General features: G+C 42.8%; 2 protein-coding genes and 1 long non-coding RNA gene across 4 annotated transcripts; 2 read left to right on the top strand and 1 right to left on the bottom strand.

Moving 5' to 3' along the window:
* Nucleotides 1-58,250: 58,250 nt before the first annotated feature.
* Nucleotides 58,251-70,986, top strand: LOC132821785 (cysteinyl leukotriene receptor 1-like). Its single transcript, XM_060834565.1, has 2 exons — nt 58,251-58,340; nt 67,928-70,986. Exon 2 carries the CDS (start codon nt 67,932-67,934, stop codon nt 69,105-69,107), a length of 1,176 nt encoding a protein of 391 aa, XP_060690548.1. The 5' UTR covers nt 58,251-58,340; nt 67,928-67,931; the 3' UTR covers nt 69,108-70,986.
* Nucleotides 70,987-89,548: 18,562 nt separating this feature from the next.
* aadac (arylacetamide deacetylase) lies at nt 89,549-153,731 on the bottom strand. Its single transcript, XM_060834564.1, has 5 exons — nt 153,501-153,731; nt 113,997-114,219; nt 98,756-98,825; nt 94,474-94,645; nt 89,549-91,779 (listed from the first exon to the last, which is right to left on the bottom strand). The coding sequence occupies exons 1-5, from the start codon at nt 153,636-153,638 to the stop codon at nt 91,171-91,173; spliced, it is 1,212 nt and encodes a 403-aa protein (XP_060690547.1). The 5' UTR covers nt 153,639-153,731; the 3' UTR covers nt 89,549-91,170.
* On the top strand, nt 111,054-208,734 carry LOC132821786 (uncharacterized). 2 transcript variants are annotated; one of them, XR_009645353.1, is made up of 5 exons: nt 111,054-111,160; nt 113,979-114,246; nt 156,305-156,404; nt 205,102-205,285; nt 208,227-208,734. It is a non-coding gene; the product is annotated as an uncharacterized LOC132821786 (long non-coding RNA). The 2 variants fall into 2 exon arrangements; XR_009645354.1 differs by lacking the exons at nt 111,054-111,160; nt 113,979-114,246 and adding an exon at nt 155,679-155,947.
* Nucleotides 208,735-288,358: the final 79,624 nt, after the last annotated feature.

Below are 288,358 nucleotides of genomic sequence, written 5' to 3'. Positions count from 1 at the left end.
CTAACACCAAATCCAACGTAGACTCCCCCCTTGTCAGTCTATCTACATATTGAGTCAGGAGTCCTTCCTGGATGCACCTGATAAAATCATCTCCAACCAGACCATCGGCACTAAGGAGGTTCCAATCAATATTGGGGAAGTTGAAGTTACTCATAACAACAAATCCATTACATATGCACCTTTCCAAGATCTGTTGTTCAATCTGTTCTACCATCTGTCTGCTGTTATTGCGGGTCGATAGAAAACACCCAATACAGTACTCCTTTCCTATTATTGACTTCTACCCATACTGACTCAGTAGACAAACCCTCCTCAACAACCTCTTTTTCTGTAGCTGTGATGCACTCTCCAATTAACAATGCTACTACCCCTCCTCTTTTACCGTACTGTCTGTTCTTTTTAAAAGATCTAAACCCTGGAACATCCAGCAACCATTCCTGCCCCTGTGAAATCCATGTCTCTGTTATGGCCACATCGCAGTTCCAAGTACTGATTCATGCTCTCAGTTCATCACTCTTATTCCTGACACTCCTTGCATTGAAACAGACATACTTTAACCCGTCCCTTTGCCCATTCAACAACTACCCTCTGTCCTAATCTGTAGCTCTGGTTCCCATTCCCCTGCTAAACTAATTCCTCCCGAAATGTCCCACTCAGGACATTGATTTCTCTCCAGTTTAAGTGCAATCCGTCCTTCATGTACAGGTCCCACCTTCCCCAGAAGGTACCCCAATGATCTACATATCTGAGGCCCTCCCTCCTAACTCCTGAAATAATTTTTTAGATGATTAGATTCCCTAACATATGGAAACAGGCCCTTTGGCCCAACAGGTCCACACTGACCCTCTGAAGCGTAACCCACCCAGACTCATTCCCCTACTCTATATTTACTCCTGACTAATGCCCTATCACTATGTGCAGTTTAGCATGGCCACTTCACCTGACCTGCACATCTGTGGATGGTGGGAGGAAACTGGAGCACCCAGAGGAAACCCACACAGACATGGGGAGAATGTGCAAACTCTATACAGATAGTTGCCTGAGGTGGGAATCGAACTTGGGTCCTTGGCACTGTGAGGCAGCAGTGCTAACCACTGAGCCACCGTGCCATCGGCTAACCATTGAGCCAAGCGTCTCCTAGCAGAGCACTTTAGGAAACATCTCCGGAACACCCACACCAATCAACCACACCGTCCCGTAGCCCAACATTTCAACTCCCCCTCCCACTCTGCCGAGGACATGGAGGTCCTGGGCCTCCTTCACCGCCACTCCCTCACCACCAGACGCCTGGAGGAAGAACGCCTCATCTTCCGCCTCGGAACTCTTCAACCCCAGGGCATCAATGTAGACATCAACAGTTTCCTCATTTCCCCTTCTCCCACCCTAGTCCAAATTTCCAGCTCAGCACTGTGCCCATGACTTGTCCAGACTTGTCCTACCTGCTATCTTCTTTTCTACCTATCCACTCCACCCTCTCCTCCCTGACCTATCACCTTCATCCCCTCCCCCACTCACCCATTGTACTCTATGCTACTTTCTCCCCACCCCCATCCTCCTCTAGCTTATCTCTCCATGCTTCAGGCTCACTGCCTTTATTCCTGATGAAGGGCTTTTGCCCGAAACGTCGATTTCGCTGCACTTTGGTTGCTGCCTGAACTGCTGTGCTCTTCCAGAACCACTAATCCAGAATATAGAAAAGAGGTGCTGTGGGTAGCACATGAATTACCAGCAGGAGATCATTTAGGGGTAAGAGAAGCTCAAGTTAAAACCCAAAAACATTTTTACTGGCTTGGACTGCATAAGGATGTAATTGAATTTTGCCAGACATGTCACACATGCCAGGTAATTGGAAAACCACACACACAATCATAAAATCCGTACCTGTAATACCCATTTCTGCATTTAGGGAACCTTTTACAAGGTCTTAGTTGATTATGTAGGACCCCTATCTAAAACAAAAAGTGGGAATCAGTATTTGTTCACAATAATGGATGTGTCCACTAGATGTCCAGATGCCATTCTGTTATACAATATCACAGCTAAAAGGATTGTAGAGGAGTTACTCATTTTTTTTCATGAGATACAGATTACCCACAGTGATACACTCAGATCAAGGATCAAATTTTACATCAAATTAATTCAGGAAAGTTATGCATAGCTTAGGATGCTGAGGGATGACCTTATAGAGGTTTACAAAATTATGAGGGGCATGGATAGGGTAAATAGGCAAAGTCTTTTTCCTGAAGTTGGGGAGTCCAGAACTAGAGGACATAGGTTTAGGGTGAGAGGGGAAAGATGTAAAAGAGACCCAAGGGGCAACGTTTTCACTGAGAGGGTGGTTCATGTATGGAAGGAACTGCCAGAGGAAGTGTTGGAGGAGGCTAGTCCAATTACAATATTTCAGAGGCATTTGGATGGGTATATGAATAGGAAGGGTTTGGAGAGGTATGGGCTGGGTGCTGGCAGGTGAGACTAGATTGGGTTGGGATATCTGGTTGGTGTGGACGGGTTGAACCGAAGGGTCTGTTTCCATGCTGTACATCTCTATGACTCAATGACTCTACTGCATACTACCCAGAATTGCAGGGAGCACTAAAAAGGTGACATCAAACTTTGAAGACCATGTTGAGGACTTATAGACAGGACTATCCAGACAGTTGGGATAAAGGAATTCCATTTGTACTTTTTGCCATTACGGATGTACAAAATGAATCAAACAAATTCAGTCCATTTGAATTAGTTTTTTGGGCATGAGGTGAGGTGACCATTTAAATTGGTGAGTCAGAATTCAGAGATCACATATTTGGACTATGTGCCAAATTCTAAGAAACGATTAAATAGAGCAGGGGGAGATGGCTAGACAGAAATATCACAACATATTATGAAACAGAAAGCAGACAAGAAGTCAAAAACTTGCAATTTTGCTAATGGAAATAAAGTGTTAGTGTTACGTCCAGTGATAGGTGAACCTTAAAAGTAAGGTTTGGTTGACCTTATCAAATTGAAAGGAGATTGAATGAGGTGAATAATTTGATAAGGACTCCAGGTAGAATGAAATCTCGCAGAATGTGTTATATGAATATGTTCAGATGGTATTTTGATAGTGAAGGAAAGCAAAACGAGACTGTGTTACTTGTTACTTCAGTCTGTGTTGTAATAACTTTGGAGGATTCTGAGTTGGACGTTTCTCAAATTAAATTAAATAATGAGGAAATTCTCAAAAGTCAGGATGAATTATTGATTACCTTCAGGAGGAATATCAAAATTAACTGAAAGAGTTATTATTACCGCATATGTGGGAAGTACTAATTAAATTTTGCATAATATAGACATAGAAAATACTGTTCTAATTAAGCAACATTCTTTTAGACTTAACATTCTAAAGTTGGCACTGATTCAAAAAGTGATTGAACGCATGCTTCCACTATTTAAGAAGGACGATAAGGAAAAGCCAGGGAACTATAGACCAGTGAGCCTGACACCAATGGTGGGCAAGTCGTTAAAGAGAATCCTGATGGACAAGGTTTACATATATTTGGAAAGGCAAGGACTGATAGTCAACATGGATTTGTGGGAATTGTGGGAAATCATGGTCTCACGAACTTGATTGAGTTTTTTAAAGAAGTAACAAAGAGGATTGTTGAGGGCAGAGTGGTAGATGTGATCTTTATGAACTTCAGTAAGGCATTTGACAAGGTTCCTCATGGTGGATTGGTTAGCAAGGTTAGATTATGTGCAATACAGGGAGAACTAGCCATTTGGATACAGAACTGGCTCAAAGGTAGGAGACGGATGGTGATGGTTGAGAGTTGTTTTTCAGACTGGAGGCCTGTGACCATGGTGTGTCACAAAGATTGGTGCTGGGTTCACTGCTTTTCATCATTTATATAAATGATTTGGATGTGAACATAGGAGGTACAGTTAGTCAGTTTGCAGATGACACCAAAATTGGAAGGGTAATGGACAGCGAAGGTTACCTCAGAGGAAACGGAATCTTGATCAGATGGGCCAATGAGCCAAGGAGTGGCAGATGGAGTTTGCATTTTGTAAAGGTGTGACATTTTGGAAAGGCAAATCAGGGCAGGACTTATACACTTAATAACAATATCCTGGGGACTGTTGCTGAACAAAGAGATCTCGGAGTACAGGTTCATAGTTCCTTGAAAGTGGAGTTGCAGGTAGATAAGATAGTGAAGAAGGCATTTGGTATACTTTCCTTTATTGGTCAGAGCATTAAGTCAAGGAGCTGGAGGTCATGTTGCAGCTGTACAGAATATAGGTTAGGCCAATTTTGGAATATTGTGTGCAATTCTGGTCTCCCTGTTATGGAAAGATGTTGTGAAACTTGAAAGAGTTCAGAAAAAATTTCAAGGATGTTGCCAGGCTTGGAGTTTTGAGCTACAGGGATAAGCTCAATAGGCTGTGGCTGTTTTCCCTGGAGCACCAGAGGCTGAGGGGTGACCATTTAGAGGTTTATAAAATCATGAGGGGCATGGAGACGGTAAATAGACAAGGTCTTTTCCTTGAGATGGGGAGTCAGAACTAGAGGGCATAGGTTTAGGGTGAGAGGGGAACAATTTAAAATGGACCTAAGGAGCAATATTTTCATGCAGAGGGTGGTGGAATGAGCTGCCAGAGGAAGTGGTGGAGGCTGGTACAACTACATTTAAAAAGCATCTGGATGGGTATATGAATAGGAATGATTTGTAGAGATATGTGCCATGTGCTGGGAAATGGGACTAAATTAATTTAGAATATCTGGTCAGCATGGACAGGTTGGACGGAAGGGTCCATTTCCATTCTGTAGATCTGTATGACCCTCTGATTCTATTACAATATAATTAAAGTGATTTGCAGTGACTGGAGCTGACCCACAGTAATAGTGTCAAAATCAGATGGTACCCAACAAGTATGTGTAGACTATTGCAAATGCAGTTACAAAGTCTGATTCACATCCAATTCCACTTTTGAAAGACTGTGTTAAGAAGGTGGGACAAGCAACTTATATTTCCAGGTTGAACTTATTCAGAGAATACTGCCACCTACCTTTATCCAAAAGAGCAAAGACACTTTTGGCTTTTGTAACACCGAGTGGATGATGCCAATTTAAAGTCATGTCATTTTGTAGGAGAAATGCGCCAGCCACATTTTAAAGCCTTAACCAATAAGATCACTTCTGGATTACCCAAACGTGCATTATACATCAACGACCTGGTGATTTTTAGTGACACATGGAAGGAACATTTGCGGCATTTATTAGAATTATTCGATCGACTTCGGGAGGCAGGCTTGGTGATAAAGGTGGAGAAAGTGAGGACTGCAGATGCTGGAGATCAGAGTCGAGAGTGTGGTGCTGGAAAAGCACAGCAGGTCAGGCAGCATCCGAGGAGCAGGAGAATTGACATTTCAAGCAATAAACCCTTCATCGGGAGTAAGGCTGTGAGCTGAGGGGTGGTGAGATAAATGAGAGGCGGGGTGGGGCTGAGAGCAAGGTAGCTGAGAGTGTGATAAGTAGATGAAAGTACAGGTGAAAGTGATAAGTTGGAGACGAGAGTGGAGCAGATGCAGGGAAGGAAGATGGACAGGTAGGGCAGATCAAGAGGGCTGTGCTGAGTTGGAAGGTGATGATAACCTGGCTAAGAGTGAATTCACCAAAGCCCAAGTCACGTTCCTGGGCCACGTTATTGCACATGGACAGATGGTCCCACAGAATACGAAAACAAAGATTATTGGGAAGTTTCCTCTCCTGTTGACAAAGAGAGCAGTACTAACTTTCCTGGGATTGCGTGGGTTTTATCAGAAATTAATACCAAATTTTAGCAGTGTGGTTGCTCCATTGACTGACTTACTGAAAGAGTGCAGAAAATGTCAGTGGACAACAAACTGTCAGAAGACAGTCTGAAAACTACCCCAGTATTAGTCACCCCTAATTACTTTCAGCCATTCAAAGTGGCTATCGATGCGAGTGATGTGTGTGGCAGTGCTGCACCCTTACAAGAAGACAACAAGAAGATAGAAAGACCTTTTAGGGATTTCTCCTGAAAATTGAATATTCATCAACAGAAATATTCCACAATTGAGAAGGAGACCTTGAGCTTGGTGTTGGCATTAAAATTTTTCAACAATTATATTGCCAGTCATGTCTGAGACAATTGCATATACTGATCATAACCCATTAAATTTAAGAACAAAAATTGCAGACTGTTTAGATAGAACTTATTACTGCAGCCATTCAATTTGAACATGATGCAGGATGAGAAAACGTAATTGCCACTGCATTGTCGAAACTTTGATGAAGAAAGATGGAGGCATTTGGTGGCAGGAGTAAACGAAATGAAATAGCACATAGCCGTAAATGTTTGCATGCTTAACGTCAATGTGATGTTTTTGTGCTGTAATGTACTAACAGATGAAGTGGTGGTGCAGTGTTGGACAGGGGCAGACAAAGTCAAAACTCACACAATACCAGGTTATAGTCCAACAGGTTTATTTGGAAGCACTAGCTTTTAGAGCGCTGCTCCTTCATCAGATGGTTGTGGAGCTGCCTGATGAAGGAGTAGTGCTCTGAAAGTTAGTGCTTCCAAATAAACTGCTGGACTATAGCAGAATAAGACTAAAGGGTTTTAAAATGAAGCCTCCCTTTGTATATTGATGGCTCCTTTTTTTTAAGGAGGGAGGTGTGACAGTGCTGTCACTTTAAAAAATATTATTTTGTCCTTGGGTTCCTTGAAGTGAAGAGGAGTCTAGGTTTTTAGAGGCCTTTGGTTTTTTTTTAAACAGTTTAACAATGGAAGGCAAGTAGCCAGTTCTCCCAGTTCAGTTTTTTTCTAGTTTTGTTTTAGCTGTAGCAGTCACAAGATGGGTGAGTCAAGAAGCTTGGCAAGCTTCAGTAAAGGATTCCTTTGACTTTCTTTCTCTGGATTGTGCTGCCTCCTGCCTGCAACAATCTGTGATTGAATTTACCTTTTTGCCAAAGGGTGTGTTTAGGGAATGTTACTGTATTGGAACAGTTAATCTGTAATAGTTACTATATCAGATCGGTTAACTCAATGGTTAAGTTATTCTAAATTCTACTTTCTTTTGTTCCTGTTTAAATCGTAGTGTTTAAATAAGGCTGAACAGGCTGGAGCTGTTCTCCCTGGAGCGGCGGAGGTTGAGAGGTGACCTTATAGAAGTTTACAAAATTATGAGGAGCATGGATAGGGTAAATAGGCAAAGTCTTTTCCCTGGGGTTGGGGAGTCCAGAACGAGAGAGCATAGATTTAGGGTGAGAGGGGAAAGATATAAAAGAGACATAAGGGGCAACTTTTTCACACAGAGGATGGTATGGGTATGGAATGAGCTGCCAGAGGATGTGGTTGAGGCTGGTATAATTGCAACATTTAAGAGGCATTTGGCTGGGTATATGAATAGGAAGGGTTTGGAGGGATATGGGCCAGGTGCTGGCAGGTGGGACTAGATTGGGTTGGGATATCTGGTCGGCATGGACGGGTTGGACTGAAGGGTCTGTTTCCATGCTGTACATCTCCATGACTATGACTAAGTCCTGTATTGCTTAAAGCCAAGTGGTTGGACCAGCCTACATCACTCCTGGAACACCCAGATACCATTAAAATAAGCAATAAATTAGGATCTAGGCTACCTTCTTAAAATATCTTGAGGGAGGCCTGGCTTGATCCATTACAAGGCAAATAACCTGGTCTTTTCCCCAGGGTGGGAGAGCAGAAAAATAGGAGGGCATTTTTTTTAAGGTGAGGGGAGAAAAATTTTAAAAGGACATAGAGGAGCAACATTTGTTGCACAGAGTGGTTTGTGTGTGAAATGAATTCTCACAGGAAACAGTAGATGCAGGCACATTCATAACATTTGGGTAAGTTCATGAATAGGAAAGATTTGGAGGGATGTGGGGGCCAAGCTCAGCAGGTGGGACTAGATTAGTTTGGGAACTGGTGGGACTGAAGGGTCTGTTCCCATGCTGTATGACTCTATGGCACTATGTAAAGAATCAGAAGGTGACAAAGAATCATCTGACAAGGTGGCATTGGAAGCCCATGCCTTCGGGGTATTAAACAGCCCAAGGTTCTCGGTTACCAACACCCATCCCCCCCTCTCTCTCCTAATGATGCAACCAGCCCATGTATTTTTAGAGACATTATCAATCCCATTTCACATAAAAGTGATAGGGACCATTGAGATGATAGCTTTCAGAGTATACTGAACACGACATGACCAATCTACAGAGCACCATTCTATAGGTAGTGGATCTGAAAACCCCAGAAGCATTAAAGGAACACTGGATTGCAAAAATAAGGGTGTTTTGTGTCCATTAGTAACTTCACCATGATTGTCAAATGAATACAGATTTAATACTGGTGATTGCCACCAGATGGCAAGGTAATCATGGCAAAATGGGATCACTTTTCAAAGGGGTATATGTGGGTGATCGGAAGAGTGAAATATTTCCAGAGTCAGTTTTAGGGGCTGGAGATGTGTAACGTTTCAATCTAACAATGGTGGCTCCTGTGACAGTGTCCTCTCGGTACCGCACTAACGATTCCTTTAGTCTCCAGAGTACAGGCCAAGTTCACAAGCTTCTGATTCAGAGGTGAAAGTGCTAACCACTGAAGCCTTGCCAACACAAGGTCTGTAAAACTCCAGGAACCTTGCACCAGTGGCCCTGACAGACCTGATGGAGAATTCTGGGCTGAGAATACATTCCTGTCTGTTTAAAATAGGGACCAGTCAGAAAGAAAAACTACAAAACTTCTTGGAACAGACAGATCTCTTTGGGTAACTGATGAGGAAATTAAACTTTTATCTTCGACTTCAAGCTCCTTCCTAAACTGATTCTAAGAATGATCACATTTGACGGGGCCTTTTAAACAGTCCAATGTCTCATAGTAAGACACATTAATCAGAGGTTAGGTAAGGCAATTGCACCACCCACCATCCAGGCTCAGAATGAAACCAGCTTCTAAACTTCAGTCTGAGAAATCAGCTTTGTTGAAAATTGCCTGAGCTATTTTAATCTCAGCTCAGTCTTTCATTTTTGCTCAAAGATGCCGACTGGTGTCAACCTTATGCTTCATCATTTTTCGCAGTAAAAACAGTAGTTCCAGGATTGTTTCGTTATACTGAGGGACTCTACATCATTGAGGTTCCTGCCTCTTTCCAACAAAGACTCAAACCACACAAAGATCACAATGTATAGAGTATCAGCAGTAAGTCCTTACTTTAATTGTGTCATAGAGTTATAAAGTCATAGACAGGTACAGCATGGAAACAGACTCTTCAGTCCAATTCATCCATGCTGACAAGATATCCTACATTAATCTCGTCCCAATTGCCAGCACTTAGCCCATATCCCACTAAACACTTCCTATACATATACCCATCCAGATGCCTTTTAAATGTTGTAATTGCCCCAGCCTATTCAACCTCTCTCTATAGCTGAAACCTTCCAACCCTAGCAGCACCCTTGTAAATCTTTTCTGAACCCTTTCAAGTTTCACAACATCCTTCCAAAAAGAGGGAAACCAGAATTGCACACAGTATTCCAAAAGTGGCCTGATCAATGTCCTGTACAGCTGGAACATGACCTCCCAACTCCTGTACTCAATGCACTGACCATTAAAGGCAAGTAAACCAAATGTTCCCTTTTCCCTCATCGTACCTAGAAAATGGGTGAGAGAATAAGAAGTAAGCAAAGCTCTAGAATCACAAAAAGGGAAATCGCTGTTGAGGTCAATGGAAGGATAATGAAAGATTCGAGAGTAGAGATTTGTTTTCTCAACCAGTTAAGGCAGATGCAAAAAAAAAGTCTATAACTATAATCTACAATCTTTGTCAATGCAGTGAGTTATCACGAAACCTCCTCCTCACTCAGCGTGGAGGAAGGTGATTCATTTTCGAGCACCAGACTTCATGATGGATACAATGCAAGATTTCAGAGAGATACTGAGGCAGAATCTTTTGCTGGTGGTTTGGAGGTAGAAAGAATACCTAATTAGGCAGACTGAGCTGCATTTATAAGAACAAAGAAAATTTACAGCCCAGGAACAGGCCCTTCGGCCCTCCAAGCCTGTGCCGATCCAATCCACTGTCTAAACCTATCGCCCAATTCCTAAGGATCTATATCCCTCTGCTCCCCACCTACTCATGCATCTGTCCAGATGTACCTTAAATGAATTTACTATCTTTGCCTCTACTACTCCTACTGGCAATGTGTTCCAGGTACCTACCACTGTCTGAGTAAAGTACGATCCACATGTATCCCCTTAAACTTTTCTCCTCTCACCTTTGACACGTGACCTCTCGTTATTGAATCCTCCACCCTGGGAAAAAGCTTATCTCTGTCCACCCTGTCTATACCCTTCATGATTTTGTATACCTCAGTCTTTTTTTCTAATGAAAACAATCCTACCTACTCAAACTCTTTTCATAGGTAGCACCTTCCATGCCAGAGACATCCTCGTAAACCTTCTCTGCACCCTCTCCAAAGCATCCACATCCTTTTGGTAATGTGATGACCAGAACTGTACACAGTATTCTAAATGCAGCCAAACCAATGTCTCATACGATTTTAACATCACCTGCCAGTTCTTTTACTCAATACCCCATCCAATGAAGGTAAGCATTCCGTATACCTTCTTGACCATTCTATTCACCTATGCAGCAACCTTCAGGGTCCAAATGGATCTGAACTCCAAGATCTCTCTTCTCATCAACTTTTCCCAAGGCTCTTCCATTTACAGTATAGTTTGCTCTAGAATTTAGACTTCCCAAAATGCATCACCTCACATTTGCCTGGATTGAACTCCATCTGCCACTTTTCCGCCCAACTCTCCAGCCTATTTTTATTCTCTTGTATATCTTTGACAGTCCCCTATGCTTTCTGGTACTTCACCAATCTTTGTGTCATCTGCAAACTTGCTGATCATACCAACCGTGCCCTTTTCCAGATCATTTATATATATTACAAACAACAGTGGGCTCAACACTGACCCCTGTGGAAGCACTGGTCACCTTTCTCCATTTTGAGAAACTCCCTTCAACTACTACTGTCTGTCTCCTGTTGCTTAACCAGTTCTTTATCCACCTAGCTAGAACACCTTGCACACCATGTGACTTCACTTTCTGCATTAGTTTATCACGGGGAACCTTATCAAATGCCTTCCTAAAGTCCATGTATATGACATCAACAGCCCTTCCTTCATCTATCAACTTGGTCACTTTCTCAGAGAACTTTATTGAGTTGGTAAGGCACGATCTTACACGCACAAAACCATGTTGCTTATCACTGATAAGCCTATTCTATTCCAAATATAAATAGATTTTATCCCTCAGTACCTTCTCCAGCAACTTTCCCACCACTGATGTCAGGCTTACTGGTCTATAGTTACCTGGAATATCTCTACTACCCTTTTTGTCCAGGGGGACAACATGAGCAACCTTCCAGTCCTCTGGCACCTCACCTGTGTTTAAGGATGCTACAAAGAAATGTATCAAGGCCCCAGTTATTTCCTCTCTCACCTCCCTCAGCAACCTGGGTAGATCCCATCAGTCCTGGGGCTTTGTCCATCTTAATACCCTTTAGCCTGCCCAACACATCTTCCTTCCATATGTCAACGTGATCCAGAGTAAACAAATATCTATCTCTAATCTCAACATTCATCATATCCTTCTCCTCAGTGAACACTGATGCAAAATAATCATTGAGAATCTCACCCATTTTCTCAGGGTTGACACACAACCTTATCCTTTAGTGGGCCAACCTTTCTCTAGGTACTGCCTTGCCTCTTATATATGAATAAAAGGTCTTGGGATTCTCCTTAATTCGGCTTGCTAAAGCTTTTTCATGACCACTTTTAGCCCGCTTGTTCCTCGTTTAAGATTGGTCCTACACTCTGATATTCCTCCAAGGCCCATTCTGTTCTTAGCTGCCTGGACCTTATGTATGTTTCCCTTTTCCTCTTGGCTAGTCGCACAATTTCTCCTGTCATCCATGGTTCATGAATCTTGCCTATCCTATCCCTTTTTTAAAAGGGACACGCCTATCCTGCACTACATTCAACTTATCTTTGAAAACTTCTCACATCTCATATGTTCATAAAGATTAGCAAAATAAAATTGGCAGAGGTAGTTGGAAGAAATAATTTATAAGAGTGTATTCTGGATGGCGTCCTATAATAATATGCTCTGGATCCAAGCAGAAATCAAGTTATTTTGGATCTGGTACAGACAGGATTAATCACTGATCTTAGAATAAACAGTCCCGTAGTGAACTGTACCCATAACATGGTAGAATTAATTATTTAGTTTGAAAGTGAGGAAAGTGAGTTACAAACAACTCCTTTGAACTTAAATAAAGATAGCTGAATGGGAATGAGAGCAGAATTGGACAGATTAGATTCCCTACACTGTGGAAACAGGCCATTTGGCTCAACAAGTCCACACCAACTCTCTGAAGAGTAACCCACCCAGACCAATTTCCCTCTGACTCATGCACTAACTCTATGGGCAATTTGCATAAGCAAATTCACCTGAATTGTACATCCTTGGTCTGTGGGAGGAAGCCCATGCAAAACAGTCTCCACACAGACATTTAGCCAGGGCTGGAACTGAACCTGGGTCCCTGGTACTGTGAGGCAGCTGTGCTAACCACAGAGCCACCATGCCACCTGCTTAGAGTACACAGGGAAAACTGTTTACTAGAAAAGATGACTGATGTAAATTAGCAGATGTGGTTTGTAGATATAACCAAGTGAAGACTGATTATTGGAAAGGGGTAAACCCAATGATGGCTATCCAGAGAATTTAAGGACAGTGCCAAATTGAAAGTAACTACATACAGTGTGACAACATTTAGTGTAATGCAGAGTATTTGGTAAGTTTCAAAAGATGACCAAAAGTAACAGAGACATAAAATTAACTATGAGGCTAAACTAGCAAGTAACATAAAACAGACAGTAAGAGTATCTTTAAGTACATAAAAAGAAAAACAGAGGCAACATGAGCACCTTTGGGAATGAGAGTTGGAAAATAATATTGAGGAACCAGGAAACAGCAGAGGAATGGAACAAATATTTCTCATCAGCCTTCACAACAGAAACCACAAATAGCATTCAAATTAATTAAGAGGCTAAAGGTCGAGGAGGAAGTAAACATAATAACTACCATGGGAGAAACATTACTAGGAAGCCTAAAGGTGCTGAAGACTGCAAAGTGCCCTGTACCCTAATGGGAAACTTCCCAGTGAATGAGAAAAATGCTAATGTACCCCCTTCTTTCAAAAGGGAAGGTGCCAAAAGACAGGTAATTTTAGACCAATTCACAAATACCTGTCCTTGGGAAAAAGCTAGAATGATTCTAAAGGATGTAATAGCAGAGCTTTTAGAGCTTTATGATATAATTGAGCAGAATCAGCATTGGCTTTATGAGAGCTAACAACTGACCTTAGTAGCAACCCATTCCTGTCCCCACTCACTCCCCGTGACTCCCACTATGCAATCCTCAGTGGTTGTTATTGGGTCCACAGCTCCAACTTTCTGCATTGGCACTGCTGAGGATAAGATTTGCTGCTCTCTGATTGGCCCACTGTTCTCTGTAGCCAAGGTGTCTGCTTTCTGGGTCTCTGTTGGGGGTGGGTGGCTACTGCCTGATTGTGGCTCAGTGGAACTTTCCATAATGTCCCTCACCAATTCTCCAGGTGGCAGGCAAGTGGCCCCAAGGTCACAGAAAGATTGTGCCTATGGTGTCATTGCAGCTGCCAACTGCATGGAATTTGAGTTTCTAGAATGTTCTACCCTCACTCTCTTGTTCTACAACATCCTCACCTTCCACCTTCTCCTCTTGCTGCCTCATTCTCTGTCTCCTGCCTGGTCATTAGCCCCCATTGGTCCCCATACACTGGAATTTGACCAATGCTCTCAAACAGAGACAACCATTGGGAACTCACCATTCTAACTCATGGGACGTGGGGACCTGCCCATTTTATAAGGCGGACATGCTCTCAGGCAAACTGAGTTTGAACCGGTGTAAAAGATCCACAGAGTCTGGAAGGCAAGTGCTTTTTAGGTTTATTCAATTCCATCATGAAGATGGAATTAAGGGGAGATCTAATAGAAACTTCCAAGATAATACATGGCTTGGAAAGGGGGGGTGCTAGGAAATTATTTCCGTTAGGTGAGGAGACTAGGACCCGTGGACACAGCCTTAGAATTAGAGGGAGTAAATTCAGAACAGAAATGCGGAGACATTTCTTCAGCCAGAGAGTGGTGGGCCTGCGGAATTCATTGCCACAGAGTGTAATGGAGGCCGGGATGCTAAATGTCTTCAAGGCAGAGATTGATAAATTCTTGACATCACAAGGAATTAAGGGCTACGGGGAGAATGCGGGTAAGTGGAGTTGAAATGCCCATCAGCCATGATTGAATGGCGAGTGGACTCGATGGGCCAAATGGCCTTACTTCCACTCCTATGTCTTATGGTCTTATGGTCTTATGGAATCCCATCTCGTTCACTAACACCCTAGATGGAAAGAAATCTGCCATCCGTTCCTGGTCTGGCCTACATATAATTCTAGATCCACATCAAAGTGTTTGACCTTAACTGCCCTTTGGGCAATTAGGGATGGGCAAAAACTGCTGGCTTAGTTAGCAATACCCACATTTCATAAACATATCTTAAATAGTACCGAAGTGAGGCACATTAGAAGGTGATAATCTAGCCTGTGTCTATAAATCAATATTTCTCCGATGTAAACAAATGACTTACATGAAGGTTTCACATCTGCAAATACTTGACTTTCTGCTGCATTGTTAGCATGCAAATTCATAGTGACCTCAAAGGGATAGTGTTCACAGAGCTGTGTTTTCGGGGAGCAAAAAGCAGTGTGGAGAGTTAAGACACACCTCTGTCCAAAAGAATCAAAACATCAAATGCATGGCACGATCAAGTGAAGCTTGGGGTTAGCAAAAGACAATGAATGAGATGCACAGTTCAGCTGCTCAGCAACAAAGGGTCACTTTAGACCTTTTGCCTGAAAATAAAGAGAAACCACATGTGGAAGTCAGCTGTGAAATCTACTAGCAGATAAAATAATAGACGTGCTGCAGCAAGTTTATTCACACTTAACAATAGGGGGAAAAGTTAAAAATCACACAACGCCAGGTTATAGTCCAACAGGTTTATTTGGAAGCTTTCGGAATGCTGTTTTTTTTATCAGGGAGCAGTGCTCCGAAAGCTAGTGTGCTTCCACATCAACCTGTTGGACTGTAACCTGGTGTGGTGTGATTTTTAACTTTAGATTAGAGTGGTGCTGGAGAAGCACAGCAGGTCAGGCAGCATCCGAGGAGCAGGAAAATCAACATTTCGGGCAAAAGCCCTTCATTAGGAATGATTTTTAACTTTGTCCACTCCAGTTCAACACCGCCATCTCCACAATAGGGAAAGAATTAAGGCAAAAATAAGTTTCCACAGTGCCTTTTCAATCAGGCTTGTTTTTATGAATATAACATCACCTTTTGACTCTCGTTGCATCCCCTTTTCATGACAGAACTGGGGTGAAATAATAAGACATTTAAAATTTAGTCTGCAGCTTTAGATGTCACACATATTCCCTAACCCACCCCCCATGTGCCCTGAGGAAGAGGTGGTGGAATGATTCTCTCCTGCTCCAAATTCCTATGTTGCCACCTGCTCTTCAAATTTCCCACCTCTCTTTTGATAAACAACACAATGAGACCCTCCTTTTGATCTGACAATTAAAGCATTCAGGCTTACTCTCAGGCAGATGCCCCCAAAGATCACATGATCCCTTTCTTTTAACTTACTTTTCAAGATGCTGTCATGGAAGTTGTCAGTGTTTGATGGGGGAGTTCCAGATACTTGACCCAGTAACAATGAAAGTAGATTGCTATTCGCTGTAGTCAGAATGTACTAGTTTGCAGATGCACTTGAATCGCTCCAGGAACATAGGCACATAATCCAACAAAAAGTGTTCGTATCTTAAACGCGTGTTCATATCTATTCAGGGATCACTGATTACAGGGCTGTATATTAATTCAGTTGAAAGAAACCCAGTGGAGTCACTCAGCAAATATCCAATTATGGAAAATCCATGCGATGTGGGTGTCGCTGGCTGGGTCATTGTTTACTGCCTGTCTCTAGTTGCCCTTGAGCAGGTGGTGGCTAGCTGCCTTCTTAAACCACTGTAGACCATGGGCTGTAATTAGACGAATAACACCAGTGGGCAGAGAATTCATGATTTTGACTCACTGACATGGAAGGAGCAGTGATATATTTCCAAATGAGGATGGTGAAGGCTTGGGGTGGAACTCGAAGGTGGTGCGAATCTTGTTCTTTTAGACTGTAGCAGTTGTTCATTTGGAGCCTTGATGCTTCCTGCAATGCATCTTGTAGATGGTCTTGAGCATTGGTGATGGAGAGAGTGGATGGTGCCAATCATTCAGGCTGCTTCGCACTGAGTTGTGTCAAGCCTCTCGAATTGTTTGAGTTGCACTCATATCGCTGTTTCATTGCTGTTGCCAGGTCAGAACCCTACAATGAACCTCCTAACAGCACTGTTGGAGTGTCTACCACTATGAACAGCAGCTGTTCAAGAAGACAGCTCATTACCACATTCTCCAAGCCTACCAAATGATACCCATATCAATTGAAAGAATAAAAACAATTCTTCTCTTAAGAACAAACAGAAAATAAATAGTTCTCCTTTCATTACCTTGAGACAACATTTTGCAGCCAATGGAAGTGCCTTTGAAAACTAAATACTGTTGTAATGTGGGAAATAATACAGCAAATTCACAAAAGCAATGTGGTAATAATCAGATCTTTTTTAAAAATGATGTTGGTTGAGATATACGAGAACGGAAAGCTTTTCTGTTCTTCTTCAAAATAACATAATGGAATGTTTTACATCCCTTGTGAGTGCAGACAGGAGCTGGTTTAATATCGCACACACAAAAAGAACAGTTTTCACATGAGGACATTTCACAGATACAATAAAGAAGAACAGAAAAGCTTTCCTTTCTCCTGTATATCTCAACCAACATCATTTGAAAAAAAATGATCTGATTATTACCACATTGCTTTTGTTGGAAATTACTGTATGTGAATTTGCTGAGTATTTCCAGTCTTTTCTGTTTGCAAGTCTAGCAATAAAGTCAGTTTAGACCCTCAAAGTCTATCTGAAGTCAGGTTCTGCCTTCTTGATTTCCTTTGAACAACAGTTTTGCATGTTTTGCAAGGTTTCTTGCATATTAACAGTGAGGCCTGCAAATGCTTTCCAAATTGCATCAACATACTTCGTACAAATCCACACTTGGCATCAGGAAACCCCTGTTATGAAATAATATTCTTGGTACAGCGACATTGTAGCCACAAGGATTGGATTTAAGATATAGCAATTATGAACAGCCAAAGAATGAGATCAGGAAGGATTAATGCTAGCTATTTGAATTTCAGAGACCTCTCCACTACAGGCTACAGAAACCACTGCAGTGACTCATTGAGATTTTCAATCAAACTTCCTATCTGTGACCTCCTTCGCTGAAAACAGCAAACTTCTGAAAAGACTATCACCTAAATAATGATTTCTGAGTACCATTCAGATCCCAGAAGGGACCCCATGAGTTGGAAATTAGCTAATGTAATTGTTACTCAAAAGAGAAGTGAATGCGGAAATAGGGAACTCGAGGTTAGTTACCCTGGCACCGCTAGGCAGGGAAATATTGGATTCTGTTGTGAAGGATGTGGTAACAGACTACATCGAAAATCATAACATGCATGACTGAGTCAGCACAGATATATGAAAGGAAACAGGTGTTTGAGAAATCTGCAGGAGATTTTAAGAGACATAAACTAGCTAGGCAGATAAAGTTATACCAATGAAGGGAACATTCTTGGATGCTGAACGCACCTTTGCTGGGATAAAAAAGATTAAGAGCGATGACTGCTTGGTGAGTTTGTACAGGTGAGAAAGTAAGTTGTGTAGCAGACACGAAGAGTTTGCAATGAGATAAAACTAGGTTAAGTGAGTGGACAGGAATGCGACAGATGGAATATAATGTGGAGACTTATAACTTTAATCCACTACTATAGGTCAAACAGAAAAGCAGGGAAGTTGTAAGATGGTGAGAGTTTGGGAGTTTTTCTTCATTCATTCACGGGATGAGGGTGTCACTGGTTGACCCAGCATTTATTGCCCACCCGTAATTACACAGAGGGCAATTAAAAATCAACCACGTTGCTGTGGGTCTAGAATCACTTGTAGGCCAGACCAGGTAGGGATGGCAGTTTCCTTCTTGAAAAGACATTAATAAACCAGATGGGTTTTTCCTGACACTTGACCATGGATTCGCAGTCATCATTAGATTTTTAATTCCAGATATTTTATTGAATTCAAATTCCACCATCTGCCATGGTAGGATTATAACCCAGTCCCCAGAACATTAAGTGGCTCTCTGCATTAACAGTGCACTGATAACACCATTAGGCTATCACCTGTCAAAGATGTGAGTACACAGAAGGTTTCAGTCAATGTGTTCAAATTATAAAAAGCCAACATGCAAATACAGTGAGTTATTAGAAGAGGAAATGACAGGAACACATTAAATACTGGAAATACTCAGTAGATCAGATGACATCCACAGAAAAAGAAACAGAATTAGTAATTGGATTCACTAGAGTGATATTGGCATGGAAAGACTGTTTTAATGAGAGCATGTTTAAACAAGTTGGGACTCTACTTAAGAACCATAGAGTCATAAAGATGTACAGCACAGAAACAGACTTTTTGGTCCAAATTATCCATGCTGACCAGGTATCCTAACCTAATCTAATTCCATTTGCCAGCACTTGGTCCATATCCCTCTAAACCCTTCCTATTCATATACCCATCCAGATGTACTTATTGGAATTTAGAGGAATGAGAGATGATCTCCTTGAAAGATAAAGGATTCTTAAAAGGTTTGACAGGGTAAATGCTGAGAGGATGTTTCCCTTCATGAGACTGTCAAGGACCAGAGGATACAATCTCAGAATTAAGGCGCCAATTTTACACTGTGATGGGGAGGAATTGTTTTCCCTGCAAAGGTTGTGAGTCTTTGGAACGTCTTGCCACAGAGAGCAGTGGGGTCTTGTTTAAATTTAAGGCTGAGTTAGATAGATTCTTGATCAACTGGGGAAATCAAGAGTCGGGGGGAAAGGCTTTGGAAATGTGGAATGCCACACCAGCCATGATCCTACTGAATGGGGAACCAGGCTTGAGGGGCCAAATGGCCTCCTCCTATTCTTATTTCTCTTGGACTTGTGTCTTAATTCTACCAACTTAGTGGAAATTAATGCTAGTGAGATGAACAGAAGAGTTGTCTGATCAATTTACACAATTAAAAGGTGAATCGATGGGTACTTTATGGGATGCTAGGTAGACAAGCAGAAGGTTGGAAGAACACAGTAAGCCAGGCAGCATCAGGAGGTGGATAAGTCAACGTTTCAGGTATAACCCTTCTTGAGGACTGTGGGTGGGTACAAGGGGACATGCAGATAAAGACGATGGCAGGAGCAAGGTGGTGAAGGTGGGATAGGTGAAGACAGGCAGAGGGTAAACCTGGTTCGTCAATGGGAGAAATGAATCTGGTAGTTGGCTGGGAGGAGTGGAAGAGCGAGGCCACGAAGGGAGTTGAGGGATAGAGTAGAGGTTATTTGAAATTGGAGGACTCAATGTTGAGGCCTCCTGGCTGTAGGGTGCCCAGGCGAAAGATGAGGTGTTGTTCCTCTAATTTGCAGTTTGGTTTGTTTTGTTGTGGCAATGGAGGAGGCCGAGGATGGTCATGTCGGAAAGGGAGTGGGGAGGGGAATTGAAATGGGTGATGACTGGGAGGTCCAGTTGGCCCCTGCAGGACAAGCTGAGATACTTGGCGACGGTTCCCTAAGTTTACGTTTGGTGTCCCTGATGTAGAGAAGACCACATTGGGAGCACCTAATGCACTTTGCACACGGCAACACAAGTTTCCACTCTCTGGCAGGGAGGGCTGAGGTGGGGGGAACGGGTGTTGGGTGCAGGTGTAGAGCTTGGAAGCTTAATGTCCTGTGCTGTTGAAAATTGAGGAGGTGGGAATGGACGCTGTGAGTTTTGGGTCCTGAATGCCCAGTGAATGTCTATGCAACCTTCCTGCCAAAATGGAAATACAGCCCAATGTTTCAAATCAACCACCCTTCATCAGCTGGGTGTCTACGAACTAACAGTGTCTTGACAATATCATTGCTCTGATTTAAGAAATCCAGATTACATGAAATGTAATGTTATAAGTAATTTTAAGTGAGCAGCTGCAGTGCATCTGAAGACCATAAGACCAAAGAGCAGAACAGGCCACTCAGCCCATCAAGTCTGTTCCGTCATTCAATGAGATCATGGCTGATATGGTAACCCTCAACTCCACCTTCCAGGCAGTTCTCTATAATCCTACAATAGTGCTTTCTCTATGTTGTGCACTTCCCTCCATCTGCCTGTCTCTTCATCTCAAGGGTATTAGAAATTAAAATCTGCTTCACAGGTATAAAGCATTAGCACTTCCTAGTTGTCAACCAGTGTAACTGCGGATAATTAGTTGGCTTCAAAGTTCAATGTTTTAATTGCACACTAGCAAGAACAAAGACACTCTCTGACTCTTCATTTTCCCTCATCACATATCGCCTGCTCCTCTCATTGCCATTCCTCTCTTCCACTTCCCTGTTTCTCTGCCAGCTTAATACGCTCTCTGCAATTTAGAAAATATAAAAACATCTGGAGGACTGTACAATTAATGTGCTATCATTTATTCTGGCATGGGATTAAATCAACCTACATAGAAACGATCAATATAAATTATAACAACAACTGGGCTTTAAAAAATTGTCCTACTTTTCAATAGCATTTGAAGTGAAATTATTTTGCACAATGTTGCAGAAGCTGCATGTATCAGTATGAATGAGTGAACACTATTTTCCTGTTTTGGGAAACTCAGACTGAACAATTCATCAAATTGAAACTGTGAATCAACCCAACGTCTTCGGAGAGATTGAGACCAACTAATACAACTGTTAAAAGGATGGTCTGAGAAAGAGACGAAGGAGAAATACACAGTTGTCATTGAGAAACAATGGTTGTTTGTGAGAATTACATAGAATCCTTCTGGTGTGGAAGCAGGCCATTCAGTCCATCGGGTCCACACTGACCCTCTGATGAGAATCCCATGCAGACCAACCTCCCTTACCCTATCCCTGCAACCCTGCATCTCCCATGGCTAATCTATCTAGCCTGCCCATCCCTGAACACTATAGGCAATTTCCCATGGCCAGTTCACCTAACCTGCACATCTTTGGACTGTGGGAGGGAAGTGGAGCACCCAGAGGAAACCCACGCAAACACAGGGAACATGTTGTTGAGTCCCTTCTTTGAAGTCTAGGTTCAAAAGCAAGTCCGTCATTGAATCGTCAACAATCAACATCCTGGATGTCACCATTGACCAGAGCATTAACTAGATTATCTGCTTAGATACCGTGGTCACAAGAGTAGTTGGAAATTTCTGCACTGAGTGACTCTCCTCTTTACCCTTTCAAAGGCTGTTCACCATCTACAATGCAAATATCAGAAAGATGCTGGGATATTCTCCATTTGCCTGGATGAGGGCTGCTTTAAGAACACTTAGGAAACGCATTGCCATCAAAGACAAAGCAGCTTGATTTAGGGCATCATCCATCACTAACAGCACCCTGTCTGTAACATCCACAAGATGCACAGCATTAGGGCTAATTTGACAGTTGCCTCCACATCCATGACCTTTATGAACTGGAATCGTAGCATCACAGAACTGTTACAATACAGAATGAGGCCATTCAGCCCACCATGCCTGCACCAGTTCTATCTCCTAATGTGGTCTCCTATCTTTTCCTCATTTTCCTGCACACCATTTCTATCCAAATAATCATCCAATGCCCCTCTTGAATGTTTCAATTAAACTGCATCCATTATATTTCCAAGCAGTATATTATATACCCAAACTACTCACTGTCTGCTTTGTCTTCCTCACAGCACCAATGCTTCTTTTGCCTGCCAATTTAAATGTAAGCTCCCTTGTTCTTGATCCTTTAATGAATAGGAACAGCTTCATCCCTATTTTTAGCTAGCCCGCTCATGACTTTGAAAATCTCTATTAAATTTCCTGGCAACCTCCAAGTCCCAACTCCTTCAATCTACCCTGATTGCTGACATTTATCATTCCTGTGACCATACGTTTAAAACACTTAGAGTCATAGAGATGTACAGTACGAAAACAGACCATTTGGTCCAACTCATCCATGCCGACTACATATCCCAAACTAATCTCGTCCCATTTGCAAGCACTTGGGCCATATTACACGAAACCCTTCCTCTTCATATGGCCACCCTGACGCATTTTAAATGTTGTTGTTATACCAGCTTCCACCACTTCCTCTAGCAGCTCATTCCATACATGCACCACCCTCTGTGTGAAAATGTTGCCCCTTAGGTCCCTTTTAATTTTTTTCTCCTCTCACCCTAAACCTATGCCCTCTAGTTCTGGACGTTCCCCACCCCGGAGAAGAGACTTTGTCTATTTACCCTATCCAAGTCCGTCTTGATTTTTATAAACCTGAGATCACGCCCTCAGCATCCGATACCCTTTAATGCGTTCTCATCTTTATATATGTGGCGCACACAACTGTCCATGGATGTCCCCGCTGAAGATTCAGAATCTACCCAGAAAAATAAGGGCAGTCAGCAGATTGTCCTGCAGGTCAAGTACCATCATCACTTGTAAACATGTCAGTCTTCCTCCATTTTCACTGAGTCAAAATCCTCGAGCAACACCTGCATGTGGGCGTGCCTACACAAATGGACTGCAGCGGCTTAAGAAGGCAGCTCACCCATTGCCTTCTCAAGGGCAATTAGAGATGAGAATAAATTCATTGCCTATGATGCCTATATCCTGTGAATGAATAAAGAACGATAGGCAGAAAATTGATAACTGAATGCGATCTGTTTTTTTTAAAAGCAGAAACTTGACTGAGGGGAGAACAGCTTAATGTTAAGCTTTTCGATGTGATAGGAGGGATAGTAAGAGAGACAGGTGAGGAGGGGGAATGGCAGTTTAGATGAAGGAAAACATTACTACAGTAATTAACAAAGATATTTCAGAGGGATCATTTAGTGAAAATATATGGATTAAAATTAGAAATAAAAAAGGAATGATGGGATTATCCAACAGACCTCCCAATAGTCAGAGAGAAATTGAGAAGCAAATGTGTAGAGAGAAAATATATGTAAGGATAATAAGGTTGCAATAGTAGTTGCAATTTTAATTTTCCAACATTGACAGGGACTACTATAGTGTTAAAGATTTGGATGGTGAAGAATTTGTTAAATGTGGGTGGCACAGTGGTTAGCATTGCTGCCTCACAGCGCCAGAGACCCGAGTTCTCTGACTGTGTGGAGTTTGCACATTCTCCCCGTGTCTGCATGGGTTTGCTCCGGTTTCCTCCCATAGTCCAAAAGTGTGCAGGTTAGGTGAATTGGCCATGCTAAATTGCCCGTAGTGTTAGGTGCAGGGGTAAACATAGGGGAATGGGTCTGAGTGGGTGTACTTCGGTGGGTCGGTGTGGACTTGTTGGGCCGAAGAGCCTGTTTCCACACTGTAAGTAATCTAATCTAAATGTGTTGAAGAAAAGTTTCTTTATCGATATGTAAATGGAAGTGACTGAAGTATTAATCAGGGAACAATTTGGGACTAGTAATCATAATACAATCAGTTTTAAAACATATGGAAAGAGATAAGTCTTCCATAAAAGTTCGAATTGAAGTAAGGCAAATTTTAAAGGTATAAAACAAGAACTTTCACAAGTTACTTGGAGTAGACTCTTTGCAGGTAGATGGATGACTGACAAGTAGGAGGCCTTCATAAGTATGATAACAAGAGTTCAGAGGCATCATGTCCCTGTTAGAGTGAGAGGCAAGGCTAGTAAGATTAGGGAATAATGGATGAATACAGATCCTGAGGTTCTGAGGAAGAATCATACCCAGTCAGTTCTGCTATAACGTGTGGTTCTTCAATGCAAATTGGCTTTAACATGATTGAAGAATTTAGACCGTTATCTGTAGAAAGGGCAATTCCCTTACCTGTGTTGGGTATAATGCAATTCTGGCCCCATTAGTTGAAATGGCGCACTATTTTATGAATGTCTTATCACATGAGAACTGAACTAACACGTTACATCAAAACTGACTGTATTGGATATAGACAACTGGGATCTCTTGAAGAATATAAAGAGTTTCAGGGCATTCTTGAGAAGGAAATTAGGAAGGCAAAGAGGGGGAATGAGATAGCCTTGGCAGAAAAAGACTCTGCAAATACATCAAGAGCAAAAGAGCAACTAAACAGAGAGCAGGACCCTTAAAGTTCAATGAGGTTGTCTTTACATTGAACTTCATGAGATGAGAGACATAGTAACTGAATATTTTACATTAGTTTTTAACTGTGAGAAGGAAATGGAAAATAGTTTATATTACAGAAGAGAAAGTGCTGGAGGTTTTAGAAAACATAAAAATAGATACATCTCCAGGACCTGATCAAATGAATTCAAGGACGTTTTGGGAAATTTGGGAGGAAATTGTGGGGTCCCTAGCAGAAATATTTGTATCAACTCTAAACACAGAAATACTGGAGGACTGGAGATGACCAATGTTATGCCTTTGTTTAAGAACAACTGAAAGGAGAAGCCTGGAAACTATCAAGCTGTGAGTCTGGTATTGGTGGTGAGTAAGTTGTTGTTGGTGCTTCTGAAAGATAGGATTTATATGCATAAGGAATAATGAAGGATAGTCAGCATGGTTTTTTGAAAGATTAGATTACTTTTTCTTTTAGATTAGATTACCTGGAAACAAGCCCTCCAGCCCAACAAGTCCACACCGACCCTCCAAAGAGTAATCCACCCAGATCCATTCCCCTACACCTAACACTACAGGCAACTTAGCATGGCCAATTCACCTAAGCTGCACATTTTTGGAATGGGGGAGGAAAACAGAGCACCCGCAGGAAACCCATGCAGACATGTGGAGAATGTGCAAACTCCACACAGACAGTTACCTGAAGTGGGAATTGAACCCATGTCTTTGGCATTGTGAGGTAGCAGTGCTAACCACTGTGCCACTGTGTTTTTTGTGAGAGAAATTGTGTGTTCACAAATGTGATTGATTTTTTAATTAAGTAACAAAATTTTGATGAGGGAAGAGTGGTAGATTTTAGCCTTTGGCAAGGTTCTGCATGGTAGACTAATTAATAAAGTTAGATCACGTGGGTTTCAGGGTGAGCTTGCCAATTAGATACAGAATTGGCTTTGTGACAGAGAGCATGGTGTTCCACAGGGATCGGTACTGGGTCCACTTTTGTTTGTTTTTATATAAATGATTTGGATGAGAATTGAGGAGGTATGTAAGCAAGTTTACGAATGACACCAAAATTGGTAGCTTTAGTAGACAATGAAGAAGGTTATCTAAGATTACAAAGAGATCTTGGTGAATTGGGTCAATGGGCTTATGAGTGACAGATGGAGTTTAATTGGGATAAATGTTATGTATTGGATTTTGGTAAAACAAACAAGGATGGGACTTATACAATTAATGGCAGGGCAGTACTGTAGAACAGAGAGACCTAGGAGTTCAGGTACATAATTCTTTAAAATTTGTGTCACAGGTAGATGAGGTGGTTAAGAAGGTGTTTAGCACGCTTGCCTTCATTGGTCAGACCTTTGAGTATAGGAGTTGGGACATCATGTTGAGGTTGTACACGACATTAGTGAGGCCTCTTCTGGAGTACTCTGTCCAGTTTTGGTCACCCTGTTATAGGAAGGATATTAGTGAACTGGAGTGGGTTTAGAAATGATTTACCAGGATGTTGCCAGGAATAGAGGTTTGGTTTCTAAAAATACACTGGAAATGCTGGATTGTATTCATTGCAGTGAAGGAGGCTTAGGGGTGACCTTATTGTGGTTTCTAAACTTATGAGAGGCATACTTAAGGTGAATACAAGGGACTTTTTCCTGGGTTGGGTGGGGGAGTTCAAATCTAGGGGACATATTTTGTAAGGTAGGAGAAGCAAGATCTAAAAAGGTCATAAGAGGCAACCTTTTTACACAGAGAGTGGCTCGTGTGTGGAATGAACCATCACAGAAAGTGGTGGATGCAGGTACAGTTGCAACATTTAGAAGATAGTTGGATAAGTTCCTGAATTGCAAAAGTTTAGAGGGAGAAGGGCCAAGTGCAGGCTAGTTTAGTTTGGGAATGTGGTCAGACCAAAGGCTCTTTTTCCATGCTGTGTGACTCTATGACTCTTTGACAGTATCGTTATAAGTGGTATTGCTCTTTTTCTATACAATATTCCACATCTCAGATTTGTAACTTGAATTGGAGGTTATTCGATCACAGTAATGCTACTAAGAAGCAGATCCTTTTTGGAACAAACTGTAAAGTGGCTGCATCCATGACAAACATCACATACCTTACCAGACAGTACTTGCTTCAGCTGTTTTGCAATGCAATTGAACGGCTGGTGGTTGGCAAGTACTGTTTTCACTGTTGAATGAATTGCGTCACAAGAATATGCAGTTCAAAACCAAATTCCGTCTGGTCTTTATTGCTGGATAATTTCCATGAAGAGGAGTGAATCGATTTCCTCTGGAAAACTTGTGTGGTTCTGAAATTACATTTTTGTGGATGATTTTTACTTGTTTTTCTCCCTTAACGAAAATATTGTTGCTACTGAAACATAGGATGCATATATCTTAGACGTGCAACCTCAGTGTAGAGTGGATGTTGTCTTACGAAGCTGTCGGTATGAAATGTAGTGTCTGCTGACTTAAAAAATCTTGAACCTATCTACAAACTTCAGTAAGTACAATTTAGATGCATTATTACACCATTTTGCTCCTCTCTCTCTCTCTCTCTCTCTTTCTCTGAAACAACCACCTGGACTGGTTTAATATTTCCTGCATAATATTTCCATTTTCTGATTACCATGACAACAAGGCAGTTCAAGGTATTTTCACAGAGTTTAAGGTGTCACCTGAGGGACTGAGAGTGTTCTGGTTTTGCACTAGATGAGATGGGGGTGGGGGGGGGTGCGGTTTCGGAAACAAGTTATACCACTAGCTGGCAGTGCCAACATTGCAGTGACAGAAGAGGCATTAGAACCAGATGTTGTTCCGGTCCAGAAATACAGCATGATGTGTTCATCCATACGACACTCCATGTTACCTGGTGTGCAAGCAAACTAGAAGTTTCTGAGGCCAAGGGAGACTTCCAGGTGCCATGTACATTTACTAACGGGGAGCTATGCCATTTCCTTTGGATGTTCTAAGCATGCAGACATCTTGTGTAAAGATACTGTGCTCAAAATGAGTTAAGTCCCTACGCTGGGCCCAGTGAACAAGATTGGTGGTTACCTCATATGACAACACTCAAGCTTCACGTTATCTTCTCCTCACCAATTGAGCAGCCTGCACCCAGCATAAAGGACAATGTTGAGGGGCCTCCACAATGGGCATGGGGGTACGGGGAATTAAGGGGAAGCAGGGATCCATCCCGAAGGCAGTGATTGTGACAGGACCATCGAATCTAATGTGAACCCATCCAAAAGCTGATAATTTTACCACAACTGGACATTGAGGCAGCCATCTCAGTGGGCTTATAAGAAAAGGCTGATTGGGAGTGGTGCGTTCTCCATGGTAATAGAACCATGCCAGAAGTGCAGCCAATCGTGGAGCCAGTGCTGAAGGAAAGGGTTGACCTTGGTGCATTCAGACTTCTTGACTTGATAATTTGAGCTATGGAGCTAGGAAGGTGGAGGGTTGGGGACGGGGGGGGGGAGGGAATTGGGGAGTTGTGGTGATATAATGGTAATGTCACTGGTCTCATAATCCACAATCCTGGACCAATGTTCAGGAGACATGTGTTTGAATCCTACCCATCGCACCATAAATAAGATAAAATTAGGAATAAAGAGTTGGCCTCATGGTGACCAAGCCACCATGGTGATTGTCATAAAATCCCACCTGGTTCACTAATCAGAGGAAATCAGCTGATCTGATATAGATATACCCACTGCAATGTGCTTGATACTTGACTACTGTCTAGGCAATTAGTGATGTGCATGACATGTTGACTCAGCCACTGATGTCTGTATCTCAAGATGAAAATCTGTCCCAAACGTACTGATGGAGGTGAAGAGGTAGCGTTGGTGGATTTGTGATTAGCAAGAAGACAGGCCAGACATTTAACATCAACTGAGTGAGGTGAGTGTTAGCTGCATCTTAAAAGAGCGGATTCCTGGAATTCTCTCTGTGTGGGTGATTAACAGTGCTGATGTTGTCTCAATGTTGCTACAATTGGTCAACAAAGATTATGGCAAAGTTGCATCCATGTGCCATAACATAAGTTAGGTTCTGGCCTGAATGACTGTCACGTTTATTCAAACATTCCTCAGTGCCACTGCTTTATTGTCTAATGTATGGTCACCATAAAGGCTGCTGTTCACAGAATCACAGAATTCTTATGGCATAGAAGGAGGCTATTCAGCCCATCATACCTGTAGTGGTTCTTCCATTGTGCATCCATGTGCCAATCTCCTGTTTTACAAAAATGCTATCAAGGGAATCAGACAGGGAAGCAATGGTGTTCGGGGCACATAGAGTCATGGAGATGTTCAGCACAGAAACAGACCCTTCACTCCAACTCGTCCATGCCAACCAGATATCCTCAACTAATCTAACTAACTGGCAGCTCATTCCATACATGCACTACCCTCTGTGTGAAAAAGTTGCAGCTTTGGTCACTTTTAAACTTTTCCCTCTCACCTTAAAACTATGCCCTCTAGTTTTGAACTATCTAACTCTGGGAAAAAGTCCTTGGCTGTTTACCCTATCCATGCCTTTCATGGTTTTATAAACCTCTATAAAGTCACACCTGAACCTCTGATGCTCCAGAGAAACTAGCTGCAGCAGATTCAGCCTCCCCCTATAGCTCAAACCCTCCACACCCGACAACATCCTTGTAAATCTTTGTGCACCTTTTCAAGTTTAACAACATCTTTTCTGGAGCAGGGAGACTAGGTTTGAGCACACTATTCCAAAAGTGGTCGAACCAATATCCTGCATAGCTGCAACATGATGAGCCAGGGTGGACTGGGCAAGAAGAGGGGAAAATTTGGATTGGAAATATTTAGGTGATGAGTGAGGGGGTGGATTCCTTTGATGGGCATCAGCGATCGTGGTAACTGGCCTCTAGTTGCCCAAGCCAGGCAAGAACAGTACAGGGCAGCCAGATTTAGAATGCCAAAACACGTTCAAGGGGTTGAATGGACTATTCCTACCCCTACTCCTATGTTTCTGTAATACCTAATTTTTTGGTCACCTCATTGACCTGCAAACCAGCAACCCTACTCCACAAATCTAGAGAGGGTAGGATGGCAGATGTGCATCACTTGATCTGAACATCTCCCTCAACAAAGCAAAGAGTTTATCCTCAGCTTCCCCAACTCGAGTCGCAAGGACCAATCTGAATGCAGCCGTTGTTACTCACTGTCTATCTTTCTTGCCTGTGATTATGCTTGACCAAGCATTCACAGGTTGTCATTATGTTGACTGTAATTCAGAGTGCAGGGAGATTTGATCAGTTCCTGCAGGCTAAGAAACCATGCTGTACGAGATCAGTATCAATTCATTTGTTGAAAATGAAAATACTCAGAATTTGTAAGTGTGATCAAAAGTCAGGAAGCGGTTACAGAATGTATCCGGACAAAAAATGACTCACTGACTTCAACTCACCTCACATCAGCACAAAAATACATTACTGTATCATAGTTGTGAAGTTCTCAATGCTTTGTACTGAGTGTTTGCTAACATTTCATCAGCACTGAGAACCGTGGTACAAATTATAAATCATACATTTTTACAGCAGTTTGATGTCAAACTCTTTAGCAGTGAGTTGTAGCTGTTTACTACACACTAAAAAGAGCTGCCAAAAAGTGCACAGCTTCCGGCTGCTTGGGGATAATAGTGGTCTGTGTATACACTTGTCACCCAATCCTGTAGCTGTTATTTTAATAGTCTCTTGGACCTCATTACTTCTGTTTGTCAGGCCTCCTAAGCCATGAAGGGAGCACAAAGGAAGAATGTCAACAGAGATCTGAGGACTGTAAGATGTAGGAATATAATTAGGCAATCATGTCTGCCCCGCTATTTAATCATGGCTGATATGTTTCTCAACCCCATTCTCCTGCCTTCTCCCTGTAACCCTTGATCCCCTTACCAATCAAGAACATACCTAACTCTCTATCAAATGTGCTTAGCGGTTTGGCCTCCACAGCCCTCTGCGGCAATGAGTTCCACAGAATCCCCACCCTCTGGCTGAAGAGATTCCTCTTATCTTAGTGCGAAAGGATCACCCCTTCATCTGAAGCTTTGGCCCTGGGTCCTAGTCTGTCCTGCTATTGGAAACATCTTCTCCATGTTCACTCTATCCAGGCCTTTCAGTATTCTGTAAGTTTCAACGTGACACCTCCCCCCCCCCCCCCCCCCCCACCCCCGCTCCCCCCCCCTCCCCCATCCTTCTAAACTCCGAGTACAGATCTAGAGTCCTCAACCACTCCTCATATGACAAGCTCTTAATCCCCGGGATCATTGATGTAAACCTCCTCTGGACCCTTTCTATGGCCACCACACCCACCCTTAGACACAGGGCCCATTACTGCTCACAATATTCCAAATGTGGTCTGAACAGAACCTTATCTGGCTTCAGCAGTACACCTTCTGTTCTTGTATTCTAGCCCTCTTGAAATGAATGCTAAAATTGCATTTGCATTCCTAACTGCCAACTGAATCTTCATGTTCATCTTAAGAGAATCTTGAACTAAGGCTCCTAAGTTCTTTTGCGCTTCAGAATTCTGAAGCCTTTTCCTGTTTAGAAAATAGTCTACATCAGTATTCTTACTACCAAAGTGCATACCCTCACTCTTTCCCACCTTGTATTCCATCTGCCCACTCTCCTAGACATTCCAGTCCTTCTGTAGCCTCCCCACTTCCTCAACACTATTTGTCCCTCCACCCATAGAACATAGAACATAGAACATAGAAGGATACAGCGCAGTACAGGCCCTTCGGCCCTCGATGTTGCGCCGACCGAATCCTACCTAACCTATACTAGCCCAATAACTTCCAAATGCCTATCCAATGCCCGCTTAAATGACCATAAAGAAGGAGAGTTCACCACTGATACGGGCAGGGCATTCCATGAACTCACAACCCGCTGTGTGAAGAATCTACCCCTAACATCTGTCCTATACCTACCACCCCTTAATTTAAAGCTATGTCCCCTAGTAACACCTGACTCCATTAGCGGTAAAAGGTTCTTAGTATCTACCCTATCTAAACCCCTAATCATCTTATACACTTCTATCAGATCTCCCCTAAACCTTCTCTTCTCCAATGAGAACAGCCCCAAGTGCCTCAGCCTTTCCTCATAAGATTTTCCTACCATTCCAGGCAACATCCTGGTAAACCTCCTCTGCACTCGTTCTAAAGCTTCCACATCCTTCCTATAGTATGGCGACCAAAACTGCACACAATACTCCAGATGAGGCCTCACCAGAGTCTTATACAACTGCAACATGACCTCAGAACTCTGGAACTCAATTCCTCTGCCAATAAAGCCCAGTACACCATATGCCTTCCTCACAGCACTATTTACCTGGGTGGCAACTTTCAGAGATCTGTGTACATGGACACCAAGATCCCTCTGCTCATCCACACTACCAAGTAGCCTACCATTAGCCCAGTAATCCATCATCTTGTTATTCCTACCAAAGTGAACGACTTCGCACTTAGCTACATTGAATTCCATTTGCCACATTTCCGCCCAGCTCTGCAACTTATCTATATCCCGCTGTAACCTACCACTTCTTTCCTCACTATCCACAACTCCACCGACTTTTGTGTCATCCGCAAACTTGCTTACCCAGCTTTCAAGTCCTTCCTCTAGATCATTTATAAAGATAACAAAAAGCAATGGTCCCAAAACAGATCCTTGTGGTACACCGCTAGTAACTGCGCTCCAAGATGAACATAATCCATCAACTACTACCCTCTGTCTCCTTCCAGCCAGCCAATTCCTAATCCAAACCTCTAATGTATCCTCAATGCCATACCTCCGAAGTTTTAGCATTAGCCTACCATGGGGAACCTTATCGAACGCCTTACTAAAATCCATATACACAACATCTACTGCTTTACCCTCGTCCACTTCCTTAGTCACCTTCTCAAAGAACTCTATAAGGTTTGTGAGGCACGACCTGCCCTTCACAAAACCACGCTGGCTATCCCTGATCACGTTATTCCTACCCAGATGTTCATAAATCTTATCCCTTACCATTCTTTCTAAGACTTTGCCCACCACTGAAGTCAGACTCACTGGCCTATAGTTACTAGGGCTATCCCTACTCCCTTTCTTGAACAATGGGACCACATTCGCTATCCTCCAGTCCTCTGGTACTATTCCCGTTGACAATGACGACATAAAAATCCAGGCCAATGGCTCTGCTATCTCCTCCCTAGCTTCCCATAGGATCCTGGGGTAAATGCCATCAGGTCCAGGAGACTTATCTATATTCATCCTTTCCAATATTCCCAAAACCTCTTCCCTGCATATTTCCAGGGCATCCATTCTAATTATTTGTGATTCCATATTCACATCAGCAACAGTGTCCTGTTCCTGAGTGAATACTGATGAAAAGTACTGATTTAATGTCTCTCCAATCTCCTCCGCCTCCACACACAACTTCCCACTACTATCCTTGACTGGACCGATACCTACCCTAGTCATCCTTTTATTCTTGACATACCTATAGAAAGCCTTTGGGTTTTCCCTAATCCTACCAGCTAAAGACTTTTCATGTCCCCTTCTCGCTTCTCTTAGCTCCCTCTTTAGCTCCTTCCTGGCTACCTTATAACTCTCAATCGCCCCTACTGAACCTTCACGCCTCATCTTTACATATGCCGCCTTCTTCCCTTTCACAAGGGACTCCAATTCCTTACTAAACCACGGCTGCCTCACAAGGCCCTTTACACCATGCCTGACTGGTACATACCTATCGAGGACACGCAGTAGCTGCTCCTTGAACAATCCCCACATCTCATTAGTGTTCTTCTCTTGAAGCCTGTTTTTCCAATCCACACATCCTAAGTCATGCCTCACTGCATCATAATTTCCCTGCCCCCAGCTATAGCTCTTGCCCTGCGGCGCACGATTATCCCTCTCCATCACTAAAGTAAAAGTCACCGAGTTGTGGTCACTGTCCCCGAAGTGCTCACCTACCTCCAAGTCTAACACCTGGCCTGGTTCATTACCTAGAACCAAATCCAATATAGCCTCCCCTCTTGTTGGCCTGTCGACATATTGTGTCAGGAAACCCTCCTGCACACATTGTACAAACACCGACCCATCTAATGAACTCGAGCTATAGCTCTCCCAGTCAATATCTGGGAAGTTAAAGATGTTCCATCTTTGTGATGTTTGAGGTGAGGACAGCAGAGGTACACCGACCTTAGCTAAAAAAAGAAATTGTTAGGGAAACTCAACACATCTGGCAGCATCTGTTTTGAGTTAATATTTTGAGTCCGATATGACTCTTCAGAACTGCCCTAACTCTGAAGCCATGATAAATGCAGATGGGCAATGCAATGGGTGGCACAGTGGTTAGCACTGCTGCCTCACACCGCCAGAGACCCGGGTTCAGTTCCTGCCTCAAGTGACTGTCTGTGTGGAGTTTGCACATTCTTCCTGTGTCTGCGTGGGTTTCCTCTGGGTGCTCTGGTTTCCTCCCACAGTCAAAAATGTGCAGTTTAGGTGAATTGGCCGTGCTAAATTGCCCGTAGTGTTAGGTGTAGGGGAATGGGTCTGGGTGGGTTATGCTTCAGCGGGTCGGTGTGGACTTGTTGGGCTGAAGGGTCTGTTTCCACACTGTAAGTAATCTAATAAGTACATGAATAAAAAAGGTTTGGAGGGATATGGACCAGGTGCAGGCAGGTGGGACTAGGTTAGCTTGGGATTATGTTCAGCATGGACCGGTTGGACCAAATGGTCTGTTTCTATGCTGTAACAGTCATGTTTGCAACTTCTTTGATTGTTCCTGTTTCTCAACCTCACTTTATACATCAGCACTAAAATACAATACAATACTGTACCGTGGTTATGGAATTTGCACTGAGTGCTTGCCAGCATATGACCAGCATTGAGATTTGTTGGTGCAAATTATAAATCATGTATTTTTGCCCAACACCAGGTTATCATCCATTGGGTTTATTTGAATTCACTGGCTTTTGGAGCACTGCTCCTTCGTCAGGTCACCTGAAAGCTTGTGACTTCAAATAAACCTGTTGGACTACTACCTGGTGTCATGTGACTTCTGTCTTTGTCCACCCCAGTCCAACACTGGCACCTTCACATCATGTATTTTTGTACCAGTTTGTTATTGAACCATTCATAGTGTGTAGAGGCTTGAAAGGTCGTGCTCACTTCATGCTACAAGTAACTGCTAAAGACCAGGGCTTCCTACTGGCTTCTTCCATCGTAAAGTGGCTCTAACACTTTCCTGGATCCCGAAGTGGAGGGATGTTGCAAGGTTATAATAACGACAGTAAGCTGGGCTGTCCCAGACCTCCAGGAGAATGTGAGGATTGCAGATGCAGGAAATCAGAGTCGAGAGTATGGTGCTGGCTGGAAAAGCACAGCAGGTCAGGCAGCATCTGAGGAGCAGGAGAGTTAACGTTTCGGGCATAAGCCCTTTATCAGGAGTGAACCTTGTGGGCCAGGGGGCTGAGAGATAAAAGGTGGGGTGTGAGTTGGGGGAAAGTAGCTGAGAAAGTGATAGGTGGATAAAGGTGAGGGAGAGGGTGATAGGTCAGAGGGGAGAGTGATGAACAGGTCAGGAGGGTGGTGCCAAGTTGGAGGCTTGGGACTGGGATAATGTGGGGGGAGGGGAAATGAAGAAGCTGTTAAAACCCATATTTATCCCGTGTGGTCCCAGACCTCTGCATTCCAGTGCACTGTGTGCAGTTTGCACTTTGCCCATCATCTCCCAATGGTGCCCCAGCTCCTCTCCACAACCAAGTGAAAAATCACACAACACCAGGTTTTAGTCCAATAGGATGATTTGGAGGTACAAGCTTTCAGAGTACTGTCCATTCATTAGGTAACTAGCTACCTGATAAAGGAATAGCACTCCGAAAGCTCATACTTCCAAATAAACCTGTTGGACTATAACCTGGTGTTGTGTGATTTTAACTTTGTCCATTCCAGTCCAACACTGGCACCTCCACATCATGTCTCTCCACAGTCAAGCAGTCTTGAACTTGATGGAGCACTGCATTCCAAGCAGGTTAAGAATACATTGAGATATTGCTGAAAATGTGTTGCTGGTTAAAGCACAGCAGGTTAAGCAGCATCCAAGGAACAGGAAATTCGACGTTTCGGGCATAAGCCCTTCATCAGCCCTGATGAAGGGCTTATGCCCGAAATGTCGAATTTCCTGTTCCTTGGATGCTGCCTAACCTGCTGTGCTTCAACCAGCAACACATTTTCAGCTCTGATCTCCAGCATCTGCAGACCGCATTTTTTACATTGAGATATTGACCAGCAGGAAATGTTTAAAGGTGAAAAGTTTAAGAGGGAAAAGATTTAAAAGGGACTTTTTCATGCAGAGGATGGTGCATGTATGGAGTGAACTGCCAGAGGAAGTGGTGGAGGCTAGTACAATTGCAACATTTAAAAGGCATCTGGATAGGTATATGAATAGGAAGGGTTCAAAGGGATATGGGCCAAGTGCTGACAAATGGGACTGGATTGGTTTAGGATATCTGGTTGGCATGAACGAGTTGGACCGAAGGGTCTGTTTCCATGCTGTACATCTCTGACTCGATGTGAGATGCAAGTGACAGAAGAGTATCAGCCCAATGGCAAAGATGGCTCCTGAGGTTCGGAGGCTTTGATGTTGGTTGGGTCCAATTGTGGAGGGTTGATGGCGCAGGCATCATTGACGGTGATGAGCTGGCTCAGGGCTGATGGGCTCTCTTCAAGCTATATTTTTGTTTTTCATTGTTTTTTTTTACACAAGAGAGTGGTAAGTGTTTTGACTGTGCTGCCAGAGGAGGTGGTGGAAGTAGATACAATAGCAATAATTAAAAGGCATCTTGACAGAAACATAATAGGCAGGAAATAAAGGAATACAAACTGCATGGAGGCAAAAGGTTTTTAGCTTACAAAGGAATCATGCATTGGCATGGTATAGTGGGCTGAAGGGCCTGTTCCTGTGTTGTACTATCCTTTGTTCTTTCTTTTTCGTTTTTGTTTTTTGGCAATGGTTCCTGATAAGACCATAATACCATAAGATATAGGAGCAGAAATTAGGCCATTCAGCCCATTGAGTCCGCTCTGTCATTCAATCATGGCTGATAAGTTTCTCAACCCCATTCTCCCGCTTTCTCCCTGTAACCCTTGACAATCAAGAGCCTATCTATCTCTATCTTAAACATATGCAATGACTTAGCCTCCACAGCCTTCTGTGGCAATGAATTACATAGATTCACCACTCTCTGGCTGAAGAAGTTTCTCCTTATCTCTTTATTCTAAGGCTGTGCCCTCGGGGAAGTAAAATTACAAAGTTGGGTGATAACTGGCACTATCGGGAAAATATTGTTGATGAACAAACTACAATCTGCATTTCTCATGCAGCCAGATCAGAATCCAACTGGCAAACCAGCCGCTGGGAAATGCTGAACAGAAAACTATCCAGTGAGTGTTAGCAGAGTGTTTGCCTTACAGAGTGATTTTGATGAGGGCTGTTGTTTGCATAACAAATAGTAAATCAAAAAGTTGGCAAAATTAATATTGATTTAGTCAGTCTGGTATCCAGGAGTTGCAGAAGCCAGTTACTTATGTTTAGTAAGAATCTGTACGACCAATGAAAACTGGAGTATTTCCTTATCCAATATGCTGTTCAATCTCTTGGTTGGATTTTCAATTGCTAGAGGTACTGGGAGGGAGGGAAGGGAATAGTAAGGGTGCCTAAAGTGTGGAAAGTGGCCACTTGGTCCATCAAGTCTGCACCAACACACTGAAGAGTGTCCCATTGCTGCTATTTGTTTTTAAAACTCTATGATGAGAAAACCCAATGTGAGGTACTACCATAGCCATTCGTTGCACTAACATGGCTGCCACCACCAAAAAAGGTGCTTGGCATAAGGGAAAGAGTTTCAATCACTGATTAGGTGCCCAGATCACACCCCTCTCAATCAGCCCATTTTCATTTAAGAATCTCATTGTGAGAGGAACACAATTTGGGCATTGGTTCACCACCCAAAATTCGGCTGAGGATGAGGTGCCTGACCCTGCTTTGAAACGTCAGCCCTCTTTCTTGCTTGTTTGCTCCTTCTTTCTTTTTCTCTCTATTTTTTACCTCTGTTTCTTCCTCTCTGACTCTCTGGCTCCCTTTGACCTTCTTTCTACTTCACCCTTTCTTTCTTTCACGCCCTTTCTTCCTCAGGCTTTCATTTCACTGTCTCGCTGTCATTTTCCTCTCTCTATATGCTTTTCTCTGACATCCCTTCTCACACCCCTGTCCTCCTCTCTCTTTTGTTGCCTCTTTCCATATCTCCATCTCTTCCCTTTACTCACCTTTCAATACCTCTGTCTCTCTATCTTTTCTCCACTCCCTTTGTTTCTATCAACTTTTCTTTACCATATGCGATCTATCTCCCTTAGTTCCTCAGTGACAGCTCAAAGACTTAAACTGAGAATAGCTCAGGCCCAGTTCAGACTGCATCAGGTTTTTGGAACTTCAAGCATGTGCAAATTGAGTTATAAGAGCCTCTCAATAATCTAACCAGCACCAATATACCCATTAGACAATGACTGTTATGGAGTCACTAAGGGACCATGTGATTCTTGTGGGTTAAGTAGGAAGAATCCCCGTTCTCATCAATTTCTATGTGATGAGTGTAGTCTTTAGCCTGAAGTTTGAAGCTGTGGGAGTATTTGTTCTTCAACACTTTGCTTTTTTTCTAGGCACCTACCTTTGTTGACTGAGTGGCATAGTGAAAATTTCACTGCACGGGTTATTCAGTCTCTAACGCTAATGCACTGGGAGTGTGAGTTCAAATCCCACCATTGGTGGACATTTTTTTCTGTAAATTCACTCACAGGATGAGGGTATCACTGCTAACGTCAGCATTTATTGCCCATCCCTAATTGCTAAGAGGGTAGTTAAGAGTCAACCAACCATATTGCTGTGGGTCTAGAGTCACACATAGGCCAGACCAGGTTAGTGAAAAAGATGTGTTTTAACCAAAAATCAACAATGGATACATAGCTAACGTTAGATGTTTCACTCTAAATTTTTATTGAATTCTAATTCCACTTTTTGCCTTAGCAGGATTTGAAAAGAGGTCTCAGGAATATTACCTGGGGTCTATAGATTAACAGCTGCAAATGTGTTGCTGGTCAAAGCACAGCAGGCCAGGCAGCATCTCAGGAATAGAGAATTCGACGTTTCGAGCATAAGCCCTTCAGTTCAGTGATAATACTATGAGGCTAGTGCACTATATATTAAATATAGTTCACAAGCCGAGAAATTGAAGTTTGTTATGGTCACCTTGGCAATATCATCAATTTTCATAAGTTCAATGACTTAATCTTGTCCTTCAGGGGAGGAAATCTGTCAGACTTACATTGCCCAGACTACATGAGACTCCATATCCACAGATTCAATTTAAATTTGAATATATTTACTTGTTGCATTTAATTTTCATCAATTTAAATTCTGCTGCTAATCATTGTCAATTCCTGATGAAAAAGAATTTGCCTGTCCCTCTAGATTACTTACCTTGTGACAATACCACTACACCATCCTCTCCCACAGTTACTAATCCAGTGACAATATCACTACACCATCTTCTCCCACAATTTCTAATCCAGTGACAATACCACTACACCATCATCTACCATAGTTACTAATCCAGTGACAATACTGCTATACCATTTTCTCTCACACTTACTAATCCAGTGACAATACCACTACACCATCATCTCCCATAGTTACTAATCCAGTGACAAATTCACTACACCATCCTCTCCCACAGTTACTAATCCAGTGACAATACCAGTACACTATCCTCTCTCACAGTTACTAATCCAGTCACAATACCACTACACCATCCTCTCCCACAGTTACTAATCCAGTGACAATAACACTACACCATCCTCTCCCATGTCAAAAATCACACATCACCAGGTTATAGTCGAACAGGTGTATTTGAAAGCATTAACTTTCAGAGTGCTGCTCCTTCGTCAGGTGATTGTGGAGTCTCAGATCGTTTGACACAGAATTTAGAGTGAATTTTACAGTGTGATGTAACTGAAATTATATATTGAAAAAGACCTGGATTGTTTGTTAAGTCTGTCAGCTTTCAGAATGAACTTTTTGGTTTCAGTTCTTTCATGTTTAAATCGCAGAACTCTTTTTAAAAGTTGCATTCTCAAGTGAACCTTAACAATTGGTCTCATGTCGGCCCAGATAATGTATTGAAGGTTTTAGCTCCCTGTGTGAGACTGTCTGTGCCACAATGGTCAGACTGATTCCAATCGAAAAAATGGTTTGACAGAATCTTACATGGATTCATACAGTTTTTGACCAAAATAAAACGTAATTCTTCAAGGACAGATTCCCCCACAAGCTTATATGTGTGTGTGGGTGCGGGGTGTTATGAGGGTCTGAGAGAGAGTGTGTGTATGTGTACGTATGTGTGTGGGAAAAGATTTGCTAACACACCAACTAGTGACAGTACCACTGCACCATCCTCTCCCACAGTCACTAATCCATTGACAATAGCACTACATCAACCTCACCCAAATTTATTAATCCAGTAAAAATACCAGTACACCATCCTCTCCCACTGTTACTAATCCAGTAACAATACCACTGCACCATCTTCTCCCACAGTTACTAATCCAGTGACAAAACCACAACATAATCCTCTCCCACAGTTACTAATCCAATGATAATACCACTACACCATCCTCTCTCACAGTTACTAATCCAGTGACAATACCATTTTGGGCGGCATGGTGGCACAGTGGTTAGCACTGCTGCCTCACAGCGCCAGAGACCCGGGTTCAATTCCCGACTCAGGCGACTGACTGTGTGGAGTTTGCACGTTCTCCCCGTGTCTGCGTGGGTTTCCTCCGGGTGCTCCGGTTTCCTCCCACAGTCCAAAGATGTGCGGGTCAGGTGAATTGGCCATGCTAAATTGCCCGTAGTGTTAGGTAAGGGGTAATGTAGGGGTATGGGTGGGTTTCGCTTCGGCGGGTCGGTGTGGACTTGTTGGGCCGAAGGGCCTGTTTCCACACTGTAAGTCTAAACCATCCTCTCCTACAGTTACTAATCCTGTGATAATACCATTACACCATCCTCTCCCAAAGTTACTAATCCAGTAACAATACTGCTACACCATCCTCTCCCACTGTTACTAATCCAGTGACAATACCACCACACCATTCTCTCTCACATCTACTAATCCAGTGACAATACTGCTACACCATCCTCTCCCACAGTTACTAATCCAGTGACAATACCACCACACCATTCTCTCTCACATCTACTAATCTAGTGACAATACCACCACACCATTCTCTCTCACATCTACTAATCTAGTGACAATACCATAACACCATCCTCTCCTACAGTTACTAATCCTGTAATAATACCATTACACCATCCTCTCCCAAAGTTACTAATCCAGTGACAATACCACTACACCATCCTCTCCCACAGTTACTGATCCAGTAATAATGCCACTACTCCATCCTTTCCCACAGTTACTAATCCAGTGACAATACCACTACACCATCGTCTCCCATAGTTACCAATCCAGTGACAATATCACTACACCATCCTCTCCCACAATTACTAATCCAGTCACAAACCACTACACCATCCTCTTCCACAGTTACTAATCCAGTGACAATACAACTACACTGTCCTCTCTCACAGTTACTAATCCAGTGATAATACCACCACACCATTCTCTCTCACATCTACTAATCCAGTGACAATACCATAACACCATCCTCTCCTACAGTTACTAATCCTGTGATAATACCATTACACCATCCTCTCCCAAAGTTACTAATCCTGTGATAATACTGATACACCATCCTCTCCCACAGTTATTAAATCAGTGACAAAACCAGTACACCATCCTCTCTCACAGTTACTAATCCAGTGACAATACCACTACACCATCCTCTCCCAAAGTTACTAATCCAGTGATAATACTGCTACACCATCCTCTCTCTCAGTTACTAATCCAGTGACAATACCACTACACCATCCTCTCCCATAGTTACTAATCCAGTGACAATACCACTACACCATCCTCTCCCACAGTTACTAATCCAGTGACAAAACCAATCTGCCATCCTCTCCCACAGTTACCAACCCACTGACATCATCACTTACATCACTGTTTCCACTACCGTCTCTGCTTTGTTGAAATTGGTGTGGAGTTGAAGTTGACAGGTTGACCCTCACAATGCTGGAAGTGTTAACCATTCCTAAAACGTCAAGTTTGTCTCGGGATGTAATTACATATCATCCCTTCAAAGTGACCCTCCAACTCTCACAATGCTGACATTTTAATAATCCATTCACTGGGTGTGGACATCACTGGGTAGGTGATCATTGGTCACCCACTCCTAGATGTGTTTGAGAAGGTGCTGGCTTGTCTTCCTGAATCACTGCAATCCATTTTGCACAGGCACACCCACAGACATACTGGGGGAAGCTCCAGGACCTTGACCCAATATGACAGTGACAGAATTGCGATCTGTGTCAATGTTAGGGTAGTTTGGGATTTGGAGGAGGTGGTTTCTCCATGCTTCAGCTGCCCTTGTCCTTCCCTGTCTTAGCGGCTGCAGGTTTCTTGTTTAGGCTCCTTGGTGTGATGTTGCAATGAATTCTTTATCGTCAATACCTTACAATGCTGGAATGTTTGACCTAACAGCATGTTGACTGCACGTCCACCACAATAACTGCAGGGGTTCACAAATTCAATCCACCACCATCTTCTCTAGGTACCAAAGGAATGCCAATGTTGTTATCCCAGAATTAATTTTATTAATTAACTGCCAACAGCCAATGTTGCGTTGGAGGTATGACAGATATCCTTGAACCCTCTGGAAATAAAGCCCTCATCTTCTGTCTTTATATTTTGTGGCCAAGAATTCCAACTGTGACTAGAGCACAGGTACCCAAGATAGCCCTTGCTTTTTCAAGGCCAAAGCCTTCTCCTGGCATGGAGATCCAGTCAAATGACAGGGACAATGCTCCTATTTCCAGGTACATGCTCTGAATAGGAGTGGGCTCATTTCAAAGGATGAACTGAATGGAAAATCAGAACAAAGTGGTTCTTCTACAAATCTTCAGGTAGACCTGTCAACGAAGAGCCAGTGAACATTCCCAACAGGTTAAAGAAGAGACATGTGTAAATCCAGTGCCTGAGGACATTTCAAAGCATTACATAGCCAACAAAATATTGATTGTCATTGTTGTCATGTAGGAAACATGGCAGCCAACATAAACACAGCAGGATCCCACAAGTAGCAAAAAGGTAAATTGTTTGTCATGACTTTGAATTCGAGATCGATACAACCAGGTCATTGGGAGGACCTCCCCTCATCATTCTTTAGAGTTGAACATGATACATGAATAGGAAAGGTTTGGAGGGATATGGGCTAGGAGCAGGCAGGTGGGACTAGTTTAGTTTAGGATTATCCTTGGCATGGACTGGTTGAACCAACAGGGCTGTTTCAGTGCTGTATGGCACGATGGCTGTGTCAAAAGCTGAGAGATGATCTTATAGAAGTTTATAAAATCATGAGGGGCATGGATAGGATAAATAGCCAAGGTGTTTTTCAAAGGGTAAGGGAGTCCAAAACTAGAAGGTATAGGTTTAAGGTGTGAGGGGAAAGATATAAAAGGGGACTTAAGGGAAGTGTTTCATGCTGAGGGTGGTGTGTGGTGGAGGCAAGTACAATTACAACACTTAAAAGGAGCTCTGCATGGGTGTATGAATAGGAAGAGCTTAGAGGGATATGGGCCAAATGGTGGCAAATGGGACTAGATTAATCTAGGATAACTGGTCAGCACAGACGGGTTGGACTGAAGGGTCTGTTTCCGTGTTGTACATCTCTATGACTCTATGACAGTGCTTAGGACAAGCAATCTTTTAGGTTCACCTGCGAAGAAAAAAGTTTTAACATTCCAATCAAACAGCTCTGACTGGGCAACATTCCTTCATGCTACACTGGAAGAGCCAATAAAGCCCATGACTTTGTAACCTGCTGACTCAGAGGCAAAAGGGCTGCCAATTAGCTACAGCTCAGTTGCTGGGAGAGACTGGCCTCTTTTGAATGCTATCCTTACAATACTTTCAGGAAATAAGTTCCATATCATTAAACGTTCTGTACAAGATGCCTTTTCCTTATGCTGTCCCAGTCTTCTTTCAGCTACATTAAATCAGTGTCCCAAAGAGGTGGAATGCCTGGATTGCATCAGAAATCATAGAGTCATACAGGTGTACAGCATAGAAACAAACCCTTTGCTTCAAATCGTCCAAGCCAACCAGATATCCCAACCTAGTTTAGTCCCATTTGCCAGCACTTGGCCCATATCCCTCTAAACCCTTCCTGTTCATAGACACATCCAATTGCCTTTTAAATATTGTCATAGTAGCAGCCTCCACCACTTCATTTGGCAGCTTATTCCATACACGCACCATCCTCTGTGTGAAAAAAATTGCCCTTGAGGTCCCTTTTAAATCTTTCCCCTCTCACCTTAAATCAATGTTGTCTTGATTTGGACTCCTCCACCCAAGGGAAAAATCTTGTCTACTTGTCTTATCCATGATTCCCATGATTTTATAAACCTCTATAAGGTCACCCCTCAGCCTCTGAGGCTCCAGGGAAAACAGCCCCAGCCTAATCAAACCCTCCAATCATGGCAACCCTTGTAAATCTTTTCTGAACCCTTTCAAGTTTCAAACATCCTTCCTGTAGGAGGGAGACCAGTATTGCACACAATATTCCAAAAGTGGCCTAATCAACATGATATACAGCTGCAATATGACTTCCTAACTCCTATACTTAATGCTGTAACCAATACAGGAAATCATACCAAACGCCTTCTTCACTATCCTATCAACCTGGAACTTCACTTTCAAGGAGCTATGAACCTGAACTCCAAGGTCTCTTCTTTCAGCAACACTCCCCTTTAGTGTATAGGCCGTGCTCTGATTTGCCTTTCCAAAATGCAGCACAACATGGTGGGGCGGCACGGTGGCACAGTGGTTAGCACTGCTGCCTCACAGCGCCAGAGACCAGGATTCAATTCCCGCATCAGGCGACTGACTGTGTGGAGTTTGCATGTTCTTTCCGTGTCTGCGTGGGTTTCCTCCGGGTGTCCCGGTTTCCTCCCACAGTCCAAAGATGTGCGGGTCAGGTGAATTGGCCACACTAAATTGCCCATAGTGTTAGGTAAGGGGTAAACGTAGGGATATGGGTGGGTTGTGCTTCGGCGGGTCAGTGTGGACTTGTTGGGCCGAAGGGCCTGTTTCCACGCTGTAAGTAATCTAATCTAAACAACACATTTATCTAAATTAGATTCAATCTGCCATTCCTCAGCCCATTTGCTCATCTGATCAAGATCCAGTTATACTCCTAGGTAAACTTCGTTGCTGTCCACTGCACCTCCAATTTTGGTCCCATGTGCAAACCTACTAACTATACCTCCTATGTTTCTATAAATGAGGAAAAGCAGTGGACCCAGCACTGATGCTTGTGGCACACCACTGGTCACAGGTCTCCAATCTGAAAAATAATCCTCCATGACCACCCTCTGTCTTCTACCTTTGAACCAGTTCTGTATCCAAATGGCTAGTTCTCCTTGTATCTATGAGATCAAACCTTGCCAACCAGCCTACCACGAGGAAACTTGTTGAATGCCTTCCTGAAGTCCATATAGATCATGTGAACTGCTTTGCCCTCATCAATCCTCTTCATACTATTTCAAAACACTTACTCAAGTTTGTGAGACATGATTCCCCACACATAAAGTCATGCTGACTATCGCTAATCAGTCATTGCCCTTCCAAATACATTTAAAACCTGTCCGTCAGGATACCCTCCAACAACTTGCCCATCATCGATGTCTACAATTCCCTGGCTTTTCCTTACCACCTTTTTGAAATAATGGCACCACATTAGTCAATCTTCAGTCTTCCAGCATCTTACCTGTGACTATTGATGATCCAAATATCTCAGCAACTCGCACAGCATTGGCTTCCCTAGCTTCCCACAGAGTTCTAGGGTACATCTGATCAAGTGATGGGGATTAATCCACCTTTATGCATTTTAAGACATCTAGCACCTCCTCCTCTGTAATATGGGCATTTTTCAAGATGTCACCATCTATTTCCCCACATTCTATATCTTCTATGTCCTTCTCCATAGTAAACACTGATGCAAAATACTCATTTAGTATCTCCCCACCTCCTGTGGTTCCACAGATAGGCTGCCTTGCTGATCTTTGAGGGGTCTTATTCTCTCCCTAGTTACCCTTTTGTCCTTTTATAAATGTATTTATAAGATCCCTTTGGATTCTCTTTAACTCTATTTGCCAAAGCTATCTCTTGCCCCCTCCACACTATCCACCACTCTACCAACCTTCGAGTCATCAGCAAACTTACTAACACACCCTTCCACTTCCTCATCCAAGTCATTTATAAAAATTACCAAGACCAGACGGCCCAGAACAGATCCCCGTGGAACACCACTGGTCACTGAACTCCAGTGTGGATACTTACCATCTTCTATCACCCTCTGTCCTCTATGGCCCAGCCAATTCTGTACCCAAACAGCCAAATTTCCCTGGATCCCATTCCTCCTTACTTTCTGAATGAGCCTACCATGGGGAACCTCATCAAACACCTTGATAAAATTGACGTACATCACATCCACTGCTCTACCTCTAACAATGTATTTTGTCACATCCTCAAAGAATTCAATAAGGCTTGTGAGGCATGGCCTACCCCTCACAAGGTGATGCTAACTATCTCTAATCAAACTATGGTTTTCCAAGTAATCATAAATCCTGTCTCTCAGGATCCTCCCCAATAATTTAACCGCCACAGACGTAAAACTGATTGGTCTATAATTCCCAGGATTATCCCTATTCTCTTTCTTGAACAAGGGGATAACAGTTGCCATCCTCCAGTCATCTGGCACTACTCCAGTGAACAGTTAGACAGTTAGGATGCAAAGATAATTGCCAAAGGTGTAGCAATCTCTTCCCTCATTTCCTGTAGTATCCTGTCTGGGCCCGGGGACTTACCCAACCTTATGTTTTTCAAACTTTTCAGCACATCCTCCTTCTTGACATCAACCTGTTTGAGTGTAACAGTCTGTTTCACACTGTCCTCACAAACGTCAGGGTCCCTCTCACTAGTGAATACTTCAGTAAAGTATTTATTAAGGACCTTCCCCACCTCCTCTGATTTCAGACACAAGTTCTCTCCACTATCCCTGATCAAACCTCCTCTCACTCTGGCCATCATCTTGTTCCTCACCCAAGTGTAGAATATGTTAGGGTTTTCCTAAATTTTACCCGCTAAAGTTTTTCATGCCCCCATCCAGCTCTCCTAAATCCATTCTTCAGTTCCTTCCTGGCTACCTTCTAACCCTTTAGAGCCATGTCTGATTCTTGTTTCCTCAATTTTAAGAAGCTTCCTTCTTCCTCTTGACACGATGTTCCACTTCCTTCACCCTATCATCCCTTCTTGCCTCAGTGGGACAAAATTATCCAGCACTATCAGCAAGTGCTCCCTAAATAATCTCCATATTTCTGTCATGCATTTCCTTGAGAACATCTGTTCCCAGTTTAGGTGCCCAGTTCCTGCCCAATAGCATTGTAATCCCTCCTCTAAACAATTAAACACTTTCATATACCATCTGTTCCTATCTCTCTCCACGACTGTAGTAAAGGTCAGGGAGTTGTGACCACTATCACCAAAATGCTCTCCCACCGAGAGATCTGAAACTTGGCATGGCTCATTGCCAAGTCTAATATGGCCTCCCCTCTAGTTGGCCTATCTGCAGAGGAGTCAGGGATCCTTCCTGGACACACCTGACGAAAATTGCTCTATCCAAACCATTTGAACTAAGGAGGTTCCAATCAATATTAGGGAAGTTAAAGTCACCCATGACAACAACCCTGTTACTTCTGCACCATTCCAAAATCTGCCTCCCAATCTGCTCCTCTGTGTCTCTGTTGCTATTGGAAGGTCGGTAGAAAGCTCTCAATAAAGTGACTACTCCTTTCCTGTTTCTGACTTCCATCCATACTGGCTCTGTCAACAAACCCTCCTTGACGATCTCTCTCTCTGAAGCTGTAATACTGTCCTTGATTAGCAATGCCACTTCCACACCTCCTCTATGTCCCCCTCTATTCCTTTTGAAACATCTAAACTCTGGAATATCCAACAACTATTCCTGCCCCTGTAGTATCCAAGTCTCTGTAATGGCCACAACATCATGGTCCCAAGCACTGATCTATGCTTTAAGTTCATCCTTATTCCTGATACTTATTGCATTAACATAGACAAACTTCAACCCATCACACTGACAACTGTCTATCCCTCCTCACATACTTCCTGCATGCTAAATTGCCACTTTAGATCCAGTCTATCATTTTCTATCACTAGTTTAAAACTAATAGAATTATGGTTGCTGGCCCCAAAGTGCTCCCCCATTGACACCTCAGTCACTTGTCCTGCCTTATTTCCTAAGAGTAAGTCAGGTTTTGCACCTTCTCTAGTAGGTACATCCACATACTGAATCAGAAAATGTTCTTGGACACAGTTACCAAATTCCTTTCCATCTAAACTTAACACTGTGGCAGTCCCAGTATATGTTTGGAAAGACGTTTTTTTCATCTAATTGTTGCCAGGGATACGTCTGTAATTACATTATGCTATTCATGCTAATAACTTGTAAAAACTCAAGAGCTGTTTCCTGTTCTCTGCACTCAGCTCCTAACTGGAATTGGCTTGCATTCCTGTTTGAAACTTCCTGCATTTTCATTTTAATGACATTGCCTTGGGATAATTAACCAGTTATACCAACACTGACTCAGTGCCTAATCCTGTAGTGAATGAAGGTAAAAAAAAACGTGAGGAAACCAAATCACATCGGGTAAAGGCACTCAAATCAAACTGACCACAGCACAGTAATTGCACTGCACTGTTTCAATATTTTGGAATATGTTGACGTATTTATGAGGGCGTTGAACCACATTCGATGCTTTTGTAATATCCTGTTGCTCAGCCAAAAACAAAATAGGACGGCTATGAAATATTTTGAAACATTTTCACTGCTCAGAAATGCGACGTAGTGAGTAAACTGTAACTTCACAAATTTCATCATTAGGAAGTGATGTATGACAGCCCAATTGTAAACGTCAAGTAACTAATTTCTAAATAACAAAGCACCTTTGAAGTGTCCTCATTGATGTAGAGTAAGAAAACCAGCAGCCAACCATACTTCCATAGGCAGCAATAGAAAAAACTTTAAGAGTATTGTTTCTAAGATTTGCATTAAATGATAATATATTGGACAGGGTACTGGGAAAAACTCAACTACTTTTATTTAAAATAGTGCTATGCTGTATTTTACATCCAAATTACCACATAAATCTCAGCATTTCTCACATGGATTTAAATGAAATTTTCTCAAATAATAGTTATGCAAATAACAAGTTCATTACAGGCCATTTCTCCACATCAAAGAAAGGTTTACAGAGAAATATGGCTTTACATTAAAGTAGTCATATATTTCGGAGATCAAAGGGCAAGTTTAGTGAAGACATAAGCTATAAGCACTTGATAGTTATTTACACAAGATCAAAAAACTAACAAGTCAGTGAGAAAATAGATCACAGGGGGAAAAAAAGATAGCTTGTAAAGCTAATAGGCAACATATTTTTACCATAAAGAAACCTATAAAGAAATTTTATAGAAAGAAACATCTTTTGTTACTTGTTCCAAACTACATTCTTTAAAAGTTTTAATTTGTGCCATCTTGTTCTGTTGAACTAGCATAACAGAAACTATTTCCAACTTATGGATCCTTAATTAGACAAGGAGCTGAATTTTATTGAGAGTTGAATACTGTGGACTACAGGTGAGAAATCTGGTAGACCTTAGCTGAGCCCTTTCTAGTCATTGGGAGCAACTCGTTACATTTTCAAAGAGAACTACAGGGTCATAGAGATGTACAGCACAGAAACAAACCTTTTGGTCCAACTTGTCCATGCCAACCAGATATCCTAAATTAATCTCATCCCATTTGCCAGCATTTGGCCCATATCCTTCTAAAGCCATCCTACCCATCCAGATGCCTTTTAAATGTTGTAATTGTACCAGCCTCCACCACTTCCTCTGGCAGCTCACTCCATACACGCACCACCCTCTGTGTGAAAAAATTGCCCTAAAGGTCCCTTTCAAATCATTCCCCTCTCACCTTAAACCTGTTCCCTTTTTGTCAGGTGCAGATTCTCAGAAGGGAGTGGTGGGCTGCCTATTATTGGGCTTATGGCTTGTTGCTGGCATTGCTAACTGCAAATCACACCTCATGAAAATATGGCATCCTATCGTACCACTTGCTGTATGGAAACTAGCCATCAACAATTCTCAGCATGAAAATTATTGCTGAATTCAGCTTGCTGCTTGTTCATCCAGGCTGCTATCTTGGATAGCTAAGTAATAGCATCCAGAACGTCTGTGACATTCCCCACCCCTCTGTCCATGAACACTGGCATTCAACACCTGCCAACCTCTCAGGGCCCTCATGGCACCTCTCCAATCCACATGCATTTTTAATGCTGCACTCCAGGGCATCTCAGCACCTCACATTGTCATGCTGCTGTTAGGGCACTCTGCACAGATGCACACACATCTCACTCACTGATCGAACCAGGCTGCAACTCAGAGCTGGTCACTTGCTCCGCTCACACTCACTTACCTTCAGCCTACCAAGGGAGCTAATGGCCTAGTGGTATTATCACTAGACTATTCATCCAGAGACCATCGTAATATCCTAGAAACCCAGATTCAAATTCAGCCATGACAAATGGTGAAGATTGAGTTGAATAAATATCCAGCGTTGAGGATGTAGTGATGTCTATGACATTATTGTCAATTGTTGCTAAAATCCATTTGATTCACTAATGCCCTTTAGGAAAGGAAAACTATCATCCTTATCTGGCCTACCCTATGTGTAACTCCAGACCCACAGCAGTATGGTTGACACTTAACTGTACTCTGGGCAATTAGGGATGGGCAATAAGTGATGCCCACATCCCATGCATGAAAAATAAAAAATGGTCACTGTAGCTTGACTTGACTTTTTGTGTTTTACCCACTCAGCCAAAGCTGGCAGGCTCACTTTGTCTTCAAGTCATAGAGATGTACAGCACAGAAATAGACCCTTCAGTCCAACTCATCTATGCTGACCAGCTATCCTAAACAAATCTAGTCCTATTTCCCAGCACTTGGCCCACATCCCTCCAAACCCTTCCTATTCATATACCCATCCAGATGCCTTTTAAATGCTATAATTGTAATAGCCTCCACCAATGCCTCGGGCAGCTCATTCCATACATGCACCAACCTCTGTGTGAAAAAGTTTCCCTTAGGTTCCTTTAAATCTTTCCTATCTCATCTAAACCTATGCTGTTATGAAGCGGAGGTTGATCACCCTCCAATAACCAAAACTGAAACCCCCAAGAGGCTTGCCTCACCTCGTAATCTGTTAAACGAAGTGTCAAAAATAGAAATGTCAAAAAATCCTATCTCTCACCCTCAGTCTGTTATAAAGGAGTGGCTAAGTGAAATTAACTCCTATCACTCAATCTATACTCAACAAATGTTTATCTAACTCCAAAAGTGAACGCATTAACAGAACCGCCAACAAACCGGACAATTCCCCTCTAATATCTAAATATTGCTGACTAAACAAAATTCGAATGGTATGCTGTTTCAATAAATGCAAGTCCTCCTTATAGAAAGCAAAAAATAAAAATTAGAATTAAGTCTCTCTGAATTACAGCCAGGATCCATCTTCCAGAATGCTCCTTCCGCTCTCTGCTGATCTTCTTTCAGGAACACCTTCTTCGAATTCTTGAGTCAGGAATATTAGCTAAGAGTGCGGCTGTACCTTTAGTCAGATGATGGTAACTCTGAGAGCTGATAGAACTAATCTCTTCAGATGGCAGCTTGGTCTCCACCAACCTTCGTTTATATTTTTTTCTCTTTTTTTCTTCTTCCTAATACCAGAAATGCTTACCCCAACTCATAAACAACAGTTGTGAGCAGACCTCTTCAAGAGTATGCTTTTCTCGCATCATCACTGAAATCATTCCACAAAGGCTAATATCCCATCATCAAGTTACTCTTTATTTACACATGGAGAATCCTTGACACTAATTCAGCTCCCTTGAAACCAGCTCTCTTAGTGCACAGGATGTCTGACACACTTGTTTATTTTTTGCTCTCTTTTTCTTCTCCAAGAGTAAAGAGCATGTTTGAACTCCTGTTCTTTTTTTTCTTTTTGTGAGACACAGTGAAAGACACAAGGTGCATGAATCTTTATTCAGTTTCCACCACCAGGAAGAAAGGAAACACCCAAGTGACAAGCAGTGCCCTTCACATCAAAGGGCAATGCTGCATGATCAAACAGTGAAGGGGAAGGCAGGGGTTAAATCAAAATAGAGTTGGAGGAACCTTCCTTTATACACTAGATGATTTATCAATTTCTTTACAATCGGATTTGTTCTACATTGTCAAAATCATCAGATTTAAATTGCATTGGTCCTTAGTCTCAAAATGCTGGTTTAAATTAATTGGCTAAATTTTAAAATCTGGTGTCTTGGTAAAAATTCTGCTTCACCTGCTAACAGTATAGCCTTTTGATAGGAATATTTCAGTTTGAATACCTGCCAATGGGCAAACTGATGGCCACAGACATTCATGTTTAAATCTCTAAACAGAGAGGGTAGAAACACATCATTTTTAAAGGGACCATGCATCTTCCACCCTATCATTTTACAAACATCAAATTCTAACATCCTGCCTTCCAATCCACAAATACTCTACCCAATTTCACAACAAAGCCCTCTAGTTTTGGACTAGTCATAGAGTGATACAGAATGGAAACAGACCCTTTGATCCAAATGGTTCAACCATGTTGACCAGGTTCCTCAACTCAACCAGTCTCACCTGCCTGCATTTGGCCCATATCCCTCCAAACCTTTCATGTCAAGTACTTATCCAAATGTCTTTTAAATGTTATAACTGTATCCACCCCATTCTCTGGCAGTTCACTCCACACACGACCCACTCTGTACATAAAAGCAATGCCCCTCATGTCTAATCTTTCTAACAGTCAGGGCAGGCAGGGACAAGGTAGGACTAATAAATTAAACTGTATTTATTATAATGGAAGGGGCCTAACAGGGAAGGCAGATGAACTCAGGGCATGGATAAGAACATGGGACTGGGATATCATAGCAACTACAGAAACATGGCTCAGGGATGGGCAGGACTGGCAGCTTAATGTTCCAGGATACAAATGCTACAGGAAGGATAGAAAGGGAGGCAAGAGAGGAGGGGGAGCGGCATTTTTGATAAGGGATAGCATTACAGCTGTGCTGAGGGAGGATATTCCCAGAAATACATCCAGGGAAGTTATTTGGGTGGTACTGAGAAGTAAGAAAGGGATGATAACATTATTGGGATTGTATTATAGACCCCCTAATAGTCAGAGGGAAATTGAGAAACAAACTTGTAAGGAGATCTCAGTTATCATAAGAATAATAGGGTAGTTATGGTGAGGGATTTTAATTTTCCAAACATCGACTGGGACTGCCATAGTGTAAGTGTGTACAAGACAATTTTCTGATTCAGTTTGTGAATGTACCTACTAGAAAAGGTGCAAAACTTGACCTACTCTTGGGAAATAAGACAGGGCAGGTGACTGAGGTGTCAGTGGGGGAGCACTTTGGGGGACCATAATTCCTATTCATTTTAAAATAATGATGGAAAAGGATAGACCAGATCTAAAAGTTGAAGTTCTAAATTGGAGAAAGGCCAATTTTGATGGTATTAGGTAAGAACTTTTGAAAGCTGATTGGAGGCAGATGTTCTCAGGTAAAGGGACGGCTGGAAAATGGAAAGTCTTCAGAAATGAGATAACAAGAATCCAGAGAAAGTATATTCCTGTCAGGGTGAAAGGGAAGGCTGGTAGATATAGGGAATGCTGGATGACTAAAGAAATTAAGGGTTTTGTTAAGAAAAAGAAGGAAGCATATGTCAGGTATAGACAGGATAGATCGAGTGAATCCTTAGAAGAGTCAAAAGGAAGTAGGAATATACTTAAGAGGGAAATCAGGAGGGCAAAACGGGGACATGAGATAGCGTTGGCAAATAGAATTAAGGAGAATCCAAAGGGTTTTTACAAATGTATTAAGGACAAAAGGGTAACTAGGGAGAGAATAGGGCCCCTCACAGATCATCTAGGTAAAAACAATGACTGCAGATGCTGGAAACCAGATTCTAGATTAGAGTGGTACTGGAAAATCACAGCAGTTCAGGCAGCATCCGAGGAGCAGGAAAATCGACGTTTTGGGCAAAAGCCCTTCATCAGGAATACAGTATTCCTGATGAAGGGCTTTTGCCTGAAACGTTGATTTTCCTGCTCCCCGGATGCTGCCTGAACTGCTGTGATTTTCCAGCACCACTCTAATCCCTTCAAAGATCAGCAAGGTGGCCTTTGTGTGGAGGCACAGACAATGGGGGAGATACTTAATGAACATTTGGCATCAGTATTTACTGTGGAAAAGAATATGGAAGATATAGAATGTAGGGAAATAGATGGTGACATCTTGCAAAATGTCCAGATTACAGAGGAAGAAGTGCTGGATGTCTTGAAACGGTTAAAGGTGGATAAATTCCCAGGACCTGATCAGGTGTACCTGAGAACTTGGTGGGAAGCTAGAGAAGTGATTGCTGGGCCTCTTGCTGAGATATTTGTATCATTGATAGTCACAGGTGAGGTGCTGGAAGACTGGAGGTTGGCTAACGTGGTGTGACTGTTTAAGAAGGGCGGTAAAGACAAGCCAGGGAACTATAGACCGGTGAGCCTGACCTCAGTAGTGGGCAAGTTGTTGGAGGGAATCCTGAGGGACAGGATGTACATGTATTTGGAAAGGCAAGGACTGATTAGGAATAGTCAACATGGCTTTGTGCATGGGAAATCATGTCTCACAAACTTGATTGAGTTTTTTTGAAGAAGTAACAAAGAAGATTGATGAGGGCAGAGTAGCAAATGTGATCTATATGGACTTCAGTAAGGCTTTCTACAAGGTTTCCCATGGGAGACTGATTAGCAAGGTTAGTTCTCACGGAATACAGGGAGAACTAGCCATTTGGATGCAGAACTGACTCAAAAGGTAGAAGACAGAGGGTGGTGGTGGAGGGTTGTTTTTCAGACTTGAGGTCTGTGACCAGTGGAGTGCCACAAGGATCGGTGCTGGGCCCTCTACTTTTTGTTATTTACTTAAATGATTTCGATGCGAGCATAATAGGTACAGTTAATGAGTTTGCAGATGACATCAAAATTGGAGGTGTAGTGGACAGCGAAGAGAGTTATTTTGGGATAACAAATCTTAGCCGGATATATACACTTAATGATAAGGTCCTAGGGAGTGTTGCTGAACAAAGAGACCTTGGAGTGCAGGTTCATAGCTCCTTGAAAGTGGAGTTGCAGGTAGATAGGTTAGTGAAGAAGATGTTTGGTATGCTTTCATTTCCTGGTCAGAGTATTGAGTACAGCAGTTAGGAGGTCATGTTGCAGCTGTACAGGACATTGGTTTGGCCACTGTTGGAATATTGCATGCAATTCTGGTCTCCTTCCTATTAGAAAGATGTTGTGAAACTTGAAAGGGTTCAGAAAAGATTTAAAAGGACGTTGCTAGGGTTGGAGGATTTGAGCTGTAGGGAGAGGCTGAATAGGCTGGGGCTGTTTTCCCTAGAACATCGAAGGATGAGGAGTGACCTTATAGAGGTTTACAAAATTATGAGGGGCATGGATAGGGTAAATAGACAAAGTCTGGGGTCGGGGAGTCCAGAACTAGAGGGCATAAGTTTAGGGTGAGAGGTGAAAGATATGAAAGAGACCTGAGGTCCAGACTTTTCCACACAGAGGAATGAGCTGCCAGAGGAAGAGGTGGAGGCTGGTACAATAGCAACATTTAAAAGGCATTTGGATGGGTCTATGAATAGGTAGGGTTTGGAGGGATATGGGCTGAAAATGTGTTGCTGGTTAAAGTGCAGCAGGTCAGGCAGCATCCAAGGAACAGGAAATTTGACGTTTCGGGCTAAAGCCCTTCATCAGGAATCCTGATGAAGGGCTTTAGCCAGAAACGTCGAATTTCCTGTTCCTTGGATGCTGCCTGACCTGCTGCACTTTAACCAGCAACACATTTTCAGCTCTGATCTCCAGCATCTGCAGACCTCACTTTTTACTTGGAGGGATATGGGCCTGGTGCTGGCAGGTGGGACTAGATTGTGTTGGGATCTCTGGCCAGTATGGATAGGTTGGACCAAAGGGTCTGATTCCATGCTGTACATCTCTATGACTCTATGGCTCTAAATGTTGCATAGTTTTGAACAAGCCTTGCCATTTGGCACAGACACTAAGCCAGTCATGTTCGTCAGCAGTTCTCAGTGAAATCAAGGCAGTCAACCTTCAGTTAGGGGGTGTCATTACAGTCAGTCAAGTGCAGAGTTCAATATCAGCCCAGATGCTTGGATACAGTCAGTTGGCCACTCGGGAAAGTCAGGGTTGGGATGCTCTCCTTACTGGACATGCAGAGTCAAATTTCAGGCAGCACAGCATCTGCTGTAGCTCCTTTTGCCCTAATGCGGGCTGTTTTCCCTGGGAATGTGAAAAAGGGGAGGAACTGGGTGAACTGAAAGTGATGTTAGCCATACCTGTTAGTTATTTTTCTGGTGTGGGAAAGTTGATGATAAGGTGCCCCAAGTGAGTTGCTCGGTCATTCAGGGGAGGAGAGAAGACTTTGGGCTGGGTGAGAGCGAGTGAGGGAAGATGTCACATGTAGTCGTGCGAAGGTTGGAGCTTTTGTCAGAGGTGAATGCAGGAGTGGAGACAGAGGGAGTGTGAGGTGGTAAAGAAAACATGGTGGCTCTTGCTGTGGCAGAACGGAGAAAGTCATTGAAAATTCCCAATTACAGAGACTGCAATGATCCAGATGGCATCTTTGGAGAAGACTGGCTGGTTTTTACAATCTGACCTCAACTGTTGGTCCTGAGAGATGTCCCTGTTCTGTACCGACTTATCCACCAGGACCCACCTGCAAAGTCTGCGGGGAGGAGGGGGGTGGGGGTATACCAGAAATTTCTCTTTTCTGTCACATCTCGGGCAAATGCTACAAACCAAAAAGGGTATCTCTGGACTAACATGACTTGACCATGTGCACAGTGACCTTTGAAAGACGGCACATGTACCAGAGGCAGGGGTCTGGTCTGAGATATCCCAGCAATGGTATGCTCTTTCAGGGCAGGGTGAGTGGTAGAATTGGTTTAGTATTAAACATGAGAGAAGACTGGGGGCAGAATGAGGGGTGAGTTTGGGATGACTGAATGAGCAGAACCACTAGGCCTTGCAAGGGAAAACTCTTTATGAAACTCAACGAAAGTGACACTTAACCAAAAGAAAATGGAGGCTTTAGCACATGCAATCTGAAAGATGCTTCAAGGGATAATAATGCATACTGAACTCGTTTATCTGAATGGCCTCTAACTCCAATTCATATGGGGAACTAAGTTGCTTAACATAAATATGTTAACAGAGTGGAGAACAGATAGCTTTCTGCATATAAACGAAAACCTGAATTTATATGCTGCCTTTCCCAACACCATCATGTCCTAAGACACTCAATAGCCAACACATTACTTCTGAAGTGTAGTCACTGTTATAGGTTTGAAATACTGCTGTTAATTTGTGCTAATCAGGATCCCATAAACATGCGTGTTTGGTAATGAGCACACAATCTGATTTTTAATTGTATTGACTCAGAGGTAAATAGTGAAGAGGGAAAATCCCCCACTCCCTTTGTCAGAAAAAGTCTTGGGAATTTTTGTATGTGTTTATTGCATTATTTGTAGACAGAGCCTCTGACAGCACAATGCTCCTTTCGTCACACTGGGGGATGGTGGTAGGTGGTGGGGTGACGGTGGTGGGGGGATGGAATGTGTGGTGCAACAGCTCGGATTTCTGTGCTCATGTCCTGTTTGAGCCAACAATTCACTGAGCCATGGCCAACACTTAAATCAAAAATCCACTCGCTTCACATATCAAAAACTCAAGGCCTACGCTGGATGAAAGGCAAGAAAGAAAGACACAGGGAAATTAGAAAGCAGAACTTGAACTGCAAACAGGAAAGCCAAAAGATTAGTTGACATCAAATCTTCCTTATTAGGGTAAAGAGAACAAAACAAAGCTTAAAATGCCTGTGTAAAGCAAGCATTCTTTCTTTACAACTGTTGTGAAATTTTCTTCAGTGACTATCTGATTTGGAACCCCCTTTTTAAAATTTAGCAGGTGTATTTTAGTCAAAATTAAGCAGTATTTTATTCCCCCGTGTGATATCTACAGGATTAGCTCCAAAGTGACACCATTGATCAAAAAACCAACCTGTCTGGTTAGCACCGGACATTGATCAGTTTGAGCTTCTTGCATGAAACTGAATTTTCATATGTCCGGGTGTTAATCTTATGTTTACATATTCACTACTTTGTTTCTGTTCTGGTTCCCTGTTACATATGGCAATGCTGATACAGTGTCCCCTGGAAACAGTTGCTGTGTGTTGTTGAAGCTGTGTGGGTGGGACTGAACTGTTGACCACACTGCTCTTACTCAGATAAATAGCAGCTCAAGAGTGCTGGGGTGGAAGTAGTGCTGTAATCAAGTTCGCGCAAGAGAGTAGATGACAGTCAGTAGCTGTCCAACATATAGTCTTCAAGTGAATCGAAATGTGAGTGATGACTTTTATACTGTGTTGAAAATGTCATAATGCTAAGTATGCTTCTCTTTTGAACTCTTAACATCTTAATTTTAGACATAGATTACAGACTAATTTGTTCGAATGTCAGGTGGCTGTCACAAATTTCAGAATTAATTAATTTTATTGCGTTGAAGGAGAACATTTGGCCCATCATAATTGTGCTAACTCTTTGAAAGGTTTATCCAATTTTCTCCAGTTTACTTCCAAAGGCCCTGAAAATTTTGCTTTTTCAAATATTTTCTAAGGCTGTCTCGTTTGTTGCTAATGTATTTGTTTCCGCTATCCTTTCAGACAACATCTTCTAGATTATAACAATACACTATCCAAAAAACTCCACATCCCTCCTTTGATTTGTTTGCTAATTTATTTCAAATCAGTGTCTCACATTTCCCATCATTAGAAACAGTCTATTGTGTCGCTGTTCAAATTAACTTTACAGTATTTCCTAAACTCAATATGTCTCAACATTCTGGAATGTCCTTTACTCAATTTTACATTGGTGTTGAAATCACAATATGAATAATAGATGACTAGCTGGTGTTGTCAGGTATGTTGTCATAATGTACTGTCCATTTTCATTGAGATAATGGTTAGCCTAATTTTGTGAAGGATAAGCTTCCATTTAAATAGCTTTGCGTGCTGCTTAATGTTGTTCCAGGCTCAACATTAGCAGTCCCTGAGTTTAGATCACATTGTTGATGTGGAGATGCTGGTGTTGAAAGTCAGAAGTCACACATCACCAGGTTATAATCGCAACAGGTTTATTTGAAATCACAAGCTTTCAGAGCGCTGCTCCTTCATCAGGTAATAAACTTGTCGGACTCCAACCTGGTGTCACGTGACTTGCGACTTTGTCCATGCTGTTGATGCTTTACATTGAGAGGTCTGATCAACAGACCGAAAATGGTGAGGAGAAGAGCTGAAAGGACTAGGAGGTGGTCTAAAGCAGGTTGAATCAAGAGATCTGTGGTTAAGATGATGCCAGACTTGGTTCATTGGGAGCCTGTTGGCTGTTTGCCAAAGGGAAGTCTGAGTAAGATATGGAGTGTCTCATTCCTGCGTCCTGGTAAAATCAAGATGTAGGTTCAGGATGTAGCCTGCTTCAGAACCTCCCAAAACTGTGGCCTCTACCTGCAAGGACCAGGAAACTTGGGAAGATCACTGTCTCCAAGTCATACACATCTGGAATTATATCGCTGTTCCTTCACTGTTGCTCGAAGCCAACGTGCTAGAATCCTCCTGTACTCAGAATGAAGCTGCAACACACATTTGCAGTGGTTCAAGAAAACAGTTCACTGTGACCTTCTCAAGCTGAAATAGGCTGACATTGCTAATTAATGCGATTGCAGCAGATTAGTTGCAGGCAGTTTCAAATGTTTCCCGCATTACAGGTTTGAGTTCAATATTTAGATGTAATACATATAGACATATGGGTTTTAAAATGATTTCAGATTCTTATAATCTTGCCATACTCGAACCAGAGGATAAGGCTTAATTAACATGCCACCTATAAAGCTGGAGTCACAAGTAGACATGGTACTGAAGAAGGCATTTGGTACACTTGCCTTTATTGGTCAGTGCATTGAGTACTGTACAGGACATTATTTAGGCCACTTGTGGAAAACTGCGCTCAGTTCTGGTGTTCCTGCTGTAGCAAAGATGTTGTTAAACTTGTAAGGGTTCAGAAAAATATTTTGCAAGAATGTTCCTGGTGTTGGAGGGTTTGAGCGATAGGGAGAGGTTGACTTGGCTGGGACTTCTTTCCCTGGAGTATCGGAGGCAGAGCGGTGACCTTATAGAGGTTTATACAATCATGAGGGGCATGGATAGGGAAAATAGGCACGGTGTTTTCCAAATGGTAAGGGAGTCCGAAACAACAGTGCAAAGGTTGAAAGTGAGAGGGGAAAGATATAAAAGGGGACCTAAGGGACAACATTTTCACGCAGAGGGTGGTGAGTGTACAGAATGAGCTGCCAGAGGAAGTGGTGGAGGCTGTCACAATTACAGCATTTAAAAGGCATCTGGATGGGTATATGAATAGGAAGGGTTTGGAGGGATACGGGCCAAATGGTGGCAATTAGATTAGATTTGATTAATTTGGGATATCCAGTTAGCATGGATGAGTTGGACTAAAAGGTCTGTTTCCATGCTGTATAGCTCCATGTCTCTAATTGCTAACAACTCTCCTGGTTGCAGTATTATATAGGGCTAGAGAACCTGCATGAAGAGCACTTTTCATGATTTTAAGATCTCTATAACCATTTTACAATTATTTTTAAAAATCACACAACACCAGGTTACAGTCCAGCAGGTGTATTTGGAAGCATTAGCTTTTGGTTGTGGCGAATAAGATCAGGTGGTTGTGGCGTATAAGATCATATATTCCACACTAGATGATGAAGATGTTGTGCTCCAAAAGCTAGTGCTTCCAAATAAACCTGTTTGACTGTAACCTGATGTTGTGTGATCTTTAACTTTGTCCACCCCAGTCCACCACTGGCATCTCCAAATCATTCCAATTAATCAGCTGATTTGAAGTAGAGTCACTGCCACATTTTAGGAACCTCGGCAGATGAACTTCTGTACAGCAAACTCCCACAAACAGGAAGGTGAAAATGGCCAATTAATTCGTCCTCGTGGTAATGTAGACTTATGGTAGTTGGCAAAAGAATGCGGAGGAGATTTCCTTGTAAACTCACTGAGCTATTATGGCTCAGATTATACTACTGATGAGGGGCTTATGTCCGAGACGTCGAATTTCCTGTTCCTTGGATGCTGCCTGACCTGCTGCACTTTTCCAGAAACACATTTTCAGCTCTGTACTACTGATGATTCAATTTCAATGTTAACTTTTTCCAAATCAGGAAATTAGAGCGGGAATAGGCAATTCAGTCCCTGGAACCAGCTAGAGTCATAGAGTCAGAGAGATGTACAGCACAGAAACAAACCCTCTGGTCCAACCCGTCCATGCCGACCAGATATCCAAAGCTAATCTACTCCCACCTGCCAGCACTTGGCCCATATCCCTCTAAACCCTTCCTATTCATATATCCATCCAGATGCCTTTTAAATGCTGCAATTCGACCAGCCACCCCCACTTCCTCTGGTTGCTCATTCCATACACACATTACTCTCTGCATGAAAACGTTGTCCCTTACGTCCCTTTTATATCTTTCCCCGCTCACCCTAAACCTATGCTCTCTAGTTCTGGACTCCCCGACCTCAGGGAAAAGACTGCCTATTTACCCCATCTATGCCCCTCATAATTTTATAAATCTCTATAAGGTCACCCCTCATCCTCCAATGCTCCAGGGAAAACAGCCCCAGTCTGTTTAACCTCTCCCTATAGCTCAAATCCTCCAACCCTGGCAACATCCTTGTAAGCATTTTCTGAAACCTTACAAGTTTCACAACATCCATCCAACAGGAAAGACACCAAAATTGCACGCAATATTCCAAAAGTGGTCTAACCAACTTCCTCTACAGCTGCAACATGACCTCTCAACTCCTGTACTCAATACTCTGACCAATAAAGGAAAGCATACCAAACATCTTCTTCACTATCCTATCTACCTGTGATTCTGTGTTCAATGAACTATGAACATGCACTCCAAAGTCCCTTTGTTCAGCAGCACTTCCTAGGACCTTACTATTAAGTGTATAAGTCCGGCTAAGGTTTGTTTTTCGCCTCGCATTTATCTAAATTAAACTCCATCTCTCACTCCTCAGCTCATTGGCCCACCTGAACAAGATCCCGTTGTATTCTGAGGTAACCTTCATTGTCCACTACACCTTTAAACCCCTTGCTTAAAAAGAATTTAACCTCAACCTTAAAAATATTCAAGGGCTCTGCATCAACAACCTTTTCCGGGAAAAGAGTTCTAATGGCTCATGAGAGACTCTGAGAGAGAAAGGAAATTGCCTCATTTCTGTTTTAAACAGTGACCCCCCCCCCCCCCCGCCCTGAACCTCATATGATTCAATCAAATTGTACTTTACTCCTCTAAACTCAAGCAAGTACAAGTCTAGCCAGTACAAAACAAAATCAGAACTTGCTGGCTAAACGCAGCAGGTCTGGCAGCATCAGTGATGAGAAAGCAGAGTTAATGTTTCGGGTTCAGTGACCCTTCTTTAGATTTTATTTTGTCTACTCAGTCTCATAAGACCACCTTTTATTCCAGGTATTAGTCTGATAAATGCTTTCTGAAATGTTTCCAATGTATTTACCTCCTTCCTCAAATAAGGTGACTAATACTATGCAGATTATTCCAGATGCAGTCTTTCAAACCTTTTGTGATGCATGAAGTCACCCAGAGCCTCTGCACCTTAGAGCTTTTAGAATTCCCTCTCTTTAATTATTTACAATAGCCTTGGACCCATTCTTTCCTCCCAAAAAACTGAATGTAAGATTAAATCACATCATAGTCATTACCACCTAAAGGGAACCTTCATTCTAAGTTTTTTCCTCCATTTTACTATACAATACCAGGTCTACTACAGCCTGTTTTCTGTGTAGCTCCAGAACATTTAATTGCAAGGAGGCTCCCTGCACTTCTTTGTTCTTCTGGATGTTCAACAAAATTACCACTTCCTGAGCAGCGCAATCAAAATGTAAACTTGATGGTAAAGATAAGTCAGCTATCAGATACTGAGCAGTTATTTCCCATTCTTAAAACTGGACAAATATTTGTTGACCTTTTTTCACGGTAGGATTATGCATTCCACGTTCCTCAGTTAGGGCTTCAGATTCAAATATTTTATTCCTTGTTTCAAACAAAACATTGATTTCTCTGCCTGGACATTGTTTCATTTACCTTTGACCACTTCACATTTTTCACAATTTTCTGAAATAAAAGGAAGAATGCTGCTACATCCCTTTCCTCAAAGTTTGATGGTGCCTGTACAAACTTAATTATTTCCCTCCTGGATTTTATGAATTGGATGATTCCCCTCAGTGCCCTCCCTGCTTTGAGGTCTCCTTTTGTCACTCCAGGCTTAAATTCATTTTCTTTCTCTCTCTTTTGAATCTCTGGATCCAGCTTTCTTATTTCTATTTCCCTTCTTTTTAATTCCAATTACCATTCCTTGTCCTTTTGCTCCCTTCCCTGCCTTCTTTTCTTCTTATTTAAATCTGCTTTGACTGGAACTCTACAGCCAAGTGGTATTATTGCCGGACTGTTTATCCAGAAACCCCAGTTAACATACAGGGGACCTGTGAACAAATCCTGCCATCGGGGATGATGGAATTTGAATTCAATAAGGGTCTGGAATTTAAGAGAAAGTGAGGACTGCAGATGCTGGAGATCAGAGCTGAAAATGTGTTGCTGGAAAAGCGCAGCAGGTCAGGCAGCATCCAAGGTGCAGAAGAATCAACGTTTCGGGCATGAGCCCTTCTTCAGGAATGAGGAAAGTGTGCCAAGGAGGCTAAGGTAAAAGGTAGGGAGGAGGGACTTGGGGGAGGGGTGTTGGAAATGTGATAGGTAGAAGGAGGTTAAGGTGAGGGTGATAGGCTGGAGTGGGGGTGGGCGCGGAGAGGTCAGGAAGAAGATTGCAGGTTAGGAAGGTGGTGCTGAGTTCGGGGGTTGGGTCCTTGGACATGCAGGTCCTTGGACTCCTCCATCACCAGACCATAGCAACAAGACAGCTGGAGGAAGAGCACCTCATTTTTCGCCCAGGAACCCTCCAACCACAAGGGATGAACTCAGATTTCTCCAGTTTCCTCATTTCTCCTCCCCCCACCTTGTCTCAGTCCCAACCCTCAAACTCAGCACCACCTTCCTAACCTGCAATCTTCTTCCTGACCTCTCTGCCCCCACCCCCACTTTGGCCTATCACCCTCACCTTAACCTCCTTCCACCTATCGCATTTCCAACGCCCCTCCCTCAAGTCCGTCCTCCCTACCTTTTATCTTAGTCTGCTTGGCACACTCTCCTCATTCCTGAAGAAGGATTATGCCCGAAACGTCAATTCTCCTGCTCCTTGGATGCTGCCTGACCTGCTGCCCTTTTCCAGTAACACATTTTCAGCTCTGGAATTTAAGAGTCTAATGATGACCATGATTGCCGATGATTGGAAAAACCCATCTGGTTCACTGATGTCCTTTAAGGAAGGACATCCTTACCTGGTCTGACTTACTTGTGACTCCACACCTACAGCAATGTGATTGGTTCTTACTTACAGTTAGAACCAGTTACAATTAGATTACTTACAGTGTGGAAACAGGCCTTTTGGCCCAACAAGTCCACACCAATCCTCTGAAGAGTAACGCACCCAGACCCATTCCTCAACATTTACCCCTTAATCTAACACTGCGGGCAATTTTGCATGGCCAAATCACCTAACCTGCACATCTTTGTGACTGTGGGAGGAAACTGGAGAACCTGAAGGAAACCCACGCAGACACGGGGAGAATGTGCAAACTCCTCAGACAGTCGCCTGAGACGGGAATTGAACCCGGGTACCTGGCGCTGTGAGGCAGCAGTGCTAACCACTGTGCCACCATGCTGTCTCTGGGCAATTAGGAATGGGCAATAAATATTAGACTGCCAGCGATGACCTCATCATGTGAATGAACAAAAACAATAGACTGTTTCCAATCCCTCACTATTTGGAGTGCCTCTTCTCTCGCATATCTTTATTTAGCCCTAATGTTTCTCCCACAGTTGGAGTAAGTAATTAGGCACATTTTCCATCCTGGAACCAGGAAGTGGAATAGATCTGGACCAAACACAAAGAATGCTGACAAATTCAACAAGTCTGGCAGAATCTGTGGAAGGAAAGAGTTCATGTTTCAAATCTGGTATGACTGTTCCTTGGTTTTGAAGAGTCATACCAGACTCACAATATTACCTCTTTCTCTCCACAGATGATGCCAAACCTGCTGAATTTCTCCAGCATTCTCTCTGCTGGATACAGATGTCCAACATTTGCAGTATTTTGCTCTCATCCAAAAGATCAGAGTCAAGAGTGTGGTGCTGGAAAAGCACAGCAGGTAAGACAGCAGCCAAGGAATAGGAGAATTGACATTTCGGGCATAAGCCCTTCATCAGGAATGAGGCTTGTGGGCCAAGGGGTCTGAGAGATAAATGGGAAGGCCCCTACTGGCCCACAGCCTCATTCCTGATGAAGGGCTTAAACCTGAAACGTTAACTCTCCGGCTCCTCGATGCTGCCTGACCTGTTGTGCTTTTCCAGCGCCACACCCTCGACTCTGATTTCCAGCACTTGCAGTCCTCGCTTTCTCCCCAGGTCTGGGTCTGATCGACCTTCTATTAATGAGATGGAAGGTTCCTGTCTGCCAGACATTTGATTTGACTTGATTTATTATTGTTACACGTCTGGGTTTCATGAAAATATGTTTTCATGATACCCAGACAAACCATGCCTTACGTAAATACATCAGGGCAGTAGAACAGAATGCAGAATATAGCATTATAGCTACAGAGAAAGCTCAACTCGAATATATAAGGGGTATGCTCAAGTCTGATGACAATGGGAAGAAGCTCTTCTTGAATCTTTTTGTATGTTTTCAAACGTTTGGATATTCTGCCTGACAGAAGAGGGTGGAAGAGAGTATAACCGGGGTGGGAGGGGTCCTGATGATGTTGGTTGCCTTCCTGAGGCAGCGGGAAGTGTAGATGGAGTTAATGGAGGGAAGGTTGGTTTGTGTGATGGACTGGACTGCATTTACAAATCTCTATAATTTCTTGTGGTCCTGGGCAGAGCAGGTGGCATACCAAGCTGTGATGTGTCCAGATGGCATGCTTTCTGTAGTGCATCAATAAAAATTAGAGTCATTTTTTATAGATGCATGCAAGGTCCCAGAGGGTTTGAATATTCTCTCAATCACTTCTTTTTAACATATAACAGATGCATATCGAGGCACTCAGTAATTTGCACGTTCTCCCCGTGTCTGCGTGGGTTTCCTCCGGGTGCTCCGGTTTCCTCCCACATTCCAAAGATGTGCGGGTCAGGTGAATTGGCCATGCTAAATTGCCCGTAGTGTTAGGTAAGGGGTATATGTTGGGGTTTGGGTGGGTTGCGCTTCGGTGGGTCGGTGTGGACTTGTTGGGCCGAAGGGCCTGTTTCCACACTGTAAGTAATCTAATCTAATCTAATTACATATCAATGCACTCAGTAATTACACATCGATGCACTCAGTAATTACATATCGATGCACTCAGTGACGTCTACTGAAGAATTGGGAAATATGTTTTTTACAATGCATGAAGCAGTAGGGTATGCTGTTCTTAGGTTGAGTGAAAGACGCTTTGAATTTGTAATTCTTTATGATTGCCTCTTGTTTAGTCATGATACTGAATGCCATCAATATGAATAATTCCATTCCCAGTATTTATCTTCCTCACTATGTTGTGTCCAACATTATTCTTTCAATTAAAGGTAATTGATTAATCTGCATGGGTGATCTCAGAAGCCACAATGTAAAACATAGGTCATTCTTTCTCGTATAACATAGAGAAAGGTGAGATGTTACATCTTACAGGATGTCCCAAAGTGCCGCACATCCAAAGCAGTATCTTTTGAAGTGTAATCACTGTTGTCATGTAGAAAACCAGGCAGCCAATTTTCATACAGCAAGTTCCCACAAACATGACAATGGACGGATAATCTGATTTAGTGTCAGTGCTTGTTGGATAAATATTGGCAGAACTCCCCCCACTCTTTTTTTCAAGGTAGCAATGTGAAGACATTACACACCCACATGAGAGGGCAGTGTGGTTCATTGTCATCTCTGGACCAACACCAGTGGTCACAATGATTACAGCCTGTCCTGTTACTCCAATCTATTTCTTTATTTATCGTTCATTCAGTATAACACCACAACTTAAAATTGGATCAGGTTACAACACAAAGCTGCCAGAGGCTTAGTTATTACCTATACTGGTGGGGAGCAGCTGACCAGGCTTTAGCCACTTAGCTAGCTATGTCCTTCTTCAATGAGCTCAGGGTCCTGCTTCTGCAATGGTTGTTCCTAGGTTATTGCTTTCAATGTCTTTAATGTCTTTACTTTTATTGCTTTCTTCAACCTTCCAGCACATATCCCTGCTCAGGATCCTCATGACTCTGGGTTCATCTACCCAAGGGTCACATAGATGACATGCATCTGTTCCATTGTCCTCTTTTCTATCTTTAACTTAGTCATCTTGATAACCACAAAATTTGAGCAGACGTTATCACCAGATGCCTGTTTAATCAACAGGATCTGACACTGCCTTGCACAGGTGGCTACTGTTCCTGTGAAGTGGGCCACTTTTCCCATCATCCTTAGCTGTTAGCCATACCGGTACAGTGTAGAAGTTAAGATGCAGCCATACAGCTACAGCAATGGGCAAGTCGTAGAACACCTCAACCCAAGGATAAGACTTCTGAGAGGGCAGCACCTTCCTCAGTAGTGCACGAGAAGTGTGACCTCAAGAAGGTGATCAATCCTCTGGAGAGTACCTTGGAGCCATAACAAGTTGACTCAAGAGGCTGAATATAAGTAGTAACTTGCATATTGCTGGTAAATAATCAAAGAATTGTTGATGTTCTCAACAGAAAGATGATGACGACAAACGGAGTCCTGCATGAGAACTCTACAATCACAAACATGACTATGAATGGAACTGCATGTCCAGAAAATCATGGTTATAAATACATGGTCTACTCCATTGTGTACAGCGGTGTATTCGTCGTTGGGTTGCTGTCAAACATGCTGGCTCTGTTTGTGTTCTACCGCATTGCGAAGAGTAAGAATTCCAGCACAGTCTACCTGATGAACCTCGCTATCGCTGACCTCCTCTTTGTGCTCAGTCTTCCCCTGAGGATTGTCTATTATCTAAGAGAAGGAGACTGGCCATTCAGGGATTTCCTGTGTCGAGTGTCCACCTACACTTTCTACGTCAGCATGTATTGCAGTATATTTTTCCTGACTTGCTTGAGCATATCTCGTTTTTTGTCCACAGTCCATCACATGAGGCATCAAAGAATTTTCACTTTCCGCCGGTGCGTCATAGCATGTGTTATAATCTGGCTCTTCGTGGGTGTAGCTGCAGCACCCTTCCTGTTGTCAGGGAGCGAAGCTCACAATGGCAAAATCAAGTGTTTTGAGCCTGTGATCGCCAAGAGCTGGACTCGCATTGCTAGGATGAACTATTTTGCACTGACTGTTGGATTCCTTATTCCCTTTACCATCATTCTCATCTGCTACTCTTTGATGATAAAATACTTAATGGGGGTTAGTTGGCAGTCAAGACGAATCAAGAGGGACATAGCCATGATCGTGCTGGTTCTGTGTGTGTTTTTTATCTGTTTCCTTCCCTACCACATGCAAAGGACAGTGCATTTGTATTACCTGGTCCATCACCACACTGACTGTGAACTGGAAAACATTCTCCGCAAGTCAGTGGTGGCTACGCTATGCCTGGCAGTGGCCAACAGCTGCTTTGACCCCCTGCTTTACATTTTTGTGGGGCAAGGGTTCAGAACATTTGTCAGGGCATGGCTGAAGAGAAAGGAATCTAACGTCTCGTACAGCTCCTCCAGTAGCAAGCTTTTCATTAGCGCTGCATTCATCCAACAAGGACGGATGCTGGAGTCATCCGCAGAACCAATAAAGCCAACCCTGACTCTGTTGTGTGAAGGAGATGAACTGTTAAATGAAAAACCTCAAGGAGACAATAAGCTCTCAAGCATAACAGAAATCGGTGATCACTTCAAGCGAAACAGCCCACAGTGACTTCTCGAAAGCCTCCCTTCTAGATGAGGCTGGCTAGATGAGGAGAGTTTTTTTTTGTCTCCTTGGCAGGTCAATTGACTGGTAAAGGCTTTGTATGAAAGGAGTTCCTTTCGAAGAAAATATGACAAAGTGTTTGATGGTGACAGTCGGGAAAGTGGGAATTTTCTAGCATTTGCCACTTTGTCAAAACAGCAGTAATTCCTGAACCGTTGAAGGGAGGTGTCAAGAAGAGTGGAGGAGGAACTGGAAGAGCTACAATATTCCTTGTATCTTATTGACTGATTATAGAACCACAAGACAGAGAGCATGGTAGGGTGTGACTTTAAAAGGAAGGAAAACTAAGGTAGCTTGTTAATCATATACATTAGAACATTTTAAAATATATAAAACACATTCAGTTCAGTCACTGATTATACCACTGGTGCCAACTATTTTAAGATTTACTTGAAAGATATCATAAAGCAAGTATGTTGAGAGTTAGACCTCTGACCTGAAGAATTCCAAAATGGCCCACTTCCTGTTCCTTGCACCCCAGAAATATTGGCTCCACCCACAGCACAGGCCATGTCACCCAAAATCACTCCCCTGTCCTGAAATCCTATAGACAATAGCTCACAGACAGTGTTCCACAGAGAATACTCCATAGAAAATACCTTTCGGGGAATATCCCAAAAGGGTATCCCACCATAGATTCCCACAGAAAATATCCCATACAATGTACCCCAAAGTGAGTCAATGAGTCATACAGCATGGAAACAGACCTTTTGGCCCAACCAGTCCATGCTGAACGCAATCCCAAAATAAACTAATCTCACCTGCCTGCTCCAGGCCCAAATTCCTCCAAATCTGTCCTATCCATGTACCTATCCAAATGTCTTTTAAACATTGTAATTGTACCTGCATCTATTTCCTCAGGAAGTTCATTCCACATGTGAACCACCTAACAGAGAGTGCCCCACGTAGACTGCCACATGGAGAATGTCCCACTGACTGTGCCCCTGCCCCACAAAGGGGTGCCCAGAGAGTGTCCCATCGAAAGCATCCAGCTAAGGTGGGCCCAACATTCAAGACCATGCAAGAATCCAAAGTAGGAAATCTGAAGTTGAATGTGATGTCTCCCTTTGCTGCAGTCTGAATGTTCTTAAGTTTCAGTTTAACAAGAAAGTATTTAATCACTTGTTATTGCTAATATTTGACAGAATTCCTTTATTGCTTTTATGGGGCTCTCTCTGTCTGTGGGGTATAAGCATACAGATCTCCAAGGTCGATATCTTATTCCGCAGGGATGCTGGAAATTGCAGTTAGGACAGCAGTTGGAAGGAACCAAGTGTGTGTAGGCCACAAAGAACTGTTGCACCAAATGGCCTGTTTCTGTGTAATTATATATGTTATTCCATGTGTTGCTATCTAGAAGAAGCGCTAGTAATTTATCGACTCTCCAGACATTGGGGAGATTGAATATTTTATAAATGAAGGATAAGGTGTTGGCTCAATCCAAGAACAAGAGACATGAGAAAGGAAAACTAGCTGCCAAAAACATTATCAGCACAGAAGGGGCAAGCATAGTAAAAGCATATCTGTTTGTTGCACAATTAACATCCCCTCATCTTTCTGGCATCTGTGAACCAATTAATTTATGTATTGTTAAATGCTTCAAACATAACTGGAAGAGATATTATTTTCTTTGAGACACATTGTGTTATTATTTAATCATGTTGCAAATTTGAACAAAGCTTGATGCACTTTTTAAAAAAAGTTTTCTTGGACTACAGAAGTATTTGCTTTGTAAGTGTGATATTTCCACAACTGTTGTTCCCTTGTATAATTCAGTGTACATTTTGTTCTGTATACTTAATTAAATGTTTACCTTCCCTGGTCACTTGTAGCTCAGTCGGCAGCATATTTTGTCTGTGAATCAAATGTACAACAAGAAAATACTTGGAGCACGTCACTGAAGATGACACTCAAAACAAAGTGATGTCCTTTTTCTACTGTCACAAGGGCTATTCAGAAATATCACCCTTGTCAATATTTTCACTTTAACCAATATTTGGCTGTTACTACATTGATCTTGTTGGAATTAAGCGATTGTTGCATTGCCATCTTTTACAGCAGCAACTACACAACAAAATCACTTCAGTATCACTGAAAAAGAGACTTATTTTGAATCACAAAATCTCTACAGTGTAGAAAGAGTCTGTTTGGCCCATCGAGTCTGTACCCTATGTCTGTAACTTTACATTTCCCATAGCTAGGCCACCTAGCCTACACGTCCCTGGACACTCTGAGCAATTTAGCATGGCCAATCCATTTAAACTGCACATCTTTGAACTACAGGAGGAAATGGGTACACCCAGGGGTACACTCAGTGCTAAACACTGGACCATTGTTCCACCCTATTGAAGCTTGTTATTTTCTACCTATTGAAGCTTGTTATTTTCTAAGACAATAAGAAGTAGGATCAGGAGTAGGCTGTTCAGCCTCTTGAGCTTGCTTCACCATTCAACAGTTTCATGGATGACCTGACATTCTTCATGTCCACTCTCCCTGTCACCCTTATGAATTAACTCCACAGAAGCTGGTATCCCCTCACCAAGTCACCTTTTATTTACAATGCATATTACTTGACACTGATCCAGTTCTCTCAGATCCAGCTCTCAGAGTGAACAGAGCCTCTGACACTCCTGTTTATAACTGTCAGCCTGGACTCCCTGATTAAATCAGGTTAACAGCCCCAATCGGGGAACTCATATTCCATCAGGTCCATCTGGCTGACCTTGTCACAATCACTGCACTTTGCTTCCTTTGTTGATCAAAAATCTATCTCAGCCTTAAATATACATAAGGACAAATAGGGCAGCACAGTTGCTCAGTGGTTAGCACTGTTGCCTCACAACACCAGGGACCCAGGTTCGATTCTAGCCTCGGGTGACTGTGTGTGTTTCCTCCAGATGCTCCGGTTTCCTCCCAAAGTCCAAAGATGTGCAAATCAAGAGAATTGGCCATGCTAAATTGCACATAGTGTTCAGGGGTGTGTGAGGTGCATTAGTCAGGGGAAATGTACGGTGATAGGGTGGGGGAATGGGCCTGGGTGGGTTACTCTTTGGAGGCTCACTGTGGACTTATTGGGCTAATTGGCTTGTTCCAACACTGTAGGAATTCTATGACTGTACACCCACAGCTTTCTAAGACAAGGAATTTCAAAGACTCACAATCCTCTGTGAGCAGAATTCCCTCCTCATCTTAGTCTTAAATTGGTGTCCCTTTATTCTGACACTATGTCCTCTAACCTAGACTGTCCTATGAGGGGAAGCATCTCCCAGCATTGACTCCGTCCAACTCATTGTGAATGCTGCACCAACAAGAACACCGTGCAAGAATGCAAGTTCAAAGGGAAAACAACATTGTATCCCATAAGAGAGTGCTGTTTCACTGGCAAGTGGACTCTGATTGCTAGAGACGTTCTTCATTGTCAAGATGGAAAAGCACAGCCGGTCAGGCAGCATCCGAGAAGCAGGAAAATCGACGTTTCAGGGCTTTTGCCCAAAATGTCGATCTTCCTGCTCCTCGAATGCTGCCTGATCTGTTGTGCTTTTCCAACACCACGCTAGTCTTGACTCTGATCTCCAGCATCTGCAGTCCTCACTTTTGCCTACGTTCTTCAGTGTGCCTTGAAATGGAACGAAGTCATAAAATTCTCACTATCAATGTAACTTTTTTTTCCTGTTTATCTACAACAAAGTCATTAACAACTTCTCCGACAGTTTTAATTTCTGCTCATTCTTGATAAGCACACAAGTTATTCTTTCATATCAGTTATAAGCACATTGAAGCAACTTACTTATCAGAAGTCTGCCATCCATGCAGACAGAACTGTGTTGACAGAGCAGAGACACAAATTGTGCAGATTTTGACCCAAACAAAACTGGCACATCAATCATTAACCAACTGAGCATTTCCCTCCTGTTTGTAAATGTTTAAGTGATTATTTGAAAGCAGTGCAATGAAAATGACTTTTGGAGACTTGAGGTTGAACTTCAATTTATGAGCAAAATCTTTGCTAACAAATTTACGTTATCACCTGGTAAGGGACCTGTGGCTTTTTGTTTTTGTTTATTTAACAACGTATGAAATTCCAGACACTTCCAAGAAAATAAAGCCAGAATATTTCACAGTTCTGAACAAACAATAGTACATTTGACTCGACAAAGTTTAGACAGTAATCTACAATAGCCTGAAGTAAACATGGGTCACAGACACCATATTGTGAATTCCCAACAAAGCACATCAAATAACAAATACAATCAAGGCCAATCCCACAACTGCCCAAATGTACCTGACACTGTCAGTCACCAGATCTCATTAGAACATTACAAAGGATTACAATTCTTAGCTGTTAAAGACTGGGCTGCAGGACTTTACTAAAGGTTGCTCCATTGTGGACTGTCTCAACAATTGCTCATGTTCTTGTTGTTTTCTTGCCTAATCTCATCTGTGCTCCCTAGTGTTTGGAAATTGCAAACCACAGCGAGTCACAGGTACAATTTCAGCTTATCACAGACAGCTAGCTTTACCAAGCTGGGATTGTCCTGACTTTTCTCTAAGCCAATACTTTGGGTAGGCTTCCTTCACCCCCTCTGCCAGCTGCACTGAACTGTTCTCTGACCCTCCCTACAGCTCCCAGAGCTTCTCCTGTGTCCAAACCACAACACTTAGGTTTACATCTTGGCTCCCAGACTTCTTCTGTGTCTTAACGGCTAGGAGCCTGCTGCAGCAGCACCTTTTAACAATGAAGCCTCTTCCTCCAACTCTGAAGTACCTGGCAGACTGGGACCCCAAAACTAGAAACCTTCTCCCAGGATTGCTTTCAACCGACTAAAATTGACTACTCGTTAATTAGATTACCTATAGTGTGGTAACAGGCCATTTGGCCCAACAAGTCCATACCGACCCTCCAAAGAGTAACCCACCCAGATCCATTTCCCGATATTTACCCCTGACTACTGCATCTAACCTATAGACAATTTAGCATGGTCAATTCACCTAATCTGCACATCTTTAGATTGTGGGAGGGAACCTATGCAGACACAGGGAGAATGAGCAAACTCCACACAGACAGTTGAACAAGATGGGAATCAAACCCATGTCCCTAGTGCTGTGAAGTAACAGTGATAACTACTGAGCCACCACACCACCCTAGCAACCCTAGAACTGTTCTGAGTGACCCATCTGAACATCTTGGAAGAGGCCCCACCCTTATTGCTAGGCAATATCGAATATAACTAATACTCGGGAGCAACATGAAAAGCGGACATAAAGAGGATTTTATCGCAACTTGCAATTGAAGATGTGACAGGCAGCCCATTCAGTCATAGGCCAGTGGAGGCCTGGGTATGGCTAAATAATGCCCTCTTAAAAATCTCCTCAAGTTATTGCTTAGCTTTTATTCAGGACTGAGAAGCCAACGTGAAGTGCCCACCCAACAAAATTCATCAAACCCTTGGCTAGCCTATTGGGGTTACAAAGGGGCTGCTGCCTTCTGGTCAGATACTCCATGTTCCTCTGCATCTCCCTTATTCATTTTCATTACCCTATGTTTCCCCTCCTTCCAATCCTTTTGATTTTTCCCTCTCCCCACACAAATGCACAATGCTGGAAGCCTGCACTGTGTCCCAGTGAGACTCGGGGAAGTCAGGGCTCTGTGTTGCTCATCTTCAGGGACTGCCTGCAATACCAACATTGGCCACCACTCCCAGTGGCACTGCTGGGACAAGAGAACAACCAGACACATCGTGATCAGCAGCTGTCAGAGATCTTATCCCTGAGGAAATGGGAGTGCAGTTGTGATCGTGAACAGTATAATGAGGGGTTAGATACTGCTGTATGCAATAATGGGCAGGACAGCCAAAGACTGTGTTGCAGTAAACAGTGAGGAGCTATATTAGAAAGCAGAAACATCAAGGTAATCAGCTCAAGATGACTAGCTGAAATAAAGGAAAACAAGCATTGGGTACATCAACTGAAGAAGTTAAATACATTACTTAAAGATTGGTGTGGGAAGAATGGGTTTCAGTTCATGGGGCATGAGTACTAGTTCTGGGTTAGAAGAGAGCGGTTCTGGTGCTGGGACCAATGTCCTGATTAAACAAATAATTAGGGCTGAAATGAGGGCATTAATTGAATAGAGCAGGGAAGAGCTCTGGAGAGGAGAGGCACATACATTTACAAAACAGAAGGATATGGCAGCCACGCAGGGCAGTTACTTAGCTAATGATACTCAGAGTGGGACAGGAGGGCACAGAGAGTACAAACTTTAAAAAAGCAACAAATGGAGTCAAAAATGGTAAAACGGTGAAAGTAATGGTTGTTTATTTAAATGCTGGTAATATTCAGAACAAAATAAATGAATTAATTACACAAACATTGGTCTTAACGTTATTAAGGAGATACGGTTACAAGGCAATCAAAGCTTCAGATTTCCTGATGAAGGGCTTATGCCTGAAATGTCGATTCTCCTGCTCTTCGCATGCTGCCTGACCTGCTGTACTTTTCTAGCACTACACTCTCGACTACTAAATATTCAGGAGTATTTGAAAGGACTGGGAGAAGGGATAGGGTGACAGGGTGGATGTGATGGAACACATACATCAGGCAGAAATGCACTTCAATCAGCTGATGTAGAATCCATATAGATACAGGTACGAAATAACAAGGGGAAGAAGACACTGGTGGAATTATCTGATTGTTGTGGGACAGAGTATAAATCACATAATAATGAGGCCATGCAAAAAAAAGGCTGTACATTAATTATGGCTGACTTCAGTTTTCGGTAGATTATTGTAAAGGTTGTATTTTTGTATTTTTGATCGTCAATGAAATGGAGAAAGGATTGTGTCAAAACCAAGGATTGTGACAGGAATTGCTGCACAATGAAAAACAAGTTAATGAAACTGATTGTGTGTAACGGTTTACATAGCTGCTTTCTTCAGACAGTCGGGGGAGCTGTTTGTAACTGGCTCAGCACTAGGATGCATACAGAGTGAAATTCGGCCAGCAACACGCAACTGATTGGTTTGGGCAGTTGTGACCAGTTGTTGGTATCAAAGGTCATCAGCCTGACATCAACTCGCTGATTGGTTCCTGAGCAACTGAACAGCTAGTTGGAGTGAACAACACAGTGAGAAGCTTCCAGACTTCTGGAAGAGCAGCTTGCATCTCTCTGTCTCTGCCTAAGGCCAGTCATTTTCTCCAATCAATTGCTGTAATTGTGCCTTTAACCAGGAACTAAGAGATTTTGCAATTAGTTTACTAATTGATTTGGATCTCCTGGGAAGAGGTGAAGGAACCTACTCTAAGGAGAATAAAGAACAGAAAATCCTGGCAAGCTAAAATGAACACTTCAGTGAAAAGCACAGCTCAGGCCATCACAGAAGCCAAATTCCCATCCATGGACTCTATTTATACTTCTCGTTGCCATGGAGAGGCTGCCAACATCATCACACACCCCTCCCATCCCAGTAATACTCTCTTCCGTCAGGAAGAAGATACAGAAGCTTGAACACATGCACCAACAGGTTCAAGAACAGCTTCTTCCCTGCTGCTATTAGGCTGCTGAATGGACCTCTCTAACTTCAAATAATGTTTATCTTGCTTTGTGCACCTCCTGTGCAGCCATAACCTTGTACTGCTCACAAAACAAACCTTTCACTGTACTTGGGTACATGTGACTATACAATAAATCAAATCAAGTCAAAAGCTGTGGGCTGGTGCTATTGAACTGTGATTCCACACTTACTTTCCCTCTACCCATAAAACCATTATATTTTGTCTTGTCTGTTTGTGTGTGTTGTAGATTTAATAAGTGATTAGAATTTCAGTTAGTAGAGCCATTTGTTGATAGTACATAACTGTTTACTTATGATTCGAATTTATGTATTTGTAATCAATAGCAATGCTTGTTTAATACAGAAACATGGGGGCAGTGTTTTCTGTTAATTGATTCCATCAGACAGGTAAGTAGAGGACTTTGCATATTTTGAGGGAGTAAATCATTGATTTTTGTGTCAACCTCAAGAGTTATGGAGCTTGAGAACTACTACACTTTCCCAAGTGGGTTGTAGTAAAATTAGCAGTGTTAGTCACAAAGAGGAATTCATACAGTCTATTCAGGATAGATTCCTAGAACAGTATATTGTGGATTCATCTAGTTTCAGGATATTTTGGATCTGGTAATGTGTAATGAGGCAGGTAAAGTAATGGCCTCAGGTGAAAAGTTCCCCTCAGAAACAGTGCCATAACATTGTTGAATTTAGCATTCAGTTTTAATGTCGGAAACCTGGGCTGGAAATAATTGTGCTCAACTTGAATCAGGACACTTACAAAGGAATGAAGGCAGAGTTGGTTGGAGCTGACTGCAAAAGGATTTTGGCAAAAAAGACAGATTCACAAACATTGCTAGGCATTTAAGAAAAAAACATTAATGACTCACCAAGAAACATATATCCCAGTGAGGAAGAAGGATTCGAGGAAGGGTTAACCCAACCATGGTTACCCAAGGAAGTTAAGGACAGCATCAAACTGAAAGGAAAATTTACAATGTGGCCAGAATGAGTGGTAAACCAAAGGATTGCAGAAGTTTTAAAAACCAACAGAAAATGACCAAAAAAAATAATAAAAAAGAGAAAATATTTTTTAGTGAGTAACCAAGTAAGTAGTATATAAATAACTACATTTTCGATAAAAGTTTGAAGAAAATGCACAGCAATTCAAGAAGCCAGCTCACTATCTCCTTCTCATGGGCAACTAGGGCTGGGCAATAAACAACAGCCCAGCTAGTGATCCCCAAATCCCAAAGTGAATTGTCAAACATGAAGCAATAATGGGAGACTCAGAAATACCAGGGGTGTGGAATAAATATTTTACACCGGTCTTTCGAATAGAAGAAACAAATAACATTCCAAAAATACCCAACGTTGAAGGAGTCAGAGAGGGAAGGAAATGAAAGCAATCAATATCACTAAAGAAACTAACAGGGTTGAAGAATGATAAGTCTCCTTGACCTGATGGGACACATCATTAGTTATTAAAAGAACTAGCTATGGAGATAATGGATGCACTGATAGTAATCTTCCAGGAATCCCTACATTGTAGAAAAGTTGCAAAGGATTGGAAAACTGCTAATGTAACACTTTTACTCAAAAAAAGGTGGGAGACAAAATTACAGAAAGATATTGGCCAGTTAGCTTCATAGTTGTCATCGGGATGCATAGGATGGGCTAAAATGGTTGATGGTATTTGACAGCTGTATGATCTTGAATAAGTCCTGTGATGGGCATTCCTGTACATGCTGAAGACAGCACAATCCATTTGGTTTTCTCTACTTGCTGTTTGTTACACTGTATAAGAGAGAGAAAGTTTTGTTCCAAATCATTGGACTTCACCTTAGGCTGGAATCGCGAACAGTGCTGCGAATGTACCTAAGCCTCAAGGCCAGCCATCGATTGAGGGGTCCTCGAAGGGCAGACGGTGTGAGACTTATTGTTATTTTCCCTCACTTTTTCTTTTTTTTGTTATTACTTCATAAGTGTTCATGTTTAAGCAAATGGCTGTTGTCAAGTCTTCTCTTAACTACATTTAACCGAATCTGAAAAACCTCTTGGATACACTTTGTGATCCATGACATGGGAAAACGTTACAATCTGTTATGGACGATGTAATGACAAAACATTTATAAATACATAATATAATCAAGTAGAGCCCACAAGCCTTCATGAAGAGGAAATTTCATGCCTGGCAAATTTATTAGAATTTTTTGAGGAAGCAACAAACAGATTAGGTTAAAAAAAATCAGCAGATGTAATGTACTTGAATTTCCAAAAGGTACTTGAGAAAGTACTTAGTAAGATCTTTGATTAAGAGAAAACAACATGGCATATGGTGTTGTATGGATGGAGGATTTGCGAACTAATGAAATACAAAGAGTTGGGATAGAAGGGGCATTTTCATGATGGCAACCTGCAACTGGTAGTGTATGGCAGGATGAGTGCTGGGGCCACAATTATTTATGATATATATTTAAGACTTGTTTGAGGTAAGTGAATGTGCTATCACCAAGTTTAAAAATGACAGAAATGTATGTGGTAAGGCAAGTGGGGAGGATGATAGACTCTGTAGAGGGATATAGACAGGTTAAGTGAATGGGCACAAGCTTGACAACTGGAATAGAAGCATCCAAGTTCAACAGGTAATAGGGAAGGCAAAGGGACTGTTGGACTTTAATTCAAAGAGCATGGATTATAAAAGAAAGGGAGGTCTTGCTAAAACTATACAAAGCATCAGACAGCCCTTAGCTAGTATACTGTAAATAATTTTGGTCTTCTTATGTAAAAAAAGATATACAGGAAATGGAGGGTCCAGAGAATGTTTACCAGGATGATTGTGGTTACAGAGAAAGTGACGTCTGCAGATGCTGGAGATAGTTTAGAAAAATGAAAGGATACTTTACTGAAACAAATATTATTCTTGACAAGATAGATGTGGAGAGGCTATTTCCTCTGTGGAAGAGACTAGGACCAGAAGGAATCTTAGAAAAAGAATCCATGAATCTGAGAAAAGGGGTTCAGCCATTAAAACAGAGATGAAGAGGATTTTACTTTCACTCAGAGGCAATTGAATCTGTAGAATTCTCTACAACAAAGGGCTGCAAAGATTAGATCATTATGTGTATTCAAGGCTGAGATAGATAGATTCTTAATTCAAAGGTTACAGGAAAGTGGACTTGAACATTATCAGGCCATGACCTCACTGAATGGCAGAGAAAATCTAATGGGCCAAATAGACCACTTCTGCTTCTCTGTCCATGGTCTTGTAGAATAGTACCTACAGTTTCCCAAATGCAGACATTACTCAGCAGCAGAACTCATTGTGAACTAAGCAACACGGTCTTTTTGCAAATTAGAGAGAATGAGGAACTGGAGATGGTGAGGGGAACCTGCATTCAAGAAATTAACAAGAACAAAGTGTGGGTAAACCACCTTCGGTCTAGGAAGGAAGAAGGGACAGAGGTTATGTGCTGTCTTTGATATGATGTCATCAAATAAAATGGTACAATGATGAGAAGCCATTTTACCAGAAGCCAAAATGAAGAAGCTTGTTATATCACCTGACTAGCTTCAAGCAGCAACATGTACTGTGTCACCTCTGTAAATGACCAACTATTGCTAAATTTTAATAAGGGACTCTCAATATTTCTTCGAAAACCCAAATACATGTGTTTTAGATTTTGTGAATTCTTAAATATTTCTGGCTCCAAATCATGCATACATGAGGGCAAGTGTTGGCCGAGTAGTGTTATCATTAAACTAATAGTCCAGAGATCCAGATAATATTTTGAGGACCAAACCCTACCATAGGAGACCTTAGAAACTGAATTCAATAAAAATCAGGAATTGAGAGTCTCATGATGACGATGAAACTATTACTAATTCTTGTGGGAAAAGAACCATTTGGTTCATTAATGTTTGTTAGGTAAGCAAATCTGCTGTCCTTACCCAGTCTGGCCTACATATGACTCCAGACCTATGCAATGTGATTGACTCTGAACTCCTCTCCAAGCAACTGGGGATGGGTAGTGAATGCTAGCCAAGCCAGTGATGCTCACATCCTCAATGAGTTTAAAAATACTTGAGATAAAGCAGTTTTCCTTATTTTTTCATCAATTTCAATGGTTTTAGAGTTAGTGAAGCTAGTCGAATTCTTCTCACCCTGGGTAATCACTGGCAGCACCAGATATGAGCAGAAACTGAATAAAACCACCTCTGATCTGGCCATCAGAAATACCTCAACATTGTATCATGTTGCAGTTGTATTTTCATGTTGCAGTTGTATAAGACTCTGGTGAGGCCTCATCTGGAGTATTGTGTGCAGTTTTGGTCGCCATACTATAGGAAGGATGTGGAAGCTTTAGAACGAGTGCAGAGGAGGTTTACCAGGATGTTGCCTGGAATGGTAGGAAAATCTTATGAGGAAAGGCTGAGGCACTTGGGGCTGTTCTCATTGGAGAAGAGAAGGTTTAGGGGAGATCTGATAGAAGTGTATAAGATGATTAGGGGTTTAGATAGGGTAGATACTAAGAACCTTTTACCGCTAATGGAGTCAGGTGTTACTAGGGGACATAGCTTTAAATTAAGGGGTGGTAGGTATAGGACAGATGTTAGGGGTAGATTCTTCACACAGCGGGTTGTGAGTTCATGGAATGCCCTGCCCGTATCAGTGGTGAACTCACCTTCTTTATGGTCATTTAAGCGGGCATTGGATAGGCATTTGGAAGTTATTGGGCTAGTATAGATTAGGTAGGATTCGGTCGGCGCAACATCGAGGGCCGAAGGGCCTGTACTGCGCTGTATCCTTCTATGTTCTATGTTCTATTAACTTCAGGCCAGCGGTCACCATTCCTTCATGAACCTTGACCATGTGGCTATTATCCACGTATAATCCTTTTGGGTGAGTGGCATTTTGATATTTGACTATGAAGTACAAATCAAATCCCCAATTCCTGCCCCCCCCACCTCCTCCATTTCTGCCCACACCTTAGATCACACACGCCCATGCTGCTGGTAGACATGGTGGTTAAGAAGGTATTTAGCTTGCTTGGCTTCCTCGCTCAATCCTCCGAGTATAGGAGTTAGGTCGTCATGCTGAAGGTGTACAGGACATTGGTGAGGCCTCTTCTGGAGTACTGTGTGCAGTTCTGGTCACCCTGTTATATTATCAGACTGGACAGGGTTCAGAAAAGATTTACCAGAACGTTGCTGGGAATGGAGAGTTTGAGATATAAAACTAGACTGGAAAGGCTGGGACTTTTTTCACTGGAATGTTGGAGGTTGAGGAGTAACTTTATTGAAGTTTATAAAATCATGATAGTTATAGATAAGGTGACTGACAAGGATCTTTTCCCTCAGATGGGAAGTTCAAAATAAGGGAGTATATTTTTAAGGTAGGAGGAGAAAGTTTTAAAAAGGAAATGGGCAATTTTTTTCACATACAGACAGTGGTTCACGTATGGAATGAACTGTAGGTGAATGCAGGTACAGTTGCAATGTTTAAAAGACATTTGGGTAAATTCATGAATTGGAAAGGTTTGGAGGGATATGAACTAAGCTCAGGCAGGTGGGACTAGTTTAGTTTGGGAACATGTTTGGTGCGTACTGGTTGGACCAAAGGGTCTGTATCCGTTGTAAGTGACCTTATGACTCTAACAGTAATCCCTGGCTTATTTTTGATCCACCAACCCAGACATAATGAGGCCAGTTATAGAATCGCTCCTACCATCTTGAGTGAGAGTAATTCGAACAAAAAGTCACACATCAGAGCCAAGCCATTTAGGAGAGGAGTTAAAGAACCCTTTAATGTCACAGAAAGCATGGTCAAAGTGTGGAGTTCAAGGATAGTAGATGTTAGTCTAATTAATAAAATTTGTGATCAACAAATGTTAGGTTGTCAAGACCATGAAAAGATTTGGTATCAAATATGCTTTGTGTTGCAAGTGCAGATGGCTTTAGAACTTTTTAACACCCACAATTCCACTGAACTGGAATAGCAGCTAAATGACCTAATGCTATACCCATGTTCTTAACAGCTAAAGAAGGATAGGCTTTTAGTTCAAAGGTATGGCTGCATAGTAAGTGTCTTGTAGCACAGTGGTAGTGTCCTGAACACTGAGTTAGAAGGCTCACGTTCCAGTCCCACCTGCTTCAGGGATGTGTCATAACAAATCTGAACAAAATAATTTTGAAGAATCTATCAGGTGTCAGGATGCTGGTTTAAACAAAGACTCTTGTCAACAATGGTCATGTCTCCACCTCTGAGTCAGAAAGTCCGGTTTGAACTCTCATCAGTTTCAGAGATGTGTCATAGCATGTGGAAAGAACTTGATAAAACAAGTTCAGGAGCACAGTGATTATGTTACTAGATTAATGATAAGTGATACAGAGATATGAGTGCAAATTTCATCACGGGTTTCTGGAAAGATTCAAAACAACTCATTAAGTGAACTTGTAATTAAATATTAACACCAGAAGTGGCAATTGTGATACTTCTAAATTGTAATTAAAAAGGTACTAGTGAGACCACATCTGGAGTACTGTAAGCAGTATGGACCCTTTAGTTAAAGAAAGAATTCATTTCATTACAGGCAGTTCAGAATTCGGTAGATAGTCTCGAGTATGGAGGGATTGTCAAATGAGCAAGGGTCAGACAGGTTGAACTCTGCTCACTAGGGTTTAGAAAAATCGGAGGTGATCTTATTGAAGCATAAAGGATTCGTAAGGTGCTTGACAGGGTAAATGCTGAGAGGATGTTTCTCTCTCATGGGATTGTCTCAGATTAGAGAGAATAGTCTCAGAATAAATAGGCGTCAGTTTAAAACTGAAATGAGGAGGAATTTCTTCTCACAGAGAGTTGAGAGTCTTTGGAATTCCTTGCCACAGACAGCTGTGGGGGAAGAGTCCTTGTGTATATTTAAAGCTGAGATTGATAGATTTTTGATCAGTCAGTGAATTAAGAGTCATGAGAAAAGAACAGGAAAGTGAACATGAGGATTGTCAGATCAGCCATGATCCTATTGAATGGTTGTCCAAGTTCAAGAGGCTGAACAGTCTACTTCTGTTCCTTTTCTTGTGGTCACATGGTCTTAAAAGCCCATTGGGTTCTCTAATATCATTCAGAGAAGTTTATTGACGAATAAGTAATGCTAGCACTTTCTATGCTACTAAAAGCTAATGAATGAACCAAAAAAAAACAACAAAGACTGAAAAAAGATACCATCACATTTATTACTATTCCAGGCTTTCAACTGAAAGCAAGCCATTTATGGCACCTGAAACATCCTTTGACCTGGAAGCATAAACAGGAAGGGCAATTTGTAATCACTATAAAATGTTTGGAGAATTTATTAATAGTTTACAAAATTTTGTAAAATATCTTAAGAGTTTTTAAATCAGTGCAAAGGAATAAACTGTTTTTTTGGATAATCAGAAATGCTGGTGTGTGAGAGCTGGTAAACTATGCCCTGGAAGCTATCTCCATTGGAAGAAAGTTGTGATGCAAGGAAAGGAGAGAGAGTTGGGTTCCTGTTTTTTTCATGTAGGATTATTTGCCTATTATCTGAAGCTGAGCAGCTAAAAGGTTTTTGCTTACAGTGCCCTTCTGAATAAGTGACCTAGGTTGACTGGTCACTTATCAAGTATCAAGCTCAAGTAATACATTTACAACAATCAGCATTGTCCCATCTTCTGACCATTTGGAGCCATACTTGACAAAAAGGAAGATGGTTGTGGTTGTTGGAAGTCAGTTATCTCAGGTCTAAGACATTGAGTCATACAGCAAAGAAACAGACCTTTAGTCCATCCTGTCCATGTCAAACCATTTTTCAAACCAGAGCTAGTCCTATTTGCCTGTGTTTGGCCCATATCCTTCTAAATCTTTCCTATCCATGTACCTGTCCAAATGTCTTTTAAATGTAATTGTACCAGCCTCCACCATTTCCCCTGGCAGCTCGTTCCATATACGTAGCACTCTCTGCATGTAAAAGTAGCCCTTAGGGTCCCTTTTTAAATCTTTTCCCCTCTCACGTTAAATCAATACCCTCTAGTTTTAGACAGCCTTAGCCTGGGGGAAAATACCTTAGCTATTTAGCTTATCTCCTTCCCTGATAATTTTACAAACCTCTATCGCCTCACCCCACAGCCCTCCCCACTCCCGGAAAAAATGGTCCCAGCCTATACAGCCTCTCCTTATAACCCAAACCCTCCAGTCACAGTAACATCCTTGTAAATCCAGTTTAATGATATCCTTCCTATAGCAGGGTGACCTGAATTCTACACAGTACTCCATTTGTGACCTTACCAATCTCTTAGACAACTGTAACATGATGTCCTAACTCCTGTACTCAATGCTCTAACTGGTGAAGTCAAGCATTCTTCACCATTTCTATCTACTTGTGATGCCATTTTTCCAGAAACTATGTTTCTGCACCTCTCGGGTCTCTCTATTCAATAACACTCCCAAAGCCCTGCCAGTAATGGTGTTAGTAGTGCCCTGGTTTGTCTTATCAAAATACAACATTTCATATTTATCTAAATTAAACTCCATCTGCCATTCTTCCCTCCACTAGCCCAGCTGATCAAGATCCCTTTGTAATCTTAGATAATCTTCTTCACTGTCCATTATACCACAAATTTTGGTATCATCCACAAATTTACAAATCATGCCTCCTATATTCTCATCCAAATCGTTTACATAAATAACAAAAAACAGTGGACTCCACACCGATCCTTGTGGTGTACAGATGGCCACTGGCTTCCAGTCTGAAAAAAAAAACCCTTTATCATTACCCTCTGTCTCCTACCATTAAGCCAATTTTGTATCCAATTGGCATCTCTGCAGGAGATGCTCAAAGTGTCCTTGGCCCAAACATCTTCAGCTGCTTCATCAATGACCTTCCCTGCACCATCTGATCTGAAATGGTGAGGTTTACTGATAACTGCATCATGTTCAGCACCATTCAAGATGACTTAGGATGCTGAAGCTGTCCACGGCCAAATTTAACAAGATTTGGACAATGTCCAGGCTTGGGCAAACAAGTGACAATCATTCCACAAATGTCAGACACTGACCATCTCCAACAAAAGAGTTTGTAACCATTGCCCCTTAATATTTAATGGTATTACCAACACAGAATCCCCACTGGCAATATCCTGAGGGTTACCACTTAACTGAATCTGAAATGGAGCTGCCATACAGATATGCAAACAAAAACAGAAATTGCTGGATAAGCTGAGTTAACATTTTGGATCTCAATAACCCATCCTCAGACCCTGCACACCTTTTCTGCAATTTCTGTTTTTGATTTCCAGTATCCACAGTTCTTTCAGTTTTATGTATTCTGGCTACAACAGCAGGTCAAACACTTGGGGTGGGGGGCTTATAGTGAGTAACTCCTCTCCGATTGGTCAAGACATTGCTCTGAGAAATGAATCAGAGAATGGCTGACATCTATTTTATGGAGTTAGAACGGGCACAGTGTCTGTATCTGTTCTATCTGCAAAGAACAGAGCTCTATGAATTAATGTATTGAGTTTCCAATACACTTAAGCAGACCACACTGAGACCAGCTGACAAGCCTAAATTCATTGTCAGTATTAGTCTTTGCAAACTCAGGATTATTTAGCAAATGCCACTCAATTGCAAAATCACGTCTAACTGGTGTGGTGTTGTGACTGTTAGATGACCAGGTTGGGTGGGTATATTCAGGATCTTGCTTTTTGCGAGCAGCCAAAGGGATATGTTGTTTGTTTGTTACAATCCACCAATCTTTGGGACAAACAGCCTATATATTCGGTGTCACGATGCCTATAAAATTTGTCTGCCACATTTATTCATTCATATAGCAGGCAGGATGTATTTTGGCTTATTTCCAGCACCTGTTAGAGGCAAACAGCATTCAATAACCACAGGGCACAGATTTAAAGACAAGAGGAAGGCAACTAAGAGAAGAGTCGAAGGCACTTATATTCCCCTCAGCAGTTTGTGACAGTCTGGAATTCACTGCCTGAAAAGGTGGCCGAACATTTAAATAATATTTCGATATTCTCTTGTGTTGCTATAGCCACCAGGGCTATGGGCCAAGAGATAAATAATGTAAGGATAAGTGTGGTTGGATCTTTATTGACAGGATGGAAAAAATGGCCTCCATCTGCTCAATAAACATCTGAGTTCCTTGCATTTCTACTTCTGATCACCAGCAGTGAGAAACAGCTTTATCTGCTGCTCAAGCCTTAGCAATTCTTACACTTCCAGAGTAACCCGAGGGAGACTGAGTACTTTTCAGGACTAAAGTTTGTTTATGCTAAGTATAGAAAGTAATCATCTAATCAGAATGGGCATCATCTCAGAATAAGTTTGATCCACCTTACTTCAGCATCAAGTTTGTATGGTGAATGAAAAGGCGAGAAAGAACAGTAAAGAGTTTGGGTAATCGGAAAGTATGTGCTTATAGTCAGTATCTGTGAACATGCATTAATTTGATTAGATAATATAATGCAGACATGTTAGGATTGGATATTGTAATGTATACAAATTTGAATACAATCAGACAATATGTGTGTACGAAGTTAAAATCAAGTCACCATAGTCTAAGGGCCACAGGGCTGTTTTATCATTTCAAAAACACAACTGATGGTAGTTTAACCGGAGGATCACCACATCTCAAGTGAGCTTAACTTGGAATGTAAAACAGAATGGATACTGTTGGTTGGAGATAATAGGGAATAGATCTGTTAGGTTTTCCAAGGAAAAGGTATCTGCAAAAGAAAGAGTCCACAGCTAAGGTTTGTTGGCCAAAGTACAATGGGGTGCATTCAGGCACCTCCTGCTGCCTCAAATGCATATAAATAGTATCTTGTATCAGTTTGTTTGTTTGAACTATAAGGAAAATCAAGCTCTAATGTTTGTTTCTCCTCAATATGCAAGGACTATACAGAACCGAACTACATTAGTGACAATGTACATTTTTTTTTATGAATTGCATTTCTGAAATGAAAATAAAATAAACCATAATTTTGCCACATTCTTTGATGGGTACATCTCCCTAGCATGCATTAAAAGAAGAAGTGATTAACTGGGGTGAGCAAAACATTGGTCAAAGAGGTAATTATATAGGAAATGGAAAGAAGAGAAGGAAGTTCCAGGGAAAATGGATTGTGGGAAGGAATGTTAGAGAATGGAACCACACCAATCGTGGGTCTACCGACAGCAAATGGACTGTAGCAATTCAAGGTGCAGCTCTCCTCCACTTTGTCAAGGATAGAGATATAGAGTTGCACAGCAGGGAAACAGACCCGTCAGTCCAACTCGTCCATATCGACCAGATATTCCAACCCAATCTAGTCCCACCAAACCCTTCCTATTCATATACCCATCCAGATTCCTTTTAAAAGGATGTATTTGTACTAGCCTCCATCACTTCCTCCAGCAGCTCATTCCATACACATACCACCCTCTGCGTGAAAAGGTTGCCCCTTAGGTCTCTTATATCTTTCCCCTCTTACCCAAAACTTATGCTCTCTAGTTCTGGACTCCCGACCCCAGGGAAAAGACTTTGTTTATTTGTTCTATCCATGCCCCTCATGATTTTATAAACCTCTCTAAGGTCACCCCTCAGCCTCTGACGCTCCAGGGAAAACAGCCCCAGTCTGTTCAGCCTCTCCCTATAGCTCAAATCCCCCAACCCTAGCATCATCCTTGTAAATCTTTTCTGAACCCTTTCAAGTTTCACAACATCTTTCTGACAGAAAGAAGACTAGAATTGCATACAATATTCCAATAGTAGCCTAACCAATGTCTCATATAGTCATAACATGACTTCCCAACAGGTGCACTCAATACTCTGACCAATAAAGGACAGCATACCAAATGCCTTCTTCACTATCTACCTGAGACTCATGATTTGGAGATGCTGGTGTTGGACTGGGGTGTACAAAGTTAAAAATCACAACACCAGGTTATAGTCCAACAGGTTTAATTGGAAGCACACTAGCTTTCGGAGTGACACTCCTTCACCTGACCATCTGATGAAGGAGCGTCGCTACGAAAGCTAGTGTGCTTCCAATTAAACCTGTTGGACTATAACCTGGTGTTGTGTGATTTTTACCTGAGACTCCACTTTCAAGGAGCTATGAACGTGCATTCCAAGGTCTTTTTGTTCAGCAACACTCCCTAGAACCTTACCACTAAGATTTGCTTTCCAAAATGCAGCACCTCACATTTGTCTAAATTAAACTCCATCTGCCACTCCTCAGCTCATTGGCCCAAGATCCTGTTATAACCTGAGGTAACCTTCTTCACTGTCCACTGCATCTCTAATTTTAGTGTCAACTTACTAACTATACCTCTTTTGCTCATATCAAAGTCATTTATATAAATAAGGGGAGGTGAAGACCTAGTGGTATTATTGCTGGACTGTTAATCCTGAGATCCAGGTAATGTTCTGGGGACCTGAGTTCAAACCCTGCCACAGCAGATGGAATTTCAATTCAATACAGATCTGGAATTATTGAATCAAATGTCAGGCAAAAATAAACCTTTTGGTTCACTAATATCTTTCAGGGAAGGAAATTGCCATGCTTAACTGGCCTGGCGACTCTGGACCCACAACACAATGTGGTTGATTTTTAACTTGGGAATGGGCAATAGTTGTAGGCTCCTCACCCTGTGAACGAATTTTTAAAAATTAGGAACGGGCAATAAATGTTTGCTCAGCCTGCAACACCCACGCCTCAAGAGAGCAACCAAAAAAAAGATTAGTATCAGGATAACAATATACTCAAACTCAAATGGAAAAACGAGCTTGTTTTTAAGACAAAATTTTATTTATCACATGGAAATACAAAGAACAAGATATAACATTTTCCTTTGTGTTATGCAGTCAGTGTGTAAACAGGACAGGGTAAATACATAACATGGCACTTGATTATTGTCCTATTGTTTTACATGCATAACCAGAGCCAGAACAGACAATATACAACAGAATGGAGCATTAATTGTTGGTTTGAGGATAGGCATGTACAAAGACTGATTTCTGATTTGACTGGTTTTAGGGATCAGACCATATGGTTTTAGCAGGAAAACACCCAGAAATATTCATAACAAAAAATAACAAAATCATTTCACAGCTTTATTGATCTGCAAGTAGATCTGTTCAAGATACAGACACCAATTCTGGGGACTGTCTCCTTAAGTACATATATTCGATTTGCAGAAAATACAGCAGAATACCACTAGGCACTTCAGGGGTTAAATTATGAAACTGAGGCAGATAGATTGGGATTCTGACCGTTGTGTTTAAAAGATCTAATTCATTAAAGGTAATTATAGGATTTAATAGAGAAACCATTTCCACAAGTGGGTAAGTGTAGAAGATGGGCAGAACCTAACAATTCGTGGCCAGAGGGCAAGATGCACCTCTTCACACAAAACAGTCATGGAAATCTACAACTCTCTCACACAAAAAGCTTATCAGGCTCGGGCTGAGCAGAGCATTTCAAACAGAGTTTGATACAACATGCTCTCGGGAGGAAATTGCCATCCTTACCTGGTCTGACCTACAGGTGGCTGCAGACTCACAGCAATGTGTTGAATATTAACTGCCCTCTGGGCAATAAATGCTAGCCAAGCCCCAGCATCACTTTCATCCTGTCAACGAGTATTAAAGAATAAATTAAGTCCAGTTCAGGAGTGGTCTTGTAAATAGTTATACACTTAACAAAGCAAATTAACCTGGACAGCTAGGATGTGTTCTAATGGGGAAACATTACAAGGTCATTCTAAACACTTCACTGAGGAATTTGACTGATATGGACTTCAAGTCTCCGGAAAACCTCACTCAAAATCTACAAATGCCTCACAGTTTCCTTCACAAACAAGTCCAAATCAGAGCCAGAGAGCACAAGGAGAGGATCACAAGCAAGCAACTGGCCCGAAACTCAATCTTCTGTGGTTCCACACCTTGCTGGAAGGAGAATCTTTTGAGCGCGTAACGGCCTCAGACATCACCTCAGTAACCACCGCAACTCAGCTAGACAGGCCAGATGATGGACGAGGAAGGCTTCACCTTGAAGGATGAACCACATTAGGGCAGGAGGTTGGGGCAGTTAACATGCAAAGCAGTGAGGTCCAATTGAGTGGTATCCACCGTTTTCCCCTGATCTTGGTATTGGATGGGCTGAATGGTCACACCCATAGACCAGGTCTCCATGCCCAGGTATAAGCGAATGACAATCTCCTATGTTCCTTTAGGTCTGCCATTGAAAGTCATAACGGGCCCTGACCAAGTGCATTTCCATAATGTTTAACACTAAATACAGATAGGGAATGGGTGTGGGCAGCAAAAACATAGAAACATTTGCCAAGAATTTGCAGGTACGGAAGAGGCACTGCGGGGATTTTTGCAGGATGCTGAGGGTGTGTGTTTGGGGGATTGGGAGGGTTGATTGGGGTGGCAATTTATTTACAAATTCGTTCGCAGCCACTCAATGTAATGGCTTATAATTTTCTGGCCAATTGCAAAATCGGTTGGCCACGTGTTGAACATCATGGCACCGTGAAAGGAGTCCTCGTAATGTTCGTGTGTGACCTGGACCCCTGCCACCTTCAATCTTGTGGCGTACATGACCCCATCATCCCGCAGTACGTCATACTCACAGGTTACAATGTAGGTCCGCGGCAGAGCCCGGAGTTTCTCATCCCCCACCAGCAGGGGAGCAGCCCTTGGGTCAAACACCCCAGGAACCCTCCCGGATAGCTCTGCGCTCTCGCTGCCCGGTGGGACGTATGAATAGTGCTTCCTGAACTCCATCGGCAGGAGGACGCTCCAGTTTGCAAAGATGCTCAGGTCCTTCGATTCCTGGGTGGCATGGCTGTTGGCCATCATCTTGTTCAGCAGCGACTTGTCGCAGCTAAAATATTCACTCCAAAACCTGACCATTAAGGTCTTGGGCAGAATTGGCATGTTCTCGTTTTGCTGGTAGGAAGGAGTGTTAAAGTCAATGGTCTGAAGTGCAGGGTAGATTAACGCCTGAACTTTGATCTCAACTTGAACTTCTCGGTCCTCCCGAATCTGCAAAATATCCCCTTAATGAATTTCCAAGACAACCACACAAGAGGTGTTAGCATAGAGATATGTTTGTACAATATTACATCACAATCTTAATCACTTCCCAGTGAGGAAAACTGCAAACCTGAAATGGAATAATAAATTTAACAAGCTCCTCACTGAAATCTGGTAAATAATTAATCCCAATGTTGTTCAAGTCAAGCTATAGATCAAACTTAATTCAGTTTCTAATCAAGAGATTATTAGACTCCAGCCTCACTTCAGCCTTTATCACCTATTCTAAACTGATAAACCATTGAGTGGGTTCTGCATTCTGAGATGTGATTGAGATGTTAACAAAACTCAGCCCTGGGCAGGTCTGGTAGCATTCGTGGGAGAGAGAGAGGCAGAGAGAGAGGCAGGACCAGCTGAGCATCGCCAACATTTTCTGCTTTCATTTTAGCTAATCTAGACTGAAGCATATCACTTTAATTCTATTGTGTCTCTGTATGTCTCGATGCTGGGGATGAATTAACTGGCCAGCTGGTTTGCAATGTGAGGCATTTTTTTTTAATTTAAGCCTGTCTCGCCCATTTTAACTCTGTTTATTTGCTTTTCTTTAAATGTAAAGCCTATAAACAGTACAATGTTATTTCAAAAGATTATCTTGGGTTCATTATAGTTTGTTAAATTGAATTGCAGCAGTAATTTGATTATTCATGTTGATAGTGTCCCTGATAACGTGAAGGCAACCACAGTAACAAAGCAGCTCTTAGCAAAACCATGAACAGCATGTTGGAACCCCTACAGTGCAGAAAGAGGCTATACAGCCCTTCAACTGCACTGATCTTCTGAAGAGCATCTTACACAGGTGCCCCCCACCAACAGGGCTTTTACCATGGCCAGCCCACGTAACTTGCACATCTTTGGACGATGGGGGGATGTCAGAGCACCCAGAGGAAACCCATGCAGACACAGGGACAAAATGCAAACTCCACACAGACAGTCCCCAAGGGTGGGTCTCTGGTGCTGCGAGACAGCAGTGCTAACCACAGACAATCATGCTACACACTTTACTGGCTGACGAGGACAGATCTGCCCTCCCTGTCCATCTTAACCTATTCCACACCCTGACATAGTTGATGGATTTCCTGTATCATGTCTCCCCTGTCAACGAGTTGCATGCAATGGTTTCTATTCCTGGTCCCACACTGGTAGCAATCAAGGATTTATACTTCCACCTCTTCCCTATCCCTTTTCCAACAGCCAGTTTGTAATACAGAATGATTCCAACAGCACGGGTTCAATTCTTGCAATGGCTAAGGTAACCATGAAGGACTCTCCTTCTCAACCTCTTCCCTTGCATGAGGTGTCGGGAGGTTAAACCACCAACAAGCATCTCTCTCAAATGGGGACATAGCCCAATGGTCCAGTAGGATTATGATGACTTGTATCTTTAATCCAACACAATTTTATCCCATTCTCAGAACAATCTTTCTTGGATCCTTTCTGACCCTTATATTATTGGACAATGTTCACTCCTTGTTGGAAGCTACATAGACTTTCTGGATTAGCTACATGGAGGGCTTGGACATTGTGTTACTAACTGGGGAAAGATGGAAACTGATAACAATTTATAGCAAAAGAGAGTCAATAGCACTGTCTTATGGTGCCAATTATCTCCAAATTGATGTTGCTTCCTCTTCTCCTTTGCAGAACATGAAATTAAGTAACTTGAAGCCTTTGCTTGGAGTCTCACTCAATACAAACTGCCCCCTGCCTTCCACATACCCAGGGGTGACAGCAAAGCAACACAAGAATGTGACCAACAGGTCCACTCCGTGCTACAAACTCTGTGGGTCTACACAACCTCAGTACTGGGTGAAAAGCTGATCACTTCATTGCAGACAGAATGTTATTACACTAGAGAGGGTGCAGGAGAGGTATACAAGACTGGTAAAATACAACCATGAGGAAAAAAATTGGATAGATTCAGATCATTTCCTCTTGGAATGGTGGAGGTAAAGAGGGAAATTTGATTGATGTACATGATAGAGGGAGCCCTTGATAAGTGCAGATATGATGTAACCTAGCAGAAGGATCTGTGGCCATCAGGCATAGATTTATAGTAATTTGTCTGAGAATTAGAAGATAATTAAAGAAAAGCCTTTTCACCTTGAGGGTGTCAATGAGAGGAATTAATTGCCTAAAATGGTAGTAGAGATGAAAGCTCTCAAACTATTGAGAAAGTTGTTTGGGTGTGTACGTCAACAGCTGTAACCTGTAAAACCACAGACCAAACACTGCAAAGTGGGAATGACTGGGCTCATTATAGCTGTGTGGACACGAGGGGTCAAGTGGCATCTTTCTGTGCTGTAAACATTCTATGAACCTGTTCCATTGGTGAGCAGCAGAACATGTTCAGTTTTGCACCATCTGAATTCCAAAGACTAAGCCCAAACACTGAATTGGAAAAGATACATTCAGGGCCATAGAGTAGGAGTGGATACAAACTAAAGGGACAGTTCCTTTCAGGTGATCAATGGACTGAATGGCTTCCTTCTTTATGATTCAAAACCAAACAAAAGCAGCACTTGGCAGAAGCCATGGGAAAATAATGTTCCCATTTAATGAAATGAATTTCAACATCATTTAAGCACACCCAAAACACACAGTATTGTGACCAGTCACAAGCTATTACTGTATTTGTAACTGTACCTGCTGGGCTACTGCAGCAGCCAAATTCCCGCCAGCACTGTCTCCTGACACCGCTACTCGAGCTGGATCCACTGAGTATTGTGCCAAGACATCTCGCTGTAGGAAGTACTTCACCACAGTGTAAACGTCATTGAACTGATCAGGGAAGTGATGCTCTGGTGCTAATCGATATCTGGAAAGTAACAAGTGTATTGGAGTTTCTGTTCTAAGGAAGCAAACTGGATTTGAAATGTTAACTTTACTTTCTCTCCACAGGTGCTGTCAGATCTGTGGAGTTTCTCCAAAAATTTCTATTCTTGTTTCAGATTGGTTTTATTTGAGTGTTTTGGACATGACTGATACCAATCAGTGGTGATAACAGAAGCTGAATGTTGACTGTCTATGGAATATAACATTGGCCTTCCAATAATTTACCATACATGGAGTTCAGAAGATTTTGGGGGTTAAGGATTCAACTACTTACACCCTAAGTTGCAATTCCCTCTGAACAGCCAGAGATGGCTGCAACAATTATAGCATTTAAAAAGATATCTGGATGGATATATGAATAGGAGAGGTTTAAGAGGGATATGGGCCAAGTGCTGGCAAATTGGAGAGGCAATGGTCTGGCAGTATTAATCACTGGACTGTTAATCCAGTGATCCAGGAAATGTTCTGGGGATTCAGGTTTGAATTCCACCACAGCAGATGGTGGAACTTGGATTCAGAGGTTAAGAAGGCATGTGCTGTGTAGGTAGTTATTGATAGAGGGATTGAGTTTCAGAGCCACAAGGTCATGCTTCAGCCATACAAGACACTGATAAGACCATACCTGGAATACTGCGTGGAGTTCTTGTCACCGCATTATAGGAAGGATGTGGAAGCTTTGGAAAAGGTTCAGAGGAGATTTACTAGGATGTTGCCTGTTATGGAAGGAAGGTCTTGCGAGGAAAGGCTGAGGGAATGGAGACTGTTTTCATTGGAGAGAAGAAGGTTGAGAGGTTACTTAAATTGAGACATAAGATAATCAGAGGGTTAGGTACGCTGGACAGTGAGAGTCTTTTTCCTTGGCTGGTGAAGGCTAACATGAGGGGACATAGCTTTAAATTGAGGGGAGATAGACTTAGGACAGATATCGGGGTAGTTTCTTTATTCAGAATATTAAGGGTGTGGAATGGTCTATAGTAGACTCGCTGACGTTAAGGGCATTTCAATGGGCATTGGACATACATATGGATAATAATGGAATGGTTTAGGTTGGATGGGCATCAGATTAATTTCACAGGTCGTCACAACATCAAGGGCTGAAGAACCTGCAATGTAAAGTTCTATGTTCTAATGATGACCATGAATCCATTGCCAATTGCTGTAAAAATCTGCCATCTATACTTTGTCTGGCCTACACGTGACTCCAGACCCACAGCAACGGGATTGACTCTTGACTGCCTTCTGAGCAAATAGGGATGGGCAATAAATGCCAGCCTAGCCAGCAATGCCCTTGTCCCAAGAAGAAATTAAAACAAAAGAGATTAGGTCAGATTGGGATGTCTGGTTGGCATGGATGTGTTGGACTGAAGGGTCTGTTTCCGTGCTGTATGATTATGACTCTAAGTCTCTCTCTTTTTCCCTCCCCTCCCACAGGTCATTTTTTAAAGTCTGCCTTTTTGAATAATTTTAAAATCGGTTACCTGTCTTAAAATCTCCTGATGTGGCTCAGTGCTAATTTCTTTCATCTTCTGAAGCAGATTAACTACCTTGGAATGTCTCACGAAGCTATGGCAGATTTTTTAATGTAGGTTGTTCTTGTCTATTATACATAATTTTTGTATTAATAACTTGAACATCACGTACACAGACACCAGCAATTGTTGTGCAGTATTGTAGGGTAGGGTAAAATGTTTTACCAAATTTTTAGAGTATATTTTCTCCCTTTCACTTGCATGTAAAACCAATGGACCATGCAAACCTGTGGATAAATGGCTTACTACAAGAATGCGTATTCAATAAATAACTGGACTCACCTGGGATGGATTAACATAGCGTTTTGTTAATTTGCTTTTGGAATCAGGTAAGTGATGGAAGGTGTCATTGGCAGTGCTATTAAACAGCAGCTGCTCGGAAATAACCCGCTCAGTGATGCCCTGTTTGGGTTCTGCCAGTTCTATCACTCAGCTCCTCACCTCATTATAGCCTTGGTTCAAATATTGACAAAAGAGCTGAACTTCAGCAGTGAGGTGGGAATGACTGCCCTTGACATCAAAGTTGTATTGGGCCGAATGTAGCATCAAAGAGCTATAGCAAAACTAGAATTAATGGGAAATGAGGTGAAACCGTCTGATGATTGGAATCATTCCCAGCACAGGAAAATGCTTTAGTGGTCAGCTCTAGAACATCTCTGCAGAGTTCTGCGGCATTGTGTCTTCGGCCCAATCATCTTCAGCTGCTTCATCAATGACCTTCCCTCTATCACATGGTCAGAGTAGGGATATTTTCTAATGACTGCACAATGTTCAGCACCATTTACAGCTCATCAGATATGGGCAAGAAGCAGGTTTGAGCTGAAAAGTGGCAAGTAATACTCATGCCTCTCAAATGCCAGGCAATGACCAACTCCAGTAGGAGACAAACTAACCATCACCCCTTGACATTCAATAGTAAAAATTATCACTGAATCCTTCACTATAAATCAATCAGAAACTGAACTAGATTGGTCTTATAAATACAGTGGCTACAAGAGCACCTCAGAGGCTAGAAATCTGGCAGGTGAGGTATAGTATGGGAAAATGTCAAGGTGGTGCATTAAAAAAAAGCAGAGTATTATTTTATTTACATTATCAGATTGACTGCCAAATTCTGAGTGAGGGGTGGCTTGATTGAATTGTTCAAGATTGTGAATAGAATGGACAAGGTAGATATGGAAAGGTGGTTTCCTCTTGTGGGCACCTTCAGAGCCATAGAGGTGCTGCTGAACAATTTGGACAGAGCTGAGGGGAGTGACTGGGCAACTGTCTGCCTCAGAAGGTGTAGGTGGTGAGGTCATAGTTAGATTTTGTTGGACAGGGGAGTCAGAGGGTTTTGAGGATGGTTGGGAATGTGGACTTTGAAACAAAAAGATCAGTTATGGCAGTACTAACATGGCACAGCTGTCTCAATGTTCTGAATGGCGTGTGTGTGCGCGCGCGCGTGCACATGCTCGTGCAAGGCCACAGGTGAATGACGGCAGGTTCAGGTTATAAGGGAGGGGTACAATTGAGCAAGATTAAGCAGAAAGGGCAGAGGGGTGTCTCCCAGTCACAAGTCTCCACACCTCCTGATGCCATCCTTCAATCAGGCACTGCCTACTAACAAACCCAGAGAAATAGCTCCTGGGTTCAGTTAGTAACTTAGGGAGTACCCAGTGACGGTGTGTGCACTAAGAGATGAGGTGCACATGATGTACACAAGATGTACGCAGTGTTCATCATTTCATGACAGAAAAAAGGGCAATAGAAACAGATTAGACAAGCTCACTCTAGATATGTGGCGATTATCGGAATCCAGAAGCCTGGACTAATATTACAGAGAATGTGAATTCAAATTCCACTCTAACAGCTGAAGAGAGTTCAAAATTAGTTTATTTCTAAAGTTTTAGTTTAAAATGGAGCTAACAAAAAAAACCTTTTCAGATCATTGTTAAAAAGAAACTGGTTAACCAATATCCTTCAGAAAAAAAAGGGAATAGCTGTTTGAATGTAGTCAGAGTTTGTTTGTAACTCCAGTCTGACACTAACACAGTGGATTCTTAGCTGCTCTCTGAACTAGCTGCGTTCCTCTGAACTAAACAAGTGCTTCAAGGCCACCTCAAGGCAAGGAGGGATGAGTATTAAACACTGCCCACAACCTATTCAAAGCATAACTAATAAACATGGATGTGTGAACCACCCTAGAATAGCCATTTATTTTCATAATCTATGTTGACTAATCAATTGGTTGCACCTTTTTTGCAGCAGCATTCCTCTTTTCTGAAGCTCTTGCCTTTGTATGTTTGATTCACCCGCACACCCCTCATCATGTATTCATCTTGTGCCGTACAACAAGTTAGTTTGTTGAAAACATCTCATGCAATTAAGTTCAAAATGCCAAGCAACAATCCTCATAAGTCCAAATCTATGCCTTACTATCTTAAAATTATCCTGGATAATTCCAGAATCGATTACACAAGTGTTATTTTTAAGTACTTTGTGTGGTTAAAATGGGGTTGAAAAGTAATGAGGCACTCTCCAACATTGTTCCCTAGTGAGAGCAAAGCATTATAAGTTCTTACTCAATGGAAATGATGACAGCATTCAGTTCAGTTGCACTTTTTCTCGACAGGAGATCATACGGTTTCATTTCTGAAAAAAGGAAATTGAAGATTACTCGCGCTGCATTATCAAAACTATTCTCATTGATGGAAATCCAATAACATCCACAGAATGTTGGCAAACACTCCTCCATGTCTCAAGCTCAACAGGGGATCATCTGGCTGTCCATGTAGGAAGAATGATGAAGTGCTTATGCCTGAAACGTCGAATTTCCTGTTCCTTGGATGCTGCCTGACCTGCTGTGCTTTAACCAGCAACACATTTTCAACTGTGATCTCCAGCATCTGCAGATCTAATTTTTTACCCGAAGAACTTAAATATATACCACATCCAATTCACAGTAAGGTCCTACAACAGAGTCAGTGAGATTACTGACTGGGTTAATCATCGACAGGTTGTGAGCATCACTGACAAAGTCAACAGCTACTGGCCCTACCTTGAGACAGTGATAGTCAGCTGCCTTCTTGTTAACTGAAGGACATGCTTGGCCATTTCAGAAGAGTCCAGAGTCACATGTTCATAGAATCCCTACAGTGTAGAAACAGGCCTTTCAGCCCAACAAGTCCACACCAACTCTCCTAAGGGTAACCCAGCTAGACCCATTTCCCTCTATTTACCCCAGTCTAATGCACCTAAACTACACATCCCTGAATACTATGGGCAATTTCGCATGGCCAATTCACCTCACCTGCACACCTTTGGATTGTGGGAGGAAACCAGAGCACCCAGAGGAAATCCACACAGATACGGGGAGAATGTGCAAACTCCACACAAACAGTCGCCAGATGTTGGAATCAAACCCCAGTCCCTGGCGTTGTGAGGCAGCAGTGTTAACTACTGAGCCACCGTGCTGCCCAAATTTAGACTTGACCAGGTAAAAAGGCAGATTTCCTTTCCCAAAGGACAGTAAGTTTTTCTATTAATCCAGCAGTTGCATGGACACCTTCACTGACACAGTTCTGGCATTCTAATTGATACACTGAACGATCAGAGTTCAAAATCTCCAAGCAATCATGCTCAGGTTTAAACTTATGTCTCATTTTTAGTAATCTCCCACTTACTGACTGTGCAACACAACCACAATGCTCCTGCACCCACAATGTTACAACTGCGTCATTTGAGAGAAGGACGTGAACTGGGCAAGCCCACTGCTCTTAGTCAAAATGACCGCGAGAGTTCTTTTATAGCAACAGACAGAACATCAGGCTAACAGACCCATTCACAAACAGGGGGGAAGAAATCAAAAAGCACAGATCTTGTTTGGTTTTTAAAAAAAAAAATCAGCCCAGTGATTGCTGTCTGGAGCTGCTCATATTAGTAACCTGGAGATTTAAGCATTTGAAGATGGCAGACTTCAGGGGTCAGCAAACCCAGTTTAAAAACACACAGCCTGTGAGTGAGAGAGGAAGTACCCCAGCAGAGCTGAGCAGAGCAAATATGCTGACTTACAATGAAATAAACAGGTCATGTTGTAATGCTTCCTACTGCCACTAACCAGTACTCTTGCACTTGATAACAATTACCACAAACAGTCTGCAGAAGTGCAGTGAGGTAACACCTGCTCACAAATATGCAGTAGTATACAAGAAACTTTTAACGTCCAAAACAAAAATCAGTTATTCTAAAGAAATGGAATTGATTCAATAGTGGTTAATAAAGAATTATTGGCAGAGAGCACTAGTTGCTCAATCTATGAAGGGCAATGAAGTTTGACCACTGTAATGATAATAGGACTGTTTGGGAGCGCAGTGGGCATTGGACTGAGACAGTCACAATCTGGTTTGAAGGTTAACTAAATTTGACAACATTACTCAACACATGACTCACTCACCCAAAATGCTGCTGCAGTTATGAGACACTCCAGTATTCTCAGATTTCTACAGTGGAAATATTACATTTGGTTTCCGCATTCAAATGATTAATATTGATTATGAGGAACTGGCCTAAGCACCATACCAACCTCAGAATGATCCATTTATTCTTTCTCTCAAGTCTGTTTATTAAGCATTGCTTAAAAGTTGTCCCCCCTTGCACTTTTTAAACCTTTCATCTCTCACCTTAAAAATATGCCCACTATATTTGAACTCTCCCACCTTAGGGGAAAAAAAACTTTTGCTACTCACCTTATCCATATTCCAGAGGATTTTCTAAACACCCATAAAGCTCAACCGTCCAGTGAAAAAAGTCCCAAATCTCCTTAGAATTGCTGTTTCAATAAGTTCTCTTCTCATTCCCCTAAATACCAATGTGCAAAAAGCCCAACATACACAATCTCTCCTCATAAGAACATTCCTTTATACCCAGAATCAAACCAGTAAACCATTCCTGGACTCCCTGTAATACCATTAAAACTTTCCTCTGATAATGGAAACGAAAACTGCTCAGTGTACCTGCGGTGGCCGGACTACTGCCTTGTATAGCTTTAGCAAGACTTTCCAATGTTCATAATCAATTCCCAAGTTTCTCCCATCTTTAACTGGGAATGGACCCACATTTGTCTTTGGCCAGGCAGCTGACTCTCCTGCTCCTCGGATGCTGCCTGACCTGCTGTGCTTTTCCAGTACCACACATTTTGACTCTGATCTCCAGCATCTGCCGTCCTCACTCACTCTGCATATGCCTTTGCCAATGTTTTCCTTTTCCATGTCTTTAGGAGCTTTAATTATCTGTTTTCATGTTTCTTATTATTTTACATTCATATTCTCTATAAATGTATTGGGCCCTTAGTTGCTGAATTCTAATATTTTCCAATCCTCAGACTTATAACTTCTATTTTTTTAAGCCTCCTATGATACAAAACAAAATTATCTTCCTTTTTAAGCACCACTCTCTTGCTTTTCCTGTAGGATATCTTTGCCTTAAAAGGAGGCTTTTTTTTTTGAATGCCATGCATTAATTCTCTAATTACCAACCACTGTCTGACTACTAACAAAACTTTTATTGTATTTTCCCAATCCAGCAAAGTCAACTTCCTCCTTCTAACTTTAGATTTAAGACTGACTCAGAATAGCTTCAGAATGAACTATACTTTTTTTTGAGCTTAATTGAAAATTTTAAATCATATGATAGCCACTATTCCCAAAAATTAATTTTATTATTAAATCAGCTTTTCTTCATTGTATCACACCCCTTGATGTAAAATAGTTTGTTTCTTCAATATGTTGGTCAAACACATTTCCAGATTCTTCCTAGACAGCTTGTTTTATTATTAGTATTATCCATGAAGTCAGTAGCTTCAAGTTATCCATATTTAATTGCATCATCCTTGTTACATGAACATCTAATTCCATAATTTATGCCTGCACATCCCTGGACATTACAGGGTGATTTAACACAACCTGCATATCTTTTGAGTGTGGGAGGAAACCCACGCAGACACGGAGTCCGTGTGGAGTTTGCACATTTGCGTAAGGCTAGAATTGAACCTGGGTTCCTAGTGCTTTGAGATGGCAGTGCTGATCACTGAGCCACTGTGTTGCCCGGAGTCTCTGATCCTGTACTGTGTAGTGGCTTTTAAACCACGCTGTCTACAATCTGTTGCCACTTGCTATTTTGTTTGGAGCTCCATGCAACAAATTCTATTTGTTCTTCCAATCAGAGGTCCTGTCTCAACTACACACTAATCCTAAATACCATTTTGCCTTTTCTTCTTGAATGCCAAATATCCTTTAATATTTAGTTCAGTCTTAAGTCATCCTACAGCCATTTCTCCAATAAAGGACAAATAAGTCATACCCTTTTACATCTATTAGCACCATCAATTCATCCATCTTGTTGAGATTGCTAGTGCATTCAGACAATTCTGCCTTTCTGACATTCACCTGTAATTTGACAGTGGTTGTTTCTGCTGCTCTCAACTTTAATTTACAGCTTACCTTTTTAAGGATTCAATCATGGGGGGAGGATTTCTAATCAGAGTTGCCCTCCAGACGGTGGTGGCGAGCTGCCATCTGAAGTCAGAGTCAGAGGTTTACAGCATGGAAACAGGCCCTTCGGCCCAACTTATCCTTTTCACAAATAATCCAGTTCCTTTTGCCGGCGTTTGGTCCGTATCCCGCCATACCCATCCCATCCACGTATCTGTCCAAGTGTTTCTGAGATGATGATATTGTACTTGCCTCCACCACTACCTCTGGCAGCCTGTTCCAGACACTCACCACTGAGAAAAAAAAATGCCCTCTGGACCCTTTTGTATCTCCCATCCACCCCCCACCCACCCCCGTTTCCCACCTTGAACGTATGCCCTCTATCCTGCGGAAAAATTGTTGGCTGGTTAGTCCATTTGACATAGGTACAGTCAGAGGGCCATGATGGAGGGAGTTCCAGGATAACCATTTTTAATATTATGCTAACTAAATTCCCTGGATTAGAGGCTCTATTTCTGATGAAGGGCTTTTGCCCGAAATGTCAATTTTCCCGCTCCTCGGATGCTGCCTGAACTGCTGCACTTTTCCAGCACCACTCTAATCCAGAATCTGGTTTCCAGCATCTGCAGTCATTATTTTTACCAAACTAAATTCCCTCTCAGGTTCCCATTTTTCTAACAAGCTCGTCTATATCCTCCCTGTGAGAGCATTAGTCACAATCTAACTAAGATATAACCCATCCTTCTTGTATAGGTCCCATCCATCCCAGAAAGAGCTCCTATACTACAGAAATCCAAAGTACTCCTTCCTCCATCACCAGTTCTTGAGCCATGTGTTAACTTATTCCATATTCCTACTTCCACACTCACTAGCATGTGATACTGGGAGAAATAAATAAAGATGCTGCTTTTCAGTCTATTGCTAAGCTCTCTCCATTCTACATTTCAAGAAGTCATCCCCCTTTCCACCTGCAATGTTGGTACCCATGTAGACCATAGCATCTGGCTGTTCACCATCCATTAAATGAATGTCCTTAAGATGATCTGTGACTTCCTTGATCCTGGCAGCAAGGAAGCAAGATACCAACCTGCAACCATGCCTACAGCCACAGAAACACTCATTGGTTTCCCTAAAGATTAAACCATCTACCGTTATTGTGCTTCACTCTTTTGTTCTCTCTCTTCACCATCCATGCAGCTGAGCCACTTACGGTGCCACAAGATTGGCTCTCATTACACTCCACTGCTAAGCCACCACCCTCACCTGGGATCAAAGTGGAAAGTGGCTCAGAAAATAACATCTGCTCAGCGCAGCATAGCAGCTCAGTGGTTAGCACTGCTGTCTCAGAACTGTTAGGAACCCAGGTTCATTTCCAGCCTGGGGTGACTGTGTGTGGAGTTTGTATGTCCCCACTCCCGATGTGTGTGTGGGTTTCCTCCGGTTTCATCTCAGAGTCCAGAGGTGTGCAGGTTATGGCAGATTGGATATGGGAAATGTGGGATTATAGGGGTAAGTAGGGGCTGGGTCTGGGCGGGATGTTTTGAGGATCGGTGCAAATAGCCTCTTTATGCACTGAACGAACTCTAATGATTCTCTCTAGAATCTTGCACTGCCGGGTCTGGTTTTTCTAGTCTGTCAGGCAGCATCTGAGGAGCAGGAGAATCAGGGTTGAGGAAAAGCTCTTCATCATTCATCCAGCACCACCCTCTTCGACTCTGATCTCCAGCATCTGGAATGCTCACTTACTCCCTGGTTTTTCTGGTCTTCCTAGAAGTCACCCATTCCTTCCAAGCCTGCCTGCCTTTAATCTGCAGTCAAAGAGTGTGGCGCTGGAAAACACAGTAGGTCAGGCAGCATCTGAGGAGCAGGAGAATTGACATTTCAGGCATAAGCCCTTCATCATGGCTTTAATCTGCAGTGTGACCACGGTGTTAAAAGTGCTACTGAAGTAATTCTCAGCCTTGTGGATTCACCAGAGTGACTCCAGCCTGTACTCTAGTTCCAAAGACCAGAACTCAAGATCTTGTACATGTGATTATGCAGGTCATGAGGCATCCAGGACTCATCTCATGGCAGTGGATGGATGTTCCACGTAGCCAAGCTGTCCTGCCAGCCTGCTTTCAGATCATTCCAGCTAGAGATAAGAAAGCAGAAAGGTAAAACGACTAAAATTCCAGTGAATCCATCATGGAAATGGACTTGCAACTCCAGATTTATTGCTAATTGAGCTTGTATTCTCCGCAAGTTACAATAATGGGATTTAAACACACAGCATTAGCCATGGGCTCTGGATTGCTAGTCTAGTGACGTTTTCACTACATCACCGTCTCTCACCTAGCTCCTGTGTCTCTGAAACACATCTTGCTTTATTGTTAAAAATATTTTATTTTGTAATGCCCACATAGAACGTGCAGCTTGCCAGTAGCCATTTTTAAACACTTCAGGTGACTGTTAGGTAAAAACAGAAAAAGGAATCTCACCTTATTCCACAGATGTTTTGGCACAACCTGTCCTGAACACCACAGCACTGAGCACAAAGATGTTGTCACTAAAACAGATGCATCACAAGTTTGCAAAGTAGATTAATCATGTTACGTTGATTTGTTGGTTCCGGCTGGCTATATTTGATCTTCCAGTTCTTGTCAACACATTCTCACTTATATGCAGACAGCTGGACGTGCATTCAGCTCATAAGGGTTCCCCATGCTAGTGTTATTTAAAGGGATTCATCTAATTTTCAGTTTAATTGCTGTGACTAATGGGAAGACTGGATTGTTTGAAGAGTTCAGAAAAAGGTCAGTTGAATCTGCAGGAGCCAGTGCTAGACTTTGGAAGAGGTTGTCTCACACTTCAAAGCTTCTGAGTCCATGGGAGCTACAGGTGCAGTTCACCTCGAGTTGCAGCAGCAGATGGAGTTACAGCAGGAGCAGCAACGATGTCAAGCTGCTTGAAAAAAGTTGAGGAGGAGGACACCTAGCCTGAAGTCTTCAGAGAACAATTCCCCCAACTGCCTCCAAGTTGCAGCTCAGGGTTTGACAAGGTGGTACACATATGCCCCGTTTTTCGAAGGTTTGCTTTACGCCAATTCGCCTTTAAGAAAGACTTACATCAGTACCTGGTTTCACTAACCAGAGGAGAATTTTCACTATTACTAAAAAGCTCATGCAGCGAGAGTGGTTCTGCTAAGTGCCTTCCCCAAAATAGATGACCCTCTTCCTCTAGAATATAGAACATTACAGCACAGTACAGGCCCTTCGGCCCTCGATGCTGAGCCAACCTGTGAAATCAATCTGAAGTCCATCTAACCTACACTATTCCATTTTCATCCATATGTTTATCCAATGACCATTTAAATACCCTTAACATTGACGAGTCTACTACTGTTGCAGGCAGGGAATTCCACACCCTGACTACTATCTGAGTAAAGCTACCTCTGACATCTTTCCTATATCTAGCACCTCTCAATTTAAAATATGTCCTCTCATGCTAGCTAACACCATCCAAGGAAAAAGGCTCTCACTGTCCACCCTATCTAACCCTCTGATTATCTTATATGTCTAATTAGGTCACCTCTCAACCTTCTTCTCTCCAACAAAAACATCCCCAAGTCCCTCAGCCTTTCCTCGTAAGACCTTCCCTCCATACCAGGCAACATTCTAGTAAGTCTCCTCTGAACCCTTTCCAAAGCTTCCACATCCTTCCTATAATGCTGTGACAAGAATTGCACACAATACTCCAAGTGTGGTCACACCAGAGTGCTTTGTACAGCTGCAGCATGACCTCATGGCTCTGAAACGCAATCCCTCTACCAATAAAATCTAACACACCATATGCCTTCTTAATGTGGATGGCACGGTGGCACAGTGGTTAGAACTGCTGCCTCACAGCGCCAGAGACCCGGGTTCAATTCCCGACTCAGGCGACTGACTGTGTGGAGTTGCACATTCTCCCCGTGTCTGCGTAGGTTTCCTGGGGGTGCTCCGGTTTCCTCCCACAGTCCAAAAGGTGTGCAGGTCAGGTGAATTGGCCATGCTAAATTGCCCGTAGTGTTAGGTATAGGGGTAAATGTAGGGGAATGGGTGGGTTGCGCTTCGGCGGGTCGGTGTGGACTTGTTGGGCCGAAGGGCCTGTTTCCACACTAAGTAATCTAATCTAAAAAAAACACTCTCAATCTGGGTGACAACTTTCAGGGATCTATGTACATGGACTCGGAGATCTCGGTTCATCTACACTACCAAGAATCTTAACATTAGCTCAATACTCTTTAATCCTGTTGCTCCCTCCAAAGTGAATCATCTCATGCTTTTCCACATTAAACTCCATTTGCCACCTCTCAGCCCAGCTCTGCATCTTATCTATGACCATCTCTAACCCACAACATCCTTCAGCGCTATCCACAACTATGCCTACCTTAGTAAATTTGCAGATGACACTAACACATCCTTCTATGCCCACATCCTTTCATTTATAAAAATGACACACAGCAGTGGCCCCAAAACAGATCCTTGCAGTATACCACTAGTAACTGAACTCCAGGATGAGCATTTCCCATCAACCACCACCCTCTCTTCTTTCAGCTAGATCATTTCTGATCCAAACCGCTAAAATCATCCTCAATCCCATACCTCTGCATTTTGTGCAATAGCCTACCATGTGGAACCTTATCAAATGCTTTACTGAAATCCATATGCACCCCATCAACCACTTTACCCTCATCCACCTGTATGGTCTCCTTCTCAAAGAACTCAATAAGGTTTGTGAGGCATGAACTACCCTTCACAAAACTGTATTGACTATTGCGAATCAACTTATTCATTTCCAGATGATTATAAATCCTAACTCTTATAACCTTTTCCAACACTTTATCCACAACAAAAGTAAGGGTTATGGGTCTATAATTACCAGGGTTCTTCCCCTTCTTGAACAAGAGAACACCATTTGCTATCCTCAAGTCTTCCGGCACTATTCCTGTAGACAATGAAGACATAAGAGCAAATGTGAGGACTGCAGATGCTGGAGATCAGAGCCCAGATTAGAGTGGTGCTGGAAAAGTGCAGCAGGTCAGGCAGCATCCAAGGAGCAGGAAAATTGACGTGTCGGGCAGAAGCCCTTCATCTGAAAGGTCTGATGAAGGGCTTTTGCCCAAAACATCGATTTCTTTGCTCCTCAGATGCTGCCTGACCTGCTGCGCTTTACCAGCACCACTCTAATCTAGACAATGAAGACATCAGATCAAAGCCAAAGGCTCTGCAACCTCCTTCCTGGTTTTCCAGAGAATCCTAGGATAAATCTCATCCAGCTTGGGAACTTGTTGTGGTTCTGTTCGCCGAGCTGGGAATTTGTGTTGCAGACGTTTTGTCCCCTGTCTAGGTGATATCCTCAGTGCTTGGGTGCCTCCTGTGAAGCACTTCTGTGATGTTTCCTCCGGCATTTATAGTAATTTGTATCTGCCGCTTCCGGTTGTCAGTTCCAGCTGTCCGCTGCAGTGGTCGGTATATTGGGTCCAGGTCGATGTGCTTATTGATTGAATCTGTGGATGAGTGCCATGCCTCTCGGAATTCCCTGGCTGTTTTCTGTTTGGCTTGTCCTATAATAGTAGTGTTGTCCCAGTCGAACTCATGTCCCAGTCGACTGGGACAACACTACTATTATAGGACAAGCCAAACAGAGAACAGCCAGGGAATTCCTAGAGGCATGGCACTCATCCACAGACTCAATCAATACGCACATCGACCTGGACCCAATATACCGACCACTGCAGCGGACAGCTGGAACTGACAACCGGAAGCGGCAGATACAAATCAATATAAATGCCGGAGGAAACATCACAGAAGCGCTTCACAGGAGGCTCCCAAGCACTGAGGATGTCACCTAGATAGGGGACAAAACGTCTGCAACACAAATTCCCAGCTCGGGGAACAGAACCACAACAACAAGCACCCAAGCTACAAATCTTCTCCCAAACTTTGAGCCTGGGGACTTATTTTCACACTTTTCAGAATTGCTAACACCTCCTCCTTATGCACCTCAATGCCAACTATTCTAGTAGCCTATATCTCAGTATTCTCCTCAACATAGTCTTTTTGCTGTGTGAATGCTGATAAGAAATATTCATTTAGCGCTTTTCCTATCGCCTCTGACTCTACTCCACTCTCTCTCCTACACCCAGTCTCCTGTACCTCCCACCACCCCAACCTCCGGTGAGTCAGCCTAACTGCACTGTATATGAATTACTTTTACTATATCTAGGCTGTGTGTTTGTCATATCATTCCTGCCTTTACTATTTGTTAATGTTATTTTAGATTTGGTGTGACATTTGGTATGATTTGGTCAATTATTTTTTGGGTTCAGGAATGCTCAAAAATGTTTCCCTTATAAATTAATGGTAACCAGGACTTGCTCAGATGTACCTGAGAACTCTGTGGGAAGCTAGAGAAGCGATTGCTGGGCCTCTTGCTGAGATATTTGTACCATCATAGTCACAGGTGAGGTGCCGGAAGACTGGAGATTGGCTAATGTGGTGCCACTGTTTAAGAAGGGCGGTAAAGACAAGCCAGGGAACTATAGACCAGTGAGCCTGACCTCAATGGTGGGCAAGTTGTTGGAGGGAATCCTGAGGGACAGGATGTACATATATTTGGAAAGTCAAGGACTGATTAGGTATAGTCAACATGGTTTAGTGCATGGGAAATCATGTCTCACAAACTTGATTGAGTTTTAGATGTGGTAGAGTGGTAGGTGTGATCTCTATGGACTTCAGTAAGGTATTTGGAAAAGTCCCCCTGGGAGACTAATTAGCAAGGTTAGATCTCATGGAATACAGGGAGAACTAGCCATTTGGATACAGAACTGGCTCAAAAGGTAGGAGACAGAAGGTGGTGGTGGAGGATTGATCTTCAGACTGGAGGCCTGTGACCAGTGGAGTGCCACCAGGATCGGTGCTGGGCCCTCTACTTTTTGTTATTTACATAAATGATTTGGATGCGAGCATAAGAGGTACAGTTAGTAAGTTTGCAGATGACACCAAAATTGGAGGTGTAGTGGACAACGAAGAGGGTTACCTCAGATTACAACAGGATCTTGACCAGATGGGCCAATGTGTTGAGAAGTGGCAGATGGAGTTTAGTTCAAATAAATGTGAGGGGCTGCATTTTGGGAAAGCAAATCTTAGCAGGACTTATACACTTAATGGTAAGGTCCTAGGGAGTGTTGCTAAACAAAGAGACCTTGGAGTGCAGGTTCATAGCTCCTTGAAAGTGAGTCGCAGGTAGATAGGATAGTGAAGAAGGCATTTGGTATCCTTTCCTTTATTGGCCAGAGTATTGAATACAGGTGTTTGGAGGTCATGCGGCTGTACAGGACACTGGTTAAGCCACTGTTGGAATATTGCGTGCAATTCTGGTCCCCTTCCTCTCGGAAAGATGTCGTGAAATTTGAAAGGGTTCAGAAAATACTTTACAAGGATGTTGCAAGGGTTGGAGGATTTGAGCTATAGAGAGAGGCTGAACAGGCTGGGGCTGTTTTCTCTGGAGCGCTGGAGGCTGAGGGGTGACCTTATAGAGGTTTACAAAATTATGAGGTGCATGGATAGGGTAAACCAGCAAAGTCTTTTCCCTGGGGTCGAGGAGTCCAGAACTAGAGGGCATAGGTTTAGGGTGAGAGGGGGAAGATATAAAAGAGACCTACAGGGCAACTTTTTCACACAGAGGGTGGTACATGTATGGAATGAGCTGTCAGAGGATGTGGTGGAGGCTGGTATTATTGCAACATTTAAGAGGCATTTGGATGGGTATATGGATAGGAAGGGTTTGGAGGGATATGGGCCGGGTGCTAGCAGGTGGGACTAGATTGGGTTGGGATGTGTGGTCGGCGTGGACGGGTTGGACCGAAGGGTCTGTTTCCATGCTGTACGTCTCTAGGACTATAAATTAATTCTTCACTTCATGGCATTTCAGCTTACATTTCAAAGGATGTTTCATAGGAGCACTCTATGAAGGGCTTTTGCCCGAAACATCGATTTTCCTGTTCCTCGGATGCTGCCTGACCTGCTGTGCTTTTCGAACACCACTCTAATCTTGAATCTGATCTCCAGCATCTGCACACCTCACTTTTGCCTAGTTGATTTTAACCTTACTGCGAATCATCTTGCAAAGATGCCTACCTTGAAGTTGTTCTCCTCCTCCATCTACAAGGATCTCAGTGAGTCTCTCTCTCCTCTGCCCTGAAGCTCTTCAACCATGTCCTGAAACAGACTCGCTACCTCAGTGCTTGCCTCCGCAACCAACTGATCCCTCTATTGGTTTTTGATGGAGAGATGCCAACAACATGGGTTTGTTTTCCACACCAGCAGAGACTGCCATCAACATCTCCCCTTGTCTGAGGTATGGTAACTGTCATACCAAACCATCTTTCTCTAATGAGAAAGCAGTCCCACAGTCCAGTAGGATGATGGTGACATTACCTATTCAACATCGAGGAGCACAGACTCATCAGCAAAGGTGAGAAGGTGTTCTAAGTTGTAATTAACACAGGATTTTCTAATTCCATGACACTTCCTGGGGTTTCGAGTCAATGTTGACGATGTCAAGAATAGTTCACTTCAGGATAGATTCCACTGCTGAGGTCTGTCCAACTGATTGGATAGGTCATACCCAGTGACAGTGTTGTCTACCACAGTCACACTCACCAGAATCAGACCATGAAATGTCAGGCTGTTGACTCATCTGTGGGACAGCTCTCCCAATGTTGGCACCTTGCCCTAGATGTTAATAAGGAGGACTCTTCTGAGTCAATAGGGCTAAGTTTGCAATTTTGATTTCCAATGCCAAATCGTCTGTTTAATTCCATTTCGTTGAGACTTTTTTTGAAGCAGATTGGATACAACTACCTGGCTTGCTGTGCCTTTTGAGAAGTTAAGACACATGACTGTAGCGCTATAGTCACATATAGACCAAAGTGGGTAAAGGTGGGAGATTTCCTTCCCTGAAAAAGGATATTAGTGAATCAGGTGTTTTCTTTATCAAAAACAAAAATCAACACAGTCAACATTAGATTTTTAAATTCAGGATCTTGAATTCTCTCAGCTGCTGAGTCACGGTGACATTTGAACCGGAGTCTCCAGAGATCTACCATTGATTCGATTTATTGTAGTCACATGCACCTAAGTACGGTGAAAAGTTTTGTTTTGCATGCAGAACAGGCAGATCACAGCAAACAAGGACAACAGATCATACGGTGCTAAAACACAGCAAGGCAAACAAGGTTATGGTTAAAGCAGGATCAACATTATTTGACGTTAGAGTGGTCCATTTGGCAGCCTAATAACAGCAGGGAAGAAGCTGTTCTTGAACCTGTTGGTGCATGTATTCAAGCTTCTGTATCTTCTGCCTTTTGGAAACAGTTGGAAGAGAGCATTATCGGGGTGGGAGAGGTTTTTGATGATGTTGGCAGCCGTTCCGTGGCAACAAGTGTAAATGGGGTCCATGGATACGAGGTTGTCTTCCGTGATGGTCTGGGCTGTGCACACAATTTCCTTGTAGTTTCTTACAGTCCTGAGCAGAGCAATTGCCGGACCAGACTGTTATGCACTGGATAGAAAGCATTCTATGGTGCATCTGTAAAAGTTGGTTAGGGTCCTTATAGACATGCAGAGACCATAGTCTATGGATCACTAGTTGAGAAAAAAAAATCTATAAGGTTGAAGAAGTGTATCCTCTGAATAGTACAAAGTTAAAAGTCACCCAACACCAGATTATAGTCCAACAGGTTTATTTGGAAGCACTACTTTTCGGAGTGCTGCTCCTTCATCAGGCGGTTGTGGCATCTCCAACTCATAACTCTGAATACTATGCACTGTGGTTGCAGTGTTTCAGTGGTGGTGGGAGACAGAGTTTAAGCTGGTGGATGGACCAATCAATCAATCAGCCTCCCATGTCCTGTATGCCATTGCAGTGTATGCGTCCAGGAAAGGAGTGTGTTCTATCATACTCTTAAGTTCTACCTTTGTTGGTAGAGAAGAGGCTTTGAGAAACTAGGTGATGAGTTAAATCACTGCAAAATACCCAGCCATCTGCACAAATCACCATGGCATTTAGATGGCTGTCCAATTGAGATCTTGGTTATTGATGACTCCAGGAAAATGATGATGAGGATTTAGCAATGGCTCATATCATTAACTGTCTGCTGTCTAACTACAAGTTGGAGATCATTTAAATCACTTGCCTCCTCAGGGTGAGGGACTGCCTGCATGTGAGTGTTCAGATTGTTAAAGCCCTGATATCCCCTCAGCAATGGAATTCTCTTTGGCATTGGCTTCTATCCATCAGCATTCAGTTTACCTTTCACATGGTAAACAATTGGATATGGGCTCATTGCTGATAGATCAGATAGTTAAATGGAAGCTTTGATATTTTCTCCTCTTGGGTACAGGAAGTTCCTAAAGTTTTCTCTCTCCTTCATGCTTTCAATATTCTCTTCAAACCATACTGTTTGTCATTACAACTGCCACCTCTAGGCTCAAAAATATCCAATTTCATTTTTTTTAACAAAACAATATGGAATGTTTGGCTGTGTTGAAGTCATTATGCAAGTCTAAGTTCGTAAGAGCTATTACTTTGATCATCACCACATGTGCTACATAGAATTGAAGATAGACAGCTACAAATATTGCCAAGGGGAACAAAGAAGAAGTCACCATGGCAATGCACACCAAATTCTGGATCATTAGTATATAGTGGGAAAAGCAATACCAACTCCCTGGGGAGCTCCACTACAAACCTTCCTCCAGCCCCAAAAATAAACTTTGATGTTTCCATTTCCTTACCAATTGCTACTTACACATTTTGTTCCACGTCCTACAGCTTTCCTTGCTAGTCTGTTGTGTGGCATTGTTTAAAATGCCTTTTGAAAGTCCATGTGCCCCAGATCAGCAGCATTACTCTCACCAACCTTTGCTACTGTCTCTTCCAAAAAGAAACTCCAGTGAGTTAGCCAAGCACAATCTAGGCTGTTGCAGTGTTTAATGGATGTTCTAATGTTGCAGGTGGTACCTTTCAGATAAGACGCTAAACCAAGGTTCCCATTTGCTCTCCTAGCAGCAAGTAAAAATATTCCAATGCTTTGGTCCATTTGCATCCAGTGATCAGCATTGCTAAAATGGATTATTTAAATTTTTCTATCATTACAGATCATAGGACTTTGTTGTATGCAAATGAGCTGTCATGTGTCCTACACAAAGTGAGGGGCTACATTTCAGACGTTCTTAAAATGGTTATTCAATGTGAAAGGTGATATACAAATTTCTATTGTGCTTTACAGGGTAGTTTCACAACTTACTTGCACTCCCTAAACACCATCCGCCCCCATGCATGTAAATGACTGCTCGTCTCAGTTTCGGGAGAAGATTGTTCGGATTGTAGACACGAACTGGAACCTGGTTGAAGGTGGTGTCCATCACAGTGACATTATCATCAGATGAAGGACCCACTAACTCCACTGTGGTGAGGACCATCATCATCTCCATGTAATGTTTGAATCCAATGAGTTCACTCAACTCAGCCTGGAATGTAGACACAAAAACAGACATGTAAGTTACCTTCATAATTTGCTTAGTTGCATTAGCTTCCTCTAGCCCTACAACCTGCCAAGGTCCCTAGCCCCTCCAATTTTGATCTCTTGCTCATCCCTGTTTTCCTTTGCTCCATTACGATCAATGATGCCTTCAGCTGTTTAGGTCCTAAAGTTTGGAACTACCTCTCCATTCCTTCCTCTCAGTTAACATTCTCACAGCTAACATGGAGTTTTACAGGACCTTGGATTCTGAAGAAAAGACAATGGATTTGAAATGTTAATTCTGATTCTCTCTCCACAGATACTGCCAGACCTGCTGAGTTTCCCCAACAGAGAGGACTTGAAGAGACCCTTGCCAAATAGTGCCATTAGCCTGGGCTCAGCCTAAGCATGGCCCCTTCTCTGTTACATGGTATCTTGATTCCTCAATGCAACTTACAAATGAAAAGTGGCAACACCTGGAGTAGGCAGAGTCTGTTAATTTGTTTTTCTTTTCCAAAATATGGGGTCCATTTCTGAGCGACACAGAGGCCCTTCAAGGGACAATTGCATTAATCATCCACCTACAGGGTACATGTTAAAGTCAATTCATGCAATATCATGGTGCAGGCACAATGTCCAATCATGCAGAGTTTAAATGCCAGTCACTAGCAATGCTGACCATGTCACTGGTCATTGCAGATTGAAGATAATCATCTCCATGAAGTAGAATAATCACAAGTGACATTCAAAGTGCCTCTTAAAAAGTAGTACCTGGGGGACCTTGCAGGTTGCATTGGGGTGTGGAACAGATTCTCTTGCTGCAACTTGTGTGTAATGTGATGCACAAGTATCAAGTAAGATGCCCTTATATGCTTGATCCCTTTCGTCGGAGAGGTAGATTTGGAGAAAAGAGTGCACTCCTCATGTAACGTTTGTAACATCCGATCTCTGTGGCATTACTGGTGCTGCATGCGTCACAATAAAGCTCCAATGTCAAAGGACCACATCAATGCATTCCGCAGCTCCTTGTCTGGAGTGTTCCATTTACCATTGTATGGAGGAGTATGGTAAATAGTTATTTGCAATTGATGCAAATGCTGACTGCTCACATTACTAAAGGACCTCTTTTCTTTCTTCTGCTTACTAAACAGACCGATTGCAAGTGTGACCAATAAATCCAGACACAGCAGGAGTTATTGTCACTGTTGCTACAATGTAATGAAGGTACACAAAGGAAAGGAGGAACAGTTGGGTCAGCAATTCCTGGACCAGCAGCAACTCCAATGGATGTTGAGTAGCCTCCACAGCAACAAAAGGCCACAGCTACAGGATGTGCAGGAGGACTAGAGTCCTTCCTTCTCAAATAGTATTTCCTCTGATGAAGGTGCATTGCCACCACAGACTGAGGATGACATGGAACACAGATGCTGCTGGATCAGGACCTGTGACCTGTCAGGATGGGTGGCCATCCTTTCCTGGTGAAAGACAACAAAAAAAATCTGCAGATGCTGGAATCCAAAGTAGATAGGGAGGAGGCTGGAAGAGCACAGCAGACCAGGCAGCATCAGGTGGTGGAGAAGTCAACGTTTCAGGTGTAACCCTCCTTAAGGAACCTGTTGGCCAGTAAGCTAACAGATTCATTGATCTTTTATGCAATTGGATCCTTCCTGTGTGGGATCCCTTAGCTATCCGCTCACAAATACATCAAGACAGTTACCGCTTCTGTTTGTGCCAGATCACACCACTTCATCACGTTTCCCTATGACAAAGTCAGTGTTGCAGCCCAAACAGTAGGATATAGTATGTTAGGTGGCTTCCCCTGAATACCTGGTATAAACAGACTGTGTACGTATTGTATTGAAAGCATCATATCATAATGCAGCTGAGTTCATCAACATAAAAGGGCTCTGTTCCATCAGCATGCAAGTGAGTTGTGATCATTTGCATCACCTCTTAGAAATGTGCACCAGGTATCCTGGGAGCTGCCATTATGCCTATACCTGCAGGAACTCTCATTCAGTGTTAAGGACCAAAGTCTTACAAGGATGGTTGCTGGGGGACAAGGTCTATCTTCTGTGACCATGACAATCCCATGACTGAGGCCAAATGTAGATACAATGCAGGCCATTCTTCCACCAGGGTCATGGGGGAGCAGACAACGGGTCTTCTGAAGAGGAGGTTCTGATGCTTGGAGTGGTCTTAGAGTCCATCCCAGAAGGGGTGTGCCAGATAATTCTACAACACACTGCACTACTGGAGAAGGCAAAGATGCAATGTAACTGAGGTTGATGAACAGAGAATGGGAATAGTCTTCTGAGAAAGGAGGAAGAGAAGGAGGAAAGGACACTTGAGGAGGAGGTTCATCACCATGTGCGGAATAATAATGCCACATTAGAGGGCTCCAAGCCAGATAAGGTTTAATTGACAACAAAAATAGAAATTGCTGGAAAAGCTCAGCAGGTCAGACAGCATTTCTTTTGGGTTTTAAGATTTAATTAAAACCTGGTTCCAATGTTTGACTGTAAATTTGCTAATCAAAGGTAAGAATGTATTTGTGCTCCATGAGGCCAATGTGGCTTCTGTTTGTTTGATTTCTATTCGCTTTTGGTGTCGGTGAATGATCTGCAGCGAATGAAGATATTCCCTTATATGTGATGGTTCTACATTGTAACCACCGTAGTCCATTGAACAGAGTACAGAGCAGCAGTGACCTAGAGATTGTAAGACGGGATTCTGTTCAGTACAGGTCGGCTGCGTGGCCATTACTTAAAACAGTGATAAATGTAGGTACATGCAAGAAAGTATCAACTGAGCCACCTGAAAACCCCAGGAAGCAGTGATTTGCGAATGACTTCCCACTATCTGCACAGTGAAGGCCAACACTTGACCGGATGAGGGTCCACAGAAGGTGTTGGGGCCATGGAACTCAACACATCCTGGAAGTGGCGAGGACTTCCACCTACTTTGAATGGGAGAATCAGGCTGGCATTGAAGGAGAGGAGCATGGTACCATGTTAGGTGAGGCATGTTTGAGGTAAATCATACGAGAAAACTTACTTGACCTTGTGGAGAGAAACCCTCTAAAACTCACTCAAAATGACACTTAGCATTTTAGCCCTTTGCATCTACTATCCCAGCCATTGGTGACTGGATTTACTCTGATCTCTTATGTGATTGCACAACACTTTCTGCTCCCTTACTTTTAACTCCAGTTATCTGGAGGATTTATCCTGGGGTGACTTCCTAGTTCTCATCTATTTTCTGCCCCTTGGCAATATCATCTAAAAATATGTCAGTTTTCACATGTCCACTCAACAGTCACTCTCATGTTATAGAGTCCAAGTTATACTGCATGGAAACAGACCCTTCGTAGAACATAGAACAATACAGCGCAGAACAGGCCCTTCGGCCCTCGATGTTGCGCCAACCTTGAACTATTCTCAGCTCGTCCCCCTACACTATCCCAAAGTCATCCATGTGCTTATCTAAGGATTGTTTAAACCTTCCTTGTGAATATTCAGTCCAACTCATCCATGTCGACCAAGTTTCCCAAACTAAACTAGTCCCACGTGCCTGTATTTGGCCCATATCCCTCTAAACCTTCCCTGTTCATGTACAATGTTGTAACTGAACCTGCATCCACCACTACCACTGCCAGTTTATTCTACATACGAACCAGCCTGTGAGAAAAGTTTGCCCCTCAGATGCCTTTTAAAATCTCTTTCTCCTCTCACCCCCACCCCTAAAAATATTTCCTCTAGTTTTGAAGTCTCCCATCCTAGGGAACAGACCTTTGCTATTCATCTCATCTATGCCCCTTATGATTTTATAAGCCTCTATACAAGACCTCAACCTCCAGGGAAAATAGCCCCAGCCTATTCTTATAACTCAAGCCCTCCAATCCCAGCAATATCCTGGTAAAGGTTTTCTGATCCCTCTCCAATTTAAATAATAGCTTTCCTATAGCAGATTGCCAAAAAAGCTACAAAGCAATAAAACTCAAAATGTGAATCAAACAAAGCTATTAATACATCGAACAAACATCACATCACAAAGGGGAGATGGAAGATATATTTATATTTTTAAAAAATTGAACTATTTGTCAACTTCATTACGTGGATTGTATTTCAAAGCTTTCATGATCTGAAAATCTAAAGGGAAGAATTATGTTGTAGGTTCACAAGCTAACACAAAAAACATTTATAACTTGTAGGTTTAGCTTGGAGCATTGCAACTTAGAAGAGAAAATTTCAAAAATGCATCTCATCATAATATTAGTCTCAAACCTAGTGCTGCAGGCAACCCTCCAATTTCAATTCTGATGACAACTGTATCAGAATTCCAAAAGGGTTGTTTAACTTTTCTGCCATAACACATCCCATGTCTGCTACTCGAAGTGTCAGACAAATACTGTGCATAAATATCAATATTTTGCCAAGTTAGAGTGTGCAGTTACTTACTTTGCAACACATCTCCCACAGCAGATACAAGACAAAATTGGAAACTATCCCTGTTTGAATCACCACTGCAGTCAATGACCAATGAGAAGCCCCTGCTATTGCCTGGAGAGGTTGGCTACTAAAACATAGAACATAACAGCACAGTACAGGCCCTTTGGCCCTCGATGTTGTGCCGCCCTGTCATACTAATCTGAAGTCCATCCCACCTACACTATTCCATGTACGTCCATATGCCTGTCCAATGACGACTTAAATGCACTTAAACTTGGCAAATCTACTACCGTTGCAGGCAAAGCATTCCATACCCTTACTACTCTGAGTAAAATGCAAGATAGTTGTCTCCTTCAATCAAGCAATCAACTGACAGGCCAGCAAGCATCAAGGAGGAAGTAGCACACACAATGAGCCTCACTGCTGTTTTGCAGCGCCAGGGACCCGGGTTTGATTCCAGCCTTGGGCGACTGTCTGTATAAAGTTTGCACATTCTCCTGGCGTCTGTGTGAGTTTCCTCCAGTTTCCTCCCACAGATATGCAGGTCAGGTGAATTGGCCACGTTAAATTGCCCATAACGAGAGGCGCATTAGTAGGGAATAGGTGAATGTATCTGGGTGGGTTGCTCTTTGGAGGTTCGGTGTGGACTTGTTGGGCTGAAGGGCCTGTTTCCGCACTGTACAGAATCTAATCTGATCTAATCAATCATTCTTCATCTAGAAATATGATTATACATATTACAAATTGTATCAGATGGCTTACAGCTCAAATTTCAAAGACAGCAAATGTTCATCAAAATGGCAGAAAAAGAGAGATTTCCTTTGTTTCCTGCCCTGTTTTCTTCCCTAAATGGTTTGCCACTTAATATTCCAGAAATTACAATTTTTAAGGGTGGTTATTACAACCATCCAACTTTTAATGAAGCATATTCTATGCAAAAAGTGAATTGGGAGGAACAAACATTTGCAGCATTACCAGGAAGTCATCAATCCAATATGCGTACAGACAAAACTATTAATTCAGCCTAATCTGTTTCAAGCTTCATATTATCAAGAAAATTATTCATAGTCAAAAGGGCAAAGAAATTGAATTGAAAAAGTGTCTTCTAAAGTGAAGCCCATTCTAGCACAGAAATAATGGGTCAATGGCTCCTCGTGCTCAAATTTGATCGTGGTGACCAGCCAAGCAGATATTCACAGCATTGATAGCCAGCTACCACAAACATTTGTCAATCTTGTACCTCAAAAATCAATTTATGCAGGCAAATCTTCTCCATTTCCCCACTAATTTTTATACTTTGACCTCCCCTTCCATGAGTAGCAGCTCAGTGGATTACAACAATCACACCCCGCCACCAACACTTGACTGAATGACATTTAGGGAAAAAAAATGTCATTAGCCTTAACTGCAAAAATTATCTTAATTAATCTTATTCTTGTGTGCACTTACACAGTTGAACCCATAATACCCCTCTTGAGCTTCTGAGATCAACTATCGCACTGGCTAACCTAGCACAGCTTCAACACTTAAAACTGCATCACCTCTTTCAGTGAAATGCACAGTTCTAGAGTTGTACAGCACAGAATCAGACCTTTTGGTCCAACTCGTCCATGCCGATCAGATATCCTAAATTAATCCAATCCCATTTGCCAGCATTTGGCCCACATCCCTCTGAATGCTTCCTATTCATGTACCCATCCAAATGTCTTTTCGATGTTTTGTGCACCTTTCAAACACATTAGTCACACAAAGAGCAAAGTGACTTGATGACTGCAGGTAAACAACATTATTGGATTAAACAGCACGATGTGTTGCCAAGAACCAGGTCTGGAGTAATGACGTTTGTCAGCATAGTAGGTTCAATGTCTTTATACTTTAAGAGCTACAATTATCATAAATTGAACAGCAGCTAAAATTACTTTGCCACTGAAATGGAGCCAAATGAGTTTAAAATGTACTCCTGTTAGATTTCTGTCAATTCAATTAGTTGAATCTGCTGCCAAATGAATTGCAAGATGGAGTGAATGGAGGAGGTTGAATTGGCCATGCAAGTTCCAAACACGTTAACATTTTTCTTTGCTGTTTCAAGATTTAACTGTTCAATAAAATTTCATAGCTCATTTGACTGGTAAATAAGAAAAATAACCAATATTTTGTAAAAGTTAAATAAAACTTACCAACCTCACCAAACAACAGATTTTCCAATGTTACAAAGCCAACTGTTCAAATGGACAATTGGCCTGTTCACCATTTTTCACAACATCTCGACTGGCACTAAAATGCCAGATTGCTATTCCAATACTGGATGCCAGATGAGCTACAATTCCAAATATAGGAAGGTTAAAGTAGTGAGGTTTAGTTGCTGCTGTAATCTCCATTCTTTATATCCCAACTACATTTCTATGCTTGGCAACAGAGACAGAATCAGACTGTTCATACAATCTTGTTATTATACCTGACCAAGAATCAACTCTGGGCCACATATCCATGCCACCAAAACTGTCGATTTCCACCTCAGCCTCACGCAACCGTGTCTCAATTTATCGGACCTGAAACTCCCATTCATGCCTCCTCTGTCACTTCTATACTTCAACTATTCTAGCAAACCATTGTTAGGGTAGCTTTGTTCATATACATGACATGGGCATCACACCATTTAATGCCTATCTCTCATTGCCCTCGATGAGCTGACTTCTCAAACTGCTGCAGTCCAGTTGTGCAGCTAGACCCACAATGCGTTTGGAAGGACGTCCAAGGATTTTGACCCAGTGACACTGGAGAAATGCTGATATATTTCCAAGTCAAGATGGTAAGTGGCTTGGAGAGGAACCTGCAAGTTGTGGTGTTCCCTTGCACCTCCTACCCTTGTTCTTTTACATGGTAGGGATAATGGGTTTGAAATGTCTGTCTAAGGAACCCTGTTGAATTTCCTTGCTACACCCTATTTGGTGTAAACTTTATCTGCAGTTCTGCTAGGTGCATTTACTCACCCATCAATCCTGTGCTTGCTGACATCGCCTCAAATTTTTAAATTGTTTCCTTTAAATTACGTAGACACTAATTAGTTCTAAGGTCCTATAGCTCTAAAATCCTTCAAATCCCTGCCCTTCTCCAGTTCTGCACTCATGAGCTTCCTGGATCAGAATTATACCACCATTGGTGACTGTGCCTTCAGTGTTGTCCCCAAGCTTTGTTATTCTCTCCCAAAAATCTTTGTTCAAGGGGTAGGGAGGTTTACCATAATTTCCCTGGAGAAGGCGATAGTGAGATGTCCTCTTAAACCATTGCAGTCATGCGATGCAGGTGGACCCACAATGCTGTTAGGAAGGAATTTGACCCATTGACAGTGAGGGAGTGACGATACAGTTCAAAGTCAGGATGGCACATAGCTTGGAGGAGAACTTGCAACTAATGGTGTTGCCATGTACTTGCAGATATTGCCCTTCGCGGTGGTACAGCTCAAGTTTAGAGGTGCTGTCGATTAAGGTTTAATGAGTTACTGTAGTGCAACATTTGAATGGTACACAATACTGCCACTATCGCTATTCTTTTAACATTCCACTTTTTAAAAAAAGTTGAATTCCAAAGCTTTTGATAATTCAATCTAATATTTTCTTATGGTTCGACATTCAACATATTTTGGAAACCTGTGAAGCAATTTAGTATTTATTACCTTTAACAGGTGCTACAGAAATGCACAAACATAGTTACATTTTGTTCATTCATTTCTTGATGGCTCGAAAGTTCTGACTCCTCTTATCTGCAGATTAGCCATGAGTGGCTGCTCTCATTGACTGACAGATTATTAGGTGATTCCCTCATTAAAGGAGTTAGACAATTATTCTCACCCTGTTTTAGCCCACAGCCCCACATTTCTTTTTTCATGTGTCCACCCAAGGGAAAGTTACAATTTCATTTTCAAGTAGCACATTCCAGATCATGACATAAATATTTTCTCTCTTCTGCTTCTTTTAAATCTATGTCTTCTGGTTACTGACCCAAATCAACAGTGGACAGAGTTGCACCTATTCAATCCAAACTCCTTGGATGATGATAAGGCATTAACTACAGGGGAGCTCAATACTGTCGGCTTTATTTAATGGATAGCTACAAGGGCCCTCTTGTGTTGCAGTGGTAGTGTCCCTGCTCCTGGACCAGAATGATCTGAGTTTAAGTCCCACCTGCCCCAGAGATGGGCAGTGACATCTCGGAAACAGTTAATTAGATAAATAGGTTAATGGGAAGCTGGAAACGTAAACAAGGAGACAAATAAAGGGATATATTTAGCAATGAAATGATGTGAGGTGGGTTGAGGCTTATGTGAAGCTGAAACACTGGCAGAAGGCTTTTTGTTCTACATGGTCACTTTCTATACACAAATTTTGTTATTTTCTTTCTGTTTCAGTGTTAAATATTATTATAATAAAAATGTCATTTAAAAGCTAGACTATGGGTGGATTTCAGATCCAGGCAGCAAATTCTCAAAACATACAATTTTCTTGTTACTATTCTTGGCCCATTAGTTGGCACTTCAATGCTAACCTGCAGGTGCTCAATTCAGAGAGAACACATTTCACAATCGAAAGTAATGCAATGCCCCATGGTACACCCTCCTCCAGTAGGCATTAAACACAGCAGGACAGACATCTACATTACCCCAACCATTTAACTCCTTCGAAACAGTCTGAGCCCACTCACATAATAATGGTCACTTTTGGAATTGTAATTGCTGCCACAGTGCACAGTATATGGTGATAAGGGATAGGTATAGATTATATCATTTTTAAAGTTTGGATTTCAAACTAGTAGTTTGGGTGTCAGTTACAATTGTGAAGGCATGGAGAGAAGACGTGCTTAGGCAATCCTTCTAGAATCAAGATCTACTCCGATTTATGTCAAAGAGCAAATAAACACAATGTTGGAGAAACTGAGCAGTTCTGGCAGTTTCTGTGGAGAGAGAAATTGAGTCAATGTTGAGTACAGAATGACTCTTCAAAGTTCTACAGGTGCGACCAGATCTGCTGAGGTTCTCTCTGTGCTTGTGTCAGATTTCCATTCTCTGCAGGTTTTAGTTTTTTTTCATGTCAAAGACCCCTGGAGTGTGAATAGAAGATTTTATTTTATTTTTTGGTACTGTGGGGTTTACAACCAAGTAACCAAGTAAAAAAAAAGTGTAATTTTTTTCTAGTTTAGAATAATTAAGGATCAATTTCTAGTTTAGAAAAGTCAAGTGACTGAAACCTTTTAGAGCAGTTTTCGGGGTGGGGTGAGGGGGATGGTAGGGATTGGTCCCGGCTGGGATCAGAAGCAAATACTTTGTCTCCTACAAAACAGCAAAAGACAATGCCAGATAAACTCAGTCACCTTGGTGGTAAAAGGTTAGCTTGTGAACCTCCTAGACAAGAAGTGTTTAATTCAAAATCAGCAATTAAAAAGCAAGAAAGGCTAAGCTTTCAGGTTTGTGGATTCAAGTAAGAAAATTTCATAATTTACACAACAGAATTGATGAGTCATTTAAATCAAATCTCAAGATTATAGACAGAAGGGTAATTTGAATTGTGTTGTCGAATAAATAGGATTACATTTGCTATGTGCTTTAAGATTTTCCAAATCAAATGCTTTATTTACAAATTTTGGCTTGCTTGATTTTGATTTTGTTTAATGCAATAAACTCATGTTTTATTGGTGAAGAAAATCTGCTGCTTTATATGCTTATTCCAATGAATGACAACACTTTTTAAATCTATCAGAAAGATGTTGTGAAACTTGAAAGGGTTAAGAAGAGATTTACAAGGATGTTGCCAGGGTCAGAGGATTTGACTTTTAGGGAGAGGCTGAACAGGCTGGGGCTGTTTTCCCTGGAGCGTCAGATACTGAGGAGCGACCTTGTAGAGGTTTACAAAATCATGACGGGAATGGATAGGATAAATAGACTAAGTCTTTTCCCTGGGGCAGGGAGTCAGAACTAGAGGACATCGGTTTAGGGTGAGAGGGGAAAAATTTAAAAGGGATCTAAGGGGCAATTTTTTTCACGCAGAGGGTAGTGCGTGTTTGGAATGAATTGCCAGAGGAGGCTGGTACAATTATAACATTTAAAAGGCATCTGGGTTGGTACATGAATAGGAAGGGTTTAGAGGGTTATGGACCAAGTGTTGGCAAATGGGACTAGATTAGGTTAGGATATCTGGTTGGTAAGGACGAGTTGGGCTAAAGGGTCTGTTTCTGTACCACATATCTCTCTGACTATGAATCTAAATCAGATTTCATTCTGGGACTTTATTTATATAGCAGCAACACCTATTGTAAAACCTTAACAACATGCAATGTCGTGCATTCTTTTTGGTGTGAGCACAAAAACAAAAACAATCTTTTGAGAAAAGGAACTTCATTTATTCCAAGCCAGTTTTAGAATAAAACATTTCTTGATGACCATAGGATGCAGCATCGCATGTCTCTCCTACAAATAGTATCCCAGTAGCCTCTCTTTATAAGTTCTAAGTATTAAATACACAGTGCCCTTTACTTCTGCTTCCTGAGCAATTTAATTAGCATTCATTGCACAGGTTCTAATCTGATAAAGTGCATCACTCATTCAAATAGAAATTGCTGGATTTTCATTGTGAAGTTTAATTTTAATCCCATTTAATTTGCACCATTTAATCATTGCATATTTCTCTAGGAGACATTCAATTGGAAATCAAAATAGTTTGTGCTTAGCTTTCTATTATATTTTCTTGGAAGAGCTTTTTCAAAAAAGAGGTAGTCTTCCCCATCTGATACATTTTAACTATATATACATTAAATATATATTATTTAAATATATATATTATACTGTGTGCGTAAATGTACACACAGTCCGGCAGCTCAACATTCCCAGTTTCAGATGTTATTGGAATGATAGAAAAAGATAAAACAAATTGGGAGTGGCATTTTTGATTAAGGAAACTGCTGTAACTAGATGATATTGCTGAAAAATCACTCAATGTAAATATATAGATTGAAATTAGAAATAAAAAGGGAATGAATTATAGACCTCCCCATAGTCAGGAGGAGATTGAAAAACAAATATACAGAGAGAACTTAGATGGATGCAAGAATAATACTGTTGTAATAGGTGATTTTAATTTTCCAAACATTAACACAATGATAGTTCCAGTCAAAGGTTGGATGGTGAAGAATTTGTCACGTGTTCAAAAAAATTTCTTTATCAATATGTAAGTGTTCTCTTTAGAGGAGAAGCAAAGTTGACCTTCTCTTGGGTACTAAGACAGGACAAGTGATTGAACTGATCGTGAGGGAACACTTTGGGATCTAGTGATCATAATTCTACTTGGTTTAAAATAGTTATGGAAAAGGATATGCCTTCCGTAAAAAAATAAAGTTTTTCATTGGACTGAGGTAGATGTTAATGGTATGAGTCAAGAACTTTCAAAAATTAGGTTCAAAAGAAATGAGGATGCTGTAAATAGAAATTGCTGGAAAAGCTCAGCAGGTCCAGCAGCATCTGTGGAGAGAGATCAGAGGTTACATTTCAGGTCTGGTGACCCTGCCTCAGAACTGATCTTTTCCAGCAATTTCTATTTTTGTCTCAAACTTTCAAAACTTGATTGGATTCGCTTGCTCGCAGATAAAGGGACATCTGATAAGTGAGAGCCTTTCAAGAAGTGTGATAATAAGAGTTGAGAGTCATTATGTTCCTGATGAAGTGAAAGAGAAGGCTGGTAGGATTAGAGAACACTGGATGAATGAAGATACTGAGGTTCTAGTCAAGAATATATTTTAAAAATCATATTTGATATAATCAAAAGATTCAAATGAATCTCAGAACAGTATAAAGAATATAGAGACATAGCGTGTAGGTTTGCTCGCTGAGCTGTAGGTTTGATATCCAGACATTTCATTACCTGCATGGAATACAGTCTGCAGATTCCTCAAGGACAAGCCACGACAAGCAGACCAAACACAGCCAGAAACCCTAACCACCTTACCATACATCAAAGAAGTTTCAGAAATAACAGCCAGACTACTAAGACCCTCAGAATCCTAGTAGCACACAAACCCACCAACACTGTCAAACAAAAACTAACAAACTTAAAAGACCCAGTACAACCCATGGACAAAACTAACGTCGTCTACAAAATTCCATGCAAGGACTGCCACAAACACTATGTAGGACAAACAGGAAGAAAGTTGGCCACCAGGATATTTGAACACCAGCTAGCCACAAAAAGACACGACCCTCTCTCCCTCGTAGCCCTATACATGGGAGGAAAAAAAACCACCATTTCGACTGGGACAACACATCTATCCTGGGACAGGCTAAGTAAAGACATGCCAGAGAATTCCTAGAGTCCTGGTACTCCAACCACAACGCCATAAACAAACACATGGTATCTAGATACCATCTATCAACCCCTCAGAAAATGAACAGGAAATGACATCACCACAAACCCCAGGAACCCCATCCAGGACAAACATAAATAGAAAGCAGAAGACAACAGCTTCGCTTCACTTGGAGGTCACCACTGATGTTACCTAGCCAGGTAATGAAAATTCTGGATATCAAACCTACAGCTCAGCGAGCAAACCCACACCGTAAACCTCAACCTGAGTTACAAACATTCACAATCCTTGCAATATAGAGACATCCTCAGGAGGAAGATCAGGAAGGCAAAGAGAGGATAGGAGATAACCTTGACAAATAAGATTAAAGATAATCTAAAGAGATTCTACAATTACATTAAGATCAAGAGAGCAACTAGAGGAAGAGTAGGGCCCTTTAAAGATCAGAGGTCATCTTTTGTGTTGAACCTTAGGAAATGGGAGAGATATTAAATTAATATCTTGCATCAGCTTTTACAATGGAGGAAGAATTGGAGATGAGCAAACTCAGGGAAGTAAATATTGATGTTTTGAAAACAGTTCACATTACAGAAGAGGAAGTACTGGAAGTCATATAAAATATAAATGGTGAATAAATGTCCGGTTCCTGATCTAATATGGCCCAGGACTCTGTGGGATGTTAGGGAGGAAATTGCAGGGCCTCTTGCAGAAATTCTTACTATCTATAAATACAGGTGAAGTGCCAATGACTGGAGGAGTGGCTAGTGCTGTACCTTTGTGTCATAAGGTATGTAAGCAGCAGCCTGGGAACTATAGACCTGTGAGTCTAACGTTGGTGATGGGTAAGTTGTTGGAAGTAATTCAGAAAGATATGATGTATATGTATTTGGAGAGACAAAGAATGATTAGAGATAGTCAGCCTGTTTTTAAACAAGGTAAATCATGTCTCAAACTTGACTAAGTGTTTTTGAGGAAGTAGCCAAGAAGATTGACAAGGGCAGAGCAGTAGACATTGTTTACATGCTCCTTAGTAAAGCCTTTGACAAGGTTCCACGTGATAGACTAATTGGTAAAGTTAGATCACATGGGATTCAGGAGGAGCTTGCAAACCAGACACAATGTTCGCTTAACGGCAGGGGACAGCGAGAGTACAGGGTTATTTTTTGGACTGGAGGCTTATGACCAGCTGTTATCCATTCAGATCAGTGCTGGGTCCACTTTTGTCTGTCATTTATATAAATGATTTAGATGAGAATATAGAAGGCATGATTAGTATGTTTGTGGATGACCCCCAAGATTGGTGGTAAGGTGGACAGTGAAGAAGGTTATCTAAGATTACAAAGAGATCTTGATCAATTAGGTTAAATGGGCTGAAAAGTGGCAAATAGAGTTTAGTTTAAATAAATGTGAGATATTACATTTTCGTAAAACAAACAAAGGCAAAACTTATGAAATTAAAAGTCGGACCTTGGGTAGTGTTGTAGAACAAAGCAATGTTATAGAGCAGGGACAGCACAGTGGCTCAGTGATGAGCACTTCTGCCTCACAGCACCCGGGACCTGGGCTTGATTCCAGATTCTGGTGACTGCTCATGTGGAGTTTGCACATTATCCCCGAGTGCATGTGGGTTTCCATCAGGAGCTCCGGTTTCCTCCCACCATCCAAAGATATGCAGATTAAGTGAATTGGCCATGCTAAATTACCCATAGTGTCCCAGGGATGTGTAAGCGAGGTGGGTTAGCCATGGGAAATACAGGAATAGGTAAGTGGGCGGGGGGAGGGAGGTGAGTCTAGGTGGAGAGTCTGGGCGGCATGCCCTTTTAAGGGTCAGTGTAGACTGGATGGGCAGAAAGGCCTGCTTCCACACTCTAGGGGTTCCATGATTTTATGAACGGAGACCTAGGGGTTCAGATACATTATTTGTTAAAGTTTGTATCCCATATAGCTAGGATGATTACGACAGCAACTGGCACACTTGCCTTCATTGCTCGGGACATCATTGGGACATCATATTGAGGTGGTTGAGGACATTGGTGAGACCTCTTTTGGAGTAGTGTCCAGCTCTGGTCTCCCTATTATAGGAAGGATATTATTAAACTAGGGAGGGTTCAGAAAAGATTTACCAGGATGTTACTGGGAATAGAGGGTTTGAATTAAAAGGAGCGACTGATAGACTGAAAGGTGACCTTACAGAAGTTTATAAAATCATGAGGGGCAAGATAAGGTGAATGGCAGGTGTCTTTTCCCAAGGTTTTGGGGATCTCAAAACTAGAGGGAATATTTTTATGGTGAGGAGAGAAAAAGACATGAGGGGCAACTTTTTTTCTAAAAAGGGTGGTTTTTGTGTAGAATGAACTTCCAAAGCAAGTGATGGATGTGGGTACAATTACAATGTTTAAAAGATAATCATATAAGTACATGGGACTTGAGGCTGTTTCATTGGAGAGAAGAAAATTGAGAGGTGACTTAATTGAGACATATAAGATAATCAGAGGGTTAGATAGGGTGGACAGGGAGAGCCTTTTCCCTCTGATGGTGATGGCTCACACAAGGGGCATAGCTTTAAATCGAGGGGTGATAGATATAGGACAAATGTCAGAAGTAGTTTCTTTACTCCAAGTAGCAGGGGCATGGAACACATTGCCTGCAACTCGTCAACTTTAAGGGCATTTAAATGGTCATTGGATAGACATACGGACAAAAATGGAACAGTGTCAGTTAGATGGGCTTCAAATTGATTTCACAGGTCGGCGCAATATCAAGGGCCAAAGGGTCTGTACTATGCAGTAATATTCTATGTCCTACAAATAAGAAATCTTTAGAGGGACATGGCTCAAGCACACACAGGTGGGACTGGTTTAGTTTGGGATTATGGTCTGTATGGCCTGGCTGCACCAAAGGGGCTGTTTCTGTGCTGTATGACTCTAACAATATGCTGTGAAGTAGCATTGAAAAGATAACCAAAATTTCTTATCAAAATCAGCAAGGCTGTTTTCATTGCACAAGACCAACAACCTATCTCAGCTAAACTATATCAGTTCTCAGGATTGCTTAGCAGATAACATCTATCCAATCTATCCATGCATAAAGATATAACTCATAGAAGACCAACTGACAACCTTAGACTGGTTTCAGAATCATTGATTTATAAAAGGTGGGAAGGTCTTGCCAGGTCTCCTGGGTTATCTAAATCAATGCCGTGCAGCTGGAAAATGTGCAGACCTGGTGAAGCCACAGTTACAATTCTCTTCAATATCGTTCACAATTCAATTGTGAAAATGGGTAGAAAAAAAATATTTGCTTAGCAAAATATGTATTTCATCTGACCTAAAGTGATAAAACAGAGTCAGACATCACACAACATCAAGTTATAGTCCAACAGGTTTATTTGAAATCACAAGCTTTTGGAGGTGAAGTCACTTAGCCTGATGAAGGGACAGCACTCCAGAAGCTTGTGATTTCAAGTAAACCTGTTGGACTATAACCTGGTGTTGTGTGATTTCTGACACAGTCCACCCCAGTCCAACATCAGCACCTCCACATTGTGATAAAACACAACTCTGAAGGGCCATCAACGTTTGCAGCAAGAACGCTGCTTCCCCCTCTCCGCTCTAGAGAAACCATTCTTTAATAAAAATTGTTGTGTGGCTCCATGAGAGCCAGTCAAAAAGTGTGGTGTTGGAAAACCACAGTCGGTCAGGAGCAAGAGAATCGACCTTTCAAGCATAAGCTCTTCATTAGGAAGGTTATGCTCGAAACGTCGACTCTTCTGCTCCTCGAATGTTGCCTGACTGGCTGTGCCTTTCCAGCACCACACGTTTTGACTCTGATCTCCAGCATCTGCAGTCCTCATTTTATCCACAAAACAAAGTTAAACAGAAAAGGTGAAGAGAAAGAGAAAAATGAGATGTTTTAACAACGTCAGTTAATTGAAATTCTGTTCTTGAAAGAAATGTTACTCAAGTAGTCTGTAACTTAAAGATGCAGAATTTACATATAAATGAGCAATGATCACACAGTCTACTATATGAGCACTTTTATACATTTTAACTTTTGGTAGAACTTAAATGTATCTAAATCAATCAAATGAGCATTTCACATCAAATGATATCAGAATACTGACATACTGTTTGCCTAATGTATAGATTTATTCATTAAAAGATATCAATAACCTTGTTCATTTTGAGGTGAAAGAATATTCAATCATAAATATATTGCTGAACAGAATAATTTCTTACAACCCAGTAACAAGGTTCATGTGAAGAAGATAGTAAAGCTTCTATCGACCATGGGTAAGACCAGAAGTAAAGGATTCTGTTAAATCTTCAGGGTCAGCCTTTCAGGACAGACGAGGACAATTTTTTTGCCCCGACGGTTGTGTAACTGTGAAATGCTAGGCCTCAGAAGTTGGTAGTCATTGAATATTTCTAATACAGTGCTTCCAAACATTGATCAGGAGTAGATAGAAATGTGTCTTATTGAATAATGAAACAGGTTCAAAGTGGATATATGGCCTACTTCTACTCTTATTTTATGTTAAGTGGAAAAAGCTTACATTGAGCAAAAAACCCGTTAAGCTGCAAAAAAAAAGTATTTCTCCATCTTGACTTACCCTCAGCGTAAGTAAGTCTGCTTCTTCAAAACACAAACCTTTCTCTTGCTTTGAAAAGATAGTGAGAATCAAGTTATGAAGGAAACCTCATTGCTTTAGCAGATTAAAAAAAAGGGGTTTTGAAACCAGTTCTGAATGGTTTGTTGCCAGCTCCAATGTTCCTCCTGAGGCCAAAAGATGAAAGCCAACCAGAGCCTGGATTTCAGGCAAGGAATTACATGCCTATTCACACCAGTGCTATCATACTCAGTTTAAAACATGGCAGACCAATTGAAGTTTCCTCAACTAAACCTGCAACACAAAGCTGAAAAATGTTGACAAAGTCCAAAACTTTCTCATAAACATTTGTCTTTCATTTCTGAGTTTATCAGTGGATCAGCTGAAAGTTCTTTTATCAGGAAGAAAAAGGCTGAGAATTGACACAACATTGGACTTTAAAATGATGAAGGGGCATGATGTGGAGAAGATGGTACTAACTGAGGGAGAGTGGAGACAGAGTCCAATACTAGAGCCATGAGAAAAAACAGTCACTAATAAATCAGTAAGGAATTAAGGATGTAGAATTCACAACCAGATTAAAAAAAAGAGTGAAAGGCATGGGTTAGTTTAAGGGGAAGCTAGATAAGAACTTGGAGAAAAGGACAGCACATTGTGCTGATCCGGGAAGCAGCTCACATGGAGGAGCAACTACAATTGAATTGAACTGATGCATAAGTTTTCTATTTTGTTTAACTCCATTCATGCAAATGGGGGTTTTGCTGGAAAGAACATGTTTATTACTCATTCCAAATTGTACATGAGATGGGCTAGCTGAGCTGCCTTGATAAAGCAATTTTGAGTGGCTAACTTGGCAAATTTCGAGGACAGTTAAGAGCCACATTGCTTTGCACTTAGAGTCACGTAAAGACTGGACTCGGTCACGGTGGTGAATTTCCATCCCAAAACTTATGAACCTGTTTCTTTTTTTAAAGTGTCCTGGTCACAGTTACTGATGAGTATTTGTGTTCCAGATTTAATTAATTAACTGCATTTCAAATGCCCACCCCCCCATAGTCTGGTGTAGACTTGTGTCATTTGGACCATTAGTCAGTATCTCCAGATTAATAGTCCAGTTACAAATCTATTGCTGTTCCCATCCGGTACAAAAAGTCAAGAAAAGTTGTATAATTAATGATGTAATTTAAAGCTTGCTTTGAAGAAGAGATGAGTGAGATGGTAACACGGGTCTTGGCCCACCAGCTGAAGGGTAAGCAGGAGTCATAACACCTTAAGACATAGGAGCAGAGATTAGGCCATTCAGCCCATTGGGCCTGTTGCACCATTCAATCATGGCTGATAAGTTTCTCAACCCCATTCTCCTGCTTTCTCCCTGTAACCCTTCTAATTGAACAACTTATCCATCTCAATGACCTGGCCTCCACAGCCTTCTGTGGCAATGAATTCCATAGATTCATTCTTTAGCTGAGTTTCTCCTTACCTAGAGAACATAGAAAAAAATACAGCGCAGTACAGGCCCTTCGGCCCTCGATGTTGCGCCGACCAAAGCCTACCTAACCTACACTAGCCCAATAACCTCCATATGCTTATCCAATGCCCGCTTAAATGACCATAAAGAGGAAGAGTCCACCACTGCTACTGGCAGGGCATTCCATGAACTCACAACCTGCTGAGTAAAGAATCTACCCCTAACATCTGTCCTATACCTACCACCCCTTAATTTAAAGCTGTGTCCCCTAGTAACAGCTAACTCCATTAGCGGAAAAAGGTTCTCACTGTCAACCCTATCTAAACCCCTAATCATCTTGTACACCTCTATCAAATCTCCCTCAAGTGCCTCAGCCTTTCCTCATATGATCTTCCTACCATGCCAGGCAACATCCTGGTAAACTTCCTCTGCACTCGTTCCAATGCCTCCACGTCCTTCCTATAGTATGGCGACCAAAATTGCACACAATACTCCAGATGAGGCTGCACCAGAGTCTTATACAACTGCAACATGACCTCAGGACTCCGGAACTCAATTCCTCTAACAATAAAGCCCAGTACACCATATGTCTTCTTCACAGCACTATTTATCTGGGTGGCAACTTTCAGAGATCTGTGTGCATGGACACCAAAATCTCTCTGCTCATCCACAATACCAAGTAGCCTACCATTAGCCCAGTAATCCATCTTCTTGTTACTCCTACCAAAGTGAATGACTTCACACTTAGCTACATTGAACTCCATTTGCCACCTTTCTGCCCAGCTCTGCAACTTATCTATATCCCGCTGTAACCTGCCACATCCTTCTTCGCTGTCCACAACTCCACCGACTTTCGTGTCATCCGCAAACTTGCTCACCCAGCTTTCAAGCCCCTCCTCTAGGTCATTTATAAAAATGACCAACAGAAATGGTCCCAAAACAGATCCTTGTGGAACACCGCTAGTAACTGCACTCCAAGATGAACCTATACCATCAACTATTACCCTCTGTCTCCTTCCAGCCAGCCAATTCCTAATCCAAACTTCTAATGCACCCTCAATGCCACACCTCCGTAGTTTTTGCATTAGCCTACCATGGGGTACCTTATCGAACGCCTTGCTAAAATCCATATACACCACATCTACTGCTTTACCCTCGTCCACTTCCTTGGTCACCTTCTCAAAGAACTCAATAAGGTTTGTGAGGCACGACCTGCCCTTCACAAAACCACGCTGACTATCCTTGATCACATTATTCCTATCCAGATGTTCATAAATCCTATCCCTTACAATTCTCTCTAAGACTTTGCCCACAACAGAAGTGAGACTCACTGGCCTATAGTTACTCGGGCTATCCCTACTCCCCTTCTTGAACAAGGGGACCACATTCGCTATCCTCCAGTCTTCTGGCACTATTCCCGTAGACAATGACGACATAAAAATCAAGGCCAATGGCTCCACTATCTCCTCCCTAGCTTCCCTGAGGATCCTAGGATAAATGCCATCAGGCCCAGGGGACTTATCTATTTTCATCCTTTCCAGTATTCCCCAGACCTCTTCCCTACATACCTCAAGGCCAACCATTCTAATCACTTGAGACTCAATATTCACATCAGCAACAATGTCCTGTTCCTGAGTGAATACTGAAGAAAAGTATTGATTTAGTGTCTCTCCAATCTCCTCCGCCTCCACGCACAACTTCCCACTACTATCCTTGACTGGACCGATACCTACCCTAGTCATCCTTTTATTCCTGACATACCTATAGAAAGCCTTTGGGTTTTCCCTAATCCTACCAACTAAGGACTTTTCATGTCCCCTTCTCACTGCTCTTAGCTCTCTTTAGATCCTTCCTGGCTACCTTATAACTCTCAATCGCCCCAACTGAACCTTCACGCCTCATCTTTACATAGGCCGCCCTCTTCCCTCTCACAAGGGATTCCAATTCCTTATTAAACCACGGCTCCCTCACAAGACCCTTTACTCCCTGCCTGACTGGTACATACTTATCAAGGACACCCAATAGCTGTTCCTTGAGCAATCTCCACATATCATTTGTGTTCTTCCCTTAAAGCCTATTTTTCCAATCCACGCATCCTAAGTCATGCCTCACTGCATCATAATTTCCCTGCCCCCAGCTATAACTCTTGCCCTGCAGTGCACACTTATCCCTCTCCATCACTAGAGTAAAAGTCACCGAGTTGTGGTCACTGTCCCCGAAGTGCTCACCTACCTCCAAGTCTAACACCTGGCATGGTTCATTACCTAGAACCAAATCCAGTATAGCCTCACCTCTTGTTGGCCTGTCTACATATTGTGTCAGGAAACCCTCCTGCACACATTGGACAAACACCGACCCATCTAACGAACTCGAGCTATAGCTTTCCCAGTCAATATCTGGGAAGTTAAAGTCCCCCATAACAACCACCCTGCTCCTTTCACTCTTCTCCTGAATCATCCTCGCAATACTTTCCTCTACTTCTCTCGGACTATTAGGAGGTCTGTAGAAAACTCCTAACAGGGTGACCTCACCTTTCCTATTTCTAACCTCAGCTCAAACTACCTCAGATGGCAAGTCTTCCTCCATCGTCCTTTCCACCACTGTAATACTATCCTTGACAAGCAATGCCACACCTCCCCTTCTTTTACCCCCATCTCTGACCCTGCTAAAACATTTAAACCCTGGAACCTGCAACAGCCATGCCTGTCCTTGTTCTACCCACGTCTCTGTAATGGCCACAACATCGAAGTCCCAGGTACCAACCCACGCTGCAAGTTCACCTACCTTATTTCTTATACTTCTGGCATTGAAGTATACACAATTCAAGCCACCTTCCTGTTTACAGGCACCCTCCTTCGAGATCGATGCCTTGTTCCTAACCTCCCTACACTCAAGGTCCTGTACCCTAAAGCTACAGTCCAGGTTCCCATGCCCCTGCAGAGTTAGTTTAAACCCTCCCAAAGAGCACTAGCAAACCTCCCCCCAAGGATACTGGTGCCCCTCAGGTTCAGGTGTAGACCATCCTGTTTATAGAGGTCCCACCTTCCCCAGAAAGAACCCCAGTTGTCCAGAAACCGGAATCCCTCCCTCCTGCACCATCCCTGTAGCCACACATTTAACTGTTCTCTCTCCCTATTCCTCGACTCTCTATCACGTGGCACGGGTAACAAATCAGAGACAACAACTCTGTTCGTTCTAATTCTGAGCTTCCAACCTAGCGCCCTGAAAGCCTGCCTCACATCCTCACCCCTCTTCCTACCTATGTCGTTGGTTCCAACGTGGACCACGATCTGGGGCTGCTCCCCCTCCCCCTTAAGGACCCGGAAAACACGATCAGAGCCATCACGTACCCTTGCACCTGAGAGGCAAAATACTAATCGTGAGTCTTTGTTGCCCCCGCAAAACCGCCTATCTGTGCCCCTCACTATTCAGTCCCCAATAACTATCGCTCTACCTTTCTCCACCCTTTCCTTCTGAGCAACGGGGACAGGCTCCGTGCCAGAGGCCTGAACCTCGTTGCTTACCCCTGGTAAGTCATCCCCCCGACAAGTATCCAAAATGGTATACTTGTCCTTGAGGGGAATGACCGCACGGGATCCCTGCACTGGCTGCTTCCTCCCACTCCCCCTCACTGTCACCCATCTCTCTATATCTTTCGGAGTAACTACTTCCCTAAAGCTCTGACCTATGACCACCTCTGCCTCCCGAATGATCCGCAGTTCATCCAACTCCAGCTCCAGTTCCCTAACTCGGTCTTGGAGGAGCTGGAGATGGGTGCACTTCTTGCAAGTGTAATCAGCAGGGACGCTAATGGCTTCCCTCACCTCATACATGTTGCAAGAGGAACATTGCACTGCCTTCGCTGCCATCCCTCTAAAAGGTAAACTTTAAAAACTAGATCTAAAGAAACAAACAAGCAAAATGCAGCACTTACCTGCTTACCACAACGGGTCTTATTATTAGGTTAGAGGAGGAGGGCGGGTGGGAGGCTCTACCCCTGTAGTGCCTCGGGTTCCTCGCCTACGCGCTTTTATAAGAAAAAAAACCTTCCCAGGTAAGCTAGCACAACACCAGCTTTCTGGTCCGCTAGGCGCTTAAAAAAAACTTTAAATTTTAGCCGTAAAAAAACAAAAACTGGACTATACCCGCGACTTAAAAAAAAACACCACCAGACAGCCGTTACCTGCTCCGCCGAGAGAGTGAACCTCTATTCTAAAAACTCTTTCCTTTACTCTAAGACTCTGGTTTCAGGTCCGAGTATCTCCTACCAATGGAAACACTTTCCCAACATCATACTCTGTCCAGGTCATTCAGTATTCTGTATGTTTCAATTAGGTCCCCTCTCATCCTTCTAAACTCCATCAAGTATAGACACACAGAGTCCTCAAATGTTAAGCTGTTCATTCCTGGGACCGTTCTTGTGAACCTCCTCTGAACACACTCCAAGGCCAGTACATCCTTCCTGAGCGGTGAGGCCCAAAATTCTGCAAAATACTCCATATGCAGTCTGACCTGAGCCTTACTGAGCCTTGTAAGTACATCCCTGCTTTTATATTCAATTCCTCTCAAAATAAAAGCTACCATTGCATTTGTTTTCCTAACTACTGATTTAACCTGCAAGTTTACCTTGAGAGAATTCTGGACTAGAACTCCCAAGTCTCTACACTTCAGACTTCTGAATTTTCTCCCCATTTAGAAAATAGTCCACGCCTCTATTCTTCCTACCAAGGTGCATGACCTCACACTTTCCCACATTGTACTCCATCTACCACTTCTTTGCACACTCCCCCTAACCTGTCCAAATGCTTCTGCAGCCTTCCCGCTTCCTGAATGCTACTTGTCCCTCTACCTGTCTTTGTATCATCTGCAAACTTAGCCAGAATGTCCTCCGTTCCTTCATAGAGATTGTTAATGTATAAAAGTGAAAAGTTGTGGTCCCAACACTGAGCCTTGCAGAACACAATTTGTCACAAGCTGCCATCCTGAGAAGGACTCTTATCTCCCCCTGCTTTTTGCCAGACAACTGGCTTCTATCCATGCCAGCACCTTGCCTCTAACACCATGGGCCCTTATCTTACTCAGTAGCCTCCTGTGTGGCACCTTGTCAAAGGCCTTCTTGAAGTCCAGTTGGATAACATCCACTGGCTCTCCTTGGTCTAACCTGCCAATTACTTCCTCAAAAAATTGTAGCAGATTTGTCAGGCATGACCTTCCCTTGATGAAACCATGCTGACTTTGCCCTATTTTACCACACAGTACCAAGTATTTAGAAATCGCATTTTTCACAATGGATTCCAGGATCTTACCCATGACGAAGGTTAGACTAATCGGTCTGTAATTTCTCCTCTTTTGCCGCACTCCCTTTTAAACAGTCATCTCATCCACTTGTCAGAATCAAGTTCTACCCCAGCGTTTAGAACTCCAGAGGTGAACATTACCCCACACCACGCAGTATGTGCTACTAGCAGATTGGAGGTTGAAAATTTTCCAATACCCTTCAGGGAGTACGGCAGCTACAATAATGCATTTAGCAGAGGCTTAGCATCAAAGAACCAGGCCACAGGTGAGTGAGAGGTCACTAAATGAGGAGGTCGGAGGAACCAGGTATGGCCCTCAATACTTCCCCCTCTTAATCCTATATCCCTCAATGACAGCTTTGAAAGTAGGACCACTCACAACCCATTTTCCCACCCTTTCTCCATTTCCTCTCAATATTCCCAAAAACAATGTCAGCCATACAAATGTCTGACAATTTTCAGTGAGAGAATCTTAACATTGCCGGTCAATATTTAATAGCATCCATCACAGAATCCCCACAAGCAACCACCAGGGATTTACATGGACCACAAACCAAAAGCAGGTCAGAGGTTAAGAACTCTACAGTGAGTATCTCATCTCCTGACTCCCCAAAACCTGTCCACCACCTACAAGAGTGGAACGAAATACTCCCCAGTTGCCTGGATGATTTCACCTCCAAACACCACAAGAAGCTGGACACCATTCATGACAAAGCAACCCACTTGATTGCTATCACGTCCACAAGCATCCACTCTCCCCACCTGCAGTACCTGCAGCGCTTACCATCTACAAGATGCAATGCAGAAATTTACCAAGGTTTCTTGGACAGCATCTTCCAAAAACCAGATCACTAGAAGGACAAGGGTAGGATATAAATGGGAACACCATCACCTTCAATTCCTTTCCAAGTCAGTCACCAACCTAACTTGGAATATATTGCCATTCCGTCAGTGTCATTGGATAAAAATTCCTTCCCTAATAGCATTGTTGTACAAAGTGGACTACAATGGTTTAAGAAGGTAGCCTATCACCACCTTCTCAAGGACAGCAAAAGGACTGGAAATAGATTCTGTGACAGAATTTAAAATAAAAATTGTTTCTCAGGCTCCCTGTCAAGGATTTTCCCTGCTCACGCAAGGGCCTCAATTAGCATCCTGGCCAGAAGGTAGCCAAAGTGTCCATGGGGTTCCCACCCCAGGCATAACTGGGAGGAGTGGAAGGCCCCGAACACTGCCCCTCCGAGTCAATCAAATGCCCGCATCCCCTATCTGCTGCCATGTTGCATTGAGAACATTAGAAAGGTCACACAGATTATGCTAAGTGTGTCTTGTTAAAAAAAGGGGGATAAGCCTGCAGAATGTGAACAAACAGCAACTAAGAGCTTTGTATTTGATCCCAGATAGGTCTGTAACTTTGACTTCGGTCCAATGCTCTCTGCTGGAAAGGTGGTGCATCTGGACACTGCTCAACTATTGAAGAAACCTGTCCAAAGGTCAGTTGTCAGTCAGTGCTCAGCCTGGAAACCCCAGGAGCCTGTGCAACCTCTGTAATGGCTCCAACTGCAAAACCCAGAAAGGCTGAGAAATGGTTTCAAAACAACTACAACTTGGTGAAGCATTTTGTTTTTGAGAGGGTCAATTCTCAAAGGCTGCTGACCACAACAATACCTCCCTTGGACATTTTATGGTCTGTGTGATTTCACATTTCCACTCTCCTCCTCCTCCCCCCCCCCCACTTCAGATTCTCTCTCTCTGTGGCAAACGTCACCATTGATGTCACTGTGAAATTTGGAGAATGTAAAGTAGGACATTAGCTTGCCATGTAAGTTGTAACTGTACAGAATACCCCATCCATTGCATTCTGCACAGGGTAAGGGTGATGAAGAAGCACACAGCAGTATAAGCAGTGAGGCACATTGACACTTTTGACTGGGAAAATAATAGGGTCGAGTGAAAATTTTCTATTTTCTGACTGCTCGGCTGATCATGTTTACAGAAGGCAGAAATGTGGGAGATTGAAATAGTTAAGTCTAAATGTAATGAAGGCATGGCTGAGATCTCAGCCGCTGATAAACCCAGACAGCAGTGAAGGCAGGGGAGTACATTACATTATAAAAGGCTTAAATGGAGAACGTTGGTAAAAGAGACAATGAATAATGGAAATGCTGTTATCTGCTCCAAATGTAGACTATTATCAACTACCTTCATTGTGCCTCACAGTGACATCTCTTATTTTCTATTACATCTTCATCATGTGCTTGCGAATCTTAATAGTCAGCTGCTTGCACTGTCTAGACTTACATATTCCAAGGAACGCGAGCACTCCAAAAGCTAGTGCTTCCAAATAAACCTATGGACTATAGCCTGGTGTTGTGTGATTTTTAACTTTATTCAGATAGGCAGATCTTGCTGTCTGATAATATCCTTTAAGCATGCAATGTTGGCAAGTTGGGCTTCTTATTAGGCAAAATCACATTTGATCTTAAAGTCAGATATGCTCATACTATTAAGTTTGTGTGGCTCAGTTGAAAGCACTCCAACATGGCTTTAAACAGTTGTTGGATCAAGTCAATGTGAGTTGACTGTCTGCAGCAATGAGTTCTTCACTGCTAGAAGGGCCCTTTTGAAGTTTTTAACCAGTGCAATACATATCTCTCAAATGGCTGGGCAAGAGATAGGGCCTGTTTTCACGCTGTATAACTCTTCAGCCCAACTTACCCAAGTCGATGAGGTTTTCTAAAGTGAATGAGTAGCCTTTGCCTGTACTGGGCCCATATCCCTCTCAACCTTTCCTATCAGGTACCTCTCCAAGTACCTTTTAAGTGTTGTAATTGTACCAGCCTCTACCACTTCCTTTAGCAGCTTGAGGCATACATGTACCACCGTCTTTGTGAAAAAGTTGCCCCTCAAGTCATGTTTGAATCTTTCCCCTCTCACCTTAAACCTGATGGGTCAAGCAACAGTCTGACAGTCATCCTCATGTAGACAATATCACATACAACACCACTAAAGATGGCAGATGGGAGGGAGTTGTCCTTGAAGACCTCAAAGTTGACTCCAGACACAATGAACCTGCATGGTCCCAGGTCATACATTGGTAAAGAAACCTCGTGCTTATTACCACATAGCACTCCACACAGCAGATTAATCAGTGTACCTCTATGTTGAGCACCACTTAGTGGAAGCACTGGCAGTGAAAAGGAGCAGAGGATATTCGGGGTGAAGTAGTGTAACATTCATCATCAAGACTGGCTTGACAGCACCACTACTGATCGAGTTGATCAAATTCAAAAGGGACACAATTGCGAGATTGGGTCCGCAGCACACAGTAAGAGAATCGACAAGAGGGAAAATTATACTTGACCTCATCCTCACTAATCGACCTGCTGCAGATGCATCTACCCCTGACAGATAAGGTAGAAGAGACAACTGCACACAGTCCTGTGAGAGGGAAAGTCCTGCTTTGACATTGAGGACACCCTCCACCATTTCCTGTGGCACTATCACTCTGCCAAATCAGACCGACTTAGATTTAATCAAAGAACTCAAGACGGGCATCCATGTGGCTTTGTGGGCCATCGCCAGCAACAGAATTGCACTCCAACACAACCTGCAACCTCATGCCCTGGCATAGCAGCCATGTCACAGTTATCTCAAGCCCAGGGTTAAATCATGGCACACTGGGCATGTCAGAAACAGCACCAGGCAAAGCTGGCAGATCTTGCAGAGCTATAACTCTGGATTACTCGAGTGCCAAACAACATAAGCTACAACTGAGAAGGGCTCAGCGATTCCACAACCAACAGATCAAAGCTTAACTCTGTCCTGCTATATCAAATTATGGTAGACAATTAAACAATGCACTAGGATGGGTTTCTTCCACACATATCCCCTTCCTCAATGGTGGGGGAAGCCCAGCAAGTCAATCCAAAGGATAATGCTGAAGCATTTGCAACAATCTTTGCCCAGAAGTGAATGATCCATATCCACTGGTCATTGGCCAAGACGTTTCTTTATTGGTCTACATATCTGCTAAGTAGCAATGTTTTTTTTAAAACCACAGTGTAGCACAACGTATTCAAGTTAATTGATGATGCAAAACTAGGTGAGAATAATCAACTACAAGACACTAAGCAGCTACAAAAAGGGATGTAAAACAAAAACAGGAACTGCCAGAGAAACACGCCAGGTCTGGCAGCATCAGTGGGAAGAAAGCAGAGTTAATGTTTCAAGTCTGGAGCCTCGTCATCAGAAGTGTTAGTTGCTAGGGGGAAGATTGTTATTTATGCTGAAGCCCAAGTTTGGTCGAGGTGTGTGTGTGGGGGAGGGGGTGAGGGGAAATGCAGTTAAGGTGATCAGATAGGTGGAAAGAGTGCACATGATCTATATATTCATGAAAGGGCTAGATAAACAAGGGACATTGTGGATAGCAGGCTAGGGTAGATAGGTAATAACAAAAGCTAAAAGAGTAGGAGAAAATGGGTTAACTATGTTTGAAAGAGGGACAGTTGGCAGCTTAACATTCCAGGATATCGATCTTTTAGACTCCCTTAATACTGCAGGTTTGCATGAGAAGCAATTTGCAAGGCATGTCCAGGAGGATTTTTTGATTTAGTATATGGAAAGTCCAACAAGAGAGGAGGTGGTACTGGACCTGGTATTGGGAAATAAACCTGGCCAGATGATCAAAGTTTCCAATTGGAAACATTCTGGGGATGGTGACCATAATTCTATACATCTTCAGACAGATACTTATAGATAAGGGCAAGAGTGGACCTCGGATGGAGGTGTCAAACTAGGGGAAGGCCAATTATAACTGGCTTGGGCAAGCATTGGAGAATGTGGATTGGATGTTGCTTGTTTGTGGTAAATTCACATTTGACAATGTGGGAGTCCTTTAAAGACCAGTCGATTAGAGTTCAAGACAGGCATGTCCTGTGAAAATGAAGGACAGGAACGGTAGGATTCAGGAGCCTTGGATCATGGGGAAATTCAGCTTAGTCAACAAAAAGGGAGCATACCTGATGTCTAGGCAACTAAAGACAGATAAAGTCATCATCATCATCATCACACTTCACTTTAGCTCTGAAGAAAAGTTACTTAGGACCCAAACATTAGTTTGTTCTCTTCATGGATGCTGCCTGACCTGCTGTGATTGCCAGAGTTTGCTGTTTTCAGTTCAGATTCCAGCATTTGCAGAAGCTTGCTTCTACAATATCCTTGAAGAATATACAGAAAAGCAGGAAGGAGCTCAAATGGGGGTTAGGAGGTCTAAAATAAGCCATGAAATGTCCTTGGCCAGACCTGCACGAGAATTTCTCAAAGCATGGCAATCCAACCAGAATTCTATCAACAAACAGATTGACTTGAACTCCATTTACCACCCCCTGAGAAAAAGAACAGGAAATGACATCACCATAGGAAATGACATCACCAACCCAAGGAAACTCAAACATATAAATAGAAAACAGGAAACAGCGGCAGTATTTCATCTGGAGGCTCACTGAAAATGTTACCGAGTATGGTGACAAAACGTCTGAAACAGAATCTTCCAGCTCAATGAGCAAACCTACATCCATGAAGGAGGAAGGCTATGTGTGGAGCCAGAGGAGATCTTACCAAGTACTTTATATTAGTATTCACCAAACAGAGAGACCTGAGGGATGTTGAGGTTAGGAAAAGGTGTGTGAATATTCTTGGGCAGTAGCATGACAACCAGAACTGCACACAAGATACCAAACATGGCCTAGCTAAAGTTTTGTAACAAACCAGGCCAACTTTCCTATTCAATGCACCAGCCGATGAAGGCAAGTGTGCTGTACGCCTTCCTGACCACGTTATCTACCTGTGTTGCCATTTTCAGAGACGTGTGGACCTGTATGCCCAGATTCCTCTGTAATTCAGTTTCTAAAGCGTGTGCATAATTCACCCCTGAATTTAATGTTCCAAACTTTTCATTTGTCTGGTTTAAACACCACCTGCCATTTCTTTACCCAAATTTGCAATCTATATCCAGCTCTACCCTTTTACAATCCTCCTCGCTATCTGCAACTTGGCTAATGCTCCCATGTTCATACATACAGGGCCTCAGTAAGTACTGCATGCAGTTTTATTCTCCATAGGTTAGGTTGGTAAAGCCAACCAAAACTGCTTGCAGTTGAATGTAATAGAGGGGATGCAACAGAAGATTCACTGGACTGATTCCTGGATCCTTCTCTGGAGGGGAGATTGAGCAGAATGAGCATATATTCTCTGGAGTTAAAAATAACAGGTGATCTTATTGATACATGTAATATCCATTTCTTAGGCTTTTTCCCCTGACTGGAAACTAGAGCAAAGGATCATGCTCTCTGAAAAAGGGAATTTACCAGCAGAGAAGAAATTCCTTCACTCAAATTCAAATGAATCTTGACAACCTTCCAAAGAGCTTTCATTATTGATAATCAAAGCAGATATGGATTTTCACATTCGAGGAGGGAAATCAGGGGATCTCAGAATAGGTCAAACTGCAGCTGAGGTGACCTTACTGAATGGCGGAGGAGACTCAATGAGTCATGGCCTGCTCTATTTTCCAATGTGCTTTGTTAAGTAAATAAGCTCCTTAAAACAATGTTAAACTATGCAAAATCAAGGTCAGAAGTCATATGACACCAGGTTAGAGTCCATCCAGTTTATTTGAAATCACAATCTTTCGGAGCACTGCTCCTTTATCACTTCACCAGAGAAGGGCAGCACTTCTGAAGCTTGTGATTTCAAATAAACCTGGTGGACTATAACCCGGTGTGGTGTGACTTCTGATTCAGTCCAACACCAGCACTTCCACATCATACACAAATGCAGTAACAGAAGGCAGCATACTGAATGAGCTGGCTCATTAACTTTTGTTCAGACTGTGTACTCATTCATGCTGACAATTAGATGGTGACAGAAACTGACAGGTTAGCTCTGCAAGGGAATTCGCTGTCTGTCTGTGTTATTCATAACACAAAACCACAGGAAAACATTCCCCACAGCCGCAAAGTGGCAACAGTCAGATCTTCTGCTTTAGAAAGTAATCCCCTATTTCCTCCTTGAGATATTACTGGCGATATTTTATATTCTGAGTGGTCAGAGAGAATTTTGTTTTCATGTCTCATTGATAAACAACACTGCTAGCAACACACCAGCCATTTCATACTGCACTGCAGGTTTAGCCTAGATTTTGCGTCCAATTCTTTGGAATGGGCTCGAATGAAGAAATGCTTTAGTCCATTTCATCAATATTCTAGAAGCAGCGAATCAAATCAAAACATAATTGAGCAGGGTGAGTGTAAAATTGTAGTCATCCTGTTAAATTTTGGCCTGGGATCAGCAACAGTAGGGAAAAATGTGCTGTTGGCAACTCAAATTTATTTTGAAAGTATTGTATGGCAGTTTACTCACTCTGTTACTGGACTAATAATCAAGTTGACCACAAGTTCGAATCTTGCTATAATTAATATTGAATTTGTTAAACTGGGTTCAAGTTCTATCTGTGATTAGTTAAAACAAAAGGCACCATTATGTGATTAAAAAGTGGAGTTGATAGCTGTTAGAGAAAACCTGCCAACAGGGTCTGTGTGATTGCTGTCCTACCCGAATACAATTGACTCTAAATAGTCAAATCCAGGCACTCTGCTGTCGGGAACAGAACCTATCAACTGCAAAGGACAACTAAGGGGGGAGCAAAAATTACAGGCCCCAACTACAACTAAGAAAGCACCCCTACCTCTGACCACAGATAACAAAGCCAATAGACATTTAAATCACTGCCAAATTTTAGGTTCAGCATAAAACCAATGAGATTGAAAGACATATATTCATGACATGGTATATTCAAGGAGGAGGTAAAGTTTTCAAACTCTAGCAGCTTCATTGGCATGGGGGAAAGCAGGAGCGTAGAATGGAAATACAGCCATGATTCAGAGATACCAGTGTTGGACTACAGTGTACAAAGTTAAAAATCACAGCACCAGACCACCCGATGAAAGAGCAGTGCTCTGAAAGCTAGTGCTTCCAGTTAAACCTGTTGGACTATAACCTGGTGTGGTGTGATCTTTAACTCTGAAATACAGCAACTGCCATGATCATTCTGAATGAAGGAGCAAGGCTCAAAAGGGCAGAACGGCCCACTCCTGATCCTAGTTTCTACAGAAGCAAGAATGAAATTATTTCCAAAAGCCCAAAGCTGAAACTGTTTTAATTAATATAAAATGAAATGAAACAAAACTAGAGCTGATTCACAACAAGTTTGACAAGCAATAGATGCACAGGCTATTTAGCTACAATGTCATTACTGGTCTGTACCACCTTGTGATAAAATGATGCTTTCTTGTTAGGATGTAAAGTGATGATGTCCCTTCAAAAACAAAAGGAAAATTGACCTCTTCATAAAACTAGTGATTTCAATATTTACATACACTTCTAAAGCAATGTGCTGTTTTTAGCATCATAATCTTATGAAATCCTTCTGTCTAATTCTAGCACTGGAAAGCCATATCGGTTTACCCATGACATTGATCCTTCTCCTGATGTTGTTTATCTGCTGCATTTCAAAGGTCAGATGAGAAGTAAACTTGACTGAGAATTCAACCTCAAAAACAGCAGTTAAGTTGGCAAGCTATGAATTCCCAAATCAATACCGGTGCATAAAATGATTTGCACACTGACCAGTTTTCCACGATCTAGTTTCAATTAGTAGTACTGGTGCGTTAAGTTAACCATTTTATATCATTCAGACCAGTGTAGGATTTAGAGTGGGTGCTACACTGTCAGATGTCGATGCTGTCCATCAGATGGGACATTAAATAGAGTCCCATTCTCTGCTGTCTTCCTTACCTTAAGGTGAAAGAACCCATATCACTGTTTTGACGACATTAGAAGCACAGCAAAGATTGCTAGGATCAAAACTACAGCATACATTTATACTGAACACAATGGTGAAGAATTATTCCGTGCGCTCTGCAAGTTTGCCAACACAAACTGGATGGGTGAAGATCCCTTAGAATATTCACCTCCATTGGAAATAATGTTTTCAGATGTATCCTCTATTCCACTTTTGTTTGGAGGTCAGCAAGAGCCACAGAACAGAAACCGATCAGAAGCCTTGAGTATTCACAGGTTCTTGCCTTCAGATCCTCAGGTACTGGGGAAGTGGGACTCTGTTTAATGTCTCATCTGACAGAAAGCATCTGCATTTGACAGTGTAGCACCCTCTCCAAGTACTCTACTAGTCTAGGTGGAATGAAATGGTTAATTTAACACACCAGCACTGCTAATGAAGCTAAATTCTGGAAAACTGGGTGGCACAGTGGTTAGCACTGCTGCCTCACAGCTCCAGGGGCCTTGGTTTCATTCCACCATTGGGCGACTGTCTGTATGGAGTTTGCACTTTCTCCCCACATCTCGAGTGTGTTTTTCCTCCAGGTGCTCCAGTTCCCTACCACCATCCAAAGGTGTGCAGGTTAGATGGATTGGCCATGGGAAATATGGGATCGCAGGGATACAGCAGATGATAGGATGCTCTTCAGATGTTCAGTGTGGACTGAATGTGGAGGTGGAAGAGCCCAGCAGGTCAAGCAGCAACCCAACAGCAGGAGAATCGATGTTTCGGGCAAAAAGCCTCATTCCTGATGAAGGCATTTTGCCTGAAATGTCGATTCTCCAGCTCCTGGGGCGCTGCCGGACTGGCTGGGTCTTTCCAGCACCACACTCTCGACTCTGATCTCCAGTCCTCACTTCTTCTTCAATGCACTGAATGGCCTACTTCCACATTGCAGGGATTCAGGAAATCTTGGATGCAGACTCCCATGGGTTTCTAACTTTGGGTGGACATACTCTTGAATGTTTTGTGAAAGACCTTGTGCCTCCACCTGTCCCAATCTCATTGTTCACCAAACATCATCTCGCAAGCAGTTATCTGATCGAAAGATCCTTGGTTCGGAGTCAAGCAGCCTTTCAATCGCATTACTATAATTGCAACTAAGGAGCAAAAATACTCAGAAAATGCAAAGAAATGTGTCTTCTTGGTCTACATCCCAATGATTTATCACACACAGTTTGTTTACAACATAGAGTTTCCAGGCACTGATGAGACAACGACAATTCCAGAGTCTTGGCATTAACCCCAGCCTTTCCTTTGGGAAAAAAAAACATTGCACCAAGATCAAAATTTGCCACATTTATTGGGTCATACAGATTGGCTGCATCATGTTATGCACATGAAATTGACTGAAAACAGAGTTCATTACGATTGGAGAGTGATGTATTTCATGTCGGGGATCAATGTTTACAAATAATCACTTTATATTAACGGGAAACTATTCAAGCTGAATTTGTTGATTGTTTGACGCACAAAGCTGGTGAACAAGTATATATTACATTTCATTACAGCCAGCCATTCCAAACTATTGCTCCAATCCTCCATTCACAGTTCCACTTTGTCCATTATGTGAGATATTCACTCATTTTTCTGTCACAAGTGCTTGTGTTTATTTTCCAGTGCAGCCCACATAGACTCAAAAGCACAGAAAAACAGCATGGAAATAAACTCTCCACTCCAACTTGTCTATGCCAATCAGATATCCTAAATTAATCTAGTCCCAGCATTTAGCTCATATACCTCTAAACCCTTCCTATTAGTGTGATCATCCAGATAACTTTTAAAATGTTGTAATTGTACAAGCCTCCACTACTTCCTCTGGCAGTTTATTCCATACAGGCACCTCCCTCAGTGTGAAAACGTTACCCCTCCACAGGTCGCTTTTAAAATCTTTCCTCTCTCGCCTTTAACCGATGCCCTCCAATTTTGAACTCTCCTACCCTGGGGAAGTGACCTTGTCTATTCACCCTATCCATGCCCCTTTTGATTTTATAACCCTCTATAAAGTCATCCCTCAGACTCTGACACTTCAGGGAATATAGTCCCACCCTATTCAGACTCTCCCTATAGCTCAAACATTCCAACCCTGGTAACATCCTTGTAAATCTTTCCTGAACCCTTTCAAGAGTAATAATATCTTTCCTATAGCAGGGAGACCAGAATTAAAAATAGTATTCTAAAAGTGGCCTAACCAATGTCATATCTATAAAAACTCTGAAAGAAGTAGCAAAAAATTAGCAATAACAGTTGTACCAGACAAGTGCTAGATGATGGATTAGTGGCACTGGAAGAGCACAGCAGTTCAGGCAACATCTGAGGAGCAGTAAAATCGATGTTTCGGGCAAAAGCGCTTCATCAGGAATAAAGGCAGAGAGTCTGAAGCGTGGAGAGATAAGCTAGAGGAGGGTGGGGGTGGGGAGAAAGTAGCATAGAGTAATAGGTGAGTGGGGGAGGGGATGAAGGTGACAGGTCAGGGAGGAGAGGGTGAAGTGGATAGGTGGAAAAGGAGATAGGCAGGTAGGACAAGTCCAGACAAGTCATGGGGACAGTGCTGAGCTGGAAGTTTGGAACTAGGGTGAGGTGGGGGAAGGGGAAAATGAGGAAACTGTTGAAGTCCACATTGATGCCTTGGGGTTGAAGTGTTCCGAGGTGGAAGATGAGGCGTTCTTCCTCCAGGCATCTGGTGGTGAGGGAGCAGCGGTGAAGGAGGCCCAAGACCTCCATGTCCTTGGCAGAGTGGGAGGGGGAATTGAAATGTTGGGCCACGGGGCGGTGTGGTTGATTGGTGCGGGTGTCCCGGAGATGTTCCCGAAAGCGCTCTGCTAGGAGGCGCCCAGTCGCCATCTTTAACAAGAAATGGTCTAAACATCTCCCCCTTGACAATCAATGTCATCCTAAAACAGTCACTCCTCCCACCACCAGCAACTATATTTGTAGTGTGTACTGCATGCAAGTTCATGTACTAGTGCACAAACTCACTATAGCTCTTTCAATGACACCTTCCAAACCCACAATCTCTCCTTCCTTGATGCGAGGAAATAAATGCTACCTACCAGCTCCCCTCCAAGCCACCACCTTCCTGACTTGGAAATCTATCAATGCCCCCCAACCTCACCCCTTCGCTATCAGTGGGCAATCAGCTAACAGCACTGATTGTTCCTACACCCAAAACCTGTGATGGTTGAAGAAGACAGCTGACCACTGCCTTAGTGAGGACAAAACTTAAAAATCACAACACCAGGTTATAGTCCAACAGGTTTATTTGGAAGCACTAGTATTCGGAACACTGCTCCTTCACCAAGTGACAATCACCTGATGAAGGTGCAGCGCTCTGATAGCTAGTGATTCCAAATAAACCTGTTGGACTATAACCTAGTGTTGTGTGATTTTTAACTTTGTACAACACAGTCCAACACCAGCGTCTCCAAACCATTAGTGAGTTCAACTAGTGATGGGTCAAAACTGCTGGCCTTCCAATATCCGTGGGATGATTTTTAAAAATACCACTCCCTTGCTTTATCTTCACTGCTTCACATTCCTTAAAACTTATCTCACTTTCTTAATACCTCTAGCTTGATGTTATTCTTATTTGTGTCAGTGTGTGTTTAGGAATTTTCATTGTTATATTCTCAAAAACACTAAATGCACATTGTTGTTGCCCTTTTAAGTATTACTTGTCTGGGCTTTTGGAAGAATCTAAACTCAATCCATGTGAAGGGAAACCTTCCAACATTCAAAAGGGAAAGCAGTTTGCTACAAATCATTTAGCTCTTTTCTTATATGCAAACATAATGTTGCCACCATTTCGAGGCAGATTCTCTGGAAGTCATGAGTCTTTGAACACAAGTGCCAACCTCTACTTTGTTGGGTCTTTGATTTGTGAATGCTGTAATTTGATCCCCACTGTACCAGTGTAAAAATGCATTGGACTGCTTTCAACATGCCTTTGTAATCACTTTATGGGGATCAACAGTCCGACTCTTGCCCACGGAGTCAGGAGGTCACAGGTTCAAGCCTCCCTCCAAAATGTGGAGTGTGTAACCTATGTCATCACGTCTCTGAACCAACATCAGCAACTGACTAACCAGTCAACATCCTCATTGTTGTTTGCAATACTTTGCCATAGACTCAAAATGTTAACTCTTTCTTTCCCCACAAAAGATGGTGTCAGTCCTGCTGAGCTTCTCGAGCGCTTTCTGCCTTTAGAATGAAGGTCATGCTAACCAGTTAGTCACAGTGATAACCGTACTATATTCTGAATGTATTGCAAAGCTGAGTAGTGAAGAAAGGCTTGCATTTATACATCATATTTCACGAACACAGGGTGTTTTACTGGGACTCACTGTTGTAATGTGGAATACATGGCAGCCAATTTGTGTGCAGCAAGTTCCCATTGTTAGCAATGTGACAATGACCAGATCATGTGATGTTGATTGAGGGATAAGTATTGACCAGGACACCAAGGAGGATTCCCCTCTCCTCATTCAAAACAACAAACTTTTTTTAAAAAACCACCTGAGAGGGTTTTGCTTATAATCTATCCATGGGATGTAGACATTGCTAACTCAGCCTATACATATTGCCCATCTTTAACTGCCCTTAAGAAAACATTGGTGAACCACTTCAACAGCTATAATCAACATGGTGTATGTAGATACACCCACAATGCTGTTGGGAAAGTGTTGCTCTGGAATTTGACCCAGTGGTTGTGAGGGGACAGGAATACAGTTGCAAGCTGGGATTGCACGAGACTTAGAGGGGAACTTGTAGGAGGTGGTTCTCATGCACATATAATCATCCATAAGGTAAGACCATGCAGCACTCTGTCAGTACTGTATTGAGACTGTAGGTCTTGATTTTTCTGATGGTGTGGATGTCCAACTTGAAGGCAAGAAAACTACCAAGGGAGTCGTGACTGTTCTGAATTTATAGAAAGTCTCAATTATATGTGGTTGCAAGAAGCTTAAATATGACTTTTGTCATCTAGGGTGGTGCCAGAATTATGGAAAAGGTGCTTTTGGAGCAAGGCAGGGGAATAGGGAGGAAGGGATCAGATTAGTAGTTATAAAAGATTAGCAGGGTAAAAACAATGACTGCAGATGCTGGAAACCAAACTCTAGATTGGAGTGGTGCTGGAAAAACACAGGTAGCATTGGATGGTGACTGAACTACTGTGCTTTTCCAGCACCACTCTAATCTAAAACAGTAACAGCTTAGGCTAAAATGCGAATCCTTTCAGACTGTCACATCAAATTACCGAACTATTCTGGATAGGAGAGGAATTTGGGAATGTTCATAGACTCAGTGGTTAGCACAACTGCCTACCGGCACCAGAGACCTGGGTTTGATTCCAGCCTGGGGCAACTCCGTGGAGTTTGCATGTTCTCCCAGTGTCTGTGTGGCTTTGCTCCTCCAGTCCAAAAATGTGTGGGTTAGATGGACTGGCCATGCCAAGTTGCCCATTGTGTCCAGGGTTGTGCAGGCTAGCGGATTAGGGATGGAAAATGCAGGGTTACACAGGTAAGGGAGTGGGTGCAGGCAGGATGCTGGTTGGAGTGTTGGTATGAAGGCTATGGGCCGAATGGTCTGTTTTCACGCCGTGGGAATTCTCAAATCAGAGACAAGCTGACGTCTTGAGGGCGTTTTCAATTAATTAAATGCAGGCATGAACACATTTGAGGTTAACACATCCCTGAAGGTGGCTGACAAATCTTGGACACATTAAGTGCTTATTTCTTATTATTTCTGTCATCTACACACATATGCTATTTTAAGCTCATATCAAAACAAAAATCACACCACCCGGCTAAATTCCTGGCTATTCAAATCCCATTCCATTGCGGAAAATAAAACGAAAACTGTCTTTGCATTGCCATTCACATAAAGATTAAAAAGGAACGTTTTACTAATTTCTAACGAGGGGAAGGTTGCAAACAAGAGATACTAACATTGTCCTTGGGCATCAGCTGTGAGAGTTTATTTTAAAAAAGGTATTAGGGCAAACTATTTCTAATTTCCGTGGGGCATATTTTAAGCAAATTCGCCCTCCCACCCCCCAAAATTTCTGATCATTTTACACCACATCACGTTTTTCTTTAGGTTCTGTCGAGAGCTATCACCTTCTGAAAACTTTATCTAGGGTACAGGGACCCAGTGCATCAGGGAAAGGCTACAAGGAGCAAGTCATAGCTGCAGAGACATTTGTCAATAGTGGCACATACCAGGTGTCCCAAACTTCGGAAGCAAGCATCGACCAGCATCAACTTCCACCTCTCGCCCAGTGCCTCCGGGAGAGGGGTGTAGATGTAGTGGGCGAGCAGCGCGCTGCTCAAGGCGATCGCGACCAGCTTGCCCCCCATGGCCAGGAGCGGCGGGAGTCTCCGTGCAACCTCTCGATCAACCGGAATTTACCACGGATCAGCGCTCAATCTGTCACCGAGCTGCGGCAAGGACGTGCCAAACTTTCCACAGCGTTGCTAAATAGATATGGCAACACGTGCTGTCATCAGCTGATTGCTTGATTCAAAACATTGTTCTGACCCCAAGGAGAAGCGGTTGGTTCCTTGCTGCTTATCTGATCTTCTGCTGGGATCCACTGTCAATCTCCGGGCACTTTAAAGGCAGCTGCTTTTACATGGTCAGTCGTGATACTTTTTTTTAGCAGCGGCTTTAGCCAATCTAATCCAGGGTCCCTCAGATACCGGGAACAACGTCTTCAACTCAAGAGAATCGTGGAGCTCAGTGTCACAGAGAGGCTGGGGAAGACAAAAAGAGATTCTTATTTTTCAGATTTTAGAGAAAGCGGGAAGATGGCATTGAGCCAGAGGGTGAGCCATGAGCATATTGGATGGTGGAGTCGCCTCAAAAGGTTCAAATGACCTCTATGGTTCTTGGCTTCAATTGATGCAGTCAGAAGTCACCCAGGTTATAATGAAATAAATAAATAACATTCTTTGAACAGATTTGGCTTATGAAAGGTCCCAGCAGATTTATACAGACTTGGGGGTTAGTGTTCTAGATCTTTAAATAAAATTTGGTGAGAAGTGGAAAATACATTTATTTCAAAAGAGCTGTTGGATGATAGCCTGGTGTTGTGTCACTTTGTCCACCCCAGCCCAACACTGGCATCTCCATATCCACTCCCTGGCATCTGACTCAATTAAAGTATTGCATATTACTGACCTGTCCAGGAGATCTCCTTCAAAGATTGACAGGGATCAACTGTACATATGGATGCAATTCACTTGAACTGCTCGAAGGGATGCAATGTAATAATTTTACTGAACAGACTGATGCGTTCTCTGTGGTGATTGGAACCATGTGGATCTTGATGACTACGAGATCCTTGATTGGGGTTGTTAATCTGGGTTAATCAGAAGGCCTGACTGACCAATATAAACAGGGGATTGATGGGCACCACAGGAAGTGGAGTGTATTAATCCACCCCCCTGACGACTAACCCACCCCCCACCTCACCACACACACACACACACACACACACACACACCATTGCCCTCTAAGAAGGCTCATCACTGGCCACTCGGGTGTTTCCGTTCCACCTGGTGGTGGAAGCTGAATAAGGATTTATACTTCTTTTGTGTCTTTCACTGTGCTTACACCTGCACAGACACAACATGGGTCCTGATGAAAATATAAGCGCCACCGCAGTTAGGCGATAGTGTGGCAAAGAAAAAAATAATAAACAGGGGAAAAAAGAAGAAAAAGGAAACAGGAACAGGAGTGTCAGCCATCCTGTCACTCTGAGAGCTGCCTCTGAGGGGGTTGGCTCAGTGAGGAGTAAAGGTCCTGTCTTAAAAAAGGAGAGGATTCTGTTGGTGTCTTCCCATTGAGGAGGAAGAGTTTTTTTTATTTCTTCTTTATTGTTTATTGTGATTGGTTGTAAAAAAAACAGAAAAGAAAAAAAAAGGGGATTTTGAGAAGTGCACTGCTTGTCACTGGCCACTCAGGTATTTCCTTTCTTCTTGGTGGTGGAATATAAATAAAGATTTACACACTTGCTGTTTTTCACTTGCATACACATGACATGGAAGAAATGAAAAAAAAGAACAGGAGCGTCAGACATCCTGTTCACTCTAAAAACAAAGGGATTTAGCATCACTTTTCTGTGGCCTGACTCTGAGCTGGCTGGACCGCAGTCAGTGTGTTACTGCTGCTATTGGTTTCTGTTTGTTTTTGGGAGAAACCTGATTCCTGAACTGCATGAATCATATAGCCAGTTTGTTACCTGACATTCCTGTTTTTATTGAGGACTGATTTCTGAACTGCCTGATTTACAAGTCAATGTGTTTCTGCTGTGATTCAGTTCTCATTAGTATTGTTTCATTGGCTGGTTAAGCCTGTGTGTTACTCTTTTCTCTTTTACTTTGAGAAACGGATGATGTTGATTCTGTGGCAGGGCTTAACTCTTACACTCTGGTTTTCTTTCTTTTTTATGTGTTGTTTTCATTTTTTTTGGTGTTTGGGCTTAGCACCTGTGGGAAAATGCACCTGTCCAGATGAACCATTCCTGTGGGTAGGCCTGGCCCTTTGTTGGTGGACCAGGCCTCTGTAAAGACTGAACATCTGTGTGTGTGCTGGAAGTTGAGCATTTGCTGTGTCCTGGCGTTCGGGTGTGTGGTCTCTGCCTTTGCGAGCAGACCAAATCCATGTGAGTTACCTGCAACTTCATAATGTACTGTGTCCCTGTGAGTAGGCCTGGTTCCCTGTGGATAAACCAGGCCTCTGTGGAAGCTGAACACTTGTGTGTGTGCTGTGGGGTAAGTATTTGATGCCTTCAGGAGTGGACTCTGCATGCTGGAGTGGAGTCTGCCTTTGGTTGTGGATTCTACCTCTGACAATGCATTTTGCGTACTGGAGTGCTCTCTGTTCCTGGGAATGGACTCTGCATTTTGAAGAGAACTGTTTATCATAATTGACTCTGTATACCAGAAAGGATTCTGTTTGTTGGTAATTGACTGCATCTTATTTATCGGGGTTATCATCTGCATTTCTTGTGTGTCCCTAGGTCTGGCAGGCCTTACTGTGAGCTGGAAGGCTCATAGGTCATCCTGAAAGCTGTCACCCTGAAAACCGGAGGGTGGCTAGGCCATTCTTAGAACCGGAAGGTAAGTAGGCTGCCCCGAGTGCCAGAATGTGGGTAGGCTGTTCGAGTGCTGTCAGCCCCAGAAGGGATAATCAGGATGGGCTGTCCTAGAGGTGGTCAAAAGGTGTGTCAGAGCGGCTGAGAGCCAGAAGGTGCATAGGGGCAGGCTGAGATCTGGAAAGCTTGTGGGCTGCCCTGCACACTGTCGTCCCAGGGAAAGGGACAGACTGTCCTAAGGTGGGTGGCCAGAAGGGGCATGGGGGCGGACCGAGAGCTGGAAAGGGCATGGGGTGGGCTGCCTTAGAGTGGCTGGAAGATGGGAGGGATGGCTGGGTTGCTGGAGGGGTGGGGCTGTCTGTATTCTATGCACTTTTTAAAATCTAATTGGACTGTCTTTGTATTTGTTATTGCTTTGTGATGACAAAGTGGGATTTGAGGTCTGTCCTCATTTCCGTGAAAACTGGTTGAATGGACAGGTTTGGGGCCTGGCTTTGCTGCTCCTCTCTCTTGTAAAATGTTAACTGTTTTATAAACTGTATTGATTGATTAAAAAAAAAACAGCGGGGAGAAATAAACAAGAGATTTAGAATCTCCTCTATTCAGTGGACTAACTCTGAGCTGGCTGGCTACAGCCAGTGTGTACGGTTTGTTTCTTGGGGGAACCCTGCTTCCTGAACTGGCTGATCCACACAGTCAATATGTTACTGATGTAATTCAGCCCTCATTAGGGAACTGGCTGGTTATAGCCCATGTGTTACCGTTTTCTTTAACCTTGAGTGAAGGACCATACTGATTTTGTGGCAGGGCTTAGTCTTTGCACTCTGGTTATCTTTCTTTTGTGCATGTGTTTTCACTTTTTTGGTGTTTAGACTGAGCCCCTGTGATTAAAATGCACCTATCCAGGTGAATTGTTCCTCTGGGTAGGCCTGGCCCTCTGAATGGACTAGGCCTCTGTAAAGACTGAACAGCTGTGCTCTGGGAGGTGAGCATTTGCTGCATCCTGGAGGGGGCCCCTGCCTTGTGAGTTAACTGCACCTTTCACAATGAATTGTGTCCCGGTGAGTGGGCCTGGTTCTCTGTGGATAGACCAGGCCTGTATGAAGACTGAACACCTCTGTGTGCCATGGTGCATTTGCCACCTTCAGTTGTGGACTCTATTTATGACAATGCACTCTGCATACTGCGGTAGACTCCATTCCTGGGAATGGACTCCACATTTTAAAGTGAATTGTTTATGGGAATGGACTGCGTACCAGAAGGAACTTTGTTTGTTAATAATTGACTTTGACTTGCTGTTTGTTGGGTTTACCTCCTGCACTGTCTTATATGTCCCTGGGCCTGCAGGCCTCACTGTGAGCTGTCAAGCTCATAGATCAGCCTGAAAGCTGTCACACTGAGGCTGGAGGGTGGGTAGGCCATTCTGCCTACCAGAAGGTGGGTAGGCTGCCCTGAAAGCTGGAAGATGGGTAGCCCACTTCGATTCCAGTCGCCCCAAAAGCCGGAAGGTGGGTAGGCCATTCTGAGCGCAGTTGTCTCAAGAAGGGATAATTGGGATGGGCTGTTCTAGAGATGGCTGGAAGGTATGTCAGGGCAGTTCACAGGCTGGATGGTATGTAGGGGCAGACTGAGAGCCAGAAGGTGGGTAGGCCTTCCTCTGCGCTGTCACCCTGGGCAGGTACTGGGGCGGGTTGTCTGAGAGGTGTCCGGAAGGTGAGAAAGGAAAATAGTAAATAGGGAATTTAGAATCTCCTCAGTTTGGGGGACTGACTCTGAGCTGGCTGGCCATAGCCAGTGTGTTACAGTTCTTTTTTTATTATTAGAAAAAAGAGAATTTAAGAAACATGTAACCATTGACATGTTACCAGACCAGAAGCCCCTAATCCAGAGTGTATGGATATGAACTGGTGGAGATACTCGAGATGATGCCTCCTCACAATGAGGAACCTCTTCTCAGGAGTCTTCAACTTTGTGCTGCACCCCAACCTGAAAGGCCTATGGCAGCTGACAGATACAGATTAGAATTGCTCATGAGAGGTCTGAATCATCATTCCCCAGAGCACCACTTTTCAGCCAATATCAGAACAGCATGGAGGAATGCTGTCTGCAGTGTAATGGTGTATATGTTTCATTGTGTCGCCACGTAATTGGAGGATGGGACCCCACCACCATCTCTCCACACCAATGCAGAAAGCCAGCTGATCTCTCCAGTGCCTCCTGATGCAGAGATGTCGTTGTACTGGTGACTGGTGGGCTACCTCCAATTTTCAGGCTCGCCGTGTTCTGTCTTCTCAAAGGCTGGAAATACAATATCAGCAGGGGATCATAGTGAGGGATACTGCAATAAACTGAGGGTTGGAGTGAATGGCTTTGGGGTCAGATGGAGTATGAGGAGGTAGCCTGAGAAAGAGGAATGGGTGTACCTGTTGATGTAGCAAGTGAGGTACAGGCTGGGGAAGCCAGAGTCAGAGGTTCGAACTTGGGTATGTCAAGCCCCTCACGATTCCTGGTCCTGATCAGATCATGAAACCTTTTGCAGCACTATATCCATATTCCTGCTGCACATCACCATAGCCAGTTCCAGCTCTGTGCCCATGATTTCAGCCCATGGGGCACTTATGGCCTACAGCCTGAATATCACGAAGAAACAAAAATTGCCCATTAGCCTGCTATTTGTGAAGCCGTTGGCTTTCTTTCAACTGTTTTTTAACATTTTCTTTTCTGGCCTTGCAATGTCCCTTTAAATACCAAATCGAAACAGGCAAGCAATCAAACATCATTATGCTGATTGCTCTAATTGTAGTGATTGTAATGAAGTTAGCCCCAGCTGGAAAAAGAGTATGGATCAAGTGTGGTGCTGGAAAAGCACAGCAGGTCAGGCAACATCCAAGGAGCAGGAGATTCAACGTTTCGAGCATATGTTCTTCAGGAATGTGGGGGTCCCAAGGGGACTGAGATAAATGGGAGTGGGGTGGGACTGGGGTGAAGGTAGCTGGGAATGTGATAGATTGAGGTGGGTGGTGACGGTGATAGGATGGAGCGGATAGGTGGGAAGGAAGACGGGTAGGTAGAACCATTCAAGATGCCGCTAAGTTGGGGGGTTGGATCTGGGATAAGGTGGGGGGAGCGCAAATGAGGAAACGAGTGAAATCCCATGTGGTTGGAGGGTCCCAGGACAGAAAATGAGATGTTCTTCCTTCAGTTGTCAGGTGATTAGAATTTGGCGGTGGAGGAGGCCCAGGATTTGCATGTCCTTGGAGGAATGGGAGAGGGAGTTGAAGTGTTCGGCCAAAGGGCGGTGGGGTTCTTTCACGCATGTGTCCCAGAAATGTTCTCTGAAACATTCTGCAAATTGGCGTCCTGTCTCTCAGCACCACCCTCTTGAACTGTCCCACCTATCAATCTTCCTTCCCACCTATCCGCTCCATCCTCTGTTCCAACCTATCACCATCGCCTCCCAGCATCATCTACCTATTGCATTCCCAGCTACTTTCCCCCAGCCCCACCCCCCTCCCATTTATCTCTTAGCCCCCTTGGTAGGGGGTGGGGGGGGCATCTTCCTGATGAAGAGCCCATGTTCGAAACGCAACTTTCCTGCTCCTCAGATACCGACTGACCGGCTGTGCTTTTCCAGCACCAGTTTTTGACCCTGATCTCCAGCACCTGCAGTCCTCACTTTCTCCCAATATAGAGTATGAGTTCCCCAATCAGGCTGTTAATCTGGTCCGATCAGGGAGCCCTGACTGACTTTAAAAGGTTGAGTGTCAGGGATACTGACCCTGATGTCTGACTCTGTCCTCAAGGACAGTTTTTTTGTAAATGAAAGGTGACTTGGTGACAGGGTATCAGCCTCTATGGAGTTATTTCACTAATTGATCAGATGAAAATATTGGGACTGTTTTCAAAAACTATATGGCTGAAACTTCACAATTTCCAATATTGATGACCTCCCAACTGAAATTGGTGTGGTGCGAGATAAATGCAATATTAATACTGTGTTCAGTTGTATTGGCAACTGTCCCTAATGTTTCCTAACACTTAATGTCAAATCTTCTTTGATAACACTCGTGTAAAGCGCCTTGGGACGTTTCACTGGGTTAAAGGCACTATATAAATGCAAGCTGTTGTTGACACTACATTTACATTGCCAATGAAAGGCTTGAACTTGAGCAGTTTGCACGGTTATGAGAAAATGTAGGGATCATGCTATCAATTCCTGGAACACTGTATTCAATTATCTCTCTCCACATTCAATTTCAGCATAACTCCGAGCCATTACATTTGTAATTTATTTCCAAGTTATGCATACTGCAGCAGGATCCAAGGTCTAGCTGAATTTTAATTCAATGTCAGAAACCACAACCGACACAACTTCTGATTCCCTGGCTGAAAGTCAGAACATTCCCAAAAAGGACCAGAATTAGCACAGGATTCATTACTAAGGTGCACTACGAATTTAACACAGCATTGCAGGAATATATTGTTTATTTTGTGAGGCTTTTCTAGGTTGGAGAGCGGCTTAATCGTGAAATGACAGCTCACAGTAATTTGTCTTTTCTGTACACCTGACAGCATTCATTATTACAGGTGCAGACTTGCCAAATACAAATAGTTTGCAGAAACAAAATACTGTGGTTGCTATAATAATCAACTGGTCTATCAGGATCTGGGGCAAGCAAAACAGGTCTGAGGTGTGACACATCATGACTAGTTTTAATGAAATATCACAGACAGGAACAGATGACTTGCAGTTGGCTTGCTGTTATTGCCTCCAAATTGAGTTCCAGCTTTTTTTTAATATTGCACTTGAGTGTGAGTTCACACTAATGTGGTGTCTGTTAGACCATTCACACAGAAGTAGGGTCTTCAGCCCATCGAGTCTGCTCCACCATTCAATGAGATCATCGCTGATCTAACAATCCTCAACTGCACTTTACTACTTTTTCTCATAACCCTTGATTCCCTTAATGTTTAAAAACTACCTCTCTCAGTCTTAAATACATTTAATGGCCCAGGCGCTACAGCCCTCTGTGGGAAAGAATTTCACAGATTCAATTCACTTTGAGAGACGAAGTTCCTCCTCCGCTCTGCCTCAGATGTGTGACATTGTGACATTTTTTTTGAGATTATGCTCTCTGATTCTAAACTGTCTCACAGCGGGAAACAACTTTTCTGCATCTATCCTGTCAAGTCCCCTAAGAAACATGTCTGTTTCAATAAGGTTGCTTCTCATGCTTCTAAATTCTTCTGTATTCTTCCAAATTCCAATGAATACAGGCCTATCCTACTCAACCTCTCCCTTATAATATAATCCTTTATTGTCTCATAACAGCCTTGTGACCCTTCTCTGGGCTGTCTCCAATGCTAGTGTATCTTTCCATTGATAAGGGAACCAAAACTGTTCAGTTTTTCAGCTGTGATTTGACTAGTGCCTTGTATATTTAAACAAAACCTCCACTATTACATTTCATTCCCATTTGAATAAAGGCTAACATTCCATTTGCCTTCCTGATTACCTGCTGAACTCAGATGCTAGCTTTTTGTGATTCATGGTCAAGGGCATGCAAATCCCTTTATTCACTAGCTGTCTGCAGTCTTTCTTCATTTAAACGATATTCATCCTGCCAAAGTGCAGGACCTCACATTTTCAAACGTCATATTCCATTTGCCAAATCTTTGCCGATTTATTTTGCCCACTATCTATAGCCTTCAGCAGACTCTGTTATTCTCACTACTTTACTTCCTACCTATTTCTGTGTCATTCCCCAAACTTGTCCACAGATCATTGACTTCCTCATCTTTGCCATGAATATATATTGTTAATAATTGTGGCCCCAGCACTGAAACCTGTGTCACACCACTAGTTACAGCTTGCCACTTGAAAATGTCCCTCTCATTTCAATATTCTGCCTTCTGGATGTAGGTTTGCTCGCTGAGCTGAAAGATTCATTTTCAGACGTTTCATTACCATACTAGGTAACATCTTCAGTGAGCCTCCGAACGAAGCACAGTTGATGATTCCTGCTTTTTATACATATGTTTGGGTTTCTTTGACTTGGTGATGTCAAGTGCTATGGTGATATAATTTCCTGTTCTTTTTCTTAGGGGGTGGTAAATGGAGTCCAAGTCAATGTGTTTGTTGATAGACTCTTCAATTCGCCTGTCTTCTATTAGTTAGCCAGTCTTCTATCCATGCTAATATCCTTGAATTTAAGCCTGTGAGCATGAATTTGCTTGAAAATTTTGGTCAGATCCAAATGTGTTACTGAATGTTCTCAGCTGAAGGTTCACAAATATTTTTGCTGAGGAATTCAGCTTCCATCATTGAGATTGCTACCTGATGATGACACCCATTTCTCCACTTGCTCAGAAACAAAGCAAATCTTACAAATGAATAACCCTGTGCTAATCATGTCCATTGCAGAGTACATTTCAGTGATTTTTAACAACTCTTTCATGGGGCATAACAGGTTTGTCCAGAATTTATTGCCCATCCTGAATTCCTTTTGAGGTGACTGTGCACTGCTTTCTTGAGCAGCACATGTGGCGTAGGGGCACCCATAGTGTTTGCATGAGGGAGTTCCAAGATTATGATCCAGCTCCACTTAAGGAACAAACATTTACTTCAAAGTCAGGATGGTGTGAGGCTTGGAGGTGAAGGAGCATTTGGTAGTGTACGCCTGCACCCATTTCTTTTCAGATGGAAGTGTTCACAGATTTGGAAGGTGTTATCTAAATAGCTTTGATGAATTGCTGCAATGTATCTTGTACATAGTACACTCGGCTTCCAGCCTGTGTAGGTGGTGATGACAGTAAATGTTAAGTGTTGTATGTCAGGCAAGAGGACTATCTCACCCTAATGGTCTTAGAGTTGAACCGCACGGAAACAGATCCTTTTGTACTCTGAAGTAATCGACTTCACTGTTCACTGCATCTCCAATTTTGGCGTCACCTGCAAATGTACTAAATGTTGTTGGGACTGCACCTACCTAGGTAAGTTGAGATTATTCCATCACATTCTTGACTTGTGCCTGGTAGATAGTAGACATGTGTTGAGAAGTCAGGAAATTCCCAGCCTCGCTCCTGCTGCGGTAATCACAGTAAACATGTAGTGGGTCTGGTCATTGGTAACCTGCAGGGTAATTGCAGTTGCTGATTGAGCAATGGTAACGCCACTGAATGTCAAGTAGATTCAGGTTGATTCTTTCTTGTTAGAGCTGATCTTTGCCTGGAACTGAAACATTACTTGCCACTTATCAGCTCAAGCCTGAATGCAGTTCTGGTCTTGTTACACTTGGACACAGATTGCTTCAGTATCTGTGGTTCTAATGCTTCACCTCTCCCTATTTTATATCTATTGTGTTAATGGAGCTTACATCCCAGAAAATGTACACTCTAAGTGTCATGCAGCACAGAAGAGGCCCTTCAGCCCATTAAGTCTGTGCTGACATTTTGATACTAATCCCTCTTCCCACAGCCTTGAATATTATAATATTTCATGTGTGCTTCCACTTTTTAAGGAATGTGAGTGCCAGGGAAGGTATCGGCTGTTGCCTGTCACACTTTCTTTTCTAACTTTCTTTCTTCTGTCTTTTTTGGTTAAAACATTTGCCAGGTCAGTTGGAATGGAAATTGAGAAGTGGCAGATTCAAAGAAACCATCAGCAGTAAATCACCTCCCTCCCACTAATGAAATTAAAACAATTAGTCACTCATCAGTCATTAAATCAATGGTCCGATCCACAAATGTGCATTTTCACAACATATATTTGAAACAGTCATCAATAAGAAAACCAGGAGAATTATCTTTACTGGCAAGTAATAAGAATGTGGAGCTTGAGTTAAACTTATTAATGTAAATGTATTTTCGGGGACGTCAAGTGCATGAGGGATTAAAGAATTGTAGAATATGCTGCTAGGTGAAGGCTTGATGGGAGGAGGGTTATGTGGAACATAAATTCTAGCATAGGGCACCTTCTGGGTTACAAATTTTCTGTCAAATTTGACATAAATATAATCAACATTTCAATAAATTTTTGAAGGTATTTATATCTTTTATCTTTCTTGTGATATGGACATCACTGGTAAAGGCATCACTTGTTTCCAATTCTGAATTGCTCTGCTCGGGCGATGTCAGAGGTCAATTAAGAGTGCCATATTGCTGTGGATCTGGAGTGACATGTAGGTCCCGCTAAGGTTGGTAGATTCCCTCTATAAAGGCTGTTATTAAACAAAATGACTATTGCAATAATTGATAGTACATTAGTTTCATGGCATTACAATGAATAAAGACACGCTTTTAAATGCATTTTTTTATTGTTTGAATTTAAACTTCACCAGCTGCAATGGTAGGATTTGAACCTGTGTCTCGAGAGAATTAGCTCCAGACCTTTGAGTTATCAGAGTGTTGGCATCATGAACTGCACTCCTAATGAAAGGTTTATGCCTCAAACGTCGATTCTCCTGCTCCTCAGATGCTGCCTGACCCGCTGTGCTTTTCCAGCACCACACTCTCGACTCTGATCACCAGCATCTGTAGTCCTCACTTTCTCCATATATGAACTGCACCGTCCGGCATTACCAAGATATCGGTATGTCACCCTGAATTATATAATGCAATTCTTCAGTCATAATTCAACTTCAGTCTTGTGATTGCTGAAATCAAACCTTTTTTTCTGACCACCACATACTTGAAGATTTGAGTTATAGGGAGACACTGAATCGGCTGTGGTTGTTTTCCCTGGAGCATTAGAGGCTGAGGAGTAACTTGTAGAGGTTTATAAAATCATGAGGGGCATGGATGGGGTAAATAGACAAGGTCCTTTCTCTGGGATGAGTGTGTTCAGAACTAGAGGGCATAGGTTTAGGGTGAGAGGGGAAAGATTTAAAAGGCACCTAAGAGGCAATGTTTTCATGCAGAGGGTGGTGTGTGTGTGTGGAGTGAACTGCCTGAGGAAGTGGTGGAGGCTGGTACAATTTCAACATTTAAAATGCATTTGGATGGATAAGAATAGGAAGGGTTAAGAGGGATATGGGCCAAGTGCTGGCAAATGGGACTAAATGAGGTTAGGATATCTGGTTGGCATGGATGAGTTGGACTGAAGGGTCTGTTTCCATGCTGTACATCTCTATGACTCGGGACACAATTTCACAATTTGCAGATGATGCCAAATTTGGATATTACTGTGAGGACATTGGTAATAAACTTAAAAAGAACACGACCAGAATGGTGGAATGGGCAGACGTATAGCAAATGAATTTAACGCAGAAAGATTTGAGGTCATTAGGAAATGAGGAAAGGTGATTACAAAATACAAGATGCATTTGAGGTGTATGAACAGAGGGACCTGGGGTAGATGAATATAAATTATCGAAGGTGGCCGAGCACATTCACACAGTATTCAATACCCTAAGCTTCATAAGTAGGGGCAGAGAGCACAAAAACGAGGAAGGTGTGGCCCTGTGGAAATCAAAAACCCTGAATTTGTCTCAACTGCAACATTGCGACCAGTTCTGGGTTAAGCTGTAATGACATATTAAAAGATGTAGAAAAGATTTGTAAGAACTGTTCTGAGATTGAGGTCAGTAGTTTCCGTCTGGAACACACTACCTGAGAGTGTGATGAAGGAAGATCCAATGCTGACAGTCAAAATAGAATTGGATAATACCTGAACCAAAACTAATAGCAGTTCCATGGGGAACGGGGTACAGGAATGAGATTAGAAGAGCTACTCTTGAAGAGAGACAGCCCTGATGGCCTCCTTCTGTGCTATAGGTATATTACTCAAACTGTTTTGACATATTATGACTCTAGGGAGGATGAGACTCAAATCAAGGCCTTTTAGTCCAGAGGTAGGGGCACTGCCATTGCACCACAAGATCCTCTCCTTCTATATCATAATATTATAGAATGGTTATGATTCTGGAAGCTTGCTCTGTGACAATCCCCCATTAAGTAGTATAAAGCTCTTGCTTAGAATTCTACTAGTGCTCAATCAAAACATGCTGTGCTCTCTGGTTTTCATATCAGAGATATGATATACCCTCCGCAACTCCCTCGTCAGGTCCACACCCCCCACCAACCCAACATCCACTCCCAGCACCTTCCCCTGCAACTGCAAGAAATGTAAAACTTGCGCCCACACCTCCCCCTTCACTTCCCTCCAAGGCCCCAAGGGATCCTTCCATGTCCATCATAAAACTCCTCTACATTGGGGAGATAGGCAGCCTACTTGCGGAACGTTTCAGAGAACACCTCTGGGACACCCGCACCAACCAACCCAACCGCCCCGTGGTTGAACTCTTTAGCTCCCTTCCCACTCCACCAAGGACATGCAGGTCCTTGGCCTCCTCCATCGCCAGACCATGGCAACACGATGCCTGGAGGAAGAGCGCCTCATCTTCCGCCTAGGAACCCTCCAACCACAAGGGATGAATGCCGATTTCTCCAGCTTCCTCACTTCCCCTCCCCCCACCTTGTCTCAGTCCCAACCCTCGGACTCAGCACCGCCTTCTTGACCTGCAATCTTCTTCTCGACCTCTCCGCCTCCCCACCCCCACTCCGGCCTATCACCCTCACCTTAACTTCCTTCCACCTATCGCATTCCCAAAGCCCCTCCCCCAAGTCCTTCCTCCCTACCTTTTATCTTAGCCTGCTTGGCACACCTTCCTCATTGCTGAAGAAGGGCTTATGCCCGAAATGTCGATTCTCCTGCTCCTTGGATGCTGCCTGACCTGCTGCGCTTTTCCAGCAGCACAGTTTTCATATCAGAGATAACAACTGATAAAGGATTGGGTGCAAGCTTTGCTTTTAGGGCTTATCTCTAGGCAGCATTTACTACTGGTGAGCTTGTTCCTTAACCTTTAATCTCCAAGGTGTACTTGTATATTTACTGGCACAGAATCAAAGCAAAATTCACAAATAAGAGCAATCTACAAATCTTATTCCATTGAACTCTGAGCGGACTCAGACACTCCCTGTACTGTGCACATGATTGTTTGTATTGTCCCATTGTTTAAAATGTTGATGAAAGGTAAAAATCTCCATGCCTGCTCTCCTCTGCTGATCATCTCTACCCTGAAGTAAAAATGGGGCACACTCTGTTCTCCCATTTTCAAAGAATATAGCTGGAAACTCTCCTTATCATAGCTGTGTCCATGTCTCTGTAGTGCCAATTATATCATATCCGTTTATACGTAATTGAGTGATTAATTCATCCACCTTATTTCAAATGCTCCATATTTTCAACTGAAAAGCCCTAAGGCTTGTTTTTTTGAATATTCCTTGTCCTAGTCAGTTTTCTTTTACTGTGGCCTTGTTTGATTCTAGCCTGAAATAACACCATGGAGGCTGATATCCCATTACCAAGTCACCCTTTATTTACACATGCACCATACATAGACACTGACCAACCAGCTCAGATCCAGGCCCTCGTGTGAGGGGAACCTCTGACACTCCTGCTTATATCTGTCAGCCAGGGCTCTTTGCTTTGCCCAGGTTAACAGCCCCAATCAGGGAACTCACATTCTGAGATCCAGCTGGCCCAGTCAATACCTAGCCTTTGATTGCTCTGCCTATCACTTCCCTTATTCTCCTTTCTGTCATGTGATCGTGTCCTTGATTCCCTGCCATTGCAGTGGTTCCCTTCTCCCTATCAATTTAATTTAAACTTTCCACAACCACTCTCGCATGTATTGCCGCTGATGGCATCAGTCTTGGTCCTTTACAGGTGTAACCCACAGTGTGTACTGCTCTCAATGCCCCAGGAATCTGAAACCCTCCCCATCATGCTATCTTTTTGGCCACATGTTAATCTAATATATCCTGCCATCTCTACTCTGACTAGCACGTAACAGTGGCAATAATCTTGAGGTCCTACTTTTCAACGAGCTTCCTGATGCCATATACTCTGCTCTTAGGACTTTGGCCGTTTTTTTATTTGATGTCATGATAATCTACGGCCTGATAATCAACATCTCAGTACTTAAGTGACCCTGGAAACAATGGATACATTGGCAGATATCTTTCAAGATTCTTTAGATTCTGGAACAGTTCCTACAAATTGGAGGGTAGGTAATGTAATGCCACTATTTAAAAAAGATGATAGAGAGAAAACAGGGAATTATAGACCAGTACGTCTGATGTCAGTGGTGTAAAACATGCTAGGGTCCATTGTCACGAATTGTATGGTCAGGCACTTACACAACAGTGGTACAATTAGCATGGATTTACGACATGTGTGATATATCGACTGGAATTCTTTGAGGATGATCGGGGATGCCATTGGATGTGGTTTGATGTAAGCATCCAGAGGGTTTTGGCACAGTCCCATTTAAGAGATTACTGTGTAAATTAAACCACATGAGATTGGAAGTAGGGTATGGTAATGGATAGAAAATTGATTAGCAGATAGAAAACAAAGGGTGGGCATAAATGAGTCTTCTTCTGAATGGCAGATAGTGACTGGTGGGGTACCACAGAGATCAGAACATTGAGCCCCAGCTCTTTACAATATATGTTAATGATTTAGTTGAGGGAAGTAAGTTTAATATCTCAAAATTTGAAGATGAGACAGAGCTCAATACAAACTGGGAGAACAGCATTGCATTTTCTGTGTGGGTACCTGCAGGACTCATATTGAATTCAATAACTTTAGGGTCCAAGCACGTTGTCCAATGCCTGCATGGTGGCACAGTGGTTAGCACTGATGCCTCACAGCGCCAGAGACCCGGGTTCAATCCCTGCCTCAGGCGACTGACTGTGTAGAGTTTGCACATTCTCCCCATATCCACGTGGGTTTTCTCCGGGTGCTCCGGTTCCCCCCCATAGTCCAAACATGTGCAGGTTAGGTGAATTGGCCATGCTAAATTGCCTGTAGTGTTAGGTAAAGGGGTAATTGTAGGGGAATGGGTCTGGGTGGTTTGCACTTTGGTGGGTCGGTGTGGACTTGTTGAGCCGAAGGGTCTGTTTCCACACTGTAAGTAATCTACTCTAATCTAACTCCCACACACCAGATCTTCTCATCGCACAGGCTGCTGTTAGTCTCTAATGGTCCCCATTAACAGCTATTCATTCTGCCAGGCTGACCTTTAGACATCAATTTGTCTGCCAACTACTTTCCACTCTCTCTTGGGGCTCCATCTCTAACTATCATTTACTCCTTCCACTCCCCATCCCACCACCAAATCTGTTTTTAGTGTATATAGCAACCTTTTTCCAGTTACAATTAGTTCTGAAGAAAGGTCACTGAACCCAACACATTAACTCTGCTTTCTCTCCATAGATGCTGCCAGACCTGCTGAGTTTTTTTTCAGTATTTTCTGTTGTTGCTTATAAGTTCAAGACCTGTCTGTCTATTTGCCCTATGTGTGGCAGGGATCACTGGGCTGTGGGTTGGTCCTGCATTGGACAGAAGTTGGAAGAAGAAATAAATAAATAAACAATTTCATGCGGTGCACGGAAACTTACAGAGAAGCCATTTTGAAATAAGATCCTTTTTCACACAAATTGGGGATGTAATTTTGAACTTTTTCCCTCAAAAAAATTAAGACCCTCAAGGAAATTGCAATTCTCAACACTGAGGCTAATTGATTTATACAAGAGTTCAGAGGGACATGGAGCTAAGAGGGAAACATGAATTGGAGGTGTATCTCATCCACGATCTAACTGAAGGTAAGATTTAAGGTGAATTTAAGGTAAGGGATTTAATGACCCACTCCTGTTCCTCCATTCCTACGTATCACAAGTAGATAAAAGATATAACTTACATTTTCAATCATGGTATTTCAGTAATCCACGTATGGAGTCAGATATTATGAGGGGGCATAGCTTTAAATTAAGGGGTGGTAGGTATAGGACTGATGTTAGGGGTAGATTCTTTACTCAGCGTGTCGTGAGTTCATGGAATGCCCTGCCAGTAGCAGTGGTGGACTTTCCCTCTTTATGGGCATTTAAACAGGCATTGGATAGGCATATGGAGGAAAGTGGGCTAGTGTAGGTTAGGTGGGCTTGGATCGGCGCAACATCGAGGACTGAAGGGCCTGTACTGCGCTGTATTTTTCTATGTTCTATGTTCTATGTTCTAATCCTGTTTGTATTTAAACGTAAAATGGTAAAATCAAATGGAGATACAATATGTGAACGTTGGAACGCTAAAGACTTCTGACACCTCATTTAGCCAATATTTGAAATTAATAAGCCATCTAAATATGAAATAAATGAGTGGAAAATTGTGGAGAGTGTGCCAATAACTCACTAGTACGTAATCCCAAATGTAAAAGCTCCCCCTTGACAGCTTGATTTTATGAAGCATCTCATAAATGTTAACGTGAAGCATTGAAAACCCAAATCTTTTTGAAAGACGCAAGATCTCTTGTTTTTGTTTAAATGTACAATGGTATCAGGAACAGTCAAGTTCACATCTTAAGGTCACTACATTTTCAATGTATTCTTTATCCACAGAACATCCTTTCACTGCTGGGTAGGTCAGCCTTTCACCTTGGTAGCCACAGATTATGGGTTCAAACTTCTTGAGCATGAAATCTAAAGACACATTTCTGTGCTGTACCTTTGGAGGTATCATCTCTCTTTAAAAAAAGTTCTTGGGTTGAGGTAGGGATCTCTTGATATCATATGATGAAGGACAAGAGAATTTCCTTGTGTTCTGGTCAATATTTGCCAATCAACCCAATAACCCATGGATTTGTCTCATTGATATCTTCGTGTTGTGAGTTTAAAGTGATTGAAGCATCTCCTCCAACCATAACATTAAGGGTCGTCCTAAGGCCTGTTAAAACGTGTTACATAACTGTATGTTGTTTCTTATTGGTTGTGGTGCTGCATAGGAGGCTGTTGAGTAAAATAAAGCGCCATGGTGTCAGAGGCAAGGTGCTGGCATGGATAGAAACTTGGCTATCTGGCAGAAAGCAGGGAGTGAGGATGAAAGAGTCCTTCTCAAGATGGCAGCCAGTGATAATTGATGTTCCACAAGACTCAGTCTTGGGACCACACCTTCTTACTTTATATATTAATGATCTAGATAAAGGAAGTGAGGGCATTTTGGCTAGGTTTGCAGATGATACAAAGATAGATAGAGGGATGGGTAGCATTGAAGAGGGGTGAGGCTGCAGAAGGATTTGGACAGGTTAGGAGAGTAGGCAAAGAAGTGGCAGATGGAGGAGAGCATGGGAAAGTGTGAGGTCATGCGCATTGGTAGGAAGAATAGAGGTATGGACTATTTCCTAAATGGGGAGAAAAATCAGAAGTCTGAAGGGCAAAGGGACTTGGGAGTTCTAGACCAGGATTCTCTCAAGGTAAACTTGCAGGTTGAGTCAGTAGTTAGGAAGACAAATACAATGATGGCCTTTATTTTGAGAGAACTTGAATATAAAAGAAGGGATGTACTTCGGAGGCTCTATAAAGCTCTGGTCAGACCACATGTGGAGTATTTTGCAGTTTTGGGCCTCACAGCTCAGGAAGGATGTACTGGCCTTGGAGCGTGTTCAGAGGAGGTTCATGAGAATGGTCCCAGGAATGAAAAGCTTGAAAATATAAGGAGCATTTGAGGACTCTGGGTCTATACTAGATGGAGTTTAGAAGGATGAAGGGGAATCTAATTGGAACATACAGATTACTGAATGGAGAAAGTGAGGACTGCAGATGCTGGAGATCAGAGCTGAAAATGTGTTGCTGGAAAAGCGTAGCAGGTCAGGCAGCATCCAAGGAGCAGGAGAATCGACGTTTTGGGCATGAGCCCTTCTTCAGGAATGCCTGATTCCTGAAGAAGGGCTAATGCCTGAAACATCGATTCTCCTGCTTCTTGGATGCTGCCTGACCTTCTGCGATTTTCCAGCAACACATTTTCAGCCCAGAATACTGAATGGTCTGGTCAGAGTAGCTATTGGGAAGATGATGCCTTTGGTAGAAGAGATTAGGACCCGAGGGCACAGCCTTGGAGTAAAGGGAAGACCTTTCAGAATGGAGATAAGGAGAAACTTGGATTAGTAGTGCTGGAAAAGCACAGCAGTTCAGGCAGCATCCAAAGAGCAGTAAAATTGACATTTCAGGCAAAAGCCCTTCATCAGGAATACAGTTGTATTCAGCATCTATATACCTGATGAAGGGCTTTTGCCCGAAACGTTGATTTTCCTGCTCCTCGGATGCTGCCTGAACTGCTGTGCTTTTCCAGCAACACTAATCCAGAATCTGGTTTCCAGCATCTGCGGTCATTGTTTTTACCCATAAGGAGAAACTTCTTCAGCCAGAGAGTGGTGAATCTATGGAATTCATTGCCACAGAAGGCTGTGGAGGCCAGGTCATTGAGTACATTTAAGACTGAAATAGATAGGTTCTTGAGTATCATGGGGATCAAGTGTTAGGGGGAGAAAGCAGGAAAATGGGGTTGAGAAACCTATCGGCCACGACTGAATGGCGGAGCAGACATGATGGGCTGAGTTACCTAATTTCTGTTCCTATGTCTTATGGTCTTGTGGAAATAGCTAAACCTGCCATTTAAGCATTCCTTCAGCATCACACCAATCTCCCAGAAACCTCCCCCTCCATGGTATTGGGCTTTGATGAGAACCAATCAGCGGTCATATTTGCATGACCAAGCCTATGACCTAATTAGAGGGCTCTTGTGATGCTGTCATAGTGTCCTTATCTCTGGGCTACAAAGTCTGGGTTGAAGTTCCATCTGCTGCAGAGGTGTGTAACAACACCTCTAAACAGGTTGTTCAGAAAGTACCTACAGACTCACTTGCTTACACAACCTCATCATTATAAAGTTACAGCTGTATGCAATGGGCTCTTGTGGTGCAGTGGTACTCACCCTATCTCTTGGCCAAGAGGCCTGGGTTCAAGTCCCTCATGCTCAGAGGTGTGTCACACCATCTGCAAACAGATCAGTTAAAAAAGTATCTACAGCTGGATGCAAAATAGTGATAGGACTGAAAGCAAATACTATACTTTTCTTACCTGGATGGCCTAGTAAAAACTGCTGATTAAAAAAAAATGACCAAGATATCAAAGTGAGTGTATCACTTGCAAGACAAATATTAATAAATGTCTTCAGAAATAAGAACATCTGGTTGTTCTTAGCAGAATGAGATTATAAAAATCTAGATCTGTTCAACATTATTGTGTGGCTGTAAAAGTTGGAATACAAGCAAAACAATGAAAGATAAATTCCAGGAATTATCATCTCCAAGTTGTACGTGAGGATGCATTGGGCAACACATACTTCTCGAATTAGAATGTTTTGCGGCTTGAAGTTGCATAGGATGATTACTCATTAACATGTACTTAGCTGGGCGTGACCAGATCACCTTGTAGTGACTGACAAAGTCGAACATAGCAAAACAAGAGAGAGACAAAGGAGGAGATGGTCCAACAGGTTACAAGGCCGAATGGGTGCTTTGGCTGACGACACCACCAAGATGTTGGCTGCTGTCAAATACAGGGGAGGCGAGCTTTGATTGTAAGACTTGGCATCTTTGGAAGAAAAAATTAGCAATCTTCAAGTTAGCCTTGTATCTTCCCATGTGATCAAAACTTCTCTGGATCTCGTCAATTATTCGTCTGGGTTGACATTTACAGTGACTACAAGTCAAAGCTTGGCACTTCTTGCAAAAACATGGAGTGCCAGTTCTGAAGGTGTTTATGCTTTTTCAACAGACTGTGGTAATGTGCAATTGTGCTCTCCATATTGTGGTATTGCTGAGTTTGTCATGGTGTTCAGGACATTACAGTTCATAGTAAGTTCAATTGTATCATTTCACTCATTCATTTTTACCAATCTTCTCACATGTTTTGGCCATGCATGCAATATTGGGCGTTTCTCTCTGAAATGACTATCCAACATTATCTGACTGAAAGGAAAATAAACCAAATCTAATTCACTGAGACTTTTTTAAACAGCTCAATCAGCTAAGCCAACTGATAATGAATTTATTCAAACATATTGCCTATCAAACCTGCAAGACATTCCTTTTGAGGTGCATGGCTTTTTGTACAGTGTAGCAAATATACACATGATTCAGTCCCACTATCAAAAATGTGGTGACCAATTTATTTACTTTACTGGAATAAAAGCTAAAAATGCTGAGTTGGTCTGACAGTATCTGTGGTGAGAGAAAGAGAGCTTATGTTTCAGATCTGTACTTGTTTGACCTGAATTATTTGCTTTTTTTCTCTCCACGGAAGTTGCCTGATGTACTGATTAAGGCTGAGCATTTTATCACAGGCTTGGAGGGTCGAAAGGCCTTTTCCTGTACTGTATTGCTCTTTGTTCTTTGAGCATTTCCAGAAATGATTGGTTTTTATTTCAGCTTTCCAGCACCTGCAGTATTTGGCCTTTATATCTTTTTGTTGTTCGAAAAATAATTGTTGTTCAGATCAGCAGAAAGAATTTTTTCAACCTAATTCTGTGGGATATTTTTGATAAGAACATAATAAATAGGAGCCAAGTAAGTGATTAATCTCCCCAAGGCCTGCTTCACTGTTCATCACTGTCAAGCTGACCTGATTGGTGCTATAACCAATCTCCTTGCCTGCCACACATGACCTTTGAATTAATGAGAGAGAATTCAACAATTGGGCCGTGACGTTCAATGGCATTGCCATCACTGAAATCCTAACGATGCCCTGAGGGTTGCCATTGACTGGAAATGGAATTGAACTTGCCATATAAGCAGAGCAACTATCGAGAACACATCAGAGGCTAGAAATCCTGCAGCGAGTAACTGACCACCTTATTCCACAAAGCCCATCCACTATTTATAATACGCAAGTCAGGAATGCTGTCCACTTGCCTGGATGAATGCAGTTCCAACAACACTCAAGAAACTTGAAGGTAACTTTGCCAGGGGGCAGGGTCTGAACAGTGGTGTTGGTAAGGGGGCAGCAAATGTAAGGAGGTAGTGTGGGAAATGGTAGTGTTGCAGGATGCCAAATGGGAAGGGTGGCTGATGAACAAGCTAGAAAGCAGGTGGCTTGGTGGCACAGGGTCATGGTTAGGTCAGGCAGGTCAGCTCAAGGGGTATACAAAGGGTCAGGAAGAGCTTTCCAATGGGGTTTGATCTGGTCAGGTCAAGTCTGATCAGGTGTAGTCTGATCAAGAGATGAGAATATATTGGGCATATGTAGGAAATTAGAGATGAAATTCAAGTCCGATCAACCATGATCTTATTGAATGGTGGAGCAGACTGGAAGGATTGAGTGGCCTACTCTTCTTCCTTGTAAGAGATGGTTAGGAGTTGTCTTGTGTGTTGGGGTATATCGCATTAGGCTAGGAAGTGATTTAGCTCAGGGTTCTCAAGCATGGTGGCTCAGTGTTGCCCCATAGTTCCAGGGGCCCAGGTTCAATTCCCACCTCTGGCGACTGGCTGCGTAGAGTTTGCACATTCCTCTGGGCCTGTGATTTCCTCCGGGTATGCCAGTTTCCTCCCACAGCCCAAGATGTGCAGGTTAGGTGAATTGGCCATGCTAAGTTGCCCATAGTACTCAGGGATGTGTAGGTTAGGTACATTAGTCAGGGGTAAATGTAGAGTGTTAGAGAAATGGGTCTGGGTGGGTTACTCTTTGGAAGGTTGGTGTGGACTTGTTGGGCTGAAGGGCCTGTTTCCACATTGTAGGGATTCCATGATTCTCAGGTAGTGAGCTAATCAGATTGGGCAACACAGGAGAAGATCAGGGATATAGTTAGAAATGGGTCAGGGACTTGATGGTTACTAAGGGGGAATTGTGGGAATCAGTAGGGTCATCAGTTCTGTAGTCACAAAGAGTGATCGTTCTGCAGGAACTTAGGGGGAGCCGCAGAAGCAGTGAATGGGGGACAGGAGCAAAATCCCTGCCAGAGGAGTTGGAAAAGAGCATGGCAGACTACAGGTCGGTGTTTATTAACAGTGAACACCACAGGGTAAGCGTGGAGGACCAAGCTGGGTACCATCGAGGTGTAATGTAGAATCTCGGGAGAGGTAGAAGACAGTTGGAGATGAAGATTGATATGGTAGGTCTTCACTTTGGGGGATGGGTGGAATTGCTATGTCAAGGCAGCACAAGGTGAAAGGTACAACTGAGTTTGGAGGGGGTTGTGAGGGAAAGTGTACCTGTCAAATACACAAAGCTCCATGCTGACAGTCTCCACCACAGACTGTGTTCGCTTGGCATTCAAACAATGCAAAATGCAACTGCATACTAGCTGAGGCAATGCCCAGTGTAGGCAGAGGCAGCATCAACTTGATGGAGAAAACAGTTAGGTCAACTTGCAGATGACACTAAGGTCAGTGGAGTTGTGGATAGTGCCGAAGGATATTGCAGGTCACAAAGGGACATAGATAAGTTGCAGAGCTGGGTTGAGAGGCAGCAAATACAGTTTAATGAGAAAAAGTGTGAAGTGATTCACTTTAGAAGGAATAATAGGTATACAGAGTACTGTGTTAATGGTAACATGCTTCATAGTGTAGCTGAACAGAGAGATCTCCATGTCCATGTACATAGATCCCTGAAAGTTGCCAGCCAAGTTGATAGGATTGTTAAGAGGGCATATGGTGTGTTAGTTTTTATTGGTAGAGGGATTGAGTTTCGGAGCCATGAGGTCATACTGCAGCTGTACAAAACTCTGGTGCAGCCACACTTGGAGTATTGCATACAGTTCTGTTACCATATTATAGGAGCCTTTTTCCTCAGATGATTATGGGTAACGCAAGGGGATATAGCTTTAAATTGATGGGATTTGAATATAGGACCGATGTCAGAGGTAGTTTCTTTACTCAGGTTGTAGTAGGTGCATGGAACACCCTGTCTGCAACTGTAGTAGACTCACCACCTTTAATGGCACTTAAATGGTTATTGGATTTACATATGGATGAAATAGAATAGTGTAGGTTAGATGGGCTACAGATTGGTTTCACAGGTCGGTGCAACATCGAGGGTCGTAGGCCTGTACTGTACTGTAATGTTCAATGTTCTATAACTTCTGCAGGAAACTAAGACATAGCAGGGACAAACACATTGACACAGACATTGGTAAACTCCAGCCAGATATCACTTCCAGTGGTCTCCGCATCCATGTGTATTGCATGCAGAGTGAACGTGATTATTTTTCTATTTCCGGATGAATTCTCACTATGCTATTGGTCTTTGCACATTGTACCTTAGTATATCACTGAGGAAGCTTGTAGCTTTGATATAAAAAGCGATGGTTCTGGGCAAAGATGAGCCAATGGTTCTGAGACCTCCAATGATGCAGTGGGAGATGGGGAACATCACTTCTTCACTTGACCATGTTCTTTTGGAGACAGTTAATGCTGAATGTAATGATACTTGAATGATTATGTGCCGGGCATGGGGAGGGCATTTGGAATATAGCAGGTACTCCATTTTTTATGTAATATGTAGTGTGGGACCTTTGCCAAGTTCAGTGAATGATGGAGACATGACCTGGTTATTAGGCACTGGATGTCTGACTGTTTGGAAGAGTTTGTCCGCCTCACCTGCAGGGCATGGTATCACTGTTCAGAGAGTTAATATACTTTCACTCTGAATGTCCCCATTATGGGCTACTTCCACCCGGGGTATTGTACCACCAGCTGCCTGAGGAAGTAGCGGGGGATCTGAAAGCTTGCGGTTTCAAATAATTCACAGGCATCACTCCCGAGGACCTTACAGTTAAGTGTATAAGTCCTGCTAAGATTTGCATTTATCTGAATTAAACTCCATCTGCCACTTCTCAGCCCATTGGCCCATCTGGTCAAGATCCTGTTGTAATCTGAGTTAACCTTCTTTGCTGTCCACTACACCTCCAATTTTGGTGTCATCTGTAAACTTACTAACAATACCTCTTATTCTCACTTCCAAATCATTTATATAAATGATGAAAGGTAATGGATCAATCTTTGTGGCACTCCACTGGTCACAGGCCTCCAGTCTGAAAAACAACCCTCTCCCATCACCATCTGTCTTCTACCTTTGAGCCAGTTCTGTATCCAAATGGCTAGTTCTCCCTGCATTCCATGAAGTCTAACCTTGCTAATCAGTCTCCCATGGGGAACCTTGTTGAACAGCTTATTGAAGTCCATATAGATCACATCTACTGCTCTGCCCTCATTAATCCTCCTTGTTACTTCTTCAAATAGCTCAATCAAGTTTGTGAGACATGATTTCCCACACACAAAGCCATGTTGACTATATCTAATCGATCATTGCCTTTCCAAATACATGTACATCCTGTCCATTAGGATTCCCTCCATCAACTTGCCCACCACTGATGTCAGAATCGCTGGTCTATAGTTCCTTGGCTTGTCCTTACAATCTTTCTTAAACAGGAGTTGATGGTCCTCCAGGCACAGCTGATGTTTGTCTCGGTGTGCTGGGGAACACGGAGCGCAGAGTCCTGTGTCACTTAGCTGCTCAGGACAAACCCCACTGCATTCCTCTCCAGACTTCCTTTGCATAAGTGCATTCCAGAAGGAGGTGTGTGATAGTCTCGTCCCCTCCACAGCCGCTTCAAGGGCAGCATGCGCTGGCACAGAGAGTCCGGGCCCTTCTCACCACCAGCCAAGCCATGTCCTGGATCTTGTTCTGGCGATACGGCATTCAGTCAAATGACTTTGACAGTCTGCCCAGGGAATGACTCGACATGATTCGCCCTCTCCTTTTCCCGAAGGGTCTCAAGGGTCTCCTGAAGGACTTGTGGTCAAAGGTGTTTCTGTTCACAAATTTCTGCATGAATGACAGGTGATACAGAACAACCCAACTACTTGGAGCCTTCCATGGCAGCGAGGCCAGACCCATCCTTCCCAACACCAGGGACAGGTCAAAACTTAGTACATAGTGACTCTTGGTGTTTGCATACTGAGGATGCACACACAGCTTGATGCAGCCACACACAAAGGTGGCCATCGGGGGAGAGTAGTGTTGGGTGTGTTTTTGTTCCCCTTTGTCCAGACCTTTATACATGGTGTTCCTTTGATCTCCACATGAAGTAGGTTCAGGAAATAGGCCAGACCTGCGCTATATACAACAACAATGAGAATACCTCACGGTTGATGACCAGGTTTTTACCCACCATGGAGAGTGACCAGTGCTCCCATCTGCCCAGCTTCTGCCTCACTTTAATGACACACTCCTCCCAAGGCTTGGCGCACGTCCCAGTCCCTCCGAACCAAATGCCCAGCACCTTCAGGTGGTCTGTCGTGACGGTGAAGGGAATAGAGGATTAGTTGGCCCAGTTTCCAAAGGGCCTGGCCTCACCCACGCCTGGATTTACCTTGGCCCCCAAGGCCCATTCAAACTCTTAACAGATGCACATGAGTCTGTGCATTGACAGTGGATCCGAGCAGAAAACAGTGTCTTAAACATGTATAGGGAGGCCTTAACCTGTAGGCCCCAGCTGCCAGGAATAGACACTCCTCTCAGGCTGGCATCTTTCCTGATAGACTCAGCAAGTGGCTCCATAAAACACATAAACAAGGCAGGAGAAAGTGGGAAGCCCTGCCTGACTCCACATCTGATTGGAAGGCTTTCTGATTCCCACCCATTAACTGAGACTGCACTGACAATATTGGCGTACATCAGTCAGAGCAATTGCAGATTCCCATCCCATAGTCCATTTTGGAGAGAACCTCTCTCATGTGATACCCTGTCAAAGGTTTTCTCTTGGTCCAGGCTGATGAGGTAGGTGTCCACCCCCTTTCCTGCACGTAGGTGATTGTATCCTTGAGGAGCATGTGGGACTCTCAGCGATCCTCCTGCCCAGTACAGCACAGGTTTGGTCAGGGTGAATCACCAATCCCAGAGCAGACCTGACCTGCTTGGCAATGACCTTTGGCAAGACTTTGTAATCAAATAAACCTGTTGGACTATAACCCAGTGTTCTGGATTTGTGGTGCTGGAAAAGCGCAGCAGTTCAGGCAGCATCCAAAGTGCAGCGAAATCGACGTCTCAGGCAAATGCCCTTCATCAGGAATAAAGGCAGTGAGCCTGAAGCATGGAAAGATGAGCTAGAGGAGGGTGGGGGTGGGGAGAAAGTAGCATAGAGTACAATGGGTGAGTGGGGGAGGGGATGAAGGTGATAGGTCAGGGAGGAGAGGGTGGAGTGGATATGTGGAAAAGGAGATAGGCAGGTCGGACAAGTCCGGACAAGTCATGGGGACAGTGCTGAGCTGGATGTTTGGAACTAGGGTGAGGTGGGGGAAGGGGAAATGAGGAAGTTGTTGAAGTCCACATTGATGCCCTGGGGTTGAAGTGTTCGAGGCAGAAGATGAGGCATTCTTCCTCCAAGCGTCTGGTGGTGAGGAAGCGGCGGGGAAGGAGGCCCAGGACCTCCATGTCCTCGGCAGAGTGGGAGTGGGAGTTGAAATGTTGGGCCACGGGGTGATGTGGTTGATTGGTGTTGTGCCATTTTTGACTCTATTCATCTTGTTTGTGTTAAAGTTACTGGCTACAAACAACAGCTCCTGTTTGGAATTATGTGATTGCTTGCTTGTAATGATTCTCTGCTGCACAATGACAAAATATTGGTCTACAGTGTGTAAAGAGTAGCAGTGACCTAGAGCGGGTGTTTGGATGGGTTGTGGCTGAGGACAGGTAAAGTGTGTGACCTAGTGATGAAACAATGACTGGAATGAGAGAATGGGGTTGTTTTGTAAGGCAGTATCCCAGCATAATGACACTGGTGAGGAGCAACACCAGATAATCAATGCTTCTCCGGGTGCAAGGGATGCTGGTCTTTGGATGTCCAGCGAGTGGCAAGTTGGCCCAGGAATGGTATGTGGTAAGACGGTAGTGGAATCACACAAGAGGGAGCCAGAAGGTATGGTAAGGAGTTAATGAGGCAAGTTTAGTGAACTGCAACAAGAAATCTCACTAAACAATGCAAAAACACTTCGAAAAGCTCATTGCAACTCAGACTTTGGTCAAAAGTATAGGATTCGGCCCCATTTTTCTTTTTTTTTGAAAACCTGCTTTAGTTACTTTCTTTTGATTCACTTTTACATCTGGTCAATAATCTCAGCAAAGTTGGGAACAGTCTGTGTTTTCAATGCATTCACTCATTTAAATATTTTTCATAATTGGCATACACGCTGTTTATTCTTTCCCCCTTGCTTGGTTATGTTCCAGTTTTGAGCTTTCGATTGCCTTATCAGCAAATTATGTTTGCACTCTTTGAAAATGATCCATGCAACCATAACTGTGATTGTAAAGGAGCTTCTGGCAGCCAACTTCTGCAATCTTGGCAAATTTTGCATTGTTTCTAGATCAGTATCTATTCAAGGCCAATAAAAAAATACCTTGGCCTTAGATTTCACACTAACTCTGCCCGTACGTTCAACATGAAAGTCTGCTAATGTTTATTTACTCTTAAGTACATATGAATCCTCATGTAACTCAGTTATAATTTAACTAGCTATTAAATATTATGTTCTGTATGCCAAGACTGAACCTCACTTCTGTCATAGACTTTCTTACACATATCCTTCCCCAACTGGCATTGTTAACTTAAGCTCATGCTAATAAATGGCAATGTATCTAACCAGCTGAAAATGTGTTGCTGGTTAAAGCACAGCAGGTCAGGCAGCATCCAAGGAATAGGAAATTCGACGTTTCGGGCATAAGCCCTTCATCAGGAATGAGGAGAGTGTGCCAAGCAGGCTAAGATAAAAGGTAGGCAGGAGGGACTTGGGGGAGGGGCGATGGAGATGTGATGGGTGGAAGGAGGTCAAGGTGAGGGTGATAGGCCGGGGTGGGGTGGGGAGGAGAGGTCAGGAAGAAGATTGCAGGTTAGGAGGGCGGTGCTGAGTTGAGGGAACCGACTGAGACAAGGTGGAGGGAGGGTAAATGAGGAAACTGGAGAAATGTATCTAACCAAAGCATCTCAGCTTGTTCCGCTGGAAAGAATCACAATAGATACCATGCTTTCAGAAGTAGTATCCAACAATATTTCACTTTGGGTCCCTATTAGAAGGTTGTTATTCATTCACAGGATGTAGGCAACATTTATTGTCTGTCCCTAATTACCCAGGGGGCAGTACAGACTCAACCATATTGCTGTGGGTCTGGAGTCACATGTAGACCAGACCAGGTAAGGATGATTGTTTCCTTGCCTGAAATGAACCAAGTGAGGTTTTTCTACAGTCGACAGTGGATTCATGATCATCATTAAACTCTTACTTCCAATCTTGAATTCTACCATTTTATGCCATTTGAAGTCGGGTTCCCAGAATATTACCTGGGTCTCTGGATTAATAATCTAATGATAGCACCAAAGACCATGCCTTCCTTTCTACATACTGAAACATTGAAGATGCTGAGAGCACTTGGCAGGTAGATGCTGAAAGAATGTTTCCCTGTGTGGGTAAGACGAATGGGAGAGACAGTTTAAAATGATGATGCGGGAAAGGGTTTTCACTCAGAGGATCGTGAGTGTCTGGAATTCTCGTACTCAGAAAGCAATGGTCATTGAATATTTGTAAAGCAGTGGTTGATTCTCGATTAGCAAGGGATCCAAAATTAAAGGGGATTCCCAAGAATGTGGATTAGGGCTACAATCAATTCAATCCTAATCTAATTGAAGCAAACAGAGAATATTGGAGAAACTCATCAGGTCTGACAGCATCCATGGGAAGAGAAACAGAGTTAATGTTTCAGTTCCATATGACTCTCCTTCAGATCTAATTGAATGATGGAACAGGCATGAATGGCTAAATGATCAACAGGGCTATGAATACTGCAGTGAGTAACTCACATCCTGACTCCCCAGAGCCTGTCCATTGTCTACAAGGCACAAGTCAGGAGTATGATGGAATACTCCCCACTTGCCCAGATGGGTGCAGCTCCAATAACACTCAAGAAGCTTGTCACCATTCAGGACAAAGCAGTCCACTTGATTGGCACTACATCCACAAATATATACTCTGTCTACCACACTCAGTAATATTAGTATGTATTACTTACAAGATGCACCACAGAAGTTCACTGAAGATCCTCAGACAGCTCCTTTCAAATCTGTGATGACTTCCATCTCGAAGCACAAGGACAGTAGATACATGGGTTCACCTACCTTCAAGTTCCCCACCAAACCACTCACCATCCTGACATGGAAATATATCACCTCTCCTTCACTATCACTGGATCAGAATCCTGGAATTCCCTCCCTAAGGACATTGGGGTCAACCCACAACAGGTGAGCCAGAGTTGTTCAAGAAGGCAAGAGCAACTTTCTCAAGGGCAACTAGGGATGGGCAATAAATGCTAGCCAGCTAGCGACACCCACATCCAACAAATGAATAAAGAAAACCTGCTCTGAAATGACATGCTCTTTTTATAGAGAAAAGACAATTGTACCTTTGCTTTAGGTTTAGCTACTGAACATGTGCAATGTGAACTATATCAAAGTGATGTTGGTCATGGATTTGGGGACGCTGGTGGTGGACTGGGGTGTACAAAGTTAAAAATTACACAACATCAGGTTATAGTCCAGCAGGTTTATTTGGAAGCACTAGCTTTCAGAGCTCTGCTCCTTCATCAGGTCGTTGTGGAGTAGCTCACACCCTCAATGCAGTATCTGGCCGACATGACACCAATTGTTAAAGTTCACTTGAGAATATAACGTTTTAAAAAGTTTTGCGATTTACATATGAGAGAACTGAAACTAACATGGTCATTCTAAAAGATGAGAGACTTAACAAACAATCCAGGTCTTTTTCCGCATATAATTTCAGTTACGTCACGCTGTAAACTTTTGTCATAAATTCTATGTCTTATAATTTTATACTCTACAACCACCTGATGAAGGAGCAACTCTCCGAAAGCTAGTGCTTCCAAATAAACCTGTTAGACTATAACCTGGTGTTGTCTGATTTTTAACTTTAATGGTGATGTTGGATCACATGAAGTTATTGCTGGTCTATAGGTCTCTAGGTAAGTCATCCTCTTCTGCTCTGTTTTCTATAAAGTTATGTATAATTTACAATAAAATGTAAACCTCATCTTAGTATACATTGGCTCATACGTACATCTTTCTTCTATGGCTCATTCAATGGAGGCACCAAAATTGCAAACACGGGCCAAAATTCTAGTAGTTCAGATACATCTTTCCTTTATAGAGTCATAGAGATTGTACAGCATGGAAACGGACCCTTTGGTCCAACCTGTCCGTGCTGACCAAATAACCCAACCCAATCTAGTCCCACCTACCAGCACCCAGCCCTTATCCTTCCAAATCCTTCCTATTCATATACTCATCCAAGTGCCTTTTAAATGTTGCAATTGTACTGGCCTACACCACTTCCTCGGGCAGCTCATTCCATACACATACCACTGTCTGTGTGAAAAAGTTGCCCTTTAGGTCTCTTTTATATCTTTCCCCTCTCACCCTAAAGCTATGCCCTATAGCTCTGGACTCCACGACTCCACGACTTTTTCTATTTATCCTATCCATGCCCCTATAAGGTCACCCCTCAGCCACTGACCCTTATATTGGAGTATTAATTGTAACTTTCACAAAAATGTTCCGGCCAAGATACCCTAAAAGTTCCATTACAGCTTTGAAGATTTTTAGACATGCCTTCACACCATAATGCAACTACATAGAATCCAACATGTGCACTTATCATGAAATATTGTTGACAGGTTCAAGCTGTGTTTGCTCATGTGATAAATTCAATTTTGCCAAATGTTTGGGACCCAATAATTCTTCATATAAATCTTGAAAATATGCAACATCAACTGCTTGGTTGATTCTGACTTTACCTAGTTTCATGGTTCTGTGTGATTTGGGTTCTACCACAAATGGGTTGCCAATCTGAGCAATCACTTCCATTGGCACGTAGTTTCTCTCAAGCCCTTACACTTCCTTATCAATCTGGATTTTAATAGCCCAGATTCTGAAAGGTATGGGCCAAGCCTTGCAGTATGCTGTCATTGCTTCAGCGACTAACTCGGACACACGTGTTCACACTGATATCAATGCAGATTGAGTGTATGTTTGACGATCTAGATTCATTGTGAAGTTCTCAATCCCCCGGGAGGGGTTTCTCGGTTCTGCAATCGGTCAAATAAACAACAGGAGTACAATCTGTTTCAGCAAGATTTCACACTTTAATTAGTAACAGCCAGGCACAGGTTTGTCCAGCAACACAGAGGTTAAAAGCTTCTGTATTCCTTGGAGAAATTGTGCAACTCACTTGGACAAAGGCAATTTTTATATGTTTCTTAAGAAATAGAAAATGCTAATTGCAGAATACATCCAATAAAGTGTACTAAAATGACATATTGGACAGCAGGTTAACCCAATGATATTTCCTGGGAAACAAAGTTGTTTTCCACCCATTATCTGTTTGCACGTGCATTTCAGGTTAGCTAGGGTGGTTAGCAACGTCCTATCTAGCTTAGTTAATTCCATTCCCTGAAGGGTCCATTGTCTGCTTTATCTTTTGATTCAGTTAGCTCAGCAAGGCAGGAATGCAGCTTTTAGCAGGGTGAGAAGCCATTTTCAGTACAGTGTTAATTTGCAGCCTGAAGCCATTTTATTATGTTACTTTATGTTACTTGCATTGAGAAGCCATTTTGCAGTTAGTAAAAGCATGCATTAAATGATTGCTCCTGACAACAGCCTAAATCCAGATTTTAGTTCCTCAGTTGGACCAGAGGGCCTTTATCTGTGTTGTATCTTCATACTGTTCTTTGAAAATGTTCATTTGTCTAATCAATTGTTGATCAAGCTGCTTAGTCATCTCAAAGTATATTTTCAGTATAAATTTACGACACCAGACTTTATCCATCATTATTGGTTTTCTGACTACCTTGTTTCAGCAGTGGCTAATATCAAGAACTTTCCCTTAAATTGAGTATTGCACTCCATTGATCCAAAAGTTTCAAATGCCTCATTGGCACAGATTTTCAGTTGAACATTTTTGTTTGTTGATGAGATACGGGTGATGCTGACTGGACCAGTATTTATTATCCATCCCTGATTAAGACATAGGAGTAGAAATAGGCCATCCAGCCTTCTAAAGTCTGCTCTGCCCTTCAATGAGGTCATAGCTAAACTAGTTTCTTATTTTTGAATTTTGTTTGAGGGCTTCTTGATGCCCCACTTTGTTGAATGTTGGCTTGATGCCAAGTCACTCTCTCCTCACCTCTGGTGTTCAGTTCTTTTGTCAATATTTGGACCAAGGCTGTATATTGACCGGGAGCTGAGTGGTTCTGGTGGAACTCAAATTGAATGTCAGTGAGCAGGCTATTTCTTTGCAAGTGCCATTTGACAGTGCCATGCTGTCACTTGGAGGTATATCACTGAATTTGGAGAAAGTGAGGACTGCAGATGCTGGAGATCAGAGCTGAAAAATGTGTTGCTGGAAAAGTGCAGCAGGTCAGGAGCATCCAAGGAGCAGGAGAATCAATGTTTTGGGCATAAGCCAAAGAAGGGCTTATGCCCGAAACGTTGATTCTCCTGCTCCTTGGATGCTGCCTGACCTGCTGCGCTTTTCCAGCAACACATTTTTCAGCTCTATCACCGAATTTGCTCTAGAATGTGTCTGTGAGCAATATGCTGCAGTATCAATGAACACAAGCTTTTCCGAACACAACCAAAGAACCCTGGATGCTGGAAATCAGGAACAACATTGGAAATTGCTGGATAGCCAGTGACCCGAAACATTAAGTCAATTTTCTCTCCACAGCTGCTGCCAACTTTGCTGTGTTTTTTCCAACAATTTCTGTTTTAGTTGGAGTTTCTACAAAGGTTTTTGCAACTTGAGTGATTGCTAGTAGCATATTTTGTACATCATGGATTTTCCTGGACTCTGAACTCACTTCAAGATTCTGCAGTCAATCCTAGTAACACTTTTTTTTTCATTTCCATTTGGATTGTGTTTCTTTTCCAGCTTTGACAAGAGCTCAGCCAGCAGTCGCAATATGACCTAACTTTTGTCAAAGCATTTGGCATTCTCCATATGAAATGCTTGTACCATTATAGCTGCCATTATAGCAATAACAAAGCCCCCCCGCAATAGTCTCAACAGTATTCTTCTGATGAATATCCCAGTATAAGCCTTCTAACTATCAACCAAGCTGTTCCAGTCACTTCCACTGGATGAAATACTTGAGCAGTCTTTCTTTCTATCCTTGTGATGTGGGCATCACTGGCTGGGTGAATATATATTGCCCATCCATAACTGACAAGAGAGTATTTAAGAGTTACCAACTATTAAAGAGTTGCTGCAGGTCTGGGGTCAGAAAAAGGCAAGAAAGGGAGATTTAATAAAGCTATCCTGAAGGACATTAGTAAACCGAATCAATCAACAGCACTTATGATTAGACTAGCTTTCAATTCCAGATTTTTTAATTGAATTCAGATTTTAGTCATTTGCTACAATGAAACACAAACATGTGCTCCCAGAATTTTAGCCTGTGCTTATTAGTTTGTGACAAAGGTAAAGTCACTGAAGTTTTACCAGACTCTGGGGCTGGTGGTGGGTTAACCTGATTCTTACAATGCCATCAGGTGAGAGGGAGATGTTGGGAAGTTGCATCCTTGATGGTGACCTCAGTCGATGTGAGAATTGAGCCCAGACAGTTGGTATCACTCTGTATTGTAAAACCAGTCATCCAAGTTCACTAGCCCCCAGGCTTGGGGTATTACCATTATGCTACCACCTCACCTTGATCAGATCTCCCAAGTTAAAGACAATCTTTCACACTAGGTCAAATACAAGGTAAGTAACTTTAACTCGATTACTTCATTCAGCAATCCATGCACAAATCCATCTCATTCAAAGGTGAAATACAATTGTAAATTCTTCAGTGGCAAAATAAACTCACTAACTGATTAGGCCACTTTTGGAATATTGCATTCAATTCAAGTCTCCTTGCTATCGAATTAACATTGTGAAATTTGAAAGGGTTCAGAAAAGATTAATGAGGATGTTGCCAGGATTGGAGGGTTTAAGCTGAATAGGCTGGAGCTATTTTCCCTGGAGCATTGGAGGCTGAGAGGTGACCTTAGAGAAGTTTGTAAAATCATGATGGGCATGGATAGGGTGATTAGCCAAGGCTTTTTCCGAGGGTAGGGAGACCAAAACTAGAGGGCATAGGTTTCAGGTGAGGGAAAAACTTTCAGAGGGACCTAAGGAGCACCTTTTTCATACAGAGGGTGCTGCATTTCTGGAATGAGCTACCAGAGGAAGTCGTGGAACCTGGTACAATTACAACATTTAAAAGGCATCTGGAAGGATACATGAATAGGAAGAGTTTAGAAGGATATGGGCCAAATGCTCACAAATCAGACTAAATTAATTTAGAACATCTGGTCGGCATAGCTAAATTGGATGGAAGGGTCTGTTTCTAGGCTGTAAATCTTTATGATGCAATGACTATTTGATTGGTTTTTTGGTTTCTTGTTTCAAATTTGTTCCTTTCCAATATCTAAAGTGGCTTAGAAATAAAGCATTTTTCCAACTGATAAATATTTTGAAGATTTGGCATTAGTCTTCTGGGAGAAAACAAATCTGTTTGAGTGCCATACACTTCTGGGCCAGAAGAGAATCACTTTCTGGTGCTCAGGAATCATTTTATTCTGAGTCTGGACTTTTTCATTGCGAGATTCACGTTCCTATTGATTCATAAAACATCCATTCTTTTAATCTATGACTGAATGTTTCTCAAGTTCTACCATACACTCCCATGGATGAAGGCATTTAGTCACAAAATAAGGTGTAATGGTAGCTCAGTGAATACTTCACTACAGCTGTCCATAACAGTGGCACTGAAGCAAAATCAATCCAGCCAGTGCAGTCCATGATTCAGTCAGGTGGGCAGTCAGACTTTGAGGCAGCCTATTCAACTGAACACAACCACAGGTATTCAAAAACAATAAAGCTCCGTAGCCCAGTCAATATCACTAACATAAGATTTGGTCCCCGCCAATCTACTCGTAGAAGATGCATCGATATAATAGTAGATGTTCTCTGCACAATGCTTAATGTGTTGGAAATGAACAGTTGTAGCAACTCAAGACTAAGCATCCACAAGACACATAGAACGTAGAAAAGTGCAGCACAGAACAAGCCCTTTGGCCCACAATTTTGTGCCGAGGATTAGTCCTAATGTAAAATAAAGCAACTTAACCTACACACCCTTCAATTCACTGATATTCATGTGCATGTCCAACAGTCACTTAAATGTCTCTACTTTCACCACCACTGGAGAAAAGGCTCTGACTATTGACTCTATCAATGCCTCTCATTACCTTGTATACTTTGATCAGGTCTTTCTCTTCCTTCTTCTTTCCAGTGAGAAAAGTCTGAGCTTATCCAACCTCTCTTCACAAGGCAAGCCTGCAAGTCCAAGCAGCATCCTGGTAAACCTTCTTTGTACCCTCTCCAAAGCCTCTGTATCTTTCCTATAGTAGGGTAACCAGAACTGAAGACAATATTCCAAGTGTGGTCTCACCAGGGACTTGTAGAGCTGCAGCAAAACCTCATGGCTCTTAAACTCGATCCCCCAGTTAATGAAAGCCAAAACACCTTATGCTTTCTAAATAACCCTATCCACTTGGGTGGCAACTTTGAGGGATCTATGTACTTGAATGCTGGATCCCTCTGTTCCTCCACACTGCCAAGAATTCTGTCTTTAATCCCATATTCAGCATTCAAGTTCGACCTTCCAAATACATCACTTTGCATTTATCCAGGTTGAAATCCATCTACCATTTCTCAGACCAGCTCTGCATCCTGTCTGTGTTGCACTACAGACCGCAACAGCCCTCGATATTATCAACGGCACCTCCAACCTTTGTGTCATCAGCAAATTTACTAACCCACCCCTCAACCTCCTCAACCAAGTCATTTATAAAAGCTACAAAGAGCAGAGGCCCAAGAACAGAATCCTGCGGGACCCCACTCAACACTGACCTCCAGGCAGAATACTTGCCATCTACAACCACTCTCTGCCTTCTGTCAGCTAACCAATTCTGAATCCAGATAACCAAATCTCCCTGTATCCCATACTTCCTGACTTTATGAATGAGCCTACCATGGGGAACCATATCAAGTGCCTTGCTGAAGTCCATATACACCACATCCACTACTCGACTTTCATCGACCTGTCTTGTCACCTCCTCAAAGAACTTAATAAGATTTGTGAGGCATGACCTACGCTTCACAAAGCCATACTGACTGCCTTTAATCATGCTATGCTTTTCAAAATAGTCATAAATCCAATTTCCAAAACTTTGCTGACCACAGACATAAAACTGACTGGTCTGTAATTGCCAGGGATTTCCCTATTACCTTCCTTGAAAAGAGGAACAACATTCGCCTCCTTCCAATCCTCTGGTATGACTCCATGGAGAGTGAGGAGGCAAATATCCTTGCCAGCAGCTTAGCAACCTCCTTTTTCGCTTCCTGGAGCAGCCTAGCATAAATCTGGTCTGGCCCTGGGGACTTATCAATCTTAATGTTTGCCAAAATTTCTAGCACATCAACTTCATCAATCTTGATCTGTTCAAACCTGTGTCCCAGCTCCTCAAAGTTATCATTCACAACAAAGTCCCTTTCCTAAGTGAAAACTGAAGCTTCCTCTAACTGAAGGCACTCTATCTGATCAGACACCACGCACAAGTTCCCTACGCTATCCCTGATCGACCCTACCATCTTCCTGATCATTCTCTTATTCCTCATGTATGAATAAAATGCCTTTGGATTCTCCCTAACCCTTCCTGCCAAGCCTTTTTCGTGTCCCCTCCTGGCTCTCCTCAGTCCGTTTCTGAGGTCTTTTCTAACAAACTTGTAATCCTTTAAAGCTGTGCTAGATCCTTGCTTCCTTTTGACGAGAAGCTCCTCTGTTCTTGTCATCCAAGGTTCCTTAATCTTACCCCTTCTTACCTGTCTCAGAGGGACAAATTCATGCATCATTCACAACAACTGCTCCTTATATAGTCTCCACATGTCTGCTATGCCCTTTCTGTGGAACAATTGCTCTCAGTCCATACTTCCCAACTCCTGTCTGATAGCATCATAATTTCCTTTCCCCCAATTAAATATCTTCCCTCTGTAACTGCTCCTTTCCCTCGCCAAGGCTATGGTAAATGTGAGGCAGTTGTGATCACTTTCACCAAAGTGTTCTCACACCACGAGATCTGACACCTGTCCTGGCTCATTGCCGAGCACCAAATCCAAAATGGCCTCTCCCCTCGTTGGTCTGTCTACATACTGACTAAGGAAACCCTCTTGAACACACCTGACAAAAACGGCTCCATCTGACCCATCTGCACTAAGGAGATTAATCCTAATCTAAAATAAAATAACTTAACCCACCCTCTCCTCAATTCACTGCTGCCCATGTGCATATCCAGCAGTCCCTTAAATGTCCCTAATTACTCTGCGTCCACTGCCACTGCTGACAACGAATTCAATGTGCTCACAACTCTCTGCGTAAAGAACCTATATCTGATGTCTCCTCTATAGGAAATGCACCCAACTCTTGCTCCTCCAAGACCATGTTGGAGAACTAGAGCCGGAGGTGGATGAACTTCGGATCATTCCGGCGGCTGAGGCTGTGATAGGTAAGAGTTACAGGGAAGTAATTACGCCTAGGCATGAAGAAAGCTGGATGACTGTTCGTAGGAGGAATAAAAACAGTCAGTGGAGTGATCCCCTGTGGTCGTACCCCTGAAAATCATGTATACCGTCTTGGATACTGTTGGGGGCAGTCGACTTACCAGGGGTATGCAGTGGGGCCCAGGTCTCTGGCACAGAGCCTGTCCCTGTTGCACAGAAGGGAAGGAGGGAAAGGAGGAGAGTATTAGTCATTGGGGACTTAATAGTTAGAGGGTCAGATAGAAGGTTTGTTGGGAACGAATGAGACTCACAGTTGGTGTGTTGCCTCCCAGGTGCCAAGGTCCGTGATGTCTCGGATCGTGTCTTTGGGGTCCTGAAGAGAGAAGCTGATCAGCCCCAAGTCGTGGTCCACAAAGGTACCCACGACATAGGTAGAAAGACAGATAGGGATGTAAGGCAGGATTCAGGGATCTCGGGTGGAAGCTGAGAGCTAGAATGAACAGAGTTGTTATCTCTGGTTTGTTACCCGTGCCATACGATAGCGAGGCAAGGAATAGGGAGAGATATCAGCTGAACACGCAAGGCTGGCGCAGGAGGGAGGGTTTTAGGAATTTGGATAATTGGGGCTCATTCCGGGGTGGGACCTATACAAACAGGATGGTCTTCACTTGAACCAGAGGGGCACTAATATCCTGGGTGGGAAATTTGCTGGTGCTACTCGGGGGGCTTTAAATTAGCTCAGCAGGGGGATGGGAACCGGAGGTGTAGTTCCAATGCGCAGGAGGATGAGAGTAGGGAAGACAGGGACAGGATTTCATGGTCACAGGAATGTGCTGGCAGACAGTAAGCTGATTTGAAGTGTGTCTACTTCAGTGCCAGAAGTATCCGAAATAAAGTAGGTGATCTTGCAGCATGGATAGGTACCTGGGACCCCGATGTTGTGGCCATTTCAGAGACATGGATAGAGCAGGGTGAGGAATGGATGTTACAGGATCCAGGATTTAGATCTTTCATTAAGAACAGGCATGGCAGTAAAAGAGGGGGAGGTGTGGTCTTGTTGGTCAAGGATAGCATAACGGTGACTGAAAGAACTTTTGACAAGGACTCGTCTACTGAAGTAGGGTGTACTGAGGTTAGAAACAGGAGAGGAGAGGTCACACTTCTTGGAGTTTTTTATAGGCCTCCGCAGAGTTCCAGGGAGGTGGAGAAGAGGATTGGCAAAATGATTCTGGGTAGGAGTGATAGGAATAGGGTGGTCATTATAGGGGACTTTACCTTCTCCAATATTGACTGGGAGAAATGCTATAACTCTAGTACGTCGGATGGATCAGTTTTGTCCAATATGTACAGGAGGGTTTCCTGACACAGTATGTCGAAGGGCCGACAAGAGGGGAGGCCACACTGAATCTGGTGCTTGGTAATGAACCAGGCCAGGTGTTTGATTTAGTTGTAGGTGAGCACTTTGGAGAGAGTGACCATTAATTCAGTTACATTTAGTTTAGCGATGGAAAGGGATAGGTACATGCCACAGGTCAAGAGGTATCGATGGGACAAGGGCAATTATAATGCGATCACGCAAAAATTAGGATGCATAGAATGGGGTAGCAAAATGCAGGGGATGCAAACAATGGAAATGTGGAGCTGGTTTAAGGAACAGGCATTGCATGTCCTTGATAGGTATGTCCCTGTCAGGCATGGAGGAAGTGATAAGGTAAGGGAACCATGATTTACTACAGAAATTGCATCTCTTGTTAAGAGGAAGAAGGAGGCTTATATGTTGATGAGACAAGTTGGTTCAGATGAGGCGATGGAGAGTTACAGATCAGCTAGGAAGGATTTAAAGGGAGACTTAAGAAGAGCAAAGAGAGGACACGAGCAGTCTTTAGCAAATAGAATAAAGGAGAACCCTAAAGCTTTCTCTAGGTATGTGAGGAATAAAAGGATGACTAGGGTAGGAATAGGGCCAGTCAAAGACAGAAGTGGGAAGTTGAGTGTGGACCCTGTGGAGATTGGAGAGGTGCTAACTGAACGTTTCTCATCAGTTTTCACTCAGGAAAAGGAGAATATTGTAGAGGAGAAGAATGAGATACAAGGTATTAGACTAGAAAGAATCTAGGTTAGTTATGAGCAGGTGTTATCAATTTTAAAAGGAGTGAAAGTAAAGCCCCTGGGCTGGATGGGATTTATCTGAGGATTCTCTGGGAAGCTAGGGAAGAGATAGCAGAGCCTTTGGTTTTGATATTTGAGTCGTTATTGTTTACAGGTTTAGTACCAGAGGACTGGAGGATTGCAAATGTTGTGCCCTTGTTCAAGAAGGGCAGTAGAGATGACTCAAGTAATTATAGACCAGTGAGCCTTACTTCTGTTGTAAGAAAGGTTTTGGAAAGGACTATAAGAGATAGGATTTATAATCATCTAGCAAGCAACAATTTGATTTCAGATAGTCAGCATGGTTTCGTCAAGGGCAGGTCATGTCTCACAAACCTCATTGAGTTTTTTGAGAAGGTGATCAGGCATGTGGATGAGGGTAGGGCAGTTGACATGGTGTACATGGACTTCAGTAAAGCCTTTGATAATGTTTTGTTTGGTAGGCTACTGGAGAAAATGCAGAGGCATAGGATTGAGGGGGATTTAGCAGTTTGGATTAGAAACTGGTTTTCTGGAAGAAGGCAGCAAGTGGTGGTTGATGGAAAATATTCAGCCTGGTCCGTTTACTAGTGGTGTGCCACAAGGATCTGTTTTGGGATCACTGCTGTTTGTCATTTTTATAAATGACTTAGATGCAAGCATAGATGGATTAGTAAATTTGCATATGACACTAAAGTCGATGGAGTAGAGGACAGTTTGGATGAATGTTACTGGTTGCAGGGGGACTTGTATAAACTGCAGAATTGGGCTGCAAGGTGGCAAATGGAGTTCAATACAGAAAAATGTGAGGTGATTCACATTGGTAAAAGTAACAGGAAGGCAGAGTATTGGGTCAATGGAAAGATTCTTGGTAGTGTGGATGAGCAGAAGGATTTGGGAGTCCATGTACATAGATCCCTGAAAGTTGCCACCCAGGTGAATAGTGCTGTTAAAAAGGCATACGTTGTGTTAGATTTCACTCATAGAAGGATTGAGTTCCGGAACCGCAATATCATGCTGCAACTATACAAAACGCTGGTGTGGCCACACTTGGAATATTGTGTACAGTTCTGGTCACCATATTTCGAGAAGGATATGGAAGCATTGGAAAAGCTGCAGAGGAGATTTACCAGGATGTTGCCTGGTCTGGAGGGAAAGTCTTATGAGGAAAGGCTGAGAGACTTGGGTCTGTTCTCATTGGGAAGAAGAAGGCTTAGAGGGGATTTGATAGAGACATACAAGATGATCACAGGATTAGATAGGGTAGACAGTGAAAGTCTTTTTCCTAGGATGATGACGTCAGCTTGTACGAGGGGGCACAACTACAAATTGATGGGTGATAGATTTAAGACAGATGTCAGAGGCAGGTTCTTTACTCAGAGAGTGGTAAGGACATGGAATGCCCTACCTGTCAATGTAGTTAACTCAGCCTCATTATAGAGATTTAAACAATACTTGGGTAAGCACATGGATGATGATGGGATAGTGTAGGGGGATGAGCTAAGAATAGTTCACAGGTCGGCGCAACATCGAGGGCCAAAGGGCCTGTTCGGTGCTGTATTGTTGTATGTTATATGTTCTATGTTCTATACCTTCCTCCTAACACCTTAAAACTGTGACCCCCTCATAGCAGTCAATCCTGCCTTGGGGAAAAGTCTCTGCTATTGAATCTATAGGATGTGGGCCATCAGCAGTCGCAGAAATGTTTTCAGCCACAATCTGTTACCTCCTGGCCCAGCATATCTCTATTCTGCTGATAAACACCAAGCTAGGAGACCAACCCTAATTCAGTGAAGAGTGAATGAGGGCATGCCAGAAGCAGCATTAGGTACAGCTAAAAGTGAAGTATTAACCTGGTGAAGCTACAAAAAAGGATTACTTGCATGTCAATCAGCATAACAATTGACAGCACTAAGCAATCTCACAACTGATGGGTCAGATCAAGAGCAGGACTAGGGCTGGAACTTCCAATGAGTAACTAACCTCCTGACTCCTCAAAACAGTCCACCTTCTACATGGCACAAGTCAGGAGTGTGTCAGAATACTCTCCACTTTCCTGGATGAGCACAGCTCCAGTAATACTCAAGATGCTTGAGAACATCCAACAATAACCGTCCTGTTTAATTGGCGCTCCATCTAATAACTTGAGCATCAACTCACCCCAACAGTCATGGGCTGTGCTAGCAGTGTACGCTGTCTACAGAGTGCACTGCAGTAACTCACCAAATCAAATGACCCATGACGTCTGCAACCAGTTGGATAAGGGCACAAGATACACATGGACTACCAACTACACATTCCCCAACAAATGGCATACTATCCTGTCTTGCAACTATACTGCCATTCATTCGTTGCTGTTGGATTAAAATCCTGTATCTTCCTCCTGAATAGCACTGTGGGGATACCAGAACTATTTGAACAGTCGCAGTTCAAGATCACCACCGCCATTTCAATATCAGTTAGCAATGGGCAACAAATGCTAGACTGATGAGAAATGCCCTCATCCCATGACTGATTTTTTTTAAAACAAAGATAGCTCTGGGGAATGGCTTTTACTTTTTTTAATTGTCACTATTACCATTTGCTACAAATGTTTTTCCACCATAGTCCCATTTTATCACCAACATAAGAGTCATAGTCATGGAGATGTACAGCACGGAAACAGACCCTTCAGCCCAACTTATCCATGCTGACCAGATATCCTAACCCAATCTAGTTCTATCTACCAGCACATGGCCCATATCCCTCCAAACCCTTCCTCTTCATATACCCATCCAAATGCCTCTTAAATGTACCAGCCTCCACCACTTCCTCTGGCAGCTCATTCCATACACGTATCACCCTCTGCATGAAAAAGGTGCCCTTAGATCTCTTATATATCTTTCCCCTCTCATCCTAAAACTATGCCCTCTAGTCCTGGACTCTCCCAACCCAGGGAAAAGACATTGTCTATTTACCCTATCCATGTCCTTCGTGATTTTATAAACCTCAATAAGGTCACCCCTCAGCCTCCAACGCTCGAGGGAAAACAGCCCTAGCCTATTTAACCTCTCTCTATAGCTCAAAGCCTTCAACCCTGGCAACATCTACCACAAATCATGGTGTTGTGGTAATGTCACTGATTTTGTAATCCAGTAGTTCAAGATATTTGGTGGAGCTTACATTAAATCGATTAATAAGTTCAATTGGATAATGAACACTGAGAGTAGAGAAACAGCGTCTGTGATGGTGCTATGAAAATATTATCAATTGTTTTGATACCTCATCTGGTTCTCTAATGATCAGTTAAGCAAAAGAAAATCTGCTTTCCCTACCTTACATGAAGGTCTGGCCTTCATGTGACTGCAGACCTACAGCAATGTGTTTGATTCTTAATTATCCTCCAGAAACTACAGAGCAAACTATTCATTTGTTCAGAAAAGTCAAAATGGATTAAAGCTGTGTGGACTGCCTGACATTAAGTGAGAGACAAGAAACATAACAACAGATCCAAGCAACAACCCTCCTGAAAGGACGATTGGGAGAGCTATCACACAAACTAAACAGCAAAAGCTTGACATGGTCACTGTTGTAAAGTCATACATTACAACATTCCAGGCATGACCATCCCTGGGACAGGTGGCACAATGGTATACATTCAGAAGGGAGTTGACATGGCAGTTGTCAATAATGACACTGAACTCTCTGAAAGCACAAAGCATCCTGGCTAGGGGCCCTCCTGCTGATGACAACCTACCACCCCTCAGCTGATGAACCAGTGCTCCTCCATGTTGAACATCAACTGGAAAAAAACATTGATAGTGATATCATCAAGGGGGATACTGCAGCACAAATATTTACCAAACTGGCTGAAGTCTGAAGGTCACATCTGCTAAACTGAACCTGTGGGAGGAGATGAGCGAACAGAGGGGAGATATTCATCCTTACAAATCTACCTGTGACAGGTACATAGGTGGCAGTGACTACCACATAGTCCTTTTATTGGCCAAGTCCCAAATTCACACTGATGATATCCTCCATTGATACCACCTACATGCTAAATGGCATAGACTTAGAACACATCCTGTAAGTTCAAACTTTGATACTATCAGGAGAAGAATTGTATTCAACTACAATATGCAATCTTGTATGAAGAGCAGGGACAGGGATTAAATCCATGCTATTGGCATTACTGTGCACCATCCTCACAACAACATAGTTAACTGGCTCCTTCCATGTGTTAGGTTATGCCCCTCTCTAATGTTACCATCTTGCCAGGAAGTCAACCTTTGGGGTAGCATGGTGGCTCACAGCACCAGGGACCTGGGTTCAATTCCCACCTTGGGCGACTGTGTGGAGCTTGCACATTCTCCTCGAGTACTCCGGATGCTCCGGTTTCCTCCCACAGTCCAAAGATGTGCAGGTCAGGTGAATTGGCCAGGCTAAATTGCCCACAGTGTTAGGTGCATTAGTCAGGGATAAATATAGAGTAGGGGAATGAGTCTGGGTGACTCTTCAGAAGATCGGTGTGGACTTGTTGGGCCAAAGGCTTGTTTCCACACTGTAAGGAATCTAATCTACACCCCATCTGATCTGAATCTAATGACGACTTAAGAAAGGCATGATCAGAACATCACCCGGCACACCTCAAACTGTGCTGCCAATTTAGTGAAGCTGTAACACAGAACCATGTATATGCAAAGCAGCAGAAAAGCATGCAATAGACAAAACAGAGCGGTCCCACAACCAACGACTCAAAACAAAGTTCTGCAGACCTGCCACATCCAGCTATGAATCATCATAGACAATTAAACAATTAAGAGAAGGAGGATCCCTTGCCTCAACAATGGAGGGGGTTGGGGGGTGTGGGGGATGGTGGGGTAGCCTTTCACTTTGTGGCAAAGACAAGGCTAAAGCTACAACATACTCCTTCAGGAGGTCGTTAGGGTGGTGTCCAACCATCAGCTCACCATGACCTTCTCAGGGGCAACTAGAGATGGGTAATAAATACTGGCCCAGTCAGCAATGTTCATGTCCCACCAATGAATACAAAACATCTTCAGCTGCATCACCAAAGGCCTTCCCTCCATCATAAAGTCAGCAGTGAGGATGTTCATGGTGATTGCATGATAGTCAGCATCAGTCACGACTCCTCAGATACTAAAACAGTCCATGCTCATATGCAGCAGGTTACAGGTAATGTTCACGTTCAGGCTGATAAGTGCCAAGTGATGATCTGCCACACAAGTGCTTGGCAATTCTCATCTTCAACAAGAGAGAATCCAACCATCTACCATGGATGTTCAGTCGCATCTGAATCTCCTACTCTTTGCAACTTTTGGGTTTATCATTGACCTGTTACAGAGCTGACCAGCCATATAAATACTATGGCTACAAGAACAGAGAAATTCCAGAAATGTAGCTCACCTCCCTTCTCGCCATTGCTGCCCATTATCTATCCAGGATGGGATGATCTCCACTTGGCTGGTCCAACCATGCTCAAGAAGCTTGACACCATTCAGGATAAAGCAGTTCACTTGATTGGTAGCCTATCCATCATTTCATATACCGATTCCCTTACCAATAAAGCACAATCACAGCAGTGACTCTCCAAGGCTCCATGAACAGTACCCTTCAAATTCATAACCATCTCATTGCATAGGAACACCACCACCTCAAGATTGCCCTCCAAGTCCAATCTGTGCTTCCATGGAAACATATTACCATTCCTTTACTGTCATTGAGTCAAAATTCTGGATCTCCCTTCCTAACAGCACCATAGATGTGCCTTTACTAAACATGGACTCCAACTGAAAATATGACTCAACACCGTCTTCTCAAAGAGAAAGTGAGGACTGCAGATGCTGGAGATCAGAGTCAAGGCTAGAGTGGTCCTGAAAAAGCACAGCAGGTCAAACAGCATCTGAGAAGCAGGAAAATCAATGTTTTGGGCAGGAGTCCTTCATCATACTGATGAAGGGCTCCTGCCAAAACATCGATTTTCCTGCTCCTCGGATGCTACCTGGCCTGCTGTGCTTTTCCAGCACCACTCTAACCTTGACCACCATCTTCTCAAGGACTATCAGACATGGATAACAAAGTTGAGTTGCTCAATTAGAAGTTTGGTCTCTAATTCTTTTTTAAAAAAATTGTTCATACCATGTGAACATCGCTGATAGGGCTCATTTACTGCTCACAGGGTGGTTAAGAGACAACAACAATGCAGTGGATCTGGAGACGCAGATAGGCCAGACCAGATAAGAATGGCAAATTTCCTTCCATAAAGGGTTTATTTTGCTGTCAATTGTTATAAAATCACTCCTACATCAACTTTACAGTTTTGCCAGATTTTGGCCAAATTCCAATTTCACCAATTGTCCATGATTTGAATGTAAGTCCTCAGCATCTCAGCTTGGTATCTGTGGATCATGAGCCTAGTGACATTACTGCTACACTACCAGGTCCCCTCTCTTTCCAAATCCTTACATTAGACATATTTCCTAAAAATGAACTAATGTAGTCAACTGTCCTGGGATAGGTCAGACAGGTAGAAGTTACAACAACACAAGTCCATGAATCACATAAACTGTTGGATGTTAAATGACTTAAGACATATGTGCATTGTTTACATCTAAGGGGAAATTATCCTTAGAAACCTTGCTGCACACCAAAGTCACTTGGCAAAGGGAGAAAAGGAAGGATTAAATTATTAACTATTTTCTCACTCTTCAATGTTGAAACATGGCACGTGGGAACAAAAAGGCAATCAGCATGGCATGCTGCATCATAAATTCTCTAAGGCTGAGAAGCAATAACTTCCACTTGGACAGTAAACTTTCCCAAGTTGTTTGACAGGAGCATTATCAGACAAACTTTGACAATGAGCAGACTGATGTCCAAAAGCTCAGACAAAAAGCTAGATTTCTCACATGGAATTGGAAAAAAATTTCACTTTCAACTTCCAGCCTGCCCTCTCTCTCCTTCACTTGATCTATCTTTGAGTCCTCCCTTCCCTTCCTTGATGTCTCTGTTTTCACTTTTTGGCATAGGTTGGCCACCAAAATCTACAACATAACCAACGACTCCCACAGTTACCTTGACTATACCGTCTCATATCTTGCTTCCTGTAAAGACTCTATTCCATTTTCTCAGTTTCTCCACCTTCAACACATCTGTTCTGATGATGCCAACATCTACAGGGGCACCTTTGAAATATCCACCTTCCTCCTCAACCAAGGATTGTCTATGATTGATGGGACCCTCAGCCGCGTCCATTCCATCTCCTGCACTTTGGCCCTCATCCTTTCACTTCCCTTCCACAACAGCAAGAGGATCATCTCATCCTCACTGACCATAACCCCAGCATTCACGTTCACAGGATCATTAGCTACCATTTCCAACACCTCCAGTGGAATATCACCAGCAGGAACAAATACCCTCCCCCTCTCTTGTCAGATTTCCACAGGGACTGTTACCTCTGGGTCACCCAGCTCCCCTCCTCCTCCACTTCCAACTCTACCTCAAACCCTTACAGTACCTTCCTTTACAATTGCAGAAGTCATAACACCTGCCTGTTTACTTCCTCCTTCCTCAATGTCCAGGCACACCTTCCAGGTGAAGCAGTAATGTACTTACACTTCACTCGATCTAGTCTACTGCATTCACTGCTTACAGTGTGGGTTCCTCTAAACTGGGAAGATGAAATTCAGACTGGATGACTGTTATGTTCTGTCTGCAAAAAAGACCCTGAGCTTCCAGTTGCCCACAACTTCAACACACCACCCTGTCCCCTGGCCAACATTTCTGCCTCAGGATTGTTGCAGTGCTCCAGCACAGCTCAGCGCAAGCTGGATGAGCAGCAGCTTATTTTCCACTTGGGGACCCTGCGGCCTTCTGGACTCAATATCAAGTTTAATCATTTTAGGGCCTAAGCATGTCCTTATACCAATGGCCACAGACCAGGTGTTGTCATCACATGTCAAAAGTGAGGACTGCAGATGCTGGAAACCAGAGTTTAGATCAGAGTGGTGCTGGAAAACTATAGCAGGTCAGGCAGCATCCGAGGAACAAGAAAATCAATGTTTCAGGCAAAAGCCCTTCTATTCTGGATGAAGGGCTTTTGCCCGAAACGTTGATTTTCCTGCTTTCTTGTCATCACATGGGCTGCTACCACAAACAACCCAATGCCAGCCAGTAATGGTCCCCATTAGCAGCTACTGTATCCCCTAGGCTTACCTTTATACATTCTCTGTCAGCTCAATGATTGTTCTATCCCTCTCTAGGCTCCACCTTCAGCAGTTGTTTACTCCCGCTACTTACATTCCCACCACTCCCCAATCCCAAATATACAGTTACAGCTCTGCTTTCTCTCTACCTATACTGCCAGGCCTGCTGAATTTCTCCAGTTTTTGTTTCTGATTTAGTGAGGTATCTTGAAAGAAGAAAGAGAGCTAAAGAGATGGAAAGGTTTCAAGTTTGAGGGAATTCTAGGTCTTGTGGGTCAAGGCAGCTGTGATGGAAGTCTTGTTCTATAGAGTTGTGTGAGTGAAATCTTACAGTGTGATTATACTTACAAATGTTTCCAAGTCATGAGATTTGTTCTCCAGACTTAGCTGACCATATACAGTATAGGGGACAGCTCTTTTTTCACAAACATGAGAGGTGGGTGTCACTGCCAGACTCCAGACCCACAGCAATGTGGTTGACTCTCACCTGAATCAGGGATGGACAATAAATGCTAGCTTGTCCAGTGATGCCCACAAACTGTGAATGAACGATAAAAAGGATATAATGTGGTCTAGAGCAGAACCCAAGTGGTGTATTAGCAATCAGCTTGTTTCTTTTACAAGTGCTGGTTGATAGCACTGTCAATGACACCCTCCAAGGGTTTGCTGATGAATGGGTAGCCTGACAGGACTGGGTTGAATCTGTCCTTCTTGTTGCATACAGGGTATACCTGGGTCATCCTTCACATTGTCAGGTAGATGCCAGTGTCATAGCTGTACTGAAACAACTTGGCTCTGGGGAGTGGCAAGTTCTGAAGCATAGATCCTCAGTACTATTGCCAGAATGTTGTGAAAGTCCATCTGACAATGTGAGAAACTGAGTTCAGAACTACAACTATCCACAACAAAAGTAGGGACTCCTACTGTTACCTTGACTACATTTCCACACACACTGCTTCTTGTACGGACACCATTCCACTCTCCCAGTTTCTCCATCTGTCATATCTATTCTGATGATGCAAGGTTCCATCATGGTGCTTCAGCCACATCTTCCTTTATCCTCAACTGAGGATTCCCACCCAACATAGTTGACTGGCTCCTCCAACATTTTTGATCTCTTTCGCAGAGTTCTGCAGTTACCTCTCTTCCACGGCAATAATATTCCTCCTGGTTTCACCTTTCACCGCACCAGCCTCCTTACTGAAAGGATTATGCCATGCCGTTTCCACCACCTCCAACTTGATGCAATCACTGAACACAAATTCCCCACCCTTCTCTTTCAGCATTTCAACATCCAATGTCAACTCCTCAGACACTTCTAATAGCAAGTGAAATAATCAAAGACAATATGAGGATGTAACAGTGATATTCAGCAGTTGTATACTAGAATCATTGAATAGTGAAAGAGAAGTCTGTACCAGAGAGAAGTATACAGTATGTCATGCAATTTAGCTGTAAATAAAGGGGTTTTGCTGAAATCTAGCCCAACACTAACTATAGTCAATATTAGGTAAAGGAAGTCATTCAGTTGTGTTAAACCTAGACTGGTTCCAGTAGAAGGGCTGCCATTACCTATATTCCTACATTCAAGAATAGTTTTGACAGACATGGGGGGGTTAATGTTTATCAGGGAGGTGGAGAGGGAGGGAGAAAATTGGAAAGCGGAGTTGAGGCCACAGTTTGATTAGTGATGATCAAATCAAATGGTCGGGTTAGTTGTCCAGGTAAGAGACTGCTAGGCTTCATATATATGGAGGCCTCAGTTGAATCATCTGGTAACAAAAGACTGTATTCTGACAGTAACAATGAACTTGGAAATTATTTTCATAAATGTTCATGTACCATTTTAACACTATTAGTGCAAATATTTCCACAACAGGAAGAAGCAATCTGGGACTGCAAAACAACACAGTTAACCAATACAGAGTGGTTCAACAACTTAAAGGAAATTGCCCTACTCTGTTAAGGAGGTATAGCTGCGTATACTATGATCTGTTCCTATCTTAAGTCTAACTTTTGATCCTGAAAACAGCCAAAATCCAATTTGTTGAGCATGAAAATGATAGTTGTTTCTCTCCTAGATGGACAGCCAAGAGCAGGAAGTGACTTTTTGTTCAAATTCAATAAATCATTTAAAGTTGTTTTGAATCTATAATTAAATTGGTTTTCTGAAGACTCTGGAGTAGAGTACTAAAAAGGATACAACTATCATAGGTCCTACCAGACCACTCTCCTGATAGAAAGTTGAATGTTTGTGGTGGTTTTATCTGAGGGTCATCAGGCCTCAGGTGAGGGGAGAAGTTAAGGAGTCATTCATGGTAACTTCAGCCAGTGCAGGAAGTAAATACACACTATCCCAAATTAATTGTCTATCCAACTGAGCTAGTCACACCCCCACCCCTCACCCATCCCTGGGAATATTATAGCTGTGGGGCATATGAAAGGTTTTGCACCTACGCCACCTCTAATGTTGGTTTTGCTAATTTGGATGACAGACTGTGACATAGAATGCATCACTCTTGTGTTGATGTGGCAGCAATGTTGGATTTGATCGATTCCTTTGAGTCATAGCATCTAACTTTAAATAGATGCTTGTGTTAGTTGGCGGTTAATTGCTGTTAATGAGGAAAGTTTGTCAATTAGCAGGTATCTTGCCAGGAATCAGATTCTCAGCCCATCAGCTTTCTCAATAATAGGCAACATAGATGTAGCTTTTTCTTTATTCACGCCTTTCTGTAGGTGCTGGGGATACTGTGCAATGGTGTGGATACAATGGGTGGTGAGGGTAGATTGTGGCTGTCGATCTCCATTTTTTGATATTTTTCATCAACAGATCAGGGTGACACAGTTCTGGAGCAGGTATGGACTTGAATCCAGGCCTCCTGGTTCTGAGATACTGCTAGACCACAATCGTTCCTGTGACATAGATGCAAATATTTTCCAACCAACCTATACAGCAATGTTACTACACACCTCTGGAGGAGGTGGAACTTGAACATAGGCCTTCTGGCTCAAAGGTAAGGACACTACCACTTCATCTTGCAAAGTAGATATAATCTTCCATTATTTGCAATATTTGTTCTCACTCTATTTGGGGTGATGTTGCTATCTGGATTCCAATCTCATTTTTAGATTAGATTACTTAGAGTGTGGAAACAGGCCCTTCGGCCCAACAAGTCCAGACCAACTGTCCGAAGAGCAACCCACCCAGTCCCATTCCCCTACATTTACCACTTCACCTAACACTACGGGCAATTTAGCACAACCAATTCACCTAACCTGCACATCTTTGGACTGTGGGAGGAAACCCACGCAGACATGGGGAGAATGTTAACTGCACAAAGACAGTTGCCTGAAGTGGGAATTGAACCCAGGTCACTGGCGCTGTGAGGCAGCAATGCTAACTACTGTGTCACTATGCCACCTTAAATCAATGACATGTGAAAAATGGCCAAGAGTAAATAAATATTTTGTTGTAAGCAGTCCAGAATCATTTGTCATGCCAACCCTTTGAATGATGCATGAGCAATTCGAGAACACTTGAGTGTGTGTGAGAAGCAAACAGAAAGGTAAGGGCAACATGGGCACCACGGTCTGCCAAGCAAAGTCAATGCCTGGCATAATGAGAAACTCAACTCACATAATCAGCATACATTCAATGCAGATGGGATGTGTAACATGTTCGCATGTGTGATCTGTGACACAGAGTAATTTAGTGCTCACATGGTTTTCAGATCTCAGTTGAGTGCTCAAGGATTTTGGCTGTAGGTTGAGACTGGGACAAAGGTAGCAAGAGCTCTGCTCCAACAAGGGCAGATGGCACGTCACTTATTTTGATCAACTACTGAGCGACATTGGCAGAGTATGAGGAGCAGATTGCAAACAGCCTGCTCTGTTGGCTTGAAAGACTATTTGTAACTAGATGGCTGTGCAATTTTGGGGACCCTGCATAAGTATAAAATCACTGAGCAAAAACTAATGATTAAAACCTGACTTGATTCAACATTTTGCTTTGAAATTTGATGTTCTTGATGACAGTGGAATAATAGAATCCTGCAGCAGGAAGCCATTCAGTCACTTGTGCCTGTGCCAACTCTTTCAATCGAATATCCAATTCAGTCTCACACCTGAACATTTTCCCTAGCAAATCTGCGAAGGGCTTGTGCTCAAAGCGTCAACTGTCTGGCTGCTTGGATGCTGCCTGACCTGCTGTGCTTTTCTAGCACCACCCTTTAAGAACTCTGACTTCTCCAGCATCTGCAGTCCTCACTTTCTCCTACTCAAACACACAGCCACATTGCTTTTCAAACAATCGAAAATTAATTGACTACTATAAACGACATTTATTTTGCAGTGCCAGTGCAGTGTACGAATCCTGGGTGTGCGTGGGATTTTCATTTCTAACGTGTTAATATAAATTGGAGTACTTTGTGGATTTTCACTCATAGAACAGGAATGCACAATGTCCTGAGATTCCATAACAATGACAGACTTCCTTCTTTCTTGTGGGAGAAAGTAGCCCAAAACTAGAAACAAAAGGACCCAGGCATTTGAGAGAGACTTACCTGCGAATGTACACCTCCATGGTGTTGGTCGTTTCAGGAAAGGCCACTACTCAGTGTTACAATCGCAGCTGATGTTATTATTGATCAACTGAAATTCGAGTGTGAATTCTGGTCTGATTGATGATATTTTGTATTTTTTCAATTAATTTAATTATTTCACTGAACCATAAGCACACAAAAGGCTGCAGATTTGTTTTGGATGAGTTAATTACACAAAATATTTTCTCAAAGAAAAACAAACCAAGCTGCCTAGTTTGAAATATTTCAAAACACACATCATAACAAAATTGCGTCTCTTCCCCAAAGCCATCACTTTACACGTAATCAAAAATCAGAGATATTTTTCTTCCCTAAATATTTGTGGGTTTGACTTAATGCTTCATCTAAACTTCTGTCCGGTAGACCAGAAAGCCTTTTCCTTGAATGCTCACACACCTGAAGAAAGTAGACTTTCTCAGTTTTGAATAACCAATGTAAATTTCTAAGCAAACTCCCCTAAAGATTTCACAAACTACATTCCTTTAATAAGGTAACTTATACCCTCAACCATTCTGAGCAATCTCGTTTTTTTTTCTAAGACAGACTATACTTGCTTCTGTCCAGTCAGATACTCTTCGAATTGAAGCCAAAAGTTTTCTAACTATTTTTTTACAAAAAGCTTGTTCATCCTAGATTCTGCTACAACTAATTGGTTTAACATTTTCGCTTTTGGATTATAAACTCCCATACTGTAAGCAAACTTCCAATAACACCACAGGGATCCTTGTTGTCGAAGCTGTACTGATTATAAAGTCTTGTTCTGAAACGACTGACCAAATTAATTTTTAAACCCCTTCTCAAAAATAGAATAACATTTATATGCCATCAGGTTGAAATTATTAGATTTCTTACAGTGTGGAAACAGGCCCTTCGACCCAGCAAGTCCACACCGACCCACATACCACCCAGACCCATACATTTACCCTTCACTTAACACTGTGGGCAATTCACCTAACCTGCACATTTTTGGATTGTGGGAGGAAACCCACGCAGACACGGGGAGAATGTGCAAACTCCACACAGAGAGTCGCCTAAGGCAGGAATTGAACACGGGTCTCTGGCGCTGTGAGGCAGCAGTGCTAACCACTGTGCCACCGTGCCACCCTTATGCTATATAACGCTAACCAAAATACATTAATATCTATAACTCACACACCTTTCATCACATGAGGCTATGGCTAGCAACAGGATTAATTGAAGGTGAATCATCATACCTAGCCCTCCTTCTCACATCCCATTACCCCTCATCCCAAAATCTTTCCAATTCACTAACAATAGATAATGGTGGTGAATGCTTCTTATTTCCCATCTCCCATCACCTCAACCTTATCTGTGGCCCAATTTTCCTTTCCAGATTCCCCAGAGATGCAACCTGGCCAGGCAAAGGACAACGACTAAGAAGACAGTTATAGTGGCAACAGGACTTTGGTTGACTTACAATTTCCATTCAACAGCTCACATGCGAATATTGAATTAAATTTGGAGATATGTGAGACATTGGGCAAAGGTGTCCCACAGCTGGGATGGAGAGGTGGGTGGTGAGGGTACCAGCTCACCAGAGGTCACATTTGAGTTCTGCTGCAGACGACTCAGATGAGGGCAGTAATGATCCAGGCTGCAGAGAATGGCAGATGGATGGGCAAATATGAATGCTGGGTGAACCCTGCTAGAAAATCTACGTTGAATTTTCAGAAGCATGGAGCAGTCTAGCACCATCTTGACACAAGACTCAGCAAAGAAGCTGCAGCACATACTTTCCAGTATGGAACCAGCAGGCAAATGGATGCAACATACGGTGGCTCAGCAGTTAGCACTGTTGCCTCACAGCACCAGGGAAAAAGTGAGGACTGCAGATGCTGGAGATCAGAGCTGAAAAATGTGTTGCTGGAAAAGCATAGCAGGTCAGGCAGCATCAAAGGAACAGGAGAATCGATGTTTCGGGCATGAGCCTTCCTGAAAAAGGGCTTATGCCCGGAACGTCTATTCTCCTGCTCCTTTGATGCTGCTTGACCTGCTGCGCTTTTCCAGCAACACATTTTTCAGCTCACAGCACCAGGGACCTGGGTTTGATTCCAGTCTTGGGCAACTGTCTGTGTGGAGTTTGCACACTCTCCCCTGTGTCTGTGTGGGTTTCCTCTGGGTGCTCTGGTTCCTCCCACAGTCCAAAGATGTGCAGGTTAGGTAGATTGGCCATGCTCTGGTGTTCAGGGATGTGTAGGTTAGATGCATCAGTTCGGTACGTATAGGGGAATGGGCCTGGGTGGCTTATTCTTTGGAGGGTTGGTATGGACTTGTGCCAAAGGGGACTGTGGGGACTCTATTATTCACATGTTGCTTCTTTGTGGTGGAATGGAGTGAGGGCTGATGTTTCCTGCAAGGCCAACAGTTATTGTCTATCATTTATTGCACTGGCGAAGTGATAGTAACCCACGTTCTTGATCAGTTGCAGCCCGCCAGGTGTAGATGCACGTACATGCTGCTGGGAAATGAGTGTCAGGGACAGGGCCAGCAATAGAGATCCAGTTTTGGATGGATTGTGGCTTGGAGGGGGATGCACGAAGTATCATCTGTTGGCCGATGCTTCATTTCCACTTCAACAGAGAGAGATTTGACCAAAAGTCAGAATGCTGCAATGGAAGCTGTCGCACAAACACCAAGAAAGCTGGAGAAATTCAACAGTGCTGACAGGTGACGAGAAAAGCAGAGTTAACATTTTGAGTACACCATGACTCGTCTTCCATTATGGATCCTGAATGGCCCCAATTGGTGGTTATGCTGAGGACATTACAATTGTAACCAGGGTGTTACACATTGACCTACATGTGGTGCAGACTATGCTCCACACATCATTGATTCACTGCGGGACGAGAATTCCTTTCAGTTTTCTTTCGGTGCTCGAGTTGAAATGAGATGCACAGTGTCAATAGCCCTGTGCACCATGAAGTTGTATGCAATCCTTCCAAACCCTCATGCTTGTCTGCCGTTAAAATGGAGGTGTCTTCAAGGGTAAACCGAAACAGATATTTTCAATCAAGCCATCCCAGTATAGACCTGTGCAATAGGTGGAACTTAAACTCAGGGCATTAACACCACATCTCAGGGTAAACCAGGAAATATTTTGTAATCTACTTGTTCAGACATTTTAACACACACACACACGCGCAAAAAACATAAATTGTTGGAACCGTTCATCAGGTCTGGCAGAATCTCTGGTGAGAAATTAGAGTTAACGTTTCGGGTCGAGTAACCGTTCCTCAGAATTGTTGGTAGCTCAAAAGATACTTTCAGGGCAGGTGGGACATGAACTCAAGCTTCATGGTTCCAAGGCATGGACATTACCACTGGAGCAAACCACAAGATATTTTTGAATTATTGTTATTGTACACCTCTGAGGCAGGTGGGATGTGAACCTGGGTCTGCTGGCTCGGTAATGGGGCACCATCACGCCATTAAAAAAAGCTCTCAGGGTAAAGCAGACTAGCTCCAGACTTGGTTGAGAGAACAGGTAATGCTCATTGGAGGCCTGTGTTCAAGTCAATCTGCTCCAGAGATGTGTCATTACTTGCCTGAATACATTGGTTAAAACAATGTACAGATGAGGTAAATTTGAGGATTTTTATGATACAGTGGTAATGTCCCTGCCTCTGAGTTGCAAGACCTGAGTTCAAGTCTCACCACCTATGTGTTGTAGAGAATGGAAACAGGCCCTTCAGTCCAACTTGTCCATGCTGACCAGATATCCTAAATTAACCTAGTCCCATTTGTCAGCTCTTGGCCCATATTCCTCTAAAACCTTCCTATCGATATACCCATTCAGATGCCTTTGAAATGGTGTAATTGTACCCACCTCTACCACTTCCTCTGGCAGCTCATTCCATATGCATACCACCCTCGGTGTTCTAATTTATCTGAACAGTTTGATTAAAAAAGTGAGAGTTGGGTACTTCCTCAGTGTTCACTGCTGTTGCCGGGGGAAGAATTGAGAATGGAAATTAGTGTTAAACCATAGATTACAATCAAATTTTTGTAAGTTGCTGAAAGTCTTTTGCTTCCTGACACAACATTGGTCTATAAAAAGTGTACACCCTGCTGCTTTTCTCTCAGAGCAGAGAATCATTTGAACATACTGAATGAGGAACCTCCCTTATCCAACAGTGCAATGCAAATGATTAAATGTGGCTAACATCTTCAGATCATTCTACAGCCTGAACCTGCCCCACTATTCAATTAGATCATGGATGATCTGATCATGGCCTCATTTCTACTTAGCGAAAGTGAGGACTGCAGATGCTGGAGATTAGAGTCAAAACTGGAGTGGTGCTGGAAAAGCACAGCAGGAAAATTGATGTTTCAGGCAGGAGCCTCTCATCAGGAATGAGGCTGGAAGCCTCAGGAGTGGAGAGATAAATGGGAGGGGATGGGGCTGGGGAGAAGGTAGCTGAGAGTGAAATAGGTGGATGGAAGAAGGGGTAAGGGTGATGGGTTGGAGAGGAGGGTGGAGCGGATTAAGTGGGAAGGAAGATTAACAGGTGGGACAGATCATGAGGATGGAAGGTTGGAACTGGGGTAAGGTGGGGGGAGGGGAAATGAGGAAACTGGTGAAGTCCACATTAATGCCTTGGGGTTGAAGGGTTCCAAGGTGGAAGATGAGGCTTTCTTCCTCCAGGCGTCAGATGGTTAGGGAGTGGCGATAGAGAAGGCCCAGGACCTGCATGTCCTCAGCAGAGTGGGAAAGGGTGTTGAAATGTTCGGCTATGGGGCAGTGGGGTTAAATGATGCGGGTGTCCCGGAGATGTTAGGGCGGCACGGTGGCACAGTGGTTAGCACTGCTGCCTCACAGCGCCAGAGACCTGGGTTCAATTCCCGCCTCAGGCGACTGACTGTGTGGAGTTTGCATGTTCTCCCCGTGTCTGCGTGGGTTTCCTCTGGGTGCTCCGGTTTCCTCCCACAGTCCAAAGATGTGCGGGTCAGGTGAATTGGCCATGCTAAATTGCCCGTAGTGTTAGGTAAGGGGTAAATGTAGGGGTATAGGTGGGTTGCGCTTCGGCGGGTCGGTGTGGACTTGTTGGGCCGAAGGGCCTGTTTCCACACTGTAAGTCTAATCTAATCTAAAAAGTGCTCTGCGAGAAGGTATCCAGTCTCTCCTGTGTAAAGGAGATCTCGTCGGGAGCAACAGATGCAATAAATGACATTTGTGAAAGTGTAGGTGAAACTTTGATGGATGTGGAAGGCTCCTTTGGAGGAGCCTTCTCTCAATTCTACTTCCCTGTTCAATGCCCCCTTCCCCATAACCTCCCCCACCTCCCAAAATCCAGCACAAGCCCTACTCTGAGCTCAGCACCATTCTGACTTTACGTATGTTGCTGTTCCTTCACTGTCGCTCTGTCAAAATCTGAAGATTGTATGTAGCAGCCTGTTGGATGCTAAAACACAGATAGATTGTGATCTTGGCCAAACAGCAATAGTACATTGGCCAAGTAAAACTCTGATATCACACACCCACAGACTAGACACAGCAGGTGGGTGCTGATACAGGAGCATAATGTAAATGGGAACAGTTGTCCTGGATTGACATCCCCCGAACAAATTATTCATTAAACAAAGGGGGTTCCATGCAGAAAGGCACCAGATCCTGCTGACAACAGTCGTGTGCTATCCAAATGATTGATTCAGTTTCAAACTATAAATTGTACCTCCCCAACAATTTCAGAAAGTTCCAGATAACCATCTAAAAGATATAACAACAAGGTTCATCTGCACACCTCGCTCTCAGAACCCCTCTTGGAATAATCTAAAGCCTTTGGAGGAGACCGTCATGGCAAGAGGCAGAGACCAACTGACCATGTGGACTGAGAGAGAAGAAGAAGGCAGCTTCACAGAGTCAATGCCAGAGAGAGAGAGAGCAATTATGCAAATCTACAAGAGAAGTTTTGTAAACTTAAGGGGCAAGATAGGATTAGAGACAACAGGTTATTGTAACTTTGATCCTAATAAAGTTTGGGACGGTTTTGCATTGATATTGGTTTGTATTTGTATTGACTTGACCACCTCAATATTGTGGTACTCCCGGGAAAATTTGTTCATGACATTCTGGTCGGAGTTGTCTCAGGAGAAACTAAACAACATATAGACATCCCTATTGACTGCAGTGGCTCAAGACTGCAGCTCAGAAGCACGGTGACCAAGTGGTTAGCACTGTTGCCTCACACCAGCAGAGACCCAGGTTCAATCCCAGCCTCGGGTGACTGTCTGTGTGGAGTTTGCATGTTCTCCCTGTATCTGTGTGGGTTTCTTCCAGGTGTTCCTGGTTTCCTCCCACAATCCAAAGATGTGCAGGTTAGGTGGATTGGCGAAGCCCAATTGCCTGTAGTGTTAAGGGATGTACAGGGTAGGTGCATTAGGCAGGGGTAAATGTGGAATGGGGGGTGGATGACTCTTTGGAGGGTTTGTGTGGACCTGTTGGACCGAAGGACCTGTTTTCACACAGTAGGGATTCTATGATTCTAAGCATTTACTTGAGGCTGGGCAATGAATGCTGTCCGAGGTAGTAATCCTCACGTCCTGTGAATGATTTGGACTTTGAAATCAGAATTCATAAGAGGCCAAATAATTGTTCGAACTAGTGATGACCTTTTGCCAAATTTACAAAGTCTAAGGAGAAATCCGAAGCATTTTGGAGAAAGCTGGTCAGACTGAAGTCGAAGCAGAAACCAAGATGATGAATGGACAAATCCTGAGAAGAAAATGACAACTTTATCACAGGAGACTGATGGAACATATTTACTTTTCAAGGTATAAACATTCTAAAGACACACATGACAAGCCAACATGAAGAATAGGCCATGCTGCACGTACCTAAAGCCAGTGCAGTTGCTTTGGAATTTGGCGGCACGGTGGCACAGTGGTTAGCACTGCTGCCTCACAGCACCAGGGACCTGGGTTCAATTCCCGCCTCAGGCGACTGACTGTGTGGAGTTTGCACGTTCTCCCCGTGTCTGCGTGGGTTTCCTCCGGGTGCTCCGGTTTCCTCCGACAGTCCAAAGATGTGTGGGTCAGGTGAATTGGCCATGCTAAATTGCCTGTAGTGTTAGGTAAGGGGTACGGGTGGGTTGCGCTTCGGCGGGTCGGTGTGGACTTGTTGGGCCGAAGGGCCTGTTTCCACACTGTAAGTAATCTAATCTAATCTAAAAGGCTTCACAAGTACAAGGAGAAAGTGAGGACTGCAGATGCTGGAGATCAGTTTTTTTAGGACTGCAGATGCATTCCTAATGAAGGGCTCATGCCCGAAACGTCGATTCTCCTGCTCCATGGGTGCTGCCTGACCTGCTGCGCTTTTCCAGCAACACATTTTCAGTTCACAAGTACAAGCACAGCTTTGGCAAAACTAAATCAATGATCGGTGGGGAGGGATCATTACTGACAAGTATTCCAGAGACACACATAATACACCAGAGACAAAATATAACCTTCTTCAGTCAAGGATCACTGGACCCAAAATGTTAACTCTGCTTTCTCTCCACAGATGCTGCCCGATCTGTTGAGATCTTCCAACAATTTCTGCTTTTGTTTGATTTCCAGCTTCTTTATTGTTTTTTTGATTTACCAGTACTCAGTTCCATACGTAAATGATGGCAGAATTCCCATAAAATTGGAATTAAAAGCCTAACAATGATTGTGAAACCATTGTGGTTTGTTTGCAAAATCCTATTGGTCACTTTAGAGAGGGATATCTTTATCTGGTCTACCAGATGTGACTCTAGACCCAGGCAATGTGGTTGACTCTTAATTTCCCTCTGAAATGGGCGAGGAAGCCATTCAGTTCTAACCATCATTACAAAGTCTGAAAAGGGAATGAAATCAGATGGACTACCTGTCATTGACCAAGGAACCTGAAATGAAAGCTGCAAGCACAAGCCTGTCAATGCTGCAAAAGCCATATCACAGGCATATGAAGGCACAGCCTGATATAGTCATAATCAGAGAATCATAGCTTATAGCTTTGTCAGGTGTGTCCAGGAAGGATTCCTGACTCAATATGTACATAGGCCAACTGGAGGGGAGGCCATATTGGATTTCATGCTTGGCAAAGAACCAGGCCAGGTGTCAGAGCTGTCTGTGGGAGAGCATTTCGGTGATAGTGGTCGCAACTCTATGGTCATTTACTAGTCATGGAGAGGAATAGGAGCAGATGGTATAGGTAAGTATTTAATTGGGGGAGGGGGAATTGCAATGCAATTAGGCAGGAACTGGGGTGCCTAAATTGGGTGCCAGATGTTCTCAGGGAAATGCATGACAGAAATATGGAGGTTATTTAGGGAGCACTTGCAGATAGTGCTGGTCAGGTTTGTCCCACTGAGGCAAGGAAGGGATGCTAGGGTAAAGAAACCTTGAATATCAAGGGATGTGAAACATCTAGTCAAGGGAAGACGGGAGCTTAGTTAAGGTTGAGGAGGCAAAGAATCAGACAGGGTTCTAGATAGATACAAGGTAGCCAAGAAAGAACTGAAGAATGGACTTCGGAGAGCTAGAAGGGGGCATGAAATAGCCTTAGCAGGTAGGATTAAGGAAAACCCCAAGGCATTCTACAGTTATGTAAGGAACAAGAGTATAGTCAGATTGAGGGTGGGGTCAATCAAAGATAATGGAGGGAACTTGTGCATTAAGTCAAAGGAAGTAGGGGAGGTCCTTATTGAATACGTTACTTCAGCAGTCACTACTGAGAGGGACCTTGACGTTTGTGAGGACAGCATGAAACAGACTATTATGCTAGAACAGGTTGATGTTAAGAAGGAGGATATGCTGAGAATTTTGAAAATTGTAAGGACAGATAAAGTCTCTGGGCCAGACGGAATATAACCAAAGTTACTACAGGAAGCGAGGAAAGTGATTGCTGTGCCTTTGGAGATGATCTTTGTATCCTCACTGTCCACTGGAGTAGGGTCAGATGACTGGAGGGTGGTAAATGTTATTTCCTTGTTCAAGAAAGGGAATAGGCATAATCCTGGGAATTACAGACCAGCCAGTCTTACGTCTATGGTGGGCAAATTATTGGAGAAGATTCTAAGAAACAGGATTTATGATTACTTGGAAAATCATAGTCTGATTAGAGATAGTTAGCACGGCTTTATGAGGGGCAGGTCTTGCCTCACAGGCCTTATTGAATTGTTTGAGGAACTGACAAAACACATTGATGAAGGGAGAGCAGTGGATGTGGTGTACATGGATTTTAGCAAGGCATTTGATAAGGTTCCCCATGGTAGGTTCATTCAGAAAGTAAGGAGGCATGGGACACTGGGAAAGTGGCTGTTTGGATACAGAATTGGCTGGCTAGAGAAGCCAGAGTATGGTAGGAGATGGAAAGCATTCAACCTGGGGCTCGGTGACCAGTAGTGTTCCGCAAGGATCTGTTCTGGGACCTCTGGTCTTTGTGATTTTTATAAATGACTTGGATGAGGAAATGGAAGGATGGGTCAGTAAATTTGCTGATAACACAAAGGTTGGTAGAGTGGTGGATAGTGTGGAAGGCTGTTGTAGGTTGCAATGGGACATTGACAGGATGCAGAACTGGGCTGATAAGTGGCAGATGGAGTTCAACCTGGAAAAGTGTGAAGTGATTTGTTTTGGAACGTCGAATTTGAATACAGAATACAGGGTTAAAGCCAGGATTCTTGGCAGTATGGAAGATTAAAGGGATCTTGGGGTCCATGTCCATAGGTCCTTCAAAGTTGCCACCCAAGTTGAGAGGGCTGTTAAGAAGCCATATGGTGTATTGGCTTTTATTAGCAGGGGGATTGAGTTGAAGACCGACAAAGTTATGTTGTAGCTCTATAGGGCCCTAGTTAGACCCCTTAGAATATTGTGTTCAGTCCTGGATGCCTCATTATAGGAAGAATGTGGAAGCTTTTAGAGGGGGTGCAGAGGAGATTTACCAGGATGCTACCTGGATTAGAGGGTATATCTTATGAAGAAAGGTTGTGGGAGCTAGGGCTTTTCTCATTGGAGTGAAGAAGGATGAGAGGTGACTTAATAGAGGTATACATGATGATGAGAGGCATAGATAGAGTGAATAGTCAGAGACTTTTTCCCAGGGCGGAAATGGCTATCACAAGGTGGCATAATTTTAAGGTGATAGCAGGAAAGTTTAAGGGTGATTCAGAGATCGGTTCTTTGCACAGAGAGTTGTGGGTGCGTGGAATGCACTGCCAACAGTGGCAGTACAGTTATATACACAGTGACATTTATGCCACTTTTGGACAGGGACATGGATGATAGTAAAGTGAAGGATATATTGGTCAATTTGATCTTAGAGTAGGATAAAAGGTCAGCACAACACCAAGGGTTGAAGGGCCTGTACTGTGCTCTACTGTTCTATGTTATGTGTTCTATGTTGTATGTGTTGTAGTTAATTCTCCCCCCACACACATCACAGGAGGACTTAGTTATACAAATTACCTTGGTGTTTATTCAAACAACCTCAGTCTTTGACTGGCTGAGTAGAATTCTGTCTGACACTTTTTTTGCACATCTGGTTGACTTCCTCCATCATCAATCTGATTCTTACAGAAATCATCATTTATACATATACATTGTTTACATTTCATTCCCGTGAAATAAAAGTAAATCTCCTGTCCTATGTCTTTCCCTTATCCTGTCTACAGGAATCTGTTTATGTTCTGCATTCTGCTCTCAAGGCTGATGTATGCCTGAAGGTGTACAAGGTTCCTTGGCACTCATTTTTGTAGATATCATCTCTTTGGGTGTTCAGCATTCATGCCTGTTAAAATGGCCCTGACTGTATTAGCTTGTCTTACTCCTTTTGGAACCCCTTTTTGTAAAAACTGATTTAATTTCCACTTCACACACAATCGCCTGTGAATTCCATCACCATCCCCAATTATATACTGTGGGGTGATGCCCTTGGAGTTCTCAACATTGACTCAGGACCTCACAAAATCTCCTAGCATCATGTCAACTATGGTCAAGGAAACCTTGTGCTGATGGCCACATACTGAGACTCTCTCCTCCCTTGCCTGATGAATGAATGTTCCTCCATGTCATAGACACTGAGGGTGATAAGGGCACAGAATGTACTCTGGGTAGGGGACTTCAATATCCATCACTCAAAGAGTGGTTTGCAGCACCATCACTGACTGAGCTGGTCGGATCCTAAAGGACATCGTTGCTCAATAGGGTCTGCAGCAGATAGCGAGAGAGCCAATAAGAGGGAATCGCATACTTAACCTCATCCTCACAACCTGCCTGCCACAGACTTATCTGTCCATGACATCATTGGTAAGAGTGACCAATGCTTGGTCCTTAAGGAGACAAAGCCCCATCTTCACATTGACAATCATGTTGTGAGGCACTATCACCGTGCTAAATGAGACAGACTTCGAATGGATCTAGGTCTCATGACTGGGCATCCATGAGGCTCTGTGCACCATCAGCAGCAGCAGTACTGTACTCCAGCACAATCTGCAACCTCATAGTCTGCCATTCCCCCACTCAACAATTACCATCAAACCAGAGGATTAATCCTGGTTGAATGAAGAGTAAAGAATGGCGTGTGAGGAGCAGCACCAAGCATACATAAAAATGAAATGATGACATGGTGAAATTACAAAATAAAAAAGCATACACAGTAAATGATAGACAGGACTGAGTGGCTCTAGAAGTAATAGATGAGATATAAGTTTCATTCACAATGTCTGAGAATCTAACTTAATTCACACCTTGTTGCTGTCATGTACCTATTGCTTCTTGTTTTTGTAAAAGTCAATCATGGGCAGTCACTTACCATTGCAAACCAATTAGCTCCTTAGACATTATCAAATGAAAGACAATTAGTGGCATCATCCTTCCACCCACAAGGAACACACAAATTTTTCCCAGTTGTTTTCCTTTCGAGTATTTATCCAATTCTGTTTTGCAAGATACAAGAACAAAAAACAAAGAACAATATAGCACAGGATCGGCCCTCCAAGCCTGCATTGTTACCATTGAAACCCTCTCAGAAAGTGCAAAACAGCAATTGACTGTGAAAAAATGGGCCTCCATTTGTCAATTAAGTTAAATCTATGCCTTTTAATTACCAACCCATGCACCAATGGAAATAATTACTAACTACTCTTCTGAAACCTCACTTAATTTTGAGCACTTCCTACGAACCCTGCCGTAAGAAAGTCAATACCAGTTTCTCTGAAGTCCTTAATCCCTGAGATTTTTCTATTAATCTTCCCAAATATCCTCCAACACTACCGTCTCATTAGTGTAAAGAAAAGACTGCTGTGAATTAGAACAAACTTTGGTGTGGCAATTATTCCAAATTAATGGTTCGCAAACTGCTTTCTTAAAGTATTTGTTGGAAAGGCCACACAGTGGCAGTAGATGATAAGGAGTATCAGTCAAAGCCTATAGATTTAAGGAGAATTAAAAGGCAGGAGCTGTCTTTGTGAAACACTTGTGGAAACAATCACCTAACAACAAACTTTGGTGGTACTCCGTCCCACTGGGTACCTTGTCAAAGTAGTTTTCTGCAAGCTTTCAGGTTATGAGTGGACACATTGAGTAGTGCAACTGTATTTATTGACACAGTATACATAAAAATGTTAAAATATGCATTTGAGGGGTCATAAATTCAGTTCCTATGAGGTAAGAAATGACCCAAAACAAGCAAAGAATTCTTTTTTGTTACCTCAGATGAAGAACAAAGATCAAAGAAAATTTACAGCCCAGAAACAGGCCCTTCGGCCCTCCAAGCCTGAGCTGATCCAAATCCACTGTCTAAAGCTATTGCCCAATTCCTAAGCATCTGTACCGCTCTGCTCCCCACCTACTCATGCATCTGCCCAAACGCACCTTAAATGAATCTATCATGCCTACCTCTACTATCTCTGCTGTCAACCCGTTCCAGGCACCCACCACCCTCTGTGTAAAGTACTTTCCACATGTACCCCCTTAAACTTTTCACCCCTCACCTTGAATGTGTGACATCTCGTTAATGAATCCCTCATCCTGGAAAAAAGCTTATCTCTATCCACTCTTTCATGATTTTGTAGACCTCAATCAGGTCCCCCCTCAATCTCCTTTTTTCCAATGAACACAAACCTAACCTACTCAACTTCTCTTCATAGCTAGCACCTTCCATACCAGGCAACATCCTCGTAAACCTTCTCTGCACCCTCTCCAAAGCACCCACATCCTTTTGGTAATGTGGTGACCAGAATTGTACACAGTATTCTAAATGCAACTGAACAAAGTCTTGTACAATTTTAACATGGCTTGCCAGGTCTTATACTCAATACCTTGCCCGATGAAGGCAAGCATTCCATATACCTTCTTGAACACTATTTCCATCTGTACAGCCACTGTCAGGGTACAATGGACCTGAACTCCCAGATCTCTCTGCTCATCAACTTTTCCCAAGGCTCTTCCATTTACAGCATAGTTCACTTTAGAATTAGACTTCCCAAAATGCATTGCTTCACATTTGCCTGGATTGAACTCCATCTGCCACTTCTCCAACCAACTCTTCAGTCTATCTATATTCTCCTGTATTCTTTGACAGTCCCATATGTTTTCTGCTACTCCACCAATCTTCATGTCATCTGCAAACTTGCTGATCAAACTAACAGTGCCCTCTTCCAGATCATTTATGTATATTACAAACAACAGTGGGCCCAACACTGACCCCCGTGGAAGCACTGGTCACCCTTCTCCATTTCAAGAAACTCCCTTCAACTATTACTGTCTGTCTCCTGTTGCTCAACCAGTTCTTTATCCACCTAGCTAGAACACACCCCGCATACCATGTGACTTCACTTTCTCCGTTAGTTTACTATGGGGAATCTTATCAAAAGCCTTACTAAAGTCCATATATGACATCTACAGCCCTTCCTTCATCTATCAATTTGGTCACTTTCTCAAAGAACTCTATTAAGTTCGTAAGGCATGATCTCCCCCGCAAAAAAAAACAATGTTGCCTATCACTATCAAGTCCATTCTTTTCCAAAAATAAATAGATTTTATCCCTCAGTAAGTCTCCAGCAACTTTCCCACCACTAACGTCAGGCTTACTAGTCTGTATTTATCTGGAATATCCCTACTACCCTTCTTGTAGAGGGGGACAACATGAGCAACCCTCCAGTCCTCCGTTACTTCACCTGTGTTTAAGGATGCTACAAAGATATCTGTCAGGGCCCCAGTTATTTCCTTTCTCACCTCCCTCAGCAACCTGGGATAGATCCCATCTGGTCCTGAGGATTTGTCCACTTTAATATCCTTTAGCCTGCCCAACACATCTTCATTCCTTGTGTCAACATGATCCAGAATAAACAAACATCTGTCTCTAATCTCAACATTCGTCATGTCCCTCTCCTCAGTGAACACTGATGCAAAGTAATCATTGAGAATCTCACCCATTTTCTCAGGTTCAACACACAACCTTCCTTCCTTATCCTTTAGTGGACCAACCCTTTCTCTAGTTACCCTCTTGCTTCTTATATATGAATAAAAGTCCTTGGGATTCTTCTTAATTCTGCTCGCTAATGTTATTTCATGACCACTTTTAACCCGCTTGATTTCTCATTTAAGATTGGTCCTACTCTCCCAATATTCCTCCAGGGCCCGTTCTGTTCTTAGCTGCCTGGGCCTTATGCATGCTTCCCTTTTCCTCTTGGCTAGTTGCATGATTTCTCCTGTCATCCACAGTTCACAAATCTTGCCTTTGCTATCTCTTGTTTTCAAAGGGACATGCCTATCTTGCACTATCTTTAACCTATCTTTGAAAGCCTCCCACATATCAAATGTGGACTTCCTTTCAAATAGCTGCTCCCAATCCACATTTCCCAGCTCCTGCCGAATTTTGACATAATTGGCTTTGGCCCAATTTAGTAGTCTTCCTTTAGGATCACTCTCATCTTTGTCTACAAGTATTCTAAAACTTACAGAATTGTGGTCACTATTCCCAAAGAAATCCCCCACTGCAACTTCTACCACCTGGCCTGGCTCATTCCTCAACACCAGGTCTAATGAGGACTATTGGCATACTGCTCTAGAAAATGTTCCTTGGCACTCCTTACAAATTCTGCCCTATCCTGATCTCTGACACTAAGTGTATCCCAGTCAATGTTGGGAAAATTAAAATCTCCCATCACCACCTCCCTGTTCCTTCTACATCTTTTCATAATCTGTTTACCTATTTGTTCTTCCACCTCGAGCTCACTGTTGGGAGGCCTGCAGTACAGCCCCAACAATGTAACTGCACCCTTCTTACTTCTCAGCTCTCCCCATAATGCCTCATTGCTCAAGCCCTCCATAATGTCCTCCTTTAGCACAGCCATGATATCATCCCTGACCAGCAATGTAACTCCTCTCCCCCTTTTACTTCCCTCCCTGTCCTGTCTGAAAACATCTATATCCTGGAACATTTACTTGCCAATCATGCCCTTCCTTCAACCAAGTCTCTGTGATTGCAATGACATCATACTTCCAGGCACCAATCCAATCCCAAAGTTCATCTGCCTTACCCACAATACTCCTTGCATTAAAGTAATGCACTTCAGGCTGCCAGTTCTTTTACGTTCATCTGTTCTCTGCCTACTCCTCCCCTTGGTAATGCTAACTTCATGATCCTTAGAGTCTCTAGTTTCCACCTCACTGTCTACCTGACTTCTCTTCTGGTTCCCAGCCCCATGCCACATTAGTTTAAACCTCCCCAACACCAGTAGCAAAAACTCTCCCAAGGACATTAGTTCCAGTCTGGTTCAGGTGTACACCATCCAACTTGTGATAGTCCCACCTTCCCCAGAAGCGGTCCCAATGTCCCACAAACCTGAACCCCTCCCTCCAACACCATCCCCCAAGCCACGTGTTCATCCTGCCTACTCTTTCATTTCTACCCTGGCTAGAACATGGCACTGGTAGCAATCCCAAGATCAATACTTTTGAGGTCCTCCTCTTTAGTTTCTTTCCTAGCACCCTGAATTCTGCTTTCAGGACCACATCTCATTTTTTATTTATATAATTGGTGTCTATATGCAACACGACAACTACCTGTTCACCCTCCCCTGTCAGAAAGCTCTGCAGCCGATCGGTGACATCCCTGATCCGAGCACCTGAGGCAACATACCATCCAGGAGTCTCATTTTCAGCCTCAGAACCAAATTGTAAATCGAATAAAATGAAACACACTGAATAATGTACGTTTTTGAACAACTACCCTCCATAGTTTTCTCTTTCTCCCTTAATAGTTTCCTTAGAAAACTTCCTTGACAGCATGGAATCTATTTTGGGTGCACTCCGGGTTTAAATCTGGCCCTGTGCTGATGGCTGCAGTCAGAGAGCAGAGAGCACTAGAGTTGTACAGCACAGAAACAGACCTTTTGGACCAACTCGACTCATGTGATCCAGAGCTGGGTTCAGGCCCAATTATTAGCAGGTGATGCCTTCCCCAGTCGGAAAGCTCACCAACTTGCATTTTGCAGTCCCCTGGGTGAAGAACAGGCTGGCAGGAAGCAATGGCAGCTCCTGCAGATCACTAAGAATCAGCAGCTGTAGGAGAGGGAAGATTAGATTCCCTACAGTGTGGAAACAGGCCCTTCGGCCCAACAAGTCCACACCAATCCTCTGAAGAGTAACCCGCCCAGAACCATTTCCCTCTGACTAATGCACCTAGCTCTTTGGGCATGGCCAATTTACTTAAACTGCACATCCTTGGACTGTGGGAGGAAACCAGAACACCCGAAGGAAACCCACGCAGACACAAGAAGAATGTGCAAACTCCATACAGTCAGTCGCCCGAGGCTGGAATTGAACCTGGGTCCCTGGTGCTGTGAGGCTGCAGCACTAACCACTGAGCCAGCATGCTGCCTCAAGATGGAAAAGGATCAGATTTACAACTTTTATGCCCAGAAAAACCAGTGGAAAAACAGGGTCGTTTTATTTTAGTGCATTTTTAAACAAAATCTGGTTGAAATGAGAAAGAACAATTTTAAAAACAGTGTTTAAAAGTACTGAAGCATGTTTTGAATAGCAAGTATAGTCTGTTATAACGCCATGATTGTGTTCTCATGTGACCTCGTGTTATAGAACATCGTGCAACAGAAATGATGGGGCCTACAGGAAAAACCGGCTTGGGGCAGACCACCAATAATATCAGTAAAATTCAAAACAAAAATAGTAGCTGGCTCCACACAAATGATAGGAGAAAGTGAGGACTGCAGATACTGGAGATCAGAGCTGAACATGTGTTGCTGGAAAAGCGCAGCAGGTCAGGCAGCATCCAAGGAGCAGGAGAATCGATGTTTTGGGCATGAGCCTGAAGAAGGGCTTATGCCCGAAACGTCGATTCTCCTGCTCCTGGGATGCTGCCTGACCTGCTGCGCTTTTCCAGCAACACATTTTCAGCTCCACACAAATAATAGTCGAGAGTGTGATGCTGGAAAAGCACAGCAGGTCAGGGAGCATCCAAGGAGCAGGAGAATAGACATTTTGGGCGTACATCCTTCATCAGGAATGACTGATGAAGGGCTTATGCCTGAAATATCAATTCTCCTGCTCCTCGAATGTTGTCTGTCCTGCTGTGCCCTCCCAGCACCACATTCTCGACTCTAATCTCCAGCATCTGCAGTCCTCAGTTTCTCCTCACACAAATGATAGCACAATGTTAGTAAATTTTTAAATAATATATTTTAACGAAATAATGATTTAAAGGGTTTCTGACTTTGCCGAGTTACAGTACTGTAACTAGATAGGGGCTGAGGGTCATCATCAGCATCATCATTACTTTCAGGTGCAGTTCTGGGTTCAGAGTTACAACAAAAGAAAATATTTAGTCCAGAAGTGGATGGTTGTGGTTCATTGTCCTCAGGCTCTATCTTGGGAGTCGGCTTAAAAAAGGCATCTAGCTCTTGCTGCTTTGCAATCTTTCTTCTATCATGAAGAAGCTGTTCACAAGGTGCCAGATAAGACTTTATGCCACAAACTGCTACCCTGCTATGTTCTGCATTGCAGTTATTGTCTTCCAAGAGCTGCAACTACTTTTCAACTTCCCTCAGGACAGAAAACAAAAGAGAAATGGAAAGTTCTCGTGCTGCTGCATCTTGGACCTCGTCGTTTTCATCTTGAGCGTCACTTCCCCCCACAGCAACAAGTGACTGCCAATCAGCTGTGGAGAGGTCTTCACAATGGGAGTCCAGCAGCTCCGAAACATCCTTAGTCAACAATTCTTCAAATCCAACTTGCTTTGCAAGAGTGCCACAATGTTCTTTGATTACTGGAAGCTCCTCTGATGGTTCAAATCAGGAAGTAAATCTGGGAGGAGCTTCCACCAAACTGTATGCCAGCAGTCCTTACTGACTTCACCCCAGGCCTCCACAATGACGTCAGTATCATTGTTAATATTAAAGCTCTTCCAACACTGACGAACACTGTCCTTGTCATGCCCCTCAGTAGCTGCAATTAGCTTCCTGAAATGCGCCTTAAATTATAAGTTTTAAATGCTGTCAATGGCCCCTGGTCCATCAGTTGAATGAGAGAGGTTGTGTTCAGAGGTAGAAATAGCACTTTGATGTTTTCAGAAAGCTCACCAATGATGGGACAAATGGTACATTGTCCAGAATGAAGAGACTTGAAATCCAAATCTTTTCTCCTGCAATCGTTTCTAAGATCACCCTTGAAAACATCAACAATAAGGTCAGAAAACATTTGCCCCGTCATCCAACCTCTTTTGCTTGATCTGAAATAAACACCGAGAGTGGACTTAAGGGAATGGATGGTGGGTTAGCAGAGTGGTACACCAACACAAGCTTAAGCTTTAAGTCTCCAGCAGCATCAGCACCACAGTCATACAATCCTTCATGACCTGAAAAACTAGAGCATATACTTCATTCTGACAGATGCAGGGTCTGGATGGCATTCACTTCCAGTACAAACCTGTCAGGTCCAAATTGAAGATTTGATTTCTCAATCAATGTTTTCACCACAGGAGGAAATGACAGCACATATTCCCCTCCTGCACTGGCAGCTTCACCTCATAACTTCATGTTATGAGAAGTGTAGTGGTTCTTGAATTAAGCAATCCAACCACCACATGCACTGGAGGCAGGCACATCAGCAAGATTTTCAGCTTTTTTACTTAGGTCCTCATAAATTGATTTCTGTTTTATGGTGGGAAAGATGGTCGCAGATCACTTTTCCGATTGATCTCCTATCCCCACACTTGGAAGCCAGTCCATCTCCTCAAGTTGCTTTGTTCACAATCTCACAGAATCACACAATAACCAACTAGAGTTTGCATTTTAAAAAAATCATTCCCCAATTCACCAATCACATTAGAGCCAAATCATATTGACAAAATGTGTGCTATAGAGACATAGAGTCATAGAAATGTATAGCACAGAAACAGATCCTTCAGTCCAACTTGTCCATGCTAACCAGATATCCCAACCTAATCTCGTTCCATTTGCCAGCACTTGGCCTATATCCCTCCAAACCTTTCCGACCCATCCAGATGCCTTTAAGTGTTGCAATTGTACCAGCCTCTACCATTTCCCCTGGCAGCTCGTTCCATAAACACACCAAACTCTGCGTTAAAAGGTTACCCATTCTGCCCCTTTTATATCTTTCCCTTCTCCCTCTAAACCTATTCCCTCTAGTTCTGGACTCTCCCACTCCAGGGAAAAGACTTTGTCTATTTATCCTTTCCATGCCCCTCACGATTTTATAAACCTCTATAATGTCACCCCTCAGCCTCTGTCCCTCCAGGGAAAACAGCCCCAGCCTATTCAGCTTCTCCCTGTAGCTCAAATCCTCCAACTCTGGCAACATCCATGTTAATCTTTTCTGAACCGTTTCAAGTTCCACAACATCCTTCCGATAGGAAGGAGACCAGAATTGCACACAATATTCCAACAGTTATAGGAGCATGGCCTGTAAAGTGACATTTATAGCAAGCATTGTGTGAATAGATATTTAAACTAATAGTAATTGAAGTTTTGAGGTAAATTAGAGCTTGGGATTCTGTGTGCACGTGTAGCTGGGTAACACAGAAAGTTGATTGGTCTATGGACTGGTGACTGGTTATCTTTGACTGAAGTTGGGCAACAAGTCCAGAAACGGAGGACAAAATCCCAGAGTAAGGAGTCACAGATTTAAGACAGAGACAAAAAAAGAATTTCTTCTCTGAGATGGTAGTCAGTCAGTGAAATTCTTTATCACAGACGTCTTGGCGGTTGGGTCATTGGATATATTCAAGGCTGAAGTAGATCAATTTTAACCAGTAAGGGTAATGGGTATAAAGTGGAGTTGAGGATTTTCAGATCAGACATTATTCATTGAAGGGTGGAACAGACTCGATGGGCCAAATGTCCTATTTCTACTCCTATGATCAAAGTCCACCTGCGAGCCTGACAGACCATTTAAAAAGAAAATGTGATCACAAGTTTTTTTAAAATATGTATTTGTGTGATAACAGGAGGAATGTTCCAAATATCAATAAAAATCAGAAGAACTGTTAATGTTGTAAATCAGAAACAGAATTTTTTTATCATCTGGCTCAATACTACCAACTTCTGGTGACCATTCCAGTATACCTGCTTTAATCTATTATTTATTGCTTGATTGCCTAGAGTTACCTCCGAAATTTTTATTCATTCCTGAGCCAGGGTCCCAAGTTCGATTCCAGCCTTGTGCGACTGTCTGTATGGAGTTTGCACATTCTCCCTGTGTCTGCGTGGGTTTCCTCCAGGTGCTCTGGTTTCCTCCCACAGTCCAAAGATGTGCAGGTCAGGTGAATTGACCATGCTAAATCATCCATAGTGATAGATGTATTAGTCAGGGGTAAATATTGGGTAGGAGAATGGGTCTCGGTGGGTTACTCTTTGGAGGGTCAGTGTGGACCTGTTGGGCTGAAGGGCCTGTATCCACACTATACGGAATCTAATCTAAGGTATCTGTAGACATCAGCTCAGCACTCATGCCTCGATGGTAAATCCGAATGAGGCCCAGTTGTCAAGATGACTCAAGCTTCACACCAGTGATTATTGGCTAGGCAAAGCAGTCACATGAACAGTTCTGAGGAAAGATCCCGAAACATTAACTCTGATTTCTCTCCATAGATGTTGCCAGACCTGCTGAGCTTTTCCAGTAACTTTGGATTTTGTTTCTGATTGACAGCATCCACTGTTCTTTCGGATTTTATTCAGATAGACAAAGGGATGGACAATGGTAAGCCTGAGAGAAAGAAAAGCTGCTAATGGTGAGCATATGTAGGTGAAAATGGCTTGGCAGTGCTGAAAGCAGCCCATTGTGATGAGAGGGCCTGGGTTGTGAAGAGGGGGCATGGATGTGGACAAAGGCCTTAAAACTATTGACCTTGATATTGAGTGTAGAAGGCTGCAGCATCCCTGAATGTGGAATTCATCCTTAAAAGCTAAAAAAAATCACCTTTCTAATTTTTTTTAACTTAGTTACATCTCAACAAAATTGTAGTCACAAAATAGTTAAATTTCATCTGTCAATAAAGCATTTTAACACGTATTATTAACGTAAAAAGTATTTTAAGTACATATACGTTTCCATAATATATCCCTTTTGCTCTTTGAATTGTGTGAATTATTTGTCTCTATAAGTTGCTATATTCCTGAATGTTGTTGGTATGGAGGCTGGAAGGAAGTAATCAGATTCCACAACGTTGCTTCTGATGCATTCTAGGAAGGCACTTCTAGTATGCCAATGTCAGGTGGCTCTCAGGACAATCTTTTCTCAGATATTCTTTCCTGAGCTGTGTATAGACTGCTCTGAGAAAAGAGATTCTGGAAAACCTAGCATTAATGGGTTTCAAAGCCAAATCCCAAAGAAATGTTGAGTTCCAGCATCAAACCCACGTTAAACGAGATGAAAGTACCTCTGCAAAGTGACATCAAATTGAGGTGAGATTGTAAATTCAGAATCATAGCAGTTAAATTTCCAACACTGACTGTAAGTACAAAACTACAGCAGAACTATGCGTGAATACTGTAACTGGAATTGCATTTAGTTAGGGTTACTGTTTAAAAATCATGTGACCAATATCAATGTCCCAAATTAGTATGAACTTTACGGAAACTTGATCAGAACATCGAATTCAGTTCTGTTGATTTTTCTTTAGAGACAAAAAAAACCCTGCAGATGTTGGAATCCAAAGCAGACAAGCAGGAGGCTGGGAGAACGCAGCAAGCCAGGCAGCATCAGGAGGTGGAGAAGGGTGAAACCTGACATGTTGACTTCTCCCCCTCCTGATGCTGCCTGGTTTGTTGCGTTCTTCCAGCTTCCTGCTTGTCTGCTGTGTTGATTTTTCTAACACAGTTTACCTGAATTTAGCCATATAGCAAATTAGTTATGTGTTGTACTTCAAGTGTGGTGAAAGAAATCCCAGGGCATTTACCAGAAACTTTTAATACATTTTGGTTTCTGGTTTAAATTTAAATAACCAACAATTTTGAAACTGATCTTCTAAAGGAGATATTAAGGCAGGTGACCGAAACCTTAACAAAGATCTAAAGTTTAAAGAGCATCTTAAAGACGGAAAGTAACATTGAGGGAAGGAATGTTCTCGTATCAATCATTGAGCCTTCACATAAGCTCTGGTCAGGCTTTTAGGTTAATATTAAATAATACTTATTACTCAACTATACATGATAGGAAGCTGCAGGGCAGCATGGTGTGCATTGACAACCTCCTAGCAGAGAAGTAGCACATGCCTACTGATAAGTTTCCAACATTTTGAGTTGAAAGCATTTTTAAAGATTAATTACTAACTAAAACATTCATCTAAAAGTATTTAGTTTATAACTAAATGTATTTCCAACCTATTCAATAGGCCATTCAGCCCATTGAGTCTGCTCCACCATTCGGTCATGACTGGTATGTTTCTCAAACACATTCTCCTGCCTTGCCCCCATAACTCTTGACCCCTTCATTAATCAAGAACCATCTATTACTCATTTAAATACACTCAAAGATTTTGTCTCCACAGACTTCTGCAGCAATGTGTTCCACCGATTATCCACCATCTGGCTGAAGAAATTCCTCTTCATCCTTGTTCTAAAGTGTTGTCCTTTCACTCTGAGGCTGTACCCTCAGGAACCAGGACACATGTTCTCCATGTCCACTTTATTCTCAGTATTCTGTAAGTTGCAATCAGATCCTCCTTCATCCTTCTAAACTCCATTGAGTACCGATCTAGAGTCCTCAATGGTTCCTCATGTGACAAGCCTTTTGTCCCAGGATCATCCTTGTGAACCTACTCTGGACCCCCACCAACATCAGCACTTCCTTCCTTAGGTACAAGGTCCAAAACAGCTCACAATATTCCAAATATGGTCTGACCATAAACTTATACACCCCAGCGGAACATCTCTGCACTTGCATTCTAGCTCTTTCAAAATTAATACTAACATTGCATTTGCCTTTCTAACTGCCAACTGAACCCACATCTTAACCTTAAGAGAATCCTGAACTTGAACTCCCAAGTCCTTTTGTCCTTCAAATTTCTGAAGTCTTTCCCATTTAGAAAATAGTCAATGCGTCTATTCTTCCCATCAAAGTGCACAACCTTATACTTTCCCACATTGTATTCCATCTGCCACTTCTTTTCTCAATCTCCTCATCTGTCCAAGTACTTCTGCAGTACCTGTCCCTCTACCAATCTTTGTATCATCTGTAAACTTAGCAAACTTACCCTCAGTTCCTTCATTCAGATCACTAATGTAAAGCATAAATAATGTGGTCCTAACACTGACCCCTGTGGAACTCCATTAGTCACTGGCTGCCATTCTGAAAAAGGCCCATTTACCACTCCTCTCAGCTCTCCACCACTCAGCCAACCCACAATCCAGACCAGTAACTTGCTCCTAACACCACGGGTTCTTATTTCATTAAGAAGTGTCCTGTGTGATACTTTGTCAAAGGCCTTCAGGAAATCCAAACAGATCACATCCACTGGCTCTCCTTTGTCTAAATTGTTCATTATCTCCTCAAAGAATTCTAACAGATTTGTCAGACATGACCTCCTCGTGACGATGCCACACTGCCTCCATCTGACTTTACCACTCATTTCCAATACTCTATGATCTCATCCTTAATAATGGACACTAAAATTTTACCAATGACCAAAGTCAGGCTAACAGGCCCAGAGTTTCCTGTCTTCTGTCGCCCTCCCTTCTTAAACAGGGGTGGTACAGCAGCCATTTTCCAGTCCAATGGAACCCTCCTCGACTCCAGTGATTCCAGAAAATGTGAAAACAGACTGTTCAGCCCAGCCAGTCCATACCGACCCTCTGAAGAAGCCCACCAGGACCCATTTCCCTAATGCACCTAACACTGTGGACAATTTAGCATGGCCAATTCACTTGATCTTTGGACTGTGGGAGGAAACCAGAGCACCCGGAGGAAACCCACGCAGACGCAGGGAGAATGTGCAAACTCCACACAGACAGTCAGCTGAGGCTGAAATCGAACCTGGGACCCTGGTGCTGTGAGGCAGTAGTGCAAGCCATTGAGCCACTGTACCACCCATTCCTCAGTGCTACCAATACAAATTCTATGCCTCCTACTCTATATGATTTCTAGCTTTCAATTTAATTTCATCTCTTATTAACAAAGCAATTCCACTCCCTCTGCCCATTTATCTGCCATTTTGATAGGACATGTAGCCATGAGTACTTAGTTCCCAGCCTTGAACCCCTTGCAGCAATATGTCTGTGATACCCACAACATTGTACATGTCAATTTCAATCTGCTCTACAAACACGTCTACCATCTTTTGTGTACTGCGTGCATTTCGATATAAATATTCTCAGTCCTGCACTGAATGTCCCCCTTTTTTATTGTCACTTATCTGATGAGCCTGGAGCTAGATTCCAGACCTTTTCCATACTCTCTGCCTTATTATTTGTTCTGGAAATCAGAAAGCAATGATATTTTTAATCTACAGCTTCCAATGAGTGTGTCCACTATTACACATTTCCTGTCATCATTTTACAATCTGAAAGGACACTTGCCACCTCACAATGTGCACTAAACCTATTCAAAAGGTTGTCTGGATTTATCCAAAAGCATCCTCAACCTCACCAGAGGACTACCTGAGCTTGCCAAAGAATTCTGTTAAGAGTAGACCTTCTCCAGCATAAAGGTAAATCATGTTTCAGAAACCTGGGTAATGCAAATTGCATTGGATGAAGGACAACTATACTTCTAAGGTGTGCAAATTGCAACTATCCTCAACCCTACTGCACACCATATGCCCCATGGTTCCTAAATCCCAGGCAACAATGACGGTACTGGGCCTGGGAGCAGCACTTGTAGAAGTGGATCACAGTGCCATTTTGTTTGAGCTGGAGATCTTCTCCATTTCTGTGAAAATCAAGGCTCAAGTTCCATGGTATGTCTTCATTTGCGGGAAGCTGGTCATGAGGAATGGAAGTCTAAGAGATAGCAAATTGAAGTTTTTTAATATGCTAACAGAAATGAAAACGTATGATATGTTCAGTTTACCTCACATTGAAACCCTGAGTCTCGAACAAGATAAAATAAGTGCACAATGACGTCAACTATGATGCATTTCCTTCATTTTACCTTTGGGAGTTTGAGTTATAGCCCTAAGTGTCCATACCTCTCTGCCTCCCTCCTCAAAAATACATCTTGGAAAGAAAAAAGGGCCGACTTTCTATAACTAACAGCTGATCCAAAACACAATCTTTAAGCAAGTTGAAAATCAGTCCCTTAGTCTTATTACACATTGAATGCATGTGTCAATCAATAAATAATGGTAACAACAATTTACACTTAGCTAGTATTTACAATAAAATAAATTATTCCAAGTTAATTCACAAGAGTATTCTTTAGTAAAATGTGAGATGGAGTTATTTGAGATATTACAATGGATTTCACAATGAGTCTTGAAGGATGAGAGGGAGCCAGAGAGAAGAATTCTGGAGAAGAATTCCAGAGCCAAGGACTCAAGGTGTTGACGGGAATGACACCGGCAATAAGGAAGTCTAAGATGATGATCTGAGGTGTGCACTCAATCCCACTATTACAGCTGGTAAAATGTCAATTAATGAATTTTTTAATTGGAAAATAATCTCCATAAAGCTGGCCTTCAAACTGTTATTATAAAACCTCATCTGCTTTACTCATGTCCTTTAGGCAAGGAATTCTTCTGTCTTTAACTATCTGACAGAAATGTGATCCCAGAGTCAAAGTAATTTACCTCTTTGGCAGGTGAGACTCGAATCCAGAGCTTCTGAACTAGAGGTAGCGACACTACCACTTTGTATTTGATTTTTGTATTTGTATTTACAGACATTTAAGAATGGACAACTAATGCAGGTCTTGCCAGTGATTAGCATATTCCAGGAAAGATACATAAAAGCTGAAAGCTAGCTGTTAATAATGCAGCAACGGCATTTAAAATATAAAAGTGGGCAATAGCTGAAAAAAAACAAAGTTAAAAATCATACAACACCAGGTTATAGTCCAACAGGTTTAATTGGAAGCATATTAGCTTTCGGAGCGACGCTCCTTCATCAGGTGATTGTCCTGATGAAGGAGCGTCGCTCCAAAAGCTAGTGTGCTTCCAATTAAACGTGTTGGTCTATAACCTGGTGTTGTATGATTTTTAACTTTGTACACCCCAGTCCAACACTGGCATCTCAAATCATGAAAAAAACAAGTTTCCTTAGAGAACATTGAATGATATTGCATTGCAGGAGAAAAATACAAAATCGAGGAAATACCAGAGATTACGCATTCAACTGTAAGGAAACAACTAAAGAAAAACTGCTTGTGTACATAAAGAGTCCTTTGGTGGAAATTTCTCAGTCAAACTGTAATCAGAATCTATTATTCTCTCCGGAGTTGGATTCCAGAGCTCAACATTCTGGTCTATGAACTGCTCAGACAATGTTATACATTGTTTTTCCAGATAATAGTCCCAAAGGCATTTATTATCCATATGGATCTGCCATCTAGAACATGAATAATGGGAATAAAATACTGTAGGGATTCTATCATGGAATGTAATTATGTTTTACCAGAGGAAGTGCCATACAATGTCTCTGTTTGCTAATGCTCTTTAGTTGGCAAAACTGCTGTCTAATCTCAGAGCAAAAAGAAACACTAGAATGTTGTGATTAATCCCATCAATCTGTTGCACCAGCAAATAGTTTCCAGCAATAGATCTACAATTAACCATGATCTTACTTGCTCTCTGCAACACAATTTATATGAGTACATTGGTTCCCCAACCAACTTTCAGTCTTTGGCTGCTCCCCCAGCTTCAAACAATTGACAAACCTGACTTTTATCATCTCAGCATTTCACAGCAGCAGCTAAATGGAAAGAATTTATTGGCAGTTTAATGTCTTGCATCTGATAGTTTTAAATATTAGTGAAGTATTCATGACAGTCCAAACATAAATAATTGAAGACAGTTAAAGTTTGGAAATAATCACCAATGAATGCAGGCCAGAAATACCTTATTACTGTTGAAGACTTGCAATTAACTTCAAACTTCCAATACAATATTACTAACAATGCAAATGCTATTTATGACATTAGGCAATATTCAACACAGAAAGTTGAGCAGAAGTGAAATCTTTAGATGAAGTAACATGAGGGGCCTAGGGAGAACCAGGTCATAGGATGGTAAGACTGTTCCATCTCCACTTTAAAGTCATGAACTACCCTGTATTTTTAGATTGCACTTCATGTTTATAAAATTACTTGTAATCATATACAGAAACTGAGAGCTGTTTAGGAAGTAAGTCAGGTAGAGTGTAAAGGGATTCTCTGCTCTTCTGACCAAGGAGCTTGGAGATGCATAACTTCTGGTCGGAGAAAGCTAATGCAGTACAACAGGTTTCTACTTTAAATACAGGATGTGGAGGTGCTGGTGTTGGACTAGGGTGGATTAAGTCAAAAATCACACAACACCGAGTTATAGTTCAACAGGTCTATTTGAAACCGCAAGCTTTCAGAGCCCTGCTCCTTCCTCAGGCAGCTAGTGAGAGAGGATACATCAGACACAGAATTTATAAGTAAAAGATCATGGCATCTTACAACTCGTGCAAATGTACCGAACAATGGCTGTTAAGTCTTTAGTCAGTTAGGATGGAGGTGCAGGTTTCGATTGATTAATATGTAAACACCAGAATTTTTTTCAAGACACTGCCAGTGGAGGGGGCACTTTAGCATTCAAGGACATTCAACCTTGAATCTTTGGGTAAACGTCCTCTAAGGTCCCAACACAACAACACAGAGTCACCGAACAGAGGTTAATAGCTATGTTTAATATCCATGAGGACAGCCTCAACCAGGATCTTGGGTTCATGTCACATTACAGGTGACCCCACCACACTAAACACTTGCTCACACACACACATACACACTCACACACTCATATAGACCCTCTCTCGTACACACACACTTCTATTGACACTTTCTCATGGGCATATACTTCCTCACATTCGTGTACACACTCTCTCAAGGACACACACTCTTGCACACACTCACATGCATGTTCTCACACACGTATGCTCTCCCACACTCACACACACTCCCTCTCAAACACACACACACAGTCCCACTTTCCCTCACACACTCACGCTCTCACGCACCCTTTCTCTCACACACAGACACACACGCGCGCATATATAAATCTATGGGGTGAATTTGTATTTGCAGATGCATTCTATTTTGTTCAAAAAGCACATGACCTGTAGACAGTCTGTCAATGTGGCATTTTATAAATTCCTACTTTGGAAATAAAACCAGTTTGACTCTAGGATGAGATACAAACAGTCTTGAAACATGGCCTCACAGTAAAAATGCATTGTCTGACCTGAGGTGTCACCTTTTTCTGATAAAACCTGAAGTTATCTTGGGGCAGTGACTTGAAATAAAATCTGGGATTTGCATATTAATCAATCAAAACCTGCACCTGCATTCTGACTGATTAACGACTTAATAGCCATCTAGTACACACACACTTCTATTGACACTTTCTCATGGGCATATTCTTCCTCACATTCGTGTACATACTCTCTCAAGAACACACAGATAAGTTGTTGGATCTATTGATCTTTTATTTATAAATTCTGTATCTGATGTCTTCTTTCTCACAAGCTGCCTGTGGAGGAAGGAATTGTGGTTCTGAAAGCTTGCGGTTTCAGATAAACCTATTGGACTATAACCCGGTGTTGTATGATTTTTGACATTATAATTACAGAATTTGGAATCAAGGGAATTCAGTGGGCATCTAAATCTCCTTGACATGGGATGAGGAGAACTGAAATCAGGAAAAATTAATTCACTCAGTGAGCCTGTGGAATTCATTACCAGACAAAGCAGTTGTGGCCAAAATGTTGAATGTTTTCAAAGAGATAAGTATGGTTCTTAGAGATAAAAGGATCAAAAGATACGGGGATAGAGCAGGATTAAGGGACTGAGTTGGGTCATCAGCCATGATCATATCTAATGGCGGAGCAGGCTTGAATGTTCTACTCAAATGGCCGAATGTTTCTATGATACTTAAAAACATATTGACAAATTATTTTTAACAAGAGCACTATCTGAAATACAATTTCAAGCTTCTTATTATTGTCTAAATAGAAGAGGATGTTTCATATGAAAGCATGAACTAGCCTGATATTTTTTATACATTCTTCCTGCATTCAACCCAGAATAATGAAAACACAAACGCAGTTATCTGTATATTGTCAATGTAATGTCTAGAGACAGTTGGTAGTAATTAACAGTTTGTATATTTCAAGCATGTTGCTTGTCAAATGAATTTGGCTACAATCTACAGGCCATATTTCAGGTTGGCTTGAATCATCTCAGATTCCCCGTTGTTGTGCCAACATGTGTAGACGTCGGTAACTGGAGCCCAGTGATGGTTTTCATTGTGCTGGAGCAGACTTTGAACCCACATTGAGTTACAGCTCCCATTCTACCACAAAGCACCAAGGCTCAATTGGGAAAAGCGATTCGGTCAATGGGCTAGATTTTCAACTTGGGCTGAAAACCAATGATCCCAATGATGCGCCCATCAGGGTCATAACCCCCAGTGAGGTAGAAAGGTGAGGTTTTGGTGGGCTCAAGCTCTGAGGCTGCAGCGGTGAATGTGGAGATCAGTGTGAATAGTAATGGCTACAAGGGCACTGAAACCACTTGCATTTTGTTCACGTGTGGGTATGGCAAAATGGGCAGATTTTTGAGGCATGATTCCTGTTGCAACCCTGCCCCCAACCTGCTCAGCAGCTAAAGCTACACCCCCCGCCAACACGCAGGAGTTAAGCTTCCCTGTCATGCCAAACTCCAACTAGATGAGAGCTAAAATCCCCAACTCACCACCCCTAATTGTCCTTACACTCAGTAAAAACTACAATCAGACCTAACCCCCGCCCCCACCCCCCAACCACCATAACGTGGGGTCAGACAGACTCTATGACAGTGAAATGAAAAATGTTTGGGAAGCTATTTATTAAGGAAACCAGAAGACTTTTCCATCCATTGTTAATATTATAGTGAAAAATGAATGATTCTCAACTTTTATCATTTGAGTTTATTACCTGAGACTTTCTTGGGCAGTATCTTGGTTGCAAAGTACAACTACAGACCTAAATGTCTGCTGTGATCACTCAACAAAGTTGAGCCAAGCTCGTGAACCAATCAGTAAACAAGAAATCAGCAGCAACTAAAATAAACATGCTTATGAAAAGCTGAAAAATGTGTTGCTGGAAAAGCGCAGCAGGTCAGGCAGCATCAAAGGAGCAGGAGAATCGACGTTTCAGGCATAAGACCTTCTTCAGGAATCTTGAAGAAGGTCTTATGCCCGAAACGTCGATTCTCCTGCTGCTTTGATGCTGCCTGACCTGCTGCGCTTTTCCAGCAACACATTTTTCAGCTCTGGTCTCCAGCATCTGCAGTTCTCACTTTCTCACACTTATGAAAAGACACTGAGACCCAGATCAGTATCTTTGAGTCAATCTATACCGTCCTGGAAGCAAGACTCTTGCATTAAAGGGCTGCCTGAGGAGTATTTAGCTGTGAAAAACAATAGAAAGGTATCTGGACTTCAATCATCAGCAGCAGAAGGAAAATGGATTTGTGAACAAGGACTAGTTGAGAGCAACAACTGTGTCTGTTGCTCTCAACATCAGGCTCAGAGACTACGAGATATAAAGCACCTTGGAACAACAAGCATTACTCACTGACAAATCCAAGATATTTCCAGTTTCATTTTAATGAAGGAAATAGACAAAAGCTGAACAGGTCTGAGGCCTTTTGATTCTGGTGATCAACAGCTCTTTAAAAAAAAACTACAAACTATGACTGCTTTACTTTCCTGTCCATACTGCTTACATGTGCTTTGTAAGATCATTCCCCTGTACCAGAGTATGTGTTTGTTATCACATTCTCTTAGTTTTGGGGATTATAAAACCCTACTCTCTTTCATGCAAGAAAACCTCTCCTTCATTTTTGACCTCCATAACTAATTTTAATCGAAGATTGATAGCTACGTGTGTTAAAAACATTTTTTTTTAGAAATGTCTCCTGCTGACCAAGAATGGGTTAAAAAAAGTGTGCAGTGCCCCTTCTTATCTGGTTTTATGAGATTGATGAGAGAGAAGTTTAAGTGATATTGTGAAGATCAATAGCAATGAAGGTCAGAAATAATGTGCACGGTTAAGGAGAAAAAGTGAGGGATATGGTGTTATGACAGTTCAGATTGTCTCCTTCAGTGCTGAAGCCATTCTGTTCCATAGTGATGTCAATGGGAATGACAATCTACAATCTAAAGGGATTAAAAATGGGAATGAAAATCAGACAGTGACCTCGATAGAAATTTACGTGCTTTTCATTAATGAGGGAAACATCAATTATAATTCTCCACATATGGCAAAACAGTGAGAAAAGGAAAGTTTGCTTGCATAAGTTTTGTCATTGCCAATATCTTACTCACTACAGGCAACGGAAATGTTTAGTGAACAATGCACAATAAAACATTGCGAAACAAAGCTCAGTGTTGTTTTGGATTTGTACCTGTAAGATGGTTTACGCAGTTTATGTAATTTTCCTGGCTTCATTGGCATGAATGTTGGCTTGGCTAAACAACATTGTTGAATGATTCCCAATCCACATGATTTTAATAAAAGCTTCCCACCTTTCTTGTGTTCCAGAAAGACTTCTGCCTTTTGTACTTAAAGTCTCCCACACTCCCAATCCCTGTTGGAATCAAAATCAGAGAACGCTGGAGAAACACAGCAGGTCTGGCTACATCTGCAGAGAAAGAAAACAGAGTCAATGTTTTGGATCCAGCGACCCTTCGGAGGAACTGTTAAATCAGGTCTGCTTGGGCCCAACATTATCACATTAGTTACGAGTTTTGCAATGTCACTAAGTCTGCAACTTTGGGTTAATATATAATTTATGGCACTTTGCCTCTGAGTCTGACCCCGTGCCTTGTTTCCCAGTGGTGACTGGTGACGAGACATGACACAGTCTACTTGTAGGACTGTGGGCAGCACACTGGCTCAGTGGTTAGCACTGCTGCCTCAGTCCCAGGGACCCAGGTTCTATTTCAGCCTCAAGTGACTGTCTGTGTGGAGTTTGCACGTTCTCCCCGTGTCTGTGTGGGTTTCCTTTGGGTGCTCTGGTTTCCTCCCCCAGTTCAAAGGTGTGCAGGTCAGGTAAATTGGCCATGCTAAATTGCCCAAAGTGTTAGGTGCATTAGTCAGAGGGAAATGGGTCTGGGTGCATTATCCTTCGGAGAGTTGATGTGGACTTGTTGGATCGAAGGGTCCATTTCCACACTGTAGGGAATCTAATCTAATGCTGAACTGTTTGTTTCTTCATTATTCCTAAGACTTTGTACCTTGGTGCTTTATACCTAAGATGGCGTGAATGATTGTAATGCTGAACCTTGCACTTCTTTGTTTTTCTAAGTTATTTCTACGATCCCATACATACCTAAGATGGTGCTGTAAAAGGTGACTTTGTAAACCTTTGTAAACTCATGTGAATCCATGTGTCAATAATCCAAATTCTAATTCTAACTCATTATGTGATGGCCAATCAAGTAAGTAAGTTTTTAATCGTGAATATGCTTTTAGCTGTTGCTTCTCCAGCCTGGATTTCAATACTTTCTTGAAGATTCCCCTGGGTTGCCAGGGATTCAGAGCCTCATTCACCACACAACTCCAACTTGGGACTGTTTTCACAGAACACTACCAGCCAATGCAGCCTGTACACACTTGTTAACTTTCCTTTTTCAGCATGCATCTTATAAAGCCTGAAATGCTCTTAACGTTCCCTGCAGTATTGTTCCTGGTTAAGGACTGGGCTGAGAGTGTTAGGTTGTGGGACTCTGGCAGCAGTGTTGGTGCAGAAAGGAGCTGTTCAGGTTGGATTGGCTTCACTTGGACCTTTCTGGGATCAGTGCCCTGACAAATCAAATAACTGGGGCTGTGGAGAAAGTTCTAAACTAAAAGGCATGGGGGGACCATTCTGGAAAGGGGGTTTACCATACAAAACAATGTAAGAGCATTGTAGGGCAACTGTGGGTAGCCAAAGTGGGGCAGGATGGACAGGTTGTTTTGTTATTCACTGATGGGAACACGGGCACCTCTTGCTGGGACAGTATTTATTGCCCGTCCCTAATTGCCCCTTTAGAAGGTGGGAGTGAGCTACCTTCTTGAACCGCTGCAATCCACCTGCTGTGGGTGGACCCACAATGGCCTTAGGGAGTGAATTCCAGCATTTTGACCCAGTGACAGTGAAGGAACGGTGATGTATTTCCAAGTCAGGATGGTGAGTGGTTTGGAGGGAACTTGCAGATGGTGTGTTCCCATGTTATCTGCTGCCCTTTCCCTACAAGATGGAAGTGGTCATGGGTTTGGAAAGTGCTGCCTGAGGATCTCTGGTGAATGTCTGCCAAGCTTCTTGTAGATTGGGCACACTGCTACGACTGAATGTCGGTGGTGGAGGGAGTGGATGATTGTGGATGTAGTGCAAATCAATTGGGCTGCTTTGTCCTGAATGATGTCAAACTTCTTGAGTGTTGTTGGAGTTGCACTTATCCAGGCAAGTGGGGAGTATTCCATCACACTCTTAATTTGTGTCTTTTTTATGACAGGCAGGCTTTAGGGAGTCAGGAGGTGAGTTATTCACATCAGTGTTCCTAGCCTCTGACCTGCTGTTGTAGCTGCTTTGTTTATGTGGTGAGCCCAGTGAAGTTTCTGCTCAATGATAACCCCAGCATGTTGATAGTGAGATATTCAGTGATGGTAACACCACAGAATGTCAATGAACTGTGGTTAGATTATCTCTTACTGGTTATGGTCACAATCTGGATTTGTTTGGCACAAATTGGTTCGCTAACATAAGGCAGAGAGTGATTATAGATGGAAAGTATTCTGCCTGGAGGTCAGTGGTGAGTGGTGTCCGGCAGGGTTCTGTTCTTGCGCCTCTGCTCTTTGCAGTTTTTATAAATGACTTGGATGGGGAGGTTGAGGGGTGGGTTAGTAAATTTGCTGATGACACAAAGGTTGGAGGTGCCGTTGATAATATCGAGGGCTGGTGCAGGCTGTAGTGCAACATAGACAGGATGCAGAGCTGGGCTGAGAAATGGCAGGTGGAGTTCAACCTGGATAAATGCAAAGTGATGTATTTTGGAAGGTCAAACTTGAATACTGAATATAGAATTAAAGACAGGATTCTTGGCAGTGTGAAGGAACAGAGGGATCTTGGCGTTCAAGTGCATATATCCCTCAAAGTTGCCACCCAAGTGGATAGGGTTGTTAAGAAAGTATATGGAGTTTTGGCTTTCATTTATGGGGAATTGAGTTTAAGTGCCGCGAGGTTTTGTTGCAGCTCTACAAGACCTTGGTGAGAATACACTTGGAATATTGTGTCCAGTTCTGATCGATGTATTATAGGCAAGACATGGAGGCTTTGGAGAGGTTGCAAGAAGGTTTACCAAGATGCTGCCTGGACTAGTGGGCTTGTCTTATGAAGAGAGGTTGAATAAGCTCAATAGGTGATCTGATTGAGGTATACAAGGTAATGAGAGGCATGGATAGAGTAAATAGCCAGAGACTTTTCCCCAGAGCAGATTGCCTGGCACGAAGGGCCATAGTTTTAAGAGATTAGGAGTAAGGTATTGAGGATACATCAGAGGTAGGTTCGTTATGCAGAGAGTTGTGAATGTATGGAATACATTGCCAGCGGTAATGGTGGAAGCAGAGTCATTAGGCACATTTAAGCGACTGCTGGACATGCACATGGGCAACAGTGAATTGAAAGGTGCGTAGGTTATGTTATTTTAGATTAGGAATAATCCTCGGCACAACATCGTGGGCTGAAGGGTCTGTTCTGTGCTGTACTTTTCTATGTTCTATGTTCTAAATATTACTTGCCACTTGTCAGCCCAAGTCTGAATATTGTCCAGACCTTGTTGTATTTGAATATGGACTGCTTTAGTATCTGAGTGAATGGTACTGAACATTGTGGAATCATTGGCGAACATTTCCACTTCTGACCTTATGATTGAGAGAAGGTCATTGATGAAACAGCTGAAGATGGTTGGGCCTAGAACACTATCCCGAGGAACTCTGGCAGAGATGTCCTGGGTTGAGATGAGTTACATCCAACAACTGCAGTCATCTTCTTATGTGGCTGGTATGACTCCAACCAGCAGAGAGTTTGCCCTCTGATACCAATTGATTTCAGATTTGCAAGGGCTCCTTGATACCAAACTCAGTTGAATGCAGCCTTGATGTCAAGGACTGTAACTCTCCCATCTCACTTCAACTGGGAGGTCCCCCATGCAGTATGTTCAACTGATTCCCTCTTTGCAGACCAAAGCAGCAGGGTGTGCACTCCTTAACATACTACTGTCCTTATATTGTATCAGGAAGCAAAGGCCTTCTGAGATTTACAACGGATTTATTGTAATTTATTATTTAACATCAACACTAGTTTCCATTCTCAGTTTACAGTGGTAAATTTTCTACTGAAAGGCTGTCACTCTCACCTTGTATTCTGAAGACAGGTCACTGGACTCAAAACATTTATCTGTTTTCTCTCTCCCAATGCTGCCTGACTTGCTGAATGTCTCCAGCAATTTCTGTTTTTGCTTCTATCCATGCCAATATGCCAACCCAGTCCACCATGAGCTTTTATTTTCTCCAATCTAATTTGATATGGCACCTTGACAAATGCCTTCTAGCAATCCAAAGTCAATGCATCCATTAGTTCCTCTTTACCACAATCACTTTACTTTTTCAAAGGACTCCAGTAAACTTGTTAAACATGATTTCACTTTGACAAATAAAAGCATGGCAAGGTGGCTCAGTGGTCAGCACTATTGCCTCGCAGTGCCAGAGACCTGGATTCAGCAACACAGTGATGTTTCCTCTACGTGCTCTCATTTCCTCCCACAGTCCAAAGAAGTGCCAGTTAGGTGGATTGGCCATGCTAAGTTGCCATGTATTGTGCAGGTTAGTTGGGTTAGCTACAGTAAATGGATTAATGGAGATGTGGTGGAATGATCGTTAGAGGGTCAGTGCATACTTGACGGGTTGAATGGCCTCTATCTGCACTGTAGGGATTCTAAGATCATGTTGGTTCTGCCTGCTTATCTTGAACTTATCCAAGTGCCCTGTCATAATGTCTTTAATGATAGCTTCTAACATTTTCCCGATGATGATGTTAAGCCATCTGGCCTGTAAGCTTCCTGTTTTCAGCTGCCTTCCCTTTTTGAATAAAGGCCCTACATGAGCTGTTTTCCAATCTAAAAGAATCTTCCTTGAATCTAATGAGTTTTGGATAATTAAATGAATTAACTTACTCACTAGCTACATCTTTTCTGCCCCTGAGATGAAGTCCAGTAGGACATTGTCAACTCCAACAATTTAACTCAGGACTACTTCCCTCATAAATGTAATTTTCTTGAGTTTCTCTCTTTCAGTTCCTGGGTTACAAATACTTCCAGGATGCTCAAGTATCCTTTTTCATGAAAACTAATACTAAATACCTCCTCAATTCATCTGCTGTCCCTTTGTCCTTCATTAACAATTTCTCTAGCCCATTTTCTATCAGAGCAACATTTATTTTGTGAACTCTTTTGCTTTTGAAATATGTTAAGAATCTTTTTCCTGTCTGGTTTTAAATTTTCGGCTAATTTTCTTATGTTCTCTCATTTCCTCCTTATTAATACTTGAGTAAACTTTTAATTTTTTTGTAATATTTTGCCCAATCTTCTGAACTGCCACCTATCTTTGCAGAAGTACATCTTTTTTTGAGTTTAATGCTATCTTTGATTTTTTTTAGTGAACATGCACATGGACACCAATGAAAACCTAAAATGCTGCCATAAGTGGTGGCTTTTGCTGTCCTCATGTGAGTACATGTGACAATAAAGCTAGTTCTAATTAGAATTATTAGAGGCAGGATTCAAATTTTTCTTACTTGTTGGAATGCATCGATTTTGTGCTTTCTGAAAAATCCGCTTAAATTTTTGCCACTGTGTTGCTATTAACCTATCCCTGAACCTAAATTGCAGTTCACCTTTTGCCCCCTCTGCTTTCATGCATTCTTAAATCCCCTTTCTAAAATTCAATGCAGTAATCTTAAATCCATGCTTCATTCTCCATACTATGCATAAAATGTAATCATATTATGATCACTATTAACCAGGGAGGATTTTACTATCGGGTCAGTAATTAATCCTATCTCATTGGTTAAAACCAGGTTTAATATAGCCTACTTTCTGATTAGTACCATAACATGCTGAGTTAATGTGATAATGCTGCTCCTTTAACAAGGTTAGTTTGCTGTTGGTTTCTTTTGAGGTGGGGGTGGGGGGGAAGGCTGTAAAGGCAGAGGTTCCAGTACATCTGGTAATATCTACTTGTAAAGACTTTTAAGGTTTTTTTTAAGCAATTGTACAACAAAAGTGGATGGCTTAAATTCTGTTGAAAATGTGTTGCTGGTTAAAGCACAGCAGGTTAGGCAGCATCTCAGGAATAGGGAATTCGACATTTCGAGCATAAGCCCTTCATCAGGAATGAAGGGCTTATGCTCGAAACGTCGAATTCCCTATTCCTGAGATGCTGCCTAACCTGCTGTGCTTTAACCAGCAACACATTTTCAGCTGTGATCTCCAGCATCTGCAGACCTCATTTTTTACTCGGCTTAAATTCTGTAACATAAATGTAAACCTTTGTCTTGTAAAGCAATGTAAAAGCTCCGAAGAATGAGTAATCATAGATTTGATGGGTGTTACAGAGTTAATTTGAGTACACACCTGTGTGATTCGGTATTCACCATTAGAAAGGCTTGCAAAATGACAACATTCTTCTGCAGGACAGATGAGCCATTTTTAAAAAAAAATTAGATTTTCAAAATAAATGACAGTGATAAAAGCAGTTTTTCAGAGATGGTTTCACATAAAGTAGCCTTGGACAATGATGCCACTGAATCACAGCCTGTGACAGGGTTATAGGTTTAACACAACAACAACCGCTGATGCTGGTTTAGGCTCCACTTGGTAAACTGTCCAGAAGAAAATATCCACTTCATGTTTCATTTTATCTAATCCCAAACTTTTTTTAAATCTTCTCCTTATCAACATTACCTTTCTTTTCCAAACTCTCCTATGTACATTACCCACTTATTTTCCCCTTAATTGCAGTCATCCTTAGTTATTTCAACTCCTGTAGGTGGCAGTAAGTTCCATGTCAGAGCTATTCTCTGTGTGCTATGGTTGCTTCTGAACCGAATTACCTTACATTCATATTCTCAAGTGTTGGACTCTGCTATTTCTCAAATACTTGAAAGTAACAGAAACCCAGAAAGTAACAGCAGGCGTAGGCCCTGTGGCGCTTTGACACTGCTCCATCAAGCTCCACCTCCAGGGCATGCACATTGACTCCATGGTTAGCACTGCTGCCTCACAGCAACTGGGACCCACGTTCGATTCCACCCTCGGTCAACTGCCTGTGTGAAGTTCACATGATCTTCCTGTGTCTGTGTGGGTTTCCTCCCACAGTCCGAAAAGGGGCAGGTTAGTACAATTGCAACATTTAAAAGGCATCTGAGTGGGTATATGAATAGGAAGGGTTTGGAGAGATATGGGCCGGATACTGGCAGGTGGGGCTAGATTGGGTTGGGATATCTGGTTAGCACGGACAAGTTGGACAGAGGAATCTGTTCCCTTGCTGTACATCTCTATGATTCTATGAGTCTGTGAGATGGTTTGTTCCTGGGAAATGCAGACTTATAGGGATAGGCTAAAGGGTGCAGGTCTAACTGGGCTGCTCCTCAGAGGGTTGGTGTGGACTTGATGGGCTGAATGGCCTGCTTCCATATAGTAGGCATTCAATGTGATCATGGCTGATCATCCAACTCAGTTCCCTGTTCGTGTTTTCTCACTTTAATCCTAAGAACTGTATCTAACTCTTTCTTAAAAACATTCAATGTTTTGGCCTCAATTGCTTTGTTTGATGGCCAATGTCATGGGGTCACCACTGTCTGGCTGAAGACTTTTCTCCTTATCTCAGCGGCCTACTCCCAACTTGAAACAATGACCTTGGTTCTAGACTCCCCAATCATCAGGAACATCCTTCCTGCATTTACCTGTCTTGCAGTGTTAGATTTTTATAGATTTCTGTGAGACCATTCCTCATTCTTCTAACCTCCGGTCGCTATAATCCTAACTAATCCAGTTTCTCTTCATACATCAGTCCTGCCACCAGTCTGGTAAATCTTTCTCATATTCCCTCCATGGTCAGAATGTCCTTTCTCAGAGAAGGAGACCAAAGCTGCACACAACACTGCAGGTTGAGGTTCGCTACCTGAATACGCTCCCTTACCCTATCAGATGAAGGTGACATGAACTCCAAAGTCATATCCTGTCTTCATGTTCCTCTGCTGATATCAGGACTCTATGTCAGAAAATGTTGGCTCACGTATTGCAATCAGTGGTGAAGCAAAGTCGTCCATGACTGATTGTGTTTGAAACGACTTGCCTACCCTTCTGAGCAGTGGCTTTGTCCACCATCTGGTTACCGGATCCATTGGCAAGTCAACTGGAGGAGCCCAGTGCCAAGACTCAGTGAATCCCAGTGAAACCACAACATTTCTGGAGTCACGAACTGAAATAGAAGCACAGAAGAGTTAAGATTAGAGTGGTGCTGGAAAAGCACAGCAGGTTAGGCAACATCCGAGGAGCAGGAGAATCGACGGTTAAGGCAAAAGCCCGTCATCAGGAATGAGTTCATCAGGAATCAGGAACAGAAGCATCGAAGATAAGACCAGGAGGAGGCCATTCGGCTCTTTGATCCTGCTCCACCATTCATCACAATCATAGCTGTTCATCCAACTCGATAATCTAATCCTGCTTTCTTCCATAACCTTTAATCCCATTCACCCCAAGTGCTATATCTAGCCACCTAGTGGGTACGTTCAATGTTTTGGCATCACCTACTTCCTGTTGTAATGAATTTCACAGGCTTGCCACTCTTTGGGTGAAGAAATGTCTCCTCATCTCCGTCCTAAATGGACCACCCCGAATCCTCCAACTGTGACCCCTTGTTCTGAATGTACCCACCATTAGGAACATCTTCCCTGCATCTATCCTGTCTAGTCCTGTTAGAATTTTATAAGTCTCTATGAGATCCCCCTCACTCACCCAAACTCCAGCAAAAACAATCCTAACCTAGTCAATCTCTCCGCATATGTCAGTCCCAACATCCCCGGAATCGGCCTGGGAAATCATTGAGATTAAGAGCATCCTTTGAGAGTAAGAGCATCTGTCCTCAGAAAAGGAGACCAAAACCACACACAATGTTCAAAGTGTGGCCTCACCAAGGCCCTGTATCACTGCAACAACCCGTTCCTGCTCCTGTACTCGAATCCTCTTGCAGTGAAGGCCAACATACCTTTTTCCTTCTTTACCACCCGTTGCATCTGCACCCACACCCTCTCTGGAATCAGGAGCTAAAGACATCCTGCAGGAATCTGGAATGGGGAGGGGTTACTGGAGCCAGAGGTGGTGTGGGAGAACATGGGGGCAGGCATTGGGCAGGGTGTGGTGCTGTATGTGTCCTGGAGGGTAATGGTGGGCATTAGCCATGGGTGCGAGTGGAGGACGGGTGAAGATAAATCCGAGTGTTGGCTGATTAGATAGGGATGTGAAGTGGTGCTAGGAGAAAGGGGGGTGGGGAGGAGGGTGAGAGGAATTGGAAAGTGTCTTGGTTGAAGGAATGTCATGCAGGGAGATGCTGGAGAGTCACGTAGTGGAAGACTTCAGGCAGTTGAAATGACTTTGACAGCTCAGTATTCCTGCTTTCCAGAGTACCGCTTCTGATTTCCATGGTCACTACCGTCCAAGCCTGCTTGGTTAGAAAGGTTGCTGTATTTATCCCAGTCATGAAAAAGTTCACCTCACTTCGCTTGCTCAGGTTTTGCAGCAGGATCAGAGCGAGTGTTTGGGGAACAGGGATTCTGCATCTCCTCTCCATTCCCATGGCTGCTGCAAACTGGACGATCCATATACAAGGCAAGCCATTGTCATGTATGTCTGCCAGAATCCTTTCATTAGAAGTTTGTTTTTTGAATGAGCATAATGAGCCAGTGCATATTCAGGCACAATTTCAGTGTACTTGAGCCTCCCAAAGTCAGCAGTTTTATTTCTAAGAAAGGCATGCAAAGTGAAAGTGGAAAATTGATGTTCATAGCAACAATATTCTGAAATGTTTTTGCTTGACAAACTCCTCATCCTCATCACACTGGGCAGAATTTGACCAAGCTAATGGATGGCACAGGGTTTTCCATTCACTGAGCCATGAACTCATATTGGCATGATGGCGGATACTCTTGCCAACTTTTATAGGTGCACCATTGAGAGCATTCTGTCTGGATGTATCACTAACTGGTATGGCAACTGTACCATTTAAGATCGGAGATGGCTACAGAGAGTAGTGAACTTGGCCCGGACAATCACAAAGGCCAACCTCCCATCTATGGAATCTATCTACCAGGCCCGTCAAGGAAAGGCCGCCAGCATTCTTAAAGATCCTCTTCCCTTCTCCCTCCTCCCAATTACAGCATTTAAAAAGCATCTGGATGAATAGGAAGGTCTGAGATCGATATGGGCCAAATGCTGGCAAATGGGTCTAGATTAATGTAGGTTATCTGGTTGGAATGGACAAGTTGGACCTAAGGGTGTGTTTCTGTGCTGTATGGTTCTATGACCCTCTGACTGTAATTTAGCTTTTGTGGCTTCTCAATTGTTAGATTTTCAGAAAATGTGTGATCTGAAACTGATATCAAAATGCAGCAAAAAGTCATGTTAGCCCACATTTCAATATCAATCGCTTTACTAGAAGAGACAGGGAGCATCAAATCAATTAAATGAATGAATGCTTCAGTACATGGAATATCCTGGGGAACAATTAGTTTGATCCCAATTCCAGTTTGTGGGATGAGGGTCAGAGTTTTCCCAGCAGAGCCATTCCATAATCCAATTGCTTCAGACGTTTCCACATCAGCATTTTGCCACCTTCACTCAGGATTTTTTTCTTAAAAATAAAACAAGCATTTCCCTTTGGCAGCTGGACAAGGCACTGAGAGGGGCATTGCAACATGATTCTGATAATCCTGGGTTGACAACACAGAGATAGTAGGTAGAATTTTCTCACCTCAGTCTCTGCTGTAATATTGGGTCAGAAACCTGTTGGATTCTCCAACAGCGTTAACCGTGCCCTTTTAATTAAACTACAACACTAACACGCTGTTTCTGGAATGTTCAGGAGAAAGTGAGGACTGCAGATGCTGGAGATCAGGGTTGGGAGTGTGGTGCTGGAAAAGCATAGCAGGCCAGGCAGCATCCGAGGAGCAGGAGAGTCGACATTTCAAGCATAAGTCCTTTATCATGAATCTTCAATCAGTCAGTGAGGAAGGGGAACATGAGACACTAATCCTTCAAAGGATAGATTTCAAATGAAAGGCCCCAAGTATACGCAATACAACGTTTCACCTGAACATGGACTGAAAGGGAACTTACAAGGAGTAGCATTCCTTTAATATCTGTTGCTCTTGTCCTTCTAGATAGTAGTGGTTGTAGATTTGGGAAATGCTGCCTAATGAGCCTTGGTGAATTTCTGCAGTGCATCTCTGAACCACAGTACTCAGTCAGTGGTCAAAGAAGTGAATGTTTGTGAATATGGTGCCAGTCATGGATGGTGCCAAGATTCTTCAGTGTTGCTGGAGCTGCACTCCACCTCCCAGGGATATAAAAACCCCTGGATAAGAATAGAAATTGCTGAAGAAGTTCAGCCAGTCTGGCAGCATCTGTGGAGAGAAATCAAAGTTAACATTTTGTAACATCCATCAGTGCTGAGGAAGACTCAAACCAAAACGCTACCTCTGCTTTCTGTCCACAGATACTGCCAGACCTGCTGAGCTTTTCCAACAATTTCTACTGTTGTTTCTGATTTACAGCACCAACAGTTCTTTCAATTTTTGTATAGAAACTCCTCAACTGGCCATATCTGAGGAGTAAAAAATGGCTCCTTGCAATGTTGAAACATTTTAGTTTGAGGAAACTGTCCTGTTTTAGTCCATTCTCTAATCTTAATGGAGTGATTGTGGTCTTGTTCCCTTCATTCACCTTGTTACTGATTGAGTACAGATCCTTGTCAGTGACATAAAGTCCACAGACAGCTTCTACTCTGTGTAGTTTTGATAAGTCTTGTATTTCCAACAGTCATGTGCTTTTGCAAAGTCATCAAAGGCAAATGAGAAGTTTTTTGGTTACACTTGTCATCCTTTAAGATGCTCTGAAGTATTGTAATGTTTTTTCTTGCAATCGTTACTGCTTGAAAGCCACTTGTCTCAGGTTGATCTTGGCTGACTCATTCAGCCCTTTCACCATGATCGTTGTGAACAGCCAGAGCAACATGGGACTTATTGTGATGGGATGCCACATACTAATTGCCTTTCAAGTGTCTTGGATCCTTGCTTTTTTGGGATTAGGACTTTTTAAGGGTTTAGAGCATTGCATTTGACTTCAACCTTAGAGAGATGAGGTGGGGAAACTATGTGGTATCTATAATTCGATGGCTTCGGCTATAGGTCTGTTAATTTGGCCTTCTCTCATCTGCCTTTAGTAATGGTCAGGAGACAGCTTCAGTTTTAAAGTTTGGATTTTCACAGGTACAGAAGCGTTTGCTTTGGAAAACATAAGTGTGTAAATCTCATTTGCGTCAAACCTACACAGGCACATTCACGTACAAGATTATAAGCTGGCCTGTGGAAACACCAATTAGTTATTACCTGCTGGCAGGACATCCCGAGTGCAACTGAACACACACAGATAGATTATGATGATCGTCTTTGCATTGGGAACAAACCCTCCATTATCCCAAATCAGATAGAATTGTACTGGAATGACAATGGAATTGCAGAGAGAGGCTATCATAAACAAATGTATTTGGATATTTAGTGGTGCTGTTACTACTTAGTAATCTGGAGGGCCAATCTACATTGCACAGAATTGCAATTCATATGCCACCAGCATAGTTGGAAAAAATGTAAGTTCAGTTTAAAGCATTTGGATATAAAAAGCCAGAATCTCTAAAAGAGACCATGCATTGCAGGTTTGTTGAAAGTCTAATTGGTTGACCACTGTCTTTTTAAGGAGAAAGTGAGGACTGCAGACACTGGAGATCAGAGTCGAAGAGTGTGGGGCTGGAAAACTGCAGCCAGGCCGGCAGCATCCGAGGAGCAGGAGGGTTGACGTTTCTGGCGTGAGTTCTTCATCAGGAATGAGGCCAGTGGTCCAAAGTGGCTGTCTATGCCCGTCATTATTCTATTTATCTCAATTATATTTCCTCTTGGTCTCTTCATGTCTAAGCTCAGAGATAAATGGGAGGGGGGGGGGTGCGATTGGAGGAAAGGTAGCTGGGGAAGTGACAGGTAGATGAAGGTGGGGCTGAAAGTGATAGGTCAGAGACGAGGGTGGAGTAGATAGGTGGGAAGGAAGATTGACAGGTAGGGCAGTTCAAGAGGGAGGTGCCGAGTTGAAAGGTTGAGATGGGATAAGGTGGGGGAGGGGAAATAGGGAAACATCGATTCTCCTGCTTTCTGACAGGCTGGACTTTTCCAGCATCACACTCATCAATTGCTGTTTTTCTTAATGGTTCCTTACATTTATTGAGGTTAAGTGAGCAACAAGCAATTTATTGTAAAGGATTTGATATAATGGTAAAATGTCCGAAGGTGATAAAAAATGAGCATCATTAAATAAAATTCAACACAAAACTACATAAGCAGATTTAAGAATTTAAGAAGCAGGTTTGAAGAATTGTTTTTCAGGATGAAAGATACTTGGAGAGGTTTAGGGAGGGGATTCCCAGAGCTTAAGGCCTGGGCAGCTGAAGTAACAGGTTGTAATAATCTAATGATTAAAACTAAGGATGATCCAGAAGACAGAATCAAAGAAGTGCAGATTTACCAGGGTGTTTCTCAGGCTAGAGAGTTTCAGTTATGAAAAGATTGAGAGGGAACATAGTTGAGGTAGGTAACAGTATGAGGGCCATAGACAGTGTAGATAGGAAGGAATCTCTCCCCATGTGGAAGTTTCAATGACCAAGAGGAACAAATTGGAGGTAAAGGGGCAGAAGGGTAACTTTTTTCACCCAGATGGCGGTGGGAATCTGGAACTCACTGTTTGTAAGGGCAATAGAAGCAGAAATCTTCACAACATTGAAGAAGTATTGAGATGTACATTTGCAATGTTAAGGTATGCAAGGCTTTTGGCCAAGTGCTGAAAAATAGGATTAGAATAATTAAATGGTTGTTTTTGACAGGCTAAAGGGATGATGTTCAATGAGAGTTTTTATTGCAATAAGAACATCTCGATCAAATGGCATTGATCTGATGTACTTTTCCCATGTGGACATTGAACAGACACCTTGTCAGAAGGAGGCAGCTACAGAGTGTGCTGTCCAGCCTGTGAGTGGGATAGTAGATCATCACTTCTCAAACAGATCCTCGTGGTGCCATATTAGTCACCATTAAACTCACGTTTAATTGACTTCCAATTTTTGCTTTTAAAACTGAATTCAAATTCATTATCTGCCATGGTAGGATGTGAACCTAAGGTGTCTCCATTTCTGGTGACTGACTCAACACGGGCATTTACTTCAAACCCACCAATTCCTAAAGCTACCTGGAGTACACCTCCTCTCACCTCCTCTCCTGTAAAAACACTCTCCCTTACTCCCAATTCTTCCAACTTTGCCACATCTGCTCCACCATAGAACAGCCCAGATGGCCTCCTTCTTCATGGACTGCAATCTCACCTCCCATCTGGTCAATGATGCCCTCCAGCACATATCCTCCACTTCCCGTACCTCTGCCCATGAACCCCAGTCCTCCAACTACAATAAAGACAGAATTCCCCTGGTCCTCACCTTCCACCCCACCAACCTTGGGACACAATACCTCTACCATTTCCACCACCTACAAACTGATCCCACCACAAGAAATATATTTCTCTCCCCACCCTTATCTGTGTTCCGCAGAGACCATTCTTTCTGCGACTCCCTTGTGAGGTCCATGTCCCTCACTGACCCACCCTCCACTCCCAGCACCTTCCCCTGCCACCACAAGAAGTGCAAAACCTGCGCCCATACCTCCCCCCTCACTTCCATCCAAGGCCCCAAAGGATCCTTCAACATCTGACAGAGATTTTCTGCACCTCCACATGCATCATCTACCACGTTCGTTGCTCTTGACATGGTCTCCTCAATATTGGGGAGTCAGGACGCCAACTTGCAGAACATTTCAGAGAACATCTCTTGGGCACGCACTAAACAACCCCACTACCCTGTGGCTGACCACTTCAATTCCCCCTCCCACTCTGCCAAGGACATTCAAGTCCTGGGCCTCCTCCACCTCCAACCTTTAGCCACCCGATGCCTGGAGGAAGAACGCCTCATCTTCTGTCTTGGGATTCTCTAACCACATGGGATCAGTGGTTTGAGAATCCCAAGTTTCCTCTTCTCCCCTCCCCCCACCTTATCCCAGATCAAACCCTCCAACTCTACACCGCCCTCTTGCATTGTCCCACTATTCATCTTTTTTTCTCACCTATCCGCTTCACTCTCCACTCCGCCCAATCACCATCAACCCCACCTCCATCTACCTATCGCATTGCCAGCTACCATCCCTCCAGCTCCACCCCTCCCTCCCATTTACTGCTCAGTCCCCTTGGGTCCCTCATCACATTCCTGATGAAGACCTTATGCTTGAAACATTGACTCTCCTGCTCCTCGGATGCTGCTTGACTTGCTGCGCTTTTCCAGCACCACATTTTTTGACCACCAGAATATTACACAAGACCAAACTAAAGAACTGTGGAGGCTGGAAATCAGAGACAATAGCAGACATTGCTGGGAAAACTCAACTTGTCTGGCAGCATCTGTGGAGAGAAAACAGAGTTAATGAAAGAAGGGTCACCTGAAACATTAACTCTGATTTCTCTGCAGAGAAACAACCAGACCTGCTGAGTTTTTCCAGCAACTTCAGTTTTTGTCTCTGCATTACTAGTCTAGCAACATTGCCACTAAGCCATCACATCCCTACACGTTACATCATAGCATAATGCAGTGGCTTTAATGCATATTTATTAAATTCGATCACTGCAAGATATCTGGTCATTTCGCATTGCAGTTTTTTGTGAGCGTGCTATGTGTAAATTGGGTGTTCAGTTACATTGTATTGTAGCACTACCTATATTTCATTTGCTGTTCAGTTCTTTCAGTTATCCTCAGATCATGAAAGCTGCTACACTTTGCATTATTTTTAAAAAGCTGAATGACTCAAATTTCCAAAGAAGGGCTTACGCTCGAAAGGTCGATTCTCCTGGTCCTTGGATGCTGCCTGACCTGCAGTATTTTTCTAACACCACACTCTCCAATATCTGCAATCCTCACCTTCTCCCCGAAAGACTCACTCGCCTATCATAATGTTACTTTTCCCCCTTCAGACCCACTTTCTATTCTTTCTCGTTTGGCCTGACGACTCTTTTGTCTTAAATCCTCATCTCCTTTGTTTTCGGGTTCTCCCACAGCCTCACCCCGATGTATCCTCCTCCAGCCTACCATGATCCTAGATCTTTTCACTGCTCCAATTCCAATCTCTTACATTTCCCTCATTTTAATCACTCCCTCACCAGTTGCCGTGCCTTGAGCTGCTTGGGGCTTGAAGCACTGGAATTCCCTTCCTGAATGTCTGCACTTCTCTCCCCGCCTTTAAAATGACCAGTTTGAATTATTTTTTGTCTGACTTTTGTAATGATACTGCGGTGTTTTGTTCTGGTTTCTTTTAGAGAGAGATTGGGGGACAGGTGAAGAGCAGTCAATGAGATGATAATCAACTTGTGAAGCCTTAGGTGTTTTTGGTTTAAAGCTGGAACAATGGAAGCATCCTGAATGGGTGTGCTCCAACACCCACCCACAGGAGCAGGGATTTTAGGTTTAGCTTTCAGCAGTTGTTGCTGGGGCCTCAGCAGAATTGGAAGGCAGTGAATGTCGCTTGGCTGTGACATTCTGGGTTTTCTCTGGATGTTTTTCGTCTGGGACTATGGGAGTTACATGTGAGACAATCTATGTTCCGAGTTTGCCTTTTGCCAAGGACGTATTTATAGAATGTTATCATATTGGAACAGTTAGTGTTTAGTAGTAAAATAGCCTATTATTCTGTTAGGTCTTCCAATAGCATTGTTACTCTCTTTCTTATTTTAAAGGCATATGTGAGGTACTATGCTCCAGATGCAATTTGGTTGGTCAAGGCACTCAATATTAAGCAAAAGAAAATTTATTCGAACACTATTGTTAAAATGCAACAGAAGAAAAAGTTAGGGTCTGTGCTCCCTTCTTGATATATTTTGAGAGGATCTAATATGGTCCATAACACTTTGTTGATTTTTCAAATCTTCTCCGTCTGTGGCTTGATGCTGCAACAAATGAGTTTCAAAAGTGTTTTTATTGTTATAGCCTTTCCTAAGCACCATTGAATATTCTATCACTTTAAAGTCGATTTAAGTTATTATGATTTTTTTTCTTTTGAATGAGACCATCATCACTTTGGCTGGAGCTTGGTGAGATCCCACTGAAGGGTGGTTCCCTCAGAACGGGATCCTTCACAACTTGGGTGAAACTTACTCAACTGTCTCGATATGTTACCCTAATGGAAATCCTGGCCTCAGCTTTACAATCACGTATCGAATAAATCTGCTGCACTTGGCTTCTGGCATTGAAATATTCTTAGGAATCGAAGGAATACAAATGAATGCTGTCATCAGAAATGGACAGAACAGCTAGGATTGATTCAGTTTCATGAACTAAGCGTGCCGAATAGGAAGGAAAGGATGTTAGCAATGAAACAGAATCACTTTTGCAGTTCAGGATGAAATGTGTCTCTAAACTGGAATAAATGGGTCTCCAAAGGATGAATGATGCTTGGATTATAATGATGGTGTAACTCATTCTCCATGTGACACCCAAGCTGATAACATTTAACACTGAGCCAAAATTGACTCAGAGACCATTAGATGCGAGAGCAGAAGAAGGAGGAATGTGCTCCTCCATTCAATGAGATCATGGCTGAGCTGATAATCCTCAACTCTACTTTCCTGCCTTTTCCTCATAATCTTTGATTCCCTTAAAAATTATAAATTCTGTCCATAGTGTCAGCTTCAAACATACTTAATAACCTATTTCAACAACCTTCTGGGGTAAAGAATTCCACAGATTCACTGACCTCTGAGAGATGAAATTCCTCTTCATCTCTGCTTTATGAACACCTCAGCCTGACCTTATGTTCTCTGTTACTAGACACTGAAACAATGTTTCCTCATCTACTTATCAACTCCCCTAAAATTCTTGCATGTATTCAATAAAGTGGCATGATGGCTCAGTGGTTAGCACTGTTGCCTCATAGTGCCAGGGACCCAGGCTCAATTCCCCCCTTGGATGACATCTGTGTGGAATTTACACATTCTCCCCGTGTCTGTGTGGGTTTCTTCCAGTTGCTCTGGGTTCCTCCCACAATCCAACAATGTGCAGGTTAGGTGGATTGGCTATGCTAAATTGCCCATAATGCTAAGGAATGTTAGATGAATTAGTCATGGGAAATGCTGGAGTACAGAGAATAAGGTTAGGGAGGTTAGGTCTGGGTAAGATGTGTTGGTGTGAACTGAATGGCCTGCTTCCACACTGTAGGGATTCTGTGATACTAAGATTACCTGAACTGCAATGTGCAGTTCTAACAACACTCAAGAAGCTTGACCCCACCCAAGATAAAGCCACCTGCTTGATTAGCCCCACGTCCACAAGCAACCACACCCTCCACCACCAACACTCAGTCGCAGCAGTATGTGTTATCTGTAAGATGCACTGCAGAAATTCACTAAAGATCCTCAGACAGCACCTTCTAAACTCACGACCACTTCCATCCACAAGGACAAGGGGAGTAGACACATGCGAACACCATCACCTGCAAATTCCCCTACAAGCCACTCACCCATCCTGACTTGGAAATATATATCAATGCTTGTTCACTGTCGCTGGGTCTGAATCCTGGAACTCTGTCCAGAAGGGCATTGTGGGTCTACTTACAGCCCATGGACTGCAGTGGTGCAAGAAGACAGCTCACCACCACCTTCTCAAGAGCAATGAGCATCGGCCCAACCTACTCAACCACTCCTCATAAGACAGACCATCCACCCTCAGGATCAACATGGTAAACCTTCTATGGACTGCCTCCCATGTCTGCATTTCCTTCCTTATTTAGGGGATTAAAATTATTTACAGCAGCCCAGTTGTAGTCTGAATAGTGCCTTTTATAGTTTTAACAAGGCCTCACCATTCCCTTTGAAATAAAGGCCAGCATTCATTCCTGGGCTAGTGCTCTTTACGCTATGTGTATGATATGCACCTCACCAAACATGAGACTTGTTCGGCAGTTTCCATGATTGCAATGTAAGGATCGCTGAAGTTGTACTAAAAGGAGAGACTGGAAATAATCATGAAGTCAGGGAAGACTGCTATTTCAGAGCATATACATTACATGTACATAATTGGAGTCCTGAGTCAGAGGCTGCAGTAATGAACTGGCAACTGACACTCTGAAGTATTTCAATAACACAAGCCACACTCATGAGCAATCTGGAGGTATTTCCAGTGAAAAGTACCGGAGGCTACAGGATTATAGATTTTCTGTCTTGTTTTTAATTGCTTGTAAAACATTCTGAAATAGTGCAAAGTACTGACCAAGTACAAATTCTTTCAGTCATAAATAATGTTGATCCTATTTGAACTTGCAATGGCTGAGAAAAAAAAATACTGCAGTAGGTTTTCAGTTGGGGACAATCTTTCAACTTATGTTCGGCAAAATACTGCTGGAAATCTGAAAGTATAAACTGAATGAGCTGGAGACACTCAGCATGTCTGACTGCATCTTCATTTCTCACTCATCTGACTTGGGCATTATTTTCCATCCTAGCTTCCCTTGAGAAGGAGGTGGCAAGCTACTTTCTTGAACTGCTGCAGTCCATGTGCTGTAGGTAGACCCACCATACCATTAGGAAACGAGCCCAGGAATTTGACCCAACAATAGTGAAGGATCGGTGATATATTTCCAAGTCAGGATAGTGAGTGACTTGGAAGGATACATGCAAGTATTGGTGTTTCCATGTGTTGTTGCCCTTGAACTTCTAGATGGAAGTGTCCATATGTTTGGAAGTGCTGTTTAAGAAGCTTGGTAAGTTCCTGCAGTATAGCCTGTAGATGATATACACTGCTATTACTGAACATCAGTAGTGCATTGACTGAATATTTCTGAATGTGGTGCCAAGCAAGTAGGCTGCGATGTCCTAGATGGTGTCAATCTTCCAGAGAGTTGTTGGTGCAAGTGGGGAGTATGTTATTACACTCCTGATTTGTGTCTTGTTGATGGTGGATCAGCTTTGGGGAGTCAGGAAGGAGTTACTCACTGCTGTGGTCCTAGCTTCTGACCTGTTCTTGTAGCCAAAGTATTTGTATGGTGAGACCATATCTGTGGAGTGTGTAAGAGAGCAACAGAGTTAATGTTTTGAATTCAATGATCCTTCTTCTGAACAACTCTCCCACTGATTCGGGTAATTGAAATTTGAGATGAGGCATGATGATTGGCTTGTTCCTAGTCATTAGACAACAATCCTGTATCTAACCACTTATTAGCTTTCTCAGATCTCATGCCATTGAAACCTCTGTTATTGGATTGTTCCATGCTCTTCTGGACATATTCCCTCTTTCCACCTTTCATAAACTTGAATTCAACCAAAGCTCTATGCCCCATATTCTGACAGGCATGACGACTCACTCACTCCAAGTCCCTATGCATGTTGACCTACATTGGCACCCTGTCTAATAATTTCTTAATACCGTAATTCTCTCCTTTCCTTATTTTCATGTCCCATTACTGTCCTCCCCCTCTCTGTCACTATGATCTCCACTGGCTCTAGAAACGTCTGAGATCCTTAAGCTGCTCCAATTCCCACCACTTCCACATCCTCAATTTTATTAAGTCCACCATTGACTGCCATGTGTTTGTCTGCCACGGTCCTAAGGTCTGGAATACCGATCCCATACCTCTCCACCTTTCGATTTTACTCTCTCCTTCATTAAAGCATTTCTTAAAGCCTCTGTACAAGATTTCACCATTTACCTTATTTCTCTAAGTGGGAGAAAGTGAGGACTGCAGATGTTGGAGAGTCAGAGTCGAAAAATGTGTCTCTGGAAAAAGCACAGCAGGTCAGGCAGCATCCGAGGATCAGGAGAGAGTCAATGTTACAAACATATGTCCTTCATCAGGAATGTGAAGGGGGAAGGAGGCTGAAAGATAAATAGCGGGGTGGGGGTGGAGCTGGGGCTCACACTCTACCAAGGAAATGCAAATCCTGGGCCTCCTCCACCAACAAATGAAAGCCACCCGCCAACTGGAGGAAGAACACCTCATCTTCCGCCTCAGGACCCTAAAACTACACAGCCTCAATGTTGACTTCACCAATTTCTAAATCTCCCCTCCCCCGCCTCATCTTAAATCCAACCCTCCAACTCGGCACTGCCCACTTGACTTGTCTACCTGTTCACCTTCCTTCCCACCATCTGCTCCACCCTCCCCACTGACCTATCACTTTCACCTCCTACCTGCATTCACCTATTAACATCTTCCACTTACCTTCCCTCCCAGCCCCACCCCTGACCTCTGCCCCCAATCCCCCTTCATTTATCTCTCATACCCTTCACCCTCCACCCTCCACATTCCAGATGAAGGGCTTGTACCCGAAACATTGATTCTCCTGCTCCTCGGATGCTGCCTGACCTGCTGCGCTTTTTCCAGCTCCACACTTTGCAACTCTTATCTCTTCAAGTGGATCATTGTCAGCTTTATTTGGTTACACGCTTGTAAAGAATCTTGCAGTGCTTTATTAAATCAATGGACTTGTTTAAAACAAGGTTGATGCTCTGTTTCATTTATTAGACCATTACAGCCAGTCTCTGTCACATTAGGCATCACCACCTCAGCCTATACCTCAGCATCAGTTGCCAGCTCCTCTTTATCATCTTTCTTGGTGAAAAGCTACTGACTCATTCATAACTCCACAGTACACTATTTGAATGTCAGAATTTATGCTCCAAGCAATGTTTCCGGGAGCAGAGCATTACTAGAACACAATGCCGTCAGTGTTTCTTAAGGTTAGTGACTTATTTTGGCCGTTTCAATTTGCCAACAATGTTTCACCTTTTATTCCGAGCTGTGAGTCACATTTTGGATGCCAAGATTGCTTTGCTGAATGAATTGGTTATTTCAACAGATGCTAACGCTCCATGCAAGGAAGTTTTGAGTGAAGTTTGAGTCTTTTGAGGTTCAAAGAAATTGACATAAGCCAGTGAGCCAATGGCAACTGTATTGCAGGAGCACGTAGCTGGATTCCATGAAGGTGTGTCATAAGCCATTGCAAGGAAAATGTCAGGATATTCAGGAATATCTGACTCTTTCCAAGTGCTTGTCAGAATCTCGATATAAAACAGATAGGCTTATTTTCTGGTACATCATACACATAACCTTGAAATGTTATAAACTTGATGATTTTTAACATTAAATGACAACTTCTCACATGAGATTCTAGTGTGGGAAGTTGCATATGGCATGGTTCAACAAAAAACCAGCAAAACTGAAATAGGATTGCTTACGCTAGTATGTAAGGCTGCAGCTAGTCATGTACAGTGGACTTCTGACAGGAACGTAGGCAGGAAGGTCAGTGTGTCACACATAGTTTTCTATCTATTACAAATGCTATTAACAACTATTTGATCACTACCTTAGTTTAAAATGCCCTCTTGGTATAATGAAGGAAGCATTGCCCCCAATTACTGTGTCAAGCAACAACCACGATGTTACTCATTGTGAATGATTCTGAGCACAAGGCTTAGTTCTTTCCCAATGTATTCTCACAGCTCTGCTATGCTACTTCAAACCTCACCACTGACCTGCATAGACGTAGAACATAGAACATAGAACATAGAACACAGAAGGATACAGCGCAGTACAGGCCCTTCGGCCCTCGATGTTGTGCCGACCGAATCCTACCTAACCTATACTAGCCCAATAACTTCCAAATGCCTATCCAATGCCCACTTAAATGACCATAAAGAAGGAGAGTTCACCACTGATACGGGCAGGGCATTCCATGAACTCACAACCCGCTGTGTGAAGAATCTACCCCTAACATCTGTCCTATACCTACCACCCCTTAATTTAAAGCTATGTCCCCTAGTAACACCTGACTCCATTAGCGGTAAAAGGTTCTTAGTATCTACCCTATCTAAACCCCTAATCATCTTATACACTTCTATCAGATCTCCCCTAAACCTTCTCTTCTCCAATGAGAACAGCCCCAAGTGCCTCAGCCTTTCCTCATAAGATTTTCCTACCATTCCAGGCAACATCCTGGTAAACCTCCTCTGCACTCGTTCTAAAGCTTCCACATCCTTCCTATAGTATGGCGACCAAAACTGCACACAATACTCCAGATGAGGCCTCACCAGAGTCTTATACAACTGCAACATGACCTCAGGACTCCGGAACTCAATTCCTCTGCCAATAAAGCCCAGTACACCATATGCCTTCCTCACAGCACTATTTACCTGGGTGGCAACTTTCAGAGATCTGTGTACATGGACACCAAGATCCCTCTGCTCATCCACACTACCAAGCAGCCTACCATTAGCCCAGTAATCCATCATCTTGTTATTCCTACCAAAGTGAACGACTTCGCACTTAGCTACATTGAATTCCATTTGCCACATTTCCACCCAGCTCTGCAACTTATCTATATCCCGCTGTAACCTACCACTTCCTTCCTCACTATCCACAACTCCACCGACTTTTGTGTCATCCGCAAACTTGCTTACCCAGCTTTCAAGTCCTTCCTCTAGATCATTTATAAAGATAACAAAAAGCAATGGTCCCAAAACAGATCCTTGTGGTACACCGCTAGTAACTGCGCTCCAAGATGAACATAATCCATCAACTACTACCCTCTGTCTCCTTCCAGCCAGCCAATTCCTAATCCAAACCTCTAATGTATCCTCAATGCCATACCTCCGAAGTTTTAGCATTAGCCTACCATGGGGAACCTTATCGAACGCCTTACTAAAATCCATATACACAACATCTACTGCTTTACCCTCATCCACTTCCTTAGTCACCTTCTCAAAGAACTCAATAAGGTTTGTGAGGCACGACCTGCCCTTCACAAAACCATGCTGGCTATCCCTGATCACGTTATTCCTACCCAGATGTTCATAAATCTTATCCCTTACCATTCTCTCCAAGACTTTGCCCACCACTGAAGTCAGACTCACTGGCCTATAGTTACTAGGGCTATCCCTACTCCCTTTCTTGAACAATGGGACCACATTCGCTATCCTCCTGTCCTCTGGTACTATTCCCGTTGACAATGACGACATAAAAATCCAGGCCAATGGCTCTGCTATCTCCTCCCTAGCTTCCCATAGGATCCTGGGGTAAATGCCATCAGGCCCAGGAGACTTATCTATATTCATCCTTTCCAATATTCCCAAAACCTCTTCCCTGCATATTTCCAGGGCATCCATTCTAATTATTTGTGATTCCATATTCACATCAGCAACAGTGTCCTGTTCCTGAGTGAATACTGATGAAAAGTACTGATTTAATGTCTCTCCAATCTCCTCCGCCTCCACACACAACTTCCCACTACTATCCTTGACTGGACCGATACCTACCCTAGTCATCCTTTTATTCTTGACATACCTATAGAAAGCCTTTGGGTTTTCCCTAATCCTACCAGCTAAAGACTTTTCATGTCCCCTTCTCGCTTCTCTTAGCTCCCTCTTTAGCTCCTTCCTGGCTACCTTATAACTCTCAATCGCCCCTACTGAACCTTCACGCCTCATCTTTACATATGCCGCCTTCTTCCCTTTCACAAGGGACTCCAATTCCTTACTAAACCACGGCTGCCTCACAAGGCCCTTTACACCATGCCTGACTGGTACATACCTATCGAGGACACGCAGTAGCTGCTCCTTGAACAATCCCCACATCTCATTAGTGTTCTTCTCTTGAAGCCTGTTTTTCCAATCCACACATCCTAAGTCATGCCTCACTGCATCATAATTTCCCTGCCCCCAGCTATAGCTCTTGCCCTGCGGTGCACGATTATCCCTCTCCATCACTAAAGTAAAAGTCACCGAGTTGTGGTCACTGTCCCCGAAGTGCTCACCTACCTCCAAGTCTAACACCTGGCCTGGTTCATTACCTAGAACCAAATCCAATATAGCCTCCCCTCTTGTTGGCCTGTCGACATATTGTGTCAGGAAACCCTCCTGCACACATTGTACAAACACCGACCCATCTAATGAACTCAAGCTATAGCTCTCCCAGTCAATATCTGGGAAGTTAAAGTCCCCCATAATAACCACCCTGCTACCTTCACTCTTTTCCTGAATCATCCTCGCAATATTATCCTCTACTTCTCTAGGACTATTAGGAGGCCTGTAGAAAACACCTAACAGGGTGACCTCACCTTTCCTATTTCTAACCTCAGCCCAAACTACCTCAGATGGCAAGTCCTCTTCCATCGTCCATTCCACTGCTGTGATACTATCTTTGACAAGTAATGCCACGCCTCCCCCTTTTTTACCCCCATGTCTGATCCTACTAAAACATTTGAACCCTGGAACGTGCAACAGCCATTCTTGTCCCTGTTCTACCCACGTCTCTGTAATGGCCACAACATCGAAGTCCCAGGTACCAACCCACGCTGCAAGTTCACCTACCTTATTCCTTATACTTCTGGCATTGAAGTATACACACTTCAATCCACCCTTCTGGTTACAGGCACCCTCCTTAGAGATCGCTGCATTATTCCTAACCTCCCTATACTCAAGGTCCTGTACCCTAAAGCTACAGTCCTGGTTCCCATGCCCCCGCGGAGTTAGTTTAAACCCTCCCAAAGAGCACTAGCAAACCTCCCCCCAAGGATACTGGTGCCCCTCAGGTTCAGGTGTAGCCCATCCTTTTTATAGAGGTCCCACCTTCCCCAGAAAGGACCCCAGTTGTCCAGAAACCGGAATCCCTCCCTCCTGCACCATCCCTGTAGCCACGCATTTAACTGCTCTCTCTCCCTATTCCTCGACTCTCTATCACGTGGCACGGGTAACAAACCAGAGACTACAACTCTGTTTGTTCTAACTCTGAGCTTCCAACCTAGCTCCCTGAAAGCCTGTCTGACATCCTCACCCTTCTTCCTACCTATATCGTTGGTGCCAACGTGGACCACGATCTGGGGCTGCTCCCCCTCCCCCTTAAGGACCCGGAAAACACGATCAGCGACATCACGTACCCTTGCACCTGGGAGGCAACATACCAAACGTGAGTCCCTGTCGCCCCCACAAAACCGTCTGTCTGTACCCCTCACTATCGAGTCCCCAAGAACTATTGCTCTACCTTTCTCCACCCTACCCTTCTGAGCAACGGGGCCAGGCTCCGTGCCAGAGGCCTGAACCTCGTTGCTTGCCCCTGGTAAGTCATCCCCCCCACAAGTATCCAAAACGGTATACTTGTTCTTGAGGGGAATGACCGCAGGGGGTCCCTGCACTGGCTTCCTCCTCCCACTCCCCCTCACTGTCACCCATCTATCTTGAACTTTCGGAGTAACTACTTGCCTAAAGCACCGATCTATGACCTCCTCTGCCTCCCGAATGATCCGCAGTTCATCCAACTCCAGCTCCAGTTCCCTAACACGGGTTTGGAGGAGCTGGAGATGGGTGCACTTCTTGCAAGTGTACTCAGCAGGGACGCTAATGGCTTCCCTCACCTCATACATGTTGCAAGAGGAACATTGCCCTCTCTGCACTGCCATCCCTCTAAAAGTAAGCTTTCCTTAAAAAAAAACAACAACAAAACCAACTGAATCTAAAGAAACAAACAAGGAAAATGCAGCACTTACCCGCTAGTCACAATTGGTCTTATTATTAGGTTAGAGGAGGTGGAAGGGTGGGAGGCACTACTCGTGTAGTGCCTCGGGTGACTCGCCTACGCGTTTAAATAAGGGGAGAAAAAAAAAACCTTACCCAAGTAACCTAGCGCGCCTTCCGGGTCTGCTACCGCTTTTTTTGAAAGTGGTATTACAATGATACTCAAGTGCTTGACTTCATCCGAGGCAAAGAGGTTCACTTGACTTCTACCTTCAGAATCCACCTCCTCCACTATTGGTCCTGAGTGCCTGCTGTGTGTTCAAGCTACACAATACACTGACCCATTACAGCTACATCAGCTGTCCATCCTTCTGTTGTGGCAGCAAGGACAAGAGCAGCAACTTCCTGATACAACCATCAATTTAAGGCTTCTGTCCAAATTACACACTTACTGACTGATCTGAACGTGATGGTTATTGTAGAAGTCCTGCATAGAAACATATACATTAGCGAGTTTTAAGAAGATTTGTAGCTCTATCAATAAACACATCGAGTTAGATCCCATCTACCACCCCCTGAGAAAAAGAACAGGAAGTGATTTCACCACAGGAAATGACATCACCAACCCAAAGAAACTCAGACACATAAATAGAAAGCAGGAATTATCAGCAGTGCTTCGCCTGAGGCCCATTGAAGATGTTACCTAGAAGGATGATGAAACATCTGGAAATGAACCTTCCAGCTCAGCGAGCAAACCTACATCCAGAACATACGCATTGGCCAGTGTGATGTAGGGTAAGATACTTTACTTTAGGGTTTGGATTTTGAATGAGTGATATATGTGTTCTGATCTGTATGTATGAGAGGGTGTTAATGATTCACTTGTCAGTATTTCTGGAACCATGATGTTTTGAAAATTAAAACTAGGACAAGAGAGAGAATTCTAGAGACATAATGGGAATTTGTTTGAGTTGAGATTGTTTTCTGTTCAAAGAGATCCAAAGAGGAGTTATATTGAAGAACTCATTTTCTCCTGAAGAAATGAGATAGGTCAGACAATTCTGCATAAGGTTACATCAGTGTAAGGGCTTTAGCTGAAAGCTCCAAACCAAAAATGTAGGTTCAAACCCCAAAGGCGATAGGTGAAGATTAGAAAGTTGAAGCGCAGTCATTTGACTCATCAAGATAAATATTAACAAACGTTAAAGACCTGGAATTGAAAGAAACTATTAAGGTTAGCCATGGTTTAAAAACTGAATGTGGGGTTATAGGAATGTGTGGGGGCAGGGGGTTTGGGGTTGGGTCTAGATGGGATGTTGTTTGGAGCATCGGTGCAGACTTGATGGACTAAATGACCTTGTTCTGCATTGTAGGAATCCCATTAAAAAAAAATTCAATGGATAGATGGGATCATATTTTTACTGTGTCTCAAGTTCTTTCAAATTGCATTTTATGTAAAAAGCTTTGTTTATTCTATTTAACATCATTTATTTTGTGAAATAAATTGTTTTATTGCCAAAACTAAAGCTGCGGCATTGCATGCTTACACTTCAGTGAAGGACAAGTTTGTTCAAAGAAAACAAATATGAGCTATCAAACCAATCTGGGATGTGACTTACCCCATCATAACATGAGCTCTGATCATGAACAGGAAAGAAAGGGTCCTCTCATTTCCATTTTATTTTTAAAAGTTCCCATTTTTCATGTTTGCTTTAAGATAAATTAACTATTTCAAACTTTTACTCCATAAGTATTACTGAAAAGGGTACACTTTGTTGAAGCTTTTTGACTTGCACTTAGATTGACAATCTGCATGTGAAGAATGTGAGGGGAAAACCACGTTTATACTGTGTGAGAGGACAGTGCTGATTGGTTGACAAGTGGACCCTGATTGGTAGAATTGTCGCTAGAGGGAATATCCCCAATTCAATAATGAATAACAGTTAACTGCCAAGATTTGTTTAAATTTAAACCTTCTAGGTTGGCTCTAATTGGTTAAGGCATTGTCCAGACAGTGGTGCCACGTGTGTTGCTGAATTGAAACAAGTGCTCTGTGTGTATATATGTGTGTGTGTGTGTATATGTATGCGTACGCGTGCGTGCATGTTCTTTCAGTCTGATATATGTAACACGTGTAAGTGCATCACACTCAGGATTAGTTAGTAAATATTATCCAATTTCACATTGATTGTTTCTGTTCTGCAAGTGTAGCCTGGGTGGATCAATACCTTACTTGTTGCAAACAACTGAAGGGATATGCTGTTTGTTTATTTCATTCATTCACGGGATGAGTGTGTCACTGACTAGGCCAGCATTTATTGTCCATCCCTAATTGCCCAGAGGGCAGTTAAGAGTCAGCCACATTGCTGTGGATCTGGAGTCATGTGTTGGCTAGACCAGGTAAGGATGGCAGTTTCTTTCCCTCAAGAACATTAGTGACCCAGATGGGTTTTTCCTGACAATCAACAATGGATTCATGGTCATCATTAGACTCTTAATTACAGATTTTTTAACATTGAATTCAAATTCCAGCATCTGCTGTGGTGGGATTTGAATCCAGGTCCCCAGCATATTACCTGGGTCTCTGGATTAACAGTCCAGTGATAATACCACTGCCTCTCCACATACAATCTGCAAATCTTTGGTATATATGACAAACATGTGTCTTTTTCAACAGTACTAATTTTCTGTGTCACTAAACTACTATTGGTACTCCAGGGGCAGAACCTCCGAAGCACCAGAAGAACAGAGAAAAAAATGAGGAAAATCGCATGAAATGGTCACTTTAAAGCTTCTTGACTTTGACAACAATGAGTTCCACTTTCCAATCGACTGCTGAAGGATAAGATGAGAGTGTCACTACTGAGCAGCAATAAATCTACTTACATACATGAGCACTTATCTGACTAATCTGACTATGAGTTCCCTTCAACTCTTTTTTCTGCTGTTTCCCATTCTCCCTGCCAGATAAAGGCTAGATACTGACAATCCCTGACATGGAAGTCAGAGTGGTTACTTGGTGCCTCTTGTTTGCTGCTTCCCGCTGGACTTTTGCTTCGAATACCAGTCACCAACACTTCAGGGTATTCCTCCTGGGCAAGGACTGCACACATTCCTTATCCACGAATGGTAAATCTACCGTCCTCACTGCACCCTCATGACCCATCTCTGATCCACTGTGCAAGACAGTTCTGAACCACAATACTGCACTTTGGAGTGCACTGGCAATTCTCATTTCAATATTACTACCAGGACACTTACCATGCATGGACAGGTACACGCCTCATGGATTCAATCAAGCAGCAACCCTCACTTGCTCAGTTAGCACCAACTGACATTCCATCCCTGCCTCACCTTGCCATTTTGCACTTTGCCCACTCCAGTAGAATCTAAATGCTCACAGTATTTCTGTCTTGCCTTACCCCTTAGCACAGGTACAGAGCTTGTCCTGGTGGTCAATAGTCATCAGTCATGGGATTGAATGTGCTGCTGTACAGCAACATGCTGTATCAATCTCAAACCAATACCATATACCAGTTCCCTGTACATCACATACACTGCATTTGCTTCAACCAAATGGTCACGTCTAAGGGGAGCAGTCCTCCATCAGGCCAAAGGGGACATTCTTCAGTCAGGGAGCTGGGGCCAATGAATCGAGGGCATCATCCAGTCTCGGTCTAGGGATGGTCAGTCAGCTGGTTGGGTCAGTCAGTGTCAAGATGACTGTAACACTACAATCCAGCGAGCGGGCCATGTTCAGTCCTGCAGAACCAGTTCAAACTGGTCTGAGGATTTACAGAAGGTCAGTCAGGAGGGACTGCACAGATATCAGTCATTCATCAGTCAGGACAGTCAGGGGAGGGGGGTCACAATCAGTCCTGGGAATCACCTGATGAAAGTGAAGGGGATTTATCGGAGACACTGCTGTGGGTGGGCAGTTGTGGAAGTCAGCTCCAAGGATTGGAAGCAGACTGTTGGGATGCAGAGGGGACAATAAAGTTGGGAAACTCATTGGAGAGGGAGACACGGTGAAGATTATAATACATTAGAGGTCATGGTATACTGCAGAGAGGGAGGCTATCAATGGTCATAATCACCTCAACAGGGGAAAATGCAGCAAGATGGTTGGATTAATAAGCTGGAGAGCTGGGGTTCAGGAAGCCATGTGAGGGATGAAGACATCATTCAAAGAGCTGTGTGGAGTGTGCAAAAGCTCCGCGCTGATGGGCTTACCAGGGAGTGCCAATAAGGAAGGAGGTCTGGGAGAGCCTCTTTATCACCAGGCTGAGCTGATGCCCCATTGCCGAGCATTAGCTGCAATGCTTTCCATCCTTTTGTGAATCATAAATTTACACTGGAAATGGAAGACTGCTATAGCCACACCCAGAGAGGGTGGGGTAAGCACTTTCCTTTTGTCTGTGTTCACAGTGTTCACTAGAAAGCCACGTGAGATCCTTTAAGGAGCAATTGTGCTATATCAGGCCTTCACAGGGTACAGACTGAAATCATTTACAATCGAGAAACTCTCCACTTAAAATGCATGTAGCACCCGGCTGTGTGGGATACAAATACTGGGCACAAACAGTCTTGAAAGTGTCATTGGGCATTACAGATAGAAGATAGCTATTACTGTGAGGCAAAGTAATCATGAGCCACCTTAAAGTTGTCATACCCAAGCCACAATTGTAGATATTCTCCTAATTATTCTGTTATTAGTAGAGATTGAAAACATCATTGAGAGTGGAGCTGAGATTTCCTCAGTTTTTGCCTCCTCTCGAGTGCTGTAAATGCAGTGTAGGCTTAGCAGAAAATCGGATTCCACTCTGAAACAATTTACATGCACCAGCTTCCCGGTGAAATGACATCAGCAAAATGGCGCACCACCTGAAGAGGCTCCCAACCAATTTGTAAGGATTCAGTTTGTTTGGAGTCGAGCCCTGCTCTACAGGCTTTCTGACAGCAGAAACCTGTCCCAACCTGAAGTTAGGATTAGCATTTGGCAATGCTGACAAACCCAGTCTAGGATGTGCAAAGATCTGGGCCCACAAGGGGTATCACTTGTGGTCAGGTGACCCCATGACCTCTAGGGTTGTTGTGAAAATATTGGCATTTCTCCTTATCATGTTTAAACTCTCAAAATGTGGAATCCAAGTTTAAACCCAGCTGGGCTCTGTAATGTTCAAACCACAGAACTAGAACAGATAGTATTCATGCAGCCAGACCTTAGACAATTAACTTCTTGTTGAAACCAGGCCAACAACTGCCTGGCCAGAGACAAACAGCTACATTGTTTTATAATGAACCATTGTTTCCATCCCCAGTGAAGTTGCTTTGTTCGAAGAACAGTTCACTGGCTTATTGATACCCAGCTCAGTAAGAGACCAGAGGCACAATGATGAAGGGCTTATGCCTGAAATGTCGACTTTCCTGCTCCTTGAATGCTGCCTGACCTGTTGTGCTTTTCCAGCGCCACTCTTCTGACTCTGACAGAGGCAATGTGTGACAACACTTAACAGTTAAAGGTTCAAAACCATGTTTTGCAACCTCCAAGTGTGGAAAGTAGTCCCATCATGGGATCTTCCTGCCCCTATCCAATGTTAGTATTGGACATGGGCTGCAGAATGTTTGAGAAAGGCGTGAAAAGGGAGATAGACAGAGCAACCTGGAGCCCCAGTCGCTCTGATTTTGCACTTTCATCAAGGGTGTCTCCAGAGAGGACTTTTGACAGCTACACAGTATTTCCAACCCCTTGTGTCTCCTGATGAGCACCAAGAGACTGACCAGACCCAGAGAGGCCACTGCGCTGAGATGACCCGAAGATCAGAACTGGCACTGGACAAGAGGGGAAGCCCTAATTGACAAATGCAGGTCCCGAAACATCAGCTCACTCTCAAAGACTGAACAGCAGCCTATCCCAGCCTTATTGAACAGGTATTACCAGTCCTTGAAGGTAAACAATTCAAATACCACGATAGGGGCCTGTGGATGGGGTGAAGCGAATCCTGAGAAGCGTGTGTCGGAATTAGATAGCAAGTGTAGATTTGAGATTGTTTACTGAAGAGTCCTGTGAAGAGATTAATAGTTTAACTGAAGTACAAGAGTAGAGTCTAATAAAGATTTTTTTACCTTGAAAAAGTATTCATTGAAAATGTGTTGGATCTTCCTGTGACCCTTGTCCCTTTGTCTATCTCACCATGTAATACGCCTGAGCTGAAAAGAATTACAAGGTCAAGGTTAGTCAGGGCACATTTATCCAGCTTTCACTTTACAGCACATTAAACTATATGCTCCGGGTTTGTTCTCCTTGAAGCAGGAGATTAGTTTTCCTTCAAAAACAAATAAAAAACACAAAGAATAGGCCTTAATGAAAGAGTCATAGAATCCTTAGTGTGGAAACAGGCCGTTTGGCTCAACAAGTCCACACCAACCCTCCGAAGAGTAACCCACCTACATCCATTCCCTAACCTATTACTCTACATTTCCCATCACTAATGCACCTAACCTAGTTAAAAATCACACAACACCAGGTTATAGTCCAACAGGTTTAATTGGAAGCACACTAGCTTTCAGAGCGACGCTCCTTCATCAGGACAATCACCTGATGAAGGAGCATCGCTCTGAAAGCTAGTGTGCTTCCAATTAAACCTGTTGGACTATAACCTGGTGTAGTGTGATTTTTAGCTGTATACACCCCAGTCCAACATCGGCATCTCCAAATCATGGCACCTAACCTACACATCCTTGAACACTACAGACAATTTAGCATGGCCAATTCACCTAACTGATCACATCTTTGGAAAGCGCGTTGCCATTCAAGCCCTAAATTAGACTTTTGAAGTAAGGCCTTAGAGTTGAGAACAAAATAAGCGAGGAAATATTTAACATTGTTGACATTAATTTTGTTGGTGTATCCTGTCTCATTCACAAGGGTGACCAGCTTTACTTATGATGGGCTGGCCAAAACCCACATAAAGAGTACCCTCAGTGCAGCCACAAACTTCTTTGAAATCGTGAAAGATTAGGAAGGCAGAGAGAAACTGTTTATCCAGAGGGTCACAGGTTTAAAACAATTTGTGAAAGAACATGCGGTGAAATGAGGAAAAATTTCTTCACACAGAGAATTGTCAAGATCTGGAAGATATCTTTTTTTAAATTCATTCACAGGATGTGGCTGTTGCTGGCTGGGTCAACATTCAATATCCATTCATTCAATACATTCAATACCATTATGGGCATCACAGTGGCTTAGTGGTTAGCATTACAGAGTCACAACGCCAGGGACCCAGGTTTGATTCCCACCTCAGGTGACTGCGTGGAGTCTGCACATTCTCCCCATGTCTGCATGGGTGTCCTCCGTGTGCTCTGGTTTCCTTCCACAATTCAAAGATATCCAGGTCAGGTGAATTGGCCATACTAAGTTGCCCATAGTGTTAGGTGCATTAGTAAATGTTGTGCAGGGTAGGGGAATGGGTCTGGGTGGATTACTCTTTGGAGGATCAGTGTGGACTTGTCGGGCCAAAGGGCGTGTTTCCATATTGTAGGGAATCTAATCCCTAGTTGCCCTTGAGAAGGGGCTGCCTTCAAGAACTGCTTCAGTCCCGTTGGTTTAGGTCCACCCACATGTTATTTGTGAGGGAATTCCCTGTTGACCCTGTGGCACTGGAAGAACAGTATATTTCTAAATCAGGTTGATAATTGACTCAGGGAGGAACTTGACATCCTCAAGTTTCTGCTACCCTTGTCCTTCTGGATGGTAATGATCATGGGTTTGGAAGATGTTCTATAATGATTGTTCTTGAATTTCTACAATGCCTCTTGTAAATAGTACACACTGCTACTAAACATCAGTGTAGCAAGGAGTGGATATTTGTCAATGTGGTGCCAACCAAGCAGATACTTTGTGCAGGGTGATGTCAAACTTCTAGAATGTTGTTGGAGCTACAATCATTCAGGAACGTGAGGAATATCCCATCATATCCCTGACTTGTGCCTTGTAGATGGTGGTCAGGCTTTAGGGGATAGTAAGCGAGTTACCCACTGCAAGATTCTAACCTCTGAACTGCTCTTGTAGCCATCGTATTTATGTGGTGAGACCGTTCAATTTCTGGTTAATGGTAACAACCTGGGGAATTCAATAATGGAAAATGTCCACAGCTAATATTCTGATTTTCTTTTACTGGAGATGGCCACTGCCTGCATCCTGCATCGATGAATTGCACATGCATTTGAGAATGATATATCTTTGGGATTATGAGGAAGAAGATTGAATATCAGAATAAATAGCAGAGCTTGTTTAAAGAGAACGATAGGTGGAATGATTTGGAAATGCCGGTGTTGGACTGGGGTGTACAAAGTTAAAAATCACACAACACCAGGTTATAGTCCAACAGGTTTAATTGGAAGCACACTAACTTTCGGAGCGACGCTCCTTCATCAGGTGATAGTGGAGGGCTCAATCCTAAAACACAGAATTTATAGGAAAAATTTACAGTGTGATGTAACTGAAATTATACATTGAAAAATACATTGAAACAGACAATCAAGGTATTTTTCAAAGTATAATTTCAGTTACATCACACTGTAAAGTTTTCCTATAAATTCTGTGTTTTAGGATTGAGCCCTCCACTACCTCCTGATGAAGGAGCGATGCTCCGAAAGTTAGTGTGCTTCCACTTAAACCTGTTGGACTATAACCTGGTGTTGTGTGATTTTTAACCTTGATAGGTTGAATGGTCACTTTTGGTCTTGTTAGGGTCCAAAGATTCCAAAAATCTCTCACAATCAATTCCTGCCTATATTGTCTCAAAAGCATCAATTGCTCCTCATCCTGATAAAGGGCTTATGCTCGAAACGTCGAATTCTCTATTCCTGAGATGCTGCCTGGCCTGCTGTGCTTTGACCAGCAACACATTTGCAGCCATCATTAAAGTTGCTCTAACTGATGTTGGCTTGATCTGCTTTGGTGGACAAACAGGGCCGACACGAAGCTGTCCTTGGGGACCATGTATCAGCATATGTGCCCCTGCCAACAGGGTGTCTGTCACCTTTTACATATTCACCGCAAGGTCCTGATCCATGCTAATGAGTGTCAGATTTCGCAGGAGATCTCCTGGCAGTCATATCACCCAAAACCACTCATTGTAATCACAAGTGACAGGCCTGCGCTCATTAGTGTCAGCACAGCAAATCACATGTGGTAAAACGGAGAGTGAGAAATTACTTTTTTATAGCAACATTCAAGATGCTTCTGGGAAGTGACATTAAGAATCCTTTAAGACCAGGGATCAGTCTTTGAGCGAACATTGAGTGAGCAGTACTAATGACACCACACCAGGCAATTGACATTTAGTAGTCCCACTGGTGCCAGAACAAGGCAATGAAATGATTATAATACAAACCATCATCTTTAAAATGCAGCTAATGATGAAAAGGGTACTGTTAAAATCCTGGTAAATTACTAAAATTCTGTCTCTTCAGTTTTGTTTGTCTTTTTTGACATTAATCCAAACAGTCACTCATTACCGAATCATTTGTCATGTTTAATTTGCAGTGTGTATAAAGTTGAGAAACCTTGGAGGAAAACTGCGCTATTGGAAGAGGGAACGACCAAAGCTGAGAAAGGAAGAGAGAACGGATGGAAATCAAGGCCCAGGAATTGGATCGTACTCAATCCCAGTGAGGGCAGGCTTTACACACTCAGATCAAGACTGGCGGTAGATACACGACAAAGTGGAAAGGAAGAATGAGAAAAGGATAGAATAAGAGAAAGGCCTACAGTGATATAGTGGCTTTCATGACATTGTCTGAGCTATAAGGACAGGCTGGATTAAACTAGGGCTGTTTTCTCTGGGGAAAGGTCACTGGACCCGAAACATTAACTCTGATCTCTCTCCACAGATGCTGCCAGACCTGCTGAGCTTTTCCAGTAATTTCTGTTTTTCAAGGTGTGGGGGCTGAGGGGAGACCTGGTGGAAATTTATAAAATTATGAGAGGCAGAGGTAGGGTTGACAGTCAGAATCTTTTTCCCAAAGTTGCAATGTCTAGTACCAGAGGGCTTATGTTTAAGATAAGTTCAAAGGAGATGTAAGGGGCAAGTTTTATACACAGAGAGCAGTAGGAGTCTGGAATGCACTGCCAGAGGTGGTGGTGGAGGCAGATACTACAGGGGCAATTAAGGGACTTTTACATAAGCACATGAATAAGCAAGGAAGGGAGGGATATGGGCCCAGGGCAGGCAGAAAGGATTAGTTAATTTGGCGTCATGATCAGCACAACATCATGGGTCAAAATGCCTGTTCCTATGTTATACTGTTCTATGTTCTTTGTTCTATTATGTGATGTTCTAAAGTACTTCCATAAATGAGATCACAGGCCAGTCACAATCCTCTTCCACCATGTTCTATTTTCACAGAAGTACTCGTCTGATAAGCCTACATTTATGATGGATGCCTCCTGCACTTTGAATTCTGAAAGCTTATGTATTGCAAAAAGAACTGCAGGCAAGAGATCAGAGGACAGTAATGTGATGCTGCCATAATCCCACTCTTCCATGAGAGAGAGTCATTTGGTGGTGCTTTTATCTGAGGGTTGCTAAGGTGTGGTTGAGATGGTAAAAACATCATGGCTATCACAGCCAGTGTTGGGAATTGAACCCTTGTGGTGTGGTATCACTCTAATCACAGACCAGTTTGTCCAGCAACCTGAGCTACCCAACCCAGGTGTAGATAGGGAGAGGAAAAGGTAAAGAGTAAAGCGTATTAGCCAACAACTTGAGCTCATGAGAATACCTACTTATATTTAAAACATTTTGGAAAAGTTGGAATCTATGGAATGGTTTGGATGTTTTCTAGATGAAACAGTGTTTTATCAAACAATGAGGTCAAAAGTTTAATATGTTCTATTAATCACCTGCTGTCTACAGGTTATTAACTTTGGAGAAAACAGCCAAGCAAAACTTTCAAAGCGATAAGAGATGGTAGTTGTTACTGGTTTTGAAATTTCTAGAGATCTCCCTGATAATATGCAAAACACTCAACCCCAAGTTGATTACAATCAGAACTGGACCTCTACTAGCCACCTGCAGTGGTCTTTGTTGTTAAAATGAAATTCAGTGGTTGTGTCCTTTATTTCTGGAACAACTGAGTAGTGACCTTCTAGAGGTTTATAAAATCATGAGGGACAGAGATAAAGTGAGTCTTTTCCCCAGGGTAAGGGAATCCAAAACTAGAGGGTAGAAGTTTAAGTTGAGAAAGGCGAGATTTAAAAGTGATTGGAGGGAGCAACTTTTTCACACAGAGGGTGATGTTTATATGGAATGAACTGCCAGAGGAAAAGTGGTGGAGGTGAGTACAGGTACATAGAAAGGAAAGGTTTGGAGGGATATGGGCCAAATGCAGGTAAATAGGACGAACTCAGTTTAGGAAGCCTGGTCAGCATGAACGTGTTGGGCCAAAGGGTCTGTTTCTGTGCTGTATGACTTTATGACCATATAACTATGCTCTATTCATGGTAAAGTAAACTATGACAGTTCGCTGGCTGACAAATTAAAAATAACTATTTTGGGCCACATCCTAAATAAGTGCCCATTACAGATCATTCTGCTGCAAGATGACAATTGTGTTCCTTTGTGACCTCACAGAAAATAGTGCTGTGTAAAGACACTATAGACAATCAGACTGTAGAAGATTGTTAATAGACATTCACTACATCTGTTCAGTATATTCGTCAATTGCATTATAGCCAATTTGTATTGATAAAATGTGCATTATAGCAGAATGACCTGTCCAACAATAAGGGGAGATTGGGGGCGGTGCAATGGCTCAGTGGTATGCACTGCTGTCTCACAGCAGCAGGGTCCCAGGTTCAATTCCAGCCTTGGGTAACTGTCTGTGTGGAGTTTGCACATTCTCCCTGTGTCTGTGTGGGTTTGCTCTGGTTTCCACCCACAGTCCAAAGATATGCAGGTCAGGTGAATTGGCTATGGTAAATTGCCCATAGTGTTAGGTGCATTAGTCAGAGGGAAATGGGTCTGGGCAGGTTACTCTTCGGAGGGTCGGTGTGGACTTGTTGGGCCGAAGGGCCTGTTTCTACACTGTAGGGAATTTAATCTTGTCAAGATGAAAAGACTAAATCCGAATCAAGGCCATTCTAAGATCCACAAACCTCTTTTTCTTCAAATCGTTATCAACTATCACTAGAACTGAAATGGCAGTGACCCTTTTGAGATGATGAATGTATAAATTAACATACAAATTGGGAACAGGAGTAGGCCACTCATCTCTTTGAGCCCTGCTCCACCATTCAATAAGTTCATGGCTGTTCCAAGTGCTCCAATTCCCATCTGCCCCGATCACCTGCACCTTTCAAGAATGTGATGCCAATCTAAAAATCTGACACTTCTGAAATTCCTTTGACATCATCTGGAGCAAGGTTTGAGCTCAAAGCAGTCAGTTACCAGAAAACTGACTGGATTGGTTGAGGATGAAACTGCTCCCTTTTTCAACAGATATTCGATTGAATTTTTTTTCTAATACGAAAAGGCAACATCTCATTCCTTTGCCTTTGTAAGTCAACGGAATTCAGTACAATAGGAAGACGAGTAGAACACCGAACGGAGAATTCACCACAAGGGTACACAGGAAAACAACACACACAGACCAAGTCCTAAACTATGAAAGTAACCACCCCAACACACACAAACGAAGCTGCATCAGGACACTATTCAAAAGAGCTACAACACACCGCAGTACACCAGAACTGCGAAAAGGGGAAGAGGAACACCTATACAAGGTATTCGCCAAAAACAGATACCCGCGCAACTTTATCAACAGATGCCTACGAGATAGACCACGGAACGAGGACATGCCACAACCAAAAGGACTAGCCACACTACCATACATCAGGAGTGTTTCAGAACTGACAGCCAGACTACTGCGACCCTTAGGACTCATAACGGCACACAAACCAACAGCCACGCTCAGACAACAACTTACTAGAACAAAGGAGCCAATACCCAACATGAGCAAAACTAATGTAGTTTATAAAATACCATGCAAGGACTGCACAAAACACTATATAGGACAAACAGGAAGACAGCTAACAATCCGCATACATGAACATCAACTAGCCACGAAACGACACGACCAGCTATCCCTAGTAGCCACACACTCAGACAACAAGCAACATGAATTCGACTGGGAAAACACTACTATCATAGGGCAAGCCAGACAGAGAACAGCCAGGGAATTCCTAGAGGCATGGCATTCATCCACAAACTCCATCAACAAACACATCGACCTGGACCCAATATACCAACCACTACAGCAGACAGCTGAAACTGACACTAGGAAGCGGCAAGGACAGACCACTATAAATACCGGAAGAAACATCAAAGAAGCGCTTCGCAGGAGGCTCCAAAGCACTGATGATGTCTCCTAGCCAGGGGACGAAACGTTTGCAACAAAAACTTCCAGCTCGGCGAACAGAACCACTACAACAAGCACCCAAGCTACAAATCTTCGCACAAACCTTGAAGACGAGTATTTCTACAGCACCTTTCAACAGGATGGGACATTCAAAAAGCACTTCAGAATCAGCAATGCATTTTTGAAAAGCAAGAAGTATCTTGTCAATATTTGTCACACAATATCAACAGATAAACAGATCATCTGGTTACTATTACATTGCTGTGTTTGGAAACTTGCTATGCATAATTCAATTTCCATATTTCCTACATTACAGCAAAAACAGCTCTGCAACCAGACTTCATTGTTTTCTGAATGTGCTGTGGTAATAAAAGGGGCTATCTAAGTGCAAACACATTCTCCTTTAACCAGCAGTGGCATTAAGTTCCTCAAAGGTCCATCACAAACTGTTCAAGGTCAGAATCAGCCATTTCTACAGCGGCCAGTGCATACTGGAAAAAATCCGGATAATGGTTCCAAGTGTGTTCCAAAGAAAATTCCTCACCTTTGTTCACAAAACTCACAGCATCTTCCCTACCCTAAAAATCACAGTGGTCCACAAGGACAAATTAGCCTTTAATAATATTAAATCTTCAAAAAGAAAATCTGACCTTCATTTTTGAACACATAAAATTTCCCAGAATGAAACAATGGCATTTCATTACTTGATCCTAATAGACTCATGCCTCCTCTCAAAATTTTAAGGGGTAAATATTTGAATACCAATTCTTGCTGATCCTTATGAAATAACTGCAGTCAACTAATTTGATTTGAATTATTGTCATGTGCATTAACTGTGAACAGTGTTATTTAGTGCTGCCACTCTCTGGCACCATTTTAAAACACAGAAAATAACTGAAAACACAGAATATAAAGTCAGAAAAATAAAACAACGAAGTTCATATTATAGTCTTATCTCAATAAAGTTAGGTGGTCTTGGAACAATGTCCCTAATGTTTCTGCAGATGCTGAGAAACTACACTGAGTCTGCAGAAGCAATTCCCAAGGAGGGTTTTGGAGAAGGGGAGGCAATCTCTCTCTTTAGCCCTGTAGCATTGTCAGACATAAGAGAGAGAAACCATGGCAGCAGTAAAAAAAATTCACATGAACAGACGGAAAATAAATCAGAGAAGGAAACAAGATCACTGGATCTCGATTTAATGAAGTTTCAGTTCAAAAGCTGTCTGCAAGCAAAACATTTGCTCAACAGTGGCTCCTCTGCCTCTGAAATAAACATCTTAATGGTGAAGGTTATAGAATTTTAAGTGTTCACTCTGTTGTATTATTGAACCTGAGAGCCAGGAATACTCTCGTAGCTGCTCCCAGTAAAGGAAAGGATTAGAAAGATATGAGCCATATGCAGGGAAATGGGGTTAGCATGGACAGATATCTTGGTCAGCACAGACCAGTTTGGGCCAGTCTGTGCTGTAGGACTCTACGACTCTATGACTATCACCATACAATGAAGCAGATACCTTGATTAAGCCTTAGACAGGGTCTACATTCTGTTAAACCTTTATCAAATTTGTCCATGAGATATGAGTGTCACTGGCTAGACCAGCATTTACAATCGGGAGGGTGATTAAAATTCAACAACACTGCTGTGGGTCTGGTGTCACATGCCAGCCAGTAGATTTCCTTCCCTAAAGGGCATTAGTGAACCAGACGGGCTTTTACAACCATTGACATTGATTACAATTAGGCCAGCCTTCTACTCCAGGTTTTTATTGAATTCAGGTTTCATCATCTTTCATAATAGGATTTGAATCCATGAGCCCAGAATGTGAGCCTATATTTCGTAAAGGGCTAGTGCAGTCCACTACACCACCATGTCCACATATGGTTGCTCGTTGACACTCCTGTATTTGGTATCATCCATATGAGCAAAAGGTTGAACTCCAACTAAACTCCTGAGACACAATTTCCTAACGCACTCAAAGCAGAAACTGCAGCCTGCAATCTCTAACAAGTCACTTCCAGCTGCACCTTTATCACCCATCTTTTATGGTAGAGCTTAATCTTCAGACCAGAAAGGACAAGATTAAGGGAGGATTAAGGGATCTACTCCTTTCAAGATGAAAGGTTTTTAATAGCTCCTCCACCACTGGGAGCCTGCCCACTAACCTTGATTGTATGACAAGCCTGTCTTTTAGTCATTAAGTAACTGCTGCAAGGAAAGCCCACCCTCAGGTTGGAATATTTCCCAACCTGCAAGTGGCAAGTGATGAGTAGATTGACACAGTGGCCTTGGAAATATACTTGCTCTCTTCTTGTCATCTCAGCAATTAAGTTCTGGGCAAAAAAGTCCATTGGAGACTTTCTCAACCTGTCACCAATTTAGATCTTAATTGGTCCCTTTTGGGGACTGGAACTCTCACCACTTTCTAATTCCCTGCCTGCCTGAGGGTAAAACAAGAAAACAATCAGAAAGTGCTGAAAAAACGACAGGGAAGCAGAGTCAGTGAGGAACGGCCACTGGACCGAAGGCGTTGTCTCTGCTTGTCTTTGTAAGAATATTCCCAGACCTGCTGAGTTATTCCAGCACTTTCTGGCTGTATTTTGGATATCCAACCTCTTCAATTCTTTGTTTTTGTTTTAAGATAATAAAGGGGAGTGGTTGCATGACCGAGAAACCAGGACGACTTGAGATGGTCCTCCCTTTGCCCCAATCTCAGGTGAGTAGGTGGCATGAATGAGGTTAAAGGGAATGGGCCCTGAAAACTAATCGTATGCCCTTGTCTGTGGCATCCATGATATCTGTCACCCCGACACCGACCCCATGACACAAAGCTAAAAATCACTGACCTTTCCATCGCTGGATACCCCAACTTTTGTGCCTTTAGAATCTAGCATCTGATTGGCTGGCAGCTTTTGACAACCTGGCATCAAGACTGTGGTAAGCCAAAACCTTGGCCAATGTTCTATTTGATGGCTGAGGATGTGCTGATTTGTCCCAAGACCCTCGCCAATGCTCTACTTGTTGGCTCGGAATGAGTTGATTGATGCATTAAAACAGTGTGTTCTCTCAGCGATGGAATGGTGTGCTAGTGACCATGCTCAAGCCCCATTATTTGAAAATAAAATTGCAAAACCAAGTCCTGAGTGACTGCTTCCCTCATGGCACTTGTTTCCCACCTACATTTCAGCACGATGGGTCAGTCGTTAGTACTGCTGCCACTCAATGTCAGGTTCGATTCCATCCTCGGGCAACTGTCTTATGTGGAGTTTGCATATTCCCACCTTATCTGCATCCGGGTGCTCCAGTTGCACCCCCCCCCCACCCCCACCCCTCCACCATCCAGTCCTCACCCACAATGTACAGTTGAGGTGGATTGGCCATGTTAAATCATCCAGAGTGTCCAGGGATGTGCAGGGTAGCTGGGTTAGCCATAGGAAATGCAGGGATAGGGGAGGGTGGTGAGTCTAGGTGGATGCTCTTCAGAGAGTTGCTGTGGACTTGATGGGCTGAATGGCCTGCTTCCGCACTGTATAGATTCTGGATTTCAGCCTGACAGCAAGGTTTGGAATCCTGCTGGGAACATCTCACCCTAAACTCGGAGCTTTCACCATGGGGCAGCAAGATCTTTTGCTTTGATGTAGTTTAAACTCAGCTGTCTGGGTTATTTGATGATAGGAAGCAGAAGGGATATGTTTCTGTAACCTTTGGCCCTCACCACCTGTGCTCCCATTGCAAGTCAAGCTGAAGCGTCTGGCTATCACATAATTCATTTAACAGGTCCACACAACGTTCGGCAGCCAATTACTGGCCCCAGGATCAATGACAATTCTTCACAGCAAGAACCTCTATTCACTATGCTGTATATGAGTTATTGGATCGATCTTTTTCTCTCCTTTTTCAAACTGTAAGAAGCTGGGACGCAATCCTAGAAACCACACACAGGAAGAAAAATGAACGACTTGCACTTGTGAAAAAAATGCATTTCGCCATGTCAGGATGTTGGAAAATGCCTTACAACAACTAAAAGATACCTCTGAAGTGTAGCCATTGCTCTCAGTCACATGAAGACTCACTGCAGAAACTCATGACCTTACATATACTTCATTCTCAAATTAAGGAACAGGCGACTGTGAGATGGTTGTAAGGGAAGAAACGTACCAGTCAATTTTCTTTCCTATAGTGCAGAAGTAGGTCATTCAACCCATCGAGTCCATGCTAACCCTCCGCAAAGCAGCACACCCAGACCCACCTCCTATTCCATAACCCTGCACGGCTTATGGGCAGCATGGTGGCACAATGGTTAGCACTGCTGTCTCACAGCGCCAGAGACCCGGGTTCAATTCCTGACTCAGGCGACTGACTGTGTGGAATTTGCATATTCTCCCCGTGTCTGCGTGGGTTTCCTCGGGGTGCTCCAGTTTCCTCCTACAGTCCAAAGATGTGCAGGTCAGGTGAATTGGCCATGCTAAAATTACCCCTAGTGTTAGGTAAGGGGTAAATGTAGGAGAATGGGTGGGTTGCGCTTCGGCGGGTAGGTGTGGACTTGTTGGGCCGAAGGGTCTGTTTCCACACTGTAAGTAATCTAATCTAATCTAATCCACTCATCTGCACATCCCTGACACTATAGGCAAGTTATCATGGCCAATCCACCTGACCTGCACATCTTTGGATGGTGGGAGGAAACCAGAGCACCCGGAAGGAACCCACACAGACACGGGGAAAATGTGCGAATTCCACACAGACAGTCACACGAGGGTAGAATCGAACCAAGGTCCCTGGTGCTGTGAGGCAGCAGTGCTAACCACTGCAATTACAGCAACAACTTATCCCATTGATTTTGTTAATGGGATTGGAAATTGCTAAATTGATTTTGCAGAGAGCTTCCAGCAGGTTTGGCAGGTTGAATTGTGTCTTTCTGTGTTGTAACCATTTCATGATTCTGCAAGACTCTGGACTGGAATTTCACGTACTAACTCAGCAGCAAGTGTACTCACCACAGATCCATGGCTCATATCAAGGGCCTACTGCTGAGACCCAGTTCCAGATGAAAGGGAAAACCAGAACTCAGTGAAGAAAGCACATAGTTAATCATTCATGTGCTTGACATTTAAATTACTGCTGGGACAATGTAATTTGAAAAACTAACACAATCATCAATGGCTTTGCTAGTCATAACGTTGTTCATTCATTTGGGTATTATAATTCTTTGGATTGCAGGTTAAGTTGATTTATATAACGTTGCTTCTGAAAATATTTGATGTCTGGTATGCAATGTATCTGGAATAGATTTCAACTCTTCCTAATGAGCTGCACTCCAAATCTATTTCATCATCATTAACAATTAAGAAATCATTGCTTTCATTGTTGAGAAAGAGAACTTCTGTCATCATAAAGTAGAAATTACTATTGACTATTCTAGTGGGTAATTTAGATGGAAATCCCCTATTCATTGTTTCAACGGTATGTTGAATCTGCTTATTTTAATAAATAATGGTTAAACTCTACTGTCAAAATCCCAGACAAATGAAAACCCATTAATACTGACAGTACTATGATTATCACAATGAAGCAAGAAACAGCCTAGATTGGCATATCTATGTTGTCGCCCATTTCGAAATTTGGATGGAAGATTAACCAATTGTCTCAAGAAAAGCAGCAAGTTAGATAAAGGTGTGGGAATGTTAGGGTGGGATGCTCTTCGAAGGTTGGACTTGTGTATGGACTTGTTGGGCCAAATGGCCTGTTTCAACAATGTAGGGATTCATTCTATGAACAGGGGACAAATGATTTATTCCCATTCTAATGCCATTACATAAAGAATCAATTTGTCCTCTTGGAGACTGGACATCAGACCTCCCCTTCTGCCCCTTTCAACATAAGCAATCAGTGCCTTCCTGAACATTTCCAAAGATCTGTGTTTCACTGCCATTAATATTGAGTGAACATAATTAATGTCAGAATTTTGTAAAGTTATTCACCTTTTCCTAATTATTTAATTAACAGTGTTTATAATTTGCCAGAAATATGTGCTATGTCCTCCATTAAGGGGGGAGGTGGTGGATGAATGATATTGTCACTAAACTATTCAGCCAGAAGCTCAGCTAATGTTCTGGAGATCTGGGTCTGAATCCTGCCATGGCAGCTGGTGAAATTTAAAACCAATGAATATTTGGAATTAAGAGTTTAATAACCAATGAAACCAGCTGATTGTGGGAAAAATCCATCTGGCTCACAAATGCCCGCTTACTTCACCTTGTCTGGCTTACATGTGACTCCGCACTCACAGTAAAATGGTTGATTTTCAACTGCACTCTGAAATGGGCCCTAGGAAGGAGGATTGGTGACAGCAGCCTAACTCAAACCGGCTTTGTCCGTGTCATGGCAGAGTTCTATCAATCCCTACAAAATCGAAACCAAAAGGCATGAAACTGGACAGACCTACAGCGCATGGACTACAGCAGTTCATGAAGGAAACTCATGACCATTAGTACCACAAGGGCAATTAGGGACAGTCAACTAATGCCGACCCAGTCAGCAAGCCCACATCCCATGAATGAACAACAAAAATTCATATCGCAGTGATGCAGCCTGTGACATTGTGGTCGAAGCCATAGAAACATAGAGATGTACAGCACAGAAACAGATCCTTTGGTCCAACTCATTCATGTTGACCAGATGTCTTAAGTTAATTACTCTAAGCCTTTCCTATTTATATACCCACCCTGGTGTTTTTTTAAAATGCTGTAATTGTAATAACCACCACCACTGCCTCTGGCAGCTGATTCCATACACGCACCACCCTCTGCGTGAAAATGTTGCCCCTAAGCTCCCTTTTAAATCTTTCCCCTCCCATCTTAAACCTATGCCCTCTAGTTTTGGATCCCTACCCTGGGGAAAAGAACTTGACTATTCACCCTCACCATGACCCTCCTGATTGTATGAACTTCTATAAGGTCACACGTCGGCCTCCTATGCTCCGAAAGGAGAAGGAGCTACATTTCATTTATTTCTGAAAAACAACTGTGAAATGTAACCCCGAAGTATGAAATAAGATAATAGACAAATGCTACAACAAGTGAAGAAAGTTACATTGTTTGGTGAGGGGGCTGTCTTTAAAGTGCCAGTGATAAGGATATCCACATTGTAGTGTTGTCACTACCTCCAGCTTATACTCTCAGCAAGCTTGTGAATCCACTAGAAGGCTGGAGTCAGTAAACCTATCCCGTGATGCCAACTCTAAATCATAATAATGTTTACTGCTTGTTAATTGCATAATTGTGGAAGGCATTAACTGTTGTGGCTCTTTCAATAGGAATGGATTGAACAGGGGAATCTTAAGTGAAGAAGTGAATGTTTGGTTACATTAAACTCTGAAAATAAACACTCTTATAAGTGCGGAAAATGTTATTTCCAGTTCTGTCCTCCATACTGAGGCTTTCTTGTGTGTAAATAAAGGACTACTGTCAGAGAGGCATAGTCATACAGCAAGGAAGCAGACCCTTCAGCCCAACCCATTCATGCCAACCAGTTTTCCAAAACCAATATGGTCCCATTTATTGGTAGTTAGCTCATATCCCTCTAAACCTTTCCTATCCATGCACCATTCAAATGACTTTTAAATGTTCTACATGTACCCGCCTATATCACTTCCTCTGGCAGCTCATTCCATATATGCCCCACTCTCTGTGTGAAAAAGTTACCCATCAGGTCCCGTTTAAATCTTTCCCCTCTCACCTTAAACTGATGTGCTCTAGTTTTGCATTACCTGTGCCTGGGGAGAAGACCTTGGCTATTCATCTTGTCTAAGCCCCTTATGATTTTATAAAACTCTGTAAGGTCACTCCTCAGCCATATGTACTCTAGGGGAAAAAAGTCCTAGCCTATCCAGCCTCTCCTTAGAACTCAAAGCCTCCCGTCCCAATAATATCCTTGTAAATCATTTTTGCACTCTTTCCAGTTTAAAACTATCATTCCCATGGCATGGTAAACAGAATTGCATGCAGTACTCCAAATGTGACCTTAACAATGTTTTGTACAGCTCTCACAAGACGTCCAAGCACCTGAACTCAAGGCTATGACCAATGATGGCAAGCCTGCCAAGTACACCTTCTTCATCATCCTGTCTACCTGTGACACCACTTTCAAGAAACTATGCAACTGGACCCCCTAGTCTCTCTCAGGGTCCTACCATTCACTGCATAAGGCCTGCCGTGATTTGTCTGACCAAATGCAATACCTCACATTTATCTGAGTTAAACTCTATCTGCCATTCCTTGGCCCACTGGCCCAGTTGATCACAATCCCATTGTACTCATAGATAACTTTCTTTAATACTCACTATACCATCAATTTTGGTGTCTTTTTTTTGTCATTTACATAAATGATTTGGATGCGAGCATAAGCCTCTAGTCTGAACAACAACCTTCTATGACCACTCTCTGTTACCTATCTTCAACTCTATTTTGTATCTAGTTGTCTAGCTCTCCCAGGATCCCATGTGGTCTAACCAAAGTTTTAACCTTATTAACCAGCCTACCATGGGGAATCTAGTTGAAAGTGTTGCTGAAGTCTATGTAGATAACACCTACTGTTCTGCCTTCATCTATATTCTTCCAAAAACTCAATCAAGTTAGTGAGACATTATTTCTCATGTACAAATCCATAGATTTTTTTACAAATACATTAAGGAGAAAAGGGTGACTAGGGAGAGAATAGGGCCCCTCAAGGTTCAGCAAGGCAGCCTTTGAGTGGAGCCACAGGAGGTGGGGGAAGATACTAAACAAGTATTTTGCATCCGTGTTTACTGTGGAAGAGGACATGAAAGGTATAGAATGTAGGGAATTAGATGGTAACACCTTGAAAATTGTCTATATTGCAGAGGAAGAAGTGATGGATGTCTTGAATCACATGGGACATCATGTCTCACAAACTTGATTGAGTTTTTAGAAGAAGTAACAAAGAGGATTGATGAGGGCAGAGCGGTAGATGTGATCTATATGGACTTCAGTAAGGCGTTTGACAAGGTTCCCCATGTGAGACTGATTAGCAAGGTTAGGTCTCATGGAATACAGGGAGAACTAGCCATTTGGATACAGAAGTGGCTCAAAGGTAGAAGACAGAGGGTGGTGGTGGAGGGTTGTTTTTCAGACTGGAGGCATGTGACCAGTGGAGTGCCATAAGAATTGGTGCTGCGTCCACTACTTTTCATCATTTATATACATTATTTGGATGTGAACATAGGAAGTATAGTTAGTAAGTTTTCAGATGACAGCAAAATCGGAGGTGTAGTGGACAGCAAAGAAGGTTATCTTGGATTATGGTGGAATCTTGATCAGATGGGCCAATGGGCTGAGGAGTGGCAGATAGAGTTTAATTTAGATAACTGAGGTGCTGCATTTGGGGAAAGCAAATCTTAGCATGACTTATCCACTTTATGGTAAG

This window comes from Hemiscyllium ocellatum, chromosome 13 (assembly GCF_020745735.1).
Source record: "Hemiscyllium ocellatum isolate sHemOce1 chromosome 13, sHemOce1.pat.X.cur, whole genome shotgun sequence".
NCBI classification, from domain to species: Eukaryota; Metazoa; Chordata; class Chondrichthyes; order Orectolobiformes; family Hemiscylliidae; genus Hemiscyllium; species Hemiscyllium ocellatum.
Note: the sequence above shows the minus strand (reverse complement) of the source record. Positions and strands in the feature narration are given on the sequence as shown.

Coding starts and splice junctions, on each gene's coding strand:
- LOC132821785 (XM_060834565.1), top strand. CDS start 67,932: ATGATGACGACAAACGGAGTCCTGCATGAGAACTCTACAATCACAAAC.
- aadac (XM_060834564.1), bottom strand. CDS start 153,638: ATGGGGGGCAAGCTGGTCGCGATCGCCTTGAGCAGCGCGCTGCTCGCC. Junction 98,826..113,996: donor ATGGTGTTTAGGGAGTGCAA/GTAAGTTGTGAA, acceptor TCCTTTTTTCAG/AAATGAAACCGTATGATCTC. Junction 94,646..98,755: donor GCTGTCATCATTTCCATTGA/GTAAGAACTTAT, acceptor GTTACTTTCCAG/ATATCGATTAGCACCAGAGC.